Genomic DNA, 288,358 nt, shown 5'->3' with positions numbered 1-288,358 from the left:
TTTTATCTATGAAGGACTGGTGTGACACACAAGATGCTCAACAGTTGCTAAAACCGCAGAAAGTTTTAGATGAGAAAAGTTTTGAATAATACTTTCTTGTTTCATAGGCCTCATATCGCATTATCCTCAGAGGGCACTAACAAGACATGTTTGAGACTTGAAAAAGTCATGGAATGAGCTGCAGAGATGAAATTGTGGACATACAAAGTGGGTTAAGACACAAGTCTTTTCAAATTATATGCCTAGAATTGGTTGCAAGCAAAATAACCCATTATTGTTACTAAAAATAAGGACGACAGAATTAACAAATAGAACTTCATAGAGGAAGGCCACAAGGAGCCGGTAATGTCCCCAGTAAGAAAAGGATAGGATAGCTGGAGAAATTTGGAGCCATTCCAAGATAATTTTCAATTTGCCTTTAAATAGATGGAGGTGGATAATAAAGTCCTCATCCAGATAAGCTTGATTATCTTTTCACAATTCAATTCCAATTAAAAAAAAACTACAAGGAAGGAAACCCCTTAACTAATGTGGAATGATGCATGGTACCTTAAGGGGCAGGGAAAGCAATACATGGGCTGTGATAAGAGAAATCCTTAATCCTGTCCCTGTCTTCTGCAATGAAAATTCACAGTTTAAGAAAAACAACCTCTATACTGCACCATGTCACTGCATAGTTATTAAAAGCTTGATGCACCAGTGTTTCCTGAATTATGGAGTAATTAATTCCTCTGTGAAAGGGGTCTGAGACACAATTGAATTCCAAACTTAAATCTTGACTCAGGCTTGCTAGAATAGCCTGAACTTTTTCCAAGTTTCAAAATTTAGGGAAAAACTTATAAATTAAGTAAAAGGATTTGCGGTTTTCCTCCTCTCTCACACTAGTTTTGTTAAGAGTTGTGCTCTGCTGCAATATTTTAACTGCTGAGTAACAATAACTTATATTGATCTCACGGGCAAAGCTCTGGCTCTATTGACTTTCTAAGAACTGACAAATCCAGAGATCGAGCCTTTACCTTGGCGTAAGAGCCAGAGGATTTTTATTTAAGGATTATTAGTACCAGTTGCTGCTGGCCAAGGGATACACAAGACCCCCCACCTTTGCTGTGTTCTTAGTTCTCTTATAAACTTCACCAGTATTCAGATTCCTAATTCAATGAAGACTTGTTGTAAACAACTCCTCCTATCTGCATCTTTTCTAGGTCACAGTCGGGCTTTCACAGACATCTTCCGTAAGAGGGATGTGTTGTTGCCATGGCCTTTCCTTAGTTATATCACTTATATAACAGTGTGATCTCTGTGGTGACGCAAGCCTCCTGCATTCCCGGCCACAGCAGGACAGTGTGTGAAACGTGCACCCTCCAGGAAATAATGGTTCAAGTTATGATAATGCTCCACTTGGGATCTCAATCTGGAGATGGGCCTAAGCTAAAACAGCAGACAGATGCATGTATTCTCCGAAGATCATGCTCATTTGTGTGTATACAAAGAATTGCCAGGGTTACTACCAAGTTTTTCTTCTGTCTCCAAAATAATCTGCTCTCGGCTTGACAGGACCCATTTATGTGCCATGGTTTAGGCTGCTCAGCCTTGAAAACAAGAACTTCTCCATTAGTAAAAGTATATCTATCCTTCGGGTTGGCTGTGGGGAAGGGCTGGAAACATAGAGACAGAAATGTCTCTGGTCCATTATTTCACCGTCAAATTGTTTAGGAACCAATAAATATGGATTCTATTCCTGTCTTCTAGCATTCAGACAAAAAGTTAAACTATTGGAAGTAAGCGAACAGGAAGGAGGGAAAAAGGCAACTCCTTCTCATTGTAGAAGCTAGCAAACAGACAAGCTCACATTGTAGTTTCTGTGACTAAATAGTATGTTTTTTGTCTCCTTCATATAAACATTAATAGTCTCAAGTGGAACAAAAAAAAAAAAGAGTTTCAGGAAACGATGATGTTTATACCAGTATGCCTTGCTCTTGATAAAGCATGTTGTTCTTGATAAACAGTATTTTCAATGAACTCCAACATTATATAGAAGAGGGTTTTTATATTTTTTTTTTAAATTGTGATTTATAGCACTTTATACAGTCATATTATAGCACCATATTCTAAGTTCAAATTTAAGGAAGATAAACTTGTGTTTGTTAAGCTATAGATGGGCTCACCTATATTAGGCAGGATTCTCTAAATCTTGTCTGATTTTAGGAGTTTAATAATATTTGGCTGGGAGACTCCTAAAATCCTGGGTACCCAATGCACAAGCCAAGCAGGTCAGCAGTTGGCAGACATAAGACCACAGGAGTCAGATGAGCTGGTTAGAGTCCACTCTGCCTTATTGCCAATCCTGAGTTAACGGACCGGGGGGCAAAGGAGAAGGAAAGAAGAAAGACAGTAAATAAAGGAATGTATTAATTATACAGACTGCACCAAAAAAAAAAAAAAAAAAAAAAGAAGAAATGTTTGTGGTGTGACATCAGAGACACAAAAATGGCACTTAACACTCAGTGTGGGAACTTTTTGTCTTCACATAAAGGATTAATTCTGGCTCCCAGTTTACCCATTAGGAGCATCTGAGGATATTATTAGCTGCAGTTTGGAGTTGGTTGGTTTGTTTTTAAAAAAATTCCAATGCATCTTTACAATTTCTATTAGATGACATGAAGGGAAAGCAGAACAAGAAAAGGGCAACTAGAGAGATGTTACACCAAGTACAAAATGGTGCTGTATCAGGGAAATTATTTATCTTCATCTGATGGAGTAAGTTATTCCCATCGAGCCTGAAGCTACTTTTTTCTCCTAGTTTTACATAAAAGAGTTGAACTACATTTTAGGTGACTATTCTGGGGCAGATTTACATCTTTTTTAGGCACACCAAAAGAGAGAAAACCAATTCTGTTCTACTGAGGTGTGAAAAAGTTCCACTAAAAGTTTACAATTCACTATATAAAAATGAATAAAACACCTAAGTAAAGTAACGTGAAGACAGATCTATTATTCTTCTAGGGCAAATATGAAGCAGCTTCAGTGTCTTTTTACTAAGGCAAGGGGAGGTTTTTGCAATACAGCCTCATATGGTGGGCCATTTCTATGCTACTCCACAGATTTCTATAAGAAATCAGTGAAGCTGCAATAGGTTTTCTCCAGTACAATGAAGAGCAGGACCTGTCCTGAATTTTTGCTATTCTGTTCATTAGCTTTATATTAATTTTATCTCAGAAGTGACAAATAGCCTTTAAGATTTTCATATAGACAATGCATAGCTGATATATTATTCCATTTTGTAATGAGGCAGCTCAGGTTTTCACATATGTATATTTGAGTTTGCCCTGCTTACACATAGGCATTGAGTTCTGAACGTAATTCTTACCACATACAAGCCAAGAGATGCTTTTCAGTGGTCTGCAAGCTACAAAAATTCAAAGAATATTTGAAAATAAAAATTGCAGTGTTTTTCTTCTGGTTCTGAAAGTGAGTTTTAAAAACTAGGCAGCATAGAGAACACACAAGTGTTTGGTTTTCCCACCCCTTGCCAGTTCACAAGAGGGAGCATGGTGCATCAAAGGAAGCCTTCCTCAGAGGCCTGTCTGGGCATCAAGTGAGGTACTACCTTCAGGTGATCTAGAGAGGCATCTTCCCATCTAATCCTTGTTACAAACAATGGAAAGGATTGCAAAGCCACAGAAACAAACAAAGGCATTTTGCATGTATTTGCAAAGCCTCCCTCAAGAGATACCTTTCTCTGGTCTTAAACTTACCTCTCATCATCTCCTCCTCCACAGGAAGATTACAGAACTCCCCACTAGAGGGTCACACATAAGATTTTGTTCTGAGGACTACAGCCCACCATAAACTTCCCTATGTTGAATGTCTCTGATGACTGACAAAGCAGGAAAACCAGAATAAATCACTATGATGACTTGCTATCCTCTTTTGGTAATAAAGAACCAGAGATTTTACTTTGTTGGATAGCTAACATGAGAACTGGCAATTGAGTTGCAGTTGGCCTTGAAACCCTCTCTAGATCTACTAGGCCCCACTGTGATGGGCATGGTCAATAGGGAAGGCTGTAGAAACCACAATGAGAAACTCTTCTGGAAAGTTCAAGTTACAGCAAATATGGGAGTCCAGGGAGCTCTTACTACACTGCCAAAGCTGTAATTTAATGTTCAGTCTGAATTCACTGCATTGTGCATTGGGGAGACAGTGTGGTCTGGAGGTTACAGAAGAGGGCTGGGAACCACAAATATCCTCTTGGGATCCTGTCCAAAATGAGCTGCTCACTGCATGGCTTGAAGGAAGTCACTTAATCTGATTTCTGTATGCCTCAGTCAATTTAGATATAAAACTGGATAGAAAGCAGAACAAAGCTAAAATTTCCTGGTGCTGCAGTCAGACCTTATCTATGCAGAATAAATAAGTCCTTTGACACAATTCGTTGTGGGAAGGAATATCAGAGAACAGGACCCAGAAAAAGTCTGGTTTCTTAACAAGAAGCCAAACCAGGTACAAAGAGAGGCAGCATCTTCAAATATTGAAGATATGTATATGAATAGTACAGGAAACACTACAATACTTACAGTGACTGCAGAGAGTAGCTTTCTAGAGAGAATAAAAAAATGTCACAAGTCTGGGCATCACACCACACATTCATTAGAAAGATATCTGAGTGATCAGATTGGATTTGCTGGTGCTGAGATGAGGGTGTGCATGTGGAGTAATTTGATCAACAATTTGCAGTATCCACTTAAAGAGACGCAGAGAACATCAAAGGTCTAAGTAGAAAACTGCTCCACCCATCTATGGAAATGGACAGAATAGTCCTACAAGGTCATATGCCTACACAGTATCAAAAGCCACTTTGCAGCTAAGTGAAGTGGATCTCTCTTTACACTACTGCCAGTTTGAATGGCCAGGATTTTCTTACTGTAGTTGGGAATTGGATTATTAGAGGTCTGGGTTTACCACACTCAGGACTTCCTGAAAGCTGTTAATCTGTTTCGGCTCTGAATTTAGAAGATCATGAAAGAAAAGTAGTCTCCCCTCAGGATGGGGAGAAAGCTAGATAACTGCATGACTCTAAAGCAATCAACCCCAATTACCCACAAAGCAGCCTACATACTGAAACTTCAAGCCTGGATCCACATCTTAAAATATTCTGAAAGTTTAAGGGGTTTTGGACAGGAAAACTACTAACAAGAGAGGCATGTGGAGCCATCACTCCAAATACAAATTCAAGAAGTGGAGTCAATTTGGTTCAGGTCCCTATTTTGTATGGGAAGCATTCTGAGCACAAAGTATACCAACAGCTCATCATCAGATGAGGATTTTAGCTTCTGGAGTTCCATTTATGCTGTATTTTAGCCCAATTTTCTTTCCCCTGAGTACAGGATCCTCAGCAGAATAGCACGTGCCTGTCTGTGAACAGAGAACATCCCAGTAAAGCTGCAGTGGCTGACAGGAAGGTGTTCAATTTAGAAGGTGTGCAGGAGCATCATCCAAGGAAATTTTATTCAAGTAAAGAATCCTGGACAGAGCTTAAAGCACACCAAATCATTCATTTCCTCTAGCCCAACATTCTCCAAGAGCTGCACCAGAATGCAACCAAATTAACTGACTATACATTGAGCTAAAGAAAGGAAAGTCTTAGCTACAGCAAGATTTTTTCCCCTCTCAGTTTAATAGGTAACATATTGCCATCTAAAAAAACAAGCGTGTAATATATTTTAATTGCATTTTTATTATTTGTTATTTAAATTTCTTTAAAGGATAGTTTTTTGTATTTCTTTTAAAAATTTTGTCAAATGAATATGGTGGGAAAACATTCTGCAATAAGGATGCATTCTCCTTCTGCTCACAAATGGCTTATAAAATTCAACAGTAACATTTTGGCAATCAGAACTATTTACATAGGAGACAGATGACTAGGCATGGGAAAGCAGCCTTTTGTTCACATCAAAGGATCACATACAAATTCTCACATGGTACATATACTCATTTTTATTTACAGACAAGAAAGATTGAGCAACTTGATACAAGCATGAACGGTGAGAAGTACCGTAGGTTGAAAGGGAGAGAATGCTGCGTTACTTTGCGCAGCATAAGAAGTCATCTTATTGCATCATATAGGAAAGTGTTGGCTCAGAGTTCAACCTGGGGGCACAAAAGCATAGTTCCTGCACCCTTTGCTCTCCTTAAATGTCCTGCAGCATAAAGGAAGTTACTAAGTGACATTTCTCACTTCAACTACCTCAAAAATAGGTCCTACTATACTACTAAGAATCTCAGAACAAAACAAACAAACCAACCTTTAAAACAAGGATCTCCACAAAAAAAACAAAACCAAAAAAAAACCCCACAACACGAAAACACCACCAATAAGCCAAAGAGACTGTAACAGGAGACTGGCTACAGCTATCTCCTATTAATGCTGCCTCATATCAGTCACAATTCTCATTACAAAAAGCCAGTTTATTCAAGGAATATAATTGGGTTTAAAAACCCATTTACTAGTTCATTCCTCCAAGGCAACCTCACCTTGACTGAGGAATTTTTAGGAAACTGGTTTTACATACATGTTATATGACTTTTAGTGATGAATAAAAGGACCAATAACCTACTACCTGATAATACAAATGCTGTACACAATACTCATTACTACTACTATTTTTTTTTGATCTGCCTTTTTTTTCCATCTCCTTAAATGATTTGGTTTGAGTAAATTTGGTCCTCCCACCTCCAACAAGAATTGCATCAATTTCTAAACAGCTAAAGTGTTCTTCCATGGCAGCAGAACTTAGTATGAACACATTTGTTGTTCATGAGTTGTGAACCACTGAAAATTACACTGGCAATTAGTGAGCAGAGTTCAAAATCCATGGTATTTCCACAGTATCATCTCTGCATGTGCAGGCATGTACACGTTAGTATGATGTTTAACTGAGAAACATGCATTGGAGGTCTTAGAGTCTCAATCTTTGCCTTCAGATCATCCACAGCTTATGCCCAGAATGACTAAGGTTATTTAGCTCTTGTAAGAATGATTGTGGTCAACATAGTCATTCCTCAGGCATGGTGGAGTTCTCTACAGTAAAGGCTAGAGTTCATCTTCTCTGGAGTCAGAAGTCTGTCAGGGACAGTCAGAGACCATGGAGAAAATTCCCCTAGGAACACTGGATCATCACAAGGCTTACTCCTTCCTATTTTGACCACTTTTCCCATTATTCCTTTTTTAACACAGATGTGTAGCAATATGTATTTAATAAGGACAAACACAACCAAGACAATTCACATCATAGATGTCTTCCTTTAGGAAGAGGGTAACAGACAGACTGTCATATGGCAGATAGTAGTCCTTATTTAACATACTACTGGAAGACACAGAGATATTCCTACACATGGTAGGATAAGCTATGATGGGAAGCATTACTACCATGTGAAATAAAAGAGGCAAACACCATTACTTCCTGCAAGACCATTCAATTTTCCTCCCTAGGTCTGGTGCAGTCCCACATGCTCTTTCCTACTGACAAGCCAGCACATGTCAAACCCTTTAAATAAGTGACAGTTTAGATTTCTTGCCCACTGAATTTGCCAAATTCACTGTGGCCATTTTTTGCCTGGTGTGGATCTTTCCCAGCTACCCAAGCATAGTCCAAAAGTACAGAACTCCAGACAGGTACACAGTCTGCTTGATGACAGCAGTTCTAATCACTGACCACTTGCTGTATGCAGACTATAAAGCTACAGCTTATTTTCTAAACTGTTGGCAATAGTGATATTTACCTGTTGTTTTTCTTAATTTATCAACTGTAAACCAACTTCTCAAAATAAAGTTAAAAATAATCTTGGCTTTAAGTTCCATGTAGATAATACATCAATATTTTTTTCATAATTTGACCTTGTCTGATCAGAGCTGAGTGACTTGTTAATGGGAGGAGCATTTCTGAAGGTAATCATGCATTTAGAAGTAATTCTTACAAATTGTTTACCAATGGAATAGATGTGTTTACTGTGCAGTCAGTACTACTTGATCTTAGAGGAAAACAGCTTGTAAGAAAGGAGACTAGATGACTCATTAAAAGCTGCAATACACATTTTTTCTATTCCCAGGGAATAAAATTTTCTCTTATTTTATGAGTGATACACAAAGTTCTGGACATGCATACTTCTTTATTGCTAATTTTAAAATTTATTTTAAGGCAAGCTACTGAACTGGGAAATGAACTTTCTATCATTACTGCATAGATACACATATCTGGAAACACTCAAATAGTATCTCAACTTCTGATAAAGAAACTTCTCAAAAGTAGAGCTTTTTTCCAGTAATTGGGTACAACCATTGCCATAGACTCTCTTTTATCAGATGGAAGATGCTGCTTCATATGCAGGTCACTTATTTGCAGACCCGTTTTGATTGGAAAAATATTTGGAGAAGGTAGAATGCTAACCTTGCTTTTTTCATATTGGTGATGGCTGGAAGCTCAAGGATTAGCTAGACAACTGTGCCACCTTAATAAGGGACCCATGTTTAACTTTTATTTCACCTGACTGAGGGGATCTGAACTTCCAAAAAAGTGTCCCAAACCTAACAAAGTATTCTGCACCTCCTTCTGCCCTTCCTGTACGAGCCACGTTGCTTTGTATAACATACTTAGAAAAACAAAGAGCATAATTCTCTTGGTGGCCAAGAGGGTGTGTGGTATGAGTTGAGTTCAACTCCTTCAGAAGAGTTGTGAACTGAACTCAAGCAGGTTGGACAAAAAGGGGAATAGCAGCTCCTTTTAAGATCTCCACAACCGTAATAGGGGAACAACTATCTTAGTCCTTATTTCAGAAATGTTTTCATTTGAGACCTTTGATTCAAAATGAAACATTTTTATTATTGTTTTGGCAAATAAAAAATAAAAAGCTATTTTAAAATGAATCTGTATAAGAATTCTTTCCAACTGTCAAACTTCAATGATTGTTAACACAAACAAGTATGTCCTTTACATATTTGAGATTTTCCTGTTACTGAGGCAGCCCAGGCGCATATTAAACTTTTCTTACATCTCAGCAGTTGTTCAACACAAGTAAGTGAGACTCTCCTCTAGCTTTACAAGAAAACTAAATTTGTTCCCTTCCCTGCTTGGCCTACATGGTCAATACTTTTGTCTTCCAAAACCAGGATTTGATCACCCTGTGCTGTTGCAAGTCTGGGAAAACTGGACAGTAAATGTAGTTAGGCTTGTTCAAACCAGCTGAAAGTCTGACTCTTTCTCTGCACTAATCATTTGAATCGATTTTAGTTGGTGAAGGATGAGAAGTTTTAAGTCAAGAATTAACACCTGATACAATTTGAAACTAAGTAGTTATGATTTGGTGCATTACTGAAAAAAAAAAAAAAGATTAGGAGATGCATCCAAGTTCAGTGTGGGGGGATGATTAGGTCCAGGATTCTTGTTTTCCCTAAAGAGTCAAACATCTCAGTTTTTGCCATGACACTCTTCAATAGTGCTTCAGCCTGATTGCCCTAAGTAACTCCATTGGCTTCTACACAGGTAGAGTAAGGTACTTTTTGGCAGCAGATAATGTTTTCCTGGCTGAGATAGATAAGTTTATGACCAAGCAATCTTATCTTCTTTACCTTTGTTAAGTAGTTGTACGTAAAATTGCAATGCAAACATTTTCCTAAACAGAGAGAAAGTTTTCACGATTTTGATACTGAAAAATAGTATCACTTTCTCTTGCTTAGGGAAAACATTTTATGAAGGAACCAATCAAAACAAGAAACTACAGCCAGCAAATCAAATGTTAAATCATGGTGACAGTTTAGTCAATTTTACATATTTTCACTGAAAACAAAGATGCTAGCTACTTATTTAAATCTACTTTAAAATATATTAGGATGCTAAATAAAAGTGCAACCTAAGATAAGACATAAACAGAATTTCTAGGATAGCCGAGCCATTCATTTTTTTCTTCATTTAGTATTTGTATTAATTTTTTTCTCCTGTCAGCTATTTAGTTCTATTGTTTCTTCAAACAAACACTGTTTTTCTTACTTTCTTCTTAAGAAGAAACACTTTTTCCTTAAGTAATTGCAAACAGATTTGAAGAAATTTGCTGACAATCAGATACCAGTAGACCCTATGTGAAAATCTTTATATTTTTTAATGCAGAAGTGAATAATGTGAAAATGTGTACATACTCAAAACCATAGAAGTTGAACCCTGTTATTGATTCAGAGATGGACACTAGTGTGGTATTCTTGCTTTAACTGTATTTAATACTAGTTTTAGCTAAGCCTGAAAGCACAGATAAGGTGAATACGTAAGGAGCACTGTCTCTATAGTGCTATCCCATGCAACCATTCCCCTTAGATAAATTCTCTCTTTCATACACCCAAGCCCATGTACTGTTGCCAAAGAAAATATTCTGAAATCGGCTGGAGTAATTTCTTAATGGAGGTGAAGTTTCCGTAACTGGTTGAAGTTCTGCTATTTTCTCCTTAATTTTTAGATACTGTCTATATTATAGAGGAAAAAAAGATTAAAAAAGGCTATACCATCCTAGTTAGCTCCTCTGAATATACAGTAAGCCAACTAAAGTTGAATATTAGTTAAGAAAAAATACATGAGTTAATGGATTGCATTTAAAGTAAGAGAGAGGCAGATTTTAAACACTGGCAATCTTGTCTTCTCTGCTAGTTTATCAAACACTTTTGCCTTGTTCAATGTGGATATACCTTCTCATTTGGATTCCAAGTCAACAGAGAATATGCAGATTCATTCACTGTGGGCCAGCTTTTTTTATATTATTTTTTATTTTATTACTAATTAAGCTTAGATTCTAGTCATAGACCATGGATCCAGATGGGTTAGCTACCACTGACTAGAAAAAAATAAGCCTACCCAAAGAGTTCCATGTTGACAAGCAAGTCAAGATCCAACAGCAAGGTCAAGAGAAAAAAGCACAGAGCAACAACTGAACATCTTTGGGGAAAACACCCAAAAAACTCAGAAGAGAAGATAAATACATAACAACTGGTTTCCAAGACTACAGGATATGCTAATTTCCTGTCATACAAAAGTTTGATGACTAGTCTGATTCAAAATAATATAAAAATAATTCTGCTTTCATGCAGGTGCTTATTTCACTCCCACTTCTCTCATTTCCAGGTCTATGTAGCATGTGTTCACCACAATTCACAACCTGGTTAGGTCATGTTGCTGACCTGCCAGACCAAGTTTAAATCTGGTAGTCAGGCTGACCCGTGAGGAATACCCAACACAGTACCAGGGCAATTACTGCAAATGCACTACTTTGAACTCTTCTGAATGACAGTGTGAGTCTTGGAGTAATCACAGTTCTCTGACACTGACTGAATGCATAGGAACTGCTTGTTTCCTATTCCAACTTCACCTTGAGGAGTATGTGCATTCAACCTCCATAACACCTATCTGCTGTCGAATTTTAGGACCCTAGTCATTCTAGTCACAGAATCAGCCCAACTGCTGAGAGGTCACAGGCTTGGAAAATAAATCTCAGGGTTCTCCTCCATAGATTAAACAAAAGAAAGCTGTTCTTCACATGAATAGTTCAGCTGAGGAACTCTACTCTGATGTAGTGGACGATAAAAGTTTACAAGTGTTTAAGAGAAAACTGGTCATATTCATGAGAGAGAGATTTATTGAATGTTAAATACACAGAAGCTCTGTCTGGCTCAGGAAGTCTCTGAGAGAGAGGTGGGAGCCTGGGAGAGCAGTCACAGGGAAATTGTACATGTTCGTTTTGGTCCCGCACTCTTCCCTCGACAGTCATCCATTTTCAGTCACTGTCACAGACAAGATGCTGGGCTGGGGAGGCACCAGGAATGAAATGAAGGTTCTTATGTTCTTGTTTCTTGTAGACTGGAATTTCTTCACCTGCTGTTTTCTTAGGCTGTTGTTTACTGTCATTATATGCTGTTTCAAAAACTGTGTTCCTCTCAGAGGCTTCTGCATTTAAGTGTTGGATATATGATGACCATTAGATATATAATGACTATAGTATATTATCAAACTATTAAACAGGCCTATATGCAAGTCCTGATCAGGAAATAATGAAAAGCAGTATTACGGATGTTATTCCTGGACTCTACTTCAGGCAGCATACACAGTACAAAATTATGCATATGCCTTTCCAAGACTGCAGAAAATTGAGCTAACTAATAATGAACAATTCAGCTACACAATGTCTACCATAAAAGCTAGATGCATTTCATGTGTTGCACAGTATTTTAGTTTGTTATGCAATTTTCATTAGTATCACTGTAATTCTGCCTGAGAAGTGTCAAAGTTCAGTCTAGTTATCCCTGGCAAAAGACACTGTTCAATTCATTTCACAACAATTGTTTATTTCTCCTTCTTCCTAATAACATCAGCTGCTTTCAGCTCTGCTGAATGATGTAAATTAGTTATTCTATGCTAGAAAGTCAGTGAGCAAATTGGCCTTTGTTTGCAATGGCATCTCCAGCAGGAACCATTTGCCAGAGATCATAAGATGAGCAGCTAATTGTGGCTTTCTAAAATGCCTTTCATTTTCTCCACTACAGAAGTTCTATTTCTGCTTTATTTAACTGATAAACACTAGAAGAACTATCCCTGTGGAGATGGGGTGAGCTTCAATGCATCGATCTGAGCTTTCTCAAAAGCTTGGGCATTTTCCAATCTGCACTTTGGGGTGTTTTTTTTTTTTTTCTTGAAGATATTGAAGTCAGTTTCAAACATAATATTTAAAGCAGAGCATTGTATTTCAGAAAAATTTTTGAATAAGTGTATTTTTTCCTCTACGGATGACAACAAATCTTCCTAGTAGTGGTGGTCACAGTATATTTTAAATAGTTACAGAACTCAGAGAAAATCCCTGCCACTGAGTATCTCTTGTTTGAAACACTATTCCTGTATAGACTTTGCCTACAGTATCCAACTAAAGCAGAGGTCAAACCCAGTCAGGATGGCAAAAGTGACCAGAAAATGGTGCTGAGGATTAGAGAGGCCACAAAGGCTGACCAGATGGGGAAAATTTGGCTACCTCTGTACTGACTGAATAAAACTCTTGTGGTGGCATGATTCAGAGGTTTAAGCAGACCTAGAAATAACCTTTCAAATAACCTCAGAAAATGGATAAAAAGTGATTCGCAGATCAGCACAAGATCTTGTTCAAGGGGAAATCACAGAAAAATTGCTGTTTGATGACCACAATATAGTCAATTCTAACAACATGAGAGAAAACACTTCAGAATCCCACTATAGGAATATTAACGTTTATAATGAAAAAGGGAAATCATAGTTAAAAGAAAATTCAAAAGAGCAGCTACAAGAGTAGGGTGATTGCACGCAGCAGAGAGGCTATTCAAAAGTATTACACAAAGGCTTTCAAGTTCATCACCAGCTGACAGAAAGAGACTCCAAAAGTAGCAATAAGAAGAAAGATGGTGTGGTTAAACATCTGACTAAGGACTGCTATTAAAGTAAAAAAGACATTTCAAAATGTGGAAGATATAGCCAGATGGAGAACACAGAAAAAGGAATTCATTATGTCTAGTTAAAAGTAAAAGCATATTAAAAGTCTTCTACTTGGCACATAAAGTACAACTTGCTATAGGTATAAAGATTACTAATAAAAACTTTTTCAAACATACTGGAAGCTGCCAGAAAGTTTCTGAAGCCAACAGATCATAAAGCTATAAACACTTAAGAAGATAAGCCCATTTCAGAAAAACTAACGAATTCTTTCCATTTGTGTGCAGTACAGAGGAGGTCAGGCAGGTTCACCCACTAAGCCAGTCTGCCTGAGGAATCAGTCTCAGGAACCGCCTCAAATCAAAGTGTTAAAGGGGCAGCTTTTTCCCAGCTCTGTAAAATGAACAGCCATAAATTGCCAAGGCCAGAGAATATTCACCCAGGAGTTCTAAGGGAACTATAATATGAAATTCTGCAAGCTGCTACGGTGTGTAACTTGTCACGTAAATCTCTCTCACCTTCAGAGGAGTGCAGCAGGCAAGTGTCCTGCAAACCTTGTAAAATGGCTCAAGGATGTTCTTGCAAATAACAGACCAAGGAATTTAACTTTTGCTTATGTAGGCCAGTAAAATGTATAACAAAGGTCAGAATCAAAAGATACTTGGATATATATGATTTAATAAGGAAGAAACAATGAGCTTTCCAAACACAAAGTGATGCCTAGGAAGTCTTTCAGAATGCTCTGAAGAATTGATCAGTATGTTAATAAAGGTAAACCACAGTATGTGTTGTACTAGGATTTTCCCCCAAAGATGCTGACTTAGATTTCTGAATGGTTTTAAAGGCCACTACCTTTCTGTGGGCTCTCTGAGTTTGATGTAGGATAAAACAGTGTCTTTCAAGAATTAATAAGTTGTTTAATGACAAAACCAAAGATTTTGTTTTCAGATTGAAAGAAGTTATGAGAGGTCCTCCAAGAATCTATACTGGGACCTGTGCTACTCAAAATTCTCTTAAACAATCTGAGAAGGTGAAATGGGGAGAGAAACACAGAGCAAGACAGTTTGCTGATCATTTAAAAAAAAAAAAATAAAATAAAAAGGAGAAGAACCACCCCTTATTCTGGATAGTTAAAACCTAAGCCTAACTATGAAGCATCTCAAATTTCCCCGTATTAACTAATTAGGTCATTAAATGAAAAATACTATTTATTGTCAATATAGTAATGCACATGGTTGAAAAGCAGCCTTAACTGTCCCTGTGCAGTGATGATCTCTGTTTTTGCTGTTAGTATTTGCATCCATTATCCAAGTTTTGCTGCAGGTAACACCTAAAATAGCAGATAGATTGTCAGAAAGTATCTAAAATACCCAAGCAAGCATTAGGAATTTGACATAAAGAGGTAGAAAATGTGTTTTAGTCAAAACTCACCCTTCACATGTTGCACATTATATTTAATTCAGTATTCTCCTTCCTTTTTACTCTCCCCTATCTCAAAAAGGAAACAGAAAAATTGAAAAAGGAATTGGAGAACATTCAAGGTGAAATATTACCCGATATATGCCTTGGAGGGTCGGGGGGATGTTTTATTGGTTTTGGTGGGGTTTTTTTGGGGGGGTAGGGGGTTTGGTTGGGGGTTTCTTTGTTGGTTTTTGTTTTGTTTTTTTTAAATACTACTTCCAGAAACATTTATTCCCTCCAGTCATCAGAGGATACCAGGCAAGGGATACTGGTTCTGGTTCTTCATGACAGTTCCTATACCCCGATTTTAATTTTCTGCATCATACACACCAGTATGGCTGAGTCCGCAGTCCTGGTTTGACCAAATACAAACTAGGGCAAATGGGGAAGGTGGGAGGTATCAAGAAAATAATTCCTACTTTTTCCTTTTATTAATGCAAATTTTAATTTATCAGATTCTTATGTTAAGGGTGGGTGAAATACAAGTTTCAGTACAAGGCCTCCTTGTGACTCAATGCACTTTCAACCAAGTAAATATGCCTCATCAACTATGAGAATAGTAGACTCCACTTGCACTGCATTTAAGTAAGCACTCACTCCTCTTTGATATAATCTGGGAATTTGATTATTTCTCAAAAAAAGACAGACAAGAGATGCATTCTCTCATAATATATTAAGTTTGTACAGGTTCTAAAAGCCTCTTTTCACCATACTAAAGTGTTACTTATGACTAGGGCAGACAGCCAGAATCTGTAGCCGTGTGAAATCTCCTCTTAACATCCTTCTGTGGTGGCTGCACTGTTGACTTCACTGAGACTCAGATTTTTATTTTTTTTTTTGTGAAGGGGCCAGTGGTGGGGGGATTTCTTTATATGTAAACAAAGATTTTCTGAGAGGACCTCAGCAATATCAAACCCAGCACATTTCAAGGGTTGCCATCTTTTATACAAAAACTGCCACTCATACAGCACAAAGACAAAAGCAGTTACCATCAACTCTGTGGTAGCAGTTACCACCATCTCCAAACAAACCAACTCCTGGAGTGTTTTAGCATAAACAAAACAGTGCAAGTTACCAGCCAAAAAATCTTAGAAATCACAAGAGTGCTGTCCACAAAAGCTCTAGTTCCCTGAACAAGCTCATCATTTCTAATTCAAAAGTATCTTTGGATGAGGAACAAACAAGAAAAATCTTAAGTAGGGGAAAGGGAACACAGCCTTAATTTTGGAAAACCGCAGCAGTACAGCAAATACACAGATAGCCTGCATTTTCCTCAAATAACTTGGCAGCAGGCTTTCTAGCTGTCCACAAGCAACTACCCCTGAGCCACGTGACATCACAGCCCCACCAAATCCCACCTAGAGAAGTACCAACCCATGCAATTCTTTCCAGCCCCAGGACAGCTCTTTGACCACCACCAGACCTAGCCGAGAAAATCAGGTTTATTATGGGCCTCAGAGACAATTACAGCTTAATTTCTGCCATGTGAGTTCTCTCATACTGGAGCACTCAGAAATTTGAGCAAAACCTCAAGTACTTGAAGCCAACTCCTTTCTTCTCCCAAGCCTCCCCAGCTCAGCCAGGTGTAAGCCACAGCACAGGTACAGAGACTGAGCAACAGTTCCCCTTCAAATGAAGCTCTGTAGAGCATCATTTTTCCACACCACCGATAGAGTGAGTCACAATACATCAGAGCCTCTCAAGTGAATCATTTTGCTAGACCACACTTTGATTTAATCTGTAAATACTAATATAACAGAGTTAGCTTCCTCCTCCTGCACATCAAAACCAAGAGTTAGGCAGATTGCAAAGTCCTATTGCTAAAATATACCTCAGAGCACTCAAAGCCATGATGGTTGGGTTATAAAAGTGAGAAGAGATTTGAAACATGAACCTTTGTGTTCAGGCATCTCGTCGAGAGCCTGGTATGACAGTACGCAAGATGGATGGGGAGGGACTAACACACAATGACAAGCTTTTTGATGAGAAAATTTTGCTCACCTTTCATGCAAACCCTAGATCTGGAAGACTGAAAATGGCTTTTTGCCAGCTTTTTTGCACAGTTGTGTTTATCTACTGCCCAAATACGATTACAGCCACCTCTCTTGCACCACCATGCTTACCTACTGGCAAAGCAGGATTACAGATCAGTCACTTCTCAGAACCTTTGGAGAGGTACTTGCTCCCCCTTTCACCTAGCCAAATGCAGGAGGGAGAGCTATGAAGAAGCAGCAGCAATAAGCCAAGGGTCACAGCTCTTGAATTTAAGACACACAAATATAAAATGGGAGTGCCTGACAAACAAAGGAGACCAACGTCTTTCACCTTTACCTTTCAGCATGCAGCTAGGAAGTTGGACACAATGAAGGTGAAGATGTCCATTTTCCCCCAAGGCACACTTTGTATGCAGACCATGTCTCAGAGTAGAAGTTTCATACCATAAACACACCTCACTAGGGAAAACAATCTGCAGTTTAGATATCTTCTTAAATAAGCATGATTCTTTAGAAAACTCTGCTAAATAATCAGTAAGGAAACATCTCTTCGAGATGCTGTATAAACGAAAACTATACAAAGTGAAAACTTCCGAAGTCTGCTCTGCTTCATTCATTGCCCCTTAAACTCCAAACCCACGATATTTATAATTTCAGTTAGGAAGCAACAAGTAGAGCCTTTCACTGCTAGATCAGTTAATTTCTACGGTGGGTGGTACAGTCAGGATTCCCTAGTTCACACCTACCCAGTGTCCACAGCCTCCCACCCGAGAGGTGAGCACAGCATGTACAGCTTCGCCTGCCCGTTCAGAAAGAGCCCCCCGCCACAGAACTGGCCCTTTGCAAGAACCTCACCACAGCCTCCAGGCAGCAGTGCCCAAAAGCTGCCATCTGAAGGCACAGTCACATACTGAACGAGTCCACACAGACTATTAAAAATATACTCTCTTCCTGTTGGCTAATATTCTTTGGAAATTTGGGGTATTTGCCACAGGGAACTTCAAAAAGAACAGCAGTAGTACAGATTTCCTCAGCCCAGCTCCAAGCAAAGTATCGAAGACTACCTAAGAGGGATGCCACCAGCCTGGAAAGACAGCACAACTACCACCTCGTTAAAACTCCTGCTCGTTGCTTTAGCCGTGTTCCCATCATCATGCTGAGCATTCAAATGTATAGTAAATTAAAACTGTCTACTGAATTCTGTTCCCAAAGATAGCAGATCCAATTACTCATCTGTTTTTGATTTCCACAGCTGTTCAAGAAGTTTCTAACCAGAACGCAGATTAATTTTAATCTACCAATTTAAACATTTTCCATATGCTATCCAACTACACAGACTAGATTCTTTTACTTTGAAGCTGTAATACTTGAATATTATTAGGACTTTTTAGGAATAGCACATAGGAAATTAAAGTTAATTTCCTGGAGAGTCACAGACAAAAAGCAGTCTAATTAGTCACCTGCCTCAACAAATCTGCATAACTGATTATCACTAGTGTGCATGAAAACGTTAAAAGTAATGGACTCTCAGAAGTCCCCACTGTGCTGCATGCTGCTATCATATATAAAAATATCCTTACCCTATGAAGGCTGCAAAACCCCTGTGCTCAGCCATGCTTAGCTTTGCTCAAACAACTGGTTTTGATGAAATCTTCCATTTTTGGTTACTGGATATTTTTCTGTAAAGTCTGAGAAATCTCCTTTCAGCTGTTTCAAAAACGTGAGAATTAAGTTCCCGTTTAAAAAAAAAAAATCCCAAACCAACCCCCCCCACACACAACAGCACACAAAAAAACCCTTTTAAATGATGCTGTATACAACAGCAACATCATAAACAAATCAAATATATTGCATACCCTTCAGTTCATAGTTTAATTTTATTATTAAAAGAGAAAACAAGCTTTTGGCATGCTTATTGTGCTGGGACTCACTCCTAGGATATATGCCTCAGAGAATCTATAATTTGGGGATAAACAGTCTGAAAAAAAAAAATCAGCTGGCAGCATACTCTCTCTTAAAAGGGTACATTAACTGCAGTAAGAAAACATGCTACAGAAGCAAACTGAGAATCAAACAGATTGGCTCTGCAGCTAATGGACCAAAGGAAATTCCACCAGGCTTAGTCTATTTTATCACATTGTATTAAAAAAACAAGAGGTGAGATGAGCTGCCGCCTTTTGCCCTGATGTGTGAAAAGACCTGACAGAGGACACTGAAAACCTCTTGCAGGAAATAAGAAGATTGCTTTTACTCTCTTGTCTTTACATATATCCACAGGAGCCAGACTTTCACAGGGCAGAAATCTGGGGGAGGACAGAGGCTCACTTGGAATAGACCAGGGAGATTCCCCAGCAGCACTGCATGTACAGGGTCAGGTCAAAGATCCATCTAATCTGCCGATTTTCCCCTGCAGCAGCTGGGATGCCTAGAGAAAGTAGTGCAAGCATACAATAATATTTCCCTAGTGTATCCTCCCAGCTCTGAACTTCCTCAACCAGAGACTGTATCTACTGTTGAGGAGCCCTTCATGGATTTTTTGTCTTCCATTGATTTGTGTAATCATGCCTTGAATCATTTGGCCTTCAAAACATCCTGTGGCAAGGCATGCCATCATTTAATTATGTTTCTATGGAAAAAGTAAGGGGAGGGGTTGTTTGTTTTAAACTTGTCAGCTGGTTATTTCATTATGTACTTATAGTCCTCGTGTCATGAGAAATATTGAATATGCCTTCACTAGTCACCTTTTCCATACCTCCTCTGATTTTATAAACTGCTATGATCTGCCTTTCCCATCCTCTAACTCACATTATATCTTCTGAGTTTAAGAATTGCATATCACTATTCCTACATCTTCACATAAACTTCTGAACACTATGAGAGGATCAAAACAAGGCAAGAATAAACCATAAAATTAGTGGCATGATGCTGCTTTCTCCTACTGTCCTAGGTTTTTTCCTAACTTTATTTCTTGCCTTTTTTATTACTGCCAACCACTCCACTGTGAAAGAGTAATGCTTTACTCTCAAAATCAATCTCGGTGAGGAATTTTGAGCGTGTGCGTTTTGAGGCTTTTTGTTTGGTTGGCTTTTAGTTTTTTTAAGAAGTTCTAGTACTCTTAACATAAGTCAGACTGAGACTTAGCTACTTAATTTTTGAGGCCTTACAAAAATATGAGATGTGAGGTACAGCTTCTTTGTGTAAAGACTGAGGTCCTCTTCAGTATATCCATGTCTACTAATTTTATTATTATAATTACCTAATAGCTTTCCTTTGTAGAAAGTCATCCTTACTGATCTTTAGCTTCCCAGATACTGTTTAAAACTATCATCCATTTGCTATCTGCTATTCCTCTGGCACCAGGGCTAATTTAAGTCATATATTATGCACCACAGTTAACAGGTCAGTAATTTCATATCTGAATTCCTTCAAAACACCCCGGTTATACCATTTGGCCTTGACAATTTGTTACTACTCATTTTTATGGATTTGTTCCAAAAACTTCTGCTGACATCACAATTTGAAAGCATCACAAAACCTGTGAGAAACAGTTCAAGTCAGACTATACCACGCCAGCACACATGCAAGAAGGAGCAGAGATTGTCCCACAGAAAAAGATATGCAGAGAAGGCTTGGAGACATAGTGATGTAACATGCAATTAAAAGGCAACATTAGCCTTAGAAGTATATGTGCCAAGTTTGGAAAGAGTCAAAGATCTTTCCCTTCACCCACGCAAATATGAATGCTGACACCATTTATAACTCACCAGAGGAAATTTCCAAGCTGGCTGGTAAAACTTATTATAACACGTAGGACTAGCAAAAAGTTTGAGGACTAAACATTACATTTAGCTATAAGCAATACCTAGTAGGATCACATTACTTCTGTCTAGGGAAAGTACAGAACATCAAGATTAGATGCAATACCTTCCCAAAGGTAAACAAACAAAATGGTTTGTCCTCAGGGTTGGGTTTTTTTGTTTGTTTTTTAAAAGGTTGCTAAGCTTAAACATTGTGTTACCTAAAACCGTGTAGCAAAGCCAAAACCCACATGTTTTCTGGTCTAAATTTATGTTGTAATATATATGTCTTATAATACAAAAGCAAAGTTTCTTAAGGTTATATAATGAAGGCTATTTCAGACAGGAGAAAAAAAAAATTTAGCTCTGTTCCCACATACATCCTTCATTTTCTCACACCCCGTTCTTTCTACCTCCCCCTATTTTTCATTTAAGTTCTTTCTGCTTACAAATACCACACAAAATGTGTTTCTTTTGCTTAGTCACAGGGTTTGGATAGAAAGAACCAGCACGAGAGCAATGACTATACTTATTGCAGAGTTTTAATTAATGGACCAGTTCCTGTTAGAGCTCCTGTTTTCCCCAGCAGTTCCTCCAGTTTAACAGTCCAGTTCAGCATTGTTGTTGCCATTTAACTGATGTTTTAGTTAGTTACTCTGGTAGGTATTGTGGCCCTTAGTTCTATCTTTGTATAAGACCAAAGCAAAAACAAGGACAACCTAGCTAACAGATGGTGGTTAAGTATCTAGAAGCAAATAGAGCAGTGGGGTTTATTCCTTAACCTACATATTTGTTCTCCAAATGTCATAGTATCTCTGCACTAGCAGGAAAGCAAAACCACTTCCTAGACCTACCCCTCTGCCTGATCCCAGGACCAGTGGTGCCTAGTTTTCAGGGAAAGGTGACTGCCAAGAAGGGCAGGAAAGAATGAATTGCCAGCACTGAATAATCCTTTAATACATCACCTTAAGGATCACAAGTAGTTCCATGCAAGAAAAACAAAACAAAAAATTCCCTACACAAATGCCCAAACTATTTCCACATGCAGAAAACTGTAATTTCACTAAATCTAGAAGTCTCAATCCTTACCAAAATAACTTTTCACTAAGGTAAAATTATATTTGTTTGCCCACAGGGGAGGCTGGGGAAAGGGAGGATTTCACATCCTTTGACTCCTTTTGTCAGGTTGAATTTGATCTTACACACATCATCAATTCACACAGTGAACACCGAGAGCTCCAAGGGAAAGGGAGCCAGGCAGTTCATGACAGGAAAAAGGTTCTTTTAAACATTAGTATCACCGAATAACCCATTCTATCAGGCATGTACATATGCTAAAGGTATTTACCATCCTCAGCCTGATGTAGCTTCTTCTAAATTGCTGCTGCTTAAAGAGCACTATCTCCTCCCCTAGTTCATACACCCTCATTATCTTCCCTGGTGATAAAAAAGCATTAGCCTAGAGCTCCAAATAAACTCTTTCATGTAAGGGTTCACAAAACCCAGAGCTAAAGTTACAGCAACTCAATAATAACCAACTTCCCCCCCAAACGGGATCCATCACCACTATCAGAAGGGCTGTAAAAGACAACAAGCAGGGAGCAGAATGTGCAACAAACCAACCAGACTTATCTCTTCTCGTTGCACTCACATACCACGCCTGGTGAGCAGAAGGCTCAGGTTTGACTCTATGAGCATTATGACAAGTTGAAGAGCTGTCATCTTACAGCTCTACAGGGACTAGTGAGCAGTGAATGGAGGACTGGGCCATTGCTTCAGCAACGTCCATTCCTGTGACATGCACAACACAATTCTCTGTCCCTCCCTTGGGAAGTCAGCGGTCAGGCCAGGAACTAGGTGAGCAAGGGAAAACTCAAAATACCTTTCTATTCCAACCCGGAGGTAAAAAAAGCATCATCCAGTTCCTTTCATTAGCACTAAGACTCAGACCTTCAAATATGTTAGTGTGCTTAACTCCTGTTGAATTCTTTGTAGGTTAGGCATTTAAATATCTACAATGCAGTCTTGATTAAGTGATCTATAGGTTTTCTTTAGACATTTAATAGTCTCCAAGTCATAATACAATGGAATAAAGAAAATCATATTTGCAGAGACAGTTCAATTTTAAAAGGCAGCAGGAACTAGCAAACCTAAAAGCAGCATCCATGCCAATGAAATAAGGCAGCAGTGTCTCTGCACCTATTAACACTCTTCCACCCCAAAAGATAAAGCTGCTAGGGCTTTTTAGTTATTTTCGCTCAGACTTTCTGCTCAGCTAAGAAAAAGTCAGATAGGCATGAATTACAAGAATCTTTAAATTATAGCCATAAAATACATCAGAAGTGCAGCTTAGTCTCAGGACACAAATCACATTACACAGGTTAGCAGGATATAAGGTCTATATATACATAGTCTACTATGCGACTGCACAATTAGGCCATGTGGGTCATTATTAAGAATGAAACAAACTGAAGGATTCTGCATAGTCAGTGAAGAAATGATAGAAGTGTAAGGAGTTTTAACAGACTGGAATTCAAATTTAGAGTGCTTTGGGTTTGAGCGAGAATTTTAAGATTAGAATGACATTTGTAAGACTTGATAGGTCTGCAGAAAAGGCATGATAACATTCTCTGTCACTGGAAAAAGCAGAGCACCAGGAAACCAAATAAAAGAGTCTCTCAACATCATCCTTACATTTCATAGATCTGGGCTCTCAATACCACTTATTTATACAGAATACTAGAGACATCTTGGGAGCGCATGGGACATCCACAGTGACATACCTGACAAGTCAGAAAGGTGCATTTCACACTGTGTGCAGTGAGTCTGATAGCTCTCATGAACACTGAACGTCCAAAGAGCCTGCTTTGCTACTCATGTCCAGTGACCCCAACCCACAAGAACAGGGAAACTTTGTCAGATGCACATAACTATCAGAGCCACTCTCACCAGGCCCAGGAAATTGAATTCTTCAGGACTGCTGCACACAAGCAGAGAAATTTCACAAACACTGGTTCTGAGGCAATGTTAGAAGTACTAAAACAGTACACAAGGGACCTATAGCATAAGCCCTGAATCAGGGGTTCTCAACCTCTCCTTCACCATGGACCCCCTTTAAATACCTTTTGTGGTCACGGACCACCAAGACTTAATTCAAGATTTAAAGCATTAGACTGCATCAAATATTTTTTTCAATTTTCTCATGAAGGGTCTTCAAATTTTGAGAGAAGGGGAAACAAGTTGATCTGTTAATGCACACACTCCTACTTATCTTTATTGCAATGATTCCATATGAATTTGAAATAATAGCATCAATGCTCTTCTTGCTCAAATGGCCCATTTTATTGTATTTTAATGTGCCAATTTCAAATTTGATGCCAATTTTTACATTAAAATTTGATGAAAATTTTTCACAATAATTCTCACCTCCACCCTTGTTTGTCTGTGTTCAGTTACCATTTATTTTTGTTTATGGGTCCAGGGCCACCACTTGGAGGAACAGACTTCATCCCTGTTGTGGCCCTAAAGAAGACTGTTGGGTTAAGAAAATGTCTTTAAGAGAAAAAAAATCACCTGATTAAAGTGGGTTCCACCAGCCACACTAGCACATCAGGGTAGGCGAGGGCAGACGCTTGAGTACGGGAGGAGCATTGAGGGGAGGGGGCTGTGAGAGAAGGAGGTGCAGTGCTTGCTGCAGGCCAGACGATCCCCACCCCTGCTTTAAGCCTTGACAGACCCCCTATGACAACACTACGGCCCCCCCAGGGGTCCATGGACCAAAGGTTGAGAACCACTGCCTATTATCAGTAAATACCACTTTGAGTGCCCTTCCCCAGTTCTGCCTTGTGCTTACACAGTGCACCATCAGTGTATCCTGCTTGTTTGGCACCATTTATACCCACAGAACAATAAACTGCTGGAGTTATCCAGAGCTTGGAGACGTCATGACTACCTAAATTCAGCCCCTTTGGTCACCTGAGAGCCTTCCCAGAGGACCACACAGAACCCCTCTCAGCATATGCCATGGTTTGCAGTGGTGCCAGGACACAACAGACCCAGACAACACGACAGCTGAGACAGAGGGCATATTTTAGCAGTATGCTTTGCTATCGTAGTCTGAGCAAGCCAAGATCTTCTAAAAGTAACCTGACCAGGAACTTCAGAGCCTTTGTGGTGGCAGAGCTCCTTGAATTCTGTCATTACCAGACCTGAAGGTTTTGACTGTAGTGATACAAAACCCCTTTATAGCAAAGAGAGATATCTAGGTCCTTTATTTACATGTACATGTGATACAAACCCAAAAAAATCCTTCTTCACTTTTAAACAATTATTTCAGTCACATTGAGGGTAGCAAGCTTCAGCTACTCTTTATGACTTGCATATCTAAGAACTGACCTATTTTTGAAGGTGTCACATCATAAGGAATCACATCCTTTTTTAGAAAAAAGTGACTAAAAAGGAACTTAACAGTTTAGGCAATCTTCATAATATAGACAAGCTAAAAATCAGTTCTTAATTCAGACAGTACTCTTCCCACCTCTAAAAGTCACTACATAAGAAACATTTATCCACAGACTTACCAGTGGGCTAAACTCTAGCAGTGTCACAACCTGCTTTCACTACAGGTGTGACTAGCTTTTTTTCTCCCCATGACCTGTTTTTTGTTGCATCTGCATTTCTGTATACCTGCAAAAGGTCAAACTGTTTGTAAGTCATGACTTACATAAGCATTCATTTGCAAAGCCAGTAACAGCTTGCAAGTCTCTGGCTCACACACAGCAGTGCTTGCACAAGCTACTTCACACGGAGATGCAGTTTTACTGCCTCACATATGCTCAATCTTCAAGACTTTTTGAGTAACTCAAAAGGTTGACATTCTGTGTTTCCATGCATATCAGGTCAAGAATTTCTGTACGCGACTTCTGCTCAGCTTAGCAGTACATGAAGAAATGTTTCCTTCCACTTTTGCAGAAGGATGCAAACTGCACTAGCAGAGAATAATCCCTTTAAAGTCAATGTGTAATACCATAATGTGATTAACCAAGGAATTTTAGCAGCTTACAACATCAGTAACACAATATCTTGGTCCATTATTGTAAATATTTTAATAAGCTTTTTCTGTGTAAGTAGGGGTTTTTTCACCCCCTTGATAAGGTATGTCTGTAAAGTTTAGGAAGATAAAACTGGCTATTGTTTGATAGAGCAGAAGAGCCATCTAGCACAGTATCTCCAAGAATACCCTATAATAGATCCATACAGAAGAGAATAAAAGCAAAGGAAGCACAGAATAGTCCCTCAGCATCCTGATACTTGCTCAGCGCTTTCTCAGCCACATACCACAGTGGCCAGTTTAATAACTTCAGACCTTAATAAAAATCTGATTAGAAGAATAAAACCAGGGAATGTGCCCCTAGCAAGGTGGGGATTTCAGCCATGATTATGGTTCCCAAAAACCATGCAGTGTCTGTGAGAGGAAAACTATGAGCACCAGGACCTGCATAGCACCTGGTCTCTGTAAGCAGCAGTAGTTTCCCACACTGCAGCATCTTGGTGGCATCTCCTACTTCAGACAGGGACAAAGTGATGTCATTACACAATGAAAGGCACAGGGAATAGTGAGGTTACAACAACAGCAGCCAATTTTACTGAGTATCTCTAGCACACCTTGATGCCAGCTTATACCTGCACAAAGCAGCAACTCTCCTATCTGCAGGGACTTGGGGCAGGGACGGGATGTGGTGGCACTGTGCTTGCTTGCATCAGCAAGGGCAGTATAGCATAGTCCTTTTACCTCTGCATACTGCTCCAGTGCTATGGCAACATGAACAACAAATAAAAAGCAAGACAATATGAACTTTGAGGAGAATTTGTCATTTTCATAACTTCTGATGAAGAATAGCTTTGGGAAATTTTTTGTGAATTTCAACATTTCCTTGAGCCTCTTTTGCCAGTAATTCAATAAATCCTGAGACTTGGTTTCTGCCTACTCATTGTTTTTCACGGCAGATCTCCAGGTATTAATTATGTTTTTGTATTTTTTTCCAGGGAGCTTTCCATCTCTCATATAAAAACAGTGTCCAAAGGCCAATGCACTGACAAGGGCTGTTCTTGACAATTTCTCCCTCCAGTTCCAGGTGGCAGCTGCTACCCTAAGTCAGCAAGCAACACAAAAGCCTGGAAAGCAATGGAACAGGGAGGACCCATTAACATGGCCCATAGACGCTACCCGAAAATAAAGCTATGCATTTTTTCCACCTTCAGTTTGCCACATCTCAGTGTCTCTGCTCATTGTGCTCCAAAAGTCTTTTCCTTCCACCACCTCCCAAAGGCAGCATGTACTAGAGACTCAAGAAATCTGTGCTCTGCCAGAGCTACCATTCTCACAGGCCTTGATGTTCCATATGAAACATCTGAACAAAGCAGCACACTTAGATCACCACCTTGGTTCTCAGATGACCCTTTAACTTTTTGATGTAACATTCCCTGATATCAGAGGGTTTTTTCTTGCACTATATGATCATACATATATAGAGATGAGTGCACACACATGCACATACAAACCCATAAAAGCCAAATCTACTGAAGAACCTGAAATTCAGCTGTAACACCTTTCACTGACTTTTCTGCTTAGAAATTTTAATGTCCTTTTAAAGGCTAGTGAAATACTTATCCACAAAACCTCTATCCAGGTTAAGTGATGATAGCAGAGTCTGTTAGTGAAAGGGAACGCCTGTCAGTGGGTTTGAATATACTTCTAGCTTTCCAGGAAAAGAAAAAAAAAAAAAAACAAAACACACCTACCCCAAAACCAAACCAAAGAACACAAACAAAAAACAACCAGAAAATCCACACATCCACACTAAGGTTTATGTTTGATTTCTGGAAGCTAGACTTAACCTAGGGTGGTTGTGGCAGCAGGATTATTATGCCTTGTGTTGCAGTACCTGCAAGTCTGCCTCCTGCTCCCTCTTGTCCTGCACTTTACTACTCTACTAAAGCAAACCTCAAAGCTTTGAGTGCACCACCGTGGGACATTTTAGCCAAACCAAGGATTGAAGTAGGGAGCCACAAAGCTCAAAAGCATGAGCTCTTCCTGCTGAAACACCAGGCTCTCAAGAAAATGCATCCCATATGCACACATCCCCTGTGAACTGGGCACAGCTGGGGATATACACGACATAACACACCCACACATTGGTCCATAGGTCACGCAGCAAGTATGTGGGACAAACAACTGAACACAACGTTTGAATGTGGCAAATCATGAGGTTTCAAACCATGGGTTTACAGCACAGAGAACACACTGCCATGCAAAACACCAGAAACTTCCCAGCCATTCCAGACAAATCAGCAGCAGAATTCAAGTTTCATGATCTCCTAGGCTTGACCTGCCCTAAACAAGCTACCAGGGTGACTCCTTCCACTGGTTCTGAGCAGCCTGTAGATGGAAGGCACATTTTCCTGGTGTATCACAGGCATCTATAGACAAACATCCCTAAGGCTGAGTAGGACTGGGAATCTGCAAAGCTCTTGTCCCACAGAGATGGATTATTACTGCTAAGATACCATAACATATCATATCTCACCACACTTACAAATTCCTTTGTCAGAAGAGCCTGACTTTTTCTTATAGCAACTGTATATTCAAGTCCACATAAGATTAAAAAAACTGCAAACATAGGATACAAGAAAGAACCAAACACACCTTCAGCCACAGAAACAGTACTTAAAAACAACACCTTCCTTTGAAAGCGAACAGGAGAGCTGTAGGAGAAGACCTCCAAACACTGAGGGCACTAATAAGCCTTAATTGCCCTGAGCAGCCTCACCTGGGACCTCACCACAAACCCAGGAGCTCCCTTTCCACCCAGGCTGGGGCCGTCAGTCCCTGAGCACACCACAGGGACAAGCCCCCACAGTTGACCTGGTCTGCCCCAGGCCCTGAGCCCTGCACCCACAGCCTGGCCCAGAGCTGGGCAGGGTCTGGTAGTCCCAGCCAAGGCTGCACTGGGGGGATCCTGGGCAGGGTCTGGTGGTCCCAGCCAAGGCTGCACTGGGGGGATCCTGGGCAGGGATCGGGGAGGGGGAGAAGGCCCCCAGGGAGGCTGACTGGGGAGATTAAGGGTGATCAGTGCCCTGGGGCCCTGGAAGGAGAAAAACAGCTGTAGTCTCTAGGAGACAAAAAAGAAAGGATCTCATCTGGTGATACTGTCTGTGAGCCATGGGTCCTAGTTAAACTTCTGTTGGGACCAATCCCATTAAAATTCCCCTTTGACTAGCTTGTTATTCTAGGCTTCTCTTGAATTAAAAAAAAAATAAAAAATCCTGTGCAATCTTTGTGATGCACCTGTAAATGACTTGTCCAATGGGTTTTGTACTTTTAGTCAAACAGGAATATTAGCTACACGTGCTAGCAGGTAAATTCATTGAGTGAACTTTGACACTTCTGCAGTGCCATAGGGTTAGGGACTGTCAGTGGTCTGGCAGCTCATAAGGCAAACCCTGTGCGTTTACTCACTGAATTTATGAGAGTATATCCAGTGCAAGCTGCTGCTTTCCTCCTGTCTATTTTTGTTTACAGAGAAACTCTGGAACTGCTGGTTATGCTGGCTCCTGCATTCTCTCTGTCAACCAGTAATTAAAGAAAGCTGCACATTCATTTACAGATGCAAAGTCAGAATATTACACATTTCCCTTCAAACATCCACACATCCTAACATACACAGGAATTAGAGTTCAATGGCTGGGCATTAATCTGCAACAAATCTGAGGTAGCAAATAGCAGATATAATTACTGTGCTAAATTCAGGCAGATGCCTGTGTGCACACGGGGAATGATCAGGCAACTGCTACTTCCACTAAGGCTAAAACTGTGTAATAGTTTCCTTGAAGACATTCATATGCAAAATATCCAAACTGATGAGCTCTGGACCATCTTAGTATCTCAGTGAACTGTTTATGTCAGAGACAGACCTGTTACTTATGCAGCGGGGATAAGATGGTTCAGCTCCTGACACGTACAGGTGATCTCTATTTCTTGTTACCAACCAAGGACAGAGTGGGTGCTGTTTGTTTAAACTGGAATCAGATGACTCTGATGAAGGATTGAGATGTTTCAAAGCCTCAACCCAAGATGTCCAAACCAAGAAGACCCCTTTTTTCCTGATCACTAAAACTTCATCCAGCTAGAATGGGTCAGCACTTGTATAGGAGACCTCAAAATGAAGCAGCATGTTATAAAATGAGAGCAGATTTCCTAACTACTTCCTCATGCTTCTGCTGTTGTGTTATGCCCCAAAGCCTATTCACAGCCACGGGGTCCACCTCCTCACAGGTGTCCAAACTTCTTTCCAGATCTGGCAGCTCAGATCAGTGTCTTCCTTTCTATCCCATGGTGAGTTTGAACATCTTTGTCTTTCATACAGGGAAGTAGAGTATATAACCCACTATATAGTGTCCTGTTTGCTTTGACACCACGCTCTGGGCCATTTTGCCTCTTCTTCCCAGTATGATAGTGTGCAGGCAGAACCCTGCAGGGATGCAGCAATCCTCTTAAAATTTATTTGTGAAGTTTCCATTCAGTCTCTACCATACCTATCATGGGGCAACTTTTCAGCTGTTTGCTGCATGGATCAGACCAGACAGGGGAGAAAAGTACTACCACTTTGAGATGTTACTGCAGCAGTATTAGCTGACCCCGTTAGCTAACTAGAATCACCTGTAGAGATGCAGCTGAAATTCAGGCCTTCTTAGAGGTTATGCCTAGTATTTTCATCCTTCCTGACTTTGAAAGGAATTTTCTTTTTCCCAGTAAAAACAGATGTATAAGGAAATGAGCAAAATTTCAGAGACCACTATGAGCAATCTCTCTTTCCCAAGCTGGTCCAAAAGCCTGTGCTTAACAGTTGGCGTTTCATAGGATTTTTTTCCCTGACACTCCGTCCACTGCACCTTCCCCAGTACTAGCAGCTACTAAGAAAAAGACAGGACATATTCTCATCAAAACTCTTAGGTCTGTTTCCAGTTAAGGGTGCAGTAAAATAACATGTAATTTATAAAATCAGATGGAAAAACCCGAAGAACAACTTAAAGACAGGCTGGTTTCTTCTCAGAAAAATAAATGTTAGCCTAGCCCCACCTTTTCTTCTATACATGGGACAGACTGAGAAGAAAAGAGGTCAAATGGTTCTCTGTCTCATGAGCTGAATATTTCCCTTATGCTTGCACTAGGAAAGTTTGTAGTAGCTAGCAGCACCTTTGACAAGCACTTTGAAACAGTGAATGAGATCCAGCTATGGTCTTGAGGTTGTTTTTAATTATTGACACAGTTGCCAAGTGACTAATACCTGCCTATAGTTCCCTGCCTGCATGACCCATGTCACCCAAACCACATACCAAATTACTTTGTCTCATCTCTGTTTACCATATCTCCTCTCTTAGACTGCAAGCTCTGTGAGTTGAGCTGCTCTTTTTATCCCTTCCTTTAGCAGCTAGCAAATGATGCCCCACCTTGACAGATTCATAAGAAAGTAACTGCTTTTAGTCAAAAAGATGATTTACAAATTTTAATAAGTTTATGTTTCCTCACCAAAGTAAGCAAGACCACCATGGCTTTGATTTGAAACACAGCTATTTCAACAGAAACATTTGCTTCTTATAAACAGCAAAAGAAAAGGGAGGATAGGGTATTTAATTCCCCAAATAAATCTGAGAAGCAATGGATGCAGGCTGATTTCTACCTGGGCTCTGAGGGAATCCACAGCTCATATGAGAGCACTATGGCTGCCAGCGTACAGGACCACCAAATCTTACAGTGTCATGATGTTCTCATACAATTTTATACAGATTATAGTCACCGGAGCAGGAACTGAAATTCAAAATGTTTTTGCTTCTGTGTATTTGCTGACCATTGGGCTAGGGAGTATTTGTCATTTCTTTTTCTCTGGCTCAGGAAATAAATATTTTTTATGGTGGGGACACAAGTCCAATGGGAGAAACCGTGGGTGTACTGCCCTTTCTTCCTAAAATACTCCAGAGTGCTGGTAAATCAGTGAGATTTGATTATCCAGTGCTACCCAAGCGCAGACTTGAACTTTCTGAGGGATTCCCAGTTTCTGGGCAAATGCATTAAACCCTCAGTTAAGTAAAAGCAAAAAATGACAGTGAAGAAAAATCCACTCCCAGAAAAAAATAAAATCCCAGGAGTAACTAGTTAGAAAATTTGACCTCAATTCATAAATAGTTTTGGGATGACCTAAATATATTTTTCCCAACAAACTTACTATTCACCAGAATTTTTTCTTCTGATTTTTCAGGCCAGTTGGCTCGTTTGGGGTACCTCCCTATAAGCATTAAACAACAGTAAACTTAAGAAGGTAAGGTTATCTTTTCATACAGCTTGGATAGAAAGGAACTCACTATGGGCTTCCTTAGTTCACACTTAGAAAGCTGTAGCCTGGTTTTCTAGAATGGCCATCATCACAAAATTATCACTGCGAGGAACACAGCTGACAAAATGACCACAGCCACCCTCAAGAACTACATTCTCTCAAATTAAAGGTCACAAAATCCCTGACAGAATTGCCCTTTTCATAAGTCACTGGAAATATTACAACTCCTGAGAAAAGAGGACGACACAGTATCATCCGCAGACACAAAGCAAAATGAAAGGGCACCTAATTAGACGTTTCACAAATATCAACAAGGCAAAGTTGAAGCAGACCTCAGTCTGTGGGAAGGAATTGCTTTTTGATTATGCCATGTTTGAGACCATAGCCACTGCCACCACAGACTGGCCATGTCCCTCCTCTACCTCCATGGGCACGGCCACCAGGCAGTACAGCCCCAGTAACAGGGGCAGGCATTCACCAAACTTCTCAGTTTTATCCTTCAAAAAAGGAGCTTTGTAAAGGGCGAGCAGACATCAGAGCTATTTGTATTAAAGATGCAGCAAAGATAAAATGTCCATTGAATAAACTCAGTGCATCTTTCACCAGGCTTTTCAGAGCTGGAAGGCAAATGCTATCGGTTAATAGGGCTTGACAAAGCCTAGCAACCGGAGACGTTACTCAGACCGGGGATATGTAATTAAGCAATAAAGTGTACTGTGCCTTGGCTGCTAGGGAGTAATAATGTGCCTCAGGGGGTATGAAAAAGCATAAAGCTGTGAGCAATGGCACCTGAGAGGTGCAATTACAAAGCAAATCACAGGTTTTGTTATTCTTCTTGTGAGCCTGGCGGCTGGTGGGCCCATGCAGTGCCCTCCACCCCAGCCTGACCTGGCGGGACTTTCCTTCAGCCCCACTGGGGAGGCGCCCACCACTGCCCCTCGCCATGGTCTTGGGGCCACCACCATCCCCAGGCCCGTCCAGTGCAAATGGCCTCGGGTAGAGACATTGGGCTACTGAGGGACTGAAAACCCAATGGTTCAGGCTCCCCCCCCAAAAAAAACCTCTCAGAGATCCCCAATGGGGAGCTGCAAGTCCTCTGTGGCACCTGCAGCCCCTTGTCGAGCTGCATGCTGCTCACTACCCTTGCTTGAAGGCAGCAATTCTGATTTTATGGCTTTCATCACCTGACAGTTTCTTCTGAGTGTCTATCGGTGTAATTGAGAATTTTTCAATAACTTCAAGTTGCTCCACACAAGTAAACAAAAGAGCCATCGGGCTGCATGGAAACACCATGAGAAGGCAATTGCATGGTCATGATGCGTCTGCCCTGCCTCTGTAATGACTTCCCTCATCCCTGACAGATTCGTCCCCCATGGCAGGTGGAAGGGGGTATTGGCACACCTCAGGGCCCCCAGCCTGCCCTGCATGGGGCAAAGCTCTGGTGTCAGGGTGACCCGATCCCTGTCCTGCTGAGCCAGGGCACAGTGAGAAGAAAAGTGCAAAAAAAAAGCATCTGTGAAAGGCAGGTTAAAGACAGACTGCAGCTTAACCCACCCTCTCTGGAACATCTGTGACTGAAGGCAAGGAACCTGGTGTGGGTTGGACAAAAAAAATCCAACAGGTTCAGTGCAAGGAGATACCCACTGGCATGCCTGAAATCCTGGGGGGGGTGCAGTGCCACTGGAGCTTTTCTGGGGCTGTTCATAGGGGAACTCCCTCCAGTGAGACAAGCCAAGAGCAAACCTGCTGCTTTATCTGGTTGATAATTAGTATACAAAGCTAAAGAAATAGGTTTTGTTTTACTACTTTACTTTTATTTCTACTGTTACATACTAATATATATTATACACAGACAGTGCTGGAGAGGGTGGGGGAGCCTATGGAAACTGGAGTACAGGGGGGAAGATGCTAGATCGAAGGTAATGGAGTGAACAGTTATGTGTGCGAGAATGAGCTGTCCTAACAAATCTTCAGAGCTTCTATTTTAAACCCTTAACTAAAGAAACCCATTCCTAAACAAGCAAACTGTGACATTACAACCCTAGCATTCATTTTTCAGCCCTGCCTGTGCTTTAACATGCAGGTCCTGCAATTGCATGGGGAAATAGTGAACTTCAGCCAATTTTCAATAATTAGGTGAACAGTGACAGTAACTATGCACGTTAGCTACATAGCAAACCTCACAGCACTTAGCCTACATATGAACTAGTTATTTCCACACATAAAAAATATCACCAATAGTGAATCTCATGAAAAAGATCAGGAAAGCAGGGGAATAAAAGGCTGAGGGGGGTAGTTGACGTTAGACCAGGGTGCTGTTTTCGCTGTCACGGCTCAGCTGGCTATTTGCAACCCAGTCTTTCCCTAGGGCTTTGTAGCACAGCCACTTTATGGACCCATGCTTAAATGGAACAGTTTGGCCTTCAGATGCAACAATAGCTTACGTGCAGGACTCCCTAAAAGCCCAGGTCCCTGGAGAGGAACATGAGGATGTCTACAGGAATGAGCTGGCTGTGGCCCGAAGTGGTGGAGCAGATTTGTGTAATCCTATCCCTTATAGACCAAAGAGAGGAGTTAATCATTTTCCAGGCAATGCTTCAAATTGGATCACTAGGGATATCTGTGAGGATTCCAAAAGAAATGTTCCTGACGGCCATTAATGTGTTCCCAATGACGTACGAGATGCACACACACACACACACACACACACACAAACAAAGCAGCAGCTAGCCTGGAAAAGAAATCAACAAAAGGTGCACTTAAAGCAAATTACATCACAAGGGACTAATTAATTTCCAGGACAAATAATGACTCTCATTACCCTTCTGCATGTGCTCCCAGCAAAGGGGTGCAGGAGCTGGGTGCAGGGCATGTGTACAGCTCAGCTTCCACCCTTGAAAACTCCAGAGGGCCACGCTCTGTTTCCATAACACTTTTTACATGCTTACTTTTATGGGTCTCTCGATGACAATCTAAATCCTGCCTGTTCTTCAGTAAACCATTAATCTTCCAGATAGAGTTCAGGGAAGTTGCTCTGTAGCAATAAAGTGCATGTTTTCAGAGCCCGGAGGGAACAAAAAGAAAAAAAAAAAAGTGAAAGGAAGTGACATTGTTTTTGAAAGACAACTTCCTGGCTTGGAGGGGTTTGGGGGCATGTAGGGTTATCTCCCCAAATCCTGTATGGAACCTGCCCCTCCCCTCACCAAACCCTGATGCCACTTTGCCTGTAACATTTATGAGGAGAAGGTCTCCCTCTCCAAAATCAGGGTCAGCATAAGAAGGGGGCTGGTCACCCCCTGTACCTTCCCCCCGTAATGGCCCAAGAGCCTTTTGTGAGTGGTGCCAGCTGTGACTGTGCTCTGGTGAGCAGATACTGGCTGGGGAGAGACAGTGCTCATCACTGCTCCCCCCAGCCCACCAGACCTGGCTTGGAGATCAGTGGGGAGGGGGTTCTACCGGTTCCCCACCAGCCAGCGATTTCAGTAGCTAACTCACATCACCCAATTTACAGGCTTGCTGCTGCTTTTGCAGGCTGAAGCATACAACGTCTCCTCTTTGTCTTCAAACTACTTTTTTTTGGTGTGCTGAGGGTACCAGTCTCATAGAACCAGTGTTGCAAAAGCCATCAATTCCCCACGCCAAATTTGGCTAGTCCTGTCCTGGGTTTGCATTTGAACTGGTGACCCACAGTAGAAGTAACAAATTCTGTGCCCCGCTTTATAACAGGAAAAATTAACACAATCCCTTGTGCTTCCAGGCCCCCATAAACTTGATGTTAACCATATGTCAGTATGTGAATTGTGTATAGCTGTTAGGAAAGCACGTACTGCGCTACTCAAAAGAGATGGTAGCAGTCAACATTAGAAAATGCCAAAGAATAGAAAAAATCATGTTCAACCTGACTTAAGTGCCCTAAGCTATGTCTTTTATGCAGAAAATAGAAAGAAGATAAGGAGAACCCTGAAAAAATAAATTCCCTGCACTAGAGTCTTGTAGAAAAATGGTAGTGGGGGGGGGAAATAAGCATTTCAGGAAAATACATACAGATAGAAGTCCATTTATTGGACTCTCCCAGTTCAAACTGGCACAGCTCTCAACAGAAAAATGAGGGAAAATTCACTGTCTGTCTAGACATCATAAATACAAGGACTCAAAGAGTCTAGTACTTTTACTCTAAACTCCTGGGTCTGTGAGCCTTCCCTGGCACACATGTATCTCACAAATATTCCTATACAGGACACATTTAATCCCAAAGCTCTGCCTATTCCATATGAATGCTATGTTCTCTTCTTTCCATATGAATATAATGTTCTTGTCATTCCTGATAATAGGACTCCACAAGACAAACTAAAGGTCATGGAAGAGAAGTTGTGGAAAAAATTCTTTTCACTGACCAAAAGAATCCTGTGATATTTTGAATGTCCTTCATGAGTTTTATTATAATAATAATAATGAATAACTAAGTATGTAAATATCCACCCAAATATAAAGTACAGTATCTATAGCTCACCTGAAGGAGTAAAAACCTTGAGCAGCCAGCCCTATGGCAACAGTTTTACTTGGCACCGCAGCATGATGACCACCAATGATGGTTAGTTCTGTCAGCAGCCATTTGCACCTCCCTGATGATGGCTCCCTGCAGAGGCAAGCTGCACAATCCTTCTCATCCAGTGTTTCATTCTTGATGAATATAGGAGAAAAAAAATTTACAGTGACAATCCATCTGAGATACACATCCTGACCAAAGAGCAGCTAATTAGATGTGACTGAAGTTAATTATGTTTAACACTGATCAGCTAGACCCTGGGTGACAGAATGTGACAGAGCCGTTGCTGCTGTTTCCTTTGGTGAAGGCACAAGGAGCAGTTCCTTGGTAAATATGGATAGGTACTACTGTCACATCACCCATGTGCCTCACTGTCATTCCTTAGATAACGTTCACCCATCTAACCAAAGTCAACAGCATCCTTTGGTGTAAAATCCTCTGCAATGCATCAAAATGAACACATATGCGCAGGATGCCAACCCCAGACTTTCCACAGTGCTCTCATACAGTGCTGTGTGTGAAACATCACATGTGGAGAAATTTCCTGGTAGTGCTTGGGTTTTCACCAGTCCTGGCACCACTCGACACTTCTACAAGTGTCAAGAGCATTCACTGCTTCCCAGTGTGGCACGCTACAAAGTAATTACTGACACTCATTGGGATGTTGTCGCTGACAGGATCAGCAATGGCAACTGGTCTTTTTGTAGCATCAGGTATTTGTAAGGAAAATTATGAGATGGTGCTCCATTAAGGCCTTGAAAGTGGCACCACTGGGGCTAGTCTGTGTAACATTCAGGGGTAGTCTGCTACTACATAGCTCCATGCCTATTATTAAAAAATAGTAGCAGTAACACTTTTCCTCTCTTTACTCTTACAGGAAATGTTGCTTGATCAGTTTATTGTGTTCTGAGGAGAGAGAAGAGGGATATACATCTGTAGAGGTGCACGGTTTATATTTCATACTGAAGAGAAAGAAAGACCATTTCTTGTGCATCCTCTAGCACAGAATTCAAAATCTCTTGTGAACAATGTGTGTCTCACATCCTCTCTCCTGCACTGTTCAGCTAACATTTGCATTGCTGGGATGAGACGCAGCTGTCCCAAGGAGGGCTAGGCTGGGGACCAGCACCGCAGCAGGCTTGCTCCAGGCCTGCAGTCATAGGTAAGCTGCAGAGGTTGGAGGCATCACATGCTGGCCTCAGCTAAACCACTGGAGTTTACACCAGATGAAGTTCTTTAATGTTGTGGTTCCTTCTCTGAGTACAAAGAATAACAACTCATCTATCTTTTCTCACTTTCCATCAGAAGTCAGCACCCTGAAATTCTCAGAGTAGTTATTCTCACATCAGCCTTGGGCAGCAAAAGTGTGCTCTTCTTCACAGTTTATAAGTGAGAGTCTTAGCCAAAGCAAGTAATTTTCCAGAGTACCAAAGTGAATCTGGAGCAGAAGGGGGAACTGAATTTAGTCTTCCACATCCCAGGGCTGCTGCTCACCAGCACCTCCTCTCTCATACCAGCCAAGCAAAAAGGCCCTGTTACACAGCTGCTGCCAACCTGAGGATGTCTGTGGGATGAGCTGCATTCTTTCAGATAGTCACAGATGTGAGCAGTTGTCATTTGTTGCCAGTGGCTACGCTAGCATCTAATAGAACTGAGGAAAGCAAAGTTTGTTGCTCCTAGATGGGCAAATGCTTTGTATTTATATCATATCTTTCATGTGAGAATCACAAGCATTTCATGTCTATCAAGAATGCACCGTATCTCACAGACAGGGATATAAGTGATGTCACCTGATAGTCAAGTGAAGTGCAGGACGGTTAAACAGACTATTCCAGGAGAGAGATGGGAACATAGCCCCATTCAGTAGCCTTTATTATCCTTCTTCTAGTCACTTATTTGGATGGCAAAAGCCTCAGTCTAACCTAGCCTAATACAAACTGGAACCCTACCCAAACCCAAACTAAAACAAAATTAAGTGTTGGTACTCATTGATTTTGTGTTATTTTCCATTTTCTCCCCTAGTTGAGATGGATACAGAAGTGTCAATATACAGAGAAGGTGGCTCATCTCACAGCTATTTTTGGCTGTATGCAGTAGGAACTGCAGAGTCATGTGAAAACAGAAAGAATACAAAAGCAAATCAACCAAACACACAGAGGCAAATATGATTGGTGCTTAAAAACCAGTAGCCTAAACAATTTTATTAACTTTTATGCCTCTGAGATCCAAACCTCATATTTTTAATCTAAAATGCACCTGTGTACTCAGAGAGAAATCACCTTCCCACTAGGACAATGTGAGCATGGTAGGCTGACAACCACAGGAGAGCACGGTCCAAGCTTTGGCACAACAGTAACTAGTGCAACCAACTGGACTGTTCTGTAGCTCACTTGGAGCGTCGCTGAGAATGCTCATCTATCACACGGTGGGGACTCCTTCCATCTTTGCAGGGTCTTGAAATATTTAGATTAAAATTAAAGACAGGTGGTTTAACCTTGTTTTGTTGAAACAGCCTTGATAAAAGTGCAGTCTGCCTTGGGGACCTGTGTGTTCCTTGTCTTCAAGCAGTACACCTGTCCTTGCCCAACATCATGTACTGAAGACAAACAGAAATGACTGTTAGAGTTTATCCGTTCCCTTCCTTTCCAACCCTGTGAGAACTGATTTGATTATTTGGGTAGGTGTGAGTGTGCATCCAGGAAAGGGACAGATCCAGGGGAACCCACTGTGAGAGGGATGAGCTGGGGTAAGAAGTTTTGCAATGAGTTGTAACACATGAGGCTCCTGGCCATATTTACCACAATCTGTGAACTGCACTCCAGTCCTTGGAAACTGGATTCCCTCATGTTCTTTAACCTTCCCCCCAATTAACTCTTTCCCTGGTCCGGAGCACAGCAGTCCTGGGAGAGCCTGTGAGACCCTGTGCCTGGGGAAAGGACAAGTTCTGCATTTCTACTTCAGTTATTCAGCAGGTTCGGTCTGTTGAATGAGTAACCTCACAGGTGCATCTGTATGCAATCCACTGGCAGGATTTAGGCTTCTAAATCACCCAGCTATCACCACAGATCCCCTGTGGCAATCTCAAGAGCTGTCACTTTTATTTACAATAGGTCCTGGAGCCAGACCATGTACACATGCCACATGTGGCTATCTTTTCCTCTTCTATCAATGGTGATACGTGTTAACTATTCCAGCAAATATAAGAGGTATTGCACTGCCAAGAAATGGAAGCCTGATTGCTGTGTTCTTTTAAGAAAGAACGCATTTTTTTAAATAAAATCATCCCCATTCAGTCAAAATTACAGTCAATTATCATTGCCCTCAAGCCAAGATCTCTTTGCTCTGAATCTGATTTAACTCAGTTACTGAAGCACACTGGAAATGTCTGTCATTTTGGAAAAAAAACACCAAACCAAAATGACCTTTTACTCCTTAGTAGTCAGAAGGATTTTAAACAAGCTTAATAGGGGCAATTTTCTTCCTTCCATCTGTAGCTTTTCAAGATTAACGACACTTGTTTTTCAATAATAGCTACCTGGTAGTCTTGGGTCACTGGGCTGTCTTCAAAACATCTTTGCATTCAGTTGCACATCCAATTAACTTTATAGCTAAAATATATTTCTGCTACATTTTTTTTCCCCTGGTGCCATCAAAATACTAATTTAGACAGAGACAAATGCCCTAGGACAAAGACAAATACATACCAAACTATCATGCATGTTTTCTTGAACCCCATGGGCCAAGGATAGCTCCATCACAGTCTGCAAGAAGGTGACCACATTTTCCTGCTTACTAGATCACTTCCATGTAAATAGACCCCAAAGCACATAGTGTTTCCCTTTATAGCAGCTCAATTTAATACAAGAAACCACTGGAATAAGCTAGCTTTTTGATCCATAAAGCAGAGCTGTAATTTACATTTCGTTCTGTTTTTCCTTCTTATCACCACTGCTGTCAGAAGTCTCTTGATTCATTATTGTGGCAATGGAAACACTGAAACAGCAGCATGGGTAAATGTAGAAGATGCAGCGTTACTGACCCGCTATTCCAGGACACTGTGGGTGTCCCGGGAGATTACATTGCCGGAGGGAAATGCAGTCTTGCTGATGGGTAGCTTTAGGTCCACAGAAGCTTGTGAACAGGCCCCAGAATTATTTAATAGGGAGTGAGTAAAGAGAGCAGAGCACAGGGGAACAGATTTTGTGGGAAAGCGAGCAGATATAACTTTATAGCAACCTGATTTTTGAAATAACCTCAGATCACCCCATGCCAATGCCTGTGACCCTGCACATACTGTCACAGCTTAAAGGAGACATGGAAGTGCAGAGTTGCCTCTAAACACTTCCGCCCTGCATTGGGAGCCAGAATCCTGAAATGTCCCCTTGTCCCTAATGCTGGAATGGCAGAGCAGCAACGAGACCCAGGGTCAAAGCTTGTGACAAAGCCAACTACATACCATGGCCCAGTATCGGAAATCCAGTGGGAACAGAGACCTGTGTCAGATACTTGCCCATGACCCCAGCCTAGCTTACCCAATTTGCTACAGTGCAAATTTAAAACCAAAACTCAAAATGCAGACTTCTCAAGAGGCTGAATAAGGGACAAAAAAGTTTTCATAGCAGCTTGCCAGTTTTGCCAGCCTCCTCAACATCTTACCAGCACCCCCAGCTCTTTGCAGGAGGATTCTGGGACCCCTGCAGCCCTGCCTGCACAGGGGCAGGAGCTGAGCCCCAGGAAGTTGCCCAGTGCCCCAAAGAACCAGCACAGACCTGAGGCAGATCTGGAACGCCTGGCTGAGCCCTTTGGTCAGCCCGCAACACTGCAGTACTGTCCAACACAAGGAATCATCTCAAAAAGAGGCTAAGAAAAGGATCCTCTAGAAGTTTTGCCCAGTCTCATTACTGGAAGCCTATTTGACATAGTGAACAAACATGAAAACTTTTCCAGGAAACGTGTTTCTTTATTTAAATAAAAATTAGTGCCAATAGAAACAATAAACTTTAAATACATGAGACAATTATATACAACTCAATGTTAGGAATTATATACATCAGTTTTTTACAGATACAAATACATTTATACCAAAAGTAAAAGGACAAAGGAGAAAGCAATGGAAAATGTGACAACTTGCGCATGTCAGTCTCATTTGGAAAGTTTCAGGATTCAAGTGATTCCAGGCAAAATGCCAAAGTTAATTTGGCTTCTTTCAAACTTAAAACAGCCCCTTTTGGAGTAAATCTACCAAAAAGCTTTATATGGTCTGATCCAAAGTTCACTGAAGTGGACGGAAAAATTCCCACTGTTTCAGTCTGAACCGAATCAGGCCCTTTCTGAGCACAATGGAGCCGTTGTTCTCCTGTGTTTAGAGAGAGACAGTGATACCTCTGCAGGCTAAACCATATTGACCCTGCAAGCCAAAAGCAGAGTTCTCCCTTCTAAACAGCAGAAGTACAGAAGACTCTTGCCTCAGTTCATTTCTGCTGTTCAGCATTCATATTTTTCAAGCTGTCTCTCAAGCTCTAATGCCAGTGGATAAATCACAGAGCTATTTTAGCGCAGGAAATATGTGGAGACATTTTGCATACATTTTGCTGTGCAATGCTTTAGATTCAGGCTCTTCAGCTCTCATGCTTCAGAACTAATCCAAACATTGTAATAAATTATTATAAAATATAAGGTATGATTGAAATATTCGTTATTTTATTTTTATTCACTCTTACTTCTTTCAACAGTGCAATAATTTAGTAACTAATTTCATGAGCAGTTGAAAAAATCACAGTACCATTAAATTAGGGGATAGGGAGTTTGTGGTGGTTTTAAAAACTAGTTACTAATAACTTTATAGAAATGCATGTGTCAAATGCGAGCTGATTATAAAAAAATGATGTAATGCAATGTTTATCTACACTGGCTTAAATAGAGCAGAAAGTTTATATTCTTGAATGATGTAAATGGGTACAGTTGTACTGACCTCAAATGGAGAATTTAACTCCAACAGAGAAGCAGAAAATCTTGTGCATGTCCTCTGAAGTCAGGAATACTCAGCTGATGACTTCAGTAGGGCCAGGATTTCACCCTTGCTAGGTTAAATTCTATTCTGAATTCCACCTTTTTTTCAAGGGGGCGTAACAGAGCAGCATTTGTTCAAACCTTTCTACATCTTACATCTTGTAACAAAGATCTTTTAATGTCTTCTTTAACCTACAGATCTTTGCCTCTAGTGATCAAATGTACATATCTTTAAAAAATACAAAAGCAAAAAACAGAACCACTTTTCCTACTAGTAACTCAGTCAAAGGCTGGATTGCAGCAGAAGTTCATGAACCTGACCCAGCCAGTACAGGTACAACTTAAGCTAAGATAGCTACAGTGGCATGGATCTGAAACTGGGCTCTACAAACCTCCTAGAAATTTAGTGTCTTTTTAAAAAAAATTTTTGTTTGATTCTTTCTGTGCCTAAAGCCAGTCTCCAGCTATGCTGCAATCTCTCTTCAGTGAAGAATCAACACATTTTCATCTTATGAGGCCTCATTGAGCAAATCTGCTGTTGGTTGTGGTTTGTTATAAGAAAACCACAGTAAAAGTACTTCTAGACTACCACACGTTTGTGTGAATGAGCATTATCCATCATCTTTAACGACCAGACACTTGTGTTAGGGTAACTTCCCTAAATGTTTCCCAGATACCTGCAGAATTCTGAAATACACAGAGACATGCCAGTAATAGTTACCTCGTTAGGAAAAAAAAAAACCAAACATTCTCCTTGCTCTTATCTCTCATGGTAAGAAATAATGATGGAAAAATTAAAGTTAAGCATCCCAATTATGTGCAAGTTACACTTTGGAGTTGGGTACCACTGCTTCCCTGTCCTGCCAGCTCTCAGGAACACGTTGGGCCCAGGGGCACAGATACCTGTTCAGAGTACATTGGAAGTCAGGAAATTAGAACCACAAGTTCTTAGTGGGAGCTCCACTCACACTTTGGCAGCTGATCAAGGGAGCCCTGCAAGTGCTAGGAGTTCTTGTGGATGTTTTCAGCAGATCCCTCACTGCTCTCATTGAGGAGCGTTTCTGATACTTCCCCCAGTTCAGCATCCAGCACTTCCTCCTGGATGGTGAAGTGCACATCTGGGGAGGAGGATTCAGAGCTCACACTGCTGCCTTCCATCGAGCAGATGGCGCAGGACAGGGACGGCACCATGCTCTCCTGCAGCATGTTCAGCATCATGGGGATCTGGACAGATTTCAGCCCCGATATGGTTGGTAGAGGCTTCACAGCTTCTCCCCATTCTCTCTCCTCATCTTTGTAGAGCAGTAGCAAATTGGACGATTTCTCTTTTCTTTTGGATTTCATGTAGCCAAGCATTATCCCTATCAGGAAGATCCCATAGAAAGACATGACGATCAGAATGTAAAAATATTCGTTGCTGCCGTTCTTCTCTGTGTTGTGCGATTCAGCATCAAGCATGGCTTGAGTCATATTCGCATGGTCCATCTTCAGCATGGAAAGTGTTTTACCACAGCTAAAGCCTGGAGGAGAATGTGTTTGTATATATAAGATCAAGCTTCAGATCAAGGATGTAAAAGAAACATCTGAAAAAAAACATATCCCCGAACTATTCCTTGCTACTTGTAATTTGTAAGCTTGCAAAACACACACCTGACTGAAGCTTGCAGTCTATCATACCTCTGCATTAATACTGTGAATGAACTGTTATTCAGATACAGATAACATCAGAGGGAAGAAAATACGTAATTTTAAATCATGTCAAGTTCTATGCTGAATTACAAAACTCCCAATCCACATGATTAACAAAGAAAACTATACAGAAATATTCTGCTAGACACTTAGTTTTGTGTTACTTGTCCATGTTTCCAAAGGGGGGAAAAAAAGAAGTATTATTTTATTCAATGATGCAGGAAAAAAATCAAAAAGCAACTTACGTTGGTATGCAAATAATTCCTCCTTTTGCAAAGCTCAAGAGACCTTTCCTCTACCAAATGCCGGGTGTTCTGAAAACTTTCCTCTGCTGCAGTTGGAATAAATAGCTCTCAAGAAATGTTTCATCACGTGTTTTAGAGGCACAGTTTATAATAGTTTTGTGTTGGAGTCAACAGATGAACTTGAAGGATTGCAGTTCAACCCACTGAACTCTTAACAGCTGTGAAAAGAAAAAGAGTTGGGAATTCAGATTTTACTCTTTCCTAACCAGTTCAGCACTGGCTCTTTCAGCTCGTGAATCTGTTCCTATTATGGCCATCCCAATTGCTAAATCCAACCTGTTACCCTGAGAGCTGCTATGCAAAATAAAAACCTGCAGACCATTGTTCTATGTTTGTCATAAAATATAGAAAAATATTCATGCAAACTTTGGAGTAGACACTATCAAGTTCTTTACATGCCTGCTATATGCAGTTTCCCCTGAAGAGATGGGGGAGGAAACAGGTTCTTTTCTTTGCCTGGGACTAGTGACAAAGCTTTACAAAGTGCATGCAAAACAAAGTGGTGACTTTCAACTTGTGCTGCAGCTCCACTTTGCCACAAGGAGTGGGGCTGTGGAGAACTTGGCCCTGGATCTCAAGTGAGTTTTGGATGGAGGGGTGCTGGTGCCACCTAACTTATGCCATCAAAGCAGCAGCGATGGGACTGGTTCCCCACATAACCAGTGGAAGGGTGCAGACTCCTCCAGGGAGAACCTTGGAGCTCCTGAAGTTAGGAGCCCCCTTCTCCCATCTCCCACTGTTCGTAGGAACAGCCAAGAGCTACATGGTCTGCATGTTGTTTATACATAAATAGAACACTGAGTTAATGCGGGTTTTAGTATGATGGGAATTAACAACTTCTGGGCAGAGGGAGGCTCTCTGAGTGACTGCTGGAGGCTGCTGCAGCAGGCTGCTGGGCCAAGCAGGATGCCTCCCAGACCGCTGGGGAGGGCAAAGTTAGGATGCAGGCTGGGTCGCAGGGCCCACAGAGTTCCCAGTCATCAGCTCAGTGGTACAGGAGGCTCTGAGACCCCTGTTCAACACGTAAGCAACAGTACAGGCCATGGGAAGAAGGAGGCCCAGCTTGCACCTTGGGGATTTCACTTCCTTATCCTCTCCATCCCCGTTCTTCACACACAAAGCCCAATTAGTCAGGCCCCACATGTGAATGTCACCCCTTCTGCAAAGCTTCAAGGATGTTTATGTAACAGAACACTCCACTTCCAGAAAGCAGTCGGCTGGTGCTGGAGTTTCCCAACGGTAGGTCTGGGGTTTTTTTCCCCTACAGTCACTTGTGGATTCTTTGCATAGACGGCAAATTCTTTTCCAAACTCTGCCCTCACAATCCCTCTGAGGTAAAGGCAGATAAGATTAACCTCTATTCACATGTAGGAAAAGGCAGGAAAGAGTAGTTAAGCAATTTTAAATGAAGTGAAGAATTTAAGAAATACAGAATAGTATCTGCGTTTGGAACTAGCATTTTCCATAGTTTTCTCTGAATGACTCCACAAATAAAAGAAAAGAATTATATTAGCCTGATTCCCTTCTCTGCCCCTTAAAATATTGCATCCACCCTTTAGGAGGTTGGTTTTATCTCCTTGCGCATTCCCATGTGATAGCTCAGGAGCTGTTGATGTTGGACTAATGTCTACTGGGATTTCATCTGACAAAAATCTGTCTGCAGCACCAGCTTGCCAAGTCTGGATTCTTCTTCCCTGTTCCCGACAAATTACTGAGCAGGCAGCAAGAGCATATTAACTGGTAGGCTAAAGCAGAACCCAGAGCAAGTTTCTGGGTTTTCTAGCTAACGTTGGGGAATTTTTATTTCACAACTTTCTTAGCTCTGTGTGATATTTTTTCTCCCCCATTCAGCTCCAGAAATTTGGAATTTGAAAGATTAAAAACGTGTCAGGTTTTACCGACACCCTTTTATGCAGGACTTTCACAGGATGGTGAGAAAACACCCAGCATTGTTGGGTCAGTGAAAACTGGCTCAGTACAAGGAGAAATCCCTTCTCTGTACCCATGACACCAGCTCTGAAGCTGCTTGATGCTGGGAACAAGACCACCTAAAGCCCATCCCGCTGCCTCTGGTCATCAGTGTTACACACAGGTGTAATAATTTATTGTAACTAATTTGCTAAGTTAAGCAGGGTGGGTGTTGTAATAAAAACTATTGTAACTAATCTGCTGGGCTGGGCAAGGCGGGTATGGTGCACTTGAACGACCTGTAAATGTTAGGCAATTAAATGTAAAATGGGCCATTCAGATTGGAACAATGTAACCGTGTCTCCGAAACCCCACCTAACATTAGATGGGAACAATGTAACTATGCCTTAAAAAAAAACTCCACCAAGAACTGATAAGTAATTTCTGTTTGAGAGAAAAAAAAAAAAGCCCGCCAAAAGGATGAGATCATGAGGCTTTTTTTTAAAAAAAAAAAAATCCAATAGGAGAAAAGCGCGCCAAGAGACCAAGGTTTCGAAATTTTCAAAAGACCCAATAGGAGGAGGACATGCACCCCAGCAACCCAAATGATCCAATGAAAAAGAGCAGGACAATCATCTGATGAGAAAGACTGGTTAAAGACGATGACACAAGAGTATAAGAACGCGGGGTTTTTTGAAATTCGGGGTGCGTGTGGCAGAGTTGCGGCTCTCCATGCACCCAGCGCTGCTTTGCCTATTGCCTCTCACCCAAAATTGATTGAACCCAAATAAAATTATATATTTTTATAAAAATTGGCTTTGTCTGATTATAACACAGGTCATCCCTCACCTCAACATGAAGAGCACTTTCAGACACCTGGAGGCATGGACACCCCACAGCTCCCACCGCCAGCAGAGCAGAGGCAGACCGGCTCTTCTGCAGGTGCCCACAGGTGCAAATAGGGTCTCTTATTTGCTCCAAAGGCTCACATTCTTCATGTAGGTGAAGCTCTGTGCAATGTGACCAAGATGAACTGCAGCACCCAAGAGGAGCACAAGGAGACTGGTTGAGTACATCCATAGATTGATGCAATCCCCTGAAGTTCAACTGCAAGATGACTGAATTGCATAATTAAGCATAGTTATTGCCGAAAACTCTTTGCAGTTATGTTTACTTTGGCTAGCAGATGACAACAACTCTTCTCCATCTGTTAGTCCATGATTCTAAAAAACACTTTAATTTTAAAAAGGCCTGGAAGGAATCCCTGAACCTTCTATAGACATGAAGACAAGGAATAAGACTACACTGGGGAATAACCACCTGAAAAACAGGCCACTTGCTTACTGGTGCCATAAGTCAGCTTTCTCAAGCTGAACCCTATAGAAACTATATTTTTGTCTGAAAACAAGACCTAGAAAATTGAAAATTTGAGCCTTTTAGTCTTGTGTTTCAACATTACTTTTGTTGCAAATTATATTGTAAAACCATTGATCATGGCAGAAATACTTGTTTAATTTGAAATAATTTAATTTTTAGAGTTAAGGTTACTAGCTTTTTTTTTTGTTTTGAGGTTTCTTTCTTCCTTCCTTTGAGATCAACTTTTTTCCCCAAACTTAACAGAATTTCCCTTGAAATTTAACTTACCGATATCTTCCAATTTCAGCAATTGCCAGTCACTTGTTCACCTTCTTTGAATCAATCCCAACCTAGGCTACTACATTTAAGAATAATCATCACGCTGTTGCTCCCACCTTCCATTTTCCCCGTTTGGAAGACATTCAGACTGATAGAGAAGAGCAACAGCCAGGCACTCCAGTGATGAAAAGGTCACAACATAGTTGCTGATGCCAGATTTTTTTTCTCAAGGTCCATGTCTCCTAGAGAGCCTTCTGTGGCAGCAACCTCCGTCACCAAAGGACGCAAAAGTGGAGGCTTGAGGCATCCCCTGGGGCAGGAATTCTTCACAACATGGTTTAAGGGATAGTATAATGTGAACCCTTTCTCCAAATAAAAATTTGAGGACAGCCAGAACAAAGACAGAATCCATTATGAAGACAACATGAAACATCCTTAGAGACTCAGATGACTCTCCGCAGGCTGCCATGGAAAATATATGCCTAACCCTTCATTATGGGCATAATCCATGGTCTGATGCTACATTTATCTTTCTTTCTCCAGTTAGTGAGTTAATAAGACTAAAGATACAAGAGACAACTGTTAAAGGGCTAACTCCTATGGAAATCTGACCCTGTTTGATAAGTGTGTGCTGACAGTATCACTCTAAAGAGTATCTGAGCATGTGCATTTTTGGAGTAATCATCTGAAAATCAGAAAAAAAGTGGACAGAAAAGAGAAATGGGAAGGATAGAGGGATTGGGGTTTTTTCTTCCTGCATATAGACCTTTAATGGAAGTAGTGGTTGGGAATTTACGGCTAGGGAGAAAAAGGAGGGAAGAGTTTTGCCCATGCAGATATTCACTTAGTTATGATTTAGACCTTCCAGACACTGCAGTTAGGAAAGGAGAGCAAAGATGATAAATTTTTTTTTTCACTCACATATATGATTTCAACTAAAGCAGTATTAGACACTAAGAGCTGAGTTCGACACCATAAAGGAAGACACAATGAAAGGGATGTTTGTGCCCTTGATTTGCCTTGTGTTTAAAGACCTGCGATGCTGAGATATATGTACTGACTTTTGGTCCTGCTGCAAAACACACACCTCACTAAGAACCTGATCCAAAGCTCCTTGAAGTCAGAGCCCCTTAAAGTTAATGGCAGCACCTCACCGAAAGTGAATGTTGGATCAGGAATGGCACCTGCTCCTTTCAAGCTCCGTGCAACTCAGAGTCAATGTTCAGTGAAGCTTGTGAGTGTGTTGGAATGAAAGAGGTAGTTCAAAAGCAGCAAGTCATGCACTCATTCCCAGAGGAGGGAAAGAGTAGCAGCCCAACACAAGCCACGTGCCTCCTCACTAACAAGCCTAATTACAGTATGAAATTTATGAGATTTACTTTATGCTCTTAATGCCTCTATGCCTCAGTTCACCCACTTGTGAAATGAATCTAATAATTCGTAGATATTACATGTGCTGTGAGGGTACAGCATCATAATGCACTTGCAGATCACTACCTGAAAAGGTAGTAACTGTTGTGTTCATAAGCACAACAGCATAACCACATGTCTGGGCTGGCATCTGAGCAGTTCTCACACAGCTCTAACTTCAGTGTCATTTTCCATCACTCCTCCTTATTTTTTGTACTGCAGAAATAGATGACATCTTTTATATACTTCACACAAGCATTTTCTGGAGGAAGGTGGCAATTTTCTCGGTGTCATCCACAGTATGCCATGTTATCATCCAGATATTGAATGGAAGTAACCTTCTGCCCAGTTATTAACTGGGAAAAGCTTAGTAAAATGCTACAACTCTGCCTTGCTACCTTACAGTCTTCACTGGTGAAAACATGCATCAGCCTTCTCTCCAACTTCAAGGTTTAGTTTGTTTTAATTTAAATTTTATTTAATCTTCATGGCAGATCATGAAATTTCAAGTTTCTCAGGCATCCCCTACACCCAGAACCGCAAAAACTCTCTGTTTATCAATAGTAGCAAATACGGGGCTCAGAAGCACCTCACAGTCAATGTGGCCATCTGCCCTAGTGCTCTCAACTGTAGCAGTGGCAAGAGATTTCCCAAAAGTCACGTCTGGAGTATCACAATTGCTCTCCAAGCATACAACAAAGATCTGTAAGGCAAATTGTTTTCTGATCCTGAGGGATGACAAGCAACAGAAAACCTCAGTGATATCTGTAATAACAGTTTACAATAAATTTAGCATTTACTTAAGGCATATGTTGTGGGACCCTTGGAGTTTTGGGATAGGCATTTGTTTTCAGCCTCTAAACTGAATTTCAGAAAGCTATGAATGACTAGAAACAGAGTGGAAACAGGTAACTCTAATGATACCAATAACAAGAAATTGCATTTAAAAAATATTTTTCAGTGACTGATATGAGAATGTGAGTCATCATTCTCTTTCCTGTAGCTGAGACAAGTTACAAAAGTTATTTTATCAATATATATTTCTAGACAATAAAATGAAACTTATATTTCATATTACCCTACCTTTTGCCTTTGATGTGGCACAAAGGACATAAGTATGTTTGATTTGAAATGTTTCTTCTTTTAGTTTTCATCTTCTTTTTTTCCCAAATAGAATTATCTATTGGGTGCACTATCTTTAAAAACAAAATAAATTAAATCTTTCTTTGCTGTCAGTGTGAAATGTTAGATTCAGTCGCACTGTATGCAATCAACTGTGTTTGATATATTTGCTTCTGTCTGGGATTTAAAACAGTTAGCAACATACTAAATTTTGGGTGCCATTAAAATAAATCAAGAAGACCTAAATTTGATCAGCAGTATTTAGAAGAAATTCACTGACAAATCCAAGCACACATTTCTGTTTCATCAGTGAAGAGACAGTGCTCACTTTTCCAACTATGGAAAGGTGCCTTAGTTATGTAGGACTATTCATCCTCTCTCTGAAGAGCTTCTGACTCTAATCTTAGAATTAGCATTCTGATTTACATTAGAGAAGGTTTCTAACAAACAAATTGTAGGTGAAGAGATATGAATATTCAGAGTTTTTGAAAAATTCCTCTTCATGCAGCATGAAAATCTCTCTTCAGTTTTATATTCATTTTAAGATTCTTCATGATCTGAAAAATTCAGCATATATCACTAATTGAGAACCACAAGAAATAAAGGGGATAAACATTCAAATGCTTGACTTGAACTCTCACCTTACTACAGATCAGAAATTAGAGAATGATCTTTGGAAAAGTTAAGAGATGCTTGCACAGTGTAAAGTGAAAAGCATCTAGCTATCCAGTTAAACATAACTGAAGATCAAATAGGGAAGCATGCATTCATTCCCTCATGCCAGGAAACATTTTTTTTAGGTTGCATTCACTTCAGCTGGAACTCTGCTGCCTTCTTCCCAAGGAGCAGCTACCCATTATCTATTGCCCCTCATTGCCAATTCATGCCTCCCTCCAGTTAATCAATTTGTGCTTCTCAGTTCTGCTGGCTGTGTGGATACCCAGCACGGTTTGGTCATCTTGCCCTGGGCTTTTTTGAAAATAATATTTGGAAACCAAGGAGAACAGGGGAGCAGGATGCTTTCATGAAATGAACGGGGCTAAGTTCACACACCCAGTGACTTCACTTGCACTGGTACAGAGGTGCAACAGTTTTCAAAGTCCACCACACTTTGAAGAATTTGAGAAGAAAATCAAACAGACAAAAATCTAACCAGTGGGGAAACCACAGACTCTGAAGTCAAGGAGACAGCTGTTGCTTAGTCTTACTAAACCATAGCATTGTAGCTTTACAGTTTCTTGATGTATGAAAATTAAAGACCCCAAAATTTAGACATGCAATGTCTAAATTTTGCATAAATTTGCATAATAAATGCCTTAGATGCATGCCCAGAACTCCCCCTGAATCCAGCAGGATTTTGGTGAGCATGAAGAATACAATCACTAGTACAGAGCAAGGTACCAGTCTGGCTTCCTGCATGGGCTGTGTCAAGTTTTCTGCCTAGAGATTAATGTACCTGCCAGTATGCAAGTGGTATTTCATATTACTCTCTATGAACACTGCTCTTGAGGACCAGTTGAATACAGATTGCTCAAAAAAAGAGATTGAAAAAAGGAAGGGAGACCATCATGACATTTACCACAAAAGCAATTCTATCCCTTAAGGCACTCATGACACAATAAAGAATACAGCACAAGTGTCACAATGATCTTCCATCCTCCTGAGGAGAGAAAACACATGCAGAGGTACGTTCACTCTTCTCTCTCAGAAATAGGTGCAGAGCAGAGATGAAAGGGACAGATAGTGCTTTCATAGTGGCACACGTCCAGCCCAGCTGACGTGAAAGCACTTGCAAGACCTCAGAGGAACAAGCCACATTTCTCTTCATTATTATTTTTTGCAATCCTGGAAAATTTGTTCACAAAGTAAGAAGCAGCCCATGCTGTTTCACAGCCATGTCAGCACAGCATCCCAGGTCATAGTGACCTTCAGCGCATACGGGATTTTTCACTTTCACATGGATTCCAGATGTTGAGCCCTCTCTCCCTCTGATGTTCAAGGCCCTCGAGCTTTTGCACGACATCAGGCACTCAGCATCATCTGTGTTTGTAACACTCTACAAGTTCTTGTTGTGAAACCTCCATATTTACTGTAGCTGTTGCAGCAAACATCACACTCCATTAATTTTTGCTCTCAAACCTGTTGACCTGAATCTTCACAGGATTGCAAATGCAGTTTAGATTTCATCACTGCCTTTTTCTACACCAGTCCCCTTTCATGATGAAACAACTAAGACAACACTTCAATTTGATTTATTACATCTTGGCATCTGTTGACCGTACTCACTTTTAGAGCATAAAATACTCAGAACAGCAATTTGTATTTTTATTCCAAAGTCTGCTTTGGGAAACATAATACAAAGCACAAAATAGCAATCTGGGGTGCAAATAGCATCGATTGGATGAACCTCAGATGTACAGCAAAGAGGACAGAAAGTATGCAAGAGAGGCAGCAACAGCACATGTCTCCTCTCTAAAGGGAGGGATTCTGCATGGCAAAGCAGAGAAAGCACAAAGCTGTTCTTTCTAAAACCTGAGGCCGAGCTCCCAGTCTCAAATAATGAACCCATCTACAGTTGGCCTTTGGTTCCTGTAAGGTCTGAATTTCCCCTTTAGTGCCTGGATACGAGAAGTCAAGATGATTCCTGAAAATGAGCTGAGATCTGTCCCTGTGTTTCTGTATTAGTCCGCAGACCCACAGCTGTGAGTATGCAGAAGTTGAGTCCTTAAAAGCATAATGCAGAGAATGGGTTGTACACAACGTAGGGTCATGCCAGCTTTAACAGAACAGGATTTCTTCCTTTGCAACTGATAGAAAAGCTTCATTTCTTTCAGTTAACACAAGCACTTGCAATCCAGCCTTGTGTGGACAACTGATGGAGCTTGAATGATGTAATCTTCCATTAGCAGGACCCTGATTGATGTAACAGCCCCCACACCTTCCCATACTTTCTGAGTCAAATGAATTTCAAGAGAGCTCTAAGACACATGGGAAAGCCCAGGGAAAAGTCTGGCGGAAGAAGCCCTCCTGACATTCCCTTCATCAGTGCAGTGAGTTCACATCCTGCAGATTAGGTGCACCCTGTGGGTGCACACAGCGTCAAACTGAACAGGCAGAAAGCACACAGGTCTCTGGGAACCACTGCTGTGTTCCCCATGGGATCCACAGCCATGCCATCCCATGGAAAACTGTGCCCTGTGTTGAACAGAAAGAGGGGAGAGAGCACACATGGACAGTGCAATAAGGTTGACCAAAGGAATCAAAATTAACTTGCCAAATTAATTTTTAAAAAGTTATACCAAATAAAAGAAACTTAGTAACACATGAATGCCCACTCTAAGGAGGGGCGACTTACTTGCGAGAGATAAAAGAACCCGGAGGGGATGTATTTTTCAAGTGCAAGCATTTATATCTCAATGGGGAGACCTCATCCCTTCTTGGATGTATTTTGTTAAAGCAAAGACAACCATCGGTTTGATGGAATTATGCTTTTAGAACTTAGGGGAAAACACTCTCCTCTCTTGGCTGCTCATGACATGTGAATAATCAGCACAAAGTAAACAACGTGTGGTCTTGTGTGGTCTTTTTGCTCTTCATATGAGGCTGGTATTTCACTTGAATCTAAGAAGTGACAGGAAATGGGGAATTCTGCACAGATACAGGAGATCCTGTGCTTTCCTCACAAGCTCTGGAAATGCTGTGTGTTTGGGAAAAAAATTATTGCTATTCCAGATGGGAAATACAGAAACACCCACATCTGGAGACAGCGAATGAAATAACACTCCTTTGAGTCGCATAACTAAAGAATTTTGATGTAGCCATATTCACAAGATTTCCCGACTCTTTCATAAGCATTTGAGTGTTCAGGCATCAATGGAGTACTAATCAATACTTAAACTGAAGCTTTAAAGGAGTTCCTGAAAGCAACATAACTGCTGTATTATTTGTAAATGTAGCTGTGTATGGCGGTTACTCATAAATCATCCTGTTAGGGAAGAGAAATGGTGCTCCGGCAGATGAAAGGGCTCAGCACAGCAGGGTCTGTGTTCCCTTTGCTGTTGCAGTGCAAGCAAGGAATCTGTTTGCTGCTTTCTTCAGCAAGGATCCTGAAGAATGACAACTGTTCAACACACTGCTACCCATTTTCCAATAAATATGGGATGTGGAAATTTTGTGTTGGTTCTCTTAACCATCACTTGCTCAGCTGACCCCAGGACATCCCTGCCTGCACTCATCATGGTAGGGGACGCACACAAGCCATTTACTCAGCGTCTCTTCCAACTGCCCGCTCCCTTTCCCTACCACACAACTTCTCCACATGACCCATCCATGTCCCCATCTCTGACCATTCCTCTGCATGGATTTGACCTCCACCCCACAAGCCATTCAGTTCAGCTCAGCCAAAACCCAGGAGAGGTTCGCTACGCCCAGGTAGCACCACATGATTTGGCTGGCTCCCTCGGCCCCAGGGGCTCAGCTTCATGCTCGGTGTATTGCAAAGGCAAGAGGTGACTCATATATCAAACTCTTCAACTGTGAACTGAAGATGCAAACTGGAAGCCATTGCTTTGAAAACTGCAACTTATGTAGTCCTTACCTACATTTCAGGGCTTACCTCCTTCTGAAAGAAAGCTCTTGCCACCTTCATCTGTGACTCTTGTCCCTCTTCTTTGATTTCTCCCATGCTATCTCATTTTTACCATCAGAACGTCTTCACAAACCAGGTTGGCAAAGCACGTCCTTCAAACCCCTCTAAAATCTACCTGCTTGCGCATATAGGGGTAGGGAGAAAATGGAGATACGAAGGAGTTTTTAAGAAGATACTAGATAACACTAAAAGACAATGAAAAATACTAACGTGTACATATATTATTCAGCACCACACATCCATATTATTCATCCATGTCCCCCGTGGCTTTTCTCTGACATCTCCAGTTATAACATGTCATATCAAACAACATTGCTGTGGTTTTGCTGGGGCAGGACTGTGTTTGTCTGCAGCAAGATACCTCACATTTTGCTGAGCCCTGAAATAGCAGTCACACCCCTTAAGTTTGAGAAGCACACACAGCTAGGACAGCTATGCAAAGCTCCAAGTGTTTTCCCAATACGTCACTCCAGGAAAGAGCTGCCAAGACTGGTCCTTCCTTCTCCCAAAAGATAAACTCTCTTTGCTGAACCTCCCTGGGGTGCAGCTCAGCCCCTTGCCCCCCACCACTGCCAGCGCTGGGGCTGGTGCAAGGCACATTCCAGGAATGCTTCCAGCCAGTGCGCCCTGCTCTTCTAACTCTCTGCCTTTTCATAAATGTTCAGCCATAGTTTAGTCAGACCTTTTTTTTTTTTTTTTTTTTTTTTTTTTTTTTTTAATAGTTGCTCATTCTCAAGCAGAGACGGGTGCATCTGCTCTGGAAGGTTCCCTGCCCAGGTTCTCATTGTCTGGTTTATCTTACTTGGATTGGAGCCCAGACCTAGAAAATGTTCATCTGAATTCATTTGTGTTTGTAAATAATAGAATAAAATGAAAAAGTGGATGCAGATTTAATTGTTGTGGGTATAATAGTCTCAGCATTAGGATTAACTAACAGCATAAGCAAAAAGAAAAAAAACAGCCCCAAAACCCAGTTATCTGGGATTAAGGAGCCTTGACAATTAAGCTTTATGATTTGTTGCTGAACTAACCAACACATCTATATACGTCATTATTTTTTCCTAAACCCAAGAACTAACAAGATAAACCAAAACAAATTCCCATCAATGTTTTGGTCTATTATAAAGTATTTTTTTAAATATCAAGCTGACTCTCTGAAGACAACTGCAGAAGAAAACTGAAGAGTAGGCAGCACAAAATTGACATGAAACTGGGTGATGAGCTGTACCAGGCTGCAAGTTTAAAGCAGAGAGGGCAGAAGAATCTTGTTCTGGTCTCCTGTGTGATGTGGGAGTGAATAAAACAAAATTAATGTCTTCCAGTTATGAGAAGGATAAAAAGCAGCTGCTAAATCATTCAAAACAGAGCACAGATCAGAAACCCCTGAGGACACCACACCACTTTTTGTGAATCACAATTTCTAGAAATTCTGCAGGGGTCAGGCTTTTGTTGTTGCTGACTGTTGAGCCTGAATAGCATGTTACTAAATCGGGAGCTCGATCGCCAGAGAAGCAGGAGATTTAACAGTCAATGCAGAGGCCGATTACCTTCGGTGTTGGTGGGGCTCTGCCCTGCCTCTGCTGCAGCCCACGCCGGCTCTCGCAGCTCTCTGGAGGTAGGGCCAGGCTGACGGACCTTGCTGCTCCTAGTAGGAATCTCGCAGCCCCCGTGCAGCCTGAGAAGCACTCTCTCTCGGACACCCACTATACTTGATTTAAGGAAAGAAAGTATCTGTTCGATTACAGCAAATCAACAAGCACAGGCTCAGCCTGTGAACTGCTCAATTCAGTTAGACACAGCAAATCCTCACAGGGGTCATTTCCCACTGAAGTTGCTGCGTTGGTTTGTTTTTCTATAAAGTGAATCATACGTTGCCCTTTAGGCTTAATACCTAAATCCTTTCTTAGACAAAATTCCAACTAACTCGGCTCTGTAAGTTGACAGCCTTATAACCTCGTATCCCATCGATGTCAATAGCAATGAGGGTTGGTCACCTCTTCAGTGCCCCAAACCATCATATTTGTGTTACTACAAATCTGTCCCCTATGCAGACACTGCTGTAGCACCTCCAGGGCTCACAGTTTAATGTTTGCCAGTCTCTGGTACAACTCTGCCATCACCTTTCTCTCAAAAACAACTCATCCAGACCCTGTCATCAGTACCCAGCAAATCACAACTGGCTTCAATACTTCATACAAAGGAAAGTTGTAAGAAGTCCCATCTCATCCTTGGAAAGCTCAGTGAGGAGAAGCCTAGGTCATTGCCAGAACAGTAAGTTGTCCTTTTAGGTTTTTTGTTTTTTCCTTTCCCCCTCATGAGTGGTTTCAGGGTCTGATGAATCTCAAAAGAAAAAAAAAAAGATACAGACATTGATTCAGGTATCCAGTATTCAGACACTTCAAATAAATTGCCTAGGTCATCTCTGTAATTTAGCTCAGGAAAGCAGTCCATTTGATACATTAAATATTTTTAGAAGTCTTATAGGTAAAGTGAGTCTACGCTTTGCTCCCTAATTTATTAGCACTTTCATTTCATTTCTCTCATCTTACTCAACCCTTCATTTCAGAACTGGTCAAGTTTCAACCAAGTACATTTATTATCACATGGAAAAGCCCACGCGCTAGACTAGTGCTGTAGACTGCAGTAGCACTGTTAAAAATAACAACTACAGGGGGACTGAGCTGCCACATCCCTAACGCGGGCTAGCTCGGACCTCCATCACCCCACGTTGCCATGGCTATGAGCAATGCCCAGAAACAAACGCTGCCACAGAGATGATACTGTCATGATAGTGAAAGCCAGAGGCTATACTGGGCAGGTAACACACTCTGAATTCTGGATGTCATAATTTTAATTAATAAGGAAATATAATGTAGCCACTTACACATAGGTAATACAGAACTTCAGTAGCATTTCTGTTGAATTAAATTTAGGAGAGATTTTAATCTAGCTTTAAAAACAAATGGAGAAAATGCAAGATCTTGTTAATAAAGTAAATTACAGACAAAATGTATTAGATTTCTATTGCTATAACAATGAAGTGGGAACAATTAATATACACTAAACACAAGTGAAAATCAAATGAAGATCCCTTAACTACATATTACTGCCTTTCTAAAGATAAAGGTAAAGGCTTCCCAGGAGGCAGTTACTTTACAGGACAAACCAAGCAGGAAACATCCTCTGTACCAGGATTATGAATACTGGAAATTTGTCCATGACTGGCGGTGTACAGGACTCAGTCTGTGTGATCCACAGGCACCCCTAAGCTGGGCCCATGTTATAAACTCCCCCCCCCCGTTTAACTAGGCACCTCGCAGTGTTGAGATACTCATCTCATGCTATTCAGTTGTTGCCAAGACACCATTCATGCTTCTAATTCCCCATTAGCATTAACTAAAACCTTCTGCTGGCTTGTTTTCGAAGAGCTTCAGAAGGATTCAAGACTGCTATAAGAAAAGAACAAGGCAAGAGAGAAAAGCTGCTTGCTCTTACAGTCAAAGGAAGAAGTTCAGCCCATGGCTTTTTGCATGCCTCAGAAAACCAGAAAACAAAACCCCAAATCCATTACTTTCTTAAATGTAATCATTTAGGGATCTGAGTTGTGAATTTTGAAGCACAAGTTGCTTTGAGTTAGCAAGACCAATAAAATTTTAAAAACGCGGACACGACCACAAGTTCTCTGTTTGCACCATTTTCTCCCTCAAGCGTTAAGCAAGTGTTCTCTCTGTTTGCATCCATAGCTGGGTCCCTCCTGCTTTTCTGGAAGCCCACAACACAGCCCCTACAATTCTCAGCCACTTTCTCATGTAGTTCAAAACACAGATGATTTGAGCAGAGGTTCGGACAAGGGCACAGAAATTGTTCATACAGGGCAAAGCTTCAGGGAGCCACGTCCCAGCACTGGGGCTGAGGCAAGCACTGCTGCAGAGGCCACCCAGGGCTCCGCAGCACGCAGATAGTGGGGTTGGCATGGACGAGCTCAGAGACACTGAAAAATTCCAGCCAGCCTCATCTCACCCCATTATTTTGCTCTGGTTGAAATAGAAATGCTGTTATTTTTAACCCTACTCTTCTTCAAGGATGCTGTCAAAGCACTTCCGAAATGCTACTGCTTCTGCAACAGTAAATCGACAGTGGGGAAATCGGTCCCCATAGGTCTCAGAGACTGAGCAAAAGCTAAACACATTTAGTAACCACCATGTTTATAGGGCTGTTTATTCTATGCTTTGCATTGGTGTAACACTCAATACACGTGTTTACCACTCAAAGAAGGTAACAGTGGCAGAGAAGAGATTAAGACCAAGGCTAGCAGGAAACCACTGACACAATAAGTGTCCAACAGCCCAATCTCTACTGTAGCAGTAAGACTATCCTTCCCTCAGATAGAGATTTGTTTCAGACCTTATTTCAACTTAAAGTTATATTAGCCTTCAAAACAGCTTAAAAAAAAAAATAATATCCTTACATCTATGAAAACAATACTGCAGACAAATGAACAAGGTATGAATGCCCCAAGCCAACACATTTTGTTCCGAGGTTGCTGTGGAGATACCTGGGCTTGAGAAGTTGAGATTTCTGATTTGTGCCCTTCATTCTGTCTCTGGACAAGTCACTCCAGGATTGAGAAGCAGAGTATGACTGGGTCAATGCCCTGGAGGCACACAGCCTCCAGGGAGGTCAGGAGTTCCTCTCTACAGCAAGAAAAATACAAAGGGAAGATAAAAAAGAGAGAAAGACTTTTAAACTTTGTTTTGCTGTTGTGAAGACATTAAAAATATTTTCAAAATAAATAAAGTAGAACTTGGGAGATAATTCTTTACAATACTTAAAGGTGTTGCTTTTTTCTATATCCAAAATGCGAGGGAATCACATCAGAACCATGGGTCTTTGCTCTTGCATGAGCTTCTCACATTTACAGGAATGCAAACGTCCCTGCTGTTCACAAAGTCATCTGTTGCACACAAGTGCGATTATAACACTCACTGAGAAATTACAAACATTTGCCACAATCTATTAGTCCTGTGAGGTTTGGGCTTTTTTCTCTAGTGGCTGAAAAGAAAAATCCCGAGTCATCTCTGGCGCAAAAACCTACTCTTCAAACCCTAGCGAATGGGATAAGATTTAGGCTATGTGGGGTTTTCTTATTTACCCTGACAAAGTAGGTCTACGACTCTGCAAAGGCAGGCACCAAGGCCCATGATGCCTTTGCAGCAGGTCTGGCTGCAGGCACTGGCAGGGTGCAGCTTCACACCAGCAACACAGCGCACAAATTTGGCTGGAGAGAGAATGGAGCTGTGTGCATCCATCCACGCAGGCAGGAGTTTGCTTTCCTTCTGTCTGGTCACCTAATCTGCCAAGGGTTAGGTTTTACAGATTAGGCTGCAGTGGCATAATCCACCTTTCTTCTACAGGAGTCACATTTAGCAGAGCAGCCATGTGAGTAAGTGGGCCCTACAAGGTCTGAACAAGAAGATCCATGTTGGTCATGCCCAAGTCTCCCCTTTCTTACAACAGGCTCACAGCACTGGGACAGCCCCATTGCCTGCTTGCACCGGGGATGGAGAGAGACAATCACACTCCACAGGTGGAAATCTTCTTTCTACCTTGATACATTATGCTCGATTTGGTGGAAATTCTTAAAGCATATTTTTCTAGAACCAATTAAGTTTTTGTCTGCATAGTTAGAGCTTTTCTTGCTCAGCCATCTCTCTGTGAGACTCAGAATCACACAGAACTCATCAAGATTTAGTTTTGGATGTTGATGTACATTTAATATTTAGATACTTTCCTCCACTCACAAGAGCACACTTGGTGGGATTGCAGGAAGATGGCTGGTTTGAAGGGGTTAGGGGCACTTGTGAGTGGTTTCTATGCCTGGGGCAGAAGCAACTCAGCAGCCTTGTCCACCCTTTTCCTTCCCCATCATGGTTATGATTCATCCTCCCACACAGATTCTCCTGCACTCTCAGGCATCACTGGTTAAAAATAACTCCCACATCCCAATTTATACAACCCCACTAGCCAGTTCCCTGAGCACTCAGGGTGGCTAAAACAAGTGTTTTCATTTGCCCCCCAAAGGTGTCCTCCTCAAAGCCTGTGCCACCCAGGCTCCCTTTCTCCCGCAGCAGTGTCACCTGCTCAGGTGCTGGTTATGCTCCACACCCGGGTCTTCCCTGAGGTGCTTGGGGGATGATCACCAAGTCCTGAGGGCTCTCTCATGGGCAACTTACAACTACTGGAGTATTTAGTTTATAGGCATTTTAAGCTAAAGTTGAACACAAAGAAAACTTACTTTTATTTACATATGCATAAGCCCCCCTCAACTGTGAAACGCAGAGTAAGTTGTTCAGGATCCTAAACAGAGTGTGTGTGTTGACATATTAATAAACAAATAGGCAATTTGCAAAGACCCTACCTCAAAGTGACAACAGCAAAGAAACGGAGATCTTACCAAGAAGAAAAGCAAATATTGACTAGCTCAGCAGCAAGAGCAGGAATCGTTGCAGGCAGCAGCAGGGCCTAAAGGCAGGTGGGATGTGGCAAGGCAGCAGAGGTCCTGCCGCCAGGGCCCACGTGGGCGCCAGGCCCCGCAGCCCACCCTGCTCCACTGCGCACCCACTGCGTCCCGGGACAGCCCCTCAGCGCCGCGAGTGAGAGCGGGACAGACACTGTCCTTAGAAGTAAAACAAACTAGAACAAACGAAACAGGAGGTAAACACTGCATGTTATGCTGTGCACGGGAGCAGGGCAAAGCCAGTCACTGGCTTCCAGGCACCGCGGCAAACGTCTCCCTGGGGTGCCAGCCCCTGGGCAGCACGGACACACCGGCACATCTCACTGCCCACACACCTCCACTCACACAGCTGAGACTAAAATCAAAACAAAGCTGTGAAAAAAGAAGCACAAAAATCACCCCCAAGTAACATTTTAAATATAACTTAAATAATATTTAAATAGTATAAACATCTATTGCCATCCTTCATACCTACTGTCAGACATATTTTCTTACACTGGAGTTTCAGAGTATGAACACAGATTGTGCCCCAAGATACTCAGCTCCCATTTAAGATCATCACAGGGACCAGTAGAAAAAAATCAGTAGAGATTTTTGCTTTGAAACTACTAATACTTCAGTTTATTAGCCTGGAAAATAATAGGGAAAAAAAATTAATTATCCCAGCCTCAGATGTGGTGAGTTACTGATTCCCTCCAGTGCTACCAGAGTACCCACTCCCAGAGGAGCTGCACTGACAATGGCTCCATGATACTTGCTGACCTGTCCAGCATTACACACCGGCTGGGGACCCCATGACTAAGGTGGGCAGCCTTTGCAGTTGCAGAGGAGCTGAGCTGCTCCAGCTCACAGCTCCCACCTCTGCAGCCACCTCCAGAAGTGATGTCTGGTCACATCAAAAAACTCCTAGAGACAGACTGAGGTATCAGCTCCAGAATAAAATAGGCCAGCAGATGAAGAGAATTAAAGTTTCACTATACCGAGAAAAAAACATCGACAAGTTCTATCTACTTGTTTAATAAAGGAGGTCTTTAACTGGTCTACACATCCTTCCTAATTTCAAAAGATTTATAAATTATGGGTAAGATACCAGATATGGAGATTGATAAATCTCTAAAGCTATCTGTTTGTCTCTGAAAACTATGAGTAAGGTCTTAGCAACAAAATTAAAAAATCAGTGTAAGAAAAAATTTGGGCAAAAAAGATACTAATGGGTTTCTTAGATGGATCTTGGATGAAAGTCAAAGCTGGACTATTTCATAGTGAAAGCTGGGTATAATCTCTTGAAGCCTTTTCTAAAGGTTACAACACCAGGATCCTTCATTGGAGAAAGACACTGGTTAGGAGAAATGAGCCCTTACAGAGCTTAATCCAAAGGATCCTGATGCCAGGAGGAAGAGATCCCTTGGCCTTGCTGGACTCTGGCACGAGCCCTGACTCAGCACCAGCTGCATGTGGCAACACAGACTGTGGCCTCCAGGTGGGAAAGCATGCCACAGCTCTGCTCTGGCACCACACACAGCCACGCTTGGCAGCAATGGAGGGCAAACGCACGGGCAAGCTCCTTGGAAAGAAAATCCCTTCACTGCCAGTGTGCCCCATGACATTGCCAATGTGGCTGGCTCCGGTCAGACCCAGAGGGCAAAACGGATACTATAGGAAACCTGGAGACACAAACAGATGCAAAAAATAAAATAGGAGCATGGAAGAGAAACAAACACTTTTAAAATTAAGTCTCAATTAAATAAAAGGTGAAAGGAGTCAGGGAGCACACTGTAGTCTCAGCCTGAGGTGGGAAAGGACATGTGAAATGGCGTCAGCCCCTGGTCTCAAATAGACTTTCTAAGGCTTTGCTGCACAGGAATCTGCAAATCACAGTGGGCTAGAAATTTCTAGCACAATAAAGCTGTTCAGAATACTACTAGGGCTTTCTTGAAAAAGTAAACAGAGACAGACAGATGGAAGTAATTATAATCCAAATGCTTGGAGCTGTTGGAGTGCAGTTTTCAATTATTCCAGATTGGCTTGGACCCTAAAAACTCATCTAAAGAGCTAAAGCTATGAAATGGGAAAAAACTGACTCCTGTCATAAGCAGGTGGGAGTCTCCTGGGCTCTCAAACGCCAGCGGGGCCTCTGGCCTGACAGCTGTGATCAGCGGCAAAACCCACCAAGCGTGCAGGCAGCACTTCTGCACAGGCACCTATCGCGGCACACACCGGGCCATGGGAGCCCCTGAGACACAGCCCGGCCCCCCCCGACCCCCGAGCAGGGCCAAGCCCATGGAGCGGGACATTGCTCCCCACATGGGAGGTAAAACCAAACTTGGGCAGCTGCACCAGGTCCCGCAGGGGAGGTTCTGGCAAACACCCGCTGGCTGGGGCTCCCCAGAGCTGCTCCCCTCCCTCCTGCCTGCTGGTCACCCCTGGAGCAGGACTGAGAAGTTACCTACCTACATTTCCTTCAGCTGCATCAAATTCTTTCCATATGCAAGGAAAAACCCATGTTGCAGATTTCTCTCCCAAACCATTTACCTCCATAGTACCCATTGCTGTGGCTGTTGTTACTAATGACACCAGTTCCAAAAGGCACCTGAGACATGAGCGATTGTGTGGCATTCCCACAGAGTCACAGTTACTGTCAGGTGGCAAGTAACTCTGAGAGAATCAGACACATGGCTGCAGCCAAGGGCTTGCTGGTGATAAGTACTGGGGAGAACTTTTTGTTTCCTGATGTGAGCAGCACCAAATGAGCAGAGCTATTCTGCTCTGGGTTCTCCATCCCTGAGTGCCACTCAGTGGCACCAGCCCTGCAGCTCCCCACGCCCCAAGCTCTGAGGAGCACAATGTCTGTAAGCCCCCATGACACTCATCCTGGGCTCAACATCCTCCCCCAGGGATGTCCCCACACTTGCTGGGGCAGCCCTGCCCCAGGCCACAGCTGAGCCACCGCACAAGTCCCTGGCCGAGGGCAGACACACACCAGGGGTCCCAAAGCACAGGCCCAGCAGGCAGGATTAGACAGATTTTTCTATTACTCAAAGTATCTCAGCTTCTTCCTTAAGGAGAAGAGAGTTGTTGTAAATAAAATAAGTTTCTTGCACCTTAGACAATCCTTTCCTTCAAAAAGCTCTGTCAGGGTGGGTAATTTCCAAGCTGGTTAAGATTGGATAACACTGTCTTCTGCTAAGTCTCCATTTTCTTTAAAAAAAAAAAAAAAAAAGAAGACAGAAAATCTGTAGCTGATCTAACTATAAATGTTGAAAAGTTTATTTAGGCATATTTTCCATTGTGGAACACACAGGGAAGCTCTGTAAGAAGGCGGGGGACGGGGGACACTGTCTGGTTTACCACCAGACAACTTATTACAACTTCATAATTTAACATTTTTTGCCTACCTGACGTCCACATTATTCTTGTGCAAGAACCTGTCACATTACAGTAATTGAAATAAACTGCGCTCTGACAGCACACCCAGAGATTCAGAGCACAGCAATTTTCCCTATATACCATTTTTGGCTCAAGGAAGAAAAAAAGATCTTTATGGAGAGATGGCAATAGCAGCTCGTAGCTGGGATAGATCAGCAGCTCCTTCTCCCAGGGTACATGATTCACAGAGGAGGCTGCGTGGCCATTTGCGACCCCGGCTCCCGGCGCAGATGACGGCAGCACCTCCCATCCCACGCCGCAAGAGCTGAGGGCTGGGGGACGGACAGGGCTGAAGCAAAAAGGGCTTTTCGTGAGAGTCCAGCAGAGTGAAACACTGATGTCAGCACTGCTTGTCACACACGTGCCCTGCGTAGACGGCTGCAAAACACGCAGCCGGCCGATAAACACAGGCTTTGGGTACTTGGTGAGATTAATCTCCCGTGACAGCATTTGAGTGTGGGGCAGTCTCGCCAGCAGGGTGCTGGCTCACCCGCCTCTGTGCCCGGCCAGGAGCTCGATGAGGAGAGCCGGCCTGGCTTTGCACCTTGGCACAGCAGCCCAGGAGCTGGGACAGACCCTGCCCAGCCAGGCCAGCGCTGCCCATCCTGGAGCCCACGGGCTGCCTGGTCCTGCCGAATGCCACATTGCAACCAAGTGATAAAGCTTCACTGCCCTCTACTTGCTGTGCCCCCGCCGACACACCGCACAGCAAAGCACCGTGGAAAAGCGGGAGCAGGGCAGGCGGTGGCCCACGAGCCACAGGCCGGCAGCCTGGCTCCCTGGGCACAGCCCCACAGCCCCGGCTGGGCCAGGGAAGGAGGGACGTGAGTTCTGCCCTCTGCAAAGATGTATGGCAGTGCTGGGAGCAGGGAAGGTCTCTAGGGAAAGGAAGAAAGAGAACATACACAGTGTAGAAGAAAGCCATAAGCCAGCAAATCCAGCAGGTCCCTGGTAGCACGGTACAGCATCTCTCCCATGCACCCGGGGAGCAAAACAGCTCATGAGCAGTTCTGGAGGTGATTAACCAAGTATTGACTGTTGTATGGAGGGGCAATGGGCAAGTTCATCAAACCCACCAAGTGCTGTCAGCACAGAGGGATTGATAATGGAGAAGGGGGCAGCATCCTTTCACCAGGAGCACTCTTGTAGCCAACTAAACTATAAGACATCACGAGAAAATTCTCTGCCCTGTTTAGATTTAACTATGGGATATTTAGACTATGCAAAGAGAAAGGTGTCAGGATAATGTAAAACATTATTTATTATCTTTAAATCAGGTTTTCTAATTCCCAACAAAGCAGGGGCTGCTGCAGTCCTGCAGCACTGACTATTTGGAGAGCCTCAAACCAGAGGTCGAGGACAGGGAGCCCCTGCTTCCATTGCAGGCACTTCCCAGCCGGGGTCTTTTGTCTCCACCCTGATAAGCAGTGGGCCCACCCTCCCACAAGGTCCAGCAAAGGCAGCATGGAGTACACACCTGCACACTGCCCTGAGCACGGGCTGCTCCAGGCAACAGTCACTGACAGGCTCACTGCTCCAGGATTTTAGAAAAAATTGTTTCTAGAAATCTCTGGCAATCAAGATTTACAGAGAGCATCATGCCTCCCTCCTTTGCAAGCAATCCATTGTATCTACATCTAATATAGTCCAAATTTTGTAAAACAATTAACAAAGACAAAACATCAGTTATGGAAAAGGTCACACCAGAAAGATCTGATCAGTACGTCATATAAAGAAAAGTTACTGACACAAAATAAAGCTGATAGAAGTAAATGGAAGAATGATTTAAAAGTAAGTATGCCTTTGTACCACTGGGAAAAACTCTGGACAAAGTCCCAAGTCCCACCTATTTATGAAAACATTAAGAAAATTACTGCAAAACACGCTATCAATGGCACATCAATTAATATAAACAGAAGTAAATACAAACCAAGCAGACTGGGGTACTGTGGAGCATGTGAGGGCAGAGAAACTCTTCTGCATGCTCAGTGGTAACACTGTAATTGTAGCTGGAAGGGCAACTGCATTTGAGCAAACTAAAGTCAGACTATCCAGAGCCACAGCAGCTCCTTGGGTTTAGCATCAGAAGGACACCTGCCCTGGGGACACACTCCCCATCAGCAACACACTGCCTACAAGATGGCCCGCCACCTGTCATTCCTGGAAAACATCAGATAATCCATTACTAAATACATGGAGGGATAAGTACATGAGAAATATTTTCAAAGAAGTATTTATCAAGTTTATCAAGACTTCAAGTAAAAATAGGTCTCTGAAAAGAAATATTAGCACATTTTGCTCATAGCATCCTTGGTGAGACATGAAGCAGGCAGAAACCACCACCCTCCAGAAGCTCCATGCTGGTCTGCACCAGGCAGGGACAATCCAAACTCTGGCCCTAAATCCTGCCCTGTTGCAGGTCACCTATGCAACATTTGGCTGTGCATATCAGCGAGCGTAAGTACACACGTACATGCAGATAGCCCAGGGGAGTTACACAAAATCACAAATTTATCAGCCCATCTTGACCCCTCCCCCAACTTGTTCTATGGCTCTTCTGCAACTTTGGCAAGAAGGGAGAGGAAAGAGGATGCAATGCTGAACAGGGCAGATCGCTCACTGGCATTCTCAGTCTTTCTGATAATTTTGTTACACTACTATAGCTGGAACAGACCAAGCCCTGAATTGCAACAAAATTAAGCAAACCCACCTCATTTCCAAGAAGTCTGGCAGTAATACCCAGTAAATGTGGGTGAGATCCAGAGAACTGCTGAGGCATAAAATGCTTAACAAGTTTTAGCAACTAGTTTCCATACAGCTTGTTAAACATCCACAACCTATCTTCCAACTATACTAAATAATGGAAGCTCTGCTTTCCAAGTCATTCTTAAATCTTATAAATTATACACTTAATCTTTAAAAACAACTGTAGATATACATGGCACTAGGAAAGGTATCAAAATAGCAAACTTGCAAGGAAGATCCCTAATGTAATTATTTAAAAAAAAAACCAACAAAAGTTAACTGCATCTGATCAGCATCACTAAGGTAAATCTCTAAATCACAGTCTGTATTAATTAGCTAAGCATCTGGGACTTTTTACCAGTGTGGGATACAGTGAATTGTATGGGAATTTGATACAATAGGCACTCTCTTTTGCTATTCATATTTTCGTATTTCAAAATGATGCTTTCTCCCCCACCCCCTCCAGGAGCCTGAAGTAGCAGATACTCTATAGAAGCATAAGGACCTATATCAAGATCCTGCCATTTCAGAGGGATCAAGGCACTATCTACCAGGCCTCTTGGCAAACAGTTACTGTGATGACATATCAATGGAAAGCCATATGAACTTTTCCATTAGAACCATTTGTGTTCATAAAGTTGTCTCTCAAGTATCTGGAAATAATGACAAAAAACCCCCAAACACACACTTGTTGTAACAGAGTAGGAAAGGGTCTATCAGAATACATGGATATTCAGGGACTAGGGATTAAAATGTGGCATGGGGCTTTTTTCCTGCTGTTGCACTTGGCAGTGCTGCATAACCCTGAAGTTACACGAGTAGAGTATTTCATTACCAACAGCTGCGCCACTCTTTCAGGTACGTGTGTTCACAGCCAACATAACCCACCTACCCCAACAGGGAAATGGCATTTGCTTTTCTACCAGCCATCTCATACTGGGGACCAGGCAGCAGTTTGGGTATGCCTGTCCAGGACCACACGCAGACACGAGTGGCCCAATGCCCTGTGTGAAGGCTGTAAGGTCTTTATGTTAGGTGGATGGGCACTTACAGCTAAGCAAGGGTTTGCACATAAAGCAGGAATGAAATGCTTGGTTTAAACCAATATATAATGAAATTGGGATTCAAATTTTACATACACTACTTGCTGAAAGCTACAGGTACATGTTTTAATACTCAGTAGCTTCAGGAGAGCAAACATTTACAAATACTCTCTGAAATCTGAGCTCCCCGCACCTGCTGTCCCTCCAGCTGCGGCAGCTGGATCCCACCTAGACAGGCACAGGCATGTGTGTGCCCACTCACACCAGTGCTGGCCCAAAAGTTTGGCTTCCCTTAACCGCATGCAAAAGCTCTCTCTCCTGGTAACATTTAGTAATTTCCCAGTTTTCACTGGCCCCTCAGAAGGCAGGTGAAAACTACTCAACGTTACATGCCAAAAAAGAAACATTTCTACCACTGGCTCCCCAGCACAAAGAAAATCACCTATCACCTGGTCCCCTAGCTTGCTGAGTGCAGGCAAATCCACTTTATACCTATGATTTCCCAGGGAAAGACCTTTCATCTGCTCTTGCCTGCAGGAGAACTTTTAAAACGGGAGGGAGCACGCCTCCCTCCCCTTGGTGACAGCTGGCTGGGATGCCCCGCTGCAGCCGCCTGCTCCATACAGCAGCATCGAAACTGCTGTGATGTGATGGCACGCAAGAACAGGTACAGGTGCAGGGGTGTAGCACAGGCCTTGTTCTTGGTTTTAATGCCAAGATAGAAATTGTATATACACAGAAGTATTATTTTCACAAATGTTATTCCTAAGTATTTTTTTTTTTTTTTTTTTTTTAATCACTCACTTTTCCAGCTATTTGGGTACTCCCTTTCCCTGCTGGCTCCCCTAGGTTTTTCTGGTGTAGACAGCAATAGCAACTCAGGACTTCAGTTTTTATTTGTAATTTTATTTTATCTATTATTTTGGATCCTGTGCCACTAATGGTTTCCTTATTTTCTGAAAACTAAGGCTCCTAAAATGGCTACGTTTATCCTTTCTGAAATGAGTTGCTAAAATAAATTACCTACTATAATAGTTCAGAACTTGTTTACTTCTCTTTATTGTATTAAAGAGCCCCCTAAAGACATTTTAGCAGCTGTGGATGCCTAAGGGGAAGGAGGGAAGGGGGGAATCAGTTAAAGCGTGTCGTATTATCCTAAATGAATGTGAAACAAAAAGTTTTCAACCTTAAAAAACCAGTAGTTTTTAAGGAAAGAAAACAAACAACTACTTCAAAATATAACTGAAAATCTGGAGGAAGCTGGAGCCTTCTCATGCCTGATTAAAGGGATAAAAATAAAGATCAGATATGCAGCAGGGAAGGCTTGACATTTAGCCAGCACTATGGCCCTAGGCATCTGGGGAACCTGTAAATAAAGACCCCAAAAAAAGAAGAAAGAGGCATCTGTCAAGTTGAGATGTCTCCAGGTTGGATGGTTACCAGCAATGGTTTGTGAGCTTGTAATCAAAACCTTAAATTTAAGTGCTCAAGATCTCTTAAGAAGTCCAATTGCAAGTATCTAACATCTCTTTGGCATCTGACACTTTAGCCCACAAACAAGTAAAATTAAACACTAAATGTAAGTCCTAGTACACCTGGATGGTAAAAAAAAAAAAAATGTCAGAAGCTTACAGTTTTACATAAGGTATTACCATAGCCAGTGCCCTTAAAAAAAGGGTAAATGGCAGATCATATGCAAATAAAATAGACAAAGCAGGACAGTAACTTTCCAATAGTGGAAAACAAGACTTGCTGGATAACTAGTGTGTCTGCATTCACCTTGAAACTATCACATTTATTTTGAATATTTGACAAGACTTGAAATTACAGTTTCAAAAGACACAAGTTGGCCAAGTTCCCACTACATTAATTATCAATCACTTTCACTCCTGACCTGGCAAGCCTTGCGCATAAGGGTAATATTCCATAAATATAAACTCACTACCAACTGTATTAATATACAGAAAAAAAAACATCCACAGTATCTGTATAGCACAAATGGCTGAGCAGTCATCCAGAATATTCACTACCCTCAAAGCACAAGCACATGGCTATTAACACAGAAAACTGTCAAGATACCAAAACCAAGCAATGCAAGGGTGGAGCCTTTCACAAAAGTTTACCAGCAATGCAAGGCAGGGAGCAAAATGAAAGGACATGCCTACCACCAAATGGGTTTCCCTGGTAAAAAACATTTTGAACTATCCTAACCCACTACCCTTCTTTAACAGCCACATACTCAACTAACATGATTTAAGTTCACTAATTTACAACATAAATTATCTAGGCTCAGACAGATAAAAATCAAATGCCACTTAAAAAAATGGACATATGGGGCCTGATTTGTGAAATTAATTTTATTTCTGAAACATGATATCCAATTACAAATAAATAATTCATACAATATAACTCAATTAGGATATACAATGTTCAGGCAGTTCAGAGTAACAACCAAGATCACATCAAAAAATGAGTTGACATTAAATAACCAATTACAATACTATACAATTGGTCATTCAATTAACGTTTCAGCCTGGTCCTAGGTGTATGCAAGTTGAAGATTGTTCCTCTTACCAGTAAAGAAACAGATGTTCACAATTTTATATAGAGTCCAAAGTAGTTAATACATTACATTAATAAAAATTAGAAATGCTGCATTGCCTAGATGTAGTTTTAGTACAGAATAAAAGCTTGTGAATTTTAGCAGGATAAAGGTTATTGCAAAGGAGTATTACGTCCTATAGCAATTTCTGCATAAACTTACAAGCTTTACAGGACATTTTTAATGTATGGTTTCAATTCCATACACTTCTCTGCATACTATCTATAAAACCAGTAGGACATAGGTATGCATTATGTTCTCAGTTTCAGTTTTACATTGTTTTTCATTTCAGCAAAATATTTTACTGCTAAGATACAGCTTCCCATTGAGGTACGGTCCTGCTTTGTGTAAACTGCAGTAGCAGCAGCAAATTACACGGTCTTTTCTGACATGTAATTTTAAAATTTCCTAACCTATTCCAGAAACACTATTCTCTGCAAAGAACACTTATGACATTTAGATTGAATTTAGCCTAAAGTCCTGAAATATTTTTAAATAACGGTAGGAATTTAAAGGAGATTGACAGCATCCTTGGTATTTCTTGGTCAGTCACTTTTTATAGCGAAATATGTAGATTTTCACAACAGAATAAGTAGTTACAATTTCCGATGAATCAGAGTCCTGGGAAATTCTTATTTACAAAGGCTTTGTTAAAAATTCCCCCCTTTTTGGGGCCCCTCAGGTGAGGTATATGCCCCTTGTTCTTAGTTTGAACTCAGCAAGACTGTTTGAAAGTTACGGCTCTTTCCATTACAAAATTCCCCACATGGAGACCGTTACTTCCAACCATGAGCTTTTCCTAATTTACTCTACAACCGTCCACAGCCTTTAGGACATGTGCAATACATTCCAGCAGGTACTTTTGTTGTTCTTACACTGGGCATGGGAAGATAGGGAAAAAAAAAAAGGGAAAGACCAGATAAATTCCTGGCTGGCATGCAGTGCATCTACACAGGGTTTCAGACTCCTGAAGTTGTCTTTCTGCTCAGCAATGCAAGAGCACAGGGTGAGAACATGGTGGCAGCCAAAAGTATCTGACAGGAATAGGAGGCTACAGGGCTAAGACCTAAGACTGCTGGAGCAAGGAAGCCCTACACCTGAGCAGCAGCTGTGACTTACCATCCCATTACAGCCCTGCTCAACTAATGAAAAGCGTGGGCACCCACAGGCCAGGTGGCCTCAACAGGACACGGAAGAACTCAGAACCTAGCAGTATTAAAGTCTGCCTTTTGTTATAAATCAGAAGAAAAACACACCATACTCATCACAAAGATTTTAAGCCCATACAAATATTTTAAAAGTCTTTCTATCTCCAATGCTGAGACTAAAATCAATGAACTGCTTTATTTTCACATTCTGTAGAAGAAATAAATGTGCACAATGAATCGGATGTCTAAAGGAGGAGGAACTATATAAATATATCTCAACATCCGTTTTAAATATAAAAAACCTTAACTGTAAATTCAAATCCAGTTAGAATGCAACCTCATCTTGGGACTGGATTAGAAGAAAAATTAAAACTATTTCCAAACCATTTTAAGTTTCATTTATGCAATTTATCCAAAAGTAGATTTAAATCCTTAGCAGAACAAAATACTAACTTCAGATTTCTTCTGAATCAATCAAAAGCAGATTTTCTTAAATCTGCACAATGCACCAAGTGATATACATAGTACTTCAGCAATTTATTAATTTCCACTAAAAAAATCACCAAAAAAATATTTGAGCAATGTACATCCTCTGCTGAGCACAAACTATTTAAGAACTTGTTGATGGAGCACAAATACATATTTAAGTATTAGTAATACCTAATATATGGTGTGACACTTCCCTACAGACTTGGCAATTCCCACAATCGCCTTCTTCAGTCATTTTCCAACATGAGTCTTATTTCTATTTGCCAGAAGGTTTTAATTTATGATCTAGATATCTGAACACATTAATTTCATAAATGCAGTTTTGATTTATTTTTGTTGCTTATATTTCCATTTGACTAGATACACCAAAATTCAAATGGTAACAGTTTTTCATAGACACCAGCAAGGGAAACCCATGAATAGTGGGAGAGATGGCAACATAACAAAATACAGCACAAATCTCACCGTTTCATCAAAACTAAAGTACAAAGAACCTACTTTCAGCTCCTATGAAACTGCTTTCCCTAATGAATGGAAAGTGTTAATTTAAGTAATATTTCAGGTTTTTTTAAATGAGAATTTGTATATCAAACATCTCCCAAAATTCCCACATCACAAATGTTAACGAGCAGGAACTCCCTCCCCCAAACAACGCTTCTGCCTTTCAGAACTGCTATATGCTACCATAGTAGGGTGCCAAGTGAGCATCAAGACCTTGATTTTAAGTACTACAAATAAATGATACACATGAGAGTATGATCTCCAAATTAAAGCCATTTTAATATTTGCTCCATCACAAAGCTGACTGATTTATGCCTTTTCACATTCTCATGTAACCCTGACAAAAATACTCTTTCCAGGAATATTCTGAAAATAAAATTCACATCTGAAACAAATCTAAGCACTTCCGCTGAAGAAGAAAGGAGCCCCCATAGTTCTTCAAACAATGTTCACATATGTATAGTAAAACAGAAATTGAGACTCCTTCCCAAAGTAAGAACTGGGTGTAACAAGCCAAGCAACATAAATAACTCTGGCTGACAAATAATTCAAATATCTGGTTTTAAACCAAAAAATGCTAAACAGAAGAACACAGAATTAATGGGAGATTTTTAACGGCACAAAGGGCAGCTAGGCACTGTGTGAGCTGAGAACATAACTGTCATTATGACTTTAAAAATCCCCTCTGTAAGATTTGGGTTGCAGCAAGGGCAGAACAGGGGTCTTGCCAGACTTTTGACAAAAAACGAAAGAGCAAACCCAGTGTAATGTCCAAACATAATGAGAAAAGACAAAAGTTGTTCCAGTCTCTCTGCTAAAAGGACACTGTCAAACCTACAAAGTTTTAAGTGAAATTAAAGCTGAGAGTTCTTATTAGCCCTACACAATTCAACTACTGGATGAAATGGTCATGAGCTATTTAAAAAAGGAGTTTCTGTATTTGAGAGATTATCCTTAGTTTTAACTTCTACTGTGTTAATATCATCTCTTCTATTAAATGAGCTTTAACTAACACCTGCAAGAGTACCTGCCTTTATGCAGAGCTGTGCCATGACCATCTTCTCTTTTTCAGATAAAAATAAAAGTAACCATTAGGCACATATTGAAGGTGTATTACACAAGCTGGAATGTCAAACATTTTCTCTCTCAAATTTACACAGAAAAACAACACAGCAGCAAATAACCTGGTCCTCTGTTCAACAATGATCTTGTTACAAGCATTTTCAATGTACATAATGTCACAACATCAATACCTCCTTATCTTTAAATAATTATGTAAAAAAAGGCCCCCAGTATAACCATTTCTTATATAGCCAAGTTCTCTCTATATACATCCAAATTTTAAAGATACAAATAAAACTATACAGAATTTATAAATGCTTAAAAAGTTGAGGCTTCAGAATCATGGTTTCCCAAAAAGACTCTGGAAATCCACAGACTGACAAGGTAGCAGAGAAAACTGGAAAAAAGGAGACAGACACAAGTTTGCTGCCATAACATTTTACTAAACTTGCCAGTCATTGTGGTGATGTTATCAGAAATAACAGTTTAAGATGCAAATGAGGAATGGTGGTTTTGTGTGTCGATCTCAAGTGTTGAGACAGGCAATTCAAGTATTTCCTATTTGATCCAAGCTCATTGTAGCAAAGTGGTGCAGAAAAAAATTATTTTACATTTTTTCCATACATTCGATCAATGTCCATTTGATAGTATGCTGTAAGCTCTTTGCGTTTTAGTTTGAATGCATCTGTCACTAGACCAGTCTCAGGGGTCCAAGGATCAGGGCTCAAACGAATTTTTACTGGTATTTCAAACTTCTCCAAATTAGCTGTAAAAATAAACATTTTTAATACAAAACGTAAATGTAACCATTTTTTCTACAGTTAAGCACAAAAGGAGAAACTGTATTCTCACACAGAAAAGCACATGACAAATGCAGAAATGCTCCTCAAACACCCCCACCCCCCTCCCCGTATTTACTTTGAAAACCCCTGTGGTCACAAGTAGAGTGACAGGATCCACCCGTAACTGTTCTCCAGTTTCCACAGAAACATGAAATAAGGCCCAGCTCTTTGGGTATCCGTGCTGCTCCCTAACTACAGAAAAGCCTCAGTGCATGGAAGTGACATCCTCAAAATATACACTGTTGTATCGGTGTTATGATACTCATCTGCTGGAGAGAAAATCTTAAAATCCATACTACTTAAGCTTGAAAAACGGGGTCGGGGGGTTGTGTTTCTTCCTGATGGTCCCAAATTGTTCAAGGGAAGTCAGTTCATATGGTAGCTGTTCCCCTTACTGAAACAGAACAGTTTATACCTCTAGCACAAAACACTATCATTTGCAAGAGCTTCTGCTATGGTTTCAGACATAAGAGAAGAAAAACAACTAAAAGTAATCAACAGATGGGCAATATTAAAAAAATAAATCTATTTTCAGGTTAAATAAAAAATAATCCACAAATGTATAATTATGCTGTGCAACCTGCCATTTTTAGATTTTCCTATGCCTTTTATTCCCCTTGACATTAAATCACTGGGTTTGGGTGGGTTTTTTTTTGCTATTTATCACTAAAAATCATAATATTACTTTAAAAGTAAAGCCTATAATATCAAAGTGAAAAGCAAAAACATAACATCAAAACGTGTAAAAATGCCTCAGGATTAAATACTCCATTTCATCAATTTTAACAGCATATTTAATTCTCTTTAGAACAGTTAGTGCTGCACAGCAAAGCAAAGCGACTTTGACATGCTCTCCATTGCAGCAGTTTCTTAGAATGACTTTGCCCCTACGCTCCAGGCAGTGAACAAAAATGGACTACGAGACATGGGGCAAGGAAAAAAAGTCTGTTGCAGTACTAAGACTGCACGCATCCTAAAAGTATGATCCTGTAACAGAAGTCTGCAAATATACTAATCAGAGTTTAATATATTGGCAAGTAATATGTAGAAGAGACAAAGATTAACAAGACAAAGATTGTCAGAAGCATAAAGTTATCCAGGGTAGAAAAGACGAGGGCAAATTGCAAAGATGTACAGAAGGGACATCATGATACTGAGCAATTGCAAAACAGACAGCAGAAAACATTAATTGCAGAAAAGTATAAAAGACAATGCATACAAAAAAGAAATTTAACATCCACAAAGACCATTTAAAAAAAAAAAAAACATTCTGCTGTCATAACTGACAGCTTTGTGAAAAAAGCTCATTGCTTAGTAATTGTCAAAAGCAAAAACAAGGCAGAAATTATTATGGAAGTACAAAATATCACTGTGCCACTGTTTAATTCTGCACCGGAGTAGCTAAATAGATTACAACCAATTAGCACAAAAAGATACAGCTGAAGGGGAAGTATAATTGACACTGAAAAAAGTCATGACTGCCATTGTGAGCGTTCACTGCCTCTTCCCATAGAAGAGCTCGGCAGAACCAAACTGAACTAGCAGATGGCAGGGTAAAAACAAACGAGGCATTTCTTCATACGAACACAGCTGAGCTATGCAACTCTGCCACAAGACAGTACGGTTACTGAGGCAGAACTGAGGCAGAATATTTACATAGCTTCAAAACACATCTAGAAGAGTTAATGAAAGAAAAGTCTACTGAAAATTATTAACTACAAAGACCCTGCTTTCATGTTTAGGAAACCCCTCAGGTGCAAGTCACTGGAAGCTAGAAGAGCCCCTGTCACCATGGGCTTATTTCAACTATGCATAGATATGTAGCATGGGAGACTGCAAAATATCCAACACACATATCATGGATCTACAGATGACCCACATTCTTTTGGACCAGCAGCTAAGGCCAGAAGATGCTACAGGATATTGTAAATAGTGCCACACACAAATATATATAGGGTACTGAACTGAGTTCGTTAAGTTTGTCCTGGTTTTATCTTCTTTCCTCAGCTCTTGGCCATGGTAAAAAAAAAAAATTTACATGAACCAAAAGGACTGACTCAAGTCATGTTTTGTTGTTGGGGTTTTTTTCATGAAAATTTCACTTTCTACAGATTCTATGAAATATATACACTCAAGGACATATTTTTATCTGTTTCACAGACATTACAGTTGACAAAGTTAATACCATCTACCCAGCTACTTACCTGCCATGGCAGCCTCAGCTAGCACCTTCAGTACCTCTTTTTCCATCTCAGGACTATTACAGATCTCTTCCCAGGTTCCTTTAAATCCTTTCTTTCGAGCTAGTTCTGCAAGCTCCTTTTGATTTGGCACAACAAATCCAATGACATAAGAATGGAAACTGAGAAGTATAATGTACTTTAGTATAAATTTTGTAAAGTTAACACATCTTCAAAAGTAACAGTTCAAGTTGAGGGGTTTGCACTTCATACAGAGATATTGCTCTTAACAGTTGGCTTTTGTTCACCTGATAATCTTTCTGAAATAGTACACAAATTACCTTTGCCTGCTAAAAGTAAGTAGAAAGAGAAGCTACTTACCTTACAGCAACTGGATTGCTTCAAGGTGTGCTGTCCATATGCATATTCCACTGTGTCTCATGCTCAAAGCTTTGGGGAAGCAGTACCCATACGATGTCAATGCGCCCTGCCTCTCCTCATGTTTTGCTTCCCGGTATGAAGACTGGTGTGCGGCTTCCCTACCTCAGTTTCCTCTCAACTGCAGAATCCAGTTACTGTAGAGGAGCAGAGGACTGCAGTGAAGAGGGGTTGGAGAGCAGGTTGTGGAATGAGCATATGCACAACACATCTCAAAGGACGCCTGCTTCTGTAAGGGAAGTGGCTTCTCTTTCTCTTTCAAGTGATTGTCCATACGCTCACTCTAGTGTTGGCAATCTTTGTCTGCTCCTGGTATGCCTAGAACATACGAAGCTGTGATCTCAAAATCTTTGGAAAACACTGAAGCATAATTCACACTGAAACAGGTATTTAAGATTTTTCAAATGGTGTAAACCTTAGGGAAAACATGAACAGAACCTCACAAGGCAACTCTACACATTCTAACAAGGCAGATCACAGAGAGATGAAAGCAATCTTGGATGATCATCTAATTCACTCACCTGCCTTGAAGCAAGGTCAGCTGCATCTAACAGATGTTTGTCTAACCTGTTCTTAAACGTTAGGCAAACTTTAATGCAAATACTTCATTATTCTTAGCACTGGTAAGCTGTTTGATGACTATTCCTGACTCTTTCTCTCTGCAGTTTGCATTAGCTGTATTTTCATACAGCCATTAGTCAGATGTTCCTCTCCTTTCCACAGAAGCCACTGATTTGTTCACAGACTGTTACTATTTTTTTTTTCTTCTCATCTTTCTAGTCTTCCTTCCTTTCTTAAATTTCTTTAGGAATTTAAGCATTGTCCTTTCCTCCTAAGTCATGTATCAGAGATCTCTGACCAGGTGTTCCCATTTTTCTCCTGGACTCTTTTGAAGAGGTACACCTTTTCTGAAGCATCGCATGTGGAACTCAGACCCTTTAATGCTTGGTAGAGCACAAAGATCACTGTGCATATCACAGGCTATACATCTGACTATGCCATATTATTTACCTTCTTATAACAGCATGGGACTTGTTGACTCATGCCAGCTTCTACAGAACTGCTACCAGCTGGTGGTCTTCATCCTGTATTTTTGCAGTTTATTTAGGTGTAATTATATCTCCCCTCTTTAAACTGACTGCTATTTTCAAGAAAATCTCTATCTAGTCAAGCTTGCTCTGAATTCTAATCCTGTCCTCCACTGTACTTTTGGTCCTGTACCACCTTAACCAACTACAGATTTATTAGATCTTTTCAACCCTCACCAGATAGATCATTAATGCAAAAATATAGAACCTTAACCCTGGTATGGAGATAACTTTATCTTATCCTTTAAAGTCTCCAAGATAATTTCAAAATACTAACTTTAAAATACCCTTTTGGTTACTGTACATCACAATTTTTCCTTTGTTACTGGTATGAATTATAATGGACATCTGATAGCAGCTGTGAAGACTGCACAGAAGTCCATTATAAATACAGGCTTGCCTGGCATTATCTGTCAACAAGCTTTGCCTATTGGCTGACTTGAAACCATTCTCATTTTCCTCTTATTAGGAATGTAAGCAGTACAGATTAACCCCAGTATCACTTATGGCTTGCATCTCACCCTCTGCCTTTGCCTCTCTCTGATCCCCCCTCCCTCCCCCTGACTCATGGTAACCTCTGTACTGAACCCTTGTAACTTGGTCTAGGGTCTACTCTGTAATGTGTGTGGATTATGTATGAAGGCATCCACAACACAAAGGACCAGCGCTTTCATCCCTGGTTTCTGCAGTCTTCTGACATGCTTAAGGTCACATCCAGCAATACCACCAGTGCCTCAAGGGATAAGCAGCATATACAAGTAATCAGTTGGCTGGGTAAGCCTCAAACTTTTGATTCATCTAAAATTCAGCCTCTTGAGTAGAAGCATGCTTCCTTTGGACAAAAGGGTTCATCCAACTATGCTTTTTCCTAGCAAGAGCACCTTAGAACTTACAGCTCCTGGAATGTGTAGCTTTTCATTCTGTACCACTAAGTTATATCTTCGCTTGTTGCAGTTCAAATGCTAAAGCACTTTTTTTCTTGAAGCATCTTGAAGACTGTATCTTCTCTCTGGAGCAGTTACTTCCCCTCACTACTATTTCTTCTACAGATCTTCTGAATATGATAGCTTCTTCATAATAGCAGTAAGAAGAAAGACATTTTCAGAATTTGAATAAAGAGAGGTCCTGATGTCTATCTCCTCCATGCTAAGAAATATTGCCCAAATCTGTGTCTTACACTAGGCATCTTCATTCCCTTGTTGTGCTTGAGATCCTACCCGAGTATGGCCCTCAGACCTATGGTAAAAGGCACATATAGTGGTGCTACATGTCTGTATCACCATTTCTATTCTGTAAAGTCTGGTCCTTATCGGTTCTCCTTGAGCTTCCTGCTGAGAACTCCCTTGGTTTCTTTGCCATGTTTGTTCATTCCTCAGGTAACTGAACTACTCATTTTCCTGATGTGATGCTTGAGACCCCCTGAATGCCTTTTGGATGGGTGAAGTGCTGATATAACAGTAGGAGTCTCCTCTGAAGGAGCTTTGCTCAAGATTCCTTTCAGCAAACATTTTACTCCTTATCTCACTCAGCATTTTGTCTGAAGTGGTCAATTTAAATAGCTTTTGAAACAGCGATATCATTCAAACACTTTTGATTCCCTGCTACCATGCTCAGAGGAGCTTTGCACCCCAAGATCTAAGCTCACAGACTTAACCGCTTTGTGAAAGTCTGCCCTCCTTGTCCTTTTATACGTGGAAGATAGAAAAGCTACGAATGAATGAAGGACCCCTCTTGCATATGAGGCCACCAAGGCAAAAATAAGGAGAGACAGGATATAAGAAAGGTCATAGGCACTGCAAACAAAAAGTCTCTGAGCTCATGCTGCTGAGTACATACCCACAATGAAATGTGCATATAGACAATCATTCAGAGAATCTGTATTACAGGGCTACTTATGCTAAATTACACACATGAAAGTATTAAGAAGAAATACAGCAGCCACATAAAAACCAATCTGGAATGTACTTGGACTCGGTAAACTGCCTTTAAAAACTGCTCACAGGTTTTCCTATTTTTATGTAATAGACAAGACACAAACTATGAGAGTCAAGTGCCTGTGTGACAAGTGCATTTTAGCCTCCGATGTTATGCTGACCTGGCAAAATTTACACAAAATTTGATAGTACAACTCCAATAGTGAACTTCAATCCTAGAACAACAGAAATCACCATCTGTAGGAACCTTTTTTATCCATAGACTATAGAGGGTGCTCAGAACAGGCACATAACCTCAGACAGTCAAAGCAAGCAAACATGAGACTTGCCCAACAGGTCAAAACCACAAATAAAGCTTAATATAACAGAAGTTTTCTCAGCAGTGGCATACCCAATGCATGTTACCCTATTAATCCAAACCTGTCAAAAGTGAAGCTACAGGATTACTACCATTAGTTAACACATAAAAATACCACAGAGAACCAGGTGAACAAACCAAAAGTTAATTTTGTATTTATTACCACTGAGCAATTCTCTGGTATGCTTGTCTTGGCCTTTTTCAAGTTAGAAAGTCAGGCTTTTTTTAGCTGTACATGAAATCAGAGTCTGATTGTTCAGAAGCTTCAAAACGACTTTCCAAACATCAGAAGTGACAACAGGAAACAAAGACCACCTGAAGTATATTTATACATGTAAATCTATATTATGCATGGGTAAGAAATTCTAGAAATAGAAACTTAAGACATGTTTTGAGTCCTGATATACCTAATTTACTAGTACACAGGAAAAGCTAATAGAAAGGACATTTGACCACCATTTATTAATTGTGTGTTTGCATAGAATTTACTGAGCATTTTCTCTCAAGCTTCAAGGCTTCTGCTGGTGTACTGCAGGGGTTAAAGTCTTTTTAATGCGCAAGCCAGCTTCTAGGCTGTTGGTGATTTTTTCTCCCCACCTTTCTCTAAAGTATAACAGTACTTCCTCTGAACAGCAGCAGTACTTCCTCTGAAGAACAGGTCAGGACAGAGCTAAAACCAGCAAGGAACAAGGTGTCCTAGGGCTTCTACAGGTAATAAACTCTAACATGCTTCAGTGATGTCTGTTATGAATGCAGTCAGCATTTAACTGCTTTTCAGACTGGGAAAAAGGGAATAGAAGAGACTCATTCTTGGCAGTTTCCAATGAATGACGAAAAAATGGGAAAGGAAAAATAAAAACATTTCAGTTGGTTTAATTTTGATAGAGGGAAATTACTCCATTGTATTGTAAGTAAAATACTGTTTCAACTGGTTTATAAAATTCCACACATTCAGCAACAAAAAATTCTGCTTATGGCTTCAGTAGGACAGACAAAGAATACAGCAGTAACAAAGTATCAGCTGCCTCTTACCTGCTTGCATATGCACAAATATTATCTACCAGTGGAAGATTCTTTAGAGCTGCTTCTACTTTGCCAAGAGAAACGTATTCTCCTGCCTGGAGTTTTACAAGATCTTTTTTACGATCTATTGAGGAAAAAAGGAATTAAATTTTAATTACAGAACACAAAACTTTAGACACTGATTTTATACTTTTTGGAAATATATGTGTAAGTGCCAAAGGGTAATCTGACTCGTGTTTGGTGAATGTACCAGAAACATTTAATACCAGGTTTCCAGACCTTGCATTTAATCAATCTGTCCATCACATAAAAACAAGATACATTTCAATTCTATGAATTTTCTGCCTTTAGAACAGCGCTTCACATATTATAGCACTGTCATGTGAATGGAAGACAACTAGGATTATGCAAAAACCAGTGTTTGGCTAGAAGCACACAATTTGTGCTGTCTGGTCCAGACGCTAAGGCAGGAGATGCACCATTTGGTGACTTTTTGTTATTTATTCCCAGGCTAAATCTGTATTTAAAGAGCAACTGTCCACCTGTTATATGAAACACAATAGGAACCGCAAACAAAGCCCAAATTACTGGAGCTTATTGTATATAGCCCCAAAGAAGTCAAAGCTGACTACAAGGCCTTACCCACCCCTCTGTGATGGCAGCCAGGAGTACCTCTCCTTTGTTATACACCTTCCTGCTGCTTTGTGCAACCAGACAGGGCAGTCTTGTAGCTGATATATTTGACCAGTGCAAGGCAGCTGCAATGGGACCTATGGTTCTTCTCAAAAAATAAACCAGATAAGCTTAGTTTTCAGGATTAAAGAGCACCCTGAATCATCCACTGACTTCAAGAGAGACACCTGATAGTTTATAGGGCACTATTTTTGTGTCTGCAGGTGTCAAAGAATTATGAGCCTGTCACAGGGTTATGTATAACACCTTTACCTTAATATATTTTTTCCCCTAGTTCCTTTATGACAAAGGGACATTCTGATTATAAAGAATGGAAAGATTAAAAAAAGGCTTATTTAATCCTGAGCACATATTACCAAAAGAGCTCTTTCACTGAATCAAATTCTCTACTTACAAAATTATAAAGTGTAAGGCAGCTTATCTAGCTCTATTAGCTTATATTTAACTAATTACTACCCAGCCTCACTAACAGAGTGGAGTCAATGTTAAGACTGTTTTAAAAGGAAGCAATTGTTTTAAAAAACAGCTTTTAAAACACACAATCAAATTGATATTAATATTTCAGAATTTCCCTGGGATACATGGTAGGGCTTCAGACTGCATGCCAAGATATGTAGATTTTTGGTTAATTACAGTATTTATCAGTCCTGAAAAATGTGTGTGTGTATATATATGTGTGTATATATATATATATATATGTTCACCTGAATTTATTAACTCACCAATAATTTTTAGACATCCATCCTGATGAAATTCTCCAATGTCTCCAGTATGGAGCCACCTCTGCCCATTTTCATCAACACTGAAATCCTTTTTGGTTCGTACTTCATTTTTGTAGTAGCCCACAGTCACATTTTGCCCTCCAATAAGAATCTCACCTCTAGGATATGGTTTATCACTGTTGTAATATCCACCTAAAAGTACAGTTTTTATTAACAAGAATTAAAATACATTCAAAGCAAGAATTCCTGTTATTTTTACTAGTTAAATATAGAACTAAACACTTCAGTAAGTCCTTAGCTGAATTTACCACTTGTTACCAAATAGTTCAGTAAGAGAAGAGGTGGTTCCAATTCTTTTCAACATATAAACAGCTAATCAGCCTGTGTGTTTACAAACAGTGAAATACACACACACACACACACACACGGCAAATGCCACCTCTACAGCTTCATACAGGTTCAAATAAAAAAAAAAAATAAATTTTGCCTCAAATTTAGGCAAGAAAAAACCCTATATGGTTTCATATTAGCCCAAAACATCCTAAGTATTATTTCTACTGTACAATAAATAAAAGCCTATAGTGAAAGGAAATAGCTTAAATATATTTCAAACTTCATTAAATATATTTTATATAACACCCATTAAGTTTCTATTCCATATTCCAATTTTATATTATTTTATTAATATTAAGACTATTTTAAAATGATTTTCAGTGGTATACACTTCAGTTGAAGTCTCCTGAATCCAGCACCTCTAAGACACAACGTACAAGACCTGCACCCTGTCCTGCAAGAATACTGACCTAAATCAGAAAGAGGTACAGTGCTGTATACATTTATACAATGTGCATATACAATCACAGTGACTGGAATAAAAGAGATAGTATAGCCAGAGTGTCATAATACAACCTAGTCAAATGTCACTTGCCTTGATAGCTTCCATCTAGATATTTGTACGTTTAAAAACCAGTGAGGGATTTCTTTTACCATATTTCTCCTCCAAGATCAAACTTCTATAGGCAGAAGTAGCATTTAAAATTGAAAAAGCCAAGAAATAATCTTCTAATTACTACCACTGAGCAAAGCCCACTAGAAAAATAGCTATATAAAGTTCTTACAAATACAGTATACTTTGATCACATAAGTTCTCACCTTCTTCCCAGTTCATTAACTTGATTTCACAACAGACCAAAGGTGCTCCCACTCTCCCTGTAGTGTAGTCCCAAACTAGAATTTAAAAAATAGCACTTTTCAGAAAAAGAATTTACCAAAACTGATTAGAAAAAAAAAATCTTTCTTGTCATGCATCTTATTTAGTGAAAATTAACTGCTACTTGTTTCTGAACTTTAATTCATAGAACAACTTTGAAGAGAACCAATGAATCTATCAAGGTAATACAGGTAAAATCCTTATCCTTCAAAGAGAATAGATGGCTGTATTTAGTCATATTGACACAGCTTTGATAGTAAACTGTCCATGTGGATCACGCTTTAGAAGTGGCACAACAATTTTAGTGTTTGCTGAACTCCGAAATAAGTAGCAATATTTCATAACCATTCAGGGATTCTATATTTTGATTCACCTTCCTGAAGTCTCAATCCCAAACACTTCTGCATCTGGGCACCTTCCCAAAAGAGCCTCACTGGAGACTACATCACTTGTATTACAGTTCCACCTTTTTTTTTTCCCCCCAAGCTACTGAAGAAGCCATTTCCAAAGACTTCTTGGAATAAAAACCACATCACAGCAGTTTGTGTTGTCACAAAGGAACACAGTACATGTTCTACAATTCAGCATAATCTAGCAATGAACCTCAGATACAACTCCTAGGTAGATCACGCCATTGCCAAAAAATAGAAGCTCTGACCATTCCTGCCACCAATGAATATGAGTGAAACTTTAGGACTAAAAGGCAAGTGAAACCATTAAGTTCTGCTATATGAAATTGAAATCTGGTGCAGGCTTTTGTATTCCATTTTTTTATTTTCCTAATGTCTCAATATACTCACCAAAATTAGAAATAATTTATTCAGTTCAACTGGTAAGTGCAATAATGCCAAATCCCATTCACACTATTACAGGTTTCTCTGTCGCAAATGAGAACATTCATTTTGTACGTAGGTCACCAGCTTTAGCACAATGTGTCAAACTTGGTACTCCTACTGTTTTATACATTTATGATTACAAGTAATTCTCTGTATTCCTCAATTATGTATGGTGGCATACACCAAATAAAGAGACTGTCAAAGATGGTACATGCAGAGAGCTCTGCAGAGACCACAGCACACAGCGGGATGCACCGACACCAACCTTCCGTGATTGTGCCAGCTCCAGCTGATTCAGTTAATCCATACCCCTGTCCTACAGGGCAACAGAAACAAATGTTCATAAACCGCTGAGTTGCTGCAGAGAGCGGAGCTCCTCCACAAAGCAGGATGCGAATTTTTCCACCTAGCAGCAGTCGTACTTTCCTGAAAATAAGGCTAAAATACAAATATAAGAGTATGTATTTGTTGCTTAAAACCAAAACAAGAGCACACTGAATTCTGTATCTAAACTGAAAGTTTCCACCACCTTCAAATACATCTCTATGGCATTCAAGGAAAACTTTGAAGGAGCACATTTAAGTTTTCAAAAACACAAGCACAGATTTCTAAGCTTTCTTCCACATTCTAATTTGAATATGGATTAAATGTTTTGAGAACTTAGATTTACTAACACAGTAAAGTTCTGTGATTTTTCTCCTCAAAAATACTTTAAACAAGCTGTATAAATTTTGCACTTATCTGAAGTCTCACTAAAGTTAGGAGTTGGACTCAGTGATCCTTAGAGTTCCTTCCAACTTGAGATATTACATGATTCACTTCTGTGAAAACGTGGTCTACAGCCATCTATATCAGACTTCCCATCTTACACAAGAACTGCATAAATCCATTATTAAAGTCCTGATTAAAATAACACAATGAATATAAAACTCCTAGCAGTTTCAAGTTATAACACTTGGGTTTATATATTTACTGGTAATTTATCACACAAACTTGTTTGTTGTTTCAATTAATTAGAGACTTGTTCACATTCAAAGTGTCAACATTAAAACAAAGAAAAGCAACAAAAATAAGTGAGATACTGCTCATGTGGTAAAACTTTGATAAGCATTATTTTTGGTGCCAGTGAAAATAAAATTACCTATCGCAGAGTGGGGTACTGTAACCTTTGGAAATCTGTTCCATTTTGTAGTTGTAGGCCAATATAAATAGATTCCGCTGAAAACTAGTCATTTCATTCACTTTATTCATGACATTTTTGTAGATACGATCCATAATTTCCTAGTTACATAAAAAGATAAACTTTAACTCAAAGAAACAGAAATCCTAAGTTTAGTATGACAAAAAGGAAACATGATCTAGAAATTTTAGTACGTTTCAGATGACATCCCACTCCCAGGTTGTTTCCTCTTCTATTGCTAAGAGATAGCAAGATGTTCACACAAAGAAGGAAATAAAACATCTGAGCAGGAGCACTAGTTAACGACAAGTTGCCTGCTGCCAACTATCTTTACTCCATTTATTTATGATGATGAGCAATAGATGACTAATTAAAATGGCAATCTAATCCTCATAGCTATTTAAACTTTGAAAACGTTGACACTCATATGATGAAAGTTTATCCCTAACATACAAATAAACACCCAAAATATTATTTTAAGCTACTTTAACATCAAAGGTTCTACCTTCTTTATTTAAATGAACATTGCATTAATTTTGTTGTTGAAAATTTGAATTATATTTTAAAATAATTTTAAAAATTCAGTTTCTTACCGGGACAGCTGCCATTAGGGTTGGCTTAAGTGTGGTAACATCACCTTTGCTTCCTTTCTTTATTTTAGAGGACTAAAGTGAAGAACAAGTTTACTAGCAGACACATTCAAGATTTTTAACATGAGAAACTAAGTGACATAGCACATCTTTCAAACAATCATTTTCATTTAAATTACATTTTAACAATTAAAACTAGTCCAGAGTACCAGTCATAACCACCAATACCCCGTTTCATGAATTGTAGAAAAGAAGATTTGTTACACTGTTTTTAAAGAAATATTACAAAGATGTGGTGTGAGTAATTAAGTGGTTTTTTTTTTTTTTAACATAACTTACATCTACAACATACCTGGTCAGCTAACGTCTGAGGTGAAGAGTAACCAATGCGGCATCCATGAGACAGACACACAAGCTCAGCACTCAGCTCCAGAACATGGGCAAGAGGCAAATAGCCAATATAAACATCTTTTTCCCTGTTAAGATTTTAAAAGATAGGTTTGTGTTGTACCATTAGAGTCCTCAAATGAGTCATTAAGATAAATTTACACAAAGCTTACTGCAGAACAGTGGAAAAATGCCTTTGAGCTTGAGAACATATTTCAAATAATATGGGTTTTGTTTCAAGAGTTGCACAGTACACACTGCAGGTTTAAGGCACGAACAAAGTGCGATTGTTACTCATCTCAAGACAATTAACCATGTGTTGCAAAGGCAACTCTGTGGACAAGATTAAAAACTGCACCAAACAGAAAGAAACCACAGAATTTAACACTAACCAAAGGAAGCACTGCTTAGGAAGGCTTTCAACCACTTCAGTGCAAGCTGGCCTCACAGGCTTTTGTGTCCTGGTCTTGCCCACACACAGAAGACAAGAGAACAAACTGCACATGTAACAGTCATGTCATTTAATTCAGTACTGGAAGATGCTTAGACATCAGTGCATAGTAGGATTTGTCACAAAGCAACATAAACCAGTTAATATTTTACACAGTAATTAATCTAAAACTATACACAACTACACAATTCTTTATCTGACAGTAAGCAACTGTTGGTACATACCCCAGATTTGGAATCCTCTCAGCCATTCCAGTTATCCCAGCAATTATGTTGCAATGGGAGATCATAACTCCTTTGGGAACTCCTGTGGATCCACTTGTGTACATGATCACTGCAATATCCGAGGGCGCAGGCCGGGCCTGTGGTTTGTTTCCTGTAATTTGTGTTAAAAAAAGAGAATGTATAACGTGTGGAGTGCCTATCAGACGTGGAGATCTGATATACTAACATATTTCAGCTGTCATTCCAATAGAACACTACATGACTATTTCTATTACATTTTGCTTTCAGTTGAAAAGCTCATGGTCAAGCTTAAGTGCTTTCACAAAGAGTAGGAATTTCTTTGTATTAGCTGAGCAATACTTGAAGTAATTGTCCTAGTCTACCATGGCAACACTTTTTCTATTATGTTTCCCATATTCCTGCAGAGGAGAGAAAGATGGGCTGAGCTTTGGCTCCTCTAAAATGCCACTGAGCTTCACACCCCTAGGAAGGGATGCTGCACTGTTTCCATGCTGCCACAGGGTCAATCCCTGTTTGCAAAGGTACTGTCTCACGTGCTCCCTGGCAGGGGAACAACACGCTGCCTCATTTGCAACACCTGCAGCAAGACACTGTTGAGCAAACATGAGGTCTAATTTCTATAAATATTTAAAGAAAGTTCAGTAGTTTTAAAGTGGGTTTTTTTTAATACTTGCTCTGAAAGCAAGATGACACAAAACCAATTGTGTTTATTCAGAGGAAAAACTGCATAATGTGCAATATATGTGGCACAATATACACATGGAATGAGAAGAGTGAAAGCATATTTAATAATTTCCCACTCACTGAATCCTGCACAATAAACAGAGGAAAAAAAACCATAAGCAGCAGCTAATACTTAATATCGTATTAATTGAACATGCTTGGCCATAAACAATTCATTGTAGTAGTCCACAATTTGTGAATGGTTAACTTGATAATGATGTTCCTTTACTATAGTGTATACCTAAAAATATATACATGTGATATTTAAGAGACTGAAAAAAGGATTAGACACCTTTTCACATAGCACATAATAAATCTGAAGAAGCTAATGAATTATAGCGCTAATTTTTTGTGTTGTCTGAAACAGTTTTAAGAGTACATAAAACTGGTACATCAAAACCGGCAAACCACCTTTTAAAGAAATTGAGAGGTCACGATGTGTGGAGCAAACCTGTCATTCCCCTAAACATGAACAGCAGATGGATTAACCACCCACCCTACTCCTAAAATAAAATCCAATCCAACATTCATGTGTGTCTTCAGTGGTTAAAAGATTCTGAAAACACAAAGAATGAGAACAGAAGGAAGCAACTACTGAATATAATGAAATCTTAAGATACTAGGTTTAGCAGCTTTTCAGAGCCAAGAATAATAATTTGTTATGATAAAAGTTAAAACGCCTTCTGAAATTCTGAATTTTAATTCTAAAACTGTTACAGAGACTGGAAATAGATTCCAAGAAATTTACACACTAGGTTAATAATTTCAGAAATGCAATAAAAGTGACTAAGTTCTATTGGATTTAACTGGCTATTTAAATACCACAATCAAAGCAAAAAACCCCACAGATTTTATTTAAAGAAAAAGCAGAAGATAAAAGGTTAACCACTGCATAACTTCTTGAGATCTGCATTTTCCACAAGTCTATTCAACAGGGTCAAAGTAGGACAACAAATGAGATGATCCAAATAAAAAGAAGAGATAACTTACCAGTATCTGCCTTGGCACCCATAGCTTGCACCGAAGCCATAGTATGAACAATGACACCCTTAGGAAATTCTGACCATGTTGTTGGTTTGCCATCCACTGTAATAATATGCCGCAGCAGTGGAACTTGAGAAACAATTTCCTGTGAAAATGAACAGGCGTTCAGAAATCTTGTTCCAACAAGAGAAACAAACAAAAAAACCCAACAATAAACCCACATCTATTGTATTCATTACAAAAAAACATTGACATAAAATACTTGATAATTTAAAACATCAGAGGATAAACTTGTCTATGTCAAACACCTGCAAAACTTGAAACTTTCCACACGTAGATCTGCAGGACTGATTGAACTTTTCACTTAGAAGTCCAAAAACTTCTCCAATTACTTACTGATCTGGGTCTTATTTCAAGAAAAGCCCACAAATATGACTGCAATGATTTGCAGTAGAGATAAATGACCTTCCATATTCATAGAACGCTGAGAGAAGCTGGCGATGCTGAGCTCACAGTAATATTTATGTTGTTCCTTGATTATTACTATGCTATTTAAAATAAGCAACAGCTAGCAAAAACACAGAAAATTATTAGTTAAGCATTTCAAGCAAAAATGTGAGTTCTAAAACATTTATCAATATTCTAGTAGAAGAAGTAATTATCATAACAGAAGAAATTATCTTACTGCAAGCTGAAATAAATTTGCATTGTACATATACTCTCATCTAGTAACCTAAAAAAAAGTTTGGGAAATTCTCATTCAAAAATTCAGCAACAGAGCACAGTTTTTAATGTGAAAGGCCTAGTTCCCCCAGAACACATGATGATGAAACTCATGCTGATTAGTTGTTGCACTTAATGCATCCAGTCTGGGTCAGTAATTGACTGTTCTAATGTTTAATAAGCTTTCCTCCGTACTGGAGAACAACTCTAACTCATTGAGCACCCACCTGTAGATTTAAGATCCATTCTCTGCTGGGAAAACATCCAACAATAAATCAGGAAGATTATCATGTTTAACTATTTATATAGAGTTTATACATTTCTCTGTTCTTCCCATTTGCTTCAACTGTTAAATTTACAGGTATTAAACCCACCCAGAAACCATACTAGTTTATTGTAAAGATGTTGTTCCAGGCAGCACTGCAGCTCTTCAATAGGACAAATTGCTCATCCTGTTCTCCAGAGTCATTGAGGAGCCTAATCCCACTGAAGGCTAACTATTGTTTTTTCTGTACATGAAGACAGATACATAAATCTTATTCTAAACAGACATGTCTGTCCTATAGAAAGGCAATAAATCATTGTTCCATACAATGGAACCAGGCTTTTTAACAACAATGAACAGGTACACTGGAAAGAGACAGACAACAGTTTTCTGACCTTCAATTTTGTTTGCATCAATTCTTTACTAGTAATGATGGTGGTGACCTCCGTTTCATTTAGCCCATGTACTATTGCTGGGCCTCCCAGAGTAGCATACAGAGTAACAACTGAAACACAAAGTGGGAAAAAAACAGTGAATCTCTATGTTACGCTTTCAAGTTTAGTTTATGATAAAGGGCTGAGATTAACCTATTCTGTTCGGCAACACAGTAAAAATATTTGTCAACCAACATAAAGGTGGTATAGATTTATGTTTTGAAAAATATGTATTACAAGGATTCAAATACAGCATAATCTTCAGCTACTCCCAGAAGGAATAAAGAACCACCATCTATGTGACTGTTTACTTTTTTTCAAGGTCTAACTAGAGGCACCAAAACCACATTAGGTTATGTAATTCCCTTCTAGATCCACTCTCATACCTTCATAGCTTTAACCATTTTAAAAGTAGGCATCTGTTCTCAGTTTAATACAATGTTTAACAGTCCTGTTTTACACAGGAAAGAAAAGAGCTTTCATTTACATGACCTCTCTTTTCAGAATTTACATGCTCTGTTACTAGCCTTTTACAATTGACTGCTAATAAGAAATTATTATAACATTGTAATACATGTCATCAGCAGATTCTCACACACTGTAATAAAGCTGTGGCTATCACATTCTCCCATCTATTTAAAACAACATAATAAAGGTGTATTGGGTTTGTGTGGCCAGGTTTGGTAGCAGGGGGCTACAGGGGCGGCTTCTGCGAGAAGCTGCTGGCAGCCTCCCCCATGTCCCACAGAGGCAATGCCAGCCGGCTCCAGGACGGACCCGCCGCTGGCCCAGGCCGAGCCCGTCAGCCACGGCGGTAGCGCCTCTGGGATAATGTATTTAAGGAGAGAAAAAACCCACTGAGCAATTGCAGCCAGGAGAGAGGAGTCGGCACATGGAGAGAACCAGCTCTGCAGAGCCCCAGGTCAGTGCAGGAGGAGGGCAGGAGGCGCTCCAGGCCCGGGGCAGAGGTTCCCCTGCAGCCCGTGGGGCAGCCCGTGGGGCAGCCCGTGGGGCAGCCCGTGGGGCAGCCCGTGGGGCAGCCCGTGGGGCAGCCCGTGGGGCAGCCCGTGGGGCAGCCCGTGGGGCAGCCCGTGGGGCAGCCCGTGGGGAGGCAGCTGTGCCCCGCACCCAGGGGGGTCCGCGGGGGAGCAGAGACCCACCTGCAGCCCGGGGGGGACCCCACGCCAGAGCAGGGGGTGCCCGGAGGAGGCTGCGACCCTGTGGGAAGCCCGCGCTGGAGCAGGCTCCTGGCAGGGCCCCTGGCCCCGTGGAGAGAGGAGCCCGCGCTGGAGCAGGTTCCCTGGCAGGACTTGTGACCCCGGGGGGACCCTCGCTGGAGCAGCCTGTGCCTGAGGGGCTGCAGCCTGGGGGGGGACCCACGCTGGAGCAGGGGAAGGGTGTGACGAGGAAGGAGCAGCAGAGACAACACGCGATGAGCTGACCACAACCCCCATTCCCTGTCCCCCTGTGCCACTGGGGATAGGGAGGAGGAGGTAGGAGAAAGTCGGGAGTGAAGTTAAGCCTGGGAAGAAGGGAAGGGTGGGGGGAAAGGTGTTTTAAGATTTAGTTTTATTTCTAACTATCCTACTCTGATTTGACTGGTAATAAACTAATTTCCCCAGGTTGCATCTGTTTTCCCTGTGACTGTAATTGGTGAGTGATCTCTCCCTGTCCTTACCTCAAGCCATGAGCCTTTCATTATATTTTCTCCCCCCTGTACTGCTGAGGAGGGAGGAGTGTGACAGAGCAGCTTTGGTGTACACCTGGTATCCAGCCAGGATCTACCCACCACAGAAGTTTTAATCATCACAACCATTAGACACTGAACTTAAATCATGAGAAATACAGAATAACAAGGAAAGAAAATAGTTAGGAAGTTATTAGAAATGCCATTTCCTGTATTTAATAACAGCTCATTAGCAATAGAGTGTTAAACCGCAATAATTTTACATTAACAATTTTAAAATCATATTTAATTTCCTGCCATTTTAATGGAAACTGCATGAGAAAAGAAAAGGAAGAGACAATAAAAAGGCAGCTCAAAAAGGAAGAAAGGTATTGCAAAAAGCAATAATTTCCCATTTTCCAAGCAGAATGCTGAAGAGGAATATCTCAAAAAAGCTAAGGTCAATCAACACAATCATTAATAATTACATGAGTGCTGGAAGTTTTGTCACATTAGGTATCTGAATTTCTTTTGTATTTTAGTCTGTATTTAGCTGAATATTCAAAAACATAAGACACCCCATTGTACATTATGGCTTTAACTATACTATGTTCACTGCAGCAAAAATAAAAAATAAAATAAAATCAAACAATGTTGTATGCTAAGATTTGAAATCCAGGCAGTTACTAACCCAGTGTAGCATACTAAGGAAGAACTCAAAAGCAGTTTTCTTACACAAGAAAGTAAATAGTTGACCTCTACTTTTTTTTCCTTGTTAAAACAGTCCATCATAGTTCAGAACTGTTGCAGGGCAAATGCACATGCACTGTGTTTTCTTTAATTTGGTGGGAGCTAGTTCCCACGAGCTCTCTCTACTTACTGCAGTGACCCCTGTTATATAAACATCTAGCAGAAATTCAGTTTCCCCAAGCCAACAAGTAAAACCAAAACGACACACTGCCTGGAAAGAAAAGTATAATCTCTGAAATAACCATTTATGTAGTGGATTACCTATCCACAAATAAGTCCATCAAGGACAACTTAGAGCTATATGACAGAGCTAACCAGAAAGAGAGAGATACCATTTATATGATGGTGTACTGATACCATGGAGAGAAAAAAACCTGAGCAATGACTCTGATCTATGAAATTCTCACTTCTCCATCCTGGCACCTAAACCTTTTCAGGCAAGTTTAGGTAACTTTTTTCTCTCCTTGTTCGCTTGAAAACATACTGAGAAGGGGATTATCTTTTGTGTTCATCTTTACACATGCAATAGTAAAATTGAGTCTTTGATATCTGAACTACTGCTCTAGAAGTCTGACAAACAGAAAATTTAACTGCCACTAAACTTGCCAGCTAATATACAAAAACAAAGCCTTGCCCTAAAGAAATTAATAGAATGTTTGCCATTTATTTCAGTGTAACCAAAGTGTTAAACTGAGTCATTCTGGCATCCATCATAAATCAAAAATAAAAAGCAAAATATACCTTTAAAGGCTTTAGCCAAATCTATTCTGACAAAACCACTTCTGCTCAAGCTTCAGGAAGGTGTGACTGAAAAATGAAACATAACTTTCCCTATTTATTTCATTATTTGGTTATGTACTCAGGTGTTTTATTTGTCCACACTGGTGAAAAGCTCTTCACAGAGATGAAGAGGAGATACTTTGGAAGAAAACCTGTTTTCATATTAGTACTTTTTTTTCTATTTTTACTAGCAATCCCACTCTACCTCCTGCAAATACAAGACTCTGATAACTTCAAACAATGTGAAATTTACAATCAAGTAAATATTTCTAATCATAAAACTACCTGTTTGTGCAAGTACTCCAAAACAAACTTTCTTCATTTTAATTCTTTAGTACAAAAGGCATTCTCTCCAACACTACGTATGAAGCAGATGAACCTGCTCTCTTGACATCAGTTCTGGGCACATACTGTCAGATTTAATACACTTCCATTTGGAAAGAATGTCACAACACTACCACAGCAGTTAGTTGTTGTGAAACTTGTAAACTGAAAAATGCTAATATAAGTCATTCAGCAATGTCTTGCCACACTTCAACATCATCTGAATTTTATAATTCATTCAGCAAACTGACCACAAATACTGCATGATAATATTATCTGCTAACACACAAGTCAGCCAAGTTCACATAAGATGACATACAGCTTAGATGCTAAATACCACGTCAGACAGTGTGCTGAAGCACGTCTCAGTAAGGGAATTTGAAACATTAATCCAACAAAACTAAAAACACATGCATACCATTCTGCACACGACATCCATCCACTATCTCAGATAATTTTTTTTTTCCTCAAATTATGAAACCTTCCTAGGATTTGTAAGTGTACATCACTTCCAGAAAAAAATTAATTTATACAAGCCTTTGCATTTTATTCCCAGGATAGTCACTAGGAATCTAACAACTCAAAAGTGATAAAAGAGAACTGACATGGTATGAGACATGTAGTTTAAAGGCAACACAGGCATCTCATCTGAGAACAGCCTGTGCAGATTTCTGCTCTGGTAGGCAAGTCAACAGCAGTCACTCACTGAAGAAAGGACCAAAAATATCACTGAATTTAGGTTGGAAGGTACCTGGGAAGATCACCTGCACAAAACGAGAGTGCTCAGGGCCATGACCAGTCCAGTTTCAAGTATCTCCAAGGATCGAGACTTCACAATCACTCCAGGCTCCTATTCTGGTATTTAACCACCCTCACAACGAATAAGTTTGTCCTAACATCTAATCAAATTTTCATATGTTTCAACTTGTGCCTGTTGTCTCCAGTCTTATCAAAACACACCTTTGAGCAGAATCTGGCTTCATCTTCTCTGTACACTCCCATTAGATAGTTCTAGACAGCAACAAGATCTCAACTCACTCATCTTAATGCTGAACAGACCCTGCTCTGTCAGCCTCCCCTCATATGTCACGTTCTCCAACCCCTTCAGCATCTTGGCAGCCCTCCACTGGACTTGCTCCAGTATGTCAATGTCTTCCTTCCTACTGGGAAGCCACAAACTGGACACAGTACTCTAGATGTGGTCTCACTAGTGTCCAAAAGGGGGGGAAGGATCACTTCCCTGCACCTGCCCACTACACTCATGCTACTACCACCCAGGATGCTGTTGGCCTTAGCTGCAAGAAGGCACTACACATACTCATGGTTGACTTATTGTTCACCAGGTCCTTCAAGTCCTTTTCTACAAAGCTGCTCTCTATCCAGCTGCCCCCCAGCCTACACTGGTGCATGAGATATTCCAGCACAGAAATTTGTAACTGTCTTCACTGAACTCCACAAGGTTCCCACCAGCCAACTTTTCCTGTTTACAGGCCCCTCTGTACATCAGCTCTGCCCTCCAGTGTACTGGCTGCTCCCCTCAACTTGCTACAGGCTATGACCTCCTGTGTTTGCACTGTCCCATCATCCAGGCCTTCAATAAAGACATTAAACAGTATTGGACTCTGTATCAATCCCCGAGAGCTGGCAACTAACTTCATGCTACTGATTACAATCCTTTCAGCCAATATCCAATGAATTTTCCATCCATCTTACCATCTACTTAGCCAGTCTTTATCTGAATAGTTTGGCTGTACAGACCTATGGGAGATTAAAGGCCTTGCTCAAGTCACAGTATACAACATCCACTTTCTCCTTGTCCACAGACCCAGTTATCACAGAAGGCAAGCAAGCTGATTTTGAAAGGGTAGGGGCTAAGGCAATACATCCTGTAACCAATCCCACCCTTAAACTGAGGGAACAATACAGCGTAAAGGTATACATAAAATAAGCACTCAGGCCCACAGTAAAGACCTAATTAAATGAAAACTGCTTTATACTCATGAACATATGGCTCCTCAAACTGAAACAGACTCGTGCTTAGAGCAGAGAGGGACCATTTAAGATATAATTTGCTTGTTAGGCTTGCTTCCAAATTTTGAAAAAAGTCTAACTGATATATATCTTTAGTGTAGGTAGTTAGCAAATCAGGAATTTCTGCACATCTGGCTTTTGCAGCCCATCTCTTATTGAAGGAGAGAAAATCTAGCACGGGAGAGAAGAGGCCAAAGCATGTGAGGAAAAGCAGCTTCTAGAGTGCCTGGTGGGAAAATGAGAAATGTCCCCCTGAGAGCATCACAGAACCCAGCCAGGCTGAGCTTACAGTTAGGTAAATGACATATTAAGAAGTGATGAGGAAACAGACATTTGCAAAAACAACTCCTATACTGAGTTGAGATCAGCACTCAATAGGTTTCTCATGCCTAGAGCTCTTACACATACCCTTGTGCCTACACTCAGACTAGGTTAGGGTATACAGCAGGTTTCCCACTGTGGCAGAGATGTACCTCAGATACAGCTGTGGCCCTCTACATGGCTTGAGTGAAAGGGAAGTAAACTTGGCTTTGCATCTGTCTCTACCCTATGCAGCAAAGCTGTGCAAGGACATCTCCAGTCAGTCTGCCTTGTTCTGCTACTCCTCAAAGGCACCTCTCCAACAGAGCCTGCAACTGCCCAGTCCACACATTCTGCCAAGAAAGCACCTCCTCCTCCTTGAGCAGACTCAGCTCTGCCCCAACACAGTTTTTGGTCTCCACAATAAACAGCAGAAGACTAAAGGATCAGTAACTAGAAATTACAGAATAGGACTAAGACTGTCATCAGACAGAAGAGCCCAAAAGACACTTCTCTTATGGTCACTCCATGAGAAAATGAGGAGTATTGCCCAGGGCAGAGAACCTAGTCTCAGTCCACTGCCAGGGTTAAGGATCCAGTTAGTGTATGATTAAAACAGATACTATGAATGAGACAGACTGACTTTAAATAGCTCACCAAAACTAAACATAGTCTTAAGGTAGGTTTCTGAAATAATAACTTGGACTCAAGCTTGCCCTTGAGCATAATCTCAAATCAGCACCCAGGTTAAATTAGGATGCATTAAATGATATGCAATGGACTATAAGAAAGTCAAGAGGCAGAGAGAATTAAGAAAAATGTGTCAGCTCAGCCTAAGGTTTGTGTTAAGGAACGACTTACAGTTTACTAGTAAAGGAGTTACTAAGCAACTTTCTAATTAGAAAGAGGTCTCCAAAATAAGGTCAGGACTTACTCCTTTTCACTTTTTAGAGATAACAAATATGATAAACTCTAACCAAAATCAAAATTGAAGAAATGACAAAACACACAGTTAAAACAAAACTTACAGGAAGAGATGAAGGTTTGACGTCAACTCCTGAAACCAAGTCAATGAATTAATGTGTGATTTTTGTTTGTTTGTTTTTAGAAACTTAGAAATCTGTACCGATTTGAGATTAAAAGGAAATAAACCTCTCAAATTCACTGAGCAAGCTATACTTACTGAAACCATACTCCATCTGCAAACAGATACAGGTTTCTCTATTTAATAAACACTATGAAGTGCGCAGTCTCTACCTTATGCAGTATTTTTTATTTGTAATTTTATATGTTCTATATACTAAGAAAGCTTTATATAAAGTGAAGTAAGAAAAGAGTTTATTTCAGATTGTGTTGCAAGATCAAAAGACATAAAAATGTTAGAAAAGGCGCATACTTACGCTGGTAGTTGCACATAAAGCAGGCCTGTGCTGCAATCATCCACTCAGCTCTAGTCTCACAAAAGATAGCAATGTTAGTCTTTGGTTGCTGACCCAATACTGCTAAGCCATTTCCAAAATTAACAGCTTTAATGTATACATCTTCATATGAAAGCCAGGTGTATTTGCCAAGGATGACCTAATAAGAATAATAAATTCAATTTAGAAAACGAAAATCCTTAACAAACGCCATACTATATCTTCATCCACATGAAGAAACCACAGATGTCTGAAGTAATATTTGCTTGAATTATAACAGCAGTTTACTCAAGAAAATGAATAATTTTCTTCCAAAAACTACAGGGACCATGGAAGTTCCAACACAAATAGTGCAATATCTCAACACGTTAGCACCTCAGTTTCTATATTCACATTAGAAAAGCACATGATTCCCATCATTTTTCATAGCTTCAGAAGCCCTCCAAAAGGCCATGGTTATCTGACCCATATACCTTTAGTTTTTACAAAGTTGTATTTTATGCTAAGTAAAGGGTGACAAGCACCAGCTAGTACGATATATTCTTTGTATTTGCTTTCTTGGATATTTGGGCTACAAGTCTCCTACACAAATATGATATTTAGGCATTCATTCTTAGTGTAAAACAACAAGAAAAAAGGGAAAGTAGAATCCAGAAAGTAGCATATCCATGTGTCCTCAGTCAGAAATTGTGAAATCCCTTTCCCTTTGTTCCAAAACAAACGTCAGGAGGAAGAGGAGTAATCTTCTTGCCCCTTTTTTACTGTTAAAACAAAAGTCAACAGAAGACTAAACGGGAAACTCAGTACTGAAAAGTCATGTGGAAAACATTAAGCAATCTCACTTTTCTTCTGTATGGGAAAGCTGGTGCCCAGTAAAATCGGATTTGCATTTACAGGTCACTATATACTGTAGGTTTCTGTGTGTGCACTTGTACCTTGCAATACTTTTTTCTCACTGAGTGATAGAATCCTTCTTTGAGGATATCCTAGATAGTTTCTTATACAGATGTACTATGAGGATGTTTTATGTTGAAAACTCAGACTTTAAATTATACCTTACCCATCTATTTATACAAGCACCTTGACAATTTTGAAAAATAGAATTTTTCTTAGTCAAGTATTTCAGACATTTCCTTTAACTACACAGCATTAGTAATAAATGCAAGCAAACACTAAAAAAAAGCTTGAAAAGCAAGTTTCTCCCTCCTCCCCCACATTTCATTTATGAACTTTAACTAAATTTCAAACTTGTGGGCTGTAAAATCTAACAACTTTCTGGCATGTCACTACATTTCTAATGAGTCTGTATCTCAACATCCACCTCCCTAATAAAATGAATTTGAAAATTCTCAACCTCTACTAGGGAAATAAAATCTAAATATTTCTTTTATCAAAACACTTTTTCAAACTGTTGAAGTTTACTATTGGGTAACTGAGTTGCTCCTACTACAGCCTTCCTGCATACTGCTCACTAACCTACTTTGTTTAGCAGGACAAACCTTTCTTAACTCAGGACAGGTATATGTGCAACTGCTTGGAAATGTCACAAATGTTTTAATGGGAAAATATTTCACAAAACCAAAAAACAATAACTTGCCAACAACAGCAATACTTAGCAATTCCACCAGAAAAAAAAACCACAAGTTTCTTCCACAAATACCTGCACAGGTTTTCCTGTTTTATTTGCAGCAACTCAGCTTCAATGGCAAATAGGCTGTTTCAGAGCCAAAAACCTTACTGGAGAAGAAACATCACACTGAATTTCTCTGCTGTAACTGGCAAGAGAATCACAGAAGTGCTGCCTGACCATATTGGCAGGACGGTGGGGCAGAGGACTCGCACTGCTGCCAGCGCTCACAGCTACAGCTCCCCAAGGACAAGGACCAGGGAGTTCCTTTTGGCTTCGACACATCAAGGTATTTCTGGTGTGGAAAACTTTTACTGCTTCCAAAGAAAATATTGTACTTCTTCCTGTCCATCCAAATTTCAGTAATTTGGAATTTTTATTCCAACTGGGGACATTTTTCCCCCAAAGGCAGTATTTTTGGCAAATCTGGAAAGTCCTGACAAGCGCATCAGTTGAGAACAATTTACGGCAGTTACGGCACAACACCCTTTCCACTGCTGTACTCTACCTAGTGTGGCCTCAGGGATACTGCTCTCAAATAATTAGGTCAAGAAATACAAGCAGATTCTCATTACTGTTTCTGGTAAGTTTGCCAATCCATAAATGAACAGGTTTTGGTAATTTCCACCATTTATTACATAACTCACTGAAGTTAGAATAAGAAATCATTAAAAGGTCAAAAATGGATCTTTCTGAATAACACTTGTGATTCTGCTTTTTTCCCTTTTTTTATTCACTTAAATAATTTCTCCTCATTGCTTAAACAAGTTTGATGTATAACATAGTGAAAGAAGGCCTTGTCAGTGCTTTCCTTTCTTAAAAGGTTAGAAGTTGCACAGAAAGAATGTATATAGCACTGTGAGTTATAGCTATTTTTCTGTATATAGAAATACAGTTGTATCTGAAGAACGCTAGTGTGTGAAAACAGATGAGAAGACCTTTTCCAATGCACCTGGTTTGACTCTTGCTTTTCCTGCTGCCTTGCATGTATTTAATTTCCCATGTTCCCTTCCTCCCCATGCCCAGCATTTCTTCTCTGTTCCCTTCCTATGACACATTAATATACTGCCTCTGTCCATATGTCCCTTTCTTCTGCATATATGATTCTTTTGTAGGACACAGAGCAGGTTTCTCTCATCCGTCCTTATGTTTGAGTATGTCTCCAAGTCCATCTCCCTTCCCCGCCCTTCCCTCAGTAGCTTTCGGTAATATTTTCCAATGTACAGTTTCTACTGTAAACAGCTGTTAAGACTAATGTTAAGTGCCACAATCTTTTAAACATTCATAAAGGTTTTACAGCTTTCAGAACTTATTTCTGCTAGATAACTACTTACACGTGTAAAGAAAGTAACTGTCCAAGAGTTTGCAAGAGAAGGGCCCAAGAAGTCAAGATTATCAAGAACTGATTAAACAGACACATAAAACCAAACACTAAATCAGAAGAGACAGCACCTCTGAATGTTCACTTCAAAATACTACATTAAATAGAAAAATACTGCCCTCTAGTGCAACAGCTTTTAAACATACTTCAACTGCAAGTTAAAAAATATTTGAGTTACTTAATGCATTGGAAAAATATTTGCTGTATTAATATCTGGAAATTCAAAGTATAGAGACTGAATACTTGCTGCACAGTGAACATTTCTTTATTCTCAAATTTAGGGAAACCACATTCAAATTTTCAGTGTGAAGGTATCACAGAATGTTCCCAAGAAAGCTGCAGGCACACGTAGAGTCATTAAATTACCTGACCTCAGTTACCTTTCACGGTCTTCCTAAAAGTAGCTTATAACACTTGAAGAACCTTGACTACAATTATGAAACCAGTGATCATGAATTAAATATATTTTCTTGTAGAAAGTATATTAAAAGTAATACAAAGGACGTTATTAGAAATGTCCGGTTTTGACCTTTCACATGAAATCATGAATTGCAGCTGAACACTTCTGAAAAACCCCACCCTAAAATATTATTTACATAGCACCCTACATTTTTCAAGATCATAAGGTACTATTCCCACTCAGTGACTTGGCATGGCAAGAACCTTCCTGCAACTTCACAGTAAGTTTCAGTATCAGCAATAATGTATAACATTCTGAATCCAAGTGCTTGCCAATGTTCTGTTTCACGTAAGTCTCACAGGCTTTAGATGCATCACTTTCCCCTACCAAAATCCAGTTTACTTTTCCCCACTATGTCTTATTATGTTTCCATAAATTCTGGGTTTAGTTACAAACCCTTCTTAAAACCAAACCAAACAAACAACCCCCACCCCCCCACCCCCAACCCAACAAAAGAACACACATACAAAGCAAAATCCACATACCAACATATATAAAAGCAAGCACATGACAATATAACCTATAACTAAGATGACGTAAAATAATCAACCATCAGAATAAAGCTCATCTTTTGGGCATAGTTAAATTTAAACTCTGCTTAAATTAATTTTTCCAATTAATTACATCTTAATCGCTGAAGTATTTTCAACATTATCTTACCCTGAATTAAATGCATATTTTATGAAATTAGTATTAGGTATGCTCTCTAATCCATGTATTAAAAGACATTACGGAAGGAAGCAGAAAAACTAACTACATATGAAATATTATAAAACATAAATAGGCAGAAGCAAATTTTTCTACTTTATTAACAACCATGAATTTCTGCTACTTTGGCAACAACACAGGGATAAATAAATCTCTTTAACAATATAGTAGCATAAATATTCAAGAAATTACAGATTATCTGGGATATCACTGGTTTTGGAAAAAAATTAATGCAGCACCTGATCTTAAAGATGTTAAATATCTATTTTTAAATAATTTTAGCTAGAAGGGTGAGTACACTTAGTTCTCCTAAGAATCAAAAGGTTAATATTTTATTCTGAGATATACATTTATCCCATTAATGAATCATTAATTAGGCTAATCTAGACCATTTTAATTTGCATGGACATCTTATAATAGGTAGTGCAATGATCTACATTCAGATCTGCCTGACTTGCAGCTGACCTCAAAAATGCATCAATTATTCCCAGTGTATTCAATTTCTGAAAGGGAAAAAATAATTAATGAGTTTTGCAACTCCTATAGGTATAGAATTTATATGCACTTATATTTAAGAATTAAAATTGTCATAAACCTTTTCAAAAAGCTGCACCAAATAAACCTCCACAAGTTGCCTTTTCTAAATGGAACCGGGCAATAAAAAGATGCATGGTATGAAAGACAAAAATGAAAAGAACTCAGACATTTAGAATCAACAAGGTATCTTGTGAAATTTTCCAATTCTCCTCACTTGCTAAAACATGTTACAAGGTATTAAGAAACACTGTATTCCTTAATAGAGGAAAAAAAAAAAAAAAAAGTAGACTTATGTAATAATGCCACAACTTGGAACAAAATAACATGAGGGCAAGTATGGCAATCAAATATAATGAACTGTTGTGTCAAGCTTAGACAAAATTACCTAATTTAGGTAATTCCTAAATCTAAATACTTACAAACAAGTAATTTAAGTAGGTCAACACCAACATTCTTCAGCTTTCCAATATTCAGAACACTTTGCTTGCATAACGGAAAAGGCTAAAACTCCTAAGTTCTTACACCCTACATTTCTAATTGTGTTTAAAAAATAGATCACGGGCAGACAAAATTCTGATTTGTGCTTGGAAGTCCACTTCGTATAACAAACTTTCCTCTTCTTTATGGGACAAGGCAGCACCAAGAAAGATTATATGTACCCATTTCTCCCAGCATTTCCTTCATACTGAAAAATGAACTCCATAGGAAGTTTAACTAACAATTAAAGCTTCTATAAAGATTTTAACAGAACTAAATTTTACCATGTATTGTGATATTAATCAAATTCTACTTTAAACATTACACTCCTATATCAGAATTAAAACTAGCCACATTTAAGGAATCCTTTACTATATGAAGAGATAAATTTTTCTTCTGCAGGAAAACTAATCTGAACTAAAAATTGTCTTTATAGCCGTGTAGTTAACTTCTGGATTAGAACTGCAGACCTTTAACACATATCCACAAACATACATGTTAATGGTATCCTGATTTGCTTCTTCAGGCAAAACTGCATTTTTAATGCCTCTGAACAAATACAAAGCAGCAAGTGACAACACAGGCCTGAATGCAAAAGACTATAAAAAGGCAGTCCCTTGAAACAACGGAGTTTTATATTGAAATTATATCTCCCCCATACACCATGATTACAGATTAGCAGAGAAGGAGATGGAGGGGAAAGACTCCTCCAATTAAAGAATTAAAGTCTGTGCAATCCTTTTCCAAAAGTTTCATTTAAGCTCTGAATTCACAGGGCAAAACAGTAAATCTTTAAGTTACAATTAAATCTACTGGAAAGGCACATCTGTGTATAGGCATCTAGTAATTCTTCTACATTTATCTGATGATAGTTCAGAATAACACAAGGGGACTTTTTTTTTAATTCACCTAAAAGGAACACTTTAAAGCCAGTTACATCATCAGCTGAATATTAAAAAAAAAACCCCACCCTAAAATATTTTTTCTCTTACTGAAACAAAAAAAAAAGGTTATCTACTCTAGAATGCAAAACAAAGGTTTAGATTTGTTTTAAACGATGAGTAATGAAAGACTGGGAATTAGATAAGTTAACTCTTCTCATGATGTTTAAGCAGAGAAACTTTTAAGTTTTTCCCCTGATTTACTTTACTGGACTAGAAGTGTTGCAAAAGAGAGTAAATACACTTTGAAAAAGGTAGACTGCAAAAAAGGACTTACCTTTTTAAAAACTTTTCCTGAAGGCTGGATTTCATCTTCCTCTTTTAGGATTTCACGTGTTCCCAAGAGTTTTTTGTCCTTAAATTTAGTTTTAGCATATTTAAAAACTTTGTCGAGTGTATCACATCCAGGATATAAAACTGAAGCTAAGCAATGTAGACTGTTAACAGATCTGTACGCACCCCCAGGCTTGTTATTCACAGGTTTAGCTTTAACCTGCTTGGCTTTTGCTATAGCCTGCCTTGATCCTGAAAATATGTACCATGGAATGTATGTTACAAAGGAGTACACCAAGATTATAAAGTTTATAAAGTGTAAGAGAAGAGGGTTGATGTTATGCTTCAACTTCATTTTGGCTGCTTGCAAAGGTTCAGAAGGGTTTGGAAACACAGATCAGTTAGAGATCCAAAAAGATCTGAAAAGAGAAAACAAAAGCTTAGTGGTAAACTCTATAGCTGTTGGCAGGTGGGTAATTTTCAGACATATTACAATCCATATCCCAATAGGTCTTTTTATGCAGAAATTAGGCTAGAAGTCTTAACTCCTAACACAAATGAAACAAGACACCAGTCCACAAGGAAAAGTTAATCCATTCCCATTTCACAGACCTGCAGTACTTACTAATATTTTTATTTCTTTGGACACTTCACAAACACAGAACCTAGAGGAATTCAGGGCCTGTATTTTTAATTGACATGTGAATGGCATGTATTTATCTGAAAATGCTATGTGATTATACAATTTACAGCATTCTCTCCAACCACATCAGAATACCTACATGTGCATCTTCACTAGCAGTCTTCATGACCTTTGACCTTAAATCTTCAACCTCCATGAGAGCCTTAACAATTCAAGTAATGCCACTGCTCTGTACATGGAAACCCCGACCACTAAGTATGTTGAAATGCTTTCCAAACATTATACAGACTGGGAGACCTACATAAGAGAAAGAAACTAACCTTCCGCCCTCAAGTCCCTATATGCAACAAAACTTTGATGGCTCTTTTATTCCTAAGGACTTTCCATCAGTCCTACAATTTCAGCCTCAGTACTAGTATGCAGCGGGCACACTTCTTATAGAAATAAATATGACAGTAAGTAATATCTGGTAAATATTGGAAAATGGCTTAGAAATATCCCCCAAATCCTAGCTATGGCACTATGAAAAGATGTGTACCTTTTTCCAGGATCCCTAACGATGCCAGGGTATTAACTGTGACTTTTTTTAAAACATCATTTATCATATCTAAAGAACACAATGATGCAACTTTGTAATGTATTCTACTGTGGAGACAAATTATGCCATCTATCTTAAAGATCAAAAAAATCCAACAGAATAATTAAAATTGTTATGGAAAACAGGAACACTTGTCATAACAGCTGAAGATTAATTTCTGCCACAGTGAATAAGCTACCAGTTACAAAAATCAGTGTTTTGAACATAAAAGCAAAATGAACTATAAATAAACTTCGCTCAGTTAACTCTTCAAATGTATTGCTACAACTGTACTAAAAGCAATACTATAAATGAACTAATAAAGATGTGTATAGAAGATGCACAACTTTGGTAATTCTTTCTAAATTAAGTTTGCATTCATAAGATACAGTGCCAATACTCTATTAATTTTTTGCTGATATCTTACGTTCATTGACTCTGTGAAAAGCCTAATGAAAAAAATTTTAGTTGAAAAAGTAACATTTAAATCATGTAAGATCTTTCAATAGTAATGGAAGGAAACCCTCCTCCATGAATCTTAGATTTGTAGATGCTTTTGGGAACAGATCAACCCAATATCCTTCATTTGTTAGATGAGATTAATTCCATCTTTCTCTAAACTGTACAATTTCTCAAAACTCCAAGCAAAAAGATTTCACCATCAGCTTCTTCCCTAACAAGTTGCTACAACCTCATTGTTAACAGTACATAGTGCATCGTTACAGGCAGTTTGAAGGAACCAAGCAACATCAGGGTCTATCCTGGAAAGCACCCAGACACATATTCAAATAAAGCACAGAAGCTCTTCAAAGTAGGGACTTACTGAATCAAGCTGCAGAGGGACTTAAAAACCTAAAAAAAATACAGAAGTGTATTAATACATTATGTAAATGTATTAATATTCGGATCAAAGGCAAAAAGTGATGATCAATAAAAAATTAAATAGGCTAAAGGGTAAATTCAGTAATAATTTGAAGAGACTTATGTTCTTAGACTGCCACTGAAGAATACTTAAAGGAAATAATCATGTGTCAGCCAATAAGCTACTGCAGTCCAGAAAAATTATGCTGTGCTTGATAACAGCATAGAACATGACGTTTTAAAGCTGAATCCAGAGTTCACACAACAAAAGTTCACCTGTTTTTCTAGAAGTTATTCATTGTTCTATAATTTTGTCTGGCCCAATTCGGGGAAGGGGCACATTTTTTTTTTTCTCCTTTTAAAGGTGGAGAACTTCTCTACGCCTACTAAGCAGAAACAGGATTTAACCAAACACAGTTACAAGCAAAAATTAAGGCAACTGATTTAATACTTTTTGGAAAACTGTTCTAAAAAAAAAAAATGCCCTGTCTGACAAACAGTTGAGCCTGTTCAAAAATATTCTCTCTGGGTTTCACAACTTTTCTTGGTTAGAGAGGCACTGAGCCCTTCTGGAATAGCAGCTGATTTTGCAGTTACCCAACAGCTTTATTCCTTCCTCAGGAGAGAGGAATCTTTTCCACTGTTTCTAAAACAACCACACCAAGGTGTCATGTCAAGCCCTCTCTCCTGTCTTACCTGAAGCCTTGCACAAAATCCCCAAAACTGGAAATGTCTACTTTAAATTGCAAATCATAAACTGTACTATGCCCACCATTTCATAACAGCTGCATCTCAAGAAAGGGTCTAAGGAACACTCCAAGAAGATAGCCTAAGGAGAAATATTCTGGAACATCATCCCGGTTCTGAAAAGTAAGCATCCAGCTCTAGAACTCTGATGTACATCCGTTACCCTGAGTAAGTTGCTAATTTTTTCAGTTTCTTTCTGTTGTCCATTTCGAATAGTTTCTTTTAAAAATTAACTCTTACAAAAAATAGTTTTTCACTTAAAATGTAATTTTAATGATAAAGTATCTTTTGAAAACACAGTTTCTTGCCTTGAAGGCCAAGACACCATTTTTCTTTCTTACAAGTAGGAGACAGCAAACTTTAACAAGAGAGAATGCTCCTGTGCCAGTGTATAAAAACTTGGCAATTGATTTCTGACTGTGATATTTACAGAGCATCTATGCCTGTAACTAATTGTAATTATCACTAATTGGGAGTGGGAAAAGTGCAGCCCCTTTTTGAACAAGCAAGAAAAGTATATGCTAGTATTCTCACTAGAAAGGTAAGTTCCCGTATCTTTGTAGGGTGGCAGTTCTAAACAGAGCTGAGCCACAACACAAAGGAAGTTCCTTGGTGGCAATGTAAAGGCTCCACCTCTTTTCTTGTATAACTGAAGAACACAAGATGCATTTTAACACGTCATTTCATTTATTGGTTTGCTATGCTACTGAAGAGAAAAATTCCAGGTAAACAGGAGGTGCAGTTTAAAATGCCTTCATCCAACAGATTTATCATTGCCACTGTCAGCAGAAGAACACTGAAGTCAGCTAAAGGGATCACTATGCATCCAATAAAAAAATAATTTTTCTGACAACGTAGAAGCAAAACTTTCCCCTAACTTGAGGCTAGAGTGCTAGCAGTACAACAGTTACCTTTTACTGCAAGCAAAGCCAATGCAGCTGAACATGACAGTATGCTTTTTTAGGGGTTTTTTTGTTGTTGTTTTTTGGGGGGTTTTAAAATAAAAGGTCATTTAACCTCCAAAAAAAAGTTTTAATGACATTATAAATGAAAATGTTTGTTTTCATTAAGATACAATGTTTGCACATGCATTTTTGTCTATAAAAATTGATGTTTTGAACCTTTAAGGTATGGTATTTTAAAAACTCAACATGAAAACACATAATTAATAAGCAATTTGTAGGACTGATTTGAAAATTAAAAGTCTTAGGGAAATTTTCAATGTTATATAAAATCTGAAAGGCTTGAAAGGGATGCACTGGTTGCTGTTTAATATTCTGCCTTTAAAAAAAATATGAAACAAAAAAAAGCCCTCAAAGACTTTGTGAAATACTATACCAGGGCTTTACAATTTCATTAAAATACAATTTGTGGTCACATCGTTAATTCTGGAAGTGTAACACTGATTTTGACCATAAAGTGAGGGTACGTAAACACGTTTTGGGTCTGGAAATAGAAAGCAGAAGACAACATGATCCTAAGCAGTTTTCATAAAAGAAAAAGAAAGAGAAAGTCCACTGCCTTTACAATACTGTTCTTAAGTAACTCCTGCTTAACCACTGACGAATAAAAATACATGATGTAAATAAATAAAAATACATGACGTGAAAAATATTTTAATATAGTGGTTCAGTCTTCAGATTAGCTGTAAACACTCATGTTCTTACAGAACATGCACTCATTCTAGTTTCACATAATCTTGCTGGGGTTCTGAGAAATCAGCGTTCAAACCATGACTAGTGATGCAGGAAGGGTTAGCAGATTACATCCTGGAGGAAAGAGCTGCTAATATATGCAAGAATACAAATTACAGAAAAACTGTGCAAGCAAATGTTTCTGCATGCACATAATAGCTCTTCAGTTTATATGTAATTCCATTCCACAAAGTAGTCACCAAACAGGAAAGAGTAAGGCCACAAGTAAAAACTTACACACTTTTTTCAACAGCAAAGAGAAGAAGCAACCAACACACTCATTCATGAGTCTGGAAAAGTAAACCGGCAGTTCTCGGGACTGATCCTGCTTAACACATAATCCGTGATTTGGCCCTATATACTACTTATACTAATACTGTTATACCCTTTAGTTTTAGAAGAATACTTTTGTTAAATGAGAAAAAATAAAATCCTTAAAGGAATGTGTTTACTAATTGAACTGCTTATAATAAATACACTACAATAAAAGCATAAATTAACAAGAAAAAGAAACCTTATGCAACTTCTCATCATGGCAGGTACAGGTACAACAGCCGATACAAGATGTTCCCGTCTCAGTTTACTCAACAGGAGCTGTCACAGGCAACTGCACAAAATCTAAAAATGGAAAATCCCCATTAAATATGGCAATTACAAAACATATCCTCCATTCTTTCACTTGTCTTTTATAATAAATAAAAGCTTTTGCTTATCTAATACTGCACTATATTACCTGGGAGAGTCTAGGCCCACTACATCTAAGTTAAAATAAAACAAACTGTTTACACACAGCATAGTTACTCATGGTTCGTACTCAAGTGCAGTATAATCAAGGTGCCTGGAAGAGCATTAGTTAAATTCAGTAACTCTTGCTACTTGCCCCCCTGACAAACTCTAACTCCCCAGTGTCTTTCAGCGTGCCATGGTTTAACCCCAGCTGGCAATTAAGCACCACACAGCCACTCGCTCACTGCCCACCCCAAAGTGAGACAGGGGAAAGAACTGTGAACAAAAAAGTAAAACTCATGGGTTGAGATAAAGACAGTTTAATAGGACAGAAATGGAAAGGAAAATAATCATAAAAATAATAATGGAATATGCAAAACAAGGGATGCACAATGCAACTGCTCACCACCCGCTGACGGATGCCCAGCCGATCCCTGACCTGCGGTGCCCCCTGGCCAACTCCCCCCAGTTTATGTACTGGGCATGATGCTTTATGGCATGGAATAGCCCTTTGGCTCGTCCTGGCTGTGTCCCCTCCCAGCTTCTTGTGCACCCCAGCCTCCCCTGGCCAGACAGTATGAGAAGCTGAAAAGTCCTTGACTAAGTATAAACCCTGCTTAGCGACAACTAAAACATCAGTGTGTTATCAACATTCTCATCCTAAATTCAAAACACAGCACTGTACCAGCTACTAGAAAGAAAGTTAACTTTATTCCAGTTGATACCAGAACACAGTATAACATTGGTTCTACTGTTTGGGGTGAAAAAAATGTACGTAACTTTGTATATCCACCTATGCAGAGAATACATTTCAGTTTGAGTAATAAATATTCCTGGACACTTTATAAAAAGACTCCATAAAACAGTAATCATTACATTTATTGACTTCTATTATACACCAAGGTTTTATTTATTGCTGTTTGCAGAACGAAGTCCTTATTAAAAACCTGTGCCAGCAATGCCCATTTAAAATACACAGCAAATGTAAACATTCCATACCTATTACCCATCAGCAAACATTATTATTTACACAGCTATTCAGCCCGCATGTAGATAATCTTTTCCGGAAAACAGTTTCAGTGGATTGACTATTTATGTTTGAGGTAAGTACTTAGGGTGCTTACTGCCCCATTTCTTGACTTCCATGATTTCAGGCATGCTAAATAAACAAAATTACCCAAACTCAAACTTGGAGATTCCAAGATACCCTTACAAAAAACTATTTCCATCAACAATTTATAGTCACAGGAACACACACTGCATTTCTCTTACCAGTGAATCTTGCAAAAAGAACCGGATTTGTTAACATTCACAGAGAGGATCAAAAGGTTATTTACAGGGTTAGGCTTTATTGGACAAAAAACCCTAAATATCTTCATGTACTGCCTGACAGCTTCATTATAAACACTCACAATCTGAGTACTCAAGACAATATAACAAAGCCCATAATACAGAATTTTACCTGTATCAAAAATTAGCCTCTACCAGTTTCCATATGGACTTAAAAAGCAACATTAACAACACTAAGAAATCCTACATCTGGAATTCACTATTAGAGCTGCCAGTGAAAACATTTCTTTGCTAGCATTCAGCAAGTGAGCTTTTCTTTTACAAAGAGATCTAAAAAACCTCAAATTACTATTATTCATTTATCAATATTCATGCACTCATCTATATAAAAATAGAAAACTAAACGTACACAGAAGCAACAGGCTATGCTTCAGAAGGAAGTTCCCTTGACTATGTATGAAGTGAGGTAAAGCCTGAGGTAACAAATGCTGCTGAGGAAGGGATCCTAAATGTACACCCATCTGTCCTGGTTTAACCCCAGCAGGCAACTAAGCACCAGACAGCAACTCACTCACTTCCCCCACAGCAGGATAGGGGAGAGAATCGGAAGAGTGAAAGTGAGAAAACTCATGGGCTAAAATAAAGACAGCTTAATACCTAAAGCAAAAGCTGAGCGCACAAGCAAAGCAAACCAAGGAATTCATTCCCCACCCCCCATGGGCAGGCGGGTGCTCAGCCATCTCCAGGACAGCAGGGCTCCATCACACCTAACAGTGACTCGGGAAGACAAACGCCACCACTCCAAACATCCTCCTCCAAACATCCTCGCCTTTCTCCTCCTCCCCTCAGCTCTACGTGCTGAGCATGATGCCACATGGTCTGGGATATCCCTGGGGTCGGCTGTCCTGGCTGTGCCCCCTCCCAGCCTCTTGTGCAGCCCCAGGCTCCTCGCTGGCGGGGCAGGGTGAGAGGCAGAAAAGGCCTTGACTCGGTGTAAGCCCTGCTCAGCAACAGCTAAAACATTCCTGTGTTACAAACACTATTTCCAGCACAAATCAAACCATAGCCCCATAATAGCTACTGTGAAGAAAATTAACTTGATCCCAGCCAAAACCAGCACACCATCTAAGCAGAAGATCTGCTTTGCAATATGGATTTAAGACATAGTTATATCTGAAAACAGATGTTCCTCACAGATACAGCAGACGTGTTTTCACACATTTCTTGAAACAGGAGAGGACGGAAATCCCAACAAGCCCTAGAGAACGGTGGAAATGGATGCCTTGGGTCCTCAGAGAAGAGTTGGTGCTCAGCACATTTTCCTGAATTTGAAGTGACAGCAGAGCAAGCGCAAGGACCCACCTCAGCTCCCTGACTCACGCTCTCCTCCCCACTGCCTCCCGCATCCCCTGAGGGCCACTGCCCTGGGACTGTTTGCAGGACCTGTGTCACTCCCCAGGGCCCAGCTCCCTCTAAGCCATCCTGGTGATCTCTTCTCTCCCAGACCCAGTGGTTTCCATATAATCACAAACACTGTCTTTGTCCCCTAATAGCTTATCTTCCAACCTCCCTACCCTTCCCATGTCACCCTTCTCCAGGTTTCTGCCTGCATCTCAGCACCACTTCTAGAGCAGGGGGACTTTACACACACCTCTCAAACATCCACAAAACCCTTCACCAGGCAGACCTCAAACCCTGTTCCAAAATGGACTACCTCTATTGAGTCAAGTTGGGAACAGATCCCGTTCTATCCAAAAGGCCATCTGCCTGCAACAGGGAGGAAAAAAAGCTGCTCAGTGCACCAAGCCTTCAGTTACCACCACCCAACTGGAAACACAGCTAGCAGCGGTACCTTCCTCAACAGCTCTACCTGACCACACAAGTCTTGTTAGTTATTAAATAGCCCTTACTAAAGAAAGATTGAGGAGAACAGGACTGCATGGCTCTAGCAGTCTGACCTACACTCAGCAGGAGGTTTTCATGGAAACTTTTCAAGCAGGCAGACCCAGAATGAAATTAATTGCCACATCACCTCCAGTCCTTGATTTCTCACTCCAAGTTCTGAACAAAAGATAATCTGTTTCTCCCTGTACTTTGCCCTCCTTGCCTCTATACTAGTTGGGAACTGCTATTAGCTTGCACAAAAAGAGGTATAGTGAGAGACCAAAATTACTACTGATTATGGCTTTTCTCTCAAAAGGATGCAGATTTTCTGGATGTGAGGAGAATAACTACTATCTGCAAGCAAATCTAGGTTAACTTTGAGCTACCTTGTTCAGATCACCCTGTAGCATTCTGCTGTGACCCACCTCTCGCACAACCCCGGGCTGAATATTCAGGCTCTTTAAAAGCCTCCAGTCACTCTGCTGGGGATCACAAACCCACGCAGGCAGATTGACACGGCCACCTCAGCACTCCACTCCTGCTCACACAACTGACCCCCATGAGGCTTCAGCATAAACAAATCCACAACTGAGCTCCGGTCCTGATGGCAATGCAGGAGTACGAGTGTGTTTCTGCAAAGTACACGAGGGCACGCACAGACCATCAGGAAAGACACATCATGACCTGGAACCAACCAGTTTCCAAGGTACATGTTTAACAGAGCGCTGGGGCAGCTGAAGTTGCTCGTGAAGTGTACGGCCTGAGGGTATGGTTTCAGTTTGGCTCAAGCAGATTTAACACTGGGCTGCTAATAAAAACAAGACTGTTCATCTCCCAAACATAATCCATCTCTTTCCCCCCACTGTACCAACACACAAGTGCCTGCATGGCTAGAAATGAGTCAGATTAGCTTGCTGATCCAGTTTAAACCCTCTCCTTCTCAGGGCAGAAGGGTGCATTTTCCTTTGTATCAGTTTCGGTACTTACTCGAGCCTAGGGTGAGTCACTGCAGGCACCTAAATCAACAGAAAATTAGCACTACAAAAGAAGTTATTCTTCTGCTACCTCAAACTGGGTACTCATGAATAGACAGGCGTCAATGCCACCAAAAAGAGGGAACACACAGCTGGAGGAGGAGAGGGAAGAAGCCATGCTGTAAATCAAACCTCTACTCAGCTATAGGAGAACCAAAAGAAGTGTAGACCAATACACAAAATGCCATGACTTGGTCGTCACCAGTACACTGTGGGATCAGAGAAGTACACTGTGGTCTGGAGCATTAACTTTCTGCTCTCACTACTAGTGATCTCACTTCTTACTTTTTTTGGAGCTCACCTTGGTGGTTTCAAGTGCTGCAGCCTAAATACCTTTAAACTCTGGATGTCAGCTATTCAACATTCTTATAAATACAAAGGGGTTTAATTTATGTCCTTCACATCTCAATGCTACATTTGTAAAATGATACTCCTGTTTCCTTAGGAGGCAGACAGAAGACATGTTATTAGGATTAATAAATTATGTACTTGTTAGACCCCAACATACTATAAATGGTAGGAATTACATGAATCGAAGAAGTCCTTTACCCTAAGGAGAGACCTTCTATTATATTAACTAAATCTTGAGACAAAGGAAATAGTTTTATTATCTAGAAAAGTTTGCAAAATGTTTTCTTTTCCTTTTAGCAGGCCCATTTACACCAAGGGGGAAAAAGAAATAAAAATCACATTTAGTGGTGGCAGACAACAGGGAGACAAACGTGGTCGCACAGAACTAAATTAGATAGAAGCAGTTAACATTTCTTGAGGGCAAAGACCTATGCTTTCTCTTAAATGGATCCTTGGTATATCCAGTTACTTCTAAAAAGGTAATGGTAAATGGTTGTTAAAGACATCCATTTGTCATCAACCTCTTCTAGGTACTTCCATGCCCCACTTGTATGAAATATCACTGCACGTTGCAGGAGAGTGAGAGGCTCTAGTTCATAAATCTATCCTCTGCTTTCTAACGAAACGAAGATATTTATGAGGACCTGAAAGCTAAAGTGACAAAGTAGACGAACAGCTTTATTTTTCAAAAAAAAACTATGGGACTTTCAATGCACAGTTTGACTACATGGGCTACAAACTGAAGTTTAAAACTCTGTTACAGGTGAAAAGTAAAACTAAATCAAAATGGGTCCAGCACTAATTCAGGAGCAACACTTAAACTGACACTCCTAAAGCTACCATTACCTATGATGAAATACCCCTTCAAGATAATAAAATCAGCTGAAAATGCAATTCTGCATCTCAGAAATTTTACTATTTAAAACATTTAAAAATCTGTTTTCCTTAAGTTATTTTTTTAACTAATAAAAACCAGATTAAATATTTAACGGATTGATGAATACATCTTCAATGATAAGAGTAATAAAATACAGCAATAAGGTAACAGTTGTTGTCAGCAAAACTGAAAGCATTTCCCAAGAAGTTAACATCACTATTACTACTAATACAGAGAAGAAAACAGTGTGATAAAAACATTGATTCAAAGTCATTCAGCAAAGTAATGGCCATGCCAGGCACACAATCCAGTGGTGCTACACCTTTTGTCTCCTTTCCTTCCCACTATATAATACTACTTCATGGCAAACAAGCGTCTTACTCATTTCAGGCACTTGGATTTATCATCAATACATTGCTTTAATTCCTTCTCATAAGCCATTACTACAGCATTTAATGGAGGTATTTAATGCCAAACTAAATTAAGTGGTTTTACATTTGTCAGAGAAACAAAGAAATTAATGGATAAAGTACCTTACTATTGGAGAAGACCTCAGAGTGACTTCGGTATCTTCAAATTAACTGTCGAAGAGAGACAAACCCACCAATTTCCCAAGTATTCTGCTAGATTCTTAAACCACAAGTACAAATTAAACATGGAAGAGCACTTAAAACAAGAACACCAATACCACTGCACATGCAGTATAAAAAAAGTCTGCATAAAAATAAACCAGAAGCTTCAACATTACTTTGACTACTGGAGGGGTGGAGTAACAGCCCAGTTATCACTACCGGTTTTTCACTCTCCAAATTCCTACAATCGTTTTCCAATTGTTTAAGACAATCCTCCCAAGTACTTCCACTGGGAGGCAGACTCTGCTTTCCATTTGAATGGAACGGAACCACCAGAAGGGTTTAATATGCCATTTTCTACTACAAAATACAGCCTTAGATCAGTTCTCTAATTGCTGGGAAATCTGAAATGATAAGTAGTGAACAGGTCTGTTTGTTTCTTAAAAAAAACAGAACAGAAATAGATGTTCCATATAGTCAATCTGGTTGTGTGCTGTATTCTAGTCATTTGTCAGATCAGAACAAAAATCTAACATAACAATACCAGAAATTTTTAGCAGTAAAGGTGCTTATGTTTTTTTTCTCTAGCAGAAACTGTAACTGCATAAAAATGTTCTCATTTACTTGTAGATGAATTAGAGTTCATGTAGTGTGACAGTAAAAATTATTACCTGTTATCCTACATTCACTTTTGGAAGAATACCAGGTGACCAGCTCCAAAAATCTGGGTAAGCCCAGGTATTTATATTGTCTTTACCTTCTTTCTGTAACATTTCTTCTTTATTCGATAGGCTTTTGTTAGGGATAACCTTAAGCCAGAACCTCTTTAAAGAACAAGTATCAGATGAATACACTCACGTAACAAAGCAAATCTGAGAGAACGAAACGATGATACAGACTTCAGAAGAAAAAGTAAACTATTTATTCCAAGTCTTTAGAGAAGTTCCTCACAAGAAAAACATCAGAGGAACAATACTTTCAAGGGAATTTTACAATACATGTCAAAGGAATAAGAACAACCACAACATGATCAAAGCTATCAAAATGATAAAATGGGATGTTTCACCACTTAATTTGAAAGGCCAAGCTGTTAACATTTTCAATACACCTTCTCTTTTGAAGGTTAAATACATTTTCAGGTTCCAATTGCTTGGGTTTTGGTGTGTTTGGTTTGGGGATTTTTAACATCATTATGTCCAGTCATCTACAGGGATTTACTACCAAAAATATTTAATGAAGAAGTTCCCACAGGAACATCTCCTCTCCCCTCACTTTCCACTGTGGTGACTGCATCTCCAGAACAGGAGCAAAAGCCCTATGGCCAGCGATGGAAGTCACAGGTCCCTCAGAGGGGACCACTACCTTTTCAGGTAAAGACAATGGCTCCCAACTCCACCTCCACGCTTCACACTGTTGTTTTTTAACATTCACTCTCAATATAATGAAGAGATCCCTCCCAGGTCACAGAGCAGAAAAGCAACAGGAACATGATTTATAAAAAGATCACAGACTCCAGAAGTGTTGCCTCAAGCCAACACTTGCACAAGACTCACTGGGTGTTTCAGACCTCCTGAAGTGAAGTCCTCTCTGCAAGGACTAAGCAAGACATACCAAAAGCAGTACTTCACTGCTAACAACTATATAAAAACAGAAAATAACTTATGAAGTTTTTCCTGAGCCCAAAGAGAAAGGGAGAATTGAAATTTGCTCAAAGTTCTGTGAATATGCAATTTTCAAGTACCCTTTTAATAATCTTACCTCTGCCACAAATTGTAAATCTATTCTCAAAACCATAGTCTTCTGTTTCTTAGGCTGTTTACATTAGTATCTGTGAAATCTCATCTCCTAAACACACAGGTTTACAGATGATTACCCTTGACTCAAGCTGTTTCAACAGAAATACTTCAAGACGTTATATTTTAACATACACCCCAATTATACTGCAATGCACAGGAACTGCCTTTCTCCTAGCATTTTTCAGAACCTAACTAAAAAATTACTCAGCTAACTCCAAATTTCAAAAAGGCTCAAACTAAACCAAACTATGATTTATGACACTAAAAATGCAGCACACAGAGTCAACCAATAGAAACAGGACTTAAACAAATGTTTCCTATGGATATAAGCATGACACCACAAATACCAAGCTGCCAAAAAGAACATCACCTGAAAGCCACTTAGGAACTTTTCCAGCTTTGCCACAGATGCACAGTCCTGTTCTCTGCAACATAGCCAAAATGGTTCCTGAACTAAGTCCAGGAAGGCTACCACAGAAGGACGTTTCAGCTGCTACTGCTTCAACCTCACTCCCCCATGTATTTGTGGGCAGACAGCACTCTTTCTTTGCACTCAAAAAGTATGGGGTGACCCATGGGGCATCGCACAAAAGCTTAAGTTACAGAATGACTAGCAGGCTGTTTTACTGCAAACCACTTTATAAGGTTTGTATTTCTTGACTGGTCTGACATTCTACAGACAGTGGGGAATACAATACTACGAAATTTTAAAATAGCAAAAGAAAAAGAAAATATTTCAAATTCAGTGTTTTCCTAAAGAGCTACTTTATCTAGGTTTTATATCTATACTGCTTGGGGAAACGACTCCTTTGTTCAAAATCCAGCACTGGAATTTATTTAAGTACAGCCTAAGGATGCCTGCCCTGCTTATCTGAGATATCATCCTATTTTCTGACATTAGAAGTAACAGTGTACCAGGACAACCTGATAAGTAAGCAAAGCAAGGCAGGATCAGTTATGAACATGCCCAACAACTGCGTAACATGAAACAAACACAAAACAAGGATTCATTAAATTAGAGGCCATTTTATTCTATGTGAAGAAACATGATCCTCAGATCCAAGTCCTTATGTGTCACTCTTAAAAATAAAGCTTACAAATGAAGGTGTTGAAAAAAATCAGAGGACAATATCCAGTGCCCACAGATATGGACTGGAAGGGATGAAGGTGAGCCGGTAATTAAGTCCTCACAGAAGGTAATTCAAGTCAGTAGTTCAGAATGAGTACACAAATACTATGCAGGTAGATGGGAGTTTTTAGCAGAAGGGAATCTTGGTTTTCTATTCAGGATAAACAAACACACCCTTAGACTCTGATTATGTAAACATGACCAAATTACTGAAGAGCCTGGCTGCGTAGAGCCTTCACCCACTAAGTTTTTAAAACAAGAACACTGACCTTTTTTAAAAAAGAAAGGTGCCATACTACCATCAGCATTTGCAGGACTTCTTTTTGCCTGTATTACACAGATGGTCAGATTAGAGTAACACAAATTCACAAACTGGAAGTCCTGAATAAACAATTAAATATTTCTAGAAGAATATAAATAACATATTTTATCTGTTTCATGAGCCACTGACATTTCAAAAACCAAAATAATTACATCCTGCATCTAAAAAAAAATCCTCAAAGAAACATGAAAGATTAAGCTCATGATGTAATTAAAATATACACAATTTCAACCACTGTACTCTTAGGCTCTGTTATCTTAGATGCAAGCACATCTACAGATGCACAGAAAGAAAAAGTCAAGCCAGCAGATCTCTCCATTCTTTCAAACCCAGGACCTGGCCTATGTGAATGCATAACACTGGATGTGGACAGAGCTTAAATAAAACATGTTATTGGTAAATGACAGATTTTTGAAAACAAAAGTTGTCAAAAGTTTCTTTATGCATGTCAATTTTAGTTAGTAATCAACGTTCCTGATTAAAAACGCTCACATCACCTCCCAACACCCACAAACAGCCTTGGCTTTGTGGCTAGGACACTCACACACGAGCTCACAGCCCTGCTACACTTGACTGAGAAGTGGATTTGTACCTTGTTTTTTCAAAATATATTGCATGTTATCGGGTTAAGCTATTTGTGCAGAGCATAAGAGAACTAGATAAAAACCTCCATAAGCATCTTCGCCCTCAAAGGGGGTGGGGTGGGGCAGAAATCTACATAGTTCTCAGCACTGCAGAGCCAGAACATATTTTCTAGGCATCTCAAAACTATCTATTAGGAAAATAATTTCTCTATTTGCAGTTTCCCTAGAACAATATAGTGCAGTAATACTTCAGAACAATTGAACTGCACTAATAAATGACTGACAAGCCCTGGCAACAGAATTTCCTAAGTAGTTTATGGATTTACTGCTGCAGAACAGACTGAACATACATTTTGTCACACAGACAACCAAACTCCCTGCCCGAGCATTAGTGGGACCATGGTCTCCCTCCTACGCCTGTTGCCTTACCTCTCTCATCTTCAGCATTCGTCAAACATATAAATCTTTACAATATCTACAGACAAAAAAAGCAGATGCATCTCTCTACAATAACCACTTAAATCCTCCTGCAAAGCTGTCACCTCCTGCTTCTCCTGTTCCCGTCTGCCTTCCTCCATACCCACATACTCAAAACACAGGCTACAGACATCCTCTTTACCAAACACAAATTACACATACATCTAACTTTTAAAAAACTAACCACAGATGCTCCCCTTTCCACATTTTTCATAAGTTCTCACAGAATGAGCCCATAAACTTTGATTTTAATAATGGTTTGGTGAAACAACCAGAGACCATGCTCTACTGTTTTGATGTCAGATTATCAAAAGAAATGTTGAAAGGTTAGAGGTCAGTTTTGTTAGAAACAGTGTAAAACCAAATGAGTAGCTGTTAGAATAATGGTAGAAACAAATGATTAACCTTGAAACAATCCACTAGTGTATATGCAGGTCAGAAAGTGGAAGCCTAGGCAGGATCAATGGGAAGTAGAGAGAACGAGCTGCATCAACCTGCCTACATCTGCTAAACTACGAGGACACTGGGCAGAAGGTAATTCCAGCACGGGGAAATCGTGACCACCGACCCATGGATCACTGGCACCTGAGACTCAAAAGAAAGATGTGGAGAAGGCAAACTAGGCACTCGTGCTAATTGTCATGTTAAGCACAGAGATTATGACCAATCACTGACACTAGATATGTATCAGCGTATTGAATACGGATGTGTTCATCATGTGTGTATAAACAGTCACAGTTTTCAGAACCATGGCATGCTGTCTCCGGACAGGCACCAGTGCATGTGCATTCACATAATCAAGGAAAATACCTCCATCCTGTGTGTGAATTGGGCATCTGCACACTGGGTGATGAACCCCCATTTTGGGACAACAGTTTCACAGCCTATATTCTGATACTGTCTTAAAACTTTGGTTGGTAGTAATCATAGTGTACATCTGATCCAATAAACCTTACATCATCATGTACACTGATGCATGACACTGCACCAATTGCTCTGAAGTCTTCTGGTCAAGAAGCAAAGAACTCATGCAAAACCTTCCTGTGGATGTTTGAGGGTCTCTTGCACCTCTCAGTAGTCAACCTGAACAAAATGAGGCACACTGCATACCCAGCAGTAAGGGAGAGGCAGAAAAGTCTTCCCTCTAAAGATGTAGAAAAACTGTTTTATATAGTTTTCAGTTCACAGTATCCTTATGAGTTTACCACAGGAGGAGAGAATGTTCTACACAGACAATAACATAACACAGCAAATAGATGGGGAATGGGATCTGGCAATGCAGCACTACTGCTATTCTGCTGCTTCATCTTCAGCAAGTCACTTGTAATCTTTATTATTGCTTTTTCCCTTCCAGGTCTCATACTGGTTTCATCCAGTAGATACATGCCTTCAGGGTAAAGATTGTATTTACACAGTACCTAAAAAACCAAAGCACTAGGTTTCCAGTTTTTAAGTGAAATAGGAAAAGGCTTGCAGTTTGTTATTGCTGTTTTCCACTATCAACAGTGAAAAATCTGTAAATCAGTAACTTTCAATAATCCTATCTTCCCTGCCTTCCAGGAAACCCATAAAACTGAGAAGCCAGCTTGTCCCATTTCAGATATTGTAATTAACTGGCACATCTTCGTAATTAACAAGACTCAGGAACACCAAGAGAAACATGACTTCCCAATGCACATGTGTTGACAAACTGCCAGCACCTCCTCCTATGGCATTACAAACACTGTCAGCACCCTGACTTCCCCTGAGCTGCAGGCTCACTTAGGGAATGAGGGGACATGTGTAATTCCTTCCCAAGGAGCAGTAGAGATTCTTGCAAGTTTTGAAACAGGTTGATTCCAAAACCATTCTGAATTTTGAAGAACTTGTCTCTAATTGATTTAGAAGGTCATACAAAATTAGATTTGAGCTTCCTTCAGAGAGCTGCACTTTTCCCCTCTATAGTTCTGGATTGAGTAATAGCCATTCAGGAGGTGTGATTAGGATATGGTCTCAGCCAGGTGACTTCCTCTAACATTTTCAAAATTGTTAGATACCAAAGTGTATCTCAAAGCAGAGTACCAAAACCTTCGAGAGCCCTTTGAGCTTTAGTACATGGCAAACCGTGATGTAGATCAGGATCTCAGGATGAAGAGCAGTTCTTCCAACGCTAACTGCATAATTAAACAAATAAAGTGCTGCCATTTGAGAGCTGCGTAAGATTGGCTTGAGTGCTTGCACTCAAACCTGCACTGCCAGACCACATGCAGTCCTAAATAAGATTGCTCAGAAACTTCCACTGCGACTGCTCTGTGGGCAGAAACTAAATAGAGCCACAGTATAATTCAGGTGGGAAAGGACCTCAGGGGACCTCTGGTTCAACCTCCAGCTCAAAGCAGGGTCACCCATGAGATCACACCTGCTTTGTCAGGGCTTTATGCAGTTGGATTTGGAAAAACTCTGTGGAAGAAGGCCGCCCAACCTCTCTGGGCAGCAAGTCACTGTGAGGTCGGTCACGCAGAGGGAAGACAGACCTCTGACTCCCAATTCACACCTGCTGTCTCTTGTCCTCCCACCACACACCACTGTGAAGAACCTGACTTCACTCTCTTGAAAATCGCCCCATAGGTGCTGGAAGGGCCCCCCAAATTGTCTCTTGTCCAGGTTTAACAACAGGCACAGTTCCTCTGCCTCTCCTCATAAGGCAAAAAGCTCACATCTCCAGACCATCTTGGTAGCTCTCCACTGAGCTCTACCCCAGTTTATCATCATTCCCCTTGTCCTGAGGAGCACTACAACTGTATGCTGTATTCTGAATGTAGCCTAATGAGCGCTGAGGGGAAGGGGACAATTGCTTCACTTGACCTACTGTCTGTTCTCCTTTTAGTACAGGGCACATGGCTGCCCCACGCTCAGTTTGCTGTCTACCATGAGCCCCAGGGCCTTCCAGCAGAGCTACTCCCTGAGGAGGCTGGCCCCAGGCTGTGCTGGTCCAAGGGGTTACTCCTGCCAGGAAACAAAGCCAGGAAGCCCCCACGCTTAAATAACTGTTTAAATGGTAAATTTGCTTAGTAATCAGCAGCAGATGAAATGGATAGAAATCGAAGCCAAGTCTTCTTAGTGTTAATACAACTTACTTAGTAGTACTAAGTCGCATCTTAGGGCCATATTCAGATGGCCTAAATTCCACATAAATCCTTCTGCCTCCTATTTCTTATTAGCTGGCTTTCAGGCAGCTCCCCATTCAGCGTCTTATGTAAATTCTCTGAATTGCTCTCCAAAACCACCTAGATTTCTCCATTGACTGAGAAAAGGGGCTTGAGTGGAATTGAGGCCACCTGAACTTAGTCTTTAAGGTCTGGGAACACTGCGTCAGACTGCATTATTCCTCTGGTTTTGTCACTGGCAGTAAGTAACAGCTTGTTTGTCAGGACAGGTTTTAGTTTAGTTACTCTTCCACTGGAACATATATTTTTAAGTAGAATGTAGATTTCTAACCCATTCAGAATTCAGTTCTTCCTACTACCTTCCAGCAATTTACTCCATAGCTGGATGTCCATAAACAAGAATTCTTTATCAGTAGTTCTCTCACATTTTGTCCTGAGTCGTGTGTGCTACTTTGTTCCAGATGTCTTGACATTTCACTGATAAAAAATTTGGTCTCTAGTGTGATTGTGGCTCAAACCATTCACTGGTCTACAGAAACGAAGAATAAAAGCCCTACATCAGCACTAAGGGAATCAATGGCTTAAATGCTCACTAGTTTAGCAAGAGCACACCATGCTTCAAGTCAAGCATGAAGACATTTCCTCTAGTTCTTCAAAAAGACTCAGTTTTTCAATACCGTTCTGATTTTCTTAGGTTCCAGGCTGAATCAGATCTCTCAATTTGAGAAATTTTAAAACCATATTGCCTATGAAAAATAAGTGTCATAAATTTAAAAGTTACACATACCAGCATACTCAGTCCAACATGCTCTACTTGGTGGTCTTACGTAATCGGGATCCTCCAAGCAAGAGAGATGGAGCAGGGAAGATGGGAACTGACCGTAACACTTTTGAAAAGAGGAACCAGATTCCACACGCCTTGCTTCAGGACACTAACAGGGCTTTTTTCAAAGCCCCAGAGCACTGCAGATGCACAGGTATGAACAGCCTATCCCTGTACACAGATAGATCTCTCTCAAAATATCACAGAACACCAACAGATACATGACTTGTGAAATATACAGAATAATACTGAGGCTGAGGTTTATTATCTGTACAATTACTTCGAGTGGAATGGGACACTTGGAGAAGGTACAACTTTCAGAACCAAGAGGCAGCTTATGGAGGATCGAACAAGCTGTTTTAGAATAAATTAGGCAGGTCTGCTTCCCTCCAAGGGATTCTGTTTCCATTAGTAAGAAGCTTGCTTTCCTGACCAGCAAAAAGGGACTGGATCCATACCACAAGCTGAGCATGTTATGTGGTTCAGAAGTCTCAACCACACAGATAGGCAGATCCAACAGATTCACCCAAGTTTGTCAGCCAACCATGAAAACTGAACACATAAAGCATGAAATCCGAACATGCCTCCTTTTTCTAGGGACTAACAATTACAAAGAAAATGAAGTCTTTCAGTCACAATGTTCAGCTTCAGCCATTCCTGAAGCATAAATCCACAGGACAAGGAGGAATTATCAAGCCTAACAATGTATTTCCTTAATTTTTCAAAGCACACAGGACAGGCAAATACAATGAGATGTGCTTGCTCTCTCAGTGGTGCATATGGTTATGAGTATAAAGTCTTATGAGTGCGCCCAGACAATTACCTTTCTCTTAGGACATAATTAAGACCTGATAATGCAGCTACCATTTCTGACTTTTACTTTTTGCCCCCAGGAAAAGAAAAAAAGTTACATGACATAGTGAATTTTTGCACAATGAGATGCTAAGTCCACTCTGGAGAAAGACTACTTCTACAGCAGAACGTAACCAGACAAAAATCCCTTTTAAATGTTTTTGGTTTCATTTTGTGCTTTTTCTTTACATGATGCTTAAAACAAAATAATAAAAAAAACTTCACGTCCACTCAAATACTCTGTAAGACTTCTATAATAATCTAAAATATTGTTAGTAAAAATGAGTGCCCTTACCCTTAATAGGCTTTGAAAAGTACTCAAATTTTGCTCTTTTTGCTCTTTTTCAGAAATTCTATACTGGTAACAGCACTTTTAAAGTTAGAGAATGAGGCTATATGAAGACAAGAATTTCACATTCTGTGTTACCAAACCCATTTCATAGGCCAAAAAAAGCCATATTCATCTGGTACTTCTACACAAAACGCTGTACTTCTCATTTTTAAAAAAGATATAAAGTAGTTGTACATAATTACTACATGTTTCATGGGAGCTATTTCTTCAGCAAGTTAAAAAAAATCTCAAACTACCTTACAACTATTTCTATTCAGGTCACCATTTCGGTTTTTCTGAAGATTACTGTTTGCTTATTTCCCAAAGATGTGGTTGCGTCCCACAAACTGAACTTGAAGCTGTTGATGGAACTATCTGAAATAATATTTTAACACCCGCTTCTCTCCCGTCCCTTCGAGTGCTATCTTTCCCGAGCGAGTCCACGAAAGGCAGGTAGCTCAGCACTAAATCTAGTACCAAAGCCCTAGAAATCAGACCGAAAACAGTAAGATATGACTGGAAACTCTGATTCATACCTCCTTCAACCGTGCTGGTTTCACATTACACGCACGTACAGCCCATAAGCCGCACGTCGAGAGGGAAGAGCACACGCAGACGCACTTTCGGTACCGAACCCCGCGGTCTGGGATATACCAGGCAAGCGGCCGGGACACGGCGTCCCACCGCGCTGCACCGGCGGGCGGTCACCTGCCGGGCGGGCCGAGGCGGCGCCGGGCCGCCCTCTCCCCCCGGCCCCGGCCGGCTCGGTGACTCACGGCGTGCCTCCTCCACCTCCGAGTACGTAAGAGCCGAAACACAAAGAAAAGCATTAGAATAAAGCGCCTATGACTGCCTATTATTGCACTCGTTAGCCAGCAAGCCGCTCCCGCGCGCTCGGGCACCCTGCGCGGGCGCTGCTCCCCTCTCCGCGGCGGGGAGGCCGCCCGGCCGCCGCAGGGGGACCCGCCGGTGCGCGGCCGGGCCGCGGGCGGCTCTCGCCGCGCCCCCTCCCCTCCCCGCCGAGCCGCTTCAGCACCACCGCGGCCCGGATGGCCGCCGCGCCCGCACTCGCGCCCGCACTCGCCCCCGCGGAGGCGGCGGGAGGCCGCGCCGCCCCGCCCCGCGTCGCGGCCCCGGGAGGCCCGGCGGGGCGCCGCCCGCCCGTTCCGGCGGCCCTGCACCACAGCGGGGCCGGGCGCGCGGCCGGCGGCGCGGGGCCACGCAGCTCCCCCCCCCTCCCGCCCCCGCGCCGGCCTCGCGGCAGCCCCGCACTCACCGGGCCCCGGCCCCGAGGACGCCCGCAGGCTGCGGGCCGCCTGCTGCCCGCCGCGGCCCGAGTGCGCGCCCCCGGCCGCGCCGCGCCGGTGCCTGGGCCGGTGCCTGGGCTCAGCGGCGGCTCGGCAGCCCGCCGCCGCCGGGCGCCCTCATCCCGTATGCGGCACGGCGCCGCCTGGTTGGCCGGAGCGCGGTGGCGCGCGGGGCCGGGCTCCCCAGGAATGGCGAGGGGCGGGGCCTGCGCCCGAGCGGGGTTACTACAGGTCACCCGCGGCGGTGGGAGGGGCGAGGGCGCGGGGCCGGCCGCTGGGGCGGGGCCGGCCGCTGGGGCGGGGCCGGCCGCTGGGGGGGGGCCGACCGCTGGGGCGGGGCCGGCCGCTGGGGCGGGGCCGCGCTGCGCATGCGCGTCCGCCGCCGCGCCGAGGAGGCGGGGCCCAGCCGCAGGGCTCACCGAGCGCGGGGCGGGGGCTGCCGGGGTCACCGCGATGGGAAATTACCGAGTCTCCTCCTGCCTGAGTCTGCATGTCCCTCGTCTCCATTGAAATGCCTGTCAGTTACCTCTAGTCCGCCGGTAATTTCATTACTTTGGCAGGAGCTCCCCTAGTGAGGCGTAACTCCGTAAATGTGTGGATGATGTAAAATGTTAAGTTTGCCTGGGGTGCAGGAATATCAGAAGGACACGGACCTGCTCGAGTTGGTGCAGAGGAGGCCACAATCAGGGGCTGGAGCAGCTCCCCTGTGAGGACAGGCTGAGAGAGTTGGGGGTGTTCAGCCTGGAGAAGAGAAGGATCTGGGGAGACCTTCTGGTGGCCTTCCAGTGCTTAAAGGGGCTACAGGAAAGGGACTCTTCATCAGGGGTGTAGGGATAGGACGAGGGGTAACGGTTTCAAACTGAAAGAGCATCAATTTAGATTAGGTATAAGGAAAAGAAAAATCTTCCCTGTGAGGGTGGTGAGGCCCTGGCACAGGTTGCCCAGAGAAGCTGTGGCTGCCCCCTCCCTGGCAGTGTTCAAGGCCAGGTTGGACGGGGCTTTGGGCAACCTGGGCTAGTGGAAGGTGTCCCTGCCCATGGCAGGGGGTTGGAACTAGAGGATCTTTAAGGTCCCTTCCAACCCAAACCATTCTAGGATATGATTCTATAATATGCACTGTTACCTCATTCTGGCTGGAGCCCTGATGCCTGTTAATGTGGTTTTTTGACAAGTCTCCTGAACAAAGTAACTTACAGTGTTGAACTTTTAAAGCTCCTTCTGAGGAGGCAGCAGCCAGACAGAGGTGTTCACCTGGGCCAGACCGCATCTGCACCCGCACCACCGGCAGTGGGCAGCGCTGGGGAGCTCTGGAGGACACAGGCCGCAACTCACCAGAGATGGTCCCTACCCCAGCGAGCTGGGGAGACGTGGCCTCCTACACTTGCCCAGCTGCTTGGGTAGTTGTAAAATCCAGAGCTGCTGCAAGAACTTCAGGGTTTGAGGTTGCCATTAAGATTTTAAAGAGTTTGAGGTTTTAAATTAAGGTGTCATTAGTGGCAGTTGCTGCAGAGGTTTGTGACGTGGATCTCTGCTGACAGAACTGAACAAAGACTGCTCATTTCACATCGACTGGCATCAAAGCTGGTGTTACTTGGAGCAAGTTTAGGTTAGTACCACTCAAGGCTAGGTTCCTATTTAACAGTTACTGAGAACCTCTTCTATCGACTCATCCAGATCCTGCAAATGTTCCTTTAGAATTAAAGGTTTAAATTTGACTGGTATACTACAATACTGAAAGACAAAATAAATGAGCACCTGCCAAAGAAAAGCAAAATGAAAACAACAAATGGGAAGAAGTTCTGAAAGCCCAGAAGAAAGATTTAATGGCAGTGGGTTGTGTGGTTGTGTCTGCAGTGGTGACAGCCACCACTGCTGCAAGGGTTAGATTTGTTTTCCTCCATTTGTGCAGGTCTAGTGCTCCTGTCACACTGTCCTCAGGGCTGAACAGCCCAGCGAGCTGAGCAGCACAGCACAAGGAAAGGAAGAGTAGAATTGCAATGCAAAGGACAGTAGTCTGAATGCAACCTTACCTACAGATCATCAGGCAGTGAGTTACTTTGTACCATTCATAAAGTATGCAGCTGACCAACGAACAGGCGTATGTCTCACAAACAGACCTTTCTCCTTTCCCCTCACAGATAACAATATTTCCGAGGAAGAGGCATTGTTTGCCTCTGTGGTCGTCTGCACAGTCCTTGAGTGGCAGGGAATATACCAACTCTTACTAAAAGCAAATGAACAAGGTACATACTTCTAAACTAAGTCAGTCACCTCAGTTACTGGAAAAAGTGCTTCCAAGCATTCAGAACTGGAACAGAAGAGATGGCCACTGACAGTTCTAAAAAGCAGGAAAAGATTATTCACAAGACTTATCTGAGCTATAAAGGTCATTATCCTAACTGAAATATGGGTAGGAGTATGGAGAGGTTATATTTAAAATAGCTTCACACTCACTGGAAAAAGTGAAAAGAGATAAGCAGACTTGGAAAGAGAAGAAACTCATTTTTCAAAGGTGGAAAATGTGGGCATTTCTGCAACAGGAGGGAATTCAGGTGGCTTTCTGCCAAAGGATTCACTTACATCGGTAGAGACAGAGTAAACTTAATAAATACAATGTGAATATTAGCACAAGGAATGAAGTCCTAGATTTGCGTCATGCAATCTTTCACATTTCACTGAAGGCAAGGAGGTTCAGGATAAAATTACAAAAGCAATTTTACATAAAGGAAGATGAGAGATAAAGCACTGGACAGCGCAGAGCTCATCTGCTCAGCATCGGATCTCACACTGAACTCTCTGTTCTCATGTTTGCTCCCAGGTAATCACCAGCAACTCAGCAGTAAAATACCTGGGCAAAAACCTCACTTTGAGAAATGCATGGAATCCACAACTTTAAATGAAATGTGACCCTTATTAAACTGTCAGATCTGGACACTATCAAGTTTTATGAGCAGGAGATTCCAAAAGAAAATACGGATTTGTTGTAAACTTTGTATTTCAGCCTTATCTTTATTACAGGGTGCATCACTGTACATGTTTCAAGTCTACCTGAACTTTTGAGTTACTTGAAATTGAAAAGCTAACTGTGTAACTAGCTATACTTATTCTAAATCAACACAGCTGTTGGCTGTATCCCTAATAGTCTTCATGGTAGATGATGAGCTCATGATGACATACCACCCCAGCAAGATGTTTTTTGAAAAACTGTAAGGCCTTTGGTGTTGATGTCCCCCAGTCCTTACCAGCTTTGTCTGGAGTGAAATAACAGCTACATGTCTGTTACTGAGGAGCTTGCAAGCTTGTTACAGACACCAAAGAAGCTGAAGTACGTTCATTGCCCTGCAAATACCAACCATCCAAACCCTTTAGGATCATCCTGTGTGTTGGACCACAAGTCAGACATTCATCACAGAGCATCTGTTATGTCCCAGAAAGCTTTCCAGTGCATTCCATTCAAATAACAACAAAAATACCAAGAGCTAACAGGTAAATCCTAAAAGGTTTTGAAGCTTTCATTCATTAGTGTTTCAACAAATTTCTAAGGAGTTATGATTAAAAAGACTAAACTGTGTCCAATCCATTAATCTACAATAGCATTTATTAAATTTTCTCCTGCACCATTTGGTGCTGGTGGGTGCTGGAGACAGTACCCCAGGCTGGATAGCCTGGTCCCTGGCAATCCCTGTGGCTCCTAATTGAGCTCAGCAGCAGAGGTGAAAGATTATCTGCAGCCCAAACTGATTAAGCAACTTCAAATTTAGAGACACCTAAGGTTTAAAAACATATATACACAAACAACAACATACTGATTTAAACAGATTCCTACATGTATTCAGCATTTTCTTGAGCTTCTTTATAGTTTCCTGATGTTTACATGTAGCATAGGCAAAGCTTTTGACGACATCAGGGATTTTCCTACAACTTTCTGCTTAAATGTAGTTTTCTACAGAGCAGGGCTTTTGAAGATACTGGTGTAATGTGTCATGTACACTGTAACACTTTTCTTGTATGAGTCTATGCTGAGTATCATGTAAGGAAACCAAATAATTTGGGGATTTATAGTAGCCACAATAGTCACCTATAAAATGATTGATAACCTAATATTTATAACAAGAGATTTACACTGCAGAAGACACATACACCAATGACTGTGGGAGACAGTGACCTTTCCTATACAAGCTACACACAATGATAGGAAATAACAGGTTAAAATAGCTGATTAATATTTTAAATAAAAAGGCACAATAGCACAATTAAAAGCAGGAACGAAGTTCTTGTGTCACCTAGAGCATTCAGGTAGGAAAGGAGTATCTGTGAAAACATTCATAGCTCCTACTAACCACATTCATGTATTCACAAATTCTTGGGTTTATTTTGGCTTTTTTTTTTTTTTTAATTTCCAGAAGGAAAAGTTCACTGACTGTTCTCACTTTCCCCTTTAAAAAGTTTCAGGCATCCAGTCAAGGGGAAAAAACCCCACTGCCATATGTTTTGATCAGCGAGAATGAATAGCAAGTAGTAAATAGCAGGGAAGATTGCAAGTGATCTTATGAAAATACTGATTTGGAATACAGTCAGCTGACTAATCAGGAAAGAGAACAGAAAGCCAATGTTATATTTGGCCAATTCTAACTAATATCCAGGGGGAATTAATAAAAACAAAACCATGAGCCACACTGAAAGAAGAGAGTCTATGAATGGGTAAATATGTGTGGAAGGTTGGCATTAATCTTTGATGAGCAGGCTGCTGCCTACTGATACTCTGGTAGAAGCTAGAGGGGGAAGAAAACAACAGTGTCACAGATAAAACAGATGTGAGAGCTTTTAGCTAAAAATCCCTGGAGGGACACAAACAATTAAGTACTTCAAGAAGGTACATATGGTTAAACTAAAACCAAATTGACTTCTTATGTGAAATAACAGAGACAATTAAGGAGCTTGGGTAGGACAAAGCTCGTGGTCTGGATAGAATTTATTTCATTGTAGACTTCGAACTCGTGAAAAATAAATGACTCTATAATTAGCAAACTTTCTTCATGACTCATTAAATAATTGAACACCACAAATTAATACAGTATTGCTCTAAAATGAATTTTAACTAAAAAGAAGATAACATTTTTAAAGTGTTTGCTTAGAACTTATTTTGCTTTAGCTACAAACAATAGCCAGCTTGACACTTTTAATTAAACAATTAAACTGGAATGATAATGTTCTATTTCTAGAGATATCCTGGTAGTGTGGCATTTTGAATGTCCTATTAAAATGTAGAGAGGGCTGAGCTAATACTGAAGGGGCAGGGAGAGCCAGCTGGGATGCAGGTGCTGGCAGTAGAAACAGCTTGTGTTCCTGAAATGATCATTCCCCAAACTGTTAATTTTGGGGTGTTGTTTTAAAAGATGAAAAAACATTTCTAGAGCAAGCAGCATGAGGTTTCAACGCTAAATAGCTTCCACGTACATATCAGTACATTTGACTCATTTTTATCTGCGAAGCTTTTTTATTTCCAAATAAAGGAACAAATGAGTAAGTTGCTAAGATTAAACGGGAAAGCAGCAAACTCTGGCAACATGCCCCATCTGATTAATTATTTAGTAGAACATTTGGTAATATGGGCATGCCCAGAGCCACTTTTCACAGACAGAGATTGATGACATTAATAATAAGGTGATCAAGTGTAGAGTGTAAAATTTATCACCACTTGACACAGTTCAGCTTTGTTAATGCTTCTTTAAATTCCTCGCTTGTGTTTTCTCATACCACGGGTACATTGCCAACCTACTGCGATAAATCAGAGTGCCATTCAGGTATTAATAGTATGATAACCTTCCAAAACTGAAATTTCCAACTAGGGGAAAACATATAAATAGGTTAGGATCTGTAAAACAAGCTGCAAGGCATGCTCTGCAACACTGCCGCACCCTGGAACCACCACGCTATGAGAAATTGTGCCGCCCACGGAAAATCAGAGGCACGATTAAAAATAGAATTTATTTATGCTCTTGAACTTTCTTGCTCGAAAGCCGCTTGTCATTTTCTAGGCCAATGAAACGTTACAGTGGAGCTGACAGCATCAAAGGCAGCCAAGAGGAATCAAAAGCATCAAACAATGAACAGTGGCTCAAGCCTGCAGAAAAGAAGTGATCCTTAGGGGCTCCCACCTCTTACGGTACAATTTCATCATCAAACAGACCATAAAAATATCCATGCCCAGGTCCAAGTCCATGTCTGAGCCCTCCACACTGCTTGTACACCAGCGGCCACCCAAGCCGGGCTCCCTGGCACCTCACTGTTCCCCTGGGCTTTGCTCCGTGGGCACAGATGCTTTGGGCACACTGCAGCCCAGCCCACCGACACCCCTTCCAGCCTTGGCTCTCCTGGGCACACCACAGATTGAAGATTGCTCCTTCATTGAAGCAGCACTGGCCACAAAGCCCTTTTGCTTTTTAAGACCACCCTAGTAAGACTCACCAGATTGTCTGGAATACTCTGTGTCCACCTGATACTTGAGAAGGAAGAAGCAAAAAAGCCACTTCCCAGGACAAACTTGCTTTCTTCTGCAATTCTGAATAAACAAACATGGTAAAGTAGTGTTACAGATAGAGATGGTAGTTATAAACGCTGTAACGTGACCGTGAGTGGCTAAAACAATCCAAGAGTGTTTTCCTTCTGCAGCAGGTGAATGCTGCAAATGCTTCTGATAGTTTGTTTTCATTTAATGGGTTTTGTTTAGTCAACTACTGTGCAATGTTTTCATAAAACAAAAACATTTTACAGTCTAAGACTTCAAGCAGGACACAAATGTGGCCAAGGGTTTCCAAAACAGAAGCTGAAATCTGGGCTTTTGTGCGAGTCAGATGCTTGGAGTTATTTGAGAAAATTGAGGTAAAATACCAAGTATTTGGCTGTTTGGGAAGCACCTGACTTAATCAGGTGCGTGAATGTACCCCAGATGTGTTCTGGGAAAAGGTCCCCCATTTACCTGTCTCCTGTGCAAACCCATTCATGGTGGAACTTCTCCCTCACATCTGCAATGCACGTTTTTGTCATGAGAGGGTCTAAGGCTGTTTCATTTATTTTATTTCATCATGAAATAAGTCACTACTACTCCATCATATTTGTGTAACATTACTTCCAAGATTTAAATCTGAGAATCCTAACCAACAGGAGAAGTTCCAAGCTGAGAAGGAGAAAGACAGTGAATGAATGCATTTTAGGTGGAGATTAACAAAGGTGCTTCAGAACAAATCAAATTTCAGACACAAATTTGTGACTAAGTGTAACAGTACTGAATTAATTTATACTGAACTTGATTATACTGGAAATTAATACAGAATTATAAAGATGGGAGTGAAAGGATTCAGAGTCCTGCCTGAACTATGAAGAATGCTGTGAAATCATTCAGGCATCAATCAATCAATGCATACAGTGCAGGTTCCTTAGAAGATGAACCTCTAACTATAGAGGAGTTATTCCTGGAAATAAACAAAAGCAACTTCTGTACACAAACAGATGGTTGCGCTGTCTATCTTGTGATGTGTAAGAACCAAAAGTATAGTATATATTTTGAAAAAGAAAGCTATTGCAGTAAGTCCCAGGTCTGGTGTGTACAAATCGTGTTTTGTGACTCACAACAAAGTGCTGTCAATCAGTACACTCAAGAGTCTGATTATTCAAACTGCATTATGAATTTATACCTTAAATTGATTTTGAATCTGGGGCTGTTTGAATCCTAACACCTGCATCTGTTTTCACTTTGGCCTAACAAATCAATCATTTTAATACCCATGAAATTTAGTCCACAAGAATCGAGTTCACTGAACACACCTGGATTTCCTTTGTAGTGCAGTACAGTAATGCTTCGATAAAACTGTGAAACTTCAAAAGAATGGCTTTCAGTGTGCTTTGTATAGGAGGGAGCAACTCCTTTCCCCCTACCAGAGATATGGAAAGGAAGCCATCCTACTGATTTCACTAAACTGAAATAGTGATCCTTCAAAAAGTTAGGGATATCGCAGAGGTGTCCAATTTTTCAGGCCATGCTCATCACTGCCAGGCTGCCTGCAGCTTGACGCCTGCAAGGCAATGGTTTGTCGTATTTAGTGCAGTTTGTCCATCATGCCTCTGTAGAGCACTTTGGAGACCCTCCAGCAGTGGAGTAGTAGACCTGAGACACGGTGATAGCAGATGGGAGGGGGGAAAAACGTTAATTATTTCCTTAAAGCTTCATTTATGACATCTGTACATGTGTAAAACCAGGGATTATTCAGGAGTTTTTATGTCCATGGGTTCTTCTGGGCAATGCTGAGCAGAATGTCAGATCTGCTCAATTATACATTTACATTGTTCCTTACTGATTGCATCAGACAATCCATACAAACTACAGCTTAAGGGAACCTTCACTCTTCAAGTTACTCCTCAGTAATGGTAAGAGGAGGTTTGTTTAATTTTGACTGAGGGACATACTCCTTTGTTGCATAGCAGTTACTTAGATATCAAAACTCTGGTATCAGAAACAGCATGCAATCAAATAGAACTTCACTAGCAGCTGGATGTTATATGCCCAATAAAGAGTAATTGCAAAATTCAATACATTTTAAGGCTATCTCACTGCAATACCAGAGAAAGGGATCACTGGTTTAAAAACAAAGAAAAATAAATTCTAAATCAAATACTAATGTACTGAAATATACACTAACATTCTATTCTGTATTATAAAAGCATATTAGAAAACATATTAAAAAGCATATAAAAAGCATTAGGAAACAAAACAGCACTCATGGTAACAAGCAAAATCAGAAAGTATACAGAGAATAAAAGAAATATGCAGAGAATAAAGAAGGAAGGATTTAAGAGAAAGGTCATATTTGAGAATTCATAGCTGAAGGTGCCATAATCAAAGTATGATTTTAAAATCTTCCCACATCTTGGCATTATTCTGAAGGAAATCTAAAAAGGCATAAATAACTGAAGACACTGTGATCTCTGACAATTAAAGTGATAAAAACTCTGAGTTCAGATATAGGGTAGTTTGGTTTTAAGGAAAATAGGTCGGTAATATCTGGGAGCACACGGAGCATTCACGGAGCATTCATCCTCACCTGACACAGGAAAGGTCTAAGGATTAGCAGGATTAAGATTAAGGAAAACAGTTTATGCGTGAGGAAGCCTACAACTGTACTTGCTTAACAGCACATAAAGAGGACATCTGTGTACCGTGATCTGCATCACTTCAAAATGTTTACTTGATCAGCTAATGGATCATAAGCATGTTCTTCAAAACACTGCATTCTCTCCTCTGATATTTCTAAGACATGAGCATTTCTAAGAAATTAAAGTAGAATATATGCAAATGTCTATAAAAAATTAGAAACAACAAATACTCTCTATGTGAACACTTTTAAGGGATTGTTCTCCTAAATCTTTCCCTTAGGAATATTACATTTGCAGGAGAACATCATGATTCAAAGAAGTCTTAGGTCCTGAAAGGGTGATCCCGTTTAAACACAAGCAGCATTTCCTCCTGAATACTGTATGCTGGACCTTTCTGGAGGCAGCCCATGCCAAGAAGTTCTAACCCCAGTCTGAATATCCATCACCTTTGGCAAGAAGACAACGAACATTAATTTATCCTCTCAAACTATAGATAACTCACAAAATACATTTTGGGCAGGTCTTTGCTAGCCAGTTAAGCATGGGAAGGACACAATATGCTCAGTACTCAGTGCAGACGAGGATCATTGTGTTCCTGTGCAGCCAGCTGTCAACTGGCAACACGATAGTGCAGTTATTCACAGAGACCTCCTATATACAAAAAAATGCATGTTTTTAATATATTAAGCTTTCACGCTTATGTCAGCATGGGAAAAAAATGGACATACCTTATCTAGTGATCACCTAGTTACCGTAAAATTTTTAAACTGTATCTGCACTTCATTTAGTTATTATTTGGGTTGTTTTTAAAGGCATTATTGTCTCATCTGTTTCTCTAGTTAAGGCAAAAGCCTTCAATTTTAAATCATAGTCATTAGCACAGCTCACCAAGTTCATGTTCTCACATAATCTGTTTTGTTCCTGGGAGATGGTTCTGAGAGCTCACTTGCATGTACTGAGTCAGCTCCCTTTTCTTCCAGAGTAGGACATTAACACAGGCAACAGCATTATTTTTTGTTGTAGCAAGGTATTGCTGTTTACCATGGCAGGGTTTGGCAATAATTGCTTCTTACATAAACAAGTAGAAATGAACTATGCTTTCTGGAGGATAAATAAATTTATTAATTCCTCGAAAATATGCATAAATATAAATATTAAGTCATTACACACCTAAAGTTCTATTTCATCTCTTACGTTAAAGTAATAAGAGCAATAGATTTGTAGTACACTGATGTGTTACAAATGTCTGCAAACTATAGGGCGGGTTTAGTGTACAGTATTCTTAGAATAAATTAGAGCACCATTTTTTTTCAGATTTTAAATGTGTAATAGACAACCAGACTACTCTAGTGATACTGTAATTAACAGTGATGTAAATATAACAGTGAATAATGAATGCAGTTACTGAAATCATGGTATATCTAATCAATGTGTGAAATCTGAATGCCTTTAGGATATGATCAGCTAGAAGAAATGTTATTAGGTGTCATTTGCTTTGTTCCTGCTGAGGCAAAGAAAGCATGATACAAATAATTGAGAACTAATATTTATTAAGAAAGTTATTTTAAAAAGCTTTAAACTCTCCTCATTACCTCCTTATTTTTCTTGTGCAAGGGATACCAGATTTTATAGCAATATTAAGTTTCCTCTGACTCTCTCAAAGAACAAAACTCCTCGAAAAAAAAGATGCTTAACTAATCCATCTTTATTTCTATCTTTAACAGTTTTCAACACCAATTCATGAAGCCCTTTATACTTTTTTTATTACTTCATCCATCTCCTCCTCAGCACACAGCATGGAAGTTAACATCATAGTCATTACACCATGAAAATAGCAGTTATTTTTTAAGTGAGAAAAAAATCCAACTTGCAGTTTGATTTTAGAAGTTGATTAGTACTATTCTGCAAATATACAAAGAATCATGCACTGTGGAACAGATTACATCCCATCACACTTATTTAATAGTTTGATATTATATTTAGTTATACCTTTTCCCTAGAGGAATATTAAATAGCTACACTCTTAATTCTAAGGCACCAAATGATCTCCCAATCTGCTGCAAAGCAGTGCTCCCAAAGCAGTTCTAGCCCTCACAGTCAGCCTGTGGTTTTCCTATGTTTCATTTACCAGAGTCAAGTACAAAAGAAAAACTAGTCTTCATCTAAAAACAACAACCATCAATGAGACATCCATGCTTATGTAAACAAAGCTTGAAAACTTGACAGGCTCTGAATCCAGAATGCAAAGGATACTATCTTAGATTTGCTGTTAACAGTTTTTAGATTTTCTATGGTGCAAGTAAAGATTTTTTTTAAAAAAATTAAGCTTACAATGTGGCTTTCAAGAGACACTTAGTGCCTACACAACCCTTCTTGATTTAGGAAAATTATATATGCTGTGATAACATGGGAATTGGCTAACATAAGTCCCTAAGAAGTCATGTTTGGAGTGCCAGCTGCAGAGCAGCCCAGCTGTACCCAGCTGGAAACCCAGGCAGGAAAACTGCCAATGGCATTTCAAGAAGAAGGTGTTACATTTAAACGACACCACTTTAAAAGAGCACAACAAAACTGGTGTCAGGGAAGGAGAGGCCAATACACAGGTAATCCTCCTGTTGAACTAAACTTTTGGGTCCCCTGAAAATTCTGATTTTTCCCTTCCTGCAAGAACTGTAGTCCTCATGTACAACTTTATCTGGAGCAGGATGTTCCTAAGACACTACACATGCTCTGACTCAGCTGCCATAAGCCCTGCTCTCCATCACCTTTGCCCTTTTTCTTCACCTTGATTGCTTGTTGTGGTACATGGAACACAGTCCTTGATCTTACAGCAGTTGCATTAGACTAGGATCAAAGTTTAGAGGCTGGCAAATTAGCACAGGAGACTCCAGCCGCAAGGAAAAGGCCTCTTCATACTTGAAAAACAACATGCATATTTCTGCTGCCATGCAACTAAAAACATAGTTATGGTTAGACACATGATGATGAGTAACAAGCATACAGATTACTAGCCCTTGAGTGCATGGAGACGTGTTCACGCCATCCAAAATGCTGACAGTGCCAGGATTCATCACTTGCTTTTAGTGACACCTCCCCCTACATGCTCTTATTTTTTCATCATGAGCTAAAATTTCAAAATGTGACAGTAAGAGCTAGTTACGGATATCCTGAACTGACGAAGAAGTGGTTATCCACAGAAAGCTGGATATATTTAAAAACCAATGGGAAGTTCATGCATCTGTATCCCATCTTATTGGCACTAATTGTGGTAATAGCCCCTCTTCATGACAGGTTTAAGGATCATGTCTCAACAGCTGCATTCCCTGCCCCTTAGCTCGGCTAACCCTTGGCTGACCGCTTGTGCTGAAATGAGACAGGGAGGGGAGTTAAAACCAAGTCCGGTTCTCCAACTCGTGGTGGCTCAGAGCAGCTCGTGCTGTTGGTTTTCATTCAGCCCTTTAATGGGTAATGGAAAAGACAGGGTAGTGGGCCTTTGATGTCATTCTCAGTGGTAATTTTGGGACCTGCAGCTGGTGTTGGCAGGAGAACAATTCTCACTAGGATCAGTGGATGCACTGCTGCTCCCCAAAGCCAGTTATTTTAAGTGACATCTAAACAAGGAATTATCAGCTTAAGATCAGCCTTTCTCCCCTGCAGCAGGTTCAATTAGATGCAATACTTGATAACTAAATAGCAAAATTACATCCCTCTTGCCTGAGCCAGACTCCTGTTGGCTTTGGTGGGTGTTGGCTCCTACTAAACTGAAGAATTCACAGCCTGGCTGTAGGTATGTGGGTAAATACCTGGGAGGGTGACGTGCCCTGTGTGTCTGTTTGCGTAGCTGGATACCAGCCACGGAGGCACAGCCACCTCGTTTCAGACACTACTCTGCGTGCTAATTACTGACATCCTTGCCTGCAGGAGGGTAAGTGACTCTGCACCATTTCTTGTACCACCTGCCTGGCACCACCTTGCTTTTTGTGGTAGTTATTTGCATTCTCTCTAGCTCATCCTCTGAGCAAAAATACATAAACACACCAACAGAAACTATCACCAGACTCTTTATACTTCACAGCCTGCCCCATGCACGCTCATTTCTCTCCTTACTGTCCATACCCTGCATTTTCAATGGGTATTTTCTGCTCCAGCCATTGTGTACTTAGTGGCAGCATATCTGCACCAGAGGTTTGCATCATGTATACTGCTATAATCCAAACAGAGGCTAAAAGCCCATTGCATTGCAGACAAGGTCTTAGAAACATGAAGAGGCTTGCAATAAGGAAAACAAATCAAAAATTCTCTTAACAGATCTGTGCTTTTTTCTATGAAGCTATGGGGTTTTTTAAATCCATCACTAGGTCACCTATACAGTATTATTGCCCATTAAATTAAAATATTTACATGCCAAAACAAAAACCATAGAATCAGAATCATAGAATTACAGAATACCAGGTTGGAAGAGATCTCAAGGATCATCTAGTCCAATCTTTCTTGGCAAATGCATGGTCTAGACAAGACGGCTCAGCACCCTGTCTAGCTGAATCTTAAAAGTGTCCAGTGTTGGGGAATCTACCACTTCCCTGGGGAGATTACTCCAATATGCCTGATTGTTCTCACTGTGAAAAATTTTCCTCTTGTGTCCAATGGGAATGTCCCCAGGAATAACTTGTACCCATTACCCCCATCTTTTCCATGTGACTCCTTGTAAAATAGGAGTCTCCATCTTTGTAGATAGATTGTAGACCCTTTAAATACTGGAACATGGTGATAAGGTCTCCCCCTAAGCCTTCTTTTCTCAAGGCTGAGCAAATCCATATTGACATACTGTATTTGCTAACAACCAAATCCCAACATCTTTCTTTCTGCCACACCCAGCTCAGGAAACCTCTTGCTGGGCTGAAGAGCTAAGCACCAACCAGGGCCCAAACAGACATTTATACTGGAGATACCACCGGACGGTGACAGCAAGCTCCAAAGAGTGAAGCTAGGCCCTCCTTTTCTCACCGCTGAATTAAAAAAAGCATGGGTAAATTCCCTTCCCCCACAAGTCAAACACCAGTTGGGTGAAGACTTCACTCTATATCCAAATACCTCTGGAGTCTGGGTGGGTGCAGATCCAGGGGTGACACTCATGCCTGATTGACATCCATGATAGTGCTCCTCAGTTCACCGAGCATCTCCTCTGGCAAGGGGTGCTCACCCAGAGCCTCCTTCTCAGCCGCTGTGCCCACAGCCTGGTCAGCCCCCTCAGCTAGTCCAGCTCTCTGGGTATGTCCGTCTTCTTGGCCAGATTTCTGGAATGATTCAGTTTAGGAAATAAACAAAACGGAGCTTCCCCACAGGGGACAGGCATGAGCAACTGGTGAGCAGTGAGAATACCAGCAACCTGCTGTCACAGCCTAAGACTGTCATTACCTTACATTGCATATAATTAAGGCCACGATTTAGCCTCGCTGAATTAATTTGTTCAGTCCTCATTCACTTGCCTTCATTGGAGGGGAATGATCTGCCAGCAGCTGAAATCACAGCATTGGGTCACTGCATTCAACTACACGTGGGCTTTGGATGTAAAGTCAGGTTCCAGATTTTCACTCTTCAAACTTAAAACCAGAAAACTCCCATCTAGACTCCTCTCTAGTTCTTTATGCCTATTTCATTGCAAAGATTTGTTTGAAATTGGTGATGAATCAGGACACTTTTGACAAATCCAATCAGAACAGAAATCCAGGTGAATTTTGTGTATGTATAAATTTTGAAAGATTTCACTTAATTTAATCAATATTGCTGTACAATTGTAAGGACAATACTTTTAAGAATCCAGGTATGCACTTCATATAAAAAGGTAGAACAAGCCTAGGACCAATGACAAGAGTTGTGATGGAACAAATGCACATTTAAAACATAAAACCCTGCCCTTCATCATGAATTTGATCTGGGATATAGTAGAGCAATAGCAACCCTCAGATTGCTTTATACACCATTGAGTTAGACTTCAAGTGCTTTACGAGAGAACTAAGAAAGCTCATGAAAACAAAAGCCATCATGCGAAATTTCTAAGAGCTGTTAGGAGCTGATATTAGCTACAGTAAGTTCCATCATTTTATTACGTACATGTTACACACACATAGATGTACATGTATGTGAAACTGTTTATTTAATACCTTTTTATATCTCCCATCCATTGTAGCTCCTTTGCTGCAAGCCCCTAACCAAAGCTTAGGGGTGGCTGCAAAGCCCTTTTCAAACATTAACAGGACCTGGACATTATGTTCAAATTCTTTTTATTTCAGATGTTTATAAATTAAAATAGGCGATCTAACTAACTGTAGGGAAGTCATGCTTTACCTAAGCTCTGCCTGCTTTTTTAACAATATCATTTATTTCAATACCCGATAAATTCAAATGTATTGCCAGTGAAAACACAACAGAAAGCTATTTTTCTGTTGAAAATGTAATTGAAGGTTATCCCAAGTAATAATGAAAAACCATAGCAGCATTGGCGTTACATCAAACGTCAGTCCTGGTGCATTAAAAATGTACCTCTGCACTGTCCGTGATCAGAGAAAAGATTAAACGATACAGAGGGTCGGCTGGTGTTTTTTTAATAAATTCTGGCAAGCGGTTTACAACTCTGGACATTGGCCAAAAGTGCAGTTTTCATGTGCAATTGAGGTTACAGCTTAAAACAGAGAAGGAATCGAACCCCCTGCTGCAGTCAGGGCTGGAGAGGGAGCAAGCCAGCAGGCAGTCATTGTGGAGACCAGGAACCAGGACTGGGGATGGTTGCACGCTACACTCCATTTTCATATATTTTTTTAATGCAAGCGATTAAAACCACAGCTGTCCATCTGCACTTCCTGATGACAGCTGGTTTTGCCTTCTCACAGATTAAGTAAAGCCAGTCAGTCTCCGTAACTGATACCACTGCCCATTGATGTCAGGGCCTGGTTCACCCCCCTTCACACCCCACCCATTGACTGTGAGCAGCAGGTGACTCCAGCGGGACACCACCATGGCAAGTGCAATCGAGATGCCTTCGTAGATTGACCAAGCTGTGGAGGCCGTGCCTGGCTGCTTCTCAACCACCACGGGGCAGAGCAGCCCTCCCATTGCGTAGATGGGGTCAGGAGTGACATCAAGCTGAACAGGAACTGTGAATGAAGCTGAAAACATCGTACCTAGTAGCCTTGCCTTTGAGGAGCATCTTAAATTCTCAGCACACAGGTGAAATGATGCCCTTTTACAAATACCACTTTGCCTTAAGGAAAGAAGTTGTATTTATATCAGGTGTCACAAGAGCCCTGCAATATGAACCTTCACTGGAAGCAGAATCAGATTTTTTTTTATCCAACTGTGCAAAAAGTGCAATAGCATGTGATTAGCAATTTTACATGGAAAGAGCCAATTTCATGGTCTTCTGTATTTTTTCTAGCTCTTACCATCTTGCACTGTAAAATCCTACACAGCAAACACAGCAATATAGTCAGGCAATATTAGAAGACTAACCTTCCAGTACTGAAAAGGATACATCACATATAATGATAGCAGAATTGGTAGTAATGCCATATAAATAAGTATTAAGCACATCAACATTAATATCCAGGTGTTGCCATGAAGGACTGTAGACAAATAGTGCAATAAACATTTTTTAAACTGTATTTCCATGCAGGTATCCAAACCAATAACCTTTTTCCCCAAGGTTTAGAATGCCAGGCCATCATCATACAAAATCAGGTGAAGAGATTCTTGTAGAAACAAGACATGAAGTTTAGGATTCCAGTTTGTAAAACAATTAGTTGAACTTCAGTCATTTTATGTTGTTACATTAATACTTTTGGTTTTGTTCTTTCAAGTGTGGATCATTTTCTTATATACTTTCCTTTTTACTAATGGTTTTACTAAATAACATGTCTGTTTCATTTTCACATCTTTTATAGAAAAGATGAATTATGGAGTTTATACCAGCTTTTAAAACAAAAATTGTCTAAAGGAGGAGTCTAAGAACTGTCTCTTCTACAAAGGTAAACTTCAATGCTTAAAAAAGAAGACCCAAGTTGGTGACAATATCACTTACTAGTTTTACCTCCACTGACAGCATGCCCAGACTGAGATAAGAATCAGAGCTTTTCACACCCACGAGTGGTTTTCTTCAGAGGGAGATGAGCTTCTCAAGATACTCTTGGTAGGGCTACTCACCTTGCAGTGAGGGTCAGGTTTTCAGCACTGGATTTTGAGACAAGGAAATTTAGCATTCACCGGGATCAGGCCACTAAAATAGCTTATTCTCTTCTACTTTTCACACCAGTGTTTGTACAGATTGGTTATTAGAAGTGGGGGTGCCAGGTGCCACAGAGGGAGCAGCCTGTGACACAGCCATACCCACCGGTGAGTGCCAGCAGGTTTTGGTATCTAGCTACACTTTTAGGAGTTTGCAGCAGTAGATGCCTGGGAAGCAGTAATGATTCTGTGACCCAAAAGGTAAACTGAGGCACAGAGGGCCCAGTCCAAATCCCAAGGCAATTCATTAATGAACCCCGATTTGTTTATTACAAAATGTTCAGCTCTTTGTGAACCTGTTCCCTGTTTGCCAACCCACTGTCCTGACTTCTGGACCATGTTCAGACTACTGGATCAGACACACTTTTAACTGGTCAAAAGGACTGAGATGCCAGCAGAAGACATTTGAATTTGGTTTTAAACACATGAGGGAAGTTGTTGCACTGTCAGTACCTATGTGGAATCCTCTTGAGCTGATTCTCCATTGGCACAAGTAACTTCTCCCAAGGTTACTACAAGATTTTAGGACTCTCTGAAGTGCTTCTTTCCCGTGAGGTTTGTGGCATAGTGCTGAAGTCCATCATACCCTAAGGTTTCTGTTTACTTCAGCAGTATGCATGTTCTCAATGGTTCCTAAGATATCTGGAGTGGTATGGGACTGTCTGGGCGATGAGAAAACTTCAAGTGCTTTGCTCTGAAACGTCCAGTCTCCGAAGACAACACTTCCTGAAAGGCAAAAAGGTCTTGAGAACACATCCTGTGAGGCCTGCAAGAGGACCCTGAGAATGAAAGTCAAACAAACAAGAAACCCACATGGTCTATGAGGCAGACTGGATCCACCCTTTTTGCTTGAGCCCTACAAATTTCAGCTGACCTGCTGGTGACTCCTCACTTTTGCCTCATATAAAACTGAAAAAGCTTCACACATAAGACCCAGAATAACACACTAGCTACTGGGGGAGTGAAATCTTCTCAAGTTTTCCTGCTGACTTCAAGACCTTTTCCCTGGCACGGTATGTTTTCAAAGAAAGAGAAAATGTTACAGGCAAATGAATTTCAGCCTTCCCTGCTGTTTGTCTGATTCAAAGCACATCTAAGTTAGCTGCATCAGATACATTTGAGAGTTCCCATACACCAGTGAAAAGACATGTTGCTTTGGACTTATTTCTGTAGTGCTTCTCAGAATGGATGCCTTAAAGGCTACAGATGCTTGCTTGGTCACTGAGCAGAATCCGGAACCTGAGGATAGTGGCTGGGGGAAGTCATTGACATAGCTACATTTTAGTTCAGCTTAGGGATGCACATTTGAATGGAATCTCCCAAGCATAGCAGTAAGAATTAGTTAAAGGTATGATTTATGATGAGTAAACACTATAAAACTGGAGTAAATTCCTAGATCCAGCTTCACTTCTCACCTAGGAATAACACTTAACATAGACTGGAAAGGGAGACATTTCTTCCATAGTTGTTTGGATTCAGTGAGAGCTGTGGATACCAGTGACAATACTGCCTTTACAACACACCTGTAAGATATTCAGCATACCTTGACTCCTCAAAAAATGACAACGGCTCTTTCAGGCTGGCTGTGTGCTGTTCCTCTCTCCTTCTCACTTCGGCTGAAATTTCAGCTTTATTTTCTTCTCCCCAACTTCCCGTCATGCTGTCCCCACCTTACAGAGGTTCTGCACCGCAACATACAGGACCAATTCAAAGGCCAAAAGTTCCTAAAGCGCTTATGCAAGTTAATTACTGTGCCTGTTTAATCCCGCGTAATGCAGATTAGCGCTGTCAGCTACTGTTCGGAGAGCAGTTGATGTAACAGGCTGGCCTGTCAGCAGGGAAACCACTCTCTTCAAGAGCGGCAGAGTCACTTAAAGTTAGGAGATGCTGACGTGTGCCAGGAACAGAAACCTCTTGCACAGGTGCCCAGTTGCTGACAGGATGTAGGAGGTGGACACAAAAACAAGATATGATAAATAGGCAGGTTTAAAGAAGGCATTGCACCCCTCATTTCAAGACAAGATAGTCAGCTTCAACCCCATGCCCCACTTGTGCACATCCAGATGAAAAACTTTTCAAGTTTCAGAGAACTGTACCATGAAAAACATCCTTATGTCAAGACAAGAGCCAGAATGAAGTCAAGCCACTAGTCACTATTTTCCTATCAAAGTCCTAACACGTTTTCATCAAAATGAATACGGACCGGCCAAAGAAATCTGTCAAGTTTGAACAGCCAGTCATCCCTATGGGCAGGAGAAGGTGGAAAGGTGGAAGGCTTCTTGGGAACTTCAGCTTCTCACAACTCGAGTCCAATCTAACTGGATTAGTCTACAGTCATTAATCAGGTAAAATGCCCTTTGGCAGCAACATGTGTTTACATAGGGCCTGCTTATTCCCCAAAAGAGTGCAAATACAATGTGGCTTATTCCAGAAATTAATGGCATGTAACATTTCAGGATTTCCAACAATGCTTTTCCTGTTCTGGAGGAGTGAATAACACTAGTTATCTTGATTTGTAATTGGTAGCCAGGATTACAGCATTTCATACGACAGCACTGGTAACCGAGCTGTAGTAACAACGCCCATTTCCTCCACCCATGCATTATATGACAGTTACACAAGTATTTTCCACCTCAGCAGATTCTATGGTCAAATTACGGACTTTTCTCTCTCCAATTCACAACTGACAAAACTTTGTTTGATGGAGGTAATAATGACAGAATATATGATAAGACTTTCTACTGCTGGCTGAAAGTCAAGGCACAGGATACTAAACTTCCACATTTTTAAAAGCCATTCTTATTCCAAGTGACTTGTAGATGCAGTAAAACTGAATCATTATGGTTTTTTAAAAAGGATAATTAAATATAAATCTCATCAACACCTTTTTTACATTAGAAATCCAAGTCTTTTGTATTCTAAAAAATTAGATTTTGCAAGCAAAAGAGACCCAAGATCAGAAGATGAACAAGTGTCTAGAAGTTAACCTCACACAGCACGCTTTGGCTGTTAGCTCCCATGCCTGAGGATGGACAAAAGTTTCTCTTAAACTTGCAGCCATCCACATCAAGCCGAAGCTGGTTCCCTTCAAAACTGCCAGCTGGGCCCCTCCATGCGTGGCATTACAGTGATGCTCTCCTAGGATGATGCTCGGGGTGAATGTGCACGAGTCCTGGTGGCAGCCAGAGACACTCCTGCCTGCGCCTGCCTCTCCCTCACACCTCTGCCAGCTGCCGCCAGCCTGCGGTTCCATGAAGGCTAGAGGTAAGATGCCAGGCTGAGATGTGGACACACATCTTGTCCTACAAGCTCTGCTAAGGGAGTGCTGACGTGCATCGGGGAGGTGGAGCGGGCAGAAGAGGGGTGACGCCTCAGCCACCACGGCAAGATCTGCAGTAGCGCAAGTACCAGACACTCCACTTCTCTCTGCTTGTCCCCAGGGACAGTGGGTATCCAGACGAAGAGGAGAGTTACCTCTGACTTCACAAGAAGGGAAGGCAGGAAAACATATCGGTCAGTCATTAGTCAAGCCACTCCTCACAGCACTGGAACAGAAAGCTGCAAATGAGGAAGAAAAAGCATCCTGCAGAGGCAACATGGCAAGTACAGGACAGTGGAGTCATGTGGGGATTGGGAGAGAGGCTCAGGAGGATGAACACACCGGAAAATAAACAGCTGTAACGTAAACGAGTTTCCAATTTGAGAATATTAAATATATTTTTTTTTCACGGGGCCTTTTTTTCTTTTTGCTGAAGATCAAAAAGCAATGATATATATCAAATAGCTTCCAGAGCAGCAACACTTGTGTTACCTTTTCTTTGCCTTCCTTCCTCCTCCCAGCCTCTGGAATAAAAATGCCAAGCTACAAAGTCAGAGAGAGAAAAACATTTTTCAGACAAAACATTGAACCAGAAAGAAAAAATATGGAAGCAGATGAGATAGTAGCAGGGAATGAAGGCATTTGAGCAGCAGCACCTTCCTCAGCACAGGAACACAAACACGCAAAGTCCTGAGCACTCAGGAGGCCCAGAGTCAGTGCATTTAACTCTACAAAGCCTGAGCACGCATCAGCCCCATAGCTCCCCCAAGCAAAAGCACCAAGACAAACCCTGCTCTCCCCTCCCATCCCACCTGCCTTGGCCTCCTGCTCAGGAAGGAGGGGAACAGGGAGCCACACCGTGGCCACGCACAGGCAGGGTGGCTGGGAACCCCCCCACGGGCAGCGGTTCAGCCCGCGTTAGAAGTGTGAGCCAGTACGTGCCCAAATCCTGGTACCCAGGGACAGAAACTGAAGAACATCCCACCCTCTCCTGCCCCTCGGTACTGAGGACTGGTCGTTGGCTATTCTCAGCACCTCAGAATACTTATTTGTGACTCCAGTGGCCAGGTTAAAAGCAAACTCAGCATCACTTCGACTATTTCTTCACTGATGTTGGCTAAACCACAAAGCTGGGCTCTTAGGGAAAGCCCGACTTCCGCGTCTTAATTTTCACAGATTCTGAGGAGCCATACTTTATACTGGCTTCACGTGGAGCTTTTTGCAGGGAGCGCTTCTGAAAACAGGCCTCGCACACCCCTCTCAAAGCAGACGGCGGCGAAGGGCGGCCGCGCCGCGGCCCCTCTCTGTCAGGCAGCGCCTCGACCCCCTGCCGCGGCTCCGGCCTTCCTCCCGCCCCAGCACCCGCCGCCCAGCGCGCCGCCTTCGAGGGCCTGACGAGGGACGGGCAGCTGCAATGCACCGCCCGAAGTGTTTCTACATCTACACCGCCTCCCTCCCACCGCCCGGCCGGGCGGCCGCCACCCCCCACCCCCCTTCCTCCCCAGGCCGCGGCGCGGCGGCGCCACCTGGCGGAGAAAGGGCGGTGCCCCGGGGCCGCCCAGACGCTGCGGGAACCGGCAGAGCCGCCGGGGCAGCTCCCTCCCCTGCTGCCGCGGGCTGCCCGCCTTTCTTGAAGCTGCCAAAGAAGCCGATGGTGCGTGACTTGCCAAAAAAGCGACTTGGAAAGGGCAGCGCGGCCCGCCCGGGTTTATCGACCCGCGGGCGCCTAGGCCATGGCCCGCGTTCGCCAGGCGCCAGCCATGCAGCGGAGCCCGCGGGCACCCCGCTGCCCTGCGCCGGCCAGCGGCCGCCCCGCGGGACCAAGCCCCGGGCCGTGAGCCGCGGCCGCACCCGCCCGCGTTCCGCCGGCGCGGAGCCCCGCGCGCGGGAGCGGCTCCCGGCGGGGCGGTGCCAGCCCGCCCCTCGCCTCCGCGGGAGCGCGCAGGCCCCCCGGCCTCACTGCCCGCGGGTTCAAATCCGCCTCTACTGGGCAGCGGTGCGTAGGGAGAAATCATGAAAAAATGCTTACTTTAAGTAGAAACAATCTTCTACTTTGTACATGTGCAGCAAACAAATTTATAGAAACAGCACTAATTTTAGCAACAAACAAACCACTATGCATCCAGTGCATTTTAAAGCACATATACATCCATGTTATTACAGCCAAGAATTAGTCCTAAGCGATTTCCTCAGGAAAACACGGTAATTCATCTCTTCACAGGACATTCTCTGCTCTACAAATAGAGAGAATGGCAGTTTTCCAGTGAACAGCCCTATCCTCTCTATTTCAATTATGCTCACTGCCCGCAGAGGGAAAAGATTAGACCGCTGTTAGCCAAGAAAAGCTCACAGCCAATGTGCTGCACCCCTTCTTGGTCTGTTTATTAAATCATCATAGCCATCCAAAAAGCAACAGGGCTCCAGTCATGTCAGTAGAAAATTTAACTGAAAATAAATTGCATGAACAGAACATTTGGCTAACAGTTGTAATTGTCACTACTGTCCAAGACGGAAAAGAACCCAGGTTAGATGTTGGCCAAACCAAGAGTACAACGGCAACAAGTATTTCTTCATCCCAACAGGCTCTAAGGGAACCTCTTCCTCTTTGCACTGCAAAAGGCTTTTCCCAAGTGTGCGCTATTTGTGAAACTTACTGTTAGGGTATGGAAGGCAACCATAAAGGATATGGTTCCTCACCTTGGGTTTTTTTTTTGTTGTTTCAGATGAATATATTTCTCCAGCATATGACTACATTAAGTAAACAAATTTCCTCTTTTTTCTCTTCTCCATTTCCTTATCCACAGCTCTATTCTGTCTGTTAAACTAAGAAAAGATGAGGGACTGCTGGGATCTGCAGTACAGGTACTGCTCCAGCAGTTCAGCTGACACGACATGGATACTGGCCTTAAGAAACATCAGCTGAAAAAACCATCTACATCCTTCAGAACACCTGATTCCCTCCAGATACAACTACTTGGGTACAGAGGCAACATCACCCACCTATCACAAGCAGCTGTAATCAGGATTAGTGTTGCTGCAGCACTCTGAGAAGTGTGAAGATTCAGTTGCTCTCCATTCCTCATTTTTCTCCATTTCTTGCTTTACAGGTATAACTTGCTTTTTAGTATTCCAGCAAAAACAGGATATGACGGTGATCCATTGATAAACCATGACACACCCCATTTACACACGTGCAGGTATAACTGACTACTTCAAAGCAATCCAAGGCCACTTTTCATCTGGTTTTCCACTTACAATATACTGAGATGCAAGGTGGGATTGTTCCATAAAAAATAAAAACAGTAACAAGACACAATTAGCCATTCCAGACTTGGCAATTCCTACTTGTCACTGCAGCTATTACTATAAACATTGCCATACTTCTAAAAAAACCTAAAATGCATCACCGTTTTAAGGTGGCCAGTTTTTCTCTTCCCAACAGACAAGTGTTCATCTTGCTAGGGTACAGATACTAAGACGTGGACTCCTTAATGCAAGTTTCACTTAAAATGCAAACTTATCCATAAGCTTAAGTTGAATTCAACTCCGGAAGCTATTATTTCACCAGTTCCTCAAAGGAGTGACCCACCCTCCTGTGTTCTGGCTTCCCTGCAGCATGCCTTGTCCCTGTGTTCCTGGTTGTGGGCTGCTGCAGCCTGGCCCTTCCCTGCCATGGATCTTCTTCCTCAGCCCCCTTGGGACTGCCAGCAGGAATGAGGCTTCAGGTGATGCCTCAGAAGACTGCAGCAAGCAATCCATCCATCTTCCCTGTCCCCCTGGTTTCTCAGCATGTTATGACCATGGCCTTATAGCCAGTCTCAGATGACCTCTTGAGTTCCATCAGGCTCCTAAGGTTCGAGGGATGATGCCCTTACCCAACAGCAGTGATGCAGATTTGAACTACAGTCAACACAAGCACACTTTGGTACAAATCTTTATTATCTTGCACCTCCTTGCCACAGCTATCTTTGAAACAGCTGACATTCATATTTTACAGGCACCATAAAAAGTTACGAAGTGTAAAATACGCTTTGTAGTTCACAAAGTAAAAATTCTTGAGGGTTGACTTTCTGTAAACAAAATTTGGCAGAGATGTTCACCCCCAAGGGAACAGGCAGGCCCTGTCATCACAGTGAGCACATTGGGGAGGCATTGTTTGCACAGTGTAGAGGCAGAGCATCTATCTTGTTGATAGATGAGTAGCTTCCCTGGGACTACCTGTGTCATTAAAAGGCACAAAGAGAAACACCACAAAGCAGGCCCTGGTAAGTGTGGACACCCCACCAGAAATCTGAGCACTACCCCATTCTTCTTATCACAGCTGGGGGAGGGAGGTGTCACCATTCCTACTAGCTGTGTGCTCTTGCTTTCTCAAGCAAGAACTGCAGCTGAAGACATCGTGGATGCTCACTCTAATAAACATGGGAAGCCTCCTCGTGGCTGCAGCAACAGTAGGACTGGCGCCTGCACTAGCCACTGAGGGTCTACAGCTTCCAGGGCTCTGGCCTTTAAGCTCAGTATTGCAGGGCTGTTTTACAAATCTACATACTAACACAGAGTTAGTGTTTTAGATGACACCACACCTATAAGGTTTAGGGAATGGTACTCTGTTTTAAAATAGTCCTAGATATACCAGACAATTTGTTAATAAAAGGTAGTTTGGAAGGACCATCCTAAGCAATATGCAGCAGTTATTGAGCAACATTATATATTTAGGTAACTCGGAGATTTTGGGTTCTTTTTTCCCGCCATCTTCCTGTGTTACAAAGCAATGAAAATTTCAGTAGTCAGAGTAACACAATCCCTACTTGTTCTAACTGTGCCAATTATGGATGGTATTCAGAGCCCACAATTTTCTCATGGAATTCAGAGGTAAGCCTGTTTGTAGGGTACCTTCTAGACCACATATTGCCCCAAAATCAGTATCTGCATATTTCCTAAAAGTTTTGGCTAATTTGATCCACAATGATCCATTGTTACTTCCCATCTTCAACCCAACGCTAATTCTTTTAAATTGACATCCTGAGCGTCTATATCATTAAGGTAATGGGAAAAGAGCAGACTGAGAATGAGAGGAAATATCTCATTAGAGCAGATGATCTAGGAGAGAACAGCCTGACACAGACTCCAAATTCTTCTTTCGTGAATAATCAGCACTACTCATCACGGCAGGCAGCAAAAAAACAAATCCAAAGGAAATTTCACGCAGCTGGCTAAGCAAAAATAACTACTCAGGGCTCATCACTTACTACAGTCCCCAGGGAGACCTCTTCCCAGGTATCAAACCTCCCATGTTTGACCTCCCTAGACACACGCCCTTCCAAGAGCTGAAACAATCCTGATCTTAAACTCATGTTAAACACGCACAGTCACAGTGTTTCCTCTTCTCAAGCCCTGCTCCTAAAACCCATATCTGCTGAACAATAAGCCACCACACAGTATTTTGTATGCATACATAGTCCTTCAGAGATCTTAACCCAGGGAAAGATGTACAGAGGGTGAGGAGTAAGATGTCTACACCAGGCAGCAAAGGCATGGGAAGGGAGGGCAAGCACATGGGGCACCAAGAAAGCTCAAGCAGAGCAGAGGTGAGCTGTGGGCGCACTGACAGCAGTCTGTCAGGGAAGAGAGGCTACTTCTTCAGGCATTATGAATTCCAGCCCTGGCTCCCAGAAAGACATCTGTCATCCTAGAGAAAACGAAAGCAGGATTCATTGGCTCAGTGCTGGTCACCTCTGAATGACAGATAGGCACTAGAAGGCACAGGTCTCCCAAGAAAACCAACCTGTTGCTGCAGCACATCAGACCAACCCACATCCACTCTAGTATACATTCACGTGGCTTTGGTTCATTAGGAGTTCACTCCATAGGAGTCAAGATATTTCCACTCTTTTCTTTAATGACCTTCATCTTGATAAGATCTTTTCATTCCAGAGTTTTAACTTTTTCCCAAAGTCCCAACTGTGTTTCTTCTGACAGGAGACTCCAGCCCAGCAAGCACGCGATGTATCCAGTGTGGAGCCAGTGCTGCTACTCCTGGAGCACCCCCAGTGCTGAACTGACCCAGGTGCAGATGCCCCAGGCTGCGTGACAAGACTTGCACATGTCCTATCAGAGCACCTAATTGATGTAATAGTCAGGTACCAAAACTGCTTAAAACAAACCAAACACTTTGATAAAACCAGATCTGCAAAGTCCATATGCAGATATAAAGCATTTACAAACACATGGATTTATCTCGTAAAAAATTCAATAATATAATTCTCTTCACACACCATCATCTCCAACATCTAGGCATTTTAACCAAAAAAGAGTTTGGCTAAGATTTGTTTTCTTAAATGGATATCTAAATTCATCATAAACCTCTCAAATTTAGGCACCTGGTTTGTATATAAAGCATCCTCTTAACCTGCTGCACCCTAGATCTGAGCTCACACTGCCTTGGCAACTACACCTGTGTTACACTGCAGCACAGCTTTCCACATACTTCCCCACATCTAGCAGTAGGGAAGAAAAAGACATATACCAAGTACGCTTTCCTCGGTGACCTTTCAGAACCAGACTGAACAAACTGGGCTCCCCCTGCTTCTGTGAAAGTGCTTGGCATATAACTTTTAATTTGCACAAGATGTAAAGTTCACGTGATTCCCCCACTAGTTTCCTCGGTACACTTCTCCTGTCCTGTGCCTGCCAGCTCCTCTGAGGCTGAAACTACCAAAGCTGCTTCATCTTCCAAACTAATGATCCAAAGCACAGCTTGTCCAAAAAAAGTCACATCATTCAGTGCTTCCCACCACCCAGCATATACATGCACACAGAAAACTCAACACACTGTTCTCCTCCTAACAGAGGGTTTGGTTTGCTCTGCTCCGTAACTTGGACAAAACACTTCTGCCTATTCAGGACAGAAAGCTGCTATTTATTCTTGAATTCACATGTAAATGGCTTATAATAGCCATCTGTTGAAAAAGTACACCTTCATTTCTATGGAAGAGCAGCAGGGTTTTCTGATATTCAGAGAACAACATGATGTCATGTTTGATACATGCTGGTAAGTCTCTCAACTTCTAATCAAAGACTTCTTGAGTTTATACTTCTCCTGTTTGTGATCTCATGCTGGGGCAATTTCCTCTGCTGAAGCTACGGTTAGGTACCATATGGTAGAAACATCTGTATGGGGTCTCTGGTACAGATGAACCTAATAGGACAACTCAAAACAGCACTGGCTCTGAGGCTCACACCCTAAGGATTTTTTTTCTTTTTTCCCAGAAGTAAGATAAAAATCAACAAATCATCTAATAATCCCCTTAAAATTATTCCTTTCCCAAGGATAATTACAAATTGCAAAATACACATTGCAAGAAAGAGATCTTTCAGCATACACTGTTTTCTTCCATCAGGTTTAGAATTACAAATCGTAATTTGCTACTCAAAGATGAGAGACTTATGCTCAGGTATCCCATAATTTCTTTTATGTTCTTCAAATAATTGTCTTAGTTTCTGTAGATACAATGCATGTAGCTGTTCAATCTCTTCAGTGGTGGGGTTCAAGTTCCGTTTTACAGGGATGGGGCTTCCCACTGTAAATCAAACACAAAAGCAGCATTAGCCTCACTGATGTCTCTTTTAAAAAGTACAACTGTCCTCCCTGCTGTAACAGCTCCACCACACTCCCAGCGAGGTGCCTGAATTACACAGAAATTCTCTTGCCCTGGGGCCTGATCCTGCCTTTCACAAACCTGAGCCCTGGGTCTCCATCTCCACTTCCTTTTGCTCAAGTTCAGATAAAATTAATTAAAAACACCCATCATTTCAGTTTGGCAGCAAAAGAGCAAATGAGAAGAGAGTTAAGCTCTAACTTGAAGTAGCAGTTTACACTTGAACAAACATACAATCCCGATTTGGGCTGTGTGTTGTCTTGCCGTCAGGGTCATACTCCACAAGTTCAAAATAGCATTTAAAAAAATGTACCTTCTCACCATCTTCTGTTCTGATCTGAATACTAAAGTTACCCAATGTGAGGGACATGACTAAGAGGACAGTGGTGTCCTCAACCACACAGCCACATGAATAGGACTAAAGAAAATACAGGTATCTTCTGATTTATTCAAAATGGGTATTGCTGCACCAGCACCAGAAATGCTGTTGGCTACCTCAGCCTAGGGAGTGGTAGCATGTAAAACCCCCAAAACCTGTAGGGTGTCTTTGAACCATCCACTGCCAACAAATATCATTCCAACCAACATCTCCAGTCACTGCACAAAGCCTGATGCCTGCTCTGTTGGAGCAAGAGCAAGAGGGAGCGTGGAGGTAATTCCACAAAGTCCAGAGGGCAGACTCCTCCTCTGGAGAAAGCTATGGCTAAAAAGCCTGCAATATGCTAAGAAAAGCTTCCTATGATCTCAGTCTTCCTTGTGTTGTTCAGTTAACAGATTTTGACAGCTGTTCTCGCACTGCAGGCACTGAGAGCCCAACAGACCCAACCAAGATTACAGAGGAAGTCTGTAGAAAAGCAGAGAGTGAAAAGCAACCCCCTCAGAAGCTTTTACAAATGCACCTGAAAATCTCTTTCAAGATGTTGCCACTTCAAATTGGATGGTGTTGACTGAAGGGAAGCCTAGCCAGAACCACAAAGGGGCTGATTCTGCATTTTCCTGCCTCAACTTCAGCTGCCAACAGCTCTCGCACCCCACACGGTGCTGAAATTCAGACTTCACATGGCTAGAGGTGGGAACCCAGCCCTGGATGAAGCAATATCTTAGGGGGTGTGAAATCAATACACATCCAATCCAGGACTTCCAGAAGCATGACTGTAAATACCAAACAACCCCCAAGACCTTCTGCAGCAGTCTCTTCTCCTAAGAGCGGAGATTTCTTGTGAAATTGGAAACTACATTAATCTCTAATTTTCTGTGCAGCTTTAAGCAACCTGCTTAATTTGGTATTTTAGAGTTGATTCTATTTCTGAAAAGCAGTAATAATTATCAGGAAAAACATAAGTACTTTACTTGTCAAGCCCCAAACACTCAGACTTAATGGACTTTGGTTTTGCTGAATTGCATCTCCTTGCTTTAGGACCCACAGCTTCTGAACCAGGAGGAAGCTCACTGATACCTGGCCACATTGTCAGCAGGGCTAACCGGCTTGGGTGGAGCTCAACGTGACTCTGTAGCTTTCAGGAGCTGAGCTAACACTTTCAAAGCTGTGTTGAGCCATACCAAGAACCCCTCCATGAGAATTAAGGGACACAGTGATAGTTTTCAAAAATGAGGAAATAGGAACACCAAAGGTAAGGGATTTCTTGAGATCATACAACAAATTCTATTGCAAGACAGGTCTTGCTGATTTGAAGCACTCCTGTGCTTTAGCCATGAACCGTCCCTGTCCTTGCAGTAAATATTACAGTGTTGAAGATTTGCCTCAAATTGAAAGATATTTTAAGCTTCAGAACAGTCTTGATGTCATCAACCCAAGGAAAAACTGCGGAAAATACATTGCTCTCATTCCAATGCTTCAAAAACTTTTTGGCTTCAAAAAAAAGTTTTATTTTTAGTCTGCCTGTGCACAATGTGGGCTTTAAAAATGAAATATTTTCTAAAACATTTAACTATATGCACTGATAAGATGCGGTGCAGGAAATTTAACATAAGAGGAGCTACATTTTTGTCTTAAACATTTTTATTTGATCCATACTAAAATCAAATCATCCCTCCATGAAACGGAGGGCCTTCTTAAACATCCCTTGTGGAATACCAGAAAAGCTCAATTTACTTTTCTGTAGAAACAGGCTCATTAGTTCACTCAGCTCAGAACCTGTCTAAAAATGATTTATCCAAAATACAAAGAGAGCCAGATATTCCCTTCACATGATGTCCAGCACAACTTTTTTAAAGGTGTGGTTGTCAATAGCACTAGTTAAAGCCATGAAAAACTAAAAGACATTCAGTCCTACACTCCAGTGAGAGTAGACGACCAGGGATGAAAGCTTTTGGAGAAAAAAACTCTCTTCCAAACTGCCTGTCAACATGGCATGCACGCTCTCAATGCTCCTCTGCCAGGCTAAGAAAGGTGGCAGGAATCTTACAAAATAACTGCAGCATCCAGAATCTGCAGCAACAGCTGCAGAGCTGTGACAGCCCTCTGGTACAGACTGGAGAACCCCTTGGGTTTCCTTGAGGATTGCTGAGGATACAAGCCTGTGCATAACTGCAAATGAAGACTAAGACTTGACCTGGGACAGAGAGGGGAAAGGGAGAAAAGAATCCCCTCTTCTAATTGCAGGGGGAGAGGAATTAAAAATGAAAAAGGGAAATATTTATTTTAAACATTACATACTTGCTTGAGATGCAGAGTAACCAATTGTTTCTGTTAGAACAGACTTACATATTTATACAGATATTAGTAGCACCCTTACGCATTTTTAATGCAAAAGCATTAGAAAAGATACAGAGAACTTACCAACAGTATGAATAGGTTGCCTGTAAGGTATCAAGCCAAAACTGTACTGAAATACTCCTCTAGCATGAAACAGTGGTAAAGCAAAGCCCATTATCTTTTGCAACTTCTCCTGTACATTTCTGAGCCATGAACCTTTGGGGTTTGCAACTTGCTTGAATAGTTCATTTTCACCAAAGGAAAACACCGGGACCAAATGAGCCCTGTAAAACAATGAACACACTGAGAATCCCGCAGCAGCCTCCACTTGCACTGCAGTTCACACCAGCAGTGTGGAAAGGGTTTCACAGTAACCAGCACAGAAAGCTTTGGCAGCTGTAGACTTCAACAGCAAGAGGCATTCAACATTTCTGATATGCAGCTGCTTCGGGTTTTTTGGGTTTTAAAAAACAGAAGTGATTGGCATATAACTAGCAACTAGCTTTTGGGCAATATTTGGCTGGTTGCTACCCGTCACAACTTTTTATGACTGTCCATAATCATAAAAATCAGTAACTGCATATATCATAATTATGATTATTATCTTATCCACCACTATTTCACTAAGTCCACCTTTGTGCCATTGTATTTTCTCCCTTGGCAAGCAAAGAAGCCTCATTGCTAACCCAGCTGGGTGGCATCAAAACCAGATCTTGGCTTGCCTCTGCCTTTTGACTGAAGTAATGCACACACTTGATTTCAGCACAAAATCCGTGATAAAAAACAGACATCCTTACAGACATGAGTGCAATGCCAAATTCCTCTGCTGTACAATTCCCAATGAAATCCTGCTTCCTCCAGACTTCTTCAAAAATACTAGCCTGAATCCATTATTACCAGAGGTCAAATCCTACCCACAGAAATTATACTAACTCACTTTGGCTCCTGCACAGCCTAATGAATTCTTATTCAGTTCATGAATTGGCTTGTGAGGAAAGGCACTGACTAGCTTCTGGACAAACTACTTAGGCGGATGGAATCAGTGCAGTTGTCTCCAACAGGCAAAACCACCGTTATATTTAAAACTTTGGCTGCAGTATGCTTTTTTCATTAATGCTTAGTTTCATTAAATAGTATTCTACAGAGTTTAAAGAAAAAAGAGCAGGGTAATCCTAAGCAGCCTCTGAGGGATAGAGAGATGTTTTATTTGCTTTACTTAAGTCTTAGCTTCTGTATCTTAGCTCCATTCAGCACACAGCATCTTTGAGAAAAACCTTACTGTAAAATAGCAGCATTGCTGTAATATTGTCAGGATGAATTACTGCAGAGCTCTGAATGCCTGAAGAGGATGCACTGAGGACATTGCTGGCTGGAAAGTACTGTGGATAATCAAAACCCACCTGTATGGAAAAAGCAACTGCTTCAACAGCTTCTCAAGCCTGAGGACCCCCCCCCCCCGAATACCACTCCCACCTACTATTCTGACTAATGTCTGCTCAAAGTTTCTTTCTCAAATAGAGCATATAATCACCTAGCCACCTGTAAAGGAAATATCGGAAAGTCTGGTACATACTGTGGCTGTGTAAATACTCTACTTTTTACTACAAGGTTAAGACAAACAGGAGCATCTTGTGGTGCAATAGCACCTGGAGACTGTGGGATTTGTTTTAATCTGGTGAAGGCTTTTGCAAGATGCTATGTAGGAGGTTGAGACAGAGAAATAAGTAACTTACAATTGTGAAACTAAAGATAAGTTAGCTGATTCATCATTTGTTTCATGTCTTCAGGATTTCTTCACTTCATATCAGATATCTGTACTACCTTGGACCAATGTGTCTTTTCCAGAAGTGCAGAGGATTTCTGCTGACATATTCAGACCACATCTGACAAGTTCCTAGATGAGGAACCACAGCTTATCCGTGCTGGCAGTACTGGAGCCAGGGCCAGAGAGCACAGGTCTCCGCGTTGCCCCTGGTCTCTGCATTGTCCCTTCCTCTCTCGGTATGTGATGCTGTAGATCACAAGCACCAGAAACATACACAGGCACTGATGGCAGGTGGTTCTCATCTGCATCCTGCAAGCCTCCCTCACCCTTTCATTTCCACGAAGCTTGGAAGCTTGTTTCACATTTTGTTAATTGTTAGAAACAAAATGTTAAAACCAGAAGCAATTACTGGATGCAGAGTCTTTGGGCAAGAGCCCAGGACCACCGACAGTGCTGCAAAAGCTTTAAGTCATACTGTCCCATAGCCCTGCTGTGTAGACATGAAGTCAGGATTCCTACATTTCACATAGAAGCATTTTTTCTTGCCAGTGCTCAGCCCCAGAATGACTTGTAGCCTGGTGGTTAAGGTGTGAGGCGTAGGTTTCACTCGGGCAGAGGCAAGCATTATCACCCTGCTGGGGGGCTCCAGACAACTAAGCCTCTTTAAGAAATAGGAGGACCATCCTTTGAAACAAAGGACTTCATGGCGAAAGAACTGGCCATTCCTGTGTTTTGTAAGTGTCCTGATATTGTTGTTGTGTGTTGGCAATACTTTTGAAATCAAGGTCATGAGAGGCACAGGTGTATCTAGTTTCTCAATCCAAATCAGTTTAGATGAGAGATAAACACCAGCCTTTGCGATCTGACAGATCAGACATTTATGTACGTGCTCAAAAAAAGTGCAACTAATTATTCTTCTCAACTTTATGGTTAAAAAATAAAAGCTACTGATAGAGTTTAGGATCCCACTGTATTAATCAGCAGTTGAGTGAAGACTCATTTAGGCACTGGAGTCCTAATTTAGGCACTGAAGTCCTAATTTAAACCCACACAAGTGTTGTTTCTGGATACAAATTAGACTAAAATATTACTTTCTATTAGAGAACAGATCCGTTATGAGACTCCTAGTGGTATATATAAGAAACCCTCTTGGAATTTTGACACAGAACAGTTTCTAGAAAAAATGAACCTAAGCATCCTGTGTGAAAACAGAGCTACAGAGCTCTTCTTCTCGGAGATCACCTTTTTTCCAGTTAATAGCTTAAAAACCCCCTGTTACAGATCAATCAAGATTAACTTTGGTTTCTTTTTTCATTACTCTGCATGTCAATATATAATCCTGGGAGCTGTTCAGAAAGCTTAGTGATAAGTAATTGGTTCCAATATTTCTAGTTTCCAGTCCAGAACAAACACAATAGGTTATACTGTGTAAATCACTCAAAAGATATTAATACCATCTGTTTAGTTACACACTGATGACTGTTTGATAATAAAAAATAAGCTCATTTTTCTTGAGATTTTCACCATAAATTCTCAGAAACTTACTTCTGCAAATAACAATCTTCAAAAATAATTCTTTGGAATAAAAGTGAAAAAAAATTTCCTAGACCACAATTTTCAGTTTTTTAATAAAACAGGGCTTAGCTTTCTAGAATTTTTTTGTTTGCTTAAAATGGTAAGAAATTTCTATCGAACTTCAATTTACAGAACAGAAAACAGCATGTCTGCTCCACTCGGCAATAACAGCCAAGGTTTACTGATATTGTTTCACAATTCCTACTCTTTGCTAGTGCAAAAAACAACTGAAACAAAACAAGATATGCTAATAACACCTACAATTTACAAATTATGAAAGTCAAAAGGAGTTTTCAACACTCCCAGATTGGATCTAGGTGGATAGACAGGCTCCTGTGCCAGACATCTGCATGTTCTTAGACAAGTAACTCTTTCAAATTCTAATTATATGGTTTAATATGTATAATATGAACTATTTAAGAATCAATCTGTATTCAAAGCAAGCTTACAACAGCAGCCCAGATGGGAAACCTACCCATGTTTCAAAGCCATTTTAATAAAGCCCTTCCGCTTGAGGATGTTCAAAGTTAAACTTCCAGGATGTGCATTCAGAGATTCCTCTGCTCCTCCAATCACAATGATGGACGCATGGCCACCTCCTTCGTTATTCAGCACGTATGAGACACTCTCCTTGGATGCAGAAACCATTCCTTCAGAAGCAAACATTTTAAGAGTGACCACTGGATCTTCATGTACAAGTACAGTGAAATTTAAGAAATATTTTTAAATATCTAAATGATGTTTCAAAATTATTACAGCACGGGGCAGGGTTCAAAGATTTGGGTTCAGCCCCCTCACTCTGCAGCAGATTCAGTCTTAGGTAAGTCTTTGGATTTCACACTGATGAGCTAAATGCTGTTTGCCTATCACAGCAGTTTTGAGATCTTCAGGGAAGAGTGTGCACTTCTGCCAACTTACCTCTCCCTCAGAGCAATTCTGTGCCCAAGAACAGAAGAGTTGAATGGCAGCAGATAGTGCTGAGAGGCAGCAGCAAAAGCCACACAGCAGGTGCATATAAATACGGGCACAGAGGGTTTAACAGAATGAATAGAGGACTTGTGAACGCAAAAACGGATCTACAGTGCCAAGCTAATCCCCTTTGTTCTTTTCAAAGCTATAAAGCAGCAGCTCCATCTAAGGCAATGGCATGACAGCGTCAGAAGAAGCAGAAAAGGCTCACCTGTACCATACCCGATGACTGCATCAGCTCATTCTCTGGTAACCAGGACCTGGCACTCATCAATCTACTTAGGCTAACATAGCAGAATATGTGAAGCTTTCCTGGTACTCCTGCTGATCCTGATACTTCTAATCAGAGGCACACTGCTGTACCAGCCTTTAACATCGACTTAGACCTTGCTCTGAACTTGGTGCTTTGGAAAATCCCCTAACAGATTTGTGCCTGACCCCTCCAGTGTTCTTTTGTGCCACAAGTTTTACTTCAAAGGCTCATAGCGGTACCATTTACCCAGAAGCCACGTTTAATTATATTGTGTTTAAATAATATAGTTTAAATGACAATCTACAGATCAAGTCTAGTTTGTGGTGTTATTTTCTGGGGGCTTTTGAAGGGATTTTTGTTTGGGGTTGGGGTTGGTTTTGGTTGGTTGGTGGGGGGTTTTTTACAGGGTTAGTATCAAAGCATGCTCTTTTGGTCACCAAGTAAATCCTTCATCTTCTGTTACCTCCCTTCTTTTTTTCCCCATTAGGGACATTACAACATGGATTACAAAAATCTCACAAGAAAGGCAAGATGACTGTGATGTAGTTTTGAGAGCTGGCCACCAAGAGGAATAGCTTGCTACTGGAGCTAGTTCAGACCTCAGTAAAAAGCTGCTTCCATTTACCATGTATGTCTTCACCGTCACTGTTACTCTGAAAACTGCAGCTAACCTGAGACTCACAAATAATTTGAGTAATGCTCATTCACCTATTGGCATGCATTTTCTCTGGAAGAGAAAGCAAGAGCCACTGTCTTTCCCCAGGACAGATTTATCTCCCTGATGAAGCTGAGATGTCAGCCCACGTGCAAGGCACTGTTCCATGCTCGCTCACACCGCAGCTCAGTAGTGCTGCAACTGCTCTTCCCAATGACGACAGCTGCAGCCTCGGAGGCTTCAGAGACAGGCAGCAAAAGACTAGGAGATAAAACAGTGTGCTAGGAGCATGGGTCCCAGTACTTGGAAGATTTTGCAAGTATTTTACAATGTGACTGATAACCCGCATTATACCAAAGGACCCCTCCGGTTTATCAGCTACATACCTGTGAAAAATGAGCTACAATGCTAACTATTCTTTAGCATGCTTTTTACTCAAGCTGTTTCTCATCTAGCAGGTAAATATTTGTTCCTGTAGGCCTAGATGCCAAAAATGTCTAAAGCAGACTTCCAGGCTAGGCAATGTTTAAAATTGTCATTTTCCACCACTGCCTCTCTCTTAACTTTACAAGCCTGAAAAAAATCCTCTCGGAAGTAACATTTGCATGGAAAGGCATTCTCTGGTATGTTGAGGTATACATGGATACGCAATTCTGATATTAATCTGAACAACATCCCAGGTATGTTTCTATGAATGGAACAGTTGCACAGCTTATCTGAAATCACAGCGTCTGCATCACAGTCAGGAATAAGAGCTAGATCTCTGTCTCCCAAACATGTTCTTGTGCACCAGAACATACTTACTCAAATGCTCTAATTTAATGAATTTAAGTAAAATAACTCCTGCATTAAACCACTGTGGGAGAACACTAGTCCTGATTCCATTATACATTCTTCTGTTCCCCAAACTTTATTGCTTGCTATTATTTTTTTATTACTGCCGTACCAGGCATGAATATCACCCCTTTATAACAAATGCTCCTCAGAACAGAGAGGAAAAAGTTCCTGTCTTTAGAGTTTACATCTCCATCAAAACTACACAAATTTGCAATATGAGACCTCAGTCAGAAGTAGGTAATTAACTTCCAACTAGAAAGATATTTGTAATGAGTAGGACTTGAAGCCCTTCAGTTAAGAGATCATCCTCAATTTGTTTTACAAATGTCTGTGCAATGACTAAACAATGTTATACATTAATATGCCCTCCTCATCTTGTAAATAACTGATACTCAGTAGTTTTGTCTCACAGTTCTTGGGAAAAACAGCAATTTTTTCAGAAAGGAAAAAAAGCTTAGTGATATAGTTTAACAAAGCTATTTAGCACCAACGCTGATCCTTCTGAAGTGAAATTATGTACCATTTATAGGTACAGGAATAGACCCTACATTTGAAGCAGAAGCTACAATACAGAGCAACAGCTGAGACATTCTGCCTTTACCTACCAGCACTCATTATGTATTCTCTGAAGAAAGGACAGCCAAACCAGATGGGCATGATATGAAGATATGGAGTAAGCCCAGGAAACAAATTTTTGAAACTTGGACCGGTGCAAAAGTTTCCAAAGGCTCCAGCTACCAGGACCCCATGAGGATGAAAGCCAAGTAAGTAGTTGTGATTTGGACTCAGATCTGAAGTTTTTATAAGCTGAAAAATAGAGACAGTGGAAAATATTATAACATTTACCTAAGAAAGATTCTCAAAAAAAAGCAAGTATGGAGACTGAACATTGACAGGACACAGAACTGATGACAGTTCGTTTCCTTCTGAGCACTTTAAACTACTGTCCCATTTTACAGCTGAACAAGGTTTAAATAGGTGTGTCTCAATATACCATGTCTAGCATTTACTGTGCTGAGGTACTATCTTGTGACCCAACAGTCCAAGTAGAAAATCAGTCCCTGCCCCTTTCTGTCACTAAATCTCAGATTTCTCATGTTTTAAAAAGAAGTTAAGTTCACCCTGGAGTAAGTATTCAAATTTTACCAAAGATGAGTCTTAGATGTTTGTCCACGCTCATGGCTCTTCAAGCTGTCTCTGTTACAATGTTTACAGTTCTGTGAGAAATGTTTTACTCACGTGAATGGGAAAGTATTCCCTAAAGTACTTCCACACAGTCCAGCTTCTGACCCACTGGGACCGTCTGCCCCCTGTGCATGGCGTTTCCCAGTCAAGGTAGAGCCACAACAGGTACAGAACAGCGAGGAACCAGAAGTTGCCCAGGATCAGGATCACGAAGAAACCACAGCAAAACTCTGCTACAAGAGATAAAAAAGGAAACCACAGCATTAATCATGCCTGTCTCCTTTTAAGACCTTGAATTTTTATTACAGATGCTACTCAAAATGCATACAAATTGAAGTTATCTTATTCCACATTGTGTGAATATTGTTACACTGAGGGTGAAACACCAGCAAGGGTGTATTACCTCAGTCTATGTTTCTTAAACTACTGCACAACTGGACAAATAAGCCTAAGATGATGCTGGTTTACTTTAAGAAAACAAAAGCATAAGCTGAGAACCAACACACTTGTCTTCTCCCCATGGTGAGGGTGAACACTAATGTTTGGTAGAGAGCATGTGGTTTACCTAAGGCAGAATAAAAGAAGACAGCAAGAGCTAACAAAGATGTGATGCTCTGGTGAGTGAGAAGAGGAGAGCTAGGGAAGGAAAGAGGGGAAAGGGGGCCACAGCAGCCTGGGAACAGTGCTCAGTGACTGGCCAAGGACATGCACTAGACAAGACCAAAACATCAAAAGGTGCCATTTCAGCCTCTAAACATGTACCTGTAAGCAGAAATTCACCATTGCTCTGGGAACACAACAGCAGTTTGAAGTCCTGATACTTTCAGACCCAGGTTAATAAGATTTATAACATCCTATCACAACAGTGATACATAGGAGGAGCATTATACACAATTCAAAAAGCCAGAAAAAGTTGTTTGATTAAATAGAATGTGTTACTCTGGGGCTCAACTCTGAAATAACTATTCAAGGAAACTCCCTATGGAAACATTTTATCTGTAGGACTTGCAGAATTTTGCACTCTTGCAGCAATGGACAGAGTCAGCTGAAAGTACAGTAGGGCAGTACCTGCTGCTCTCCACCCTGCAGCAGGCTGCTCGCTCTGTCTTGTGAATAAAACACATCAGGCTCACGGATCAGAGTAATTCAGCAGATGCTGAAATCCAGGCTTGCAAGAGAGCCAGGGCTTTAGCATCACGTATTTATACAATGGCTAGCAAAACAGGACCCAGTCCTCACTGGATGTTTCAACAGGAAGAGCTGCATGAAACACACACTTTCCTATGATACCTTACAAAGCAGAAGTCGTACTTTTCATGTCCCACAACTGACTGGCTTTCATGAGGGCAATATGCTGTTATGTCCTAAAAGGAGTTACACCACTGAAACGTATTGAGCTAAACACAAATGTAGATAGACTGGAGTAAAAAAATAACAGAAGTACATCAGGCAATAATTTGGCTAACACAATGTAAATATTACCAAACTGAAAACTCTGAAATAAGCAGATGGACCAACAGTAAAAGCCACTTATCCTAGTTAAGATCAGCTTCATTCAAGAGACATTACTTGAGCATTGAAAACTCACAGCAGATTCCTTATACCAAGCGGGTTTCAAGCTGCTGAAACTCATAGTTTAACTTGGCCTATGGGTACTCTTGTGTTTCTTCCAACCTGAATACTTATTTTTTCTGAACTTCTGTCAACTTGCCCTTGTGGGTAGTTTGACTGTGCCTTCAGAGGAAAAATGGATATATTGTCATGGGGTAACTGAGAACTACTGCAGAATCCGGAAGCAGACAGAATAAGGAAAGCTGCTGGTTAGACTGAGAAGGAAAAAAAACAGGGATAAACATTCCCATTTCCAGCAGGGAATGAGCAGAAAAATAAGGAATTGCATCTGCTCCAAGGAAGGGAGAAGGGAACAACCATAAACAAACCCAGAAGCGGGATCAAATCTACTGTTTTGAAGGATACTCCAGTCTTCAGTACCATCAGTAAAGAAGCTCATTGCTTCCTGCTTAAACAGGCAATCCTGGTCTTGCGCAGAGAAGCACCTCAGTAAGAGCTCTAGAAAAATACCACAGCTAACTGAGGCCCACAGACATCCAAAGTTGATGTGGAAAACTCCCAAAAGCTGCAACAATGAGTTCTAGGGAACATTGTTAATGCAGGACAAGTAACGCAGGTGAAAGATGACACTCAACACTGCTCTGGATGGAGAATTCACTGGGAATCCCACACCAGCAACACTTCAAAATAGGGCACAGAAATATTTTGATGAAAAGTCTTATCTGTTCTTTGAAGAGATCCTGAAACTATATAAATTTCTAGGAATGCTGATCTGGACAGGATGCCAAAGTTCATGGTCTAAGTTTGAATAAGTATGACAAGGTTTTATTTGCCACAAATCAATTAATTTCAAGTTGTTATGCAAAAAATGGTAAGTATTTGTATTTCCTACCCTTCCTTTCAGAAGAACTTTTGGCTCAGCACAGAATCACATGGCTTTTTACTATTAGTTTCCTTGTCAAATAGCTGAAAGGTGCTCTTGATCAAAGCATCCTTGCTGTGAGAGCTAATTAAATCAGCAGCGGTAAGTGCCAGATAGCAGTATTTCATACTATGCAGACAAACATACAGATCAACAAGCTCACTGCTTTGCTTTAGCTAGAACACGTTCCTGCGTGCATGTAAGGTATAGGAAGATAAGTATGCTGTCAGCATTTCCTAAGGGGAACTCAGCATCCTGTAGAACAAAGCCGATTTATTACTGCATTTGCAATGAGACACACAAAGATAATTCCTTTTACCATACCTCCTCATTATTTCAATCCATTAACAGCCTGCAAGAGGAGTGCATGACTTAAAACCAGTGAGCTTATTAAGCACAAAACCAGTGTTTTCTCCTTGAGAAAAGACAGTGAGTAAATAAAGGGCAACCACTTTACCTAAATTCATAAACAAACTCCAAGCAAAGGGTGAATAACTTGGAATTCAGCACTTTACTATATCATTGCCTCCTTGGATGTAGTTCCAGTGTAGACTGTAAGCATAATTTTTTGCTTAAACTTTAATTAAAGCTTTGAAAGTATCTCTGTGGTGTACTGGAACAGTGGAGAAAAGGGAAACCATATGGATTAAAAGACAAACCACTGCCATGGGACTCTGAACATCTGGTTTGCCAGCCAATGTTGACGAGACTTTACATCCCTTTTCCTCCATTTCCCCGTTTACAACATGTGGATACTCATCAGCTGCAGGAAATGGATGAAACATTATATATAGTGTTAGTCAGCAGCACTGGCAGCTGTCCTGCCCAATGATGTTTGAACATTTGATGCTTCACTCATTAAACAGGCTCTCAGCTGTGGGCACCAAATTCATAAAATAGTTAAATACCACAGAGAGAGGAAATAGGAAACCAGCACGTTGGGTGAGGAAATACAGGTGATCCCAGCAACTGGAAGCTCTGAATGCATTTTCAGTTACTAAGGAGTCAAAAATGTTTGAGTAATATCTATTGTGAGGGCTACCAAATCTAAGACTGTCCACTAGAAGAAAAGCCTGCCATTACTCTCAGAGCAGACGCAGACCATGTCCGGCCAGTGCAGGTGCACCCTAGGTGGCAAGGGTCAATCCAACTGGCACTATAGGCTCCCCCAAAGCAGCTCACACTGAGACCTCCGGGCTTCTCGACAACTCAGACAGGTCTGAATGACGAGCCAGTTCCTGCCATGCCCTTACCAAAGGTTTCTCTAAATACACTGTGCTGCTATGTCTTAAATGAACTGGAATTCAGTGATTTGAACCTTATCCCACAAAGGACATGATAAACAGGACGTCTTTATCTCTCTGGCTTTCTAGGAAATACACAGGTAGAGGATGTGATTTTTAATATTGTACTTCTCTGGACTTTATCAGTACACGTGCACACCAATACACAAAGCAAGGTGAAAAGCTCATTCCTTACATTGACAGCCACAAGGGAAAAAAATGAAAGATGGCATATTCTTCAACAACCACACCAACAGAACAGTCCTTTTCTCATCTTCAGTCTTCATAGCAGTAATGCCTCCGAACTGGGTGACTGAGGAATGGAACATCTGAGGTAACACACAAGGAGAATTGCAGAGTGGTGTTTGCATCCCTAATGAACATTTGCTCCTCTCTATTATCCCTCAAGGTACCACTGATAAGTTGATTTTGGCATTAAAAAAATTATTTTCCCTGCTTAGTGGATTCTTTCATTAGGGTAAAAGGAAAAAAAAAAAGTGAAAATCAGCCTTAATTTCTGGAAATACTTTCTAAATCATAAAGAAAGTTATAGAAATTTAAATGAAATAACACACAGAGCAAATGGACTCCAACAGTCCCACCGAAGGAAGATGTGAGACAACAGGCAACACCTGAGAGGAGGCAACCTGCCAAGGCAACAGGAAGCAAGTTCATGTCTCTGCAGAATACTGCTCTGTAGCTTTTACACAGAAAACCTCTTTTTAAAAAGTAGAGTCGTCATGTGAGTACTATCCTGTTTAAAGCCTACTAGCCTGTGCGATTCTGTCAAGACACAGATTTCCACCAGAAGCACAGGAACTTGCTGCCACTTTTTACCCATGGCAGATACAAACTCCCCAGGAAAGAACAAGCTGGGAATTCATTTAAACTAACTGCACTGGAAAACTGTTGAAGTCCACGGGAATTTAGTAGCCATCTCCAGGAGCAAGGTCATAAGTAGGTCACCATTTGCTGAATATGTAACAGTCTCCCATAGTGGAGGTCCTTTGTCAGTTTATTGGTCACAACTAGGAAATCCAGTCACCAGAATATTTGACCATTCCTACCAAGGGACCTGTATTTCAACACTACTATGATAACAAATACAAATCCTCACATGCCAAGGTTTGAAGGCTGGTTTAAAGGCTTGTTTACTCTGGAATTTGGTTCCAGTTCCCAAGCAAACAGACCTTCCACTGGCAAATACTGATAAACTAGAGATACAAAGCATTAGGCAGTATTGACTTGTAGATGGAGTGGTCTGGATACAGTAAATCCCCAAGTTACTAATTACCAAATCCTGAGACAGCATGCCAAATTTAGTCTACGTATCTCCTGTTTCTTTTATTTCTCCTTAGGCATCCACTATCAGTTATGTTCACATACAGGTTGCCAAGCCAGGGCCTCTGGCCTGATGCAGCACAGACTTTTTTCTCTTCTTATTCTCGAGGGATACAAACACATATACACAGAGACAGGGTTAAATTCCCTCCCTAAAATGTAGGCAACAGAGGCAGCATTCCTAGAAATACCAGTCAGTCAAGCATCAGTAAGTACCCTGTTATCCTCTGCAATCGCACATCAGTCCCATCAGTCCCTACTCGTGGGCCAGCAAGAAGCTTCAGGGACAGATGAACACAGACTGACAAAAACAAGTAGCAATACAGCCAGCTTGCTAGAGAAGGCTCACAGAGCTTAGCTGAGTTTTATTAGGTATCAAAAGAGTTTTTAAAAAAAGGCTTTGAGGAAGAACGAGACTGTTTTAGTTAGCCAGCTACAGCTGATGAATTAAAACAGCACCAAATAACAAAACATCATGACATGTTTGGGGAAAAGGTTATTTTTTGCTTTACCACATCACCACCTTTCTTAACATGTAAGTTGCTTATTATTCCAGCAGCAGTATCTCACTCTGTGGCAACTGTTTCATCATTTCTTTTCTTTTGGGGAAGCCAGATCCACAACTCAAAACTGTCTCCAGCCAAGTTCAATTAACAGAGTGCTTCATCCTACATGCTACATGCACAGAAGTTTAATCACTAGAGAACAGGATGTACTTTAATACACACCAATGTCTTTAGCATATTATTTTGTGGCTTCATGCATATTAAAGTATACCTTTTATTATGTACTGATTTTGTATTATTAAGTATTTTGCAAATAAACACAGGGGTGCACTCACAACAGTCACTTCCTAGGTCCCCAGTAAAGAGAAGACCAGGGTGACCAGCGTGCCACTGCTGGACCTCAACAGAAAGCCACAGAAGATGCACCATACTCCTCTACCACCACCTTGTCTCAAAACAAAATCCTGGTGTCTTATCACTGGGTTAAACTCTCTCTCATTGTCTGGACCAAGACACCACCACTCCACCCAAGTTACCTAGTTCGACATTTGATTTTGTACATGCTCAAATTCCACTGTGTCTTTTCACATCACAAGCTCAGAAATTGGCAGAAAAGCTCACCGACTCACCTTCTAGCTTGATATTCTCCAAAACGCTGTCATTTGATTTTTGTACATTAGAGAGGAAGAAAAACAAAAGGCTAAGGTTCCTGCAAAGCACCACTTAAACCAAATGCCATTGATTTTTGTTTGTTTAAATTGTTTTGCCTTTAAATGAACCCTTTGATCTACCTCCTGCCTAGGTACTGATCACATCCCGAGGCACACTGACCTTCACTCACAGATGTGCAGTACTGAGGCACACAGCTCACCCGGCAGCACGCTTACATACCAAGGGTAAACTGCTGCTCAATTACAGTGCAAGAAACAAAAAACCTACACTGGTTCCTAACAGGAGGATATCAGACATACTATTAACTGCAGAAAAATGAATTCAGTCAAAGTTTTTAAGAAAAGTATTTCCAAGCTTAAAAACAAAGATTTCATGCTAAACACCAGGGACATCCACTGCCTTCATCGACAGTGACTATTCTGTCAATGCAGCACCATGAAACCTCCAGTACAAAAATGGGAGTAATGTAACCTATTTGCTCTCACCCCCAAGTCGGTCCAGCAGCACTTACAGGCTTGAGATTTCCTTTCTCCACGTGATTTTCTGCCTGGGGTCGGGCCAGACAACAGCGCAGAGAGATCACAAGCAGGTACTGGCACACAGCTTCACAGGCAGGCACGATGTGGGTGCTGCATGAGCTTGGGACAGGGACAGACCTGCCCCACGCTGGCAGCCCCTCGCCAAGCCAATGAACCTCTAGTAACAGTAACTGCAGGCTTAAAATTACATCTATCAATATGGTCTGTTTCAGCTTTTTTTCTAAAGTAGGCACTCTGAAATCGCAAAACTTCATATATCTGGTGTTTCAGCACTGAAACACTAATGACTTTATGCTTCAGCCTCAAGCTGTTTCGGATTTCTGCTTGATACGGCAAGAAATGGCATCATCTTATTGTTTCCTGTTTTTCAGTTTTCATAGCTTTAGTTTTCTAGAGTCCAGGCTGGTAACACTCTTCTTTTAAAAGAAGAAAGCCCGTTTAGAACTGCTTTTTTTCACGGAACTTTATCTAAACTACTTTAGCCTGCTGCACTTAGAGCACATAAGATAGGAAACTATATGGCAGTTTCAGCTGGCACAAAGTGGGGAACTGTTGATTTCTTTCATCTAATCCAGAAGCCCTTAGATACAGATCACGGTATTTCTGAACTTATTTTTGCTTCTGGTGTCATGCCCCTGGATAACTAACAGAAGAATCACTGCTCCAATGAAAAGTTCTTTTCTGCTTGAGGGCGAACTTTGGCAGCTCGAAGTACAGAGCAGGAAACGAAGCAGAGGAACTTACACATGGAATTTTAAAGAGGTTCCTTTTGTACATAATGAAATTCTGTGCACATCTGTACAGCTTTTTTGAGGCAGAGGCATGTTTATTCTGCCTACGCTCTACAGCAGAACAACGTATCTGTAGCGCTCACCCAGCCCAGGCCAGTACACTGTGCGAAGAAGCAGAACTTTCTTGTTTGTACCCTGCTATTGTAACTCTTTGTTCAGTATTTGTTGACTGATTTGCTTTCTACAAGTGGTGATGAGATTCACGCTCTTCAACAACTATTGCAGATATATATTTCAGGCCAACTTGTGACTAGCCTTTAGTCACACAAGCAAGTCAGCATCTTCAATCATCAATTCCACAGTCTCAGCAAACGACACAGAGTTACGACAAAATAAGCCTGAAGAGCAAGGGGCAAAGACCAACACAATGTGCATTTTTCATTCAATTCAGCTACTCTGAAGGGTCTCAGCCAGGAAGATAAAACCAATGTTTGATTTTCAGAGTCTTCTATCCAAGTCACATTATGGATTCTAAGTTGTAATAGACTCATGTTCTCCTTATGGCTTACTGTGTGCCCAATCGTATTTTCACATGCTACTTCCCGGATTTAAAGGATATCACTACCCAATTCAGCTTTTGCCTTTCAGGGTACTAGTTTTTAGAGTTATCTTACTTTATCTGTTAGTCCTATTCGTCCATTTTATTAAGTTACGGCACCTCACCACATACCTAGACAGACAACTTTAAGCACTGAGCCAGGACCCTATTTATTTATACATTGCTCTAAACAGAACCCCTATATCTATATATGAATCATTAGTTATCATATGGTGTTATTAGTTACATGGTGTTATTATGCTTTCACATGCAGGTATTTTTACATAAGAAAGACTGAATTTACAGATCTTGCTTCATATAAAGTAGTTCCAGCCATATACCAACATCCAAACAACACCTACCCCTCCAACCTATCCTGTGCTGAATTCACACAATATTTCACTTGCACTGGGGCATCCCCTACATGATTTGAAAGTGTCACTTTTGAATTCAAGAGCTTACAAACAAAAAATGTTTCCTTACTTTGTCTGCTCAGCAGACCAAAAAAAAAAAAACAAACCCCAAACTGAAAATTCCAGACATAATAGCAATCCAGAACGTCAGAAACCAACCCATTTTTCACTTCTTTAAGTCATTTAGGGTTCAGTCATCTGAACTTGCCTGGAGCTAAGTGAAACTTTTTGGCCAGATCACTCTGACTGTCCTATGACTGAAAGGGTATGCCTACTAAATGACAAGGTCACCTTGGATAGCTCTAAAGATAAACATCCTCATGAAAGCACAGCAGATGATTATGATTATTATTAGAATCAATTTGTCCACCAAAATTCAGCATTCTTGTAAGCAGATTTTTTTCATGATCATGTGCACTCACAATGTAACCAGCCATAAGACCACTTTCTTGTTGATTTTCCTTGACACTTCCCAGGCAGCCCCAGCTGCAGAAGAGCTGCCCACTTCTCCCACTGAAATGCAGCAAGAGTGGATTTTCTGCAGCCCGATCACTTCTAGTAAGCACAGAAGGACAAAATTTTCCGCAGCAGCGCCGTTACCAACCAGGCTAGGATAAAAAATTGTTTCCTTCCACTGCCATTAAACTTCCAGATAATCGTTAGACTGGAATAAGCACACATGCCAAGAGCTAATTCAGTAACAGAAAATTAAAAGCACAGGCTATTTACAATGTAGCCACAAACACGAACTGTTTACAGTCCAACCGCATATAATTTACAGGTAACAACACAGCCAAATGCTAAGCATAAATCTGTGAAGGTGCTTCCCACACACACCCAAGTGTTTTATGTGTGGTCTAACCTAAAAAAAAAAAAAAGTCTGAAAGACATCAGACCACCATCTGAATGATACTATATTTGCAAGATATACGTGGAAGATACATGCACATACATTCCTGTTCTCCTTGTAAGTCCTAAAGCACAGACGATTGATTGTAAAACATTCCAACACTTCCAGTAACATACAGGTGGTCAGTTGTTCTATACCTCAGAACAGTTTTGTTTGACACAGATCATTCAATAACCATTTCCCAATTTATACAATCCATGGATCTAGTCCCAGAGAGTTAAGTCTTAGTCTACCTTATCAAGTGACTCATTTTATCAAGTTGAAGATACTACCCACGAGAGTATGATTTGCTGCTGTGAGTAAGGCTTAGTGATAGGAGTCTGTTAAGTTATCAGGAAAATTCACTGTAGAGGAATAATCAGTGGAAAAAGTTTACCAATTAAAATTGTTAGGAACACCTTCCTAAAGCAAGTGAGGACATATTTCGTAAATTTACGGAAGTGTCTGCATTTAAGCCAGTTCACTGTCAATCCTCGTTAATTTTTATCACCTTGTTAAATGAGAATTTTATTGAACTGCAGTAAAGTTATTTTACAAAATCAGTAATGAAAACAGCATTACCAGCCTTTATGCTCACGTTCAGTAAAAAGTTGTTAGTTGTCAGAAACCTAGTGGGTGTCTCAATGACAAGACGTGGTCAGTAGCTTTTTAGGATCATATCTGAATAAGAACCCACGAAAAGAAATAGACCCAAAAATAGAGAAAAAGCTATCCAGAGCTTTCAGGGAAGAGAAGGCCCAAGCCCAGAAGTGCGATGCTCTTGCCCGCCTGGGGATAGCTGGGGAGCCGGCCGGCCGCCTCTCCTCCCACGTGGAACCTCAGGGTGAGACGGACCGATGCCCACGGGTGAAGCCGGTTAAGGAAGAAGCCGATTCTTTCCCTTTCCTCTGTGGGGCAAGGGCAGGAAGGAGGAAGGCTGTTACCCAGCAGGAGGAAGGAGAAGATCCACTGCAGCACGGCGACTGTCTGGATCCTCCTCTTTAGAGGGATGTTGATGGGGGCAAACTCGACCTTCATGCTGACGGCGGGAGAGCAGCGCGGGGAGGCACGGACCCGCCGGCTCCCGCTGCGGCCCCAGCCGCGGCCCCGGCCCGCCGCACCTGCCCGCCGCCGCGCCGCTCTGCCGCGGCCCCGGCTTGTGGCGCAGCGACGCGCCCCCTCCCGCCGCCGGCACTGCCCACGGCCGCGGGGCGGCAGCGGGGCCCGGGCGCGGCCCCAGCAGGCGGGGACGGGGAGGCGCCCGCCCCGCCGCAGCCCGCCCCGGGCCGCGGGCACCTTCCTCCCCCGCGCCCCGCCGCAAACCTGATCACGACCCAGGAGTGGACAAGAGCCCGGGCGAGGCTGCGGGCGGGGCGCGGCTCGGCGCTACACCCGCCCCTTGCCACTGAACCGCCCGGCGCGGCTCCCGCAGCCCCGGCCCCGGCTTAAACAACCGACACCAGGCACCGGGCGAGGGCGCGGCTTCACTCGGCCGAGCCGCAGCCCCCGAGAGCGAGCAGCCAAGGGGGCGGCGGGGGCGGCCCGCGCACGGCCGCGCCCGCGGGTTTTCCTCCTCCGGGCGTAGGGCACCTGGGCCGTGCCCCCAGCCCCCGCGCACCCTCGCCTCGCCTCCTGCAGCTAAAGTCCTTACGGAGACGGACCAAGCACTGACCATCCCCGTGGCGGGGGGTTAACTCCTCCGTTTCTAATTGAACTGGCACACGCACGACCCCCTCCCGGCCCCGGCGCTTCACCCGGGGTGTCAGTGACCGGTATCGTCAAAAAAACCCCATCCCGTCTGACAAAAAACACACCCCGAAACTTGCAAAACCGCTGTCCCGCTGCACCCATTTCCCCTCGGGACAGCGGACAGGCGCGGCTCGCTGTCCGGCAGCACGCCGCCGAGCGGGCGCGGGGGCTCCCAGCCAAGGGGCGGATGTCACCGCCGTAGCTGCCCGCCGCACTGCCGGCGCTCGGCGCGCTGCCCGCCTCCGGCCTGGGCGCCGCGGACAGGCGCGACCGGATCCACGGGCGCCCGGCCGGGCTATCTCCGCACCGTCGCGCCGGCGAGCGAGGGGAGCGGTGGCCGCGAGCCGGCGGAAGAGCGGGCGGCCCTCAGGCAGCGCGGGGGGAGCCGCGGTGCGGCGGGGGCCTGGCAGGCGGTGGCGCAGGCGCGGCGAGCCGGGTGCCGTCATGCCGACTGTCAGCGTGAAGCGGGACCTGCTCTTCCAGGCGCTGGGCAGGACCTACAGTGAGTGGCGCGGACGGCCCGGGGCCGCGGATTGCCTCGCCCCCCGCCGCCTCCCGGGCGGCCGGCTGGGGCAGTCCGTGCCCACGCCCCGCGGGGTGCCGGGCGGCGGCTGAGGCGGCGTGGTGCTGCCGCCCGCGGCGTCCCCTGGCTGAAGCGTTCCGGGGATCCTCCGGTTGTGCTTCAGGAGGCGCCCGCGGCCCTGCCGGGCGGCCCCCTCCGGTCACCGCGGCCGTCGGGCTGCGATCAGCCGCGGCGCCTTCTGCCGGCTGCCCGACCCGGCCCGGGCGAGCCCCTGAGGGGCGGCGGCGATGGGGCAGCACCCCTTCGCTCGTTGCTCATCCCGTGTCCACAGAGCTGAACTTACCCTCGCGGGAAGCTGGGCTTCAGACCAGTGGTGCCTGTACCAGGGCTCCCCCCAGCCGTCTGCTCTTCACAAGCCCGCGGCATGCCAGACAAAGCCACGTGTTCGCCCTGGACACTTCAGCCTTTTGCCCAGATACATGTTGTTTGAGTCCAAATCACTCGGGGGATCAGAACCGTGGACTTGCAAATGGTGGTTTCTAGTTGAGGTTTCAGTGTCTGTTTTAGGAACTGGTTAAATCAAAGAGAGGGAAGAGGTGAGAACAGGCAAAGCGAACAATACTGTCTTTTCATTCAGTCCTTCTTCACCGGCTCTTTAGAACGCTTTATTTGGCTGAAAGCGTGTTTAGGGACACGCAGCAGTTTATCTATACCTCACTGGAGTTGGTACAGTCTTGTGACATGGGCACAAATCCCCATTTTCAGATCAGGGTTGTGTTACTCCCATGTCATAACATAGTTGATGCAACTTCTGTGTGACAAGGTGTCTGATTGAAAAAAGTAGCTTTTAGCAGAAGCTGTCCAGTTTCTCCCTCCTGTTTTCATTACCTGTTCAGACCAGAGTTACTCTGACAAATTTGACTGAGGAGCTAGTAGTGAAGGTAGGCTCCAAGGCTCAGAAGCTCTGTGCTGTAGAAACACATCAATCAATGCAAAATGTGCTGAAGAAACTACTACTTGGTTTCAGATATAAGCAAAATTCTTTAAATTTCTTTTCCCCTTTTTCCAAAATAGCATTTATTACCTTGTTTGAGAACATTTAAAACAAACACAAAAAACTTTAAAAGCCTGAGGTCTACTTATTAACCAAACCTCACCTTCTTTCTTCACAGCTGATGAAGAATTTGATGAGCTTTGCTTTGAGTTTGGTTTGGAGCTTGATGAAATTGTAAGTAACAATTTTGTTTGTTAATTTTTCAGTAGATGTAGTGTCCTAACATCATCTATGTTTGGTAGGAGTTTGTACTGAATTACTTCCAGCATATTCCCTGGTACAGTGTTGGCCATTGCCCTCTAGCTTGTACCAAGAAAATGTCTAGGCAAGGTCTGGAGGATACCATGCCCCAAGTATCCTCAAAAAGCAGTGTGGACAAGACTTGAGGGTCCCCTTGACCTATACAGTCTTTCAGCAGTATTGCAGCAGGCTTTTCATCATGAAACATCCTTGTACATCTCCATAGCACAGGGCAGAATATGTAACACATACCTTTTAACACAGGTGTTTCAAATCTGAAAAAAACCCAGAATGAACATACATTTGACACCTTGGAAGCAAGAGATTCCAAGATGGTGCATGCTGTACTTCGTGGAGATTAGCAGTCTGTGCCACTTGGTCTTCAGCCTCTGTCCCCATTTTATGTAGCAGCATAAATATGGCCACAGATCATGTATTGAACGTATTTTACAAGAGATATTTGGCTTTGGTTTATATGCATTCTTCTGTGCAATATCCACAAAAAATGTATTTGTTCTGGACATTGTTACCTAAGTTGTAACTAATTTATATTTAAAGTTTTGATTTAGATTCTATACTTGTGAAAATTTGCTAATGCTGTTAACTGTATCTGTGTAAATCTCATTCAAGTAGACCTGTTTTGGTTTTGCTTTTTAATTTGAATTAATTGATCTTTTAATGATGTTTATCAAAAGATATATGAACATTATATGTTATGCTTTGTTTCAAAATAGACTTGATACAACAAAATCATTTGCTGATCTATATAAGGTCTTGGTTCTCTACTGGGATCTGCTAGCCTGGAGACTGTTGCTTCTGTAATCACTTTTTAAAAAATTCGTATCCTAATAATGGTTTGGGGTTTTTTGTATCCTGCATTACTATCTCTGAGTCTGAGAAAGACGTATTTTATGTAATTTCCGCTATTTGGTGTGTCCATTTGCTGTATAAATCCAAATTCCATCATTAAACTTGTAATTAATACTTTTTTTTCCTATTATATTATCTTACTATCATAGTCCTGTCAGTGTTAAGATATTTCTGGTTAAAAACCACATTTTTCCTTAATTTCAGACATCTGAGAAAGACATTATAAGTAAAGAAAAAGGTGAAGAAAAGGCAAAGGGTGCATCTGATACCATTCTCTATAAAATTGATGTCCCTGCCAACCGTTATGATCTTCTTTGCCTTGAAGGGTTGGTCCGAGGACTGCAGGTCTTTAAAGAAAGGTAATGCAGAGTTGAGACATTTTTGTGTGGTTTGTTACTTGTTTACATAGGAGTCCATTTCTGGTCAATAAACAAACTTGCCACTTGCTTGGATTTCTAGTATGATCTCATGTAGATCAGATGTTCTTCTGGAGAGTATCTATTGTATATTTCTAAAAGTCTAGGCTAGAATCTTACTGGGTTTTGGATCTGTTCTAAAAATTTTTCAATTGCTGTTCCGTTGGAGACTTATCCTCCACAAGGAACTCCTGCAGAGTTGCGTGTGATCCTCTGTAATAAATACCACAATAAATAATTTATTTCACTTTTCTGCTGTGACTTTATTTTCTTGAGTCCTTCCTTTTTAGTTCAGTAGTTTATCACCCCATAGAAAACAAGTTTTAAACAGCTAATTTATATGCAAGAAATGTTACCAATAAACTTTTCTACATATAATTGTTGATACATTTCTAAAGTTTCCTGCATTTGGGAAACTCTTTTTTCTTCAGTTACAGACTTATTTCTGGTTTTATTCTAGGATAAATCTGCCTAGGTACGAAAAAATAATACCAGCTCAGGGTGAAGGTCAGAGGCTGATTATCACTGAAGAGGTAAAGTGTTTACTGTACCTTTTTAAATTTATTGAGAGTTTCTGAACCAGCAAGACAGGTATCAGTACCAATTCTATTAAGAGCAGTGAGACTGAAACTCTTACTTGCAGAACAAGAGCTAAAGAAATTTAAATATCTCACTGTGATTTATTTTTAGGGAAGGTGAGGGGGAGGAACAATACACAAATTATTTTGAGTGAACCTAGTAGCAGATCAAATCAAAGTTTCAGGTGCTCAGTTCAGGTGCATTGACCTTCTGGGCCACTACACAGTATATTGGAAACCTCCTTGTCTCTATCAGGCCAGGAGTGGTTGGTTTGCGTTATTTTCTCCCTTGGGATTCTGATCTCTTTCAATGAATTTTCCTTTTGATTACTATTTTACAAAAGTGGATCTTATGAAGAAAAGTGCACATTTAATCAGTTTCAGTTTTGTGTACTCTGTGTACTTGAAATTTATAATGTGTTGCTGTTGTAAATTGCAGACTGTCCGAGTCCGTCCTCATGCTGTAGCTGCAGTCCTTCGTAATATAACTTTTACCAAGGAACGTTATGATAGTTTCATTGACCTCCAAGAAAAACTTCACCAAAATATTTGCAGGTTAGTGCTTAAGTTTAAAGTAGTGTATAGTGTCTAGATGATTTTATTTTGTTAAGACTGCACATCCCTGTTGTGGAGAGGCCATAAATATATTTGTGCTAAGGAAAATCTTTTATAGCAGCTGTCTTGATCCTTCTCATTTTCTTGCCTGATTCTGCCTGCTCTCGTTATTTTTCAACATAAATAGCTGTTACAGCTCCTGTGACAGTTGAGAAAGAAGCGTTTTGCAACAGTCTAGTTGGATTTGCCTTTGACTGTTAGGTGTGTTAACATTCATTAAAATATTATTATTCATGAAAGTAACTTCTAGACTTCTCAAAATTGCCCTTTACTTTTTCAGTTCTATGAATGCAGAGGAGTATAGAGAGCATCATGAGATACTCTCAAAGGAACTCCAAATATTACTAGTAAAATCATTATTTTGCCTTCTTTCTTTCTAGGAGAAGAGCGTTAGTAGCAATAGGTACCCATGATTTGGACACCATCTCTGGTCCATTTACTTATACAGCTAAAGCACCTTCTGAAATTAAATTCAAGCCCTTGAATCAATCCCAGGAGTACACAGCTTCACAAATTATGGATTTGTATAGGGTAAGTGGGATTTTTCGGACTTGTTGCACTAAAAGCAGAAAGATAAATTTCCAAGGCTTAACATCTCTTATATCCTTGTTTTTAAGAGTTGTTCTTAAAAATAAAACACAAGCTATCTTCTGTAGCTTCAGCCAGTGAACATTCCACATTTTGCTTATTAATGAGAAATGCATGGTAATATTTTATTTTTATTGTCCAGGAAAGATGCATCATGGTGTTTTGTGGCTAAGCATAACTCTTCGAGTAGTGGGTTTGATATTAACACTCTGATTTATCAAAGACTGCTTTTCATGATGCTCTTAATAATACTGTAAAAGAGTTGCATATTTATCTATCTACACTGGTAAGAAACTCAGTGTACAAAGCTGAGAAAAGCTTGGGGTAAATAATACCAGATTTTTTAATGTTACTTTAATTTGGCTGCATAAAGGGCTCAAACTTCTGACACTGCTCTTGGCCCAGCATCCCGATGAAAGGATTCTATCAGGTCTAATTTTATGATGTTTATATGGGCCGCTTTAAATGTCAGCATTTGAAAACTATACTATTGTCACTGTTGGTACAGTATACTGCTGGAGCACACATATTGGTCATAGAGATAAATAAATTCTCAAAGATCTCTGACTAAAGATGAGTAAAAGAGCTAGGAAACAAGGGGAATCAGGTGGACTAAAAGTAAATGATGTTTTTGGTACAACATATACCTATGTCATTGGAACAAATGTAAATATTGAACCAAATTAAACATGGCAGTATTCAGCAATTTAGAATTAAAAGTATTCTAGTGCTAATTTTTATCACTTCTAAGGAAGGTTGTGTGCCCATTGAAGGATGTGTGCCCATGGGTTTGGCAATGAAGGGTCTGTTCTGCTGAACAAGGGCATTGTTTGCACAGCATGGCCTATATATCTATGAGAGAATCCTTAAAAGAAATAATTTTTAACACTTCTGAAGAAAACCAAAACTCCAGTTTTCTCATTTCAAAGTTCTCCTGCTTCAGAGAGCAAAAGCTTTTGATAGTGAAGTACCTCCCCTCTTTCAAAATTCCTATTAATCTCTCAGCAAAGGATTGTAGCACTGTGGAAGTTCAGAAGTGAGCTAATGTGAATTCAGGTTGTGTTTTGTTTCTCCAGACCGACAGCCACCTTCGGCACTATTTACACCTAATTGAAAACAAGCCACTTTATCCTGTCATTTATGACAGCAACGGTGTTGTTCTGTCCATGCCACCAATCATCAATGGTAAGATTACTTATGACTAGTTTATACTGCCGCTGCTATTTTGTGTGGGTGTCAAGAGTGTCCAATAGAAACATTGATGTGTCATAAGGATTATTCTGTTTTCTGGAAGTTTTTTCACTTATAATTTCATATAGTCTTCTTTCCATCTTTCAGTTTAAATGCATCCAAATTTTTTTGCTCCCTCCCTAGGCTGCTAGTGTTCTTTTCTCATTGTCATCAAGAGGATGTAAAAGTCCCATTGCAAACCTCTGTATTTATCTTCTCATACCCTTCTAGAACTGAAGAAAGGTTACTTACGACAGGAACCTTTGTCAAGAAAGCATTTTGTTTGCATATGTAAATATTTTTCATCAGACATTTAGCTAAAAGAAGTGGGTAAGAAATTATTTTGTAAACCGATAACTGTAACAGTCTTCTTTGTGCTCTATTTTACGTGGTCACAGTGGGGAACTTTTCAGCTAGGTCTTAAGCCCAGTATATTTATCAACAGTGTAAACAAGTTCTTGTGGTTTCTTTTGCTATCACACAAGTGATTCCAGAAGACTTTAATGGCTTTAAAAGAATAAATCGGTTTAGACTTTTTTGCATTGTTTCTAAACATGGGTTTCCTCTGAATACAAAAGAAACTACGGGTAATTTTGAGAACCATGTTTACTGAAGCCAGTTAATGATGTGGCAAGAATTACTCCTTTAACAAAGATTTTTCAGTATACCCGTATATTTAGGTCAAGAATCAGTAACTTCCCCTACCCTGACCAATAAAATCTGCAGTGATAATCTCTTTGAATGTATTTTTCCTAATTGACCTTATCCATATCTTAAACAGCTAACCCAAATCTTCTTAAAAGGCAGCTCAAACTCTGTGTCAGGGACTGGTAAGAGCAACTGTTCTGAACTGAAGGTGGTGTCAACCACTGTGTCTGATCCTTGTTAGGCTCATGCCAACTTTGGAGTGTTCCATGTATAATCACTGAATATTGTTTACATTTTATCAGTTAAAAAGGTTGAGCTAAATTTAATACCTGTCTCTGTTTTAAAGAACAGTATTTGAGAGAAGCTTCCAGGTTAAAGGTTCTTTTTAAACAGATAATGAAAAGTAAACATCTGTATTGGTTTTTTGGATTATCTACAAGCACTTAAGTGAAAGGTTATATTTGCTTTGAAGTGAGTCCAGAAATGCTGAATGCATTCCATCTGCAAAGAGGTACAGCACAGCATCAAAGGGAAGGGAATAGAAGATCCTGCAGTCTTAAGATTTCCAGTGCACCTAACTTTCAGTCTAGCTGTGACCTAGTTTCTCAGGTAGGAAACTAAAACACAGAAGCTGAATGACTTGCTCAGGGTCAGACAGAGGAAGCGAGAATGCCCATGTGTACCCAAGCGTGTGCTTCCCTTTGCCTCCCGTGGGGTGCATCTGCATTAGTGAGCGGTGCAATGAAAGGCGAGAAGGACAAAGAGGCTGGATTTGGCACAATCCCATACAATTCTAGGACTGCATATGTCCATGCTGCGTGGTTACCAGCAATGAAATTCATTCAGGGTCTGCACTGCACATCTATACCTAACAGGCAATACAAGGCAAGTTTCTGTACAGCTGCCCTAGGTTGCTTGTGGCTTACTAACAGAACCCCCCTTTTGTAGGGAACCAACTACTGGGGGACACTGCATCCAATTTGCAAGAGAAACACTTTAGGTGATGCCCCTAAGTGTATGTTCTACCTTGCTTCTTCCAGATGAGAAGCAGTTTTGAGTGCATCGGTGGTGTGCTTCAGTACACACCTCATGAATCCCTGTACAGACACAAAGCAAATTCATGCCTGAAAGGAACCCCTGCTAGGACCTGAATCACTAACATAGACAAACCCATAGTATGTTAGCAGGCAGTGTCAAAAGATCTTGGTTATTCACAGAAGTAGCTATAGATATTCACCAATCTAAATCACTTTTTTTAAAAAAGCCATTTTATACATTCCTGTCCAAGGCTGCTTTCTGATGCCTGTCACACATGAAATGCAAATTTGTTACTAGAGCCAGGAAAGATGAGATGCTGTGGAGGTGCAGAATCAGTTTGCAACCAGCAGATGGCCACTATTCTGTTATTTTGTTTCTTCAACCGGTTACAGAGATAGTGGTAGATTTTTGTGTCTTTCAATGGAAAACATAACCCCATCAGTAGATCTGGTCTGTCTTTTTCCTCTTTTTAATTTATAAATTTAAAAGGAGCTGCTATTCTGTTAAGAATTGTGAATGTGGTACAGTAGACATCATGGCTTTTTAAGCTGCAGAAGATGAGAATGGTCCTTCTGAATCACGAAGTCAGTATCAGTGTCATGACAAGAAAACTAATAATATTTCTTAATATATTTTTGTCTTTGCATGTTTTAGGAGATCATACAAAAATAAGCATAAACACCAGAAATGTGTTTATTGAATGTACAGGCACAGATATAACAAAGGTAAGTTAATATTTCCTGCTTTTGATATGCTGCAATATCATTGTTTTCCATTTAGGTCATAGAGCTCCAATACAAAGACCTACAATATCCAGACATTTACTTTATGCAGCAGACTTCCCATTTCAAAAGGGCAGGATAGGTTGTGAGACTGTGTGAAATTCCTTCAGCCCAGATTTAGGCTTGCTCCATAGTCAGTATTGTGCTTTCGTTGGATTTTGTTTTTACTGTGCCTTTACATTGACACTGAGTGTTCAGTTTGTACAAGAAAGTAATTTAAGTGAATTGGGTGGGCTTGAACACTTTTTCTAAATCTGAAAGGCTTTGAAAAGAGTAGAATCACTAAGACTGCCTACTTTGCTGCAATACTCTTCCTAAAGAATCATTTTGTCTTCTACTTAAAACTTAGGCTGAGGGAAGGAAGCCAACAGTTTTTCTTCTTAGTTATCTTTTTCAAGCAGGGATGTTGTGCAAATAATTGCCACATCGAAGTCTTTCCATATGCAAATTCCATAACTCAAAGCTGAAGCGTGAAAGCCTAGCCGTTATAATTGACTGTTCTTGAATATAGGTTCTTCATTCATTGATAGTTTCCCTAAAGTGTGTATTTTGACACTCAAGAGTAACACCACTTTAAACTTATCCTACCACACAATATGTTAACAACACAAATAAATTTGCACATTGGGGAGTGGCTTCTAAGCAAACCAATAACCTTGCTACTGCTTGCCATGACAGTAAAAATAAAAATAGTGCTGTTCTGTTTACATGAAGGAAACTATACTGAGTCATAAAAAAATCGCTTGTAGATTGAAAAGTTGATCTGAATCTCATGATTATGTTTTGTTATACTAATGTCTTAAAATATTAACTGTAAAACAGAAGATTTTGCAGATTAGGTTATTTGATAATATATTTCTAAACAACACAAAGTCCTTCAGTCCCTACATTCTCACTTGGAACTTCAGTGAAATGACTAATCAGGCTAAAGATTGGGAAGACCCTGTTTCAACTGGTAATAAAGACTGTATGTATCTTCAGAACAGAGTTTAGCAAAAATATACATGGTTTAGAACTGTGAAAACCAAATATTTCAAGTTTTTGGATAGAAGTCTTTGCAGCAGCATTTTTAAAAATTCAGTCTAGTATTCTAGACTGCTAGGATTTTGGTTCTTAAGTTATTAAATAGAATAATGGAGAGAGTGTAAGACAAGATTTTTTCCTCTATTTTTTGTTATGATGTTTTGTCTGCTTCAGCACCAGTAGATGACAGATTTCAATGTGATTATTGTCTTTATTTTGTAGGCAAAAATTGTTCTTGATATTATAGTCACGATGTTTAGTGAATATTGTGAGAAGCCATTCAGGTGAGTATAAATCCCCAGTCAGACAGATACTACATTTGGGCCATGTGTTAAAAACATTTTTACTTCTATTTTTCTGTGTCTCTCAGTGTTGAAGCAACAGAAGTGATTTATCCTAATGGGAAGACCCACATCTATCCGGTAAGCATAGTGATATGATATCCTTGGGGAAAGGATTTTATTTACACAAAATCTGGTAAGAATGACATCGTCTCTTTTTCTGCAGAGGCAGAAGGTTCTGAGCTGTAGTGTAAAAAGCTCAGCTTGGCAGTATCTGTGTATTAGTGAGTCAGGGCCTTCTCTAGCCCCACGAAAAATAAATCCAGCTTCCCCTTATTTAGAAAACTCATTCTGAAGCTCTGCAAATTTATGATAAGGCTAAAAATACAGTCGCACTGACATAGCCTGGTACTCCAAAAAGAAGGGTAGGGTTTAAAGATACGAGTGGTAACCACTATTGTGGTTTGAAGTTCATGTGATACAGACTTTTTTAGGAACAAGTAAAGATTGCAATCAAAGGTCATAATCTGTGTCTAAAGCCTTTAAAACCTACATGTTCCAAATCAGGTAAAATGAATGCGGGAAGAGGTCTTCAGCCTTAAGCCAGTGGACAACAGAAATCAGCCTCAGCAGAACTTACTTATCAGATCTGGAAACTTTAATGCCCTTCAGTTAAAATAACCTTGTAACACTGGATTTTTCAGGCTTTCACTTTATGGACTCCAACTATTTAGAGGTCTGTAAGGCATGGTGTTGACATCAAGTGCAGGTTTGCCTGCATTCAGAGTCCCAGACAGACCTCTTTGCAGTAACGGAGTCTTACTTTTTTCTTTTCTTAATAAGTATAAAGAAAACAATTCCTCCTGTTTCCTGAAAGTAACTGAAGACAGAGAACTGGTTGAGTTCATAAAATCAGATGTATCAAGCATGTACAAACTGTTTAGAGGGAAAGAAACTTATTGAGACTTTTTCTAGTGGTGTTTTAACTTTTAGCAATGTCAGTTTTAATCAACAGAGGAGAGACCTAGAATCACAAAGAGATATCCAACAAAACATAAATCTCTACAATAACCAAAAAAGCTTCCCTAGATAAAATAGAGAGAAAAATACCCAAAGTTTTAGATGCTAAGGTTTTTAAGGATTTGTATGCCTAGAAGTTTAGAAACACCTAAGTAAATACATACAAAATAACTTTCTCAAATACGCTGCAAACTTTCTAAGTAAAATACCAGTAGATATTTCTGTGCCAATATGGAAATAGAAAGTTTTCTTTCCCTTTCCTCCTCAAAGTCATTTGATCTGTACTAGACCATGAGATCTCATGCATGACCATTCACTGCTTTAGGGCTTTGACTTAGGATGAACTGGTGACTAAAACCTTTCAGAACCTCTGTTACTTGCATATATCAGAAATTATCGGAAGTTTCAATAACAGGGATTTCACGCTGCATTCGACCTTGTAGCTTAACTGAGAACAGCTTTTACATCACGTACTATAATATGTTTTCAGGAATCCTGTTATCTTAAAATAATAAGTTCAGCCTAATATTCCACACTTGCCTTCTGTCATTTAGTTTTGTAATTAGAAGAAGCTAGATTACTAAGGTGTCAAAATTGAATTCACTTAGGTAGAAATGACAGGCACTGTGTATGCTGAAAAGCTTTGTCTTTCTTTTTAGGAACTGGCTTACCGAAAAGAGAAGGTGAAATCTGAACTCATTAACAAGAAAATAGGAATCAGGTATGTTACTGCAAATGAAAACTTCATTTTTACTCATAAACATTAATCATGAAAAAGGTACTAGAAAACATTGATTATTGCATTGTTTTAAAAATGTTTACACTGTGATTTATTTGCTTTTTAATTTGTCACAAGTGCAGGGGTTATCTTGGGTAATTAGATCAACTCTGGAAGACTTCTTCCCCTGTTTTCAAGGAAAGTGAGTGACTCTTTATGGCTTCACAGAACTGTTATGAAGTAAAGAAAAATGACTGTCAAGAGTCAGAATCTGAGCTGGTTCTGATAGAATACTAAGTCTATGTACTGTCCATAAAGCATGAAGATTCTTTAGGATATAAGGCAGTGCAACAGAAACATTGATTACTTTTAAAAGCCAGTTGATACAATGCAAGATCCATAAATTACTACTGTCTTGTTTTGTTTCAGTGAAACTCCATCAAGCCTTGCAAAGCTGCTGACTAGAATGTGTTTGAAATCACACGTCATAGGGAATGGGAACAATATAGAGATTGAAATCCCTCCTACCAGAGCGGACATTATCCATGCATGTGATATCGTAGAAGATGCAGCAATAGCTTATGGTTATAACAACATTCAGATGACTATTCCGAAAACGTACACCATAGCTAATCAAGTAAGATTGCTCCTTCAAGTAAATGCTCTGTTGTCAGTAAATGACTAGTGCATGCCAGAAGGGCTTTGGGGAAAACAGAACCTAGGAATTAAATATTTTGACATGCTTTGCCTTGAGAAGTATTTACCATGGATAGGATACAAAACAGATGCCCCACTGATTTGAATAAGTCCAAGACCAGTGGTTGCTGGTACTTGAAAAAAGACGGGGTTTAAGTAGTGAGCCCATATTAAATCTCTAATTGGGAGATTCATTTCCTCAGGCAAACCTGAAGGCAGCCGGCTGACGCTTTCAAATATTTTAAGCACACAAGCATAGTACCTCCCTAGTGAATTCACCGTAATGTAACAAGCAGAATCACCTCAGGAAAGAATACAACATTGTTTTTAGATGGAAGTTGAAAACTTTTTTGTTCAATTTTAGCTCCCCATCAATAAGCTCACAGAACTTCTGAGACTGGACTTGGCAGCTGCTGGATTCACTGAAGCGCTCACTTTTGCCCTGGTATATTTTACTGATTGCATATTTTTCTTACTTGCATGTTGGAACAGTGATGCAGCCAAAACTGCAGAGGATGGTCTGAGGATATGTTGTTGCATAAATGTACCAGTATTATCTGTTTACAGTTTTGGCAGGTGATTGTTTGCTAGTGCTTTGGAATGTAGTATACTATTTTGTGAGTTTGTAGGTCAAAGAAATTGATTGAGTCACTGTTAACATGGCATGTAGTTCTAAGTATAGAGGCAAAAATAGCTGCTGAAGTACTGGTTTTAGTTTAACTTGATAGGATGAAATTGTATGACAGCAAGTCTCTCAAGACTTTGATCACAAGATGATGTGAAATTCATCATAGTTTGATAATCTGGAAAACAAACATTAAAATTTAGTACTGTCTGTACTTTTCTCTAAACTTATTACAGTTTAAAGATTACCCTGTTTCCAGTTCTCTTTTTACTATTGTCACTTGCCCATGACTCCTTGCATTATATACCAAGCTGATATGTAGTTATTCAGTCAGCAAAGAATTTATTTTAAGAATACCCATAAAAAAGTTATAATGCACGCTAAGGGCACACAAATTTCTCTGTAAATTTCACCACGGGTAGGGGGTTTTTTTTGCACGGAAGAACAAATAATACAGTAATTGTTGCTACCACTGGTTGCAGGTGTTAGTCACATTATTTGTTACAGCCATGCCAGTAGTCTTCTACCAAGAAGTGGGACGTTGCAGCAGCATATGCCACTCCAGTACTAACAGCTGGCATAATTTCTAATACTGAAATTTTGCATCAGGATTGTTTTGTTGAAATAAAATGTTCAGTAGGAAATACCATCATGGTGACTTGTTCATACGCCTTTGCCATAGCTGTGAGCTGGATCGGAGAACCTGATCTACTATTTTAAAAAAAAAAAAAGTTAAATATACCCCCATGCCCTCCAAATGTATATGCTAACTGTCGTATTTGGAGATTGGCATAGTCAGCTATTGAAAATGAACTATAACTTTTAGAAAAGCCTTTCTGTTGCAAGATCTGCTCAAAGCCTTTACCTTAAAGTGAAGGTTGTAGACATTTTAGCAGAGGGGGAGCGACCATCACATATTCTGTTAAAAACTGTGGAATTTCTCAACCTTTTCCCAAACTTAAGACTAGATGGCCAAAAGTATACATCCCTGAAAGTACACAACCATTTAAAAGACAGTTATCTGATCACAGATTATTTTTTGATAACTTACTCAAAGATTTTTAAAATACGGTGGTGCAGACTCCTAAAACATTTACATGCATTTGAAAACTTCAGGTATTCCAGCCAAAGTTGGCAATCCGAATGGATTCAACAAAATTTTAACACCTTCAGATTTCATGGAGCTTCAAATCAAAATTTGGACTAATTCTAAAGTCTAACAAATATATTACAGTTTTAATATTCTGTTACTAACTCATTTAAGTATCATGCTGGGGTATAATATGTATAACATGATCAAGCTTTTATAGATTTTCTTTGTCCATTAACAAATATAATTACATTTTTTTAGCACTGAATGGGTAATATGCTCAAAAACCATCTAGTATATTACATCACTACAGCTGAGGACCTCTATGAACTGCAACAACAGAATTTTGTAAGATCATGCAGTATATCATGTTATCACATTACATATTTGTATTTCTGCTGTGGCATGGTGAAACCGACAGTCTACTGTATCACCAACACTTTATTAAAACACCAGTGTGAGGCCTATGACTATGACAAATATCATTTGTGCTAAAACATTCTGTAGCCCAGTGTTATATGACAAACACTGCTTATGTATTTGTGCATAGTCTGTTTCTTGGTTTGAGCCTCAAATTATACTCGTACACAATAACATTGCTTTCTGTGAGGAGCTCCAACTGAGCCAAAATGCATTTGGTTAAATTGCAGTAACATACCATAGTTTAGATACACATCTGAAAACTGTTTAACACAGTTTTCTCCTCCTAAGGTCAGCATTCATTTAATATTTTATTTTTTTGTAGGCAATAATTCATTTTTTCAGAGGATATCATCTGCTCATTTTCCTCACATTTGGTCTATCAGCATACTTTTCAGAGTGATGCCAGTGCAAAGGGAACACTTCTGGGAGACTGCAGTATACTAGCAAATTCCCAATTACATGCCTAGTCTGCTGTTGGTTTCTTTTAATACATTAATAAAGCTCTAAATTCTGGAAATTTGAGTGTGGATCTTATCAGTAGCATCTGTTGCTGTATGTGCACAGACATCGTCTGAGCCTTACAAAGTGCATGTATATTTCTTTGCTGACCAGCTTAAAAACACACCTCAAGAATAAGGGCTTTAAAAATACTCCCAACTCAAAAAACATTAAAACAATGATGAGTTATGAGAATCCTATGCAGCTATGAAAAATGGAGGCTTGGCCATATGACCTGTTTTTCACAGACAGTACTTTACTTTCTGTAAGCAGGCCCAAGGGATTGTTTTCTCTGTGAGAAAGCTTGGGTACCATTCCCTTTACAAGTGCTATTTTCAGAATAAAATACTCTACCCACTGCAAGTCAGGGGGCAGAATCTGAGCTTCTGTTTTTAAAACAGATTACAGCAATCCTTGAAAGAAGCCTCGATAAACACTTGCCTTTTTTTAAAAAAAAAAATTAGCTTTATTTGGTTTGTAATTAACATTTGTAGATAAACCAGTTTGCCTAGCCTTAAGACTGGGGCTTAATTTTTATTATGAGTGGTGCTGCACATGAGAGCATATATTATGGGGCCTTGGAGCAAATGCTACAATTACATTGTTGATTCTTGATATCCAATTTCAACATTGGCTTACTGTCTATTTTAACTACTTGACCTTGGTGGGTTTTTTTTTCTTCCTCTCAGTGTTCTCAAGAAGACATTGCAGATAAACTGGGCATGGATATCTCTGCAACAAAAGCAGTGCGCATAGCAAACCCCAAAACAGCAGAATTTCAGGTGAGAGAATTCACAACATTGTCACAAATTCTGTACTTGAAAGAAAGGAATCAACAGGAAGTAAAATTTATAAACTATAGAGCTACTTTTCCTGCATTAAAGAGGATGTGCATAGTTATGTACTAAACTTGCTAGCAGTTGTTTTCTGTTACTCTTTTACTGAGAAATACCTTATTTCATGTGAAATACTGTGAGCTTTCCAATAATGTAAAATACCATGCTCTGTATGACAGCATGTGGCAAAATTGAGCTGAAAATCCCAGATGACTGATCAACTCCTGCATTTAGAAAAGCCATTCAATATAAATAGAACTACTAGACCTGCCAATCTCTAAACTTCCTGAACTCTGCATAGGAAATGTTTTTCTTAAAATTATTAATCATTATTGCTCTTTTTTTAAAAAAAAAAAACCTTTTATTGCTCTTTTAAGTATTTTAATACCCATTTCTAGATCATTTGATCTTTGCTAGAACAGAGAATAAGAGCTCAAATACAGTATTCTCAGCAATTCTGAAAATAGTTAAAAGTGTACCCATGGTTTTTATATTTCTGTTGGGGAGTATTTTTTTTAAAAAAGATGCTTTCTTTAGTTTACAGCAAAGGTAAATTTAGAGGCTTTTTTTGTTTGAACCTAAGAAATACAAAGGTAAACACTCTGTAGAAAGGTTTAGAAAGCTTGAGCAGTCTGTGGGTATTAATATTTTGTGATTTATGTTCTCTACTTAGGATCTTCTTCAGTAAGTCTGATTTCTCTGAGTGTCTAAAATACGTTTCTAGATCTTATCTCTAATACTAAAAACGGTGTCCTGCTGCTCTGAGGCTCAGGAACAGAATTTTTGAGTACCTTCATGTATTTTCTGTTCTATTTGGTACCACAAATAAACAGACATGATTATTCACCTGTTCGTATACATCATTTGGAATGGTAATTACAACTTGGCAATACAGAATGTACCACAAACAAACAATACTGAGTGTGAGCAAAGAGAGAAGAAGTGGCAGCCCCTCTAGCCAGGTACAATTTCAGATTCCTGTTCTTCAGAGACTGCAGGCCTTTGCAGTAGCAATGCTGCTAAGCAGTTACATTACTGGCTGAAAATTTAATATTCCTTATGGCAAAAATAGCCTCAGTCTTTTAAAATCTGTAGGCCTCCCTGAAAATGGGAAAGGATTACTTCTTGTGATGCACTACAAACTTTCATCTTTAGATGTTAACTGTGATGGGATTCTCAGGATGGCTTCTCCCCTATCCTCTGCTAGCAAGACAAGGGCAGGATGATGCCCTCTTCTAGCTCAGTTTGCAGCTGGAGCTCTTAATTGGTTAGGAAAAGTAAGATAGACAGAAATGCTGCATGACCAATAATAAGAAGTAAACTGTGGCTGAGCACATGGTAACTTGTTACCTGCAGTCAACAGCAGACAGTCACTTCCATCGCTTTTCCATTAGATTTACTGAATTAGACTTTTCCAGTTTGGGGGGGGAAAAAAAAAAAGTGCACTTCTAAGGAAGTATTTGAATGGGGAACACCGGAAATATGTGCATGTATTTACAACACCAGTAATATGATTGCCTCTTGCTTGGTTGCTTGGCTCTTTACATACATTTTGTACGTATTTTGGCTTGTCCACAACTGCAGTCAGAATATATCTGTTTCTGTTACTTAGGCTCCTCTTAAGAGGTATCAAGATAGTATTTCAGATAGCATTTAGTATTTCCAAAATAACACTTAATGCTTACCTTTGGAATAAGGGAGATTAAATTTATGGGATTTTTTTTTGCACTTTGTTCTGTATTATTTGTTTTTCTACCTTGAGCTGCAGCTCAAGCACCTGTGAAATTATACCTATTCTGAAGCTCACATATACGGTCTTTCAGAAAATGCAGTATAAAGAACATTCAGAGAATATACATTTTCAAGTTTAATAATTCTAAAACAAAGATGCTTAAACATAAGAGATAAGTGCAGTATTTGCACCCGACTACTTTTAAACTTTTGTTACAAATGAGCAAAACAAAAAATTAAGAAGACTTTAGCGATTTTGGAAGGTATTTCATTTGCAGCATCCATGTTTGTCCTGCAGGTGGCACGTACAACCCTTCTTCCAGGGCTGCTGAAAACTATTGCTGCTAACCGAAAGATGCCCTTGCCTCTCAAACTCTTTGAGATTTCTGACATTGTAGTCAAAGATCCTAATACAGGTAAGAGGAGGTTCCTCACAATCTTTGATAATGGAAATACGTTTACATACCAAATGCTAGTAGTAAGTAAATCTTTGTTTCTTTAAAAATGTAATAGTCGTTACATATTACATTGGGGTTTTTTATTTATGTGCCCAGCGCGAGAGTTAAGAGATTGGCATAATGGGCTAGATTTTAGAGTGGCTAGAGATAAAGTTCCAATTTAAATGCTCTCTCAAAAGTGCCAGTAGGTATCTTGCAAAGATTTTTAGGCATCCAAATATCCCTTAAAATCTGTCAAGAATACTGCAAGACCAATGACAAATGCAAGACAATTTTGCACCAGAAAACCTGCTCTAAACTGCTTATGTTGATAGACCCATTTTACTTGCTCTTAATCTAGTGCTCCTTTGTATTCTTATCGGGGATGAAACTCATGAGAAAAACTACCTACTGGTAATGTTCTTAAGTGGCACAAACCTTGGGAAAGTAGTAAATGCTGAAGGCATGCTGCTATTACAGTACTAGAGCCTGCTTAAACTGCTGCAGTTTCAAAGATGCACAGCCTTGGAATAGCAGGTTGGATTTGGAGACAGATTCTGTTCAGGAGAGTTGTCGTTCAGAGGAAAATTCTGGGGTCAGTGTGTCTCAACAAGAATCCCTTTTCCACCTTTCCATCATCTTTAAACAGGCTTGCTTGTATTTGTTCTCTAAAATTACCCTCTGAAAAACTGACAACCAGTATGAAGAATTAGATTGGTAGCAGAGATACAGGGTAAAGAATGGAGCAAGTCTGTGTATAAAAATGTATAAATAAATAAAAAGCTCTACAGTATAAAATTTCCCCTCTCATCTATAAAAAGATTGACCATATCTTTCCACTTCATCCAACTATGCTAAGAAAGCATGGATGCCTTTGAATTGTTCTGTAACCTTAATTATTTTAAGTGAAACAGCCAAAGCAGCTAGTTGACTTTTCAAAAGCTTCAGTGAAATCCTTCCTGTTTTGGGGCCTCTGCACCAATTTCCCTGTACAAAATCAAAATTTCAAATTATCTTTTTTAACTTGAAAAATGTGTCAAAGTAAAATGAACTGTAAAAATGGATTTTTAAATGTTAAAAATCTGTCTAAAATTTACTGATGCATTTCTTTCTGTATGGTATATTAGGGGAAAAGGAGTGCACAAGCTACAACTTTTGGGAGAAAGTGCATGTGCACCGAGTTACAGCTCTATAAAGTTTGCCTCTCAATGAAAAAGGCTGACGTTACTTTAAATTCAGCAGCAGAAATGGTTCTGTTGTTTCATTATCTGGTTTCAGATTTTAGTAGTTGTGTTTAAGGTATCTGGGATCTGCAAAACAAAGGTTTATATAAGGGATAAATAAAATGGCAAGTAAATTGCTTTGGTGATGATTTTAATTTGTAGATTGCTTTTTTTTAAAAAAAGAAACAAAAGCCTTGCCAAGCCAAATAAGCAGTTTTAGCAAACCATGTAGACTTATTTTTATTAAATACAGACAGTTTGGTGGTGCAGCTCATTCCTTGTTGGGCATGCAGTTAGCTAGAATGCAAAAAATGTGGTACAGATGGCAGAATAGCATCAGCATTCTTCAGAACTAAGAGTGAGGCTATTTATCTTGGACTAAGGAGTGCATTTATTCTGGCTTTATAAAATTTGCAAGTTAAATTGTTACTTTTATTTTGTGTGTGTTAATTGTAGCTCTTAAAAGCTCTCATGTATGTGGATGGCTGCTAAACAGTTTTATAGTGTACTTCATTTTGATAGGAATTGTTGCAACAGATGAAACTTCTGAGGCAGCAGCTTTGTACCCCATGCTCCTGGGCAGCCCTCTTAGGGGTTGAGCACTTGCAGACTGTGAACAGTATCTGAACTTGTTTTTAATGTCATGTTTAGAATAACTACTGTCTTTCCCAAATTTACTTCCACAATTAAAATTGCCTAATAAACAGTTTGAAAGGTGAGGGGGGAAAGAAATAACTGGTAACTCTGCAAACACTGAAAAATGTGGGGTTGTCCTCTCACATATGGAATGAGATTTCCTGCAGAACGCTTATGTCATCAGACTGACTAATTTAATTTTATTATTTCATGATTTTGGCATGCAGAATTTCCAATTAATAATTTAAAAAGTATGGGTCAAAAGAGTACTGATATTAACTGTATTTGAAATGGCATCTTGTAGTCATTCATGTGTGAATGAACCTAGCTCTTTTAAACACACTGGTTTTCAATAAAATACCTTCTACACAGAACTCATGCTTACCAAGGTGAACTGAACATATTTTCTCTTCAGACATATCTGGCAGAAAGGTTTGATGTACTAAATTAGCAAAACGTGTGCCAGATTTAATACAACTAAATGAAACCAAATCCGAGCAGAAATGTTTCTTCTCAAGGCAGAAGGAAATGTGCTGATTTTGAATATGTTACACAGCATTTATGTGGTTAGCTTGTAACACGAGGTAGTCACTTCTGGTAGGATAGTTACACTAGTGCAGCATATAAATCATCACTTTACACCACCAGTCCTAACAGAGAATACCCTTTCTCTCCCTTACCACAACAAAAGAAATGAATCCATTAGAAAATCACCTCTAACCAGTGATCTTGGACAATCTGGCAAGCTTATAGTAGCAAACATTTAGCACAATTTACCACATTTGTGGGTACAGCTGCTGCCATATTGTGAAACGTTCTTCCAAACTGTCTGGAAGTGTTAGTTATATGCAGAAAATAGTTTGGGATTTTTGTGAGGCTGAGAGACAAGTTTAAATGAGCAGGTGCCCCCTTTCAGATCACCAAGTCATTTTTCTAAAGCATCTCTAATTTGGAAGAGGGCAGCGTACAACACTGCTTTATCTTCCTCTGCACTCTTTTGGCTCACATATTTCTAAACAGCTGCCCATCCTTTGGATTGTTTTTCAGCAGCATCCCCAGGAAGTGCTTTGAAGTCTCAAGAAAAAAAAAAAAAAAATTTAGGTTGACATACTTGGCAGGCTCATTTAAAAAATAGAAATGTTTCATGGCATGACACAAGAGATCTCTTAAGTGAGTTATAAAGAACTGAAGCATTTCTAACATCCACCAGCTTTTGCCTACAGTTCCTAATACTTTTTTTTTCTTTCTATCGCCTGTAGTCAATGAACTTCTTATGTTGTAATATAACTCTGTAAAGGCATAAGTTTTGTAACACAGCTTTTTTGAATGCTTGAAAATGCATCCTTTCCTTTACAAAGGATTTGTACAGTTGAAACTTGAGGCATAAAAATTGATTTCTGATGCTTTAGTTAAGAATAGTGATCTGAAGATACTAGTTACCTGAACAATAATGAAAATAAAATTCAGATAGTTATCACAAATTCTGCTAGCATAATGACTCACAGTAAAAAAGGAAATCATTCTACTGAATGTCTAGTGCAGAAAACATGCTGTCTTAGGGAAGGGAAAAACATTTTCTTCTTTTCTGTGGCTCAGTAAATACAACATGAAAATAAATTATCCACCAATCGTGACTGTATTACCAACTGGTGTCTTAGTAGAGCTGGGAAACAGAAATAAATATGATGGGACTGAACAGCCAGCACACTCAGACCAGAAATCAGATGTTGCCTTCATTGGTATTTTCCCTGTAGCCTTTACTTTTCTGTGTTGCCATTTTAACTTCAGGATTGGAATCTCCAGCATTATTTAACACTGCAAATTATTAGAATGATGGGAAAAAGATCCTGAGTGGCAAAATGCAGACTTACTGCCACAGTAAGTTCAGCTTTCAGTGACTGATGAGAGAACTTGCAGCTGTATTGGCATGTTGCTGCTCAAGAAGTTTTGATTGACTTTTGGCTCAAAAAGGCTATGCTTTCATCTTTTGTGTAGGCTCTTGCTCCTGCATTTTGCAGGGTTTTTTTAATATGGGTATTTCTAGTCATTTGGTAAATGTTTTTCTGTTTACTTTTTGACAGATTTTTTGTTACTAAATGGTTAGTTAGAGCAAATAAATAGTAAGTAAATTTCATTTTAAAATAATCTCTAATTTCTTATGTGATAGATATTAACAGTTCAGGTAACACTCAATGAAGGCAAAAGTTCCTGCTTGCATTTAAACTCACTGTACATCAAGCACAAAGATCAGCTATGGCAGGTCAGGCCAATAACCTGTCTGTAACACTACCTAAAAGTGGTTGTCAGGGGAAGGGCATGAGAGCAGGTATGAATATATAATACTTCCAGAATGCTCCCCTGTCTTTTGGCCACAATTAGCTCAAGGACTTCCCAACTCAAACATGGTTCTTTCTGTAGTAAAAAGTAATAGATTTATCTCCTATGAACCTGCTCTGCCTCCTCAGAGCCATGTAAACTTCTAGCATCCACAAAATCCTGTGGGGAAGAAGTTTGCCTACTTAACTCTATGCTGCTTGAAGAACTCACTCCTTTTCTTGTTTTGAGCTTGGCTCCTGATGATTTTGATGTCCCTTATTTCTTATATTGACTGCAGCAGCAAGCAACTGATGCCTGTAGAAAAGAACTGTCTCTTGAGGTCTGAGGTGCTCAGTTCTGATACTTATGTCCAGAACTATGTGCAATTCAGAGCATAGGTGCAGCTATAACTCCCATGATGTCACTACCTGTACAGGGATCTTTAACCACACTTTCTATGAGCATTATGCAGTGCAGTGCCTTTTTTTCCTGGGAATACCAAGTCCAGCTGAGATGTTTTATGAGCAGAGGTCCTGACATGCTCAGTGTGAGCACAGGTTGACTGTAAAGAACATAATCCACCCTGGCATATACCAGATTTAATGTGCCTTTCTTTTGGTAATTTCTGGAAAAAAATATGAAAGCCCTATGTCATATGGTGCTGCCCTACCTTAACTTGCAGACCAGGCAGACTTGCTCTTTTTACTCATTCATTCTTCATTCCTTCACTACTGAAGAAGTTCTTATTCCCTTTCCCCTCAAACATTACAAGTATTTATGATCAGAAGGATTTTTGTTAGGGTTTTTTTTTAAAGGGAATGCGATTGTTCTCAGTAAATACATTTCCTCCATATATCTAATCACCGTTAAGTTGAAGAGAAAGATGAGAACATCCATCTAGACATGAGCAACTAGGAGACTACAGAAGCCAGAGGACTTTCTAGAAAGGGAAGAAATCTGTGCATGAAAATCTGGCTGTGACTTGTTGCATTATATGTCTATTACGAAGCAGTGCAGTACAGAAGGAGATCAGCTGATGGCTCACTGTCCATGCTATATGCGTATAAGCTGCCCGTTTAAGGAGCTCTAGTCTGATTAGGTGTGCTGAATGCCCTTGAGTGGCTGAAGCTGTTCAGGTGTCCTTCTGAAACCCCTGTCATGTCTGGACTGCACCTGAAAGGACTCTGGTTTATATGCCACAGGGTTGCTTTACAGTGTGAACGGAAGCATGCTAAGTGGGAATGAGCAGGAGATTTCCTTCAGAAGTGCAGGTCTGGTCCAAACTGAAATGCAGTGTACTTAAGATGCTTTCAAAGCATGTGAACATCCAGAAGAGGACAGTCACAAAAAGGATCCTTCCCTGGTTTAAGCAAACTTTGCCTTTGTATACACCAACCTTGCTGAATACATGTTTGCATTTTAACCTTGAGAAGGGAAAGACCTGAAGGCAATAAAGAAGTTCACTACATTAATCAGTATTTTGAATTTCACTGCTGCTAACTGGCAGCTGTGACAATAAACTTGTTACCCAACTCCTAGATTGTTCCTCTCCAAGTGTGAACATTGAAACCCACAATGAGTAAAGCTTCAAAGTAGGCCACAGTAGTCCTAGAGAGTGTGTATTACAATGGTATTATAACAACATACTACTACATACTAATTCTGAAAGTTTAAAAAAGTAAAATGTATTTTGATAAAATCAATAATGTAAGAAAACTTACAGCAGGGAGAAGACAGGGGTTTGACTTAAAGAACTGTCCAAAGTGGGAGACACTCATGTCACAGTCTTGAGTTTGTGCAATGTAGCAGGTTTTTCATAATCACTTGGTTGCAGGAACATCCAAGATGATCATGAAAATCATCAGTTGTGATTGGAAACCCGTGTGAATTTAGATCTTTGCATAGATCACTATGCTGATGTTATTATTCATTTCAAGTTGTGGGCTAGTTGTTTTGTACTGGTAGTTATTCAGCAGCTGAGTTCTATAAATATTTAGCTTTTCCACCAGCATCACAAGTTTCTTGATTGGCACTGAGTATTTGCATTTTGGCTAGTCTGTTTTTAATTTCTTTAACACTTAACTATGTGCTTGGTACCTGTCACTGTGTAGAAGATGCTTGTATGTAACAACCCTGTTTTCTGCCCAAGGCATAGGATACTTTAAATCTTTCTTTACATTTCTGACTGTGAGAGTCCAGTGGGTTAAAGAAATCCCATTATTTCCTCAGATTATATGACAGGTGTGACAAAGAAGCCATTTTACATACTCATTTCCCTTTTCAGCCACAAGTGTCTCACAGTACAGCAGAAGAAAACTGATGCAAAAGGCAAGGTTGGAAGTGTGATAAAGTTTCCCGGATAACATAATTTTTTCCTCCTTCTTCAGATGTAGGTGCAAGAAACTACAGGCATTTCTGTGCAGTTTATTACAACAAAAGCCCAGGGTTTGAGATTATCCATGGTTTGCTGGACAGGGTCATGCAGCTTCTTGAAGTACCACCAAGTGAAGAGAATGGCTACACGATCAAAGCAACTGAAGGTAAGGAAGACAGAGCTGCTGTGTACAGCAGAGGTGGTTCTTGTGCTGAAATATTCCCCTACAGTCTGAGGTGAATTTTTCATTGTTCTCAGTAGTAGGCACTAAGGATCAATATTATTATATATGCTATCATACTGCAGCATGATGGAATGATAATGAAAAGGCATTAACTGCATTCACTGATTGTAAAATGGGATTGCTTCTTTCTGTGAGCTATTCTGAGTAGTTTTATATAAATTAAAAGTTGACAGCTTTTTAAGGAGACTTATAGGAACACATATGCCATGAGCTTCACAGACCATTTATAATTAATTGATCTGCTGATTGCAAGGGTAGGTAGGAATTCACTGAATTGATGAATATGCCAAATACCCACTGTATTCTTTATGGCTAACAGTGCCTGGAAAAGACAACTTCTTACATCTGATCTTTTAGTTTATAGTTTTATTCATATGCACTTTTTATTTATATATTCTTATGAAGATATATGCCTTATACATATATCTTTTATTCAAAGACGTGCTGTCTTTGAGCTTGCTGCTTAGACAAGTAGTTGTTTAACAGCCCTCTTCCTTCTCCATACATGGTGAGCTGCACATGAATTAAAAATAACATCCTTAAGTGCAAAATCTCCTCTGTGTATGTGCATATGCATGTAAGAGAGAAAGCAAGCAGGTTGACCCCATTACTTCACTGAGAGAGCGTAGGTTGATGCAGGAGAGCAAGCATCAGCAACTAACCTATTCTGCTACCTAAAATAACAGTGTAGTAAATACAGTGTAGAAAAACAAGACTTCAGGGATAGCAGCTATGATTCTACTTCTATATCATACATTGGTGTTCAATGAGACGCTGACTCAGGTGGACCCAGCTTGAAGAAGTGCCTCCATTCTGCGCTTAGTGGAACAAGTGGCACTGACAGAGAGTCCCTGATGACCTGAGTGAGCTTCCCTATTCATAGAACTTTATTGAAAAATCATTAGATGCTTCCCTGTTTTGCAGTGCACTGCCAAGATTCCAAACATTACAATTCAACTAAGGGGTCTTCTAGCGCTTTAATGCACATTCGTGTCACATATATTGACACTTTTTTTCTTCCTCTCTTGTTTTTTGACAAAGTACTATTTTGCTCAGTATTATTTAGGCAGCCTCTCAAAGGGTTTATTAGAATGTTAATAGGATTCCCAGGTTGACCAGAGGAATGTTTCAATTATTGTACTTCTTGTTCTAATTCTACCAAGCACAGAACAGGTAATAGCAAAGCTTATTGTGTGGAAGAGGGCTGCAGTAGAAGGGTTAGAAGAGCCTGGGAGTTGTGTACTCAGCTGTCATTGAAGTCAAACCAAACTGTTAGATTCCTTTTCAGAACTCTTCTGTAGCTCATTTTTAAATAGACATATCAAGAGTTTTCTTTAATACTGAAAATATTTGCAAGTGGTTTATATTCTGTACTGTAGCACTTCAGTGATGTATGGCTGGCTTCAATAAACTGGAAAAAAGACACCAAAAACTAATCCTAACCCAGTGAAGAAGTTATTTCTAGATACTAGTGTCGTTTAGTATTCCTGATGCTGTGGGATTTGTAATGTCCTTTCAAAATCCCTGCATTCCCATGACATTACTCCACAACATATTTAGTGTAAAGGATGGATTATGCCTTGTCATATGCAATATATTACAAGCAGTTTGTGGCTTTTGGCTATGGGGAAAAAAAAGGACCTACTATTTTCTGTTTCACCAATGATTCAGAAACTCTCCTGGGATGGCACGTAGGTTTCTCTCCGTTCTCCTGACTTTGGAATTTACCCTTGATAACAATGCAGATGGCTGATACTCTAGTGCCATAGTGAGTGCAGTATTACTGCACCAACTTATTTAAAAGACCTTCACACTGCAGAGATGGTTAGAGGCCAAAGTAGTTTGGGGGAATGTTTGGTTTAGGGAAGTTTTTTAACTTGCTTTGCAATCTGTCAATTAAGCACGTGTGAGAGAAAATCTCAGCAGATGAAGTAAGGTCAATTGCTGAGTTAGAAAAAAAAATATATATCCTGTAACGTCCTAAGAGACAAATAATTCAGAAGAACAGTCCAGAGGTTTTAAATCAGGACATTACTCATGGCATGGATTTTTAGATGCATCCTTATAGATCATGCTTTTTTATTGCCTGTGCCAAATTAAAATTTTTACAGTGAGAAATGGGTTTGTCCTATGATTCCAATTTAGAAAGGTCCTAGATACTTTTTCTCTATGTGATCTTAAGCAAACCTTGAGACTAGTAAGCATCACAGTGTGAAGGTAGGATTTTAGTCCAGTTGTTTTTATTCCTTGTATAACTGATTAAAATAGTTTCAGTGATTACTGGAAAACAATACAGAGGAAAAAATGTTGTTTTAAATGAGCAACAAAGAACAGGTAGAGATGTACTGGGCACATATTTGCCTCTTTTTCAAATTCACTTTGAAAACTGAAATGCCTGTACTATAGTCCTGTTTGGTCCATATGTGCAAATCATGGTTATTGAAGCTCCTTCTGTTCTACCAACACCTAAGTGCCCTGTGATTTGACCTTAAGGTCAGAGCCTTTTTGCCTTTATAGCAACACCTGTGAAAAAAGTACAGATGCTAGAAAATACGGGTGAAATTGTGATGTTCCCCTGGCCTTTGCACTACACTTTGGTGTAATCTGAGCTAGGTAATAAATGGAGAAGAGCTGTTTAGAGCAGCCTTAAGGAAGAGAGGGTTTTGAGTGACTGAATTCAAGGATTTGAGCATGCATTTTGCACTCAATGCTTTTCTGTTTGCTAAAGTTACTAATGGAACTATTTTTTCTCTTATTACCACTAAATATACAGAATTACAAAGTTTTAAAGACTAACTCTGAAATGCTACCCATTGTTTTAAAATGCAGAGATTGGACTTTTTTGATATGTTAGTGAATCCTACAATTATTGATCTAGAAAAGCATTTTGGTTTTTTCTTTGTTTTATAGCACGGGCATCCATTAATTAAACACAGATTGAGAAGAGCACAATTATTGCATCAATCCTCAAATCTGTATTTGGTCCATAATAAAAATTTTTGCATAAAACTCTTGAAATTTTATCCAGTTCCATAGTATTAATAAAATGTAAGGATCAGTATGAATGTGTATGATTAGGAGGTAAACAAAATCAAACCTTTTAAACAATAAAAATATGAGTAGAAAGATCAAACAAATTTGGTCATGTATTGTCAGGTGATTTAAAAAAAATAGTTTAATTTTGAGCTCATTTTCATCAGTTTCAGTTCTCTTGCATTGAAAACTAGAGGCATTCTGATACTTATATTGGAAGGTACTCCTAATTTCAAGTTTTAATCTCTGAAGGAATGGCTATGTTTTCTGAAACATTTTGGTCATCTTGTGCTTCTGGATGATCCTCTGAGATGACTCTCCCAGAAATTAGGACCGTGATCACAGGAGGTAATGTTAATCATGGGATTTGAGTCCATAGTAAAGGCTTACTTAGGCTAAAAAGAATAAAAAAGGGCAAAAGGGCGTAGTAAATACTGGCAGTGGGTTCTATATCACAGTCTTCAGCGGAGTGGTGTGAAGTGTAAGGTGTAATTATCCTTACGTGCATTGTAACGTTTAGAGTGAGTGTCCTTAAATAAAGGAAGGAAACCCTGGTTTTGCAGTACCTCTCTGTAGTTTGCAAATAGAAGTTAAGTGGGCACACACTGTTCATTTTCACTGAAAAGGGAAAATAATATCCATATTTTATGAAAATGAAGAAATCTGACAGGTTCACAGAAAATGTTAATGCTAAATCTGTGCATTGATACTGCTTCACTGTCTGCCCCAGCACCTTCCATGGCAAAACTGGTATTTGATGAAATAGCATTAATTCGTGTGGAAACAAACAATCCCTGAATAACACGAACTTGTGACATGAGCTACCTTTTCTGTATGTTATTGATTCTTACTAATTTCAGCTAACTCTTGGATTTTTATTTTTTTTTTAAAGTAAATGTTCATGCCATTCATTCTTTTAGGGTAATCAACAGCTTAGTAAAGCTGGGAAGTCAGCCCATTTGCGTGCAACAGAAATGTGTACTTAGTAAATGCAAACAGAAATGTGTACTTAGTATGTGCATACTAAGTCTTGCTTCCTTCAGTAATTGGCAGTTATCTTAAAAAAAAAAAAAAAGAAATTGCTCTCCCTTCTTTTTACTGCCCTTATTTAATTAAATGAAAGGTGTGGCAAAGTGTAGAACATTTTAATTCCACAGTAAATCACAGTAATAGCTTCTCATTTAGTAAGATTTAGCTGTGAAATTAGAGGTGTAATAGTTATCTCCATAACTAAGAACATCAATAAACATTTGCTTTTATAATAATAATTATACAACAAACAACTTTAAAATAGGATTTAGACTGTGAACCTCAATTCACAAGGCAAGAGGAGGGAAGTCTGGGACAAATTCTGAGTTACATGTATAGAATTGAACCCCAGCATCTGTATCTGGTGATGAGAGGGACCTGGGGGGGGTGATTGACAGCCGGCTGAACAGGAGCCAGCAGTGTGCCCTGGTGGCCAAGAAGGCCAATGGCATCCTGGCTTGTGTCAGCAATAGCGTGGCCAGCAGGGACAGGGAAGGGATCTTGCCCCTGTACTCGGCACTGGTGAGGCCGCCCCTCGATTCCTGTGTTCCGTTTTGGGCCCCTCACTACAAAAAGGACATTGAATGACTCGAGCGTGTCCAGAGAAGGGCAACGGAGCTGGTGCAGGGTCTGGAGCACAGGTCGTACGGGGAGCGGCTGAGGGAACTGGTGGTGTTTAGTCTGGAGAAGAGGAGGCTGAGGGGAGACCTCATCACCCTCTACAGCTACCTGAAAGGAGGGTGCAGAGAGCTGGGGATGAGCCTCTTTAACCTAGTAAGAAGTGATAGGACAAGAGGTAATGGCCTCAAGGCTTAGACTGGATATTAGGAAGCCTTTCTTTCCAGAATGGGTTGTTGGGCGTTGGAATGGGCTGCCCAGGGAGGTGGTGGAGTCCCCATCCCTGGAGAGGTTTAAGAGTCAGGTTGACATAGCGCTGAGGGATCTGGTGTAGCTGGGAACTGTCAGTGTTAGGTTAATGGTTGGACTGGATGATCTTCAAGGTCCTTTCCAACCTAGTTGATTCTGAGTTTAAATTGGGAGACTGGTATACACAGATGTTTAGTAGCCATGTTGAACTTGTCATTATTAATAAACTGTTTTATTTTAAGGGACTGTAGCTTGATTGTTCTTAATGGCAATCCTGGCCTTTCAGTTGCCTGCCTTGGCAGCATTCATTGTTCATGAATGTCAATAACTGTGTGTTTACTCATAGATAACTAAAAGGAAATGTGCCAGTTTTATAATGAAGTCTCCAAATATCATTTGTGACATACTAGAAGATATCAGTCAGTTCTTAACCCATTTAATTGGCATTCAAAAGTAGATACTTTATAGGTATTGCATCCTTGTAATTGTATTTATAGTCTTTCAAATTACAAGTTTGGTAGGTAATCAGATTTGTTTGACAACATCTGTTTTCAGTAAAAACATATCAGCTGGTAATTGACTGTATTCAGGTTCTCTGAATTTCATATTTGCCAATTCCCAAATAATTTTTTTCTCACATAGGATCAATCTAGATCATCTACCTTGGAACACTGGCACCATATTGACATTTTTCTAGTACTACAGAATTCCCAACATTATTACTGTAAGTTAGCAGCAGCAGGCAGGACATTTGCCTTTAGAATTGCACCATAATTCTGGTGTAAGACTCCTAGCATCTTGGAAACATCCTAGTCCTGGTAGATGTAACCAAACATATTCATTTTTTCAGTGGACTGGAAGACACTTTATTATATTCAAGAATACCTTTTTTTCTCCCAAATGAAAAGAATTATTTATTAAAAACTTACACATTTCTGTCTCACATAAGAAGTTTAACCAGTCTTGTTAGCAGATGAAAGTACTCTACCTTCCAGTTGTTTCCACTATTCTTAAAAATCTTTCTAATGCTATCTTTATTGCTGACACTTGTTAATCTTTCCTAATTTATTTGGTTTCCTTGATGAATTTTCAGCCGCTGTTATTAATCACATTATCTGCAATGAAAATTTTTCCTCTCATTTTTGTCTGCAAGTAACTTTTCCAGTTTTTGACTACTTTCACTTCAGCATTAAATATTGATAGGGTTTTAGCAAAAACTGTTCCCAGTTTTTGTCGTGAAACTAGTACTACTTGTTTATCAAATAAATTGCTCTTCCAGATCTCCCAATCTTCCAACTCCTATTTTTCTGTTTAATTTTTTTTCCCCATCCCCCCCATAGTCGTCTTAATGAATTAACAACAAGGTAAGGACAGTTTTTTAAAACTGACTGATTTTATTACTTTCAAATGTATTACCCTAATTCTGCAGGGGGGATTCAGGAGCACCAGCACAGATCATTACAATGGTTTAATTATAAGGCAACTTGCAAAACTGGATGTTTGTCACTAGTTCTTGTGGCCACTACTTTGAGATCTAATGAATTTCTAATTAATTCTCATGCTTTTCTTTTGAGCATTTTTTCCTGCAGCATCAAGGGAGCGTAGTTAGGTGAACAGCTACAGTTCTAACAACTTGAAATTAAATTATCTAATAAAATAGGTATGGCTGCTCACTTAACGTCCCTTTAATTGTCTGTTTTCTCTGCTCTTTATTTCCTTCCTGTAAATACAGGACTTCAATCTTTATGGGAACTAAACCCCTACAAACTTAGGCCAAGTTTATTTCTGTCTTATCAAGGATCTACCCACACTAGTGCTCATGCCTCAAATTTGGTTGTAACTAGATTAACACCCAAGGAGGTACCTGGCAAGGATATGAACCAGGGGAGTTGTTTCTATTATTTAGTTACCCAAAGCGGGAGTCTACAGTGTTTGGAGTTTGTCCCGATAAACATGGTTTATCGAAGTTTGACAGCATACTGTACCACTAGACATCTCAGAGGTGTCTTGCTGTTGCAAATGATGCAGTTAGGCCAAGCAACACAAAGAGTTTGTGACAAAACCCAGCTGGGTTCTGGAAATAAGCCTCATTTCATTAGCTTTGTGTTACACAATTGATATTTATTACAAAAAAAGAGGCTATGAGAAGTGAGTTTGAGGAGGGCTCTTTGCATTCTTATGGTCATTTCAGCTCCTCTTAAAGTTTTTGTATGTTCTTTCTTGATACCCTTCAAGTATAATATGTTTTCACAACCCTTATCCCCCCAAAAGGTGTATTAGTTAAAAGTACATTATTTTAGCACAACATGGGATAATAAAAGGTTTGATGGCCTTAGACTTCTTTGTCTTTTAAACTTGCATAACAAAATTATGTATGACACACTTTTTCCCCCACATATGAAATAAAAAATTTCAATAAGAGGAGAAAATACTTGTTTCTCAAATTCAGAAGATTATTTCAGAAAATAATTTCCTTTGAATTGACTCATTTAGAAGTATGTTTTCTGTAGTATAACAGTGGGAGGAAAAAATCTACGATAACTGCAGAAATATTCAGGGAGGGTCAACTTGTAAAGAAATACAAGGTATCTTCCTCTTTTTGCAAGTATCAACTAATAAAGATTACAATATTTTTCTTCCCATTGCATTTTAGTATTTTGACAGGTTAAGATTGCTCAAAGAAGTAGTAGCATTTCTCCTGACATTTAGGCTTTTCATTTTCTACCAATTTTCGTCATCTCCCAGAGCCATCTAAATTACTGGCATTTGTGTTCCTGAGCACAAAGTGTTTATTTCTTCTCCCTGGTATTAAGTCTTTGCTCTTCTGCTGTTCCTTTACTAGGGAGGCCTCTTCAGAGTTTAATTCTTTCCCCCCCCAAAGGCAACTATATTTTTTTAACCATACATTAGAACAAGTCTAACAGATAAAAATCTTCCTTGCACCAAGAATTTTAAACGTCTGGCACAGCTTACATTACATAATATAGAATTAAGTAATTTCCATTTTTTCTGTCTGCCTCCTTACATTTTGAAATAGAAAATTATTTCTTAATCATAAGCTACATTTTCAATATTGCAAAGCCTTCTCTAGAAAAGAAATTATTCATCTGAGCCAGTAGCAGAAATAGCATCAAATTGCACATCTCCTTTCTCAAGAGAACCGGGGCAGTGATCTAAGCAGGGAGAGTCAGGGTGCAGGTCTGATTGCACCGGCTTCTATGGTGAAGTGCTACACTTGACCAGTGCCACAGCTTCATCTTTCAGTTCCATTTTCACCTCCTGCATGGCCTGCTATGGCTAGAGACCAGCTAAGTGTCTGTACGCTTTCATTCTCCCTGCAATATTAACACCAGCAACTGTGATCATGCTGAATTCATAGCTCATAGTTAATCAGTTCTCTGATCTGGTTTGATTTTTGAACTCTGATGTGGAGGCAGGGGGCAGTGCTTCAAATTTAATCTTACATACCTTTTCTAACATTTATGCAGTAGAATTTTAAAGGGGAATTTGCAAGGTTTTGGCTGAAACTTTTTGATCAGCATGAATGTGGGATCCTAAGATTAGTATTTCTGTTGCCCACTGTGGAGGAATTGACTTCACCTTTGCTTGTGGTGCGTGTATTAGAAAACAGCAGATAAGTAAAGAAATGCTGAGCTAGTGCAGACTCAACATGTGCTGGGTACAGACCCTCCTTGTTGGGATCCAGAAGCAGAATAGCCATATTTGTTGTAGACCCAGAATTACTTCTGTCCTGGGCTGGCTCACACTCAGCTGGTTCAGGCATTCCTGTTTCTGGTGGTGCAAGCCATGTGCTTCAGCCACAAGGTGTTGGTTTTCAACAGAAATCTTAGTTGCTAAAACAAAGTGATTAACAGTTCCAGTGACTGCTGAGATTCATTGTTTAATTATGTATTATTCCATGCTAGTTTGTCAAGTCATTTTCTGAAAGGCATGAAATGTGGTAGCTGTGGAAGCGTAACATCAGGTGGCTGTTATTTATCTCAGCAAGTAATGTGAATTCATTGGGAGGGGAGGACGGCTTGGTCTAGGACAAAATGCAAACTAAAGTGGACTTGCAGACTGACTTCGTGCTGATTCTTGTTATTCTCTAATGCTTGTGTAAAAGCAGAACCTAAAAACTAAAACCTGCTACCTTTCTGCACAAACACAGAGTATGTTATACCCCGTACCATAAGAATATGGTTTATTGTTTTCTAGTTTCTAACAGATTCTGATGTTTGCAAGGATGAATTATTCCTTTAGATATTTAAAGAGAGATAAAACCAGTTATGTAACAGAAAGAAATGAAGTTTTTTAATATTCAAACCTTTGTGTTCTCTAACTCAAGTGAAACAGCAAGACATCTTTTAAAAACCATAAAGGCACTTTATTTGGGGTTAGGAATTCTCTAGCTTTATAATTAGCTGTGACACAATATCAGCTTAGGTTTATGACTTTTTGGATAGGACAAAGTATAACATTTCAGATAAATCTGGATAAATCAGATAAAACTGGCCTAAAAGCAAAGATTAGCTATGTAATGGTAACTCTGCAGTACAGCTAAACTCCAGTGTAGAATTGCTGTTTCTCATAACTGCCACACAAATGCAAATTTATTGAGCTTTATACACAAATACCGATTTCTAGAAAAATCCACAGACTTTGATAGATTTCTTTCTAGGTTTCCTCCTTGAGTTTTTCTGTACACATTTAAGCAGCCACCTTGGTACTCCAGCACTGAATATGTGAAATACTGTTACCCAGATCAGTGACACAAAATGTCTGCTTTCCTTAGCCTCAGCATCCACACAAATATTACCTACCTTCCATTAAGAAAGTCAGGAACACAGTGGATTTACCCAAATAACCTTAAGTGTCTGAGACTGCTGTGATCCTAACACAGGCGAATAAGGAGAAGCTGTAAACCTCTAACATTCTTGAACCTCTTCCTGATATCCAGCAACTCTGTTACAGTTCCTGGGGCACTCTACAAGAAGAATGAAAAATAAATCTAGCCTAAAAGTCTGTGTTGGTCTCTGTTCTCAAGGCAAATGAAGGAGAGATTGCTAGCTACCCCAGCTCATGGTTAACATGACTAACAACAGTTGACTGAACCCAAGCAGTATTATGATTATTTCCACACTGCTTACAGTGTATTTTAAGTTTGTATTTGTAAAACAATATCATTGGTCTCTAAATAGTCTTAAATAATGTGAATACACAATAGACTATATTCAGTTGTAGAGTTGTATAAGAGGGTTCTTTTCAGATAGAAGAATTAGTTTTTCTCACACCCTCCCTGAGAAACTCATCAATAAAAATGCAGCCATTGTAACATGAGAAGATGATTAATTGACTGGCCACTGCAAGTTTGTGGATGATTCTCCATATTCCCTAGTCTCACTGTCTGCACAAGGACTCCAACATTCAACTCTATTTTTGGGTATCCAGTGTACCAGTCCAGGTAAATAATTGATTGTCCCTTTACCCTCTTCTGCTATGCGCTGTATGTGGAGGCTTTTGAAAAAACATAGGAAGAAATCAGAATGGAAAATGTCCTTCAGATGGAGGACATACTTATTCATATCATACAGATATTTTTTCTGTCATCTTTTCAAGTGTTAATTATTTTCTTGGGGGGGGGGGGGGGGGGGGGGGGGAAACATAACTCTAAGGCACTTGGGCACTTACCTTAAATTTTATTACACTGATTTGAATTTCCTGACATCTCATTACAGTTAGGTGTGATCAAGTGAGTGGAGGTTGTTCTGGCACAGCTTTAGTCAGGAGTTACAAACCAGGAAACTAAAATTAATAAATACCCCACTGATCCCAAAGTATGTTTTTTCTGGGCATGAGAGTATATAGGGGAAGAACTGCTGACAGTGCACAACTTAACAGCAATTGGTCTCTCAGTATGTTCCAAAAATCATGCAAGATTTGAGATGTCTGTAATTTTAAAAATCAGCTGAAGGTAAATCATCCCATGACAAGGGATGATTTTGAGGTTGCTGTTGCTTTCTGTAAGGTTCTGGAAGCCTGACTGCACTGCATAGATGAGCAAGAAAAGGTTGTTGCCTTTTAAAATACTGACTGGCCTGATAGCACCCTGTGACTTTGCATTTAAGCGCATCTGCCAAAAGAAGGAATTAGTTGAAAATGTGAAGAACCTGATCCTAAAAAGAAAAACAATATCTAGCCTCACAAAACTAAATTCCATCCAGTGTAGCACAGGTAAAATACTTCACCAGGTGAGTCAGGATGAGGTAGTGAAAGGGCAGCTGGAGTGACTAAGGGGATGAAGAATTAAGATGAAAGACTTCGGAGGCCAGAGGAGCTCTGCTCTATTACCTTCTTAAGCTTCAGCTTCCGATATTCCTTTAAATTATATGAACAAACGAGTGGGTTTGAAGGCTTAGTGCAACTGTAGGCCTATAATACTACTTTAATCTATTTCTTTTTGAGAAGGAGGGAGAGTAAGGTGGAGAAAAGAAACTGTGCAAGGTGTTTGACAACAAAGAGTGCAGGGAACTCTGGGCTCTTTGAGGGTCAATTAGCCAGAAAATGTGCTAAAGACTACATGCTCTACTGGATTACTGGCCAAAGAATTACCCCAAAGCAATCAAAGTAGCCCTGTTGCCTGAATATGGAGAGGCAATTACAGATTTTGAGGACATGCTACAGAAGCTTTAATTAAAGGTATTATTTCTACATCACTGAACATTGGAAATTAAATTCTTACTTGCAGCCATGAGAAGTAGGTTTTGTCTTTCGCTTGCGTGTAGTATGTCAGTACAAGACATGGCTGGCTTTGGCATCTCTTCTGTAGGAATCCATATTGTATTTCACCACCACCCCCTTCTTGTAACTACCAGTTAGAATGCTGACATATTAAGAAGTGGATTTCCAGTGCTAGACCTTCTGGCTTCCTCTGACATTGCATAGATCTCTGTCAGCAAGGACAATGCAATCTCTAACTAGATTTCAAGGTGAAGTTTATGAAGTATTATTTGTGTGCAGAGCAGAAAGGACTAATATATAAAGATTGATAAATCTGCTTTCCTTAAAATCAATTTTGGCACCCAATCTGTAGTTGATGGTACAACCAACCGGACCTACAAGAGCAGCCTTGCAATATAATTGCACCAGCAGCAAATGCAGTCCCTTCCCAACACACCTACTGATAATGGTGCCTCCAGGTGTGCTTTTGTGACTGCTGGACTAGTGAAACTTTCTTCAGGTAGACTGTGCTCTTCACAGCCATACTGTTCTCGGTAACACTACGTACACAGATAGGACAAACTATTGTCAACTTTGAACTCCTGCTCAAAAGCTGCAGGTCACAGCTGCTAACTCTTCCGGGAAGGCACCCTTTGGACTTTTTTTAGCATCGAGACTTTATTGACGCTTCAGAGCACTGGGCTTCAGCTTATGGTGTGATTTCTTCAAACAAGATAATAGTGTTTGCATTTTTTGCTGATTCCCCATATTTGCAAGTAGCACAAGCACACACCTTTCATATAGCATTGATTCTCACTCTGAAGTTTTATACTTTACTTCAAGAGTTAACATGATAGTCCAGTCCATAACATAAGGTTTTCTAGAAATCTAAACCACCATTTACTTGATAATACAAGAAATATGCAAATCAGGGAAAAAAAATCCTTACCTTTCTTTCCTGGTTATTTTGACAAATCTTCTGGTTTGCTGTCCTGCTTTGTGAGTTGCTCAGGTCCTCCTGCCATCAATGACTTGTCCTCAACAGAGTGAGGTTCCTCTACCTCAGGTCTCCTTTCCTAGTCATGGCTGGTCCCCCAGTCAAAGCACTCCCCCCAGCTGCAAAATGCTTGTTTCTTTTTTCCTCTTTCTGCTCAGATTTTTCATGTTTCCTCTGAGTTTTTCTTTTTTTTATGTGCTTCTCTTTCAATGTCTGAATTTTTTGATCAGAAATTTACATTTGCTCCAAATGCTGGTGCCCTGGCAGAGATTGTGCTTAATTGTCTGATCTCTTCCAGTCACAGAATGATACTCTGCAAGTGCCATGTCTGCAGCGCACCGGGCATGCTAGTGACTGCACCATGAAGGAACCAACATTTCAGGGTTAGCTTAACTAGAAGTGGAGAGGTGATTTGAAGGTTTTACTTCCTGCACTTTGGGGAATTAAATGTTTCCACTTGATATTAATTATATATTTACCTCTTCACTGCAAGGAAGCATAAAATAAAATAACATCATGGTCTAGCATCAGCTGCTGGATATGAGGCAAGAAATACAGCTGAATGCCTAACCCTAGAGCAGCGTATTCAGAGCCACGCTGAATGTATAGTTTCATGGTAAGGGCTTCAGCCAAGTCAACAGCTCCTCCCCTCTCCAGGTGCAGAGCCACCATCCCCCTTTTGGTGGTGGTGATTCACTGATTCAGTTCACTTGTGTTGTGGAGCTGTGCTGTAAGCTCAGGGTAAGGATGGATGAATTTTATTGGTGTTAAGATTCTAGGTAACATGACTCTTTATGCCATAATCATTAAGCCATTTCATAGTTTCCAATATAATGTAATGAATTGTCATCAGTTTTCAAAATTTATCACAAATGATATTTAGTTAAATGCAAGGAAACTTCTACTGAAGTTAACCTTCTAGGGAAGGTTAGTAGTGGTGGATGTGAAGGTCAGGTAAGGCTTCAAGTTCCCCCACTGCCCATCTACCTTCTGCCTAACTTCTGAGTGGGAGACCAACAACTGGTGATACCCAGATAGCAGAGCATTTCTTGTGCCTGAAAACATTAAATTGTTTCACACAATGGGAAGCAGCACAGATCTTGGAAACTGCCTTTAATAGATTGACTGAGTCCAGTATTATTTTAGACCGCATCCAGATGTCTACAACAAATTTTAAAAGTCTCATCTCATGATATAATTGGGTCTAGATGTGCAAGAAGATAAAGTAACTTTCCCAAGGTTACACACAAGGCAGCTCAGAAGAACAGACAAGTCAGACTCACAGCTTTTTAACTAACTGTATTATCAAAGCTCTTTTTCCCTATAATTTTATAGTAGGGTACCATGCCAACATTATTAACTTCTGCTTGGTTCTTGTGCCAGTTTAAGCTAACAGTTAAGTTTCTAAAAGAACATCACTGTGTGCTGCTCACATCCTTAGTACAATACCAGCTTTATTCACAAAAAGGAGAGCCTTTACCACTAACTACAAGGGTACTTTATTTTGGAGTTATGTTTTCACCACAATCTGCAGAGTGAACTGTATGTGTGGTATTTGTTTCTTTTCTAAATTTGTTTCATCAAGTTTTATTTTAACACTTGTTTTGAATAGTGCAGCTTGGCAGTGGCAAGTGTCTGTTTGGCTAGAGTCACGTGCCAGTGACATCCAGGGGCTAGATAATTTCACTTTTGTACATCCAGTGTAAGTAGTTGGTTTGCGCTTGTAGCTAAGACTGGAACTGGATGATTCAAAATATACTGGTTCTGAATATTTTTTAAAACAGCCTTTAGGTAATGTTACTGTGATCATTTACTACTGCTGTCAGATTTCACAAGGCAGCCGAAATTGAAGTACACATTTAAGTTAATTTGTACTTTCAGCATGTTGGACAAGAAAAAGATCTAATTGCTGTTCTTATTCCTGTAGCTGCAAGTTATGACTACAAATCTCATACAAGACACTACTTAAATGAACTATTTCCATTGGGGAGCTAGCAAAGACAGTATCTCTTGGCTTGACCACTAGTGATCAGTATCATGAAAATGTTCCTGAAGTTTGAGTTTAATTTGGCCTTTTATTGCCTTTTTTAAATAGCACCTTGTAAATGTAGTAAAATGTCATGGGCTGATCCTGAACCTTAAATAGCATTTGGAGCAACCAGAGAGTAAGTTGCCATCAGGAAATTCTCGTGATCGTTTTGCGGGATGCAGAGGGTGCTGACGGGCTGAGTGCCGTGTTGGTAGCAGGCAGGGAGCAGGACTGGAAGCAGGTCCTCAGCTCTTGTCTTCGTACTGGCACAGAAGCAAGTAGAGCAGGGACAATTCTCATCCGCACTGATGCAACCTCACACATATCCGATAACCAGCTCTTCTGGTAGAAGATGCTTTGTTGGATTTTAGCCTGTTGAGAGAAGGATGCAGAGCAGGGGTGAGGGCAGGGAAGCTGACTGCTCCCCGATGCTGTCCCTGCTGACTTCTGAGTGGAAATCTAGTAAAGAGCTCTTCCCTCTCTGCAAGGGCAGTAGCATTAAAAACATGGCAGAGGCAGCTTTCTACAGGAGGATCTGTAGGATTCAGTGGCCTTGTTTCATCTTTTTCCTTGTCCTTTGAGTTCACAGCACCATTTGCAGCACTACCCACTGGAGGTCCTGTGTGCTGTGCCTTGCTGCCACACACTTGTTATGGAAGAGGTGGCTTCAGAAGGAGCAACTTGCTGGTTGGGTTCGGTTTTGTCTTTTGAAGGGCTGTCAGGTCAAAATGTCACTCACCACAGGACAGAAACAAAAAAATGCAAGTGTAGCTGCTGTAGACAAGCTTGAACATACTGCTGGTATAGCCACCACACACAGATAAATTCCCAGGTAGGAAAAGCTTTCCATGAAAAAGTCTGCACAGCTCCTCCCAAGTTCTTCATGGCTAATTCAACTACTTTTTTTTTTTTTTTTTTTTAAGTCCCAAATAACATTTAAAACTTGGGGCCTGGTCTGAGGTAAGAGGAAGATGATCTTCAACTTCCTTTGAGCTGTTCATTGTTCCACAGTTTTAGTGTATATGAAACTGCTTAAAAGCTCTTCTCCAGATGAGGAATGTAGGTTGTTTCTAATTATGTGACACGCAATCAAGCGTGACATGCCTACTTACCCCTTAGATGACAGCAGGCTTTATTTCCTTAAACAGAGTAAGGTGGGAAACATTCAGGTGTTAAATAGCCTAAAGACTGCAAAAGTTCTTCATTTCAGTAGCCCTCTGACTCGACTTATCTGTGCTAATTTCCATTATGGGAGTAACTTAGTCAAAACAACTGGAATGTGAAAAATGCCCACGCTTTGGGCTTCACATTTTATTTTTAACTCAAAGTGTTTCCTCATTCTCTATCAATCGTGACAACTGTTAATGCAAGAAAGTGAGAGCCCCTTCTTAGCATCTCAGCACAGAGAACAGTTTAATACTGAGAGCTTTGTTCTCCATGTTAAATGCCTATTGACTTCTTTGGCCCGGAGAAATATTGATTTTTCTCTCGTTTTCTTTACAGGCTCCGCTTTCTTTCCTGGTCGCTGTGCTGAGATCTTTGCCAAAGGTCAGAGCATTGGGAAACTTGGAGTCCTACACCCTGATGTTATCACCAAGTTTGAGCTCACCATGCCATGCTCTGCCCTAGAGATCAACATTCAGCCCTTCGTGTGAAGACAGGACTTTTATCCTCCTACAGCCATCCACTGTCACATGCAGCACCCTCTGCTCTTTTGTCTTCCTCTGCAGGGGACATCCGCTTATGCTTTTATGTTCCAATAAACTAGAAAAACAGAGCCTGGCTCCCTGGGTAAATATGTTCCTTACAGTGCAATTTGGCTAGCCTCTGCAGGGTAAGAATGTGGCATCTCGAACTAGACCGTGCCCTCAATATTTTTAAAGCAAGGGGGAAGAAACAAGTTGGGAAAAAGCCCAGTGTTTTACAAGAGAAATGTAATGGCAGAGCACATGATTAGTTTTCAAAATCAGAAATGTTCCACAGACACAGCTTCATACTGTAACTGATTATGGCTGCATAACAGGAATCTCATTCTTTTCTTATTGCATGAAATAAGATAATTGATTAGAGCAAATGTTGAGTGAATGTGAGCAGAACTAAGGAGTTGAGCTTTTATTCTGTACGGTTGTCATGTGCTCATCAATGGCTGGGGGAGGAAAATAAACTTGTTTCATGAAAACCAGAGCTATTTTGTAAGCAAGATGTGTGTAATATCTGCTTCCCTACTCCAGACATAACTGTTGATCCTTTATCATTCTAAATTCAGAAAGGGGAGGGGGTGGAATTAAATTTTTTCATGGTTGATGTAAGTCTAGTGGTTTTTTGAAGCTCCAAACCAAATTGGGGAAATGCATTTAAGAGCATATGCCAATGGTCTTTTGCCAGAGGAGCTGAAAAATATCAAAGCCTTTGTCCGACTGAGGCTGGCATATTTGTCTGCAGAAGTTAGCGTGGTCCTGCTGCACTCACACAGCCCCACCAGTGGCTTTCTGGACCCCAGCTGCACAGCAGGGACCACGCAGCTTTTGGACAGTTTTACTTTTCTTGCTGTTTTGCCCCCGACAATATATGAGACTCTCTTATGGGTCAGGCTTTTCCTTCTCGGAGGCTTTCTGGCAGCAGTTACGCTACAGCCTGGTGCGTTGTGCCTCAGCTGTCTGGGAAGCTGAGCGGCTGCTCCATCCAGCACGGCGGTGACCAATACATCCTTCCTGGTGTAACATCGCGGGGTGGGTGGCCAGCTCAGTACTCTGAAGCAGGCTCTTGACTGGCTTGCTAATGAATCTGGCTGTCCCTCATTTGCAGTATTATAACCATTGCTAATGTTGTAGGCCAACAATAGCCAGTATTTTGCATTAGGCAAATATGCTCTGGCTCATTTCTGTTGCGAGAGCCAGATAGCCCCTGATCCCAGGAGGGGACTAGCCAAGAGTGGACATCTGGGTGATGCTGGAGAAGGGTGTTACAATGACTGTTTCATTGAGAAGAGAGATGTGCAATGGGGAGCATGAGGTACGCTCATACGTTTGAGCTGCATGTCTGCACAGACCCGTATCACCAGACCCACGATGGCTTTTCAATGGTAGTCCCGTTAGGCATCTTAACAGGTGGGAAGGCAACAGGCAAGGCTTTTTGGTGCAAGTGTTAATGCAGTATGAATAATGCACTACAGTGACCCATCTGGAAACCCTACAGTTCCCCTCAGATGGAAGTGTAGATTTTAATTATCTCTGCATGACAGACGTGAAATGAGACTATAGCTATTGCCATACGTTGCACGACTGACTCCAGTGCCCACGGAGAGTGAGAAAACTGCAGCTCACATTTTAAAGTCTCCCAAGGGATTAGCCAGCTTGTCGTTTGCAGGATATATCTCTCCATGATGCCTACACAACTGTAACCAAGCAAGCTCACAGTGTGGGAAGCAATCTGTAACGCAGATGGTAAGTATTAAACCCCCCTGTTTATTAGTGTGTCATGCATGGGGATTAGGACGACAATAAGACAGATTTGCATTTCAGCAGAGTACAGGCATATTTGTGTGCACTAAATATATTTCTCTACACAAGATTTTCTGACTCTTTGGGTGTCCCAATTCTCCTGTGAATTTACTGTTCTTTGAGTGTAAAGACCAGATTACACTGGGACTAAGGGCTTGAGCTGCAGTGGTATGTGTGGCAAGGCTTTTAGGGATCACTTCTCCTTTTTCATACTTTTTGCCTGTGTGTCAGTAGCTAAGTGCTCCACAAATGGGACATGAGCTCTGTCCCAAGGAAGTAGCATTACTTGCTAAAAGTAGAGGAAGAGAAGAGAAAGGTTAAAAAGCCTCTTCAGAGCCACCGACCCCTCTCACAGCTAGACACGGTGCCAGCAGCCTTGCAGAGGCTGCTGTAGCTTTGAAATTCAAGCTTTGCTGTAGTGCTGTGCTCAGGATTAGCTGGGAATCCTGATGAGTGGGACACTTCATAAAAGTCTAGTGTATTTATTGCATGGCGTTGTCTTTCCAAAAAAACAATTATCTGATACAGCTTGCTCATAGCTGTAGTCAATAATTAAGGTATCTAACACACAGCTTTGTGCTAGAGAGAGCTACCATGAGCATTACAATTTTGCTTTTCTCTGTAGCTATGGTCTCTGGCAAAGGAAACATTGTCTGTTGATGGTGGTGACTTTTGAGCAATTTTTGAACATCTTTTGAACTTTGAGAGGTTTTTTTAAGGAAGAATTGGAAGTTGGATTTTTCACTACCAGGCCCCACTTATTAATTTTGGCCTGCTCCTGCTGGCTGTGGGTACTGGATCTGAACACGAGTACAAAAGGCTGGAGAGCTGGTGATGGAGAGGTCAAAGCCTGTTTTAATGTGCTGGCTCAGTCACTGCTGCGTCCATTCAGCTGGACACGAGTACTGTGCTTCAGTGCTGCAAAGGTGCTCTTCCAAACAGCAGAGATTCTGAGCCAGCCTGGCTGCAGCTCCCAGCCCCAGGTCTCTGCACTTTCAGGCCACTGTTGCCATTGTGTGAGAGTATTTATGTAATGGTAACGCTTGGGACTGTTTCCATCTCCAGGCTGGTAGTGGGCTGGCTTGCAATTTAAATCATTCTCGGTTTGGCAGGTGAGTATGGAACAAGCCAAGCAAAAGCAACCAGTGCTGCCAGGAGGCTGCCATGGGGGTCATGGCCTCGAGCACACACGACACCTCTGACCACCTGGCGACCTTGAAACTGAGCCTGGTGTGAGGGCAGGCAGCAGGGAGGGCAGCGGGCAGGGCAGCGGGCACAGTCACACACAGGCAGCGGGGGAAGCCATGCACTCCCACAGGAGTGGGAGCTTGGCGGCAGCAAACGAGGGTCACACTTTACACTTTTTAGCAAATGCGCAAGGTCCCACCTGCTGCTGAGCCACACTTCCACCCTGTTCAGAGATGTATCCACATTTCCTAACTTCTACTTGCAACACGCATTGGAAGTATTAAAAGTGAAACCATTTTCTTCTGTCCCCTAAATTAAATCATCTGAATCCAGAAAAGCAAGTGCAAGCTTACTTGCAGCCTCACATAGAAGCTTGGATGGATTAGGAGACTGGGCTCATGACAACGTTACTGTTGGAAAAATAAACCAGGCTAATTCAGTACTTGCTGGTTTGGTTTCTAATCCCTGCCAAGGGGTGCAATAACATTTGGCTGCTGCCAGAGTAGCTGGTTCTGTGCCAGGGGACCAGCACACAGAGAAGACCCTTGACTGGAAGAAGCCTGGATCAGGCACCCTGCGCCCAGAAAACAGTTTGCAGAGCGAGCACATCAGGAGGAGGCAGCCTCAAGGCAGGGCAGAATGGACTAAGCTAAAGGTGAGGTGCCTGCTCCATCCCTCTTGATGGCATAATGAGGGAAATTTAGAAAAAGATTGCCTTAGCACCAGCCCTCCAGTTGAAGAAGGCCACGGGATGGAGAGCTGTAGCTGAGATGGACCAAGACAGTACTGAGAAGTCAACAGCCCAGGCTCCAAGGCTGATGCTCTGTGTCTGGAAATTCTCTCTTGCACCATTCACATCAAAGGCAGTGTTTTACTCTAAAAACCAAGCATGCCTACTCAAGAGGATTCAGCTGACGCCTTTGTGTTACTGGCTACAGAACATAACCAGCAAACCGTCCACAAGAGCTCATTTTCTGCCATCACACCGGAGATGCAGAGGCACCTGAACTGTGGGGATGAAGAGGTGGGGAGCACTTTCAAAGACAGCAAAGACACACGTGGGTTTGCAGTGAGGACCTAGCGCTTCAGGTTCATGAAATACAAAAAGGGTGATGTGTCCTACCTTGTCAGAGGACTTGCCTCTTCAAGCCTAGCCCTGTGGGACCAGCTGCAGTCCTGTGAGCATCCTGCAAGCACAGGCTCAGCACAAAGCTCAGCTGAAAGCCTTACCTGGTCCTGGCAGCCCAGAGATGATGAAACAATCAGGGCTCACCCCAGTCAGCTGTGGGCACTTGGTGGCCCATAAGCACACCACTTCCAGGCAGGATGTGATGCTGAGGGGAGGACACGGCCCTACACGGTTTGAAATACACATCCTTGACAACAACCCCTTGATAGGTTCCTCAATGAACACAAAATATTCTGCAGCTTATGGGATGTCATGCTATAATTGCATATATTAATTTGAAATCAAGTTTGGCTTCCAAATAACTGTTTAGTCTGTTAGAAGTAGATATTGCAGGTGGAGGAAATTTCAGGTGCTCAAGCATCCTCCATCACTAATGACATGACAACTCACAAGTTTCTGTTTGCAAAGGATGTAACAAATAGTTGTGAGTAGATCAATATTCTTTTTTTAATGTTTATAAAAAAGCAGGATGTTGCTGCTGAGCCCAGAGGAGCCAAAGCTCGCAGCTAGACTGAGCAGGGGACAATGGGCCACAAGCAGGCCAGCTTAGGAAAAGAGGTGGGTGGTTGCATTTAGGAAGCTTTTTAAACTGCGACTCATTCCCCTTGTATCAATCATTTACATGTAGCAACAGAGGATGCAAAACAAACAGAGAACCATAAAATTTTGCAAAATAGGTATATTTTAAAATTTGAACCAAATACAGTTTGCATGTATTGCATGAATCACATGCAGGTGAACACTATAAAAGATAAAAATACCTATGCACATACTTTATAAATCCAAGCATTTATATATAATTTATAAAATCTTCATAGCATAAAACAGCTGTAATGCAGAAGAGAAATTTTACATGCTGCATGAATGTCCCATCAAACTGTGCCTTTCTTGGGACTAACTGATTCCACTCCACAGCTTAAATGCTCAGCTTGCTGTCAAGTTTTTCCTAATTTTGGTCCCATCAACTGTGATGTGACACCTCCACAGGGCTTCAGCTCTGCCATGCAGCTGTACATCATAAAGCACTCTTAACAGAAGGTATTTGAAAGGTGTTTTAGAGCCTGATGGCAGCATTTCTGTGGTGTGTGGGAGGGAGAGAGAGGCTGAGGACGGGGCCTTGTGGCTTTGGTGGCCCAAGTCCAGCATTCACCAAAGGGCACGTGTGAGTGGACATGTGCCCTGCTAAAAGACTCATCGAAGCTGCTTACGTACACATGTAAAGTCCACACAGCCTGATTTAAAACAGTTTATCTGCAGACTGGTCAAATCTAAAACTGGTTAAATTTTCTGCCTGCATTTCTTCTGGAGACGACCAACCTGATTTTAAAATCACACGGCTCTTTCATGGCACACCTCCTGCTCCTCAGTCAAAACTCTCAGCTACATTTTTGGACCTTAATTATATTTATCAAGTGATTAACTGATGGCAAAGCATCTCCTTTACATTCTTTGGGTTGATTTTGCTTGCCACCAGGAAGACAAGCGTACCTGGTTAAAAAGCTGACTTTCACTGTACATTCCGCCAGGAAAGGCACAGGGGCCATGCTTGAAGCTCCATGGTCATCATGTGTTACATTTTTCTAGTCAAGCAGACCACATTCACTGCTGTATTTCTCAACAGCTCATTGGTCCAACAGCTGATAAATATTTTTTTAAAATAAGCAGCCTGAGTTATAGCAATGATCCTCCTATGAACACTCAACTGCTATTCTACAAGTGTATAATGGTAATGCAAGATGCATGGAAGACCAACTATAATGCTGTGCAGCACCAGAAAATGATAGCATCTTATCATCACCACACGTTGTAGTCACCAGAGTCACCACTCAGCTCCTTCCACAACGCAGTTTAAGGACACTACTTATCACCCCTGCCACGGTAGGAAGGACTTTTTCCCATCCCCTAGACAGGGAAGCTAAATTGGAATTAAACAGTTTGAACACAAGCCTCAACATTGTGGTAACAACTCTGCTCGGTTGTATATAGGCAAAGGATCTTTTAGTGGATTTGTTACAAATCATTTTAAATGTTTTCTGTTGGATTTTTCTTTCTTCTGTGCTACTTTTTTGTTTGTTTGGGTTTTTTTTTTTTTAGGGATTGCAGTGGGTAAAACCACACACAGAGAAATAGCCAAGTCTGGCAGTGCCCTCAGAAGACACTATGACAATAATTATCAGATTTCTTCAGGAAAACGCACAGGTACACCCAAGTGTGGCCGTCTCTGATCTCTGCCAATACTGCTTGTTGAAGAAACCTGCTGTGTTGGCCAGCAGGATGATCCCACTGAGGCTTGACAGCAGAAAGGTGCCAGTGATTGAAGAGCATCCACCTCCCTCCACATCACCTTCCCATCTTCAGCCACTCCTCCTTTGCCCCCTGTCCCCAGGCGTTAGCTCTGCATGTCCCAGGGACAGAGCTTTTCTCTTGGCTGGTTGCCTCTTCCCCCACCCGTGCAGCCATTCACTCGCCCGTGCCCCAAACACAAGCCCTTCCTTGGCTTGCTCTCCTGCTTCAGCAGGAGCAACCCCACAGCCAGACAGGTGGTTTCAGAGTCCGCAGAACCATGGGGTCAGTGTCCCACAGGCACAGCCATGCTTCTCAGCACTCCCAACCCCATGGCAAACCGGCCACTGCTGCTGCTCTGGCAGGGATTTTGGCTTTGTGCTCTGTGCTTGTCCTCTTTAGCTGTCATGGGACACAGTGGGGTCAGTGACTTCTAACCCAAAGTTATTTGTGTACAGCAATTCCTGTGACTCCTCTAAATTAGGTATTTTAGGCCAGTTGTATTGGGTTTGCGTGGCAAGGTTTGGTAGCAGGGGGCTACAGGGGCGGCTTCTGTGAGAAGCTGCTGGCAGCCTCCCCCATGTCCCACAGAGGCAATGCCAGCCGGCTCCAGGACGGACCCGCCGCTGGCCCAGGCCGAGCCCGTCAGCCACGGCGGTAGCGCCTCTGGGATAATGTATTTAAGGAGAGAAAAAACCCACTGAGCAATTGCAGCCAGGAGAGAGGAGTCGGCACATGGAGAGAACCAGCTCTGCAGAGCCCCAGGTCAGTGCAGGAGGAGGGCAGGAGGCGCTCCAGGCCCGGGGCAGAGGTTCCCCTGCAGCCCGTGGGGCAGCCCGTGGGGAGGCAGCTGTGCCCCGCACCCAGGGGGGTCCGCGGGGGAGCAGAGACCCACCTGCAGCCCGGGGGGGACCCCACGCCAGAGCAGGGGGTGCCCGGAGGAGGCTGCGACCCTGTGGGAAGCCCGCGCTGGAGCAGGCTCCTGGCAGGGGCCCTGGCCCCGCGGAGAGAGGAGCCCGCGCTGGAGCAGGTTCCCTGGCAGGACTTGTGACCCCGGGGGGACCCTCGCTGGAGAAGTTCATGAAGAACTGCAGCCCAAGGGAAAGACTCATGTCAGAGGAAGCTCGTGGGGACTGTCTCCACAGCAGAGCAGCAGAGACAACATGTGATGAACTGCCCGCAATTCCCCTTCCCTGTCCCCCTGCAGTGCTGGTGGGGAGGAGGTAGAGAAAATTGGGAGTAAAGTTAAGCCTGGGAAGAAGGGAGGGGTGGGGGGAAGGTGTTGTAAGATTTTGTTTTATTTCTCATTATCCTACTCTGATTTGATTGGTAATAAATTAAACTAATTTCCCCCAGTCAAGTCTGTTTTGCCCACGATGGTAATTGGTGAGTGATCTCTCCCTGTCCTTATTTCAACTCACAAGCCTTTTGTTATATTTTCTCACCCTGTCAGGCTGAGGAGGGGAGTGATAGAGCAGCTCTGTGGGCACCTGGTGTCCAGCCAGGGTCGACCCACCACACCAGTGCAGAAAGGCACAAAACACTTCTTGGTCAGATTACCAGCCTTGATCAACTTATCGCATCTCTGAAAAGGTGGTGCTGTACGTTACTCTGTAAGGAAGGCGTTATGCTCACATCAGTCCTAACAGCTTGTGCAGCAGTGGCACAATCACAGTAGCACTGAAGCCAACTGAGGAGTACGTTATAAATTTATATGGCACTTCAACTTCCAGTCGTCTCCGGGCTTCCAGGTCGCCAATGGGAAACTTGTACCGATAACGCAGCATGCCAAGGACCACACTCTTCATGAGCTGGCGCGTCAGTAGAACAACAAAGATCCCTACAAGGAACCTGGCTAGCACAACCACCACGATTTTACTGGTGGTCAGAGGAAATCCAAGCCGAAAATTTTCACTGGTGTAGGCTGGTGCAATATACTGGTTATTTAACCAAAATCCCACAGTTGCTCCAGCTCCTGCTCCTAAGATAGTAGTGGTGTCTCCCCTCGTAGGGCTGTAATAGTCTAGTTTGGGGTAGTTGTAACATAAGACGAGAGGCACAACTATGGAAAGCAGTGGACAGAAGGGACTAGTTAACAGCGAGTGATCTATCATGTCCCACGCAGGATACAAGAGCACAAGCAGCACAGCCGAAATCAACGCTCCGCCGATCACATCCTGCAAAGAGATCATGTTTAAAAGTTTTGTGAGACCTACAAGGTAAAACAGATATTCTCAGGTGATGAAAAAAGACCAGTATCTGCATTCAGGGGTGCACAGCAGCAGAGGAATGCCCTGAATTCACAGTGAAGACACTGTCCACACACAGTGACAACCCAAAGCCTGTGCTAAACAAAACATGACAGTCCACAAACCCAACCTTAACCTTGTCAGTGTGACTGTATCTATTGACCCATATTTTTCCCCCGAACAAGTGAGATTCTTCCCCTCACTTGCTTTCACGTTTTAAGGGCACTCTCCACCTATGACCTCAGTGGAAAAGGCACATGCATAACTATCTCAGGAACGATATCATGGTAAACGGCTTTCACACAAATCCTTCCCCTCCCATAATCCTACAAGTAACTTCATCATATCAGTAGGATTATCACTTGCTTGCTTTGCATAAATGGAAAGATGCTGTCTTTTGTCAGAGACAAGTACCCAATCCAGGAAAGAGCTGCAGGACGTGGTACACGTGCCATGATTTCTGCCAACTGTGGTGAGAGGTAGGCATGGCCGAGTGGGAGTACATCAAGAAGAGATTTGTTGCCCAAGCCTCTGAAATCCAGCTTGCAGTAAAGTGCCTGAGGCAAAAGCATAGTTAAAACCTAATTTATTAACAGAGGCAAATAAGGTATTTTGAGAACTTGATTGTTGACAACCGCAAGGCTGGGAAAGGAGACAAGAGGTAACCCCTAACAAAAGCTGTCTGTGTGAGAGCAGCCACATAAAAAGCAATATAACAAGTTTCCCTGTGCTGCTCTCCCGGCGTCACTCAGGAGGCATCAGTTTGTACTCTGACCATGAAATGCACTTCAAAAGCTGATCACAGGCAGAAATGTCCTCTTCTCAAGATTGTATCTTTTTCACTGAGTCATGACAGTTGACCACCCCATGCTTGGTCACAGTCTAAAATGAATTATTTATGAGGACTTCACTTATAGTTAGGCAGGAATGAGGGGACTTTTTCACAACAGAAATATTTAATGGCTTTCTGGTAAACACATTACTCCGGTATGGCTGAACTTTAGCTGTTTGCAACTTCCAGGCAATGGATTCACAGCACATTTGATTTTAAGCAACTCCCAGAGTAATTTTGCACATTCTTAACACAAATTATTCCCTCATCCGTTGCATGAGGGTAGCCATGGAAATACACAAAGTTGTTCACAGATATCTAATATGTAAAATAGCATTAGGTGTCAATATTTCACAATAATCCATCTTTTGATACCAATTTTTAGGTGATAACTTTACACACAAAAGCATGGTTTGGCCTAAGACCAAGTAACTGCATCAACACAAAAGAGCTGGGGGTTGTTCCCAGCACTGATGCTCAGAAATCCCATGACCACTGTGAACCTCCATTTCCCACCCCACTATTTGTCCACCTCATATTACAAGAACAAGTCCTGACATCTCAATACCCCCTCCATATGTGATTAAGGAGTGAAACTCAAAAGCTGTTCACATGGTTTTCTGTTCCGATTAAGGACATTTAACCAAACATTAACATTCCCCTATACCCAGCTGACTCCAGCAGTTCCTGGCTGGGGCACAGACAGCGTCTACTTACGGACCTGATTAAAGTTTTCTGAATTTTATTATACTCCTGTTCAGCCCCAGTACAATAACACAGTTCCTGTAGTTTTCAAGCAGGACCCAGACAACCACCTCTGCTCCCAACCAGTGGCCTTCAAAGTGGCTGTGCAAGACAACACATTGGGCTGAGTGAAGAAAATACTTTTTGAACCACTATTAAGTAAAATAAGATTTAAAAAAAAAAAAAAAAAAGTAGTGCTTACTTCCCACCCCACTATCTCATCCTTATCACATCCTTTTAAAATTTGTATTTCTGTGTGTATAATGTACGTATCAGTAGAGTAGTACATGTGTATGTATCATTCATAAGTAAATATACATATATTGGGGGTGCATGCTCAAAATTTTTTTACTGATCGCAAATGTTTGGAGACCAGTGGTTTATGCTGTTTTTCCCCATATCCACCAATATATGTGTTTCTCATTCTGGAGGCTCCTTACTGGAAGGTGCTGGAGAGCGTGGGACATCCCCAGCCACAGCCGCCAGTAGTGACTCCCTTAGCCTCTCGTATGCCCAGGCAGAGGTTTGATTTTCTGAACACCCCAAGGAGGTGGATGAGCTCAAGACCAACACTTTATGAAAACATTTAGCTGTGCAGAATTAATGGTTTTCCTCCCTCACCTGTAAAACTAAGGAAAAGATGGGAAGAGGAGGGATGGCTCTGATTTCTGTGAGAAAAACTGCTTTTCCGGACTCTCCCTACTGTGCACCCAGGAGCAGGACCTTAGCTTTTCCCTGCTGTTAGCACTCCCAGGAAGCACATTCTTGCCTGTCTACCTGTGTAAACAGATTAGGTTCTTGCCAAACCCGCAATTATAAAGGAATTTTAAAATGAGGGCAGGCACGCATTTTGCTCAAGGTGCAGCACTACCAGCAAAGCTTAAACAAAACCTTCCGTTCCCTGCTTGGACACTCCAGCTCCCTCAGCACAGACGAAGTCCCCCACAAGCTCCATCCCTCCCAAAAATCCCTCCCGCTGCCACAGAGCTTGGCCCCGATCCCCCACAGCACCCCCCCGCCTCCCCCCCAGAAACGAGCAGCCGCCCAGGTTCGACACAAGGGAGGCCTCGCTCCTATCGATTTTAACTAGAGAGCTGTCATTTTGCTTTGCTACCTAAAGAACAAGCCAGTATCGAGTTTCTAATGCTGCAAGTCATTGAGGTTATTTTCCTGTGCTACAGGTACATAAAGAAAAACAACAGAGGTAAACATCCAGTTGCATTCAATGCCTGGGATTCAAGACTGGCGTGCTTCAAAATGCTGTCTGCTGGACTCTTTTTTTTGTTTCTCAAGGTCCTAGAGCACAATTTGTTTTAGGATTGCCAAAGCAAGACCCTTCTATACTCTTTCAATTGAAACTACAGCTGGAATTGCAAATACTCACAAAATGCCCCTAGAATATCGAACCAGCACCCTGAACACGGTGGCACTGAAGCTACTTCCCTGATAGATACTGCCAGTCAAAGCAAAAATAACACTTCTATTCTGTCTTGTATATGGTCACTTACTGCCTGAACTCCCTTCATGCTTTCATTTAATGTGAGATGCTACTCACTCTCTTATACAGAAATATCTTACTTGCTTTCCACTCCTGAAGGTTACTGTTTCATCCCACAAGGACTGTTCTGCCACAGTGTGTAAAGTGACACCGATATGTTGTTTATCAACTTCAAAATATTTCAGATAATTTCAGTATTAATGGTGGTGTTAAAAAACCCGAGGTACAGCACAGCGAAGGAGCAGGGTGGAGACTACAGAGTACCCTTTCCTGAGGGTGCTGTACTTGGCAATAAATGCATCAACACTGAATCAGTATATCTCAGGGCAACAAAACCAATTTACTTTGTTGACAGAAAAAACTTCCAGTTTTCTTTTTGGTCATAAAAAGTGACCTTTTGCCTTGTCCCTGTATCTTATACACCACCCTGGCTGGCACAGGGCATCACTGCTTTTAACCCAGGGCAGCACAGATGGAAAGCTGCAGTACCAGTAAGATTGTCCCATCATCAGCTGTGGCTCGGGTGTGACTGGAGAGCCAGCTCTGCCGCCACAGCGAATGCCAAACCCACCACCTTGGCGCATTAATAAATTCCTACTGCTGGCCCTGAAGGGTTAAAAGACTAAAAGCCTCCCCTCCTCCTCCTGCTTTGGGGGCTGCCCTCAGCTGATGAAGTTCTTCCTGATATGATCTGCAGTGATCTTGCTCGCATCTTTCTAGAATACTGTGCACTCACACAAACGCCATCGCTTGGCGTTTCAAACATGAGGTGACTCAGACATGCTCCAGCAGCAGTGAAACAGGAAAACTTGTTCACCTCGCTAAGGCAGGTATCAAAAATTGAGCCAAGGTTTTAAGATGGAAGGTGATGGGATATTTTCTAAAATACAGTTCTCTGGGGAAAAAGCAAACAACAAAAAAGATTCAGTCCTATTGTCTCCAATTGGTTTTTGTTGCTTAAAAAAAAAAGCTCTAAAAAGTTACAGATTCACTGCTTCAAAATGTGTCCAAATTTTTGCTTTGCCCTTTCCAGGTAACTCCAGATCCTCAGACTCCACCATTTAAGACCTAAAAGGAAAGACCCTGCTTTTCCCCTGCTTCTCCACACACATGGGATATTCTCGTGCTGAGGTGGTGAAGTGGGTTGGTGTAATTAAATTATCTCTCAGCACTGCAAGTGCATTGCTTCCATGCCATTCTCTGGCTGGGTGATGCTCTCCTGGTAACAGCCCAGGCAACAGGTGTTTATTCCCTTTTCCCTCAGCAGAGTATTCATTCTGATATGGCTACAATGATGTGGATAGCCCTCATATCAGCTTACTGCCTTTCCAGAAGGTCTTTAATGGTCACATCTCTTCTACTGACATGGCTGCCTTTTGAGGCTGCTCCAGATCAAAAGCAATGCCAGCAATGCTGAAATACAGACTGATTTGTAGAGCTGAGGCTACAGAAGACAAGCCCCCACACTAGACCTTCAGCTATGGCTGTAGCAAAGCACAGTGCAACCTTCTTGTTGCTCCTTCTCTGATTCCTCAAACAGGAAAAATTCAGTTACACTAAGTCAGGGGGTATATGTTAACTGTTTGTTTGCTTTACTAAAATATTATGATCACCTAACACATAATTATATCCTGTCAGTATTCATCTCCTATTAAGACCTCAGTAAAAAATCCATTAGACGGGCTGTTTCGCCTGGTGGCTTGGCTGAGCGGCTGCTGTGCCTTGGTGGTCCCGTGGCACCTTGGGCAGCTCGGGGTGGGAGCCATCCCTCTAATGTGGAAAATGGCTCTGAACTGAGAGAACCTGTCATTGCAGGTGGGATGCTGCCACAGAGAGAAGGGTTGCAGCTGGGCAGCTGTGATCATCAGGCACTTCCCTAGCTCCGGCCCCACCATGGCACACACACGATGAAGACCCCAGTGAAGTATATTTGCCCTTTTGAAAGGCAGCATTTCTCACACTTCAACTAAGAAGCTTTTTTTTTTTTCTAAATTTTAAAGCACATTTTATCATGTCAAAGGCACAAAGGACTTTTTCTTCTTTACCCTAAAATCCATCTAAATTTAGAGGAGTCTTTCATTACGATGGACCAGCATGGGAAGTATGCAAAGAATTTTTACAGACTGACTTAAGGTCACTAGCCAAGAAAGGGTGTCTCCAGCTTTAATTTAAGATATTGTTTTGATCCACTAGGCCTGGAAGGGAAGGTCAAGCTATATTTTACAGATAACCTTCATCTCATAAGGGGTCCCTTTCTTACAGTCATCAAGTCTCCTTATTACAGACATAATTATCACTCAGTAAAAAAATGCAATTATTTATACATATGCAACCAACCAACAATGCATATCAAACTCCTGCAGGGAAGTAGCCAGGAGTTTTTACCCATAGTTGGGTAGCTGGACCCCCCCTCTGACCACTATATATAACTGATCAATAATGTTCCCTCTCATCAGGAAGGAACCAGCTACTGTGTAATCAAAGTTACACTGCAATCTATTCTTAAAACAGGACTGATATCTCTAAACAACTGTGCCCAACACATCTGTCATATAAAGTCACAGGTATTTTATGATTATTTTCAGATGAAGTATTTGTGCATCTCAGTTCTTTAAGAATGAATTTCCTTCCAGCTGAAAACAAGAAGTTTGTCATAATATTTTTTTAAGTGTTACGTCCCTGTATGATAACACGAGACATGCTGTCCCCCAGACCCCCAAAGGCAGCTCACTTGTCATGTTTTACCCTCTCCTCTCTCTGATGGTCACTGGTGTGACTCACTGACCTGCTATTCCTTCCCTGACACTCCCAGGCTAAACCAGCCCAGAATATTTCTCGCTGACAACAATGATACTATTGCACAAAAAAGGCTTAGCGTCAGTTGCCCAAGTGCATTCCTCGCAATTAAAATTTCAAAATAGAAAACTACAAGTCAGAAGCCACACCAACCTCACCCGGCTCCTCAACCCACACACACCACTGCTTCCCTAATGGTATAAATAATTCCCCTGCAGACTCAAATAGCAATAGCCTGAGGGTTTTCTCACACCTGCCTTTGAATGTACAGTCTGAAATTTAGTGGCGTGACTCCTATATTCCTGCAGTGGCATGGCCAAGGCAGGATGTGCATCACTTGAAGAGTGGGAGATGGGAATCGCTGCAGGTAAGCAGAGCTGGAGGCAGGACCAGCACGGGGCGGCGCAGGGCATCCTTACCAGGACCGTGTGCATCCCTGTGTAGAGCCTGCTGAGACACACCAGCGTCGAAAACACAAACGCTGCTACCAGGCCTAGTTCGAAGGGATACTGTGAAAAGGAGGAAAAAAAAATACACCCATTACACCATTATCCACTTTAACATCAGTTTATATCAGAAATAAAACACCCAAGCAGCCGGACTGATGTCAGGATCTTACATTGGGAAGTGGCTCATGAGCTGTACTTCCCTAAAGAGATTAATGTGACCTGAGATGAGACCTCAAAATGGCCAACATGCAATCCTGCTGGAATGTCGTTTTATCTGCGGTGCCCGCTTTTGCAAAGGTCTAGTCTTAGTGTGGGGCAGCCTTGGAAACAGATGGCATTTGCAGAGTTTTTCTCCACTGTATCTACCTGCAAAATCCATGCTAGTGCTAAAGACATTAGGAAGAAAAGACAGGGGATGTTGTACAAGCAATGCCCAAAGCTGAACTGCAGCCTCAGATTGCCCGCTGGGAACCTGATAGCCACGGAGCCTGACCAGGAGCATGATCAATAGTCCTCAAGCAGTGGGAGGGGAAAAATCAATGTCTGGGCTGAAACCACAATCCAGCTATTAGAGAAGCCAGGACCACTCTTCTCTGTGACACTTAAGGTTTAATCGTCTTCTTATGAAGCTGGTTTTGCTTAATTTCCTCTCTGAGTTGCTTACAAACATGGAAAGAAGTGTTGAAATAAATCAACATTTAAAAAGGAAAAAAAAAAAAAACCAAGACATTTGGTAAAGAATAAACTTAACATATTAGCCCTTAATCCACTCATTCAAATATTGAAACTGAGTGGGCTTGTGGGCTTCTTTCAGTCCATAAAGGAGATTTTCCTGAAAAAAATAAACCAACCCAAAATATAAGTAAATTAAATTAATTAACCTGATTTGACATAAAATCTCTGTCTACTGCTGAAAGGCTGATGACTGACCAGGGTGGCCACAGGTCAGCACAGAAATGCTTCTGTGGAAATTTTAAGCACAACAACTCACTTCTGACCCTTTCCCCCGGCATACCCTAGCCCCCAGAATAGAGAGCTCAGACCCAGCTGCAAATGTCACTCCCAGTTCATAAAACACTATTTTTTCCTCACTTCTCTAAGCCTTCAGAGGATTTATGCCCACTTTACTCCCCCCTCAGCAGGCAGCCTGGGAGCTAGTCTAGATTGGTAATTGATGACTAGGGCAGCTTGAGAAGATAGCAGCATAATGTACTGGTAGATAAATAGAGGCAATTAAATAATTCAGTTGTTTTACAGCAGCTTTATTCTTTCATGGCAGTTTCCAAGAAGTACAAGACAGCCCGTGAAGAGCTGCATGTCCCACTGGTAGTCTATCGAGGAGGAGGAGAAAGTGCTGCTGACCAGGTCTTTTTGGCAGCTCTGACCTGGATCTGGCCTTCCAGTGCTGACAAATATCCCATCTCTCGGCACCTCCTCCCTGTCCCCATCCCACTGCCAAGCTGCTCCAACCACTTAGCATGCAATTAACAGGGAGCAGAAGGCTGGCAGTGCAGCTTGGGACACCACTGACCTGCGCCTTCATCCCTGCACTGCAGGCAGGAGCAAAGCCCACCGCTCCACATCTGGGACTGGTGAGTCTGGAAGTTAAATTAATTCAGAGATTGCTGTTTCTATGAGTTACAGCCCCACGACACAGCACCTTTCATCAAACGGGTGGCCACCTTCTGTCCCTGCACACGTGCTGGCGTGGTGAGGAGAACACCCAGGGACACTGTGACAGCAAGACATCCCCCAGCCATATTCTCCGTTATGTAGGTTTTTGAAATACACCTGACAGGGCTGAGAAACACACTTAAATATGATACAGCGAGGAAGTTGTTATTGCTGTAGTACGGGAAACATGTTTAGATTCATAAAATTAAATTAACCATCCTGGAGAAATGAGTTTCTGGGAAATAAGCCTTTAGAAAGATTAAAGCTAGAAGGTTTGGGGAAAATAATGATGAGATCTCCCCAAGCAGCTTACAGCTCCAGTGCAGTGAAACCGCTGTTACTTCTGACAAACAGGCTCTCAAATCATGTTGTATGCTATCAGTCTATCACAGGTAAGAGCCAGCATATTTCCAAGGATGCTTTTCCTGCATCATACAAAAAACAGGTGACACAGAGCTCCTTTGGTTTCCCTGGGAGCTGGTGTTCCCCAACGTGCAGCATTGGCTTGGTGGGCACGGGGTGAGCACAAAACGCTGCTGCCAAGCATCTTCCACAGCAGTGCCACAGCTCCCTCCGTGGTCACCCCGCATGCAAAAACACAGCGAACCCACTAAACCACGGCAGGGCAGTGCAGTTCGCCCATGGCTCTGTGCAGGTTCATGCTAAGGAAAGGAGATTTCCTCTAAGTTTCTTCTTGTGTCTATTATCAGCCAGCTACAGGTAACAACAGGAAAAAATACATGTCTGTGAAAATAAATACAGAACTTCTCTGGAAGTGGCAAATAGCTTTGGATTTGTTAGTTTTCAGTAGCTTGCTGAAAGCAGACACATGCTTTTCTTTTTCTTTTTTTTTCTTTTTTTTTTTTTTTCCTTTTTGTACCCCCTACCTTGTACTGGTTCACAGTTGCAATGAGAAAGGAGAAGGAGATGGCAGTAGCTGCCATGGCGTGGGTGGAAGGCATCCCATACTCTGCATCCGTCCTCATTTCCAGCTTGACGACAGGTGGCGAGAGGGGCCGAGGCCACTTCAGGATGTCCTTGGAGACCTGGCCTATGTACATCACTATCTGGGGAGAGGAAAGGCCACAGGGCTGGTAGTCAGTATGAGCAACCCCCACTCAGCCCATCCAAGAACCACCTCTATTTCTGCACTTTTTTCTGAAACATCCACCCCCCCAAGCACAGAATTTATCTGCTGAGTTATTAAAGGGGTTTCCATTATCCCTGTCAGTGAAGGAAGCGGCGGTTTTACTGCACCATGTTGTAACCTGATCAGAAGTGGGACCAAAACGGGGGTTCGCTGATGAGATGTGTCAATCTGGGATGGCATGAGAGGGACAGCTGGCTCCCACCCCTTGCTAGAGAAGTTTAAGTTTCCTCCCTGTCCCTTACAATCCCCGTCCTGCAAACAGCTGTAAGTGAAATTTTTCCGCCACCACCTTCAAATCACCACCTCGCCCCGCCATGTCCTTCCCAGCTCCACACAGCAGCTCTCCCAGAGCAGCACCAGCTCTCCTGTCCCCAGCAGCTTCCACTCTACCCACCGCACAGGGTGCTGCAGGAACCCCGCGGGGATGCACCACCAGTGTGGTTATTAAATAACAACCCTGGCATCCTCGGGGAGGCAGCAGAGAGAAAACTGGACGAGCAACATAAAGTACCAGTTCTCCTGCCTAACTCCCCAGCAGCAAAGGCCTTCTGTGCACTGCTTGGGACACCAATAAGCAAGGGCTCCATTAGCTACTGAGCACTGCAACGCTGTGATTTTGGGGGGACATGCTGCATTCTCAGGTCACTGCAAGCAGTAGCAACGGGAAGCAGGGGCAAGCTGGCCAGCATCCCTGAGAGGTGCAGCCCATCCAGCAGCACCCAAGGCACCCCCCATGCTGACCCCTCTGCTCCTCAGCACCCTCTTCCCAAAGGCAATGGGCTCTCAGCATCCACAGCGAGAAGGACATGAACAAAAGTCCTGAAGGCCGTCCTGGGAGGGTGTATTTGCCACCCTCTTCACTTTGGGTAGTGCAGCCAGACATACACAAAGCCAGCTCTACAAAACAAAGCAAATTTTTTTTTCTTTTTTTTTAATATAAAAATCAAGTTAACTGACATCTGCCATGAAAGTGCAGTTGCTGTGCAAGACAGCTCACTCTTCTGCTTCTCACGCTTCCACTAGAAAATGAGAGATCTTAAAATAACATCCTTTCCATGCTGGTGTTAGCCATATGCCAGAACAGCAACACGATCATCCACTGCCACATTTGTCACCAGCCACATTGCACCCCTCTCTCTCCCACCAGCCATTTAAAAGATGGCTTCACATAAAAGAAAGACATCAGGATTTAGGATTCACAAATCAGGCCCAGGAAAAAGCCAAAACATCATGTTCCTTCATCCCCCTCTACAGCAAATTACATGTTGTGGGGAGTGCTAGGCTTACAGCCAGCACCAGAGGGTGGAAAAGTGACTGCTGGTGCCTTTGCATCCTTTATCCCTCATCAAATGAATCACATTACCACCTTATCATCAGCACCACCTGTGGCACGCCTGGCTGCTCCTACTTCACCCTGATACATGGGGCAAAGGGCAGTCAGCAAATACTCACAGTAAACAAAGGCTCAGAGAACAAGTGTCTTCAGGAAACCACTGCATGGGTTTATTTGGTTAAGGCCACCAGTTTCCAAATGGATGCAGGCACATCTCTGGAAGTTAATTAAATTCCAGGATTGAAAGCAAAATTACTCTCTCTGACAGAATATAAAACATTGAGGCTACCATTTGTGATACCATCTGAGAGGCAAGGTAGGATGAGCCAGTTTATCAGCAGTCCTCTATAATAACGACTTCCACTTGTAGAAGTATTATTAGCAGTAGTATGTAAGAGTATTACAGAAAGGGAAATGAGTCATCTTTGAAATGAAGGCTATGCTAGGAGTCCTCTGATGGTGAAAAGCAGGCTGAATGCTGGAGGTAGTATGGGTAAGCAAAAACACCAAGCAACCTCACAATGCCTTTCTTTCTGGCATTCCAGATTAAATTCTGACCCTTCTATTTTTTAAAAAAACATACTGTATAGACATGTACAGTAATGAGAGATGAGACAACCTCCATAAAACATGAAGAGGATATGAATAAATTCAGACTAAGCACTGATCTCCTGAAGCACCAGACCTTTGCCTTTAGCTTATTTTTGTTCTGTGCACATGGTTTTACATGCTGTGTCCTGGATTATTTGGCAGAAGCAGCAGTTGTGGATGCGGGAAAACATCCCCCATCAGCTGAACTGGCAGGCTTCCCTGAGAAGGTGAAAGATGACAAGTGCACCATTACTAAAAGCCGCACAGCAAAGGTGTTGCTGTGGTTCGCCTGCCTCCCCGCGTGCCGCTCACAAGGGGCTGGAGGAGCACAGGACTGCCCAGGCTCTGCACTGACTCTTCGGCTCACAACACAGCAGAGCAGCCCAGAGCTCCTGCCGAACCTTCTGGTGGTGGGCAGAGGGGTGTCCCCCAGGGAGCCGGCCCCACGGCATGGAGCAGGGAAGGCAGAGCAGCACCTGGGACCTGCATATCTGTGCACAACCCAGAGCATCAGCCAGTCCTGCCAAGGACCACCACACAGCTGGCAACTGAGGGCAATACCCTGATGAGTGTACTGGCACAAACATCCAGAGTTCAGCCACAAATAGTAAAAAAAAAACAAAAAAAAACAAAACAAAAAAAAAAAACAAAAAAACAAAAACCAAAAAAAACCCACCAAGTAGGAGTCCACCTCAGATGCAGTCATGACGTGACAAGTGTTTTGCAGAAACACACAGCATTATATTTCACTGCAGGATATATCTGAATTGCACTCTCATGTTCTGAGGGTGGTATGTATCTGTGGCATATTGTCTCTTAAGCCACATTTCATTATTTCCTGACCTTGGTGGAAAATCCTCTGTCACGTTGGATTTACTGTCTTAACAGTTCTGGGAAAGAAAGCAAGCAGCCTGAAAGGTCTGGCCTGTTATCAGCTTTTTTCAATCTAGCAGATGAGAAAAGCCCTGTAGTAAACGTCGTGAACTATAATCACTGGAAAGGAGAAGGGAGGTGGAGAGCTGAGCATGAGGGACAGGCTAAAGATCAACATAGAACTAAGCCCCACCTACACTTTACTTGAATTACCTATTTGTGCAATGCCAAAAATCTTTGATGGCCTTGGAATAAATTCACCATTGGCAGAAATTACCCCAAATCCAGACCAGCAAGTAACTGAGGACTGCTTAAGCCCACAGGACTGGGTAATTCTGCTGTGATTTCCAGCCTACCCTAGGTAAGCCAAACAGCACATTCGCAATGGCTTCAGACAGACAGCCAGGGGTGGGTAGGTTAAGGCTTGACCCAGGAGCATGTCACTTTGAAGCAGCTGATCGGCAGCAAGTTTATGAGTTTCAACGTCTAAAGCAGGGTGACCCTTCAAGCCTGCAGTTCTGGGCTTCACCCAGCTCCCCTTTCTTCACAAGGGCTGGGAAGATTTAGGGAGGAAGGAGGGGCCTGGCTCAAACCATGTTTACCTAAGATTTAAATAAAACCCATTCCAAAAGTCTCTACATGCCCACGTACATTTCCACCCAAGGGGTCTCTCCAAGCCCAGAGCTGAATGTTGAAGAGGAAACAACAGGCCCTTCAACACTGAGTGAGCAGACACCATTTACTGTCTCATAGGCATGGCAAAGAAGAGAAACCTTGAAGTAAATAATTTCTTCACACTTTATGTTCCGTTTGTTTCTTCCTTATATTCTCGACATTTTTGCCTACCTAGAGTGCTATGTCACAGCTCTGGATGCTATTCTGTGTTTATTTCTAGCACAGGCTCTCTTCCACTCTGAGTGACGCAGATCAACCGAATTTTCTGGTGGAAAATGGTTTGCAGACATCTTCAGCATAAGTAATTTTAATTTGCACATTAATAACTACCTCTGGGGAAATTGTCTGAACCTGGAGACTTTTCCATTACTGAAGCAGCAAAATCAAAGCCGTGATGGATTGTGTAGGACACAATTAGCTGGAGAAGATAACCACACAGAAATGCATGTGAATTTAGATGAGATTTCACAAAACCTGATGGGATGGGCATGGCTAATTCCCTTTACTCTGAAAGCTGACAGCAGCAGCTCTAACTGCCCTGTACCTCAGACTGTTCAAACTTTCTAAAATGAAGCTTAACCATTACACACCTGAGTTACAAAGAGGTGTTGGCAAACAAGGGGGGGGCTGCTTAGGCTGGCAGGGAGGGAGGGGAGCTGGAGTTCAAGGATGGGAAAGGAAAAAGCACCACAGGTCAGCACCACAGCCTTCCTGGGTCATTAGACATCCACAAGCAGGGCCCAAACCTGGGCAGAAACAAAGCTCTTGAGCATCAGACAGGTCCATACAGGGAACCCCCGTCCCAGGATCCCCACCATGCTCTCCCACAGGAGAGCCCTGTTAGAGCAGCTAGGGGACTGTGCTCTACCTTGGTATTTGCAAGTCCTATAAGCTACGGTTGTGAAAAATGCCACAATGTGAGTCCTTACTAAATATATGATGGCAAAAGCAAGGTGGACCATGGCATGTGAGCAGAGGTGTAGTGGAGGGGTCACTGGCAACAACCATGCACATGCATAATGCAGGGAAACGCCACTTTCCCTTCTGTATTGAGGTGCACGCATACACCCACACAAGGAAAAGTTGCTCATATACAGCTGCCGTGGCAGGGACCCTCAGGAAGTTATGTCAGCTCCCTAATACTTGCAGCGTCACTTGTCAGTGACATGGCAGCACCAGCTGGAGATGTGGGAAATAAAATGCATCCCCCAGTCCCTTCATCCAAAGCTACATGGGCATGGCCCATGGCTGCAGGGCTGTCCCACATCGCTCCTCCCTGCCCCCAGAGCTCCCGGCTGCGGGCTGCACAGCTCCTGCATCCCCTGCTGCTGCTCTGCCTCGGTGAAACACAAAGCGGGCACTGCATTCATGTGGCTGAATCAGTGAGCTGCATTCATAGGCAGAGGAGAACCTAGGGCTAGCTAGGCAAGGCATGCTTTTCCTCTCAAGGGCTCCTGCTCTGCACTGCAAGGGAATGCATCACCTGCATCTCATTCTGCTCTGCAGTGAAGCAGTAAGCAGCTTGGCTTACTGAGCCATGCTTGAAATCTAGGGTAAGGCTACCCTGATCTGCTCAGAGTTGAACCAGTCTCTACTGTTTCTGCATTGCCAGGTGGTACCACCTCAGCTCAGCACACTGTGGTTGCGCTGGGAACACACTGCAGCACAGACACTGCCATCGCTCCCAGGGCTCCCAGAGTTATAACCACACAGGCCAAACATGTGGGCCAAGGCAGCCAGCCTGACACACAAGTGCATCTTCTAACCCCAAACCCACAAACACTATTATTCAGTTTTGGATTTTCTGAATTTCCTTAAATAAGCCAGCTCTTCTCTGATATGTGTCTGTGGTCTCCCCGTGCTACAAAGATGACTCTGAAGTCTTCTGAATTAAATCATTACAACAAACGCAAGAAGCATTAAAAAAAAAACAACACTTGAGTAAAGACTTCTTCATTGTTTCCCTCCCAAAGAGTTTTGCTATAGTGCTGTAAGCAACTTAATACCAAGACTATCCTACAATGCTAGGGTGGCCTGGGCTGCATGAGGGGAATAGCAATCCTTTACAGCCAAGGCATCCGGTGAAGGAAAGGCAAAGCTTTATTGCCACTTTGGGTCAACAGCATTACATTTTACTACACAAATGCAATTAGCAACTGCTATAGCAGCACAACAGCCTCTGTACCCTTTTTCTGAGGGTTTGCTCTGAGTCATATATATGGTCCATCTCCAAAAATACATCCTCACCCGGGGCTTTGCACTGGGGTAAATAAGACAAATCTAGCGCTTTTTTTAACAGCTCTTGCTTTAGTGAACAATGATGAATCAAACTTGAGGCATTACCATCCACATAGATCTAGATGCCAATTCATTTGTTCCAACAAATGAAGTTGGTGGGAGTTCCCTCTGGGGTAGGAACTATACCCCTCCCTGTGAGCATCAGAATCCCATAAAGTGACCTGGCTCCTTGACATTCGTATAACTCTGGTATTGCTTCAGTGACCTAAGAAGTGAGTTTGCTCACCTGCAGGTGTGACTGGCATTTTCAATTGTTTTCCCTCACTACTCTTGCAATCACTGTGGGCAGCGCTTCTGTGGCAGGAAGCAAGAGTGCTACAAGTAGATTTACTACCACAATGCAGACATGTATGAAGGCAGACAGAAACACAGCCAAGCCAGCTCCATATGCAGAGGCATGGGACTGGTGCCTTAAGGCACGATTTCCCCTCTGGAACATTTATGTAGCAGCTGCCCAGACCCTGAGTCTGGCAGGGTTTAGGAAACAGGCCCAGTGCTGCACGTGTGCTGTGTGTGGCACGACCTCCATCAGCCCTCCTCTGCCACAACCTCCACACACCCGACCATCCCACAGGCATGTGAAGGTCAGAAGGAACAATTCTTTTTGTACTCTGTAATATTTCAGCTAACAAAGGTGAATCAGAACATATTTATTTTCAACTTCTGATTTTGCAGCTCTCCTATTTGCACTATTGATCTATGAAAAGGACAAAATGAAATTCTAGAGAAGACATGGGGTCGAATAGCATTGGCAACTTCTTCCCCAAGATCCACAGTGTGGCAGCCTGACTTTGAAACTGCTGTTTTGCTTCAAAATAGAAACTCTATAACTTGGCTCTAGAAACCCCAGCCTGCAATAGTGTTTGTCATCTTCCAATAAAGGAAATTTACAGTTTGAAAAAGATGTTGCTTTTGGTTTCATCATAACCACTGTGTGCTGATAGGAGTGACAGAGCACATCAGGAACACTGGAAAGAGGGGGAAAAAATATGGATGTACTATTAATAAACCGGCATTTGCAGGAGATTAGTCAAGCAGCAGACTGTATTCGTGGTTGTCAAGGCAGGCGTGACTTTGATTCACCATACAGAAATTAAACCAAGACTCCAGTCTGCACCGTTCACAGCTTCTATTCTCAGCATCCCCCAACTAAGGCTTAAGTGAGTAGATAAACACTGCAACAGATAATAGCTGTGACTATGCCCCTTGAGCATCACTTGGTTCACAGCAAAAGAGAGGCAGGGCAAGGACGAGCATGTTTTCATGGAGATACACCTCCTACCCCCAAGCCAATACCAAGAACTAAGGTTTGGCTTCAAGAAAAAAACACCATGAAAGTCACTGAGCAGCACTGCAGGCCTTTTGCCCTGGCAGCAGCCCAGATGGCAGAAGCCCCAGGCACCCCCAGCCTGGGGGACCCTAAGCCACCCTCTGATCACATCCTGATCCCCATCCCCTCCCCAAGCCACCCTGCTGCTCCTCACATGCCAAGATGGCAACTGTGAGTCTGAGCACCGCCTTGAGGCAGATGTGCTTTACGGGAGAGGGTGTCTGGCTAGGAGAGCTCAAGGAGCTGCCATCTCCAGCGTGGTTATTATTTTCAAGAAAATACATCAATCTTGTGCTAGCTATGCAGGAACTTTACACTAGTCAGGATTTGGTCAAAGTGCAATGGAATGTTCAAGGTCGCATTAAGCTGGTGGGATGCACAAGTGTTTACTTGAGTTGTCCCAGCCACGATGTGAGCAGCACACCCAAGAAGCAGGTCTCCAGCCAGCACAATCAGCACCGTGCTTAGCGGCAATGCAGCATGATGTCACGGCAAGGGGCAGCAAGGGACAGGAGGAAGAAAGAGACAGCACTGACAGCTTAAAAAGAGGACTTTAGCATTCTCAAGCCAGACTTCAGAAACACAAAACCAGAACAAGATCAAGAGAGCCTTGTGCCTCCAGAAGTATAACCAACATCCTAGGAGATTCACTCTGTCCTTAAAAGAAGACTTCAGACAAAAACAATAGAGTAGTTGACTATCTTATGATGGGTTTAAATAAGGGAATTCTGGGCCCAGCCTCCTGGTAGCAGAAAAAACTACTGTCACATCGATCTGGTTTATTATCTAACACTTAAAACTGGGAAACTGTTACACCTAGTAGATCTAGTGAAATTCAAAAGGTTCCCAATTTAAACTTCACCCTAAATTATTCCCAGCTGGTCTCAGTTATGAAAACCTCACCGACACTTTTTCTTCAAGTGTAGAGTACTGCTATCAGCACATACAAAATTCTCTTTCAATCAACACTTTAACATCTTGCACACAGCATTTTCTTTTATGGACCATTTTTTTTAGAATTGGCATTTTGTACTTACATGCCCGAATACAGTCTTACATGTTCTTATGCAGTGTAATATATGGCACTTCAAAGAGTTTGACTTTGGAGTGACTATGTTTATCAGCTGTTCCAAGCCTGTTTTGGTGAAATGTTGCAAAAACACAAAAACCAACAAACACATAAGAATCATTAACCCAAAGTTTGCTGCAAAGTGAGTTTTCAAAGCAGCATCCAGGCATTCAGTCACCACACAGTAATGTCAGTGGCATTATGATTGCAGGTAATTCCTGATGGTTATTAAACTCCTGGTTACCCTGAGAGCTAGAGTTCAGAGCTCATCATTCCCCAAGTGTCATGCCAGCGGCCTTTGGAAAACTGTTCCTCTGAAAAGCAAGATGGGAAGCTACATTGCCATGGATTCAGACTCAGGACCTTCTTGGACTTGTCACAGATGTCTGTGCCCAGCGCCATCGAGGGGCCCGGCCCGGTGGGTGCCCGGCTGGCACCGTCAGCCACCCAAACTCCACCTTCCCTCAGGGATGCTGCCGTCACCTGAGTCAGCAGCTTATTGCTGTCATACAGCAACAGCTTTCACATCTGTCCCTGGCAAAGTCCACACCGGCCAGCTCTTATTTACATTGTATAAATTGAAGTTTTATAGGCTCAAGAGGTGTGGATCCATTTTATATTCACGCACCCTGAAAAAGATAACCAGAAAAAAGTTTCTAAGCATGCTGAATAGCAAGCAGAAACTGTAACTATTTTCTTCCAGGTCTCTACCTTACCTCTGAAATTCCACACCAAAATAAAGCTTTCAGCCCTGAAAGGGTGCAGAGATTAAACAAGCTGAGCTTTCACCTCTCAAACTGAGATGTGCAGTAAATTTAAAGTACTTTTGGGGACTGGCTCATGTGAAGTTATTTTTCATCTCTCCGCTTCCTGGTTGAAGTAGCAAGAGTCACAGGCACCAAAGCCTCACCTGTGCAGATACAAGAGTGTTTACTTCAAATTGCTGGAGAAGGGAAGCAAAGACACCAGGGCACCTTCAACACTGACCCTGCATCTTGCTGAGAGGTTTCTGGCAGTTATTTTCATTGTCTATCTGTAAAGGCAAAGGTAAAGACTACATACATACAGTGAATCCTCAGAGGAAAGGCACCATGGAAGCACAGCATGCTGCTTTAAGCTTCCAAAGCATCTCGATGCAACCGCAGCCAGCACTTCTCAGAGCCATCCAGCTAGACAGAAAAGCATGAGCAGCAGATTTTGGGGACCCAGAACTGGAGAAGACATCCCAGGGCACGAAGTCCTCTCCTCTGCTGCTGCCAAAATAAAATTCTCTCCATAATTTTTTTTACTACACTTCGCCCTTCTAGAGTTATTTCATAACCTTTGGCTTCAACTTGGCTTATTTACAACTGCCTTATGCATGTTTCTTCTTGTGACTGTACTTTTATTTTAAGAAGCTCCTTCCTTCCCCTGGTGTTTACAGCCAGCCCCATCCTGACTTCATTTTGTTAGGGACTTATCTAAGCTTTCAGTCTCTGCTCAGAGAATAGCCTGTTCCCTAATCATCCCTGGCCCCGCTCCAGTTTGAATTTATCTTTCTCAAATGTGGGTGACTGGCTCTGCATAAACTATTACAGATAAGATGGCAGGAAGGCCGTGTAAACAGCATTAATACTTCTTCAATGTTTAAGGAAAAAAACTCCCAAATCATTCTGGGACACTGACTGTGTCATTTCCAACTCGCAGAAGAAACTCACAGGTTTAAGTCCCCAGTAGCACAAAACGAAGGACCGCACTCAGTAACACTTCTGCTTCTCCACTACCCATTTTTCCAGAAGGGTAAACCCGCTTCTCCCGTACAATGGACTAACACCCTTCGTCATGACCATCCCTGTCGACCGTGTTCCACCAGTGTGTGTTCCATGTGCTTCGCAGCAGGCTCACAAAAAGGTCACTGCTGGCCCATCGTCTCTCTCCTCGATGAAGAGCTTCACTAACAACCTCTCCTCAACCTAAACAGTGTTAAAAGGGAACTGCCACTACCTTCTCCCTAGGGCTCTCTGCTTGATACCAGCTCCTTTCCCCAGCTGGATAGGAGCCTTCTGCAGACCGTGACTGCAGGCAGCACTTGCCCCTTTGCGCTCTTCACAGCTTTCTACTGGCAGCTGTCGTCAGAGACTATCAGGCTACCTGGATCTTTACTTCTATTTAGCATGGCTGTTCTCAGCCTCACATCACCATCCATTTGGAAGCAAAAGCATTTCTTTAAAACTCTGAATTGCAGATAGTGCCCGCAGATCTGCACTCCTTCCAGCGCTACCGCCAAAACCCCTCCAGCTTTACCACATGGAACACCTTGGCATCCCCCATGCAGCTAGGCTGATTCTGCTGTTGCCTACAAAACCAAGGTGTCCAAGCCAGACCAACACCACTTACAGCACCATGAATGCTGATTCCTGTTCAGTCTGCTCACAAATAAGCCACCCAGCTGAGCTTGCCATAACGTTAACACATAGCCTGCAAAGACATTTTTAGTCATTTCACAATTACATATAATTAAAATGTTTTTAAAACTACAGATTGTCACAAGTCTGTGTATTTAAAATAGCTTCTCCTTTTCAGTGTAAAATGCAACTCCAGAACTCTCTAAGTCAAAGAATAATATTAACAATCATAATATCACATGCTTGAATACTCTAATTAAATGAGCCTAGATCTGGCCAGGACTCGGATGGACTCCTTGCAAGGTAAAGGCAAGGCAAGCCTGTAGAAAGGCATGCAAGGAGCTGTGAAGAATTATTTTGTGAGCAATATGCCAGAAGGCAGTGACTACCAATTATCATCTTCTGTGGCACGTTTCCAGAAGCAGTAGGTGTATTCCTGGCCAAAACCCAGCTCTAATTATACAGTGTCCACCTACTACTGAATTTCATCTGCAAGTTATTTTTCATGTTCTCTTTATAAAATGTATTGACTAGGGTTACTGGCACGGAAGAACTGATGCCTTCCGTCCAAGATCAGGTGCATTTGAAGTGTATACCCCAATTCAAATTGTTTATATTATTTCTCATCATATTATTCGGACAAAAGACAGAATATTATTAAACAGAACTGACTAAGTTAAGGAGAAGCTTCACTGTAAAGAAACAAAGCTAGATATCACATCCAAGTTTTTACCAAGCTTCAGTTTCTTAAATCAATGTAATTGACAGCTAAACCTCCAGGGTCTGCCATCTGCCAGAGATGCTCCCTATCTCCCTTCTTTATTCTAAAACAGTCTTATTTGTGCAGCAAAGATCCAATTGATACCAAGATGAATAATGGCAGCAGCAAAACAACAGCCATTCCCAGACTGAAGTGCCTGGTTATCTACCCGGTTTTGGTGCCCAAATGACAATACATTATTCTGGATACCCCAAACTGCATTTGCGAAGCTGAAGCCAGTTAATTTGGGAATGCTCTCACAGTAACAAAAATCAATGCTTTTAAGTCTTAGCCTTCAACAGAGAATCTGATTTCCCCACTCCCCTCAAGCAGCTGCAGAAGCACCCTGCTTATTCCACTGCAGACTGCGCATCCCCTTCCTAGTTTATATTAATTTGAACCAAGCCAGAACTGTATGAAGTAGTTATGCAGAAGAAACTGAGGTAAGAGAAAGATTTCCTGAAGTGATGAAAAATGAACCTTAAAATACCATGACACATTGGGAAGGAACTGTTTTCTCTACTGTTCTGTACAAACCCTATCAAAAGCAGCTCAGTCAGTTATTGGGCTAAAACAATAAGTCAGTTCAAGATGTAACAGAGATGAACAGACACCATGCATCAGCTAATGTCTCTCACCTCCTCTCTTAGCGTCACAATGCCTCTGCTTGCTGAACACACAAGTTACACAGGTAAACAATGTTGACTACTTCTTGTTTGAAGGGTTATTCTTAAATATTAATTTGCTACAGTTACGGACTGTAACAACCACACGTTTAAATAAGTCATAGAAATACTTACAGACCAAATAATTATCATCCTTCTAGACACAGAGTGATCTATATTCCAGTAGGTAAACGGAAGGAAAGTGATATAGAAAATCTCTTCACCCAAAGCAGCTGAAAACTTGAACAAGTAGTAGTAGAAGTAGTTCTTCACAATATACTTCTGCGCACAGCCCTGGAAATGAGAGGGGTTTAGAAAGTTTTAGTGAATTAGCAAATTACAGCAAACATTTAAGATATTTTAACTGTTAAAGTTTCCAGCCATTAAACCAAATAATTTGTTGGAACAAGCGTGTCATGGTTTGAGCTCAGAGAGCAACCGAGTACCACACAGTTGCTCACTGCCCCCTTCCCCCCCAGCACTGGGAACGAGCAAGTAAAGCAAAGGCTCAGGAATCGAGGTAACGACAGAGAGGGATGATCATCCATTCCTGTGACAGGCAAAAGACAGACTCATTAGGGGAAGAAAAATAGAACATAATTTTAATACAGGCACTAACAACAACAACGTGTAACAGACAGAGTAGCACCAGTGTTACCACATCCTGAAAACACCTTCCCCCTTCCACCCTTTCTTCCCAGGCTCAGTTTTGCTCCTGATATCTCTGCTTCCACTCCCCAGTGGCACAGGGCTCGGGGAATGGGGGGTGCCGCCAGTCCTGCTGCTGCTTCCACCTTGGGGGTGGGGGGAACTCCTGGCATCCCTCCCCTGTTCCAGCACGCTCCCCTCCCACAGGAGACAGTCCTCCACAGAGCAGCTCCGACATGAGTCACCCCAGGGGCGTGTGGGTCACCCCCACGTGTTACAGTCCTCCCAGTGCCGAACTACAACAGCGGGGGCTTCTCCCGCAGGGTCCCGGCCTTCTTCGGGCGCAGTCACCTGTCCCGGCGTGGGGCCCCCACAGGCCGCAAATCGGTATCTGCTCCACCAGTGACCCCACGGGTGGCAGGGGGTGGCCCTGTCACCTCACCATGGGATACAGGAGGTCTCTGCTCCAGCACACCTTCACCCCTTCTCCTCCTTTCTTCCACTGACCTCGGTGTTCACAGAGATGTTGTCCTCACAACTTCCCCTCACAATTCCCCCAACTGCTCCCAGGTTCCCCTTCTTAAATACATTCCCACAGAGGCGCAGCCATCATTGCTAATTGCCTCGGCCCTTGGTGCAAAGATGGGTCCAACGTGGAGCCAGGGGAGCTTTGAGAAGCTTCTCACAAGGGGTCACTGCTGTAGCCCCCTCCCCTGCTACCAAAACCCTCCACCACTCAAACCAAGACAAAGTGTCAAGAAATGAAGTCTACAGTGACAGCTCAACCACATTTCCTTGCAGATCAGAAATCTGTTCAAACTAATTAAGGGTAGCAGTCACATTGACAAAGATTTCCAAGAGATCAGATCAGTCTTTCCTCCAAGAAAATCAAGTATATTTCATAAAAGGGTACCCATGTGTTAATTTTGAAGTTTCTATATCTGTAGATAAAGAAAGACACCATGGCTTTCACTGGAAATGTGTTTTGAGATTAAAAAAGTAAAATGTAAACTGCAATTACTGAACCATTTCATTTAAAACTTGCCTCATTATAGCAGGCAAAGTTTACCCTGCTAGTCCCTGAAATTTGCCATCAGGTGCCACTGGCAACAGCATCCCCTGGGCTGCCCTCAACACCGGGCTCTCCCACATGCTCCTGAGCCCCTGTTTCCCCACGGCAGGATGCTCAGCAGCTCACCCCATGTTGAGATGCCACAGCTGTAACCTGTGGTCTTACATGTGAGTAGGCTCAGCAGTCACAGCTGCATGAGCAGGTCTGGGGGAAAATAAGGCTGCGAGCAAGCAGAGAGGAGAGCTGCCCTTGTCACCACCAAATTTTCACTCCAATATCTTTAAGTAACATCCAGGTTGTCTCTTTAAACATTACCAGTGGATAGATTGCAAGCAGTATCAGGTGACACTGTTTAGGACAGTATTCATTTTATTAAGCTAGAGACTTCACTTTTCTCTGGATTTGATTTCATTAGATGTACCCCACCTAACACACTCATTTTCTCTCTTCTGAAAGTCTGCACCCAACCCACCAGAGCTGGGAAGCCACACAATAGCGTATATTTTTAATATACTTTTATTTTACATTTTATTTTTACATTTTATACATGACTTTTGTTACTTGTATAAAGGTTTGCTGTTGCTGCCATTTGGGACTAGTACACCACTAAGAAGCCTCCCACCCTGTTAGCAGGAACAACATGTAAGAATTACATTTTATATAAACACCTGTACACTTCAGAAAAAAGGAGATATATATGAAGAGGATTTTTGAGCTGGGGCAGGAGCAAGAGAGCCAAGCTACTCTAGCTATCAAAGAAAAAAAAGGAAGTTGGCTATGGAAATGTGAAAGAACTTCCTAAAGATGAGAGCTAAGAAGGGATCCTGAAGGATCAGCATAGACATACTAAATTAAGATATGGCTTTGACATAAGCTCCTAAAACTCTATGAGGAAAACTATTATGCTCAGAGTTGACTGTGTAACTACTCTACCAGTGAGAAACTCTCATCCTACATGCTAGTGAGAAAATGTAAAAATTGTCTAAAGGAGTCTAGACATGCAATTGTGACTCATTGCAAAAACCATTAGAAATTCCAGTCCCTTAATCTGCTTTCAATATAGAGATAATGTAAACTGCACAAAGACAATAAAAGATGGAAAGAAGTTGCATCCATTCACCCATCATAGAAGAAAACACAACTTATTTAAATTGATTTTTGCATCAGCAAACAGAAGAGATGAGTCAGAGCTTTTGAAATGCTGGGGTCACCGGAGTGTTCCCCTGTGTATTAGTAATAGGGGTCACAGATGAGTTACTGGCATCCCTCTAGGATAATGCAGCAGTATGCTATGGCTGGCCAAACAACAGAGCAATCAGTCTAAGTGTCTCGAGTCTCATATGCCACTTAGAAAACACCACCAGTGCAATTAGCAACTCTGATGCTTCTGTCTGAGATCCTGAAACTGTATTTGGTCACACTTATGATGGCCCCAGAGAAGTTGTCTTCCGCCATCACTAATTCCTCAATTAAGCCTCAGTCTCCAATGTATTGGGAATTATGTGCTTGTGTGTTTTAGATCAAAGATGATTAGACATATCCCTAAGGTAATGCTTTTATACTTGGAACCTCATGGGATAAGGGATAAAACTTTCTAATTCCAGTAATCTGGTTTGTGGGGGGAAAAAAATTTTTGTTCAGGTTCTAAAAGAAATCTGAAGTTAAAAAATATTTCCAGGTAGAAGGCAGGGACAAGTCATTTCACATGATTTAAAAACTTTTCTTTTCCTTCCTCTTTCCCTTTTCTATCAGAAATCACCCCCCACTTGTTTCAACACATGTTTTTTAAAAACTTCACCAGCAGTTGTGAACAGCCCAACACGAGGCAGGGGACAAACATATCACAGCTGTAATACATGATGGTAACAGCCATGTTAGGCACAAGGTATCACAGAATCACTCCACTTGATTTTAGGTAGTGTTCGTTAATTGTACACTAACCCTAACCCCCTAACCTAAGTTAAGCAGTGCACAGGAAGCCCACTCCATGCACCTTCGTACCCTGGCCCATGAGAGGCCCATGCTCAGTGGCAGCAGTGCCGAAGCCCAGCCATTAGCTCACGTTTACTATTTACAACCGGTACTTCTGCAGAAAGAAAAAGACTACAGTGCTTTCTGAAGCATCTTCCCTTTTTATTCTCATTCTAGCTCCAGTGCAGGAAAAAAAAAAAATTATAATTATTTGCATAAACATTTACTATCTTCTAACACTCCCAGAAGTTTATTTAATCTCGACTTTTAAATAACTCTGATCATTAGACTTGGTTATTCTTAATGTACTCAAGTGACCTGATGCATTCCACAATCTCTGAAGCACTTGCAGTGAGTCAGCCCCTCCATCCATCTCCATTACTATTCCACCTGGATCAGACAGGTTTTAATGGGCAGTAATTAAGGCTGTAGAGAAAGTCAGAATTTTCAGAACATTGCAGAAGTAAGGTGTAATAAGCCATGACATTCAGACACAGAAGACAGGTAATTTCACACAAACGACCCTTCTCATCAACTACGAAATATTTGTTTTGAGAAAAACAAACTGTTCAAATTACAAGAGACTCACATGCACGCATGAGTCTCCATAATTTAACTACTCACCTGAAGTACTGGCACAGAACACGGCTATTGTAGGTCCATCCCAATTTTGCAATCTCTGCACACTGGTCACAGGTGGGTCACAACACCAGGTGCTGCCCCACACATGCTTGAGGAGCCAAGCACAGCGCCCCCCCCCCCCCCCCCCCCAACCTCCCCCGGAGCACAGGAGCATCCCCAAAGCCTCCCTACAGAGCAGTAATGACAGGGCCAGCAGAGCACATCAAACCACCGCCACAGTGACTTGTGGGAGACACTAACACACAGTGACACAACATAGCAGGAATCCATCATTTTAGAAAGTATATACACATAAACAATATTTAGCCTTTATAGCTGAAATAAAGGAAGAGCACCTGAACCACTAATGTAATGGATTTACAATGTATTTTTAGGCAGAGGTATACCCACCCACAAGACAAAAAAAGAAAAAAGCTGTCTAAAGGTACCACTTCTTCCAATTCCTGTAGGATCTTTCTTGTCAGAGCATTAAACAGACACTAGTTTCTTTCCCTGCCCTGTCTCTAGAGACAAGCTTTGCAGCATCAGACTTCTAAGGCTCAGAGCTTGACCCAGAGATACCATTAACCAACTTTTTGTTCTCAGCTCTCAATTACTTTGGATCTTTCAGAAGATGTGCATGTTTAATTAAAGTTCTTGAAGTCCCTTGCTTCTCTTCTAACAGAATTGGCTTGCAGAGGATCAGGAATTTCCCTCCCAAAGCCCCTAGTTAATGCATTGCAATACTTCTCAGTTAAGGGATTTTTAATGCCAAAAAAAGGCACAAAATTTAGAGAAGGCACAAGAAAAAAAAAGCAAAAAATTCCTGTCTAGATGCAGTTGTACACAGAACAATATAAATCAGTCCTACAGGGCAGGACTGTGTGGAGTGTAACTGGTGGGGGAAAAAAAAAAACTTTGGTACTGTAGTATTCTGTATAATCAATCAGTTTTACATCACCTTATATGTTTATTAACTGTATGCAGTTAATAAAAGAACCTATCAAGTCACAACAAAAAATTAGGTATCAGTAATCAGATTTTGGAAAGTAAGAGCAAGAAAAAAAACATGATATCAAAGGCTTCATGTCTTTCATTCATCTGCAAAGCTAAATGTCAACCAATTTCAGATTTTTCTGGAGAACCAACAAGCAGTGGAGAGCAGCCAGTAACGTCTCCAGCACCGTTGTGTTCATCTTCCTTGGGAGCACCAACACTGGAAACACATTGCTCCTAAATGAAAGAACAAGGTGGCCAGGAAAAAGGGGCTGTGCTCCAGTGGGAGATCCTGGCAGGTCTGTGAGCCTCTCACAGGGAGGGGTTGGGGGCAAAGGACCAGTGGTAAGGTGATGGAGGCAGTAAAGGAGGGATACAGATACATGGAAGAAATTGCAGAGATGTCAGAAAGACAACAGAGGGGAAGGCAGCAGCACAGAGCCTACAAAATGCACATAAGGAGCACCAAGGGATGAAAAGCTTACCGAAGAAAACTGATATATATGTGCAGCTTCCTGCTTTGCTCAAGCACTTTTAATCAAGTAATTCTTTTTTTACCCTCTCCAGAATGTGATGCAGCCATTTAGCAATAGTTGTCCAGGTTTACATAGTGTCCTTGTTGGAGAGACACCTAGAGCCAGCTGAAACCTGAGAAACGTGGGGATGGAGACAAACAGATCACAAGAAAACCCTCCTTAAACACTATAAATTTCTGGCCAGTTCTGCTGTTGGCAGAGGGTGCTTGTTGACTAGTACACAAATAGGCCATGTCCAGTTCTCTGCTGTTGTGCAAGCATTTACAGTGGCATGCACTAATGGCATAACGAGTTGGGGGCACAGCCTTGAATCACCATTTGATGCAAAAGCAAGACAACGCTGCAGAAGTAACAATGTGCGAGCTTCAAGCCAGACACTTTCAGTGGTCTCAGGCAAAGAACAAGTGGGGAGTCTAAAAATCCGGCAGACTTCTAGTAGCATTTCAGTAGTTTCTTAGCTCATTCAAAGCAAAGACAACTATTATGTAAAGCTCTCAAGCAAGGTGCCATAGCAAAGCCGTGCTACACAGCCAGCAGTACCAGGGACAGCTGGAAGCTGTCAGGCTGAAAGGGGCCACATTTTGCAGGACCAAAGGCTGAGATCAATTAAGTAGGAAACAGGAAAGGGGTGTCCAGGACTCCCACCAACACTGCCACACTGGGCACAATGCTCACGCAACCTATGTCTCTCACACCATTTGTCACATCTTACATCTTCATTCCAAAAGCTTCCCCTGCAGTCTGTAGAGGATGGTCAGCTGAGACAGATACACACACCCATGCAGCACACTACAGCTAGGACAGGTCCAGGACACAGTTAAGACACCTCAGGTTATTCCTGAAGATTTCATTTTTTTAATCTTCAGATTATTTTTCCTTCCACTTTGATTAGTACTTGAGAGGTAGACTGAATTACAGGTTATATTTTTGTATATTGCTCTTAAAGTAACATAATTAGCCTGCCTTCATTCTGTTGAAAGAACACAGGTAGATGTAACAGAAGCTGCCAAGTGATTTAAATATAAAGTGAAATAAAATGACTAGAGTTGACAGAGCAATCATTTCGGCAATTAATAGGAAGAATCAATGAAGAGAAAAGTTGATTATGTTGTCTTCCTAAAAGAAAGCCTTCTTAATTAAAAAAAAAAAAGCATGCATAAGTTTCTGTCAGAGACACAGGGGAATGGTTGCTAATGAGACCGAGATTGCTTGTGAAGGACTATGCCTGCAGTCAGCTGGAAGGACAGCCTCATGTTTCCTGAAAGACAGCCTCACCAAAGTATAGTCCAGTTTGTCCACCAAGGACGGACAGTTTACACTCCCATCACTTTGACAGAAGTTTGTCTAACCTGTCTTTACCGACACTGATGGTGGAGGCTTCACTGCTTGCTCCAGGCGATCTCCTCCAAGTGCTTTGCTCTCCTGCTACCTAGCCTGAGACTTTCTTACTGAATTTTAAACCTATAACTATTTTCTTATCTACGGCAGGCAAGGAACAAATTGTTTCCTTCCTGTGAAGGCTGACACAGGAGTAGATTGTTACAAGCATTCAAAAAGGACATAACTGTCCTCTCTTCCATCGCTGAATCGCCTGGTATCTCTTACAAAAGATATTTAGCATTATCCAGACACAGCACTTATCATGCCTGTTTTGAATTACAGTGCCCAAAGATCAGACACAACACAGTAATCCTGAAGGAACAGTCCTGCACCATTTTATTCATTTTGCAGGCGGTTTTCAGGATAGCATGCCACCATTGAACCACGCTCAGCTTCTGATCTCTTCTAACAATTTCTTTCCTCCATGAATGTACTACCAAGTCTATTGTTTTCCATTCTGCAGTTGAGTATTTATTACACCTGCTTGTTCAATAGGTATCTGCGCCTATCGAACAGAAGCCAATTTTCAACCATACCTTCAGCTTGACAAGACTATATGATTTCTTTCTTGTCCTCCAGCCTACCTGCAACTCCTCCTAAATTCACCTCACTGTCAGGGTGCCTCTCACACCTACATTTCCAGCTAGTTACTTCCACATGGCTATGAAACCTATTCTGAAATTAACTCTGTACTCATCACTTTCCATCAAAAGGTGTTCTTTGTGGCACTCAAACTCACAGGTCATTCAACTTCATAATATTCCTTTCCTAGCAGATGCCTGGAGAGTTGGCATCCACAATTCACAGAATCATAGACTAGTTCAGGTTGGAACGGACCTTTAAAGGTCATGTAGTCCAACACCCAAACCTACCAGCTCATATGCTTTGGAGCTTTTGCTAGTAAAAAAGGCAAGATTGTCTGGTCTTCTCCACACAGTGGTCTCATGGTATCAGAATTATGTTTCAGCCCTTTTCTTCCAATATAATTCAGAGGAACCCAAGGAGGTCTACCTTCCACTGTAGTCTTCAGACTTTTGAGCAAACACCTATACACACATCCCTGACACGGAGGGTAGCTCTTTTGTCTATTTCCTTGCATGCTCTTTAAGGAAAGTTGTCTCTCTCATGGCCATTCCAGCTGCACAAGTAACTCCTCAGATGTCCAGTTCTTACACTTCCGGTTTTTAATTACTGATGTATGTCAACAGCAGTTTCCAGCCAAGAAAGCTGCACTACACCAGCATAAGTAGGGCTGCGTGCATCTCCTCCTTGATGAGCCCTGTGAAGGCAGCTCACCTCCTTCATCCTCTCAGCCCTGCTTTGCCAGCCAGAGGTTAGGCAGGTTGGACTGTTTCAGGTGCCCCAACAGAAGTGGTGGGTGAGCTTCCCATGCACTTCAGCATCCTCTTATGGTCCAGGAAGAACTGGCTGATTTGTGCAATAAGGAAACAACAGGGCAAGAGAGGCAGGAGAGGGAAAGGCAGAAGGAAAAGGCTTCCTTCCTCCCTGTTTTACAGTGGAAGAACAGGTTTGTTTAATTGCAGTTTAATTTGCGAGAATTAGATTGCAATTTTATGAGGTGCACCACAGAGCCTACACCTGAAAGTGTCTGAAGAAGTCATTTTAAGGGTTAGGTAGCTGCAACATCTGGACAGAGGGAGGGAAAAATGTGAGTTAAGAATCAGAGAAAGCACATTATAGACAGTTCAGAAGGACAAGGACTCCAGCTTGAAAATGGAGACCAAATTCCTCTGAAATTCTACTGTATTTTGTACCTCCAAAGGCTGAGTGTTACTCAAAGAGGTTTTGGACAGAAGAAGGATGCATCACACAACAACAGTTTTCAAACTGCACAGCATTAGACAGTCACCCTACCCACATACCAGCTCTCTGTGCACAGCAACACCTCTTATTTTTGACTTCTTGCCAAAACACATGACTCAGAGCATTACTAGGACCTGCATGGCTGCTAGGTACCCAGGCCACTCTCCAAAGATCCAGAGGAGTGGGAAGCCCCTCAACTCACTTTTCCCCTGGCACATCAGGTTTGAGGAGCTCCCTCAGGAAGGTCCTTCAGAGAACCAGGACTTCACTGTTACGTCTCTTTTCAGACCAAAAAGCTTGTTCTCATCTTAAGACTTGGTTTTAGAAATTAACTAAAGCCTAGAAAGTTGCTACCACAGATTAGTCACATATTTCTACCCAGCAGCACCATGAATCTAGCCAGCTTGCTTTTGCATAAAGATCAGTTCCACAGTAGAGGTCTATTCTGAGAGGCACAGAGCAGCAAGACTTCTGGAAGATAAATGGGCAGAGTAACACCATACCATTTTCAGACAATTGCTATTTTTTTAATCTGTTATAATCAGGCACCAGCACAGGGAGAAATGACCGTTTCCCTAGCAGATAGTGCCAGGATTCAGGTCAAAGAGCAGTTTTCTAAGGTAGTGCCAAATAAGGCTTCGTATCATCACAGATATGCAAGTCCCTGGTGGATGCACTCCTGGAAGGCAGAGATCACTAAATGAGAAGGGACATGGTGTTCAAATTGCAGCCGTGACTGTAGAGAGGCACGTTGGAGGACACCTCAGCAGCCAGACAGCCCCTGGGGACAAAAGCTGTAGATAAGATGTTCTCAATTCACTTGCTGCCTCATTACTAGTTGAGGCCATAACGATGCCACCTCTGTTTCTGATGGGGAAACACACAAGGAGACCAACATGTAACCCAATGTTGCCAACAAGTGCTGCTTCAAGGCCAGGACCTCCTACAGCACTGCACAAGCGACTCTGGCTGAAGCACCCTTGGCATCCCAGCAGCCCTCACAGCCCGCAGTGCTTGGCACAGCAGCGCTCGGCACAGGTGCTTGCAAGGTTTAATACTTCATTCTGTGCCAGTTCATTATTCACCCTGGCACCTCACAGGTACCAGGTGACACTGGCATCACAATCCCCCAGCTGTACATACCCCCTTCTTCTCCCTAGACCCATCTTACAGTCTCTTGCTTATTGTCCTCTGCGTCGTGCCATCCTGGTCTATGGGCCTTACATATGTCAGGGAACAGGTTCCTCGCTGCTAATACCTTTAAGCCCTTTCCCATGCAAACATTCAGTCTTTGCTCTCTTGGGGCACATCTGAGGTGTCCAACACAGTCTTCTCCTGTAAATGAAGTACCTCAAGCCTCTCTCTTTGTGCAGAAAAATGGCAGTGGGGAACACTGAAGGCAATACACCTAATTAAACTGGTTAGCATAAGTAAGCAGGTATAATTATGTCAAGTCAAGCTAGCTGCAAAGGGAATAATGACCTGGCATGCTGTTACAGAATGACCACACAGCTTTGTGCATACCAGAACTGGCAGGCTCAGGGAACTCAGGCAGTAGTTTGCAACAGCCAGTTGTCTTCAAAAGGAAGGATTAAACCTACATTTATTCTTTTTTTTTTTTTTTCATCTAGTAATAAATATTCACAAATACAGCAATAAAATAAAATAGTAATACATTAGCAGTGTGACTCTATATTAAAGCATTTATGTACCTCTAAATCTAGACCAACAGCCGTTTACCTTGGAAAAGTGTTACAGGTGCTAACTACACTGAACTGATATAATGCAGTAACTTGAATAGCCATTTTAAATAAAAATCTCATGGTTTAGACAACACAACATGTACATTCTAGACCTTGAATTTACTTGCCTCAGCAGTCAAATGCCACCTTCTGTTGTCTGGAGGTCCCATAAATATTCACTGCAGAGAATATACATGAAGTAAAAGAACTGGCTGCCCAAAGAAATTTTCCAGGGACAACAGATTTTCTCTGACTTCTCACCCATTAAACCTATCCCCATTCTCCAGAGACCCAAAGGAGAAAAATGACAGCAGATGAGCTTTTATACTTATGGTTGGTATCTGAACTAATGCCCTAAGACATTCAGCAGAATAATAAAACAGTAAGTGGCTCGTCTCCAAGCACTGGAATTAATACTAGGATCCTGACAGCTCCTCATTACAAGGTCCAGTGGCCTCCAAAAAGATGATTCAGACTGTGAGCTGGGAAGCACTGAGTCAGAAAGCACCTAATCATCAGCATAAGGACTCGGGCTGCCAGCATGGCCCCTCGCGTGCCCCCACACCATCACCCACCTCACCAGTAGCAACGCCCTCGGCACCAGACACTGCACAGCCACGCCAGAGACCTATTACAATCAGCAAGTGAAGTTTCACAAACTTTTGTTAGTGTCAGGTGTTTCCACAGCAAGACCTAGATGACTAGACCCTGGTAACAAATGGCACTTGCCTGGATTTGCTGCCTGTTCTCCGGAGGAGACACTGGTCTTCTCACTGAGGAGCAGCAAATCCAGCACTCACAGATCTACACAAGGTTGCCACACACTACTTGAATCTTGGATGCAACTGTACTGTCATCTTCCAAAGGACAGTCACTCACAGGGCTGGCCCAAGCCATCTGATGAAACTGTCTCATTCATACAGACTAAAAGCTCCCTTACCAGCTGCTTTCCAAGGGAACCTTAAACCAAAAATCAGACATGTGCAAGAGAGACAAGCTCCCTCAGCAGCCACACCAGTTGGAGAGCTGAACACGAAGTACCAGAGCAGCAGGAACAATGCCACAGAATGTGAGCCTCATGCTCAGCCCACTGAAATAAGAAACTGGATCTCATGTTTCTCCAGCTGCAGCTCCAAAACAAGGAGCTTCCAAAAGTTCAGCTATATTCTCTAGGAGAACAAACACAAGCACTTGAGGCAGAAGTGCCTTGTTGCCAGCTCTCCTAAGAGAGAGATGTGTGCTCGTGTGCTTTTCTCACCTGCTGAACCCACCTCAGCTACTGTCAACTTACTGCTGCATGAAAAGGGAAACGACATGAAACTGAGCAAACCAGTAATATGATTTTAAAAGGAAAAGCAAGACTCTGAGGTGGATGTAAAAATCTAGTGGCAAGGGAACACCACTGAAGAGAAACCTTGACTCAAGCTTTAGAGCAAGTCTACTTCAAATTACCAGACATCACATCACAGCAAAAGCAGTGGTGTCATCTATGTCTTGCCAGTAATTGACTACATTTTGGGGGATTTCAATACATCCGAGATCTATATGCAGTTTCTATCTGCCTTCCTAGTTTCTGTTACCATCACCTTGCTGTTACTCTGGTTATTAGCCTCCTCATCTAAGGCACGAACAAGAACTATACAGTCACTAAACATGATCAGGCTATTTGTAAACCTTACACCAGTTCAGAGCAGTTCTGACTGTTAAGGTATAACTACAGAGTAAATATGAACTGTAGTCTTCCAAAGGCAGGAAGATAGATCTCAAGAGATGATAAAGCATCGGGGAAAAGGAAGAGTAGAGAAAAACAAACAAATCTCCACAGAGAACTTTGAATAAGAGATTATTTTTCTTTTTAATTCAGGCTATCAAATTCAGGAGCAAAAGTCCATCAGGAGGTTAGCGATAAGCAGACCTCCGTTTTTCAAATGTATGTAAGTGGTTATTTGACCACTCACTAAAACACCAGAGAAGTCTTCAGAAAGTTAGTATTTTTAAGTGTGCAACTTGAATGCTTCATACAGGGCATCAGGAAAATACACCTCTCAAGCAGTTTCAAAAATGAAATCTCTGAGAATCTAATATTACAAAGGAGTAAATAAAACAAATTAGGTAGAGACAGGATAATTAGAAGAAGTTACTGTCTTGTCTTATGCTGTAATAAAATCTGACAGTTTCTTCACTAAAAGCCCATGGGTTCAATACCAAGTCCAAGCCAGAGCATAAATCTGGCTAGTGTGGTGGACTAGCACCATTCTGTATCATGCACAGATACCCAAGTTTCCACTAGAGGTATTAAAAAGTATTTCTAACTGATCTGGTAACCAAGGGAACATCAAAAACACAGGCTAGGTAGCTGATTCAACATTTAAGAACCACATGCAGCCCTTGCTGTCACATCTAAGCATTTAATCCCTTGTCATCTCAGGGCAGCTCCTGTGCAGCAGATGGGACTGAATTACAAAGATTCACAAATACAGCCACTCATTGTGCTGCTGACCACTGTAATGAGGCCTCGCTGACTTTTTTTTTAAAAAAAAAAAACACCACACATATAAACTGCAGATTATACATAAAAGACAACACTGATGCATCACAAGCAGCATTGCTGGCAACAAATGCATGCAGGTAAAGGCCTCTTTCCCTCAGATGAAGAACTGTACTGTTTTGTTACCCTCCTGAGGAATCCCCCCTTCTTTCCATGCAGTATGGCATCCACCCCTATCAGGCATGTCCATCCCCTCCCAAACCACCACCAGCTGACAGCTCTCAGCTCCCTTTCCCCAGCTGGGACACCTCAGCACAGCATCCGACCCAGGTCAGATGCCGGGGCCCAAGAGCTGGCACATAAGAAAGGGGGAATGTCCTGGAGAGACGGAGCTGTGGCAGCCCCAGCATCTGGCCAACCGTTCATACCTTCTTTACTCAAGATGCAATATACTCTGTTTTCAGAGGTATAACCTACTGATTGTCCAAGAACTTACATAGGAGAACCTGAAAACCTTTGAGATCAGCGCACTGTGGCAGTAAAGACAAAGTGATACGAAAGTTACTACCTCATAGAAACCTTCTGTCCTGATAGTATGGACTTCAAAACTCTCAAGCTTCAGGAAGGGATGCTCAAACTGAGCACAGAGCCACCCAAGGTCACCTGTAGCAAGATGGCAGGACAGTACTTAAGCACTTTTCTGCAAAAGCCTGCAGCTAAGAGCAAGAAAATACCACTGTCCATAGAGAGTTTATGGCCAAGGACTTTGCTGTGTTAGAGACCTAAGGCCACTTCTGTGCAGATACATCAGGGCAATTTCACTTCATGTAGCAACAGAGAAGCAAACATGAGGTTTGCTGTAAGGAAGATCCAAATTCACTTTTAGTACCTCCTGGAAGGTCGCAGAAGACCCTCTTCGTAAAAATGGATTTTCACAGGAGGAGAGTATATCTTTATAAATCCAGCACTTCATTGAAACACTGTTCAAGCCACTACTCCTACCTCCATCTTGTATAGGTTTGAACCCAACTTTCACATGTTTCAGAAGTATCCTAACTATGTGGAAACAAACCCTTCTGCTTCTATCTCCAGGTCTCATGGAGTCTCACCTAGGACATATTCACCAGTCACACAAAGGCAGTCATCACTCATTTTGTGAAACCCAAACCAATTGCTCCAGGTGAACAGCTCCATTCATGGAGCCTTAACTTGGACAGGTCTTTACTACCAACACTGTTACACTAACTACATCACTATTCAAAAGCAAGTAGTGAAAATAAATCTTTAAGTGAATCTTCTGCATAATTTACCAAAAAGTTTACAGTAGTTCAGAAGTGAACAGACTGAAGGACTACCCCAAATTTCCTTATCTTCTAAGTGTCAAACAGCAGCTGACGAAGTATTTTAGATGCTTGAAATGGGAATCCAAACACTAGATGTAGAACAAGAGAAGGGTATAGCAGTGCGGAAGGGGAGGAGAGGGAGAGCTGCAGCACTGGTGGTTGGCCCGTGTTTATTTTGCAGGGGGAGTCTGGAAGACCATTATCACACCTCCTTTCCAAAAGGCACCACCAGGGATCTGCTAATGAATTCAAGTCATTCCAGTGAGACAGAAAGCAGGTCATCCAACCTGTACACATCGGTTGCGTCATGCCCTTCCCTGCTCCCTTCAGGCACCCGAGTGGGTGACAGCCCGTGCCACCAAACGCCGCCACCGGCGTGCCCGGCGGGACGCGCAGAGGGCTCAGCCCGCCGCCACCGGCCCCAGCTGCCGCGGCCACGGGCGCGACCACGGCCACGGGCCCACCCGGCGAGGAAGTGCCGGAGCCGTGGGTCGGCGCAGCAGCAGGGCCCCCCCGGCCGCTGCCCGCGGGAGAGCGGGGCCGCCGCGGGGTAAGCGGAGAGCCCCGAAACGCCTCTCCCCGGGGCCGCGATGGAGGCGGGCTGCGGCACCGCACAGCGCTCCCCTGCACCTGCGCCCCCTCGCAGCCCGGCCCCTCCTCCCGGCCCCCCCGCCCGGGCAGGCGGCGGGATGCGGGGGGATCCCCCCGGGGAGCCCCGGCGCGCACGGCCGCGGGGGGGGGGGGGGGGGGGGCGGCTCTGCTGAGTCACGGCCGGGCCCGGCCGCCCCCCCTCCCGCGGCACTCACCTGCGGGCCGCGGCCGCTCCGTACCCCGTTGGGGGGCCCGCGGCTGGCAGCTGCCGGGCGGCGCAGGGCGCCCGCGCCGTTGCAGGCGCCGCGGTCCCGGGCCGCCTCCGCGGGGTCGCCGCCGCCCTCCTCGGCGGCGGGGAAGAGCCCGCAGCAGCGCTGGAAACGCGCCACGGGCTGGGAGCTCCGCAGGGTGCCCAGCAGGCGGGCCATGCTGCCGGCAGCCTCCGCGCTCCGCTCCGCACCGCTCCGCAGCGACCCGGCAGCCGCGGGGCCGCGGACAGGTGAGCCCCGCCCCGCCAGGTGAGCCCCGCCCCTGCCCCGCCCCCGCCCCGCCCCGCCCGCACAGGTGCGGTGCCCCGCCCGGGAGCGCCCCCTGCCGGCTGGGCCGTGCGCCCCCCCGCTGCCGGAGCCCCCAGCCCCGCGGGGCCCGGATCGGGTGCGGGACCGGGGCCGGGACCCGAGGCGGCAGCCCCCAACCCGGCGGCGGTGCGAAACTCAGCAAGTTCCCCTTTTTTGTCATTTTTCCTACCACGACTACCCTGGAAACAAAAAATTAATATAATCTACCTTGAAATAAACACAGCCTGCTTTCTTAACCCAAAGATAAAACGCCCTGAATCTCACCAAGATGTCTGGGATTTCCCTGGAAAACACATAAACATGGATGCCATGAAAAGGCAGGCGAGGAGGACTGCGGGGAAGAGCCTCTGCCCCTCCCCGCACTAGCACTCACAGCACCCCGAAGGGCTCGTCCTGCCTCAGTTCCCCTCTCGGGTGTGAAACATGCCCCGGGCCTGCCCCGGTTTCAGTTTGTCCCATCTTCAGTCAGCTTTTCTTTTTTCTCCCAAATATTTACACATACATATGTTACCGAAAACTCAGAATAAAGAACTTACTGACACCAATGTGATGCAGATAAGCAGACACCTCTTTACTGATGGCCGGGTGCGTGTGGGTGCTCTGACTAACAACGCACACCGTGCACCAAAATCATACAGCTTATACAGAACTTACTCTACATATTCATTAAGTAATCGTACATAAACATACTATTTTCTAGAAATCATTAACATATCCTCCTCCTATTTCCGATTCTGCACAGTAAAGGTTAGAAACTTCTAGAAATGGGTCTGGGGTGTAATATGGGTAGGTGGTCCATGAGTCGGTGGTCGTGATCTCCCCATTCCGGAATAACCTTTTGCTTAAGTTCACTGTTTCTTGGCAGGTACCTACAAGCTGTTACGGTCGGCTTTCCTCGATTCCCATTAATTCTGGGTCCTGACATCTCAATGCATTCTTCTAGGGACTTATACAATACCCCCGAATCATACAATACTTCTGTAAATAAACACTATACCTACTACAAATCACCTTAAATCTTAAACTTATTGTCTAAGTTTCAAAATGTTCCTACTGGATGATTTTGACCAATTCTTCAGCCTTGGTACAGGGCTATACAAAGAAGTTTGTAGTAGCACTCAGTTGCTGGTGCAGAGTGCAATAAATGTAACATATAATTTCTACTAAAATATCTCTCCCAACTCTATAATCATATTAGAATCAAACACAATTAATTCTAATTAATGGCAGAATCAGTAACATATATTGTACATATACAGACGTACACAGACGTATATAAGCACACATCTCTTAACTATTTCCTCCCTCGAATACAGCTGTGGGGTTTCCATAGAAAGAGAGCAGTTATCACGTGGAAAACACCCCTCAAGCTCTGGGGCTGCAAAACTGCTGCAGATGATACTTGCTGATTCCTGCTCTTGAAACGTGAAAGACATTAGTTTTGTTGGTGCACCTGGTTTTTTTAGAACAGCCCATTTCTATCCCCAGAAATATATTTTGCACAAAGATTGCAAAATCACCACTTGCTCAATGTAGCTCATTGCAAATTTGTTGGGTTTTTCCTTCTCAAATACCCCCAAATTATCCAGGACTGCATCAAGGCTTTTCTTTCTACAGCCTTTGAAAACCAAAGCCATGCACCTTTGCTTTTTAGAAAGTCACTTTGTCCCTGTGCCATTGCTTGGGCTGGCCGTGGGAGATGCCCACGCAGCCTCTGCGCGTGCCGGCTCCCCAGATGGCAGGGTCACCTCCCCACCCAGCCTTAGCTCGGGCCAGGCCAGCGCCACGGCCGTGGGCAGCACAGCCTCTGTGAGCAACGACGGGGACGGGTCTCCTTCGCTCCCCTTCAGACTCCAGGGCAGACTCCAGAGATCTCATCTAATTGCGTGATTCATTTTATTTTATCTTCTCAAAATGTAATCTTCTGTTATTCGAGTTTTGCCCAACCACAGCTGCAGGTGACATCATGTTTCAAGTGCTTTCCTCATTGCTTGTACACACACACACTCCTCCAGGACCGAGGTGACAGGATTGCAGCTCTCTTGTTAGCAGAACCAGTTCATGCCAGCTGAGGAGGGAGGCTGCCCGCGCTGGCTTGGTTATATGTTTATATTGTTTACTTGCAGGAATTATTCATTGTTTGCTTCTGGTTTTGTTTTTTAATGGCTGTATAATTTATTAGGTGTGCTCATATATATGTGGGAAGCTTTTCTGTTCTTCCTCTCGTTCTCGGATATGTGAAACATCCACAAGTGTGGAATGTCAATTAAAAATTGCATTTATATTGCTTCATTCCTTCTCCATAGACTTCAGTAGAGCTGGATGAGTTCACTCCATAGTTCCTTCATGGTTATTTTCATTGTATGACAGAAAGAGTATTCAAAACAATTAAATTCTTATTTTACCCACCTATATGATGATGCATACAAGAGTTTTTAACATGTTAATTTGAAGAGCAAAATTACAGCCCTGACAGTGTGGCTGGGAGTTTTGCTGCTGATGCCAGTGGGATAGGAGCTTATCCAGAGGCACAGCATAAAGCAGGGAAGCAGGGCCAGCACTCTGTAGGTATTTTAAAACATCTCTTTGTCAACCACAAGTCAATATTTATCTGATCTGCCTACATACTTGTGTCTCCCCATTGTCATTATAATACTTCCCAAGTATTAAAATAGAACTAACAATTCGTAGCCAGCTTCTACCTAATTCTTCTTCAGGGAAACACTTAGGTTAGTGGGAGTGTGCCTCAGTGAGGATGTCAACGTCCAGCTGATAAGAATTCAGGATGACAGATTTTTTTTTCTAGACTTAACTCTAAACCTAATAGAGCCCCCCTCACCTACCAAAAAATTAAAAGTGAGGGATTTCTACTTACTGTTCATTTTCATCTGCCTTGTCCATGTGTTTGAGCACTCCAGCTCTTGGTCTGCCTTTATTCACTAAGGTTTCCAAGAAAGCCAAAGAGGGTGTGGGGGGAATCTACTTTTAAGAATTTACCATTTTCTTGGCATTATCTTAATACAGCTGTGACTTCAGATTGCATTAGTAAATTATTTTATCAGAGTCATTCACACACAACAATTTCATCCAGTTTTATCCCCATATTTCCTTATGCTAGCTTGACTAGCAAAGCATTAGATAAAGCCAGGCCTGAGGCCTTCCTGCTGCTATGTGGAACAGGGAACACCAGACTAAGCAAGCCCTCTTGCCTTACAGGGGAATCAACACCAGACCCAAACCACTGGGGAATGGGAGAAAAAGCAAGGCCAAAATTGTAGTGTCATTAAAAAAAAATGCAAACCGGGTTTGAAGCATGCCAGATCTGAAGGAACTTTAAGCATCCCCTAAGTCAAGACCGCGGTGGCCCTTTGTCTCTGCGAAATACGGCTGCGTGTGGAAAGGATGGTGCCTGCCGTTCATAGCTTATAAATGAGCTGACCCTAATTAGTTTGGAAGTGTGGGGGAATTTTACGAAGGTGCTTGGGGGCCCAGGGGTCCAAATATCCAGCAAAAGGGATTTGTGGGAACACCTGGAGAGGCAAGATACCTAACCCTCATTGAATCAACATGAGCAATTATAAGTGGTACATAAGCTGATGATGAAAAGTCTGTGACCCCTTTTCTTCTAAGGAAAGTGAAGGGATTTGTGGAAGTTATGATTCTAATATAGACTGATTTCTGGAATGAAAGAAACATTTCATGGTCAGTTTAGGACACAAAGAAAACTCATTGATGGCTTTTGGACATGTTCTTAGGAAGATAATGATCAATCAGTCTGCCTCTACCACCTCCCCTCAACCAATTTTTGAATCATTTGGCAAATTCAAAGCACATCCATCACAGGAGCAGAGGTTTCCCCAGGTTTGCACACCTGTGGTTTTAGGGAGCAGCAGAATAGCGGACAGAGACACAACTTAGGCTGCCTGATGGTCCTACTCAGGACATGCTTATTTCCAGGCATGCTGCTGGCAATTCCACCGCTTGTCTATCCAGTACCTAACTGATATGGGCACGGCTGAAAGATACAGCAGCATGGTTTTGGGGGGAAAAGGGACAAAGAGATACTTCCAGGATGGAATAGAGGATTGTAGGAATGACTGGAGCACATCAGTGTTTGGGCCACAAAGAGGATGGAGGGTTTGAGGAGAAAACCGAGTGCAGAAGACTGACCATTGCAGTAGAAACTGCCTAGTAATGTGGAATAAAAATCTATAGGAAGCTTGTTTTATCATTTGTTCTGCTCATGGAACAACTTGTTTATTCTTGCTCAAAGCAAGAGTATGAATCATTTCTCTTCTATTCCTCTTATAGAACAATGCTCTAATCACCTTTTCCTGAGACCTACCTCACATTACTTTTGAAGGCCAAGAAAAATACTCAGCATTTGGCTTCTTGAAGGATTTGCTTTAGGGAAAAAAAAAAAAAAAAAAAAAATTCAAGAACTGTCCCACACTTTGTATGGCCTGTACAGATTTTCTGACATTTAGAAAAGGCAGTTCTCTGTAAAACCAGTGGAAGCAACATCAGTGCTAAGGACTAGATGAGTAGCATTCTGAGAGTGTTTAAAATAAACTAGTTATAATCTGCCTAGCTGAAAAAAAAAATGGTTTTAAGACTTTAACTGGTGAAACTACCAAAATACCTCACTAATAGTTGGTCAGCATTCAACTACGTTTTCACAAGGGAAGAAAATCACCTCTGGGCTGAGGATAAGTGTGAAAGATGAGAATACAAAGGATAATTTTTGAGAAAGCTGAAAATAGTGCCTTGCGCTGAAAGCATTTCCTCAACAACTGGCATCACTGTCATGATGGTGGATAATTTTGCCTCCAGCATCAACAAAGCTAAGAGTGAAGTACAAATTCCACGACCGGGGGTGGATAACGATGCTATGAGAACACAGCTCCCTTTTCGGATGCCAGTGTGAGTCTGCAATCCTGACAGCCAGACAAGTCTTGTTTTGACTTGTAAGCCAAGGGAATAGGTCTGGAGGAGCAAATACAAGCACAACTTTTACCATCGTTCTACAGACAAAAAAACCACATTTCACTGCAGAAGATCGTACTTAGACTTACTTCAGCTGATAGCCATTTGAGGTGGTGGTGTGTTATTAGTTATACAGACAAATGTCAGAACTGCAGTTTTCCCTGAGAGGACATGAACAAAGACAAACTGAAGCCTCTGCTGAAACTGCCGTAGGGTAGGCACAGAGCCACTGCGTTATGAGATGTCTCTGGTACCAGGGGAAAGGACTTACTAGTATCTATAATACCTGGAGGGGTGATAAAGATTTGGTAGGGTAGAGCTGCAAACACCAGCATGCTGTGACCTGTGACCACAGAGCCTGATGGTGGGATGTGGGCTGTGCCAGAGGGAGGCGTGGGACTCCACTGACACTTTTGCTGCAATCCTTCTTCACTGTTTGAAGACACGTAAGGCTAGACGCAGAAATCCTATGGCCATGCAGTGCAGTCAGAAATCCCACCAACTCATCGGTGTCATGGCACATCATATTTAAACAGGTTTTGAACAAATTTTCTTTCCCAGCTTCATCCCATATGTTTTCGTTATCCTCAGTCATTTTCTCAAAGTACTTAGAGCCCAACACTTACTTTCATCCGCCTTGGCCATTTTTTGGTAATTTGCGTTTTTCACTGTTTATATTGCGAAAGAACCCATTTAAGTTTGTATGTTTTAATACCAAAAGTTCTGAATACTCTTTTTATAAGATTATTGCATTTTTATTTTATTTAGTTGACATGTTACTGAACTGTTACTGTTATTTTGGATCTAACACTTTTGTACTCAATGTCAGACCCAACCACCCACTAACCTCACAGGGAACAAAATGGAGCTTTCTCAGCTTAGCTGGAAGAACCGAAGGTTTTCAAGTATGGTGAAGAGATGGCAAAGTTCTGTAAAAGGTGCTCTTAGAAACCAGTGCATGAGAGACTATGGTTTTCACAGCACTTGAATCTTTTGCTGTTGATTTAATGCATATCACAGTTCAAGTAAATTTAATTTTGAATAAATTTTCTCAGAAAAAAATTTTTGCAACAGGTCAATAAAGAAAGAATTACAAAGTTTCATCAGGCTTTGCTCTGAAGCAGTAGGAATGGCCTTGTTTGTGATGTAAAGCGACGCATAAATACAATGCGCATTGAATCTCTCCTACATTTGATCTCCATTTGAGACCTAACAACATAAAACCAGCTTGATTTGGCACAACAGGAGTCCACACAGCTGTAACAGGTCTCAAGCCTGCATGTTTTGTATGCCTCTTCTGACTATGAGAAATGCTCTCTATGTGACATCCTCATTAGTTTAACCGAGCACTATAGCAAGATTGTAACAGGTTTCTGAATACCTCTGCAGCCTTGAACACACTGAATGCATAGCCGATTGTCTGTGCACAGACGGCCTTAAAAATGTAAAGCTCCAGCACACAGTATGTGCTTACTATATCAGTCCTTTAGGGTCCAAACTGCTCATCACCTCCCATAACTTTAGGCAAAAGAAAAAATGGAATCGTAGACCCATGTTTTTATAGTTGTCACATAATTTTATTATAAAATCTTTATTATATATACAGTTATATTTTCAGTTTTAGAGAACGTAAGTGCAAAAGCAAAGTGAATTTTAGAACTTGGAAACATGGAAGCATCTCCGAAAACTGCAAGAAAGAGAATGTGCTGAAGCTGCAGCTGCTGTCTTGGGTAGGAATAATTAACTTTTCTGTTTGCAGTGTAACCAGATAATGCTATGTAATTGCTTATGATTTGCATTGCTTGGAATGGTATTGCTAATTTTCAGTGTTGATTAGCATGTCATTTAAATAATTATTCTGTACCATATCACTTGGGCACTTCAATTGCATGCACATCTACTGTGAAATTCCTAGAGGTGTTCTCAACGTTTCTGGTTATTTGTAGGCTATACCATACCTTGGCTGTTTCGGTGTTTTGGGAAGTAACAGTGGAAGAGAAATTAATAATGCTGTGTTTAACTATCAAACTTAACCCCTAAGAATTTTTAAAAGCTTGACTGTCGTAAGAGTTGACCTGTCTGATTTTATTTACAATACCATATACTAGACCTCCAGAAAAAAATACAATTGACTCAGCAGCAGTCTAAGCTTATAATGGTGAAAATTTCTCTTTATCTGGGTTGAGTGTTACCTCAATACACCTGAAACCATGGAAAGGGTTTCTAGCATTTTTTTTACAGGAGCTCCCTTGTCTGGTGCACCTCTGCCTACAGCAGTCAGTGCCTGGACTGAAGGGATGACACAAAGACAAGGGAATTCAGCAGCAACTGTAAATCACCCCTGCAAAAGCGCCTGGGAGGGTCTTTGCTAGCAGTGACCAGCTCCTAGATCGTTATAACCAGCTCTGGAAATGGTCAATCTTTGCTACAGACCATGGGCACTGCTGGAAGGGTGCAGCTGATCAAACATCCTTTCTCTTTGCTCGTTTTATTCTGAGACATCTCCTGGTGTGCTCTCTTGAATAAATCCTCATTCAGCATGTGAAAAACGTGTCCACATGACAGTTCTTGAGTAATTATTATCAAATACATTGTAATACCCCACTTTTTACAATTTCCTTGTCTTTCAAGAAAGCTATTATTCTAGAAAGGTGGGTTTTGCTCCAAGCCCATGTGCACAGAAGGAACTGAACACTGCGTGTGGTCTTTAAGCAGTCAGCTGCTAATGGGCATCTCACACTCAGCATGTATAAAACTGAGCAAAAACTGTTGGAAAACAGCTGCTGATTTTAATCACATACCTTTTCTGGAGGAAAAGTAATTGACACTGCTGCTGGGGAGCAGCAGCTTCTCTTGCCCTGGCAGAGACCACTTTCAAACGCCCTCTGTACACTTCATGTTTTTTCATGGTTCTTCATCCTCTTCAGAGCAGAAGATGGATTTGAAAGCCTGACCCTTGATAGCTTCTCCTTAGTGACACCTGACATGCATGAAACCTCCTGACATAATTTTTGAAGCTGCAGCATTATGTTTCTAAATGTTTACCGCTGCAGTGTGACAGCATGAGTCACTGCTGTCAAACACTTGTTAGGAATGCAACAGACAGAGTATTCTTCTTTCCTCTGTTTCTTTGCAGTGTGGAGCTGGGCATGGGCAGTGCAGGTTAACCTGGCCATCAGGATTGTTCCATCCCTGCAGAGACTCAGTCAACAAAAAGCATCCTGAGAAGCACAACAATGACTTTTGCTGGGAGCTGCTGACTTATTAATTTTTTTTTCAGGTAATTTATGAGTTTCTGTTTGGGAGTTAACAGTCCAGAGAAGGATGGGTGGGAGTGAAAAATGAGCAACAAAGTGGATTGAGGCTAGTGCAGCCAGTTCATATATTTATTTTATCTTTAGTTCACAGATTTATTTGTTTGTGTGCATGAACTTTGGGTAACTAATGCTTTTTAAACCATTAAAAATATATACTCAGTCAATTCATTCAACTATTAAGAACTTTGAAATTCTCTACTTTTTATTCTCCTGCCACCCACGTTACAGATGTCATCCTAAAACCATAAATAACTCTTGGGTTTTTTGCTTTATTTCTACTATTTACATGACAAACCTTAATGTCATTGATCCTATTTTAAAGACAGCAAAAAATCCCACACCCATATGTCAACGTTTTAACATTGATTGACTGGCAGTAAACCGAGGATACATATGTACATTTTTTATGGTATAGTAGATAGAAACAATCATTAGGAAGTCTGACAGTGTTTGCCTTGATTCACTAGAAATAATATCAGTCATCCACTTCAAACACTGGAAGCTATGAAATGAACTGTACGGGGTGGTATGGAAACACCTTTTATATTCTGGGAATTTGCCCTGATTCTAGAAATTAATACTCAGCTACTGATGAAGCAAAGGTACTGCTATTCTTACATACAGATAAGTACAGTTGAGATTACTATTTCTTTCAGGTGCCACCAGCCTATTTCCAGAGCCTCAGGCTGTCCTGCCCTTGCTTTCTGAAGCAGTTTGTAACCCCTTAAAAATGTGACCATCTGCAGACCGTGGTAAGAAAGGAAGGAAAAGGGATCCATAAGGAAGACAGAAATATAGGGTTTACAAAACCTCTTTGTGGAGACATTACTGAATTCAGATGCAGGTACACTGAGGAGATGGCTTGCCTGGGCGGCTCCCTCAAGCCTCTTCAGAATGGAGTCATAACTGATCCTTCACCTCTAGTAACTCATAGTAGGAGTTACTCATGGCCAGAGCAAACATTTTGCTCTTGAGATGTGTTTAAATACCACCAAATGGCAGGAATTGTCAATATTTTTTGCAGGAGAGAAAGATGGCCATACTTTGTCATCTCCCTTTAAAGCAAACTCTGTCAACAGTCTGTACAGCTATTTTACTAATCCTTATTTTAGTAAAAATATTTCCTCTGCATCAAATTGTTAAATATCAGATGGTATCCAAGAGGCAACTGATCACACCTGACAGGAGCTGCTGTACCTCTGACCAGGAGAGTGGCTGTTGCAGCAGCATTCACAGTGCTGCAGCCTGAACTGTGGCCCTTGCATGGACACCATGCAAGTCAACAAGCCTTGAGACATCCACTGAGTGTTTTAGAGAAGACACATATGCCCACCCTGTTATCTCTATTTGTTTGTGCTCATTTGGGGAATATGTATTCTTTTGAAAAACAATGGCAGCACCTACAGATCTTTTACCTATGATTGATGACCATCCCCCATGGATCATCCATCTGGCTGGCAGCTTTCCTGGAAATGCCTGAAGAAAGAATCATGTTTTAACGCCCTTCTTTAGCAGTCTCTAGCAGTGCGGGAGTTGAGAGAAGTTGCATTCTTTGGGTGCTTTCTTGCATCGGCATTTACAAATTCAAACCACAACTATAACTCAATGTACATGCTTCTAGCAGAATTAATATAAAAACTTTGGATGAGCTTCTGAAATCTCATTTGAAGCCTCAGACAAAGAGAGAAGACTATAGAAATAAATAAAACAAAAATATTGATCTAAATACACTGAGTAAAAATATTTCTCTGAGATTACAGGGTGAGGTTTTTGAGGGCGGAAGTGTTTCCAGAGACCTGAAGTGGCACAAAGAAAATTTCTCCCAAATACGGTATTTTTCTCTCTACACAAAAACGTCAGTATAGATCACATCTCCCAAAATGACATATATGATGATTTCTAGTATGAAGAATGAATTGCCTCTTCTGCTGTTGATAAAATCATCCAAGGGTCTCTTTTAAAGTAACTGCCAAACCGAGCTTGTTTTTCACTGATCTTATAATCTGCATATGAAAGAGTTGCTCTGGAATGGGACCTCAGCCTGGCTCCTGGTTATATTCCCTCAGGTCTAGAAGTGGAAAGATTATGCACGCAGGGCCTGATTCTGTACTTGCTAAGGAAGGTGCAGCTAGGGCAACTGCAATGAATCCAGTGGAATTCTTCCAAACTGGCATTCACTAGTGGGAGTACAAATTTAGTCCACATTTTTGTGGGGAAAATAATTGTGAACAAAAAAATGGCAATTTAATCCATTTTCAATTATTCTTACTCATAAAACTCAGGAACCATATACTCTTCAATTAAAGTAATTTGGATTTTAAATTAGGATGAAGGAATCTCTTTCTTGACTCAGCTAGAACCATATTTTTCGCTAATTGAAGAGTTTTCTCTCCAAATGTAACATCCTGAGTTCTCACCCCCATCAGAAAGACAGTCCAACTGTTAGTTGGTTTTGTTCCAAAATATTTAATATCTAATCAACCCATTAGAAACAAGCTTCTCATCTTCCCTTCCAATATTATGAAAATGAGTGGGCCAGCAGAACAGACTATGCAGCAGAAGTATGCCAAGTACCAAATCAGATATCCCTTTCCTTCTAGAGTTACAGTCACCCTTGGCAGGGTGAGTTTAGAAGTTGGCAGCATCCCTTTTGGCAGTCTCCATCCCCTTGTAATGCTGGAGATCCGTTTGCTGTGTCTGAGTCGCTTGGCTTGTTTGGGGCAGTCAGTTCAACTGCTATTGTACCCCCTCTAAGCTGCCTCTTCAGGAGGTTGTGGAGCCCTGGTCCGTTGGGTTTCCTTCATAAGGAAGCTCCTCCCAGTCCCTGGTCCCCTTGCTCTTCCCTGAACATCTTCATTCCTAGAGAAGAAGCACACAGTCCTAGAGAAGAAGTGCACACAGTGCTCTGTACGTGACTGATACAGTGGCAAAACAATGCTGTCTCTTTTCATCTATAATTGTTCCTAATTTACCCCTAACACTTGGTTTGTTTTTCTGACTGATACCTCTTTTAAAAGCAGAGGCTGGGCTCCTCTGGGGTTGCAGAGACCCAAGTAGGAAATGCAGAGGCTTCCAAGAGGTGGGGAGAGCAGGTGGTGGCAAGGGTAGAATGCAGCCCTGCCACTCCAGAGGCAACTCAGTTTCTGTGTGCCCTTACAAGCTACCTGAGCTCAGGAGAAGCTTGTATAGTTTCTTCTCCCCTCTGCTGGGAGCACAAAGCTGAAATAAATCTACACTAGAAAATACTACTATTCGAAACTAACCTCGAGCCCAGAGGAATTGATAGAAATGGTCCCTTAGGCTTCAGCTATATACAGATCAGGTTTTAGGTTCATGTCAAGTGATTTTAAAATCCATTATTTCTTGTGAGGAGACGTTAAAGTTCATCTAAAAAAGAAAGTCCCATGTGCTCACTTCAGTGCAAAACAAACAAAAAATTACAATTTTAATATCTGACTATACACAACAGTATGAATGCAAAAATCCCCAAACCTTCATCTGTTTCTCATTCTGAATAAAATTGATTTAAGCACATATACATAATATTGTGGTCTGAGCAATAGTAGTTGTTTCCAAGCTGTCTTAAAAAAATATGTCCCTGTCATTTTCAAGGATGAAAACTTGTCCCCTTTGAAGCTGATGAAAAAATTCTTACCAGCTTCACTGGGGCAGGATTTTACTTCAGAGACAACCATCCCTATTTTAAAGTTACCAACGACATACTGTAATAAAAGCAGGAACTAAATATGTACCGTGTATTTTAAACAGAGGTCCCAAAGCACTAAATAATCTTCTAAAGTGATTCCATATAAGAATAATTTTTTCTTCTCAGAACAATGCAAGGACAATGTGGGTAGCAGAAGTAACTGCCCAAGAGCAAATAGCCATGCTGGTATTCACTAATTACTCTAATCACCATTATTAGTAACTATTAATTTTGGCTGTATTTGCCCACAGAGCTGCTTTAATGTGGCCAGCACAGCCATAACACTTAGCTCATTTTAAGCTCCAAGGTGCCACATGGGACACAGCAGTCCCGCATCCCGACATGCCCTGCTCCGCAGAGATCTGTCTCCTTGCCGAGGCTGCTGCAGCAGCATGCTGCATCAAGCAAGCCCAAACAGGCTCTGCCAGCCCCACACTGCCACCTAAATCAGCATCCAGGATCGAATTCAATTTTCACTATTACTGTGATGTGCAGAAAACGCAGTGCTGGCCAAAATAAAGGACTTTTCTGAGGTTTTCTCTCTTTTTCTTTTAGACTGGTCCTCTTTGAAAAAACAACAGTTAAAACAGTGCAATTCCTGGATTCTTTTCTCAATTATATCATCAGCAAAGGGTCTGAAGAAGTGCAGTTTGCTCAGGAGAAGGTAAATTTTATAAAAACACTTTTGTTCCTAAAGCTGCATCCAACCTGGAAGACCGCACCAATTTAAATACTGTTTTCTATGAGATTAATTAAATCCCTGCCAACACCCAGGCCAGACCTGCCCTAACACAGAAACACAATTCCTGCTCGAGGCAGCCGTTAATAAAGTGCCATACACGGGAGAGAAGCGGGCTCCTTCGGCTGCACTTCGCTGTACTGCACAGGACCCAAGGGGCGCACGGCTCGGGAGCCCAAACAATTGATCTTGATACTCCCATTAGCTAGATTAAACGTAGGTCTCCACAGGCAATGCTGGAGTCACCTCTGCCTGAACTGTAGTTAGCCCTCATCTGCCAGCAGCTGAAATAACATTTCTGAGATAGCAAGTCTGTGGTGATGCTCCTCGTTGCTGCTAAACCTTGGCTATTTGAGAAGGATATTGCACTAACGGACATACCCTCACAATTTTAAATTGTTCCTCATCTTTTCTTAACCAAAGCTTGTAATGCAGTTACCAGTTCGGCATGCGCTGGAAACAGAGGATTATGGAAAAGAAATGGATGAGAATAACCAGAAATTACTCCCACCAGAACTGATGTAGTCATACCCAGCTTTAAACCTGCGTCCCTCACCTTTTATTGCCAATAAACCTATTGCACAATTTGGCATCAAACTGATGGCAATGAGGGTGTGTCTGTGCCTGAGGCTGCAGGTCAACACTGGGTGAGGAAGAGAAGCTTAAAGCTTAACCTAGAAGAGAACAGAAGGCAGAGACCTCACCAGCAGAGGTGAGTGGTCAGTAACGGCACTGTTTTTCACACATTCCTCGTTGCCTGAGGCAACTTGAAAAAGCACTGTACTTACCAGCTACAACACAACAGAGAGTTTTCTGGGGGGAGAGGTGTGTCAATATTGTACCTCTGCATCTACCTCTGCATCTTTCCTATTACATACATTAAGAGAACAACATATTTTGTATACGGCTGTGACTGAGGAGGAACTGCCTGTAATCGTAATCCTTTTTGTCTGCTTTTTCAGCTCTCTGAAATGGCCTGCAAATATTATTGAAAATTAACTTTCTCTTCTGTACTGAATGCAATGGACGGCGCATGCAATAGCTTTTACAGTAGTTCCAAGACAGAAAAGATAAAAAAGCACTATAATTATAAATTATTCAGAAATACATTATATGAAATAAAATGTTAACGTGAAGAAAGCAGAAGATGATGTTGCAGCATCTGACAATAAAATGATAGGGCGTAAAAATAATGCACAGCTTTTGCCACCCCTCAAAAGTGAGTGGAAGTGGGGTTGGAGGAGGAAACTTGTCTAAATGAATTTGAGTGGACAGATAAAAAGCAGGAGTTCTCTTTTTCTAAGTATTTCCCAAATGAGCTCTAGGCTTAGTTACTTACTGCACTCTAGAAAGACATACAATAAGTGGGCTTTTATAAAAGTAAAAAGCTCCTGATATTAAAATATTGTGAAAAAGCTTCTGATGTCAACCGCAATAATATATTAAATCACAAGGACTTACCCGAAGAGCTGCCTGACTTCAATGATCTTTGCATCAGTCCTAAACAAGATATTTAATTGTTGAAATGGACAGAAAACATAAGCATAAAACAGGGCTTTTAAGTTTTTTATCATGAATGGGCTAGCATCTGATCCATTCCTGTCCTGCACATCCATCAGAGAGAACTTTCTTTCTACCTGTAAATAAAAAGCAAGATTTCAAATCAAATTTCATTAAACATACCTATGTATGTTTTTTATTAGACATACCTACGTACAGCAACACAGAAATTCTGAAGAATTAAACCAGCTAAACAAGACATTATTGCTGCAGGGATGTATGCCAGCATGTCCCTTGTCAACAATGGGAGGATTCTTCTACGAGGTTTTGGGCTTGGCACATCAGTCAGTTCATTTTACACAGTTACAGCTCTTCTTAGACCAAGTCTTACACCAGCATAAAACTGGCACACTGCACTGGGTAAATCAGGCCCAATATTTAAAATGCTAAAATCAATTCTTACCAGCCACAGAATGATTATTTTAAGTGGAAAAATGTGTATTTCGTAAGGGTTGTTTGCCACTTTTGCTCAGAATTCAGAACACAACTTCTGCGGAATAACATCCAAAGTCTCCAATAGTGGTTCAGCCAAAAGTCAGCCCTCAGAATCGGCTCAGTTCCACTTCAGGGTTTTTTTTACAATAACTAATACATCTTTCCCACTAAAGAACGGTGCCTACAAGAGGACAACCCAAAGAACAAACACTCATTGTAATTAAAGTGACTAAAAGGGAGAATATATCTGGATCTTCAAGAAATACAGTAACTCTTCTAAAAATCGGAAGAAATTTCTTTTCTCTTCAATCCCAGCCTAGGAAGCCTTTAAATTCAATATGAAGAAGTTTCCCAGTACTCATGGTCCAACTCCTTGTTGCTTGTCAAGAATCCTGGATTCAGTCACCAGCGGAATCCAGCCAAGAAGCCACCTTCAACTCCAGGCCAGGTGGTCTGCGGGTCCGAGTGACCGAGGAGCCAGGGTAGCACCACATCACAGGGAGTCGGAGCGTGTGGCACAGACAAACACCCTGCCTGGTGAATCTGCAAACCCCCAGAGAGCTACAGCTCAACACAATCCTACGCAGATAAAGCTGCTAGGGGATACAAGACAGCTTATTCTTCAGGCTGTCACAGCAGGCTTTCAAGCCTTGCTCTGAACTATAATGTTGCATTATACATGTGACACAACGCTGGGCTAAGACAAAAGGGCTGAAATCATTAATGGCTTTGTTCCATAGTAAGGTAAGTGTACATGAATCACCGCCGCTGTGGTCCCAGCCTCATTTCCTCTCCTGACCACACAGCCACCAGCACTTTTCCTTGCACTGGCTGCAGACCTCATGCACCCAGGCAGCAACCTGCTTCCCTGAGTTGTTCCAGCAGAAATACTAATAAAAAAGTATATAAAAAGTAATAAAACAGTGTTCAGCTGGATCTTCTCCATGAACTGACTTGCTGTGTCACCACATTAGCTCCTGTGCTAGCAAAAGGGCAGGGACAGAACCTGCGAGCACCACTAGATACACAAAGAGGTAAAAACGAGTCACACCCTTCCACGGAAAAAAGCAGCACCTCACCAGGTGTGGGGACCACATGGCTGGTGGTGATGGACCACATCAAAACATTCCCTAGGGACCGCACGGCACTAGACAACCATTGCTTGTGCAGGATCTAGGAACAGCATTGTGTTCACAGGGGTACTATTAGCAAAGAAGTTTCTGTGACTGCACACCAGTTTTTTCATTCCTAGTTTTATCAAAAATTTAAATCTCATCCTAATTTTGCATTTACCAATTTTTTTTATTGTTATTTTTCAGTTATGCTCAAGTTTGCCATCTATTCTGTGTACTTTTCATGCCAGAATTACAGGAAGCTTTCCCAATGCTGACTTTCATATACTTATTAGGTGGAGTTTCAGTTGACTTCGAGGCAGATATACATCAGATAAGAAAACTCAGAACACAAAAGACAGGGGCAAAGCAGTTTGAACCAGAAACACAGCTGATGAATCTGGACCTTATTAAAGCATTTGATACAGCGCCTCAGAAAATTTTACTTGAAAAATTAATTCAGATTTGCTTGGATCTAAGGACTCTCACATGTTTTGAAAATTAATTGGAAGCTGTAGGTTATGAAAGTGGTAATAATATTAAGTGGAAGGGCGGTGCCTGGGATAATTTGACATATATCTTTTAACAATGAACTAATTAAATAGGAAGATGACGCTAACAGTAGCAAGGGGGGGGGGAAGGCAAACCAAACCACCAGAAACAGACATTTAAGAATACCTAAGTAAGCTGAGACTTAGTGTAAAAAATGGAAGATGCCAGAGTTACATGAAACCAGTCCAAATTCATCAGGGATTATACACAGCATCAGGAAACCAGTAACACTGAAAAAGTCATCCAGGTGATGGACATATTATCTCTCAGGTTGCAAACCAGTGTGGACTTTTCAAAAGGGATGACTTTTGATTCCACATGCCAAAGTAGCTCTGCCCCATGGAGAGTGACAGCAAAAGTAATTTTCTTTCTTCTTCTTGGAGACTGAACCTAGATTTTTAAGAGACTTTAAATCATCTCCTAGGATAAATTCGAAGAAGGATCTGGCTCCCTGTACAAAGAATGTTCCTACTTTTCTCTCTTTGACTTTATCCCATTATTTTGGTTTATGCTAAGCTGAAAAACTTTAAGGAAGTTCCCTCTTTGCTGGTTTTATTGTTCAAGGACTCATGGACAGTCTTCAGATCTGTCACCACCATTTAGCAGTATGTGCCTTTTCATCTTTCCAAGTCAGTCTTTCTAAACAACGATTTGCCCATCTTGTCTGGCTCTTCAAGAATGTGCGGGGCTCAAGACCAAAGTAAGTCCTAGCACAGGCAGAAGGGTCCAATACTGAGCGGGAGAGGGAGCTCCCCCAGCGTTTGCAGTACGCCTGGTACAGCACCATCACACGGTAGAGGGGAAGATGTCGGAGCTGAGAGAGCTCTCAGACCAGAGCTGATGATCCCCAGATACAGGTTTAGCAACACGGCAGGGCAACGCGGTGTGCCGAAACATGGGCCTTACCTGCCTACCCCCACCCGCAAGTGCATTTGCAGAACTAGAGAGAACTTTTATGGCCTTTGCCACACCCGAAGATGATGGAGTTACTCCAGGCTTCCCCGATGTGACAGAGGAAGATGTCATGTCGTGAATCTATCAGACTGTTTTAACATATGACACTGGAAGCTACGGACACTTTATTGTTTGGATTGTTATTCATTAAACTGGGCAAAAGCTCTCAATCTTATAGCAGTGTCAGGATGTAAATAAAAAATCAGTAGCTCCTCCCACCTCTGTTTTCCAGAATAAAATACCTTTTATTTTCACTGTACATAATGAAAGAAACACATAGTGCACAAAAGGTTCTTCCCGAAGAGAAGCAAAATGTGTGCAGGCTGCGAGCGGCAGTGTACGGAGCAGATGTTAACCTGCCAGCACCGGCCTTCCCACGTTAACCCCCGGTGCGCCGTGTTCGCCGCCTGACGGGCGCTCTGGAACCGGCACTGCTGCTGCCCGAGCACCACCGCCCGGGGAATCCTCGGGAACCCTCCAGATCAATACAGCGACCAGAACAACGCGATTCGGGATCAAAAAGCTACCCGGCATTTTCTCCCTGCGAGCGTTTCCCAGAGCCGCCGCCGCCCGGCTGCAGGGCGGGGAACCCCGGCCGCGGCCGGGCCGGTGCAGCAGCGGACAGGCCACGGGTGGGGCGCCCCGGCTGCACCGACCGCGGTGTCCCACGCCGCTCCGGCAGCCCCCGCCGCGGGGACCGCGCCCAGCCCGCGCCAGGACCAGGGCCCCGCCGCCGCCGCCGCGCACCGGCCGCCGCTCCCGGAGGCGGGCGGCGCCGATCCCGCCCTCCACCCGCGGCGGCCGGCGTAGGCAGGCAGGCGGGCGGCCGCCGGCCCTGCCTCCCCCCGTCTGCCCGTCCCTCCCTCCCTCCCTCCCTCCCCGCCGGGCCGCGCCGCAGCCCGCGGGCGCGGCCAGGAGGCGGCGGGGCCGCGGCTCCCCGCCCGCCTCCCAGGCGCGGCGCGGCCCGGGACTCTCCGCCTTTCCGCGGCTCTCCGTCCCCCCTCCGGCGAGATGTTATGGCCGAGCCGGCGCAGAAGGGCGGCGTAGGGCAGGGCGGGCGGCGGGAGGATGAGGCGGCGGCGGCCGCCCCCAGCTACGAGGACTACGAGTGCAAGATCTGCTACAACTACTTCGACCTGGAGCGGCGGGCGCCCAAGCTGCTGGAGTGCCTGCACACCTTCTGCCAGGAGTGCCTGAGCCAGCTGCACCTGCGGGCCGCCCAGCAGCCGCCCGCCGCCGCCGAGCCGGGGCCGGGATCGGGGCCGGGGCGCTCTGCCGGCGGCTCGCTGGCCTGCCCGCTCTGCCGCCACCGCACGGCGCTGCCCGACCACCGCGTCCACGGCCTCCCCGTCAACACCAAGCTGGCCGCCGCCTGCCCGCCGCAGCTGCGGGCCCGCGACCCGCTGCCTCAGGACAGCCTGCCGCCGCTGCCGCCCCGCCGCCCGCCCCGCGCCCGGGAGGCGGCGGCCGCGCTCGCCCCGCCGGCCCCCGCCCCCGCCGGCCGGGCCGGGCCGCGCTCCTCGGGCGGCGGCTACGAGAGCTGCCAGAGCTGCAAGCGGGCGGCGCTGAGCGCCGGCTGCGTGTGCGTCGTCGTCTCCTTCCTCTCCATGGTGGTGCTGCTCTTCACCGGCCTCATCTTCGTCAACCAGTACGGCGGCGACGCCGGGCCCGGCGCCTCGGCCTCGCCGTCGCCGGTGGGGCCCATCTGCCTGTCGGTGGCCAGCATCCTCGCCCTCTTCTCCGTCGTCGTCACATGGCTCATCTGCTGGCTCAAGTACCGGCCCGAGGCGGCGGCGGCGACCGGCGGGGCGACCGCCAACGGCTCCGCGCGGGGCCGGGCGGCGGCCGCTCGCAGGAGCGACACGTAGCGCCAGCGGGGCCGGGGCCGGGCGGCGGCGGGGCTGCGCGGGGCTGCGCGGGTTGAGGGGGGACCGGGGCCGCCCGCCGGGAGGGGAGGGCGCGGCCGGGCGGCCCTGCCCGGGCCCTGCGCGCAGAGCGCCCCGCGCTCGGCGGGGTCAGCGCCGACCCCGCCCGGAGGCGGGAGGGCCCGGGCGGGGCCGTGGCGGTCGCGGGCCCGCCGGCTCTGGGCCTGGGGCCGGCTCTGGGCCTGGGGCCGGGCGGGGCGGCGGCAGCGCCCGGGCCCGCCGCGCTGACAGGCCCCGGCCCGGCCGCGGTGAGGGGCCGCCGGCCCGCCGCGCTGGCATGGCGGGCCCTGGCACAGCCCCGGGCGGCGGCGATGGTCCGCGGGGCGGCCCGGCCAGGGGAGGGCCCGGCCGCTCCGGAGGGAGGGCAGGACGCGTCTCCTCGGCAAAGGTGGCCCGAGGGCCCTCCCCGGGGAGCTGGGCTGGGCGGCCGGGGCGCTCCCCCGCCGCTGCCCGGAGCGTGCCCTGGTTGTGTGCTCCGCCTGCAGAAGGACACAGGCTCGGTCGAAGAAAACTGGCTTACTGTTGCCCCCACCTGGAAGATAATTGGCGAGATTCACTGTGGTTAGGAGCAGAACGGGATCACGATGTTAAATGCGTTTTGCGTTTGCCCTTCTGTGAAGTTAACAAGTACGTATAGAAGAAGCTGTAACAGAAGTGTATTATCTTAAAGAGACTGAGCCAAAGTTTCCCTACGATGTATTGAGTACGGTTTTGTTATAATTTTATTAGAAGGCCATCGGGGCCTCTGCTGGTTGCTTAAAATAAGCTTTATTATTTAATTATTTGAAATTCTCATTTAATGTGGGAGACTGAAACACTACACTGAACACTTGAAACAATTTATGGAAGATTATTTAATTAATGGAGCTCTAAAATAGAGCTAAGAGACCTCTGTGGTAGAGAGTAGTATTTCACTGGCCATTGATTTCAATTTTCACACAGTAAGAGAAGCCCACATTAAAATATGGACTTTCAGCATCACTGTAAAAGTGGAATGCAGTAGCATAATTTGTGTATTGAACATTTACCTTTGGTCGAGGTAGCTGTGATAAGGCGGTGGTTTTCCCTCTTGGTAAGTTTCTCTTCTGTGTTACCCGTTTCTGTAAAGGCCAGTGGAAAACGTTGTTTTTCTGTGAGGTTGGTACATCAAAGATGTCTTTGAAATGTGACAAGATGCTTATGATATGAAATGGAAAGATGTTGCCATACAGCTGGTTTTGTAGTATATTAAGGAGAGCACTCTATATAGATACTGTTCTATGTTGCAGGATAATTCATTTGGTGCCTGAATTTTTTTAACTTAATTGTTACAATCTATTCTATTGGGAATAAGATAATGCTGCTTATTCCGTGTTTCTACACAGTACTGTAATGGAATGAGGTAATTATTTTCGTGCTTAATAATTCAAGAATTTTAAAAGTGATCTTTTAGTATGTGTATTTTGCAAGCTGTCTGCATGATATTCTGACAAGTATCCTCTTAATAGACCTTTACTTGACCACTTCTATTTATCACAAGTGCAAAGGACTTTACTATGTAGAAATGTAAAGGCAGCAGGTGAAGATGTGTGATGTATTTTATGACTGCACAAGTGATGTGTACTGTGCATTTTCTTGATTATCACAAATCTGTGAAAAACAACCCCTGACACCCAAAAAACCCCCACCAACCCAAGCAGTATTTATACAGACTCTGTTACAATGGACACAGTTTATGGAAGCAGTATATGGGTTTTGTGTCACTTATGTCTATTTAAAAAGATCCGCACCAGCCTTTTCAAGTTGTAGATCATAATATAAAGGCTCTGAGGAGATAAATTACTGGGATCAACTGTGGCTCTGACCGTGGTTCGTGTATTTAGACCAGTGTTTTCAAACTTGGAGTTGCTCGTTAGCCGTGTAAAAGGTGTATGCCTCCTAAAATCAGGCCTGACCATTAGCCCCTGTTGACTTCAGCAGTAGTTGTGGATGTTCTGCACCAAAGAAAATCACGAGACTTTTATTTAAGCATCTAAATGAGAATTTAGATGGTTGACTTCAGGTACAAACATTTGAAAATTTTGGCCTTAACCTCTCTGTTCTTCAGTTAATGCATCTGTAAAGTTTGATAATAACATTGACCTACCTCACAGGCAAGATGTGAGGCTTTATTTATTAAAGTTTTTAAGCAATTGGAGGTCCTTGAAGAGGAGGTGCTATAGAAGTGAAAGTATTATTATAAATGATACTGTAGTAAGAATAAATATATGTAAATTAATGGACATAAACAGCAGCAATGTTTTCTGAGAAAAATAAATATATAAAATATGTACATGTGTACATCATATGCACCAATACATGATTTACCTGTTTGTGCTTCTACTGCAAATGCAGCATGCGTATCAGCATTTCTATTTGGTCAGGTGAGCTCCGGGACCTTGCAGTTCAGGTGAGCCCAGCCAACAGCCGCTGCTGTAACTCCATCTCGTGTAGGCATGCCGAAGCTCGCTCCGCGCGCGCCTGCAGCCCAGCTGGAGCTCGCAGCGTGGCTCTGGCTTCGCGTGGCTCCTGCGGGCTTTCTGGCTGCAGCGAGCCGCTCGCCTGCGTCAGGGGTGCTGCCAGCGCCGTCTGGGCGAGCTAGCGAGCGCGCACGGCTTGGGTATGTGTACAGGAGCTGCAGTCACACCGGGAGCTGTTCCATAGCTGTGCCCTGAAATACTGATTACAGTCAGAAATGTATACTCCATCTTCTTCTTTTCTTCCCACATCATAGCTTTATTCTTGCCTTTTCTCTGTAAACAGTATTTGCCATTTTGACTAAACCAATGGTTTCAACTGGGATCCATGGACTACTTCTAAAGGATCTGCGAAAGGTAAGTAAGAAAAGCAAATCAATCATCAGAAGCTTAAATTTGTTACGTGAAGGTCAACTTTAAAATGTTTAGAGGTTGGCACATTACAAAATGTTGAAGATCACAGGCCTAAACAGGATTTTCAGGCTTATTCACAATTGAACGATCATCTTACATATCAGGTTTCTACCCATATATTTGAAAATATTTCAGAGCCAAATTAAAATGGACAGTCTGACCATATGCCAAATTCTTGTCTCTACGCAAATTTTGGGAAACTCCACTGGTTTCAGGAGTGTTAGTCTGGATCCACATCACAGTACCAGTCAGAAAAAATCATGCATTGTATACATCTCTGGCTACTGTAGAATCCCAGTATTATATTTGTATTTTGGGTTCCTTTGAGTGTACAGATTGTTTGTCCGAAGCCAAACTTCTCTCAAGTTTCAGTAAAAAAAAAAAGTAAAATACAAAAAGAGAAAATCTGTGTGGCTGCTGGTGTTTTATTGTAACTATTTCAGTCAGAACGCTCATGTTTTCTAGTTGTTTATAAAATGCACGGGGATAGGCAGCTGGAGGGGTATGCATCAGTTACACTACCCACACATCCTCCAGAAAAACACGGTGCTTTGGGAAAGTGGAGAAGGCGGGGTATACCACAACACCATGGGGAAAATAATGGGAAATGCAAGCTGCTGGCACTTTTTTAAACTTGCAGTCTTTTTTTCATGCTGTGCAACATTTCTCTGCCTTACACAGTTTGAGGCACAAGCACCTACAGCCCAGAAGTGGAAGCACCAGGAAAGTAAACAAAGGCCCGAAGCTTTCTCAGGAATTTTTTGACCTCTGCTAGATCACAGGCTGCACGAACTCTGAAAAATCTTCCGGTTGTGCCAAAAGACCTTAAATTTTTTGTGGCAGCAAACCCCTGTTCATACTCTACCTGAATGGAGCATACAGGACTCCAGACTGAAAGATTAAATTGAATATTAGTTTATGATTTGGCATAGGCTGCCAGACACCAGCGGTATTAGCCCAAGAGAGGGAGGAGAAAGGTAGGAGGGCAGAACCCAGCTTCCCGAGACACAGCCTGGCTGGGTGCTCACATACTGCAAACTGTTCCACCTCGCCTGGGACAGGTCACTTTTCCCCAAGGTGTCTCTGCTTGGGGAAAGCTCTCATGGGAGCTGGCGGCTGCCACAGGATAAAGCTATTTGCAGGGCAACACTCAGTACACGCTATTTGCAGGGAGCTTCTGCCAGTTGCCGTATACGGGGTTTTGTTAGGGCAATCCCTACCGTGTTACAAGTTTCCTTCTTTCGTGTTGCCCTTCTTAATAACTTGTGCTCAAGAATTCAATTTTTTTAAAGCACCGTTATGTTTTTAACACATATGTGCCTGCAGTGCTACAGTGTATAAATTTTTATTTCTGCTCTCTCCATTGAAAGTGTCTCTGGTAAATACTGCAGCTGCAGAGAAGAAATTATATTCCTTTCTGCATCACTAGCCCACAAGTAGTAAATAATCATACAATGTTAATTTGCACAACAGCAGGTATTAATCTTTTGAAAGACAGGTTTGACAGAAAAACACTTATTTCATAAATTCATGGAAGGAATAAAAACCTAAATTATCTTGTTGTATTGGTTAAAAGGCCTTCATACAGAGGTACTTTTGTATTCTTTTATCATGCAAAAAGCAACATGGCAGTTACTCTCATATTTATGATCGTTAGAATGGCCTGAATTTCTTACAGTGACTGGTAGTTTGCATCCAATCTATTTTTGTCTGGGTCGGGACAGCATTTTGGAAGCACATTTTGAAGATCAGGCTCAATAATAGTGGTGTGAGCTGAGAACCCCAGAAGACCATTTTGCTCTGAAAAGTGAGTGTCTATCTGTATTTATACTTCAAAGAAAAGAATAAACTTCTGTTATTTTCTCCATGCACTGTAAAAATACATTGTTAAAACATGGTGGTTCACAG

The 288,358-nt window shown here is 41.8% G+C and overlaps 6 protein-coding genes across 13 annotated transcripts; 2 read left to right on the top strand and 4 right to left on the bottom strand.

Annotated features, from left to right (window-relative positions):
* Positions 1-41,620: 41,620 nt before the first annotated feature.
* Positions 41,621-47,536, bottom strand: KCNE4 (potassium voltage-gated channel subfamily E regulatory subunit 4). The gene is made up of 3 exons (XM_074912038.1): positions 47,433-47,536; positions 44,616-44,833; positions 41,621-44,201 (listed from the first exon to the last, which is right to left on the bottom strand). Exon 3 carries the CDS (start codon positions 44,173-44,175, stop codon positions 43,684-43,686), a length of 492 nt encoding a protein of 163 aa, XP_074768139.1. The 5' UTR covers positions 44,176-44,201; positions 44,616-44,833; positions 47,433-47,536; the 3' UTR covers positions 41,621-43,683.
* Positions 47,537-71,471: 23,935 nt separating this feature from the next.
* On the bottom strand, positions 71,472-128,012 carry ACSL3 (acyl-CoA synthetase long chain family member 3). 6 transcript variants are annotated; one of them, XM_074911788.1, is made up of 16 exons: positions 127,903-128,012; positions 110,947-111,050; positions 105,915-106,329; positions 99,489-99,666; positions 92,199-92,308; positions 90,822-90,960; positions 89,088-89,238; positions 88,378-88,501; positions 88,029-88,100; positions 87,397-87,536; positions 86,521-86,693; positions 85,362-85,436; positions 84,210-84,401; positions 82,804-82,918; positions 77,978-78,135; positions 71,472-75,697 (listed from the first exon to the last, which is right to left on the bottom strand). In XM_074911788.1, the coding sequence occupies exons 3-16, from the start codon at positions 106,263-106,265 to the stop codon at positions 75,534-75,536; spliced, it is 2,142 nt and encodes a 713-aa protein (XP_074767889.1). In that variant the 5' UTR covers positions 106,266-106,329; positions 110,947-111,050; positions 127,903-128,012; the 3' UTR covers positions 71,472-75,533. The 6 variants fall into 6 exon arrangements, 4 of the variants coding, with proteins under 4 accessions (XP_074767889.1, XP_074767890.1, XP_074767891.1 ...); XM_074911789.1 differs by lacking the exon at positions 127,903-128,012 and adding an exon at positions 127,163-127,322; XR_012634031.1 differs by having other exon boundaries at positions 75,567-75,697; positions 77,978-78,092.
* A 24,599-nt stretch (positions 128,013-152,611) lies between these two features.
* On the bottom strand, positions 152,612-177,667 carry MOGAT1 (monoacylglycerol O-acyltransferase 1). 3 transcript variants are annotated; one of them, XM_074912082.1, is made up of 6 exons: positions 177,573-177,667; positions 166,347-166,525; positions 165,713-165,914; positions 162,869-163,043; positions 159,138-159,337; positions 152,612-156,259 (listed from the first exon to the last, which is right to left on the bottom strand). In XM_074912082.1, exons 1-6 carry the CDS (start codon positions 177,607-177,609, stop codon positions 156,105-156,107), a joined length of 948 nt encoding a protein of 315 aa, XP_074768183.1. In that variant the 5' UTR covers positions 177,610-177,667; the 3' UTR covers positions 152,612-156,104. The 3 variants fall into 3 exon arrangements, with proteins under 3 accessions (XP_074768183.1, XP_074768184.1, XP_074768182.1); XM_074912083.1 differs by having other exon boundaries at positions 166,347-166,522; positions 177,573-177,632; XM_074912081.1 differs by lacking the exon at positions 177,573-177,667 and adding an exon at positions 176,703-176,910.
* A 258-nt stretch (positions 177,668-177,925) lies between these two features.
* FARSB (phenylalanyl-tRNA synthetase subunit beta) lies at positions 177,926-218,718 on the top strand. The gene is made up of 17 exons (XM_074912036.1): positions 177,926-178,009; positions 179,203-179,258; positions 180,399-180,553; positions 181,071-181,143; positions 181,628-181,743; positions 182,184-182,334; positions 183,468-183,576; positions 185,962-186,032; positions 187,335-187,396; positions 187,483-187,534; positions 189,073-189,134; positions 189,561-189,768; positions 190,192-190,272; positions 193,153-193,245; positions 195,329-195,446; positions 202,030-202,182; positions 218,439-218,718. The coding sequence occupies exons 1-17, from the start codon at positions 177,952-177,954 to the stop codon at positions 218,588-218,590; spliced, it is 1,770 nt and encodes a 589-aa protein (XP_074768137.1). The 5' UTR covers positions 177,926-177,951; the 3' UTR covers positions 218,591-218,718.
* A 4,805-nt stretch (positions 218,719-223,523) lies between these two features.
* SGPP2 (sphingosine-1-phosphate phosphatase 2) lies at positions 223,524-264,105 on the bottom strand. The gene is made up of 5 exons (XM_074912021.1): positions 263,893-264,105; positions 248,601-248,759; positions 236,225-236,404; positions 233,634-233,723; positions 223,524-227,272 (listed from the first exon to the last, which is right to left on the bottom strand). The coding sequence occupies exons 1-5, from the start codon at positions 264,103-264,105 to the stop codon at positions 226,727-226,729; spliced, it is 1,188 nt and encodes a 395-aa protein (XP_074768122.1). The 3' UTR covers positions 223,524-226,726.
* An 18,420-nt stretch (positions 264,106-282,525) lies between these two features.
* On the top strand, positions 282,526-283,625 carry RNF228 (ring finger protein 228). Its single transcript, XM_074912297.1, has one exon. The coding sequence runs from the start codon at positions 282,633-282,635 to the stop codon at positions 283,482-283,484; it is 852 nt and encodes a 283-aa protein (XP_074768398.1). The 5' UTR covers positions 282,526-282,632; the 3' UTR covers positions 283,485-283,625.
* The last annotated feature ends 4,733 nt before the right edge of the window (positions 283,626-288,358 follow it).

Source organism: Athene noctua, chromosome 8 (genome assembly GCF_965140245.1).
Source record: "Athene noctua chromosome 8, bAthNoc1.hap1.1, whole genome shotgun sequence".
Taxonomy (NCBI): Eukaryota; Metazoa; Chordata; class Aves; order Strigiformes; family Strigidae; genus Athene; species Athene noctua.
Note: the sequence above shows the minus strand (reverse complement) of the source record. Positions and strands in the feature narration are given on the sequence as shown.

What these genes read in the sequence shown, in the direction of transcription:
- ACSL3 (XM_074911788.1), bottom strand. Translation starts at nt 106,265, where the DNA reads ATGAAGTTGAAGCATAACATCAACCCTCTTCTCTTACACTTTATAAAC. An exon ending in CCCTAATGGCAGCTGTCCCG is followed by an intron (nt 87,537 to 88,028) that starts GTAAGAAACTGA and finishes TTATGTAACTAG; the next exon opens with GAAATTATGGATCGTATCTA. An exon ending in ATTTGTGCATATGCAAGCAG is followed by an intron (nt 78,136 to 82,803) that starts GTAAGAGGCAGC and finishes TATACTTCTCAG; the next exon opens with TTTCCATTCTTATGTCATTG.
- SGPP2 (XM_074912021.1), bottom strand. Translation starts at nt 264,105, where the DNA reads ATGGCCCGCCTGCTGGGCACCCTGCGGAGCTCCCAGCCCGTGGCGCGT. An exon ending in GGAGCGGCCGCGGCCCGCAG is followed by an intron (nt 248,760 to 263,892) that starts GTGAGTGCCGCG and finishes TCTCATTTCCAG; the next exon opens with GGCTGTGCGCAGAAGTATAT. An exon ending in CAGGGATGCACACGGTCCTG is followed by an intron (nt 227,273 to 233,633) that starts GTAAGGATGCCC and finishes ATCTCTTTGCAG; the next exon opens with GATGTGATCGGCGGAGCGTT.
- KCNE4 (XM_074912038.1), bottom strand. Translation starts at nt 44,175, where the DNA reads ATGCTGAAGATGGACCATGCGAATATGACTCAAGCCATGCTTGATGCT.
- RNF228 (XM_074912297.1), top strand. Translation starts at nt 282,633, where the DNA reads ATGGCCGAGCCGGCGCAGAAGGGCGGCGTAGGGCAGGGCGGGCGGCGG.
- MOGAT1 (XM_074912081.1), bottom strand. Translation starts at nt 176,796, where the DNA reads ATGAAGGTCGAGTTTGCCCCCATCAACATCCCTCTAAAGAGGAGGATC. An exon ending in CTTCTCCTTCCTCCTGCTGG is followed by an intron (nt 166,526 to 176,702) that starts GTAACAGCCTTC and finishes TATCTCTTGTAG; the next exon opens with CAGAGTTTTGCTGTGGTTTC. An exon ending in AAAATGGCTTTGAAACATGG is followed by an intron (nt 159,338 to 162,868) that starts GTAGGTTTCCCA and finishes ATTGTTTTACAG; the next exon opens with GGCTCATTTGGTCCCGGTGT.
- FARSB (XM_074912036.1), top strand. Translation starts at nt 177,952, where the DNA reads ATGCCGACTGTCAGCGTGAAGCGGGACCTGCTCTTCCAGGCGCTGGGC. An exon ending in GGCGCTGGGCAGGACCTACA is followed by an intron (nt 178,010 to 179,202) that starts GTGAGTGGCGCG and finishes CTTTCTTCACAG; the next exon opens with CTGATGAAGAATTTGATGAG. An exon ending in TATTGTGAGAAGCCATTCAG is followed by an intron (nt 187,397 to 187,482) that starts GTGAGTATAAAT and finishes TGTGTCTCTCAG; the next exon opens with TGTTGAAGCAACAGAAGTGA.